This window comes from Rhinolophus hipposideros, assembly GCF_964194185.1.
Source record: "Rhinolophus hipposideros genome assembly, chromosome: 25".
NCBI lineage: Eukaryota > Metazoa > Chordata > Mammalia > Chiroptera > Rhinolophidae > Rhinolophus > Rhinolophus hipposideros.
The window spans coordinates 4,206,774-4,495,131 of NC_138071.1; the positions used below are offsets into that span (position 1 = coordinate 4,206,774).

Here is a 288,358-nt window from a genome sequence, read left to right on the forward strand (position 1 = left end):
TCGACTCCCCAGCGCATCCGCGGAGAGATACTAGTGGCTCAATGGTTACAGCTGATGGCCAACCAGCCACAGCTGACGGCCATCTACTACCTGAGCCAGCACCTCTCCACATGAGGCTGAGAGCCTGGAAACTGCTCTCTGGGGCTCTGTCCCCACACTCCACCCCTACAGGGTCTCACCTCACAATCTACACGACAAGCATCTTCCACGAGGGTCCCTGCGCCATATTATCCTATCAGCATCTACGGACAAAAAGAAACAGCAATCTTAGGAACCAAAAATGGCAAATCCCTTCCATCTGGGAGGATACACGCTAGCTTTTTGTCCTGGGAAAGGAGGGTCGCTGCCAGTGGCACCTTTCCCAGTTTGTGGTATCAGACCTTTATGGCAGTGCTTGGGGTCCCGTGAATAGTTACAACATGTAACAGAACAGGGGACCCATAGTAAGCCATAGTGAGAGCACATAGTTTCCCCGCAAAATCATCCCGGTATCGGGACCTCCGTATACTACAGTCACTTGCGGTGGCCACTCAGCCACCACCCCTGGCGTCACTTGCAAATCATGAGTCAAACCGGCCCCCCATGGGGCTATCAGGCCCAATCATTGACAGTGGGGGCTTTTGACCCCCCAGGGCCAAGTCCATTGCTGCCATTCCCCTGCTTTCAAGCATGTGGGTGCTGGCAGCAACATGTTTCCATTCCTGCCATAGCCTGGCTTTAACAGAGTCTCACTGGTGGTAACTTGTAATTGAATGGGAGCGGGCGTTCGATGTAGCAGAGCTTCTACTGGTGCCGGTCCTCCCTTCCGTGGTCTCTCATTCAGGATTCTCAGGACGTCCCATAGACGTGAGGCCCAGTCACGCATTGTGGGAGGGTGTTTTGACACCCGGAGACCTTGCTTCAAAAGGCCGTTGTAGCATTCAATCATGCCAGCTGCTTGTGGGTTACACGGAGCATGAAACAACCATTGCACGTCCATCCTGGCAGCCCAGCGCTGCACCTCTTGCCCCGTAAAATGGGTACCCCTGTCACGTTCAATGACTTGGGGGCGCCCATAGAGGGCACACAGCCGTGTAAGAGCGACCACTGTATGCCTCTGATCAGCAGCTGGACACGGCCAAGCAAACATCAACCCCGTAGCAGTGTCCACTGCTGTGAATGCGTATATCGCATTGTGGGCCTTAGGCAGGGGTCCAATGTAATCCACTTGCCAGCGAGTGAGGGGCACCCTCCCTCGTGTTATCTGCTGTGTCTCCCAGGGGAGCCTCCGCCTTTGGGGACTGTCCTGGGCACAGACGGCACAGTCATAGCAGGCATCTGCTATCTCCTGCCATTTCAAAGGCAGACCCCAGCGTCTGCTCACCTGCCATGTGGTTCTGCTTCCGGCGTGCTGCAATTTCCTGTGCAGCCAATGGGCCACATCAGTGGCAGGAGCCCGTTCTAACCATCGGACCCGTGCTAGGGCATCTGCTTCATCATTACCCGGGGACACTAAGGGGAAGTGACCTGTGACATGCATTAGGGTCACCTCCTTTCTCTGCCCTAGGTCCCAGAGGTCCTGCCACATGGCTTGACCCCACAGTGGACGGTGTCCTACCAACCAGTTTTGGTGTTTCCATGTAGAGATCCACAATGTTAGGCCCCGGAACACCGCCCAGCTGTCAGTACAAATAACTAGGGGCCCGGGCTCGTGGCTGATTACCATCCACACAGCCCGTAGCTCAGCCCACTGGCTACTCTGGCCTGTCCCAGTATCAAACCAAATGGTGTCTATTTTGGGCTACACACCAATAGCCGTCCAAACGGCTGCAGCCCCTCGGCTAGAACCCTCGGTAAACCAGGCATCCTCAGGTACTGGGGACTGTCCTTCTCTGTAGGGCGAGGGCTCCAAGTCCTCCCCTCTAGGCAGAGTGCTTGGCTCAGCCTGGGCTACAAGCTCCACAGGCCCCAGGACCTGTTGTAGCTCTGTGCTCAAAGGACTTGAGCTAAGGGTGCTACGTTGCTCCAAGTAGGCACTCCACTTGTTGAGGGTGGTGGTCTGTGCCACCCCCGTTTTGGGTCCCTGGGTCCATGTATGGACCCACCCCTGGATGGGATAGGTTGTTCGAACCAACACCTGTGCCGTTCCTGTGATGGCTTCTGTGGCCACTAGGGCTGCGTACACAGCAGCCAGCTGTTTATTAGAGGTTAGCGGACCTCCACTCCTTTCCATAATTGGGACCAAAATCCTACTGGCAACCGGAGATGCTCCTGCTCCCTCTTGGGTTACGTGAACATCAAGTTCAAACAGGCGGCCGGGGTCTACTACTTGCAGAGCCTGTGCCTGCTGCACTGCCCGTTTTGTGGCAACCAAGGCTTGCTCTATAGCCTCTGTCCAATCCCATGAGGCCCCCTTTTTATCATATTATACAAGGGCCTTGCCATTTGTGCTAAATGGGTTACAAACGCCCCCCAATATCCTAGCAGACCCAAACACATCTGCAGTTGGGAGACCTTGGTCGGCCGGGGAAAGGCTTGTATCTTATCAATAATCACCTCGGGTATAACCTTTGTCTTACCCGACCACACAACACCCAGAAACTTGACGGATAAGCCAGGGCCTTGGGACCTTTTCCTCATTCACAGCCCAGCCGTGTGACTTCAGGTGGTGGAGAAGAGAGGGAGCTGCTTGCTCTAAATCAGAAAGAGAATCTAATGTTAATAGAATATCATCGACATAATGAAACAAGGCCACAGAGGATGGGCGATCCCACTGTGCCAAATCCTGGGCCACGAGCCCGTGGCAGATAGTGGGGCTGTGCAAGTATCCTTGCAGAAGGACTTGAAAAGTCCACTGCCGCCCGTCCCAAGTAAAAGCAAACTGCTCCTGACACTCGGGTGCAATGTCAATGGAGAAAAAAGCATTGGCCAAGTCTACTACATAGTGATATGTCCCCAGGCGGACAGTCAGACGATCCATTAAACCATGTACTGAAGGCACTGCAGCATGCAATGGTGGTGTCACCTTATTTAACTCCCTATAGTCCACAGTCATTCGCCAGGTCCCATCTGGCTTCTTGACAGGCCATACTGGGGAGTTAAAGGGACTGTGCATTGGCCTCACCGTATGTGCCTTCTCCAATTCCAATATTGTATGACCAATCTCCTCCTGCCCTCCTGGCAGGCGGTACTGTCGCACTGTAATCACGCGCCAGGGCTGTGGCAACACTTGAGGAGGGTGGTGAGCATGCCCGCGTGTCACCACTTTCACCACCTGGATCCGGAGATGGAACTCTCCTACTGACATCTGTAAGCTGAGGCCATGTAGCACGTCCACCCCTAGAATAGACTCTGGAACGGGGAAGACATAAACCTTGTAGGTACGAGGGGGAAGCCTTCCTATACCCAGTGGTAAGGAAACAGCTTTCACAGTCACAGTCTTTCCCCCATAGCCATCAACGCAGATTGCTGGTCCGGGGAACAGTTCTGGGTTCCCATAAACGAGACTGCAGTCTGCGCCCGTGTCAACTAGGGCCAAAACCCTCTGCACATTAGAAGGGGACCAATGTATGGACAGTTCCACATGTGGCTGCTGGTCCCTGCTCATCCCCTCTGACCGGGTACCTTGGCCCCACCCCTAATCAAGCTGAAAGGAGTCGGCCTCATGAAGTCCTAGAGGAACACGGGTCACGCTTTCCCAAACTTCTCCTTTAGGCTTCTCCGGAATTGTTGTTCCAGACACAACTGTTTCCAAAGTTCCAGCAGGAGTGCATTGGGTTTTCGGTCTATTTTCCCCCGATCGACCCCTGCTGCCATGAGATCACACCACATCTGTGCGCGTGTTACTCTCTGAGGCCCGCGACCTCGCCCCTTTACCTTTGGTTTGGGCTTCCAGGTCTCAACTGTGCGGACCTCCTGTCTTAAGTTTCTTCGCCTCTGGCTTTCAACATCCCCTAGGGTGGCCATGGCAGTTGTAACTTCATGGATCCGTCGCCCCCATAGGGCGTAAGGATGACAACCAAGGATCCAAAAGCACTCGCAGGTGCAGTATCCAAAACCAGATCTCTCATGCTGGCTGTAAAAAGCTCATCATCCGGCCCCTACATGTTAAGGTTAAAAATAGCATGTCTCATACCCATTTCACGGATGATTTGCAGGCGTTTTGTATATGACTGCCATTGACTCACAGTGTCTGGCAGCTCGCCAGCCTGTCCCCATACTGTGCGTACCGCAGCAGTGAGCCACTCCATTAGAGAATGATTGCTGTGGTCATGGGCCAACCTATGGCAGTTCTGTAACCTTTGTCGCAGGGACGGATGCACTGTCACGAAGGCTAGCTTTTCCATCTCGCCTGGGGAGCAGAGAATACTGTCTGCCCCCTCATCCCATAAACGTAGTAGCCAAGCCGAGACTGGCTCTCCAGGGAGCTGTCGGCACCGCCTCCCCAGCTCCTGCAACTCAGTGGGAGTGTAAGGGATGTAGGTTGTGAACTCAGTCACAGCTGGGTTGCCGGCAGCAACGCCGCCGAAGCCCAAAGGTTGCTCATGTTTTATCCTTTGCTTCAAGATTGGCCGGGCTTGGGGGTTGGGAGCTACATTGTCTCCACTTGCGTCGTCTGCCTCTGCCCCAGAGTCTCCACTGTGGGGCCCCTCTTATAACAGGCGGACCCAAGCTTCCAGCACTTCCAACCGGGACAACTGGTCCGGCCCCTGGGCCATTTCATTAAGCGCATTTTCCGTGTTGAGACTCAAGGCCCTGAGGAACATCCAGCCCATGCGGCCGGCTATCTCCTTCTCCTCTTCTGGCAACTGCTCAGCCAGAGCCTGCAGGGCTCTCTCCACGCTGGCCGGAGAGCCGTCCATATCCTCCCACGCCTCCTTGGGGGTCCAACTCCTGAGAACAGTGGCCACCAGGCACCACACACTGTGCAGGGGCCACACGTCCTCCTGCCCAGAGTCAGACTCCATTCCTACCCGGTCAAAATCTTGCTCATCGTGCCAGGTGTCTGAGTGGATGGAGGCCTCCTTGTAAGACGTCTGCAACCCTTGGAACCTAAGGCCGCAGCAGATCACCAAAATGAAGGCAACGCCTTCCATGGCAAGAAGGTGGTGTGCAGCTGGAGGCTTGAGTCTCCCAGGCAGACCACGCCTCCCGTTCCCGATGTCGCTTCTCATGGGCCTCCCGAAGCTGGGCTCTCACATGCACAAACCGCTCCACCATGCTTCAGTAGGTTTTGGCCGGCACCGTAGGCTGCTTACGAAACTGAGCTTTTATACATGTAAACTGCTCCAGTATATTCCGGAGAGTTTCGGCCGACACCACACCCTGCTCACAGCGCCATGTGTTCTGCAGGAGTCATCAGGCGGGGTCTCTGGTCCTGCTCCCCACATAAGAACGCAGCATATGGTGAGGCCAAAACGGAACACCCACGGAGCCATAGGTAGGGGAGTCACACCACTATAGTCTCACTGGAGGCTGGATCCACACGACCTGCAATCTGCTGTCCGCTTTTCTGCCAACTGACCGACTCTCCTCGACTTCCCTTGACTCCCCAGCGCAGCCACGGCAGTTATATTAATGGCCAATGGCTCAATGGTTACAGCTGACAGCCAACTAGTCACAGCTGACAGCCATCTACTACCTGAGCCAGCACCTTTCCACATGAGGCCGAGAGCCTGGAAACTGCTCTTTGGGGCTCTGTCCCCACAAATATCATTTGGGTATTATTCCAATTCCTCTTTGGAGAGTTAAGTACTCCCAGTATGGCTAGTGTCAAGCTGCCAACATAAGTGTCTGAACTCAAAGTTGGAAAGAAACATGCTCAGTTACCTCGCCCAAGCTGGTGTGAGCCAGCCCAGCACACTTTTGCACAGCTTATTAGTGGAGACACCAGAACTGGAACTCAGAGCCACCGCCATAAAATACAGTTCCATCACACGTTCTAAACTACCAACAACCTTAGGCTAATTACTCAGATCAGTGTTCAAATCTCATGTTCCAAAATTTGGGTTTGGGCCTTCTTCCTCATGACGATTCAAATGTCTCATGAGTAACAAATGTGCAGTTAGACATAGCAATGTCAGAATCATATATTCAGTATTTCCAGCTTCGAGAGGAGCTTAGAGGTTATTAATCCAACCATGTTTGCTATGCCTACATCTCCACTGTAATGGAGCTTATGAGTGAATACCCCCAACAACAGAAAGTTTACTCTCAGATCCTCCATTACAGTTTTATTAGGAAACACCCTTTCTTAAAGGAAACCAAGTATCTATCACCTTGATGCTCTATTTTTCATCATCAACCACATGGAGCCAAGCAGAACAAGTCAAATTAAGTGACCTTCAGCTGCTCATTATTACTAGCCCATGAGAGATCCAGAGCAAGCTGCAAAGGGGATTGACCTCAAAGTGTGTGCCCCTTTATCAGCGGGACACGCATCTTTCATTCGTCGTGTCAGAAAAAGAAAGGATTGAGAAGAGTAAGCAGGTTTCCTGCTACCTGGTCTCTGTCTAAGATTGTGTGTGTGCGTGTGACTTTCAGTTGTTCTTATCTCCAGTACTTGAGCTCGGTAATTATGAGAAACCTAGATAACAGTTATTCTAACAGTGTTATTCTAATACCGTTCATGCACCACAGCTTTTCATCTGAAAACTTTGAAGACTCTTTGAGGTCAACACCAAAATAAAAGACAGAGTAACTACTAGGATAAGTGAGCAATTTGTGCTATCTCAATGGAGTTGTGTTTGGAAAGGAGCTAGAAGGGAGACAAGGTGGATTCCCATTAGTGTCAATTACGTGCTATATAACAAATCTGGTCCAACGGTAGGGCAGCTCTGGAAAGCTCTAAAACAACCCCAGGGTTTCAGATGGAGAATTCTAAACTCTGAGTGGATTTTCTGCCATGATGGGGCACTGATTCTGAAGTAAAGTTGCTCTCAGTTCAAGAAAATCCTTGAGTTTAGGGGTTGGGACCAGGTCAACACTTTGAGCTCAAGTGCTTTGGTCATAGGCAGGCCTTCACTCCTCGTCACCCAATAAATATGTGGCATATGCTTAGAACTTGGCCACTTCTCTGGGATACCTAATTGTTTTCATGGCCCTGGGTAATAAAACTTTGCCATCTAAGTGGAAAAAAACTCTCAAGCTTAACTCTCTGGCCTATCTACATAGTTCCTCTGAGGTAGAAGTTGAATGATGAACAGAAAGGCAGAGTAAGCCTCAAATGGACACATTCCAAAAATTTACAGGAGGTGACCTTGTTCCTGCATAAAGGAAGGGAGTATGGCCCCTTGGTTGTTCACTAGGGTAGATTTGGGGAATTTCAGTCTAGGAAACATGGGTGGTCCCAAAGAAATACTTATCAAGGCCAGTGCCAATCAGGAAAGGCAGAGAGGAACACATTCAAAATTCCCCTGAAGTTAGAACTATAAAATGGCCATGGATTTTTGTCGAGTGCGTAATAAAGAGGAGATAAGATAAATATTTAGAAAAGGGATAGGCGTATCATTTTATTCAGTTTTTATAACTTTTTTTTAATTTTACTAAACTAGTGAAATTATTTTTGAGTCGTTTTACCAATGACAAAACTAAGTCTCAGAAAAATTAAGAGATTAGCTCAACATCACAACTAGCAAATAAAGGAGTCAGAATTCAAAAACCAAGTATGTCTGACCCCCAAATCCAGGCTTTTCCCCTGTAAGAGAGATGAGGAGAGATGAAAAAGGGAGAAAAATGGGAAAGAAAGTTAATGTTAATTTACTTACTAAAATAGTCCAAGTACTATGCTGGGCAATTTACATGTGAATTTATTTTTGTTATGTCGTCTTTACAACAACAGATACGATTGGTACTTTTGTTCTGTGTCACATCTGTAATTGTGGTTTCTTGTGTAAGTTTAAGGATCCCACAGCACTTTAACCCCAGCCTGTCACTTTTCACCCACCCCAGGCTCCCCTCTCTGATACGCTCAAGGGTTACAGCCAGTACCTGAAGGAGTCAAAGGCCCAGACCTATGGATTCCTCTGAAGCTACAACACCAGAGTCACCTTAAGGCTGAGGAATCTCACAGTTGACCGGAGAAGCGCACTGCTCTGGAGTACACCAGCACTTCTGGAGCTGCCTCAAACATGAGAGGCCACTGAACAGAGTGGGCAGCCAAAAGAGTGTCTCCTGCACCACTAGAGGGCATTCGTTCCTGTTTTGGCCAGGCTTGTATTTCTGCCACCACCTCATAGTCCACATCCCAAGCGCTGTCAAAGAAGAGCAGAAGGTATCTGCCCTCCTCTCTCCTAGAGAAAATTTCAGTCACAGGGGCTCCAAGCCAAAGTAGCCCAGGCTCAACCTTGAGGCCTTTTCCAGTGGATCACATGGAAATCTCACCAAAGCAGAAGCATGCTCCCCGTTGCTTCCCCCAGCCGGAGGTTACAGCCAGCCTAGGTGTCCTCTCTTTCCACACTCCTCATTATTTTATTTTAGAAGTTGTATCACCTGCTCCTGTCCCTGAGCCTGGCTCACGTCAGCCCTGGTCCACTCTGACAGGTTTGCTGACTTGAATCACAGAAAGATTGAAATCAGAGGGCAGTGAGTAATCCTGGCGTCTCCCCTCCGAGAAGTCTTCTGGGCTCCTCCTCATGCAAAATTTCAACACTACCTACTCTATTGCCAAATAGTTAATTATTCATTTCACAGGGGGAACAATTTACCCTCCATTTTGCCAGACTCTCCCTCCATAGATGAAGAAACTGAAACTCATGGAAGTTGTCAACAAAGAAGGAAAAGGAGGACAAAGGAGGAAAATACTTCTTTTAGCTACTTAGTGAGATAACAGAGATTCAAACTCATGTTTGATTCCATAATGCCATGCGCCTCAAAGAAAATCATTCTCTGAGATTCAAAATGTGGCATCTTCGTTAGTGCTCCCCTTGGGGACCCAGCCACCACGTGAGAGGCCCAAGCCACATGGAGAGGTCCCTGGTGGGCATTGTAGCCCACCGTCGCAGGTGAGCCCAGGTACCTGGTGTAAACATGGTTCCAACCCCCAGCCATTCCAGGTACCCTCTGCTGTTTGAGTCTTCCTAGCTGAGGTCCCAGACACTTGAGGACAGAGAAGCCGTCCCTGCATGTACTTTGTCTGAATTTCTGACCACAGAATCAGGGAGCACAATGCAATGGTTGCCACTTCACCCCCAGAGCTTGGTGTGACTTGTTATACGGCAGTGGATAACCTGGAGAACTTCATCAGGAGGACTAGAAAATCCAAGACCCTACAAGGCCAAGGTTGTGATCATCCTAGACGAACAGCATCAAAGTGCTGGAAAGTGCCTCCTGTCACATAAGTCATCCAAGTGCCAGTACCTCACTTTATAATTTTTGGCTGAGGGACTCAACATACACATTACCAGGTATTACTGATGAGTATTATTGATGCTGGGCTGATGCTGGGCTGGGAAAGCTTTACTGGCAACAGTAGAACATTTGGATGTGGAATTCTCTGCCATGGAAAATGCAAAACAACATCATTCTTTAGTGAAAAACTCAGATCATCTGGAAAAAACTTTATCAGTATCTTAGTATGTTTTTATTTTCTTACAACGCAAAATCAATTTTTCCCAGGTATAGGTTACGTTCAGAACTTTTAATAAATAGACCCCATTATGAAGATAACAGTGCCCAAGAGATGAGAAACTGTCCGAATTATGGAAAAGATTAAATAAATCTAAAAAGCGTAAGAAAAAGGCCCATAAATATGGGATTGACTTCTATATTTGTTTATTTCACATAGAAGGAGTGTCATATATCATATAAGTAGTGTGTGTGTGTGTGTGTGTGTGTGTGTGTGTGTGTGAGAGAGAGAGAGAGAGAGAGAGAGAGAGAGAGAGAGAGAGAGAGAATTCAGAGAGAAAGAGAGGAGAAAGAGGAGAGAGAAAAAGAATTTTATGGCTATGAAACAAAATAAACAAAATGAACGTCTGCTAAATCTCTTGGTTCTGTGGAATTAAAACATAAGGATAACATTTTTGATAGCCCTATTTTCATCATTTTTTTCTATCATAGTAGCAAGCAGTTAAAGTCAAGCAAGACATATAAACTTGCACACATATTTATAGACTTGTGACCATAAACATTTATTTATAGACTGTCTTAGATTATTTGAGGTGCTGTAACAATACCATAGACTGAGCAGCTTATAATAAATACGAGATTCCTTTCTCACCATTTTGGAGGCTGGAAGTCCAAGATGAAGGCACTAGGAGATTGTGTCTGGTGAGAGCCCACTTCCTAGTTCCTAGATGGCCATCTTTTTGTTGTGTCCTAACATGGTGGAAGGGGCAGGAAGCTCTCTGGGGTCTCCTTTTAACGGTACTAATCTCATTGCTGAGGGTTCTACTCTCTTGATCTAATCAGACTCCCCAAAGGCTCCACTCCAGATACCCTCACCCTGAGGATTAGGTTTCATCAGATGAATCTGAGGGGGACAGTAGACATTCTATGCTATACAATACAATACAGTCATCGTATAGCATAGAAGGTCTACTGTCCACCGTCTAACATTTATTCATGTATTTATGTATTGAGAAAATATATGTTGAACCCTGACTGTTTCAGGCCTGGTTCTAGGGACTAGATAGAATAGTGGTAGACAAAAGACACGGGATCCCGCCCCTTGTTATGTTTACATCTGGTGTGTGGGGGGGGGTTGATAAACAAGTAAATAAATAACAGGATCTATGGCCTCTGAGGATTTAAGGAACAATAGGTTAGACAAAGAATTTTTGGAAAATGGGTTATACATCACAGAAGTGGAGTCAACATTTGTTTTTCAGCTGTCAGAATATCACCTCCCTTCCCCTGAGCAACTTGGTCTCCCTTTAAGTGGAGCCCCCTGATACAGACACTGCCAGTCTCCCACTGTGGAAACCAAGGGGCAAGCAGCTCCTTCTCCTCACCTGCTGTAGAGGGATGGGCATATGACTGAGAGGTGACCAAGCAGGACAGATTCTCGACTGACAGATTCCACCCAGGCCTCAATAGTGACAGGCTAACCAGGCCTCACCTGCAATGAGGGTCCTGCCATGAGTGATGGTTAATTTTACGTGTCAACTTGGCTAGACTGTGAATATACATGTATCTATGTATATACATGTATGTATCTATCTACACACACACACACACACACACACACACACACACACACACACACGTGTATACTATTGGTTCTGTTTCTCTGAAAAACCCTGATTAATACACTGTTGTTTTTTTCTTTTTTAACCTAAAGTGCCATAATCTCTTCCAAGCCTGACCCTTTTGTCCTGTGTTATTCTGCAAGTTTGAAACATCCACCCCTCAAATACTGATAAAATGGTAGTCAATAAAATGATAAAATGACAGGCAATTAAAGAAACAAAGCTTGACTCAATCACACAGACTAGCGCCATGAAAACCGCTGAAATTTCCCAGCGTCCACGACCCCCCCAGCCCCTGACTCACACGCCAGCCCAGTGACCTGCCTTCTGCTCACAGTGGGCAGAGGAGCCTGCCGTCAGGCACCTCGGCTGACACCGGAAAACTGTAGCTTTTGAAATCGGTGTTCTCTCCAATACCTTTTGCTTTTTCTTCCCTGAAGCTTTTCCCAGTCTGCTCCTGCCTCCACTAAATCACATTCGTATGCAGGACACTTTTGGCATCCTCCTAATAATTCTTGTTTGATTTATGTGTTATGATTAAAGCTTTCCTGTCTCCCCAGCTAGGTCCTTCAGAGCAGAGCTTATGTTTTACACTCCCTCCTGCCACACGCGGCCACACTTCAGTCTGTAATAGTTGCTTGGTGATGGTCCCTTGAGATAGCTAGGGTGCAATCCTCGGTGAAAGAACGGCTTTCTGTTTGACAATTAACATTATGCTACAGACGGTAGCAGTGACTGTTGCAATTAATAGAGCATCTTTCTCCCAATGAATCCTACACATCTGAGCACATTATTTCGAGCATGCAAGATACTTTTTTGGCAGTTATTTACAAGTAGAAGCCCAATAAAGACAAAATATTGCAGTGATTTTTCCATGGACAGAGCCACTTAAAAGTAATTTGAGAAAAAGGCCGCCATGGTCATTATTTTCAGTAAGTTCTGTTTTTGTGACGCTAGTCTGTATGGTTGAGTTTTTTCTTTAATTGGGACTATCAATTTGTCAATATTTGAGGTGTAGATAAAAAGGAAATTGGAATGTCTGCCTACATATCCCTTACTGACAGGAAGAGCATAAAGAGAAAGGGAAAGAGGACGAAAAGTAGGTGGGGGGCATTCACAGCTATTCATTTCTGTTCAGAAGATCAGGAGAGAGACAGAATCAATCGACCAGAGGAGACTGGGTACGTCATTTTTGTCCCTCCAATTCCATCCATTGCTGTTCATAAAGAAACCACGCAAAGGATTGAGGCACCAGGTAAAGGTTTCTGGGCTGATACAGCAGAGATGTGATATTTAGCACATTCAGTATGATGACCCTCGTCTTCAATTCCTCTTAAACACAGAGGTAGTTTTAAAGCATTCCTCACCAGGCAAAAATATTTCCAAGGCTGCTCCCATTTTGAATAATTTCCATGAGCTTGAAGTTTAATAGTTGCAAAATAAGAGGTTACAGATATGAGTCTCTCTCGTACTTGAATTTGTATTTTTTGAAGTTTTAGAAGTTGGTAAGGGAAGTAGCAACAAAACAGAAAACAGAGCTAAGAGACCTCAAATTCTTACGTGTAAATTGCTATCTGCTATTGATACCAATCCCAATTTTAATTAATTATTAATTTACAGCCAGAAAGATAAAATTATCAAGTTGGTGAAACTTACTAGAACAGAATCTAAGTAAGGGTAGCATTATGGTCTTATATAAACACAAAAACAGACTATTCAGCCCCCGTTGTTTTAAACTCCCGTCTTTGAATTTATTACAAAGACCATTAACTCCCGGCTTAGATGCAAAAGGCAAGGAGACAATAAAGGTAAACTTTAAGGCACTTGAAAGTGACTTTGGCTTCCAGTGTAACTTGCCTATTAAATTACTATCATCACAGACTCATTTTCACCACAGTACACATTACTGGCTTTACGATGAAACTCTAATAGGCAATGCAAGGAACTTCTTGTTCTGCAGAGCCCCAAACACGGCGTACCACTTCAGCTCCATACCTATACCGAGAGCGGCTGTAAAACCCCACCATGAGCTGCATTCTCACTTGGTGCCTAGTAAGTGCTACACAACGTGCATTTCTGTGGCTGCTTAGAACATAGCCAAAATGAGGCCCCCAGATGAATGCAGCGCTTAAAGGTGCCACTGCCAGTTCTCATCTAGGAAGCAGAGTTTATACCTCAGCTCCAGGTGGGAGAGGCTCGCTGGGGCCTCGTGGGAGTCACTTCATTTCATGAGCGTCAGTGTTCTCCTTGCAAAAGGAAGACAGAGGTGATGATAACACCAAAAAAGACAATAATAATAACAGCAAATCTTACATAGCAGTCACTGTCTGCCAGGCCGTTTGCTGAGCAATTCATATGTGTAACTCACTGATACTCAGAGCAACCGGATGAGAGGACTGGTCAACCGCCCTCCTCCCAGCCGCCTCAGGTCTCAGGCCATCTTAACTCACCTCTTACAAATACATGGAGTTGATCTCAAATGGTGCCAGCAAAGGGAATAGGCCTTATAATGCAACATAGAAACTAGCACCAGGATGCTTCAAGCAGGATGTAGTCCATGGGATAATGAAAATATAAAGTGTGGCCTTTGTCCTGCTGTTTTGCACAGAGCTCCTAAAACCCTTGGGATTTCCTGAGTGATGAGTGTCTTGCTCTTCATAGGCAGCCCCTCTCTACCATACTGAGCTGGTAATGAGGTGACGCATAGTAGGGCCCTTAGAGAGCTTCAGGTGGAGAGCTGCTCATCAGAAAGTCCAAGCACACAGTTAGAGGTTTCGAGCTTAAGTCCCACTCGTCAACCTCTGGGGAAGAAACTGGGGGCTAGAGATTGAGTTCAATCACCAATAGCCAGTGCTTTAATCCATCATGTTTACACAATGAAACTTCAATAATAACTCTTTGTCATGCAGGGTGGCAGGCGGGGTCTCCTGTCCCGCTCCCCACATGAGAACGCAGGATATGGTAAGGCCAAAAAGGAACACCCACGGAGCCATAGATAGGGGAGTCGTACCACTATATTCTTGCTGGCGGCTGGGTTGGAGACACAGGAAGCAGGAGCCACACTGTCCGCAACCTGCCATCCTAACTGCAATCTGCACTTGCCAGCCACCGTCTTCTTGCTAGCCCTCCATTTACTGCCAGCGAAGCCATGGCAGTTATATTAGTGGCCAATGGCTCACTGGTTACAGCTGACGGCCAACTAGCCACAGCTGCTGGCCATCCAATCACAGCTGATGGTCATCTACTACCTGAGCCAGCACCTTTCCACATGAGGCCGAGAGCCTGGAAACTGCACTCCTGGCTCCATCCCCACCCTCTTGAACAAGGATATTTGGGGAACTTCCTGGTTGGTGAGCACACGGAGGTGCTGGGAGGGTGCTGTGCCCAGAAAGGGTGTGGGAGCTCTGGACCACCCACCCCCATACCTCGCCCTATGTATGTCTTCCTTTCTACTGTTCCTGAGTTGTGTCTTTGAGAGTAAGACTGTAATTGTAAGTACAGCATTTTCCTGAGTTCCATGAGTAGTTCTGTTCAGCTGCTTGTCGCTTGTGAGCCAAAGATTGAGAGACAAGAATTAATGGAAGGAAAAGTAGGTTTATTCAAAATGCCAGCATTCCTGAAAGATGGTGGACTCCTGTCTCACAGACCACCTTCCCTCTTCCTAGAACCATCAGGGGGTTTTTTAGGTACAAAGAAGAAGCAGAACAAAGGGGGAGTTAGTCATGCGATTCATCTGGGAGAATGTCTCCTGGGGTCTGGTTTGTTCTGTGATGATTATCTTGGACCAGGTCTGAGGGGTGATTCATATGCCATCTGACGGAAAACTGCAGCCCAGAACTGCAGCCTGGTTGCCAGTGTCCGAATGGCTGAGGTCTGACTCAGTTTCTTTGAAGTCAGCATTTTGTCAATGAACTGAATTAACAAGGTATTCATGTAGCCTCAGGAAAACAATTATTTAATCAGGTAGGAGGGAAAGAAAAAGAAAACCTACATGGTTGAGTCCTGAAAAGCATACCGTCACCCTTCTACTTCTAGGAAATTATTGAACTTGAGGGGGAATGATGGGAATCTCTGAATTTGTAGTTGACCAGGCAGAAGTGTGGATGGCCTGGGGCCCCACTTGCAGCTGGTGTCTGAAGGGAGGGCAGTCTTGTAGGACTAAGTCCTTAATGTGTAGAGTCTGTGCTAACTCCAGGTAATGTCAGAACTAAATTGAGTTCTAGTATCCCCAGTTGGTTGTTGTTGAAAAGAAAAACAAAGAGTATCCCCACTGGCTAATTAATTGGCAAAATCAAATTCAGGGTCAGAGACAGATAACTCTAAAAGGGAGTGGTATAATTTGCTCTGTGACTTGTGAGGTAACTTGTATTTCTAGCAATTAGAGAAAAAAAATTCTTACTTATGGCATAATATAGGAATTTCCCCAATATTGCTTGTTCAGTCATCTGACCCTACTTTGAATGAGAAAATATATGATTTATTATAAAAACCATATTTGAGATTTTTCATGAGGAATTTGTATTTTCTGAAAAAGTTTATTTAAAAATTGTTTCCTCTGGAGAAAATAGATATGTATATAATGGGAGAAGGTTTTAAAAGGTTTTATATAATGAGAAAAATGTATTATATAAATATTTCTTTTTAAAGTGTTCTGTCTACAACTTACTATCTTAGAGCCCTCTGCAATATTTAGCACTGTAAATGTCTAATGAAAGCTAAAAGAATCCTTGGCCTTACGTCACTACATCTGTAGTAGAAATTACTTTGGCAAAAGTGGGACCTAGATGAAGGAGAGGAGAAAAAAGACGGGAGGGAGGCAGGGAAGAAAGGGAGAAGAAAGTCAATAGGAGTAGAAGGCCTCCCCATTGATTTGGAGTCATTCTTTCTGTCAGGTATTAATGTGATCTAACGAAACATCAACTTCTATTTTGATCTGTTGCTGCTGCAGCACCCTCAATTTATTAGGTACTTCCTTGCATTTCAAAACATAGCAGTGCTTTGAAGGATGATTGGCCTTCTCTGATCAAAGCAAATTTCATTAGCTGAAATAGCTTGACTTAGAGCTGGCCTGTATACAGAACTGGGAAAAAAAATGTAATGCCCGTATAAAAATACCTGTTAGAAGCCTTCATTGGCATTTTTCTTTTCTTCAAAAAACAAAAGGAAGACAGGGTAGTAAATAATTTCTTATCTAAATGAAAAACCTGGTGCCCAGAAATCGTTCAGGAAATTTTCACATAAACCAAAGTTAAAAAACCTTGAAAATGCTACCATATAAACTGCAAAGTCTCACTTAACAGAACTGGAAAAGATTTAGAAAAACAAGTAGACTACAAAGTTGTTTTTAAGCTCACTTAAATCCATCAAGAATTGCTGAATTTAAATAACATTTAAATACTATTTATAGATTAGTATTCTTGATGATTTAGTAATTGATAATTCAAGTCATAATTTTTTTAAGGACCTTGTTTTTCTGAAATCTTTCCTTGGCTGCATTTTGGCCATTTTCTGCTTTTTGTCTCAACCACTGGGTTTGGGAAAGGAGTACAAGAGAAGAGCTAACTCAAAAAATCCTACTCAGTCTTTATGTAATTACTTGGCTACTTGATGGGGAAATCTAAACCATGTAATAACGTGGGTTTCCAGAGTTTCTGTTTTTATGTTATTTCACTGTTCTGTTACTGTTTGTTAAGGGAAAAAGGTTGGAGTTATTTGTATTAACTTTACAATGAAAAATTTTAGATATTTTTCTATTTAAGCACAATGAAAGTAAGTCACTTTCAAACAACATAATCAAATAGTCAATCAGGATAAGCTAAAAAGGAACAAATTCATCAATACAAATGCTATTTCACCTAAAATATTCTAGCACATTGCACAAATATTCTAGCATATTGCAGTTTTCTGTACTTGTATCTTAGTTCTGTACTTTATTTTATCTATGTAAATACAACATCTACTATAAAACACTTTTAGAGATTTTTCTCATTTTTAATAATTTTTTCTATATGTACTATAAATTAACAATAATTGGGAGTCAGATGACATTAACATTCGAGTCACTTAATATACTTGTATGAGCAACAAATTTGAGAATTTATAACTGGGTATATTCATTTAAAGATTTCCTACTGCCTCAACAATTAAATAACTCAAATTTTAGACCATTAAGAACTGGGGCTTAAGAAGAAGAAATTCTGACCAGGAACTATGGCGCCAGCCCCTGCCCGTTTCCAGCCTGCCCTTCCACTGGCCTGTCCTACTGATTTCGGAGTTGCCCAGCCAGCCCCCCGAACTGTGGTAAGTCAATTCCTTATACTAAACCTTTACTATAGATCTTCTACTGGTTGTTCCTCTGGCTGAACCCCCAACAGTCTTACCATCTGCTTCCCCACCCAACCTTCCACCCTTTTCCTCTCTTACATCTCACTCTCCAATCTTCCCAGACACCACAAAGGAAAACATATCATAGAGAGAAAAATCCATTAATAGTGAGCAAATTTAAACCATGAGGGATTTTAGACTTTTCTACTTGACTTCTCCCATCCCCAATATTTCATTATAAAAATCTTCAAAGTACAGAAAATTAGAAAATTTTCATAGTAAACCCCTGTATAACCTAGATTCTACCACTAACATTTTTTTTACTCTTATTTCATCTGTTATTTGTCCATCCATGTATCCACCTACTCATCCATCAATCCATCTCATTTTTGATGTATTTCAAAGTAAGTTGCAGACATCAATATCCTTCTCCCTAAATGCTTCAACATTGAATCATTAATTAGAATTTAATATTTGTTCGTAGCTTTTTTAAGGAAAATTTCATACGGTGAAATGCCCAAATCTTAAGTGTACCATTTAATGAGGTTTCGTATTTTTTTGTTGTTATTATTGTTTTGGTTGTTGCAATTTTTAAACTTTATCTTTTTAGAGAAGCTTAAGTTTCACAGTAAATGGAGAAGGTAGAGATTTCCCACCTACTCCCTGTCTTCACACTTGCATAGCTTCCCGTATTCCCAATCTCCTGCACCAGAATGATGTTTGTTACAATCAATGAACCTAGTCACCCAAAGTCCACGGTTTACATTGTAGTTCACTCTTGGTGTTGTACACTCTGTTGGATTTGGACAAATGTATAATGACATATATCTATCATTATAGCATCATGCACAGCATTTTCACTGCCCTAAAAATCCTCTGTATTCTGTCTATTCATCCCTTCTCCCTCTCCAACCCCTGGCAATCACTGATCTTTTTACCATCTCCATAGTTTGGCCTTCCATTCAATGAGTTTTGAGAAATGCATCCAAACTTTATCAGTCGGGCATTTCCATTACCCTAGAATTCCCCTGTGTTTCTTCCCAGTCAATCCTCATCTCGTCTCTCATCATACCAGAAGCAACCACTGGTCTGATTTCTTTTCCTCCACAGATTAGTTTCACTTGTTCAAGAAACTCATAAATATAGAATCAGAGAGTATATACTCTTTTGTATCTAACATTTTTCATTCATCATAATGTTTTTGAGATTCATCCCTGTTGTCACATGTATTGATCATTCTCTCTTGCTGTTGAGAAGCATTTATTTTGTATGAATACACCACGTATGTTTATATACTCTCTTATTGATGGATATCTGGGTTTGGGGATGTTATCAATAAAGCTATGAACATTCTTGTATTCAAAATCGAAATCCAAGACTGTATTTTAAGTTCTATTCTTCACATGAACAAGTATTGATTGAACAACCACCATGTGCAAAGCACTTTCCAGGCACTGAGGTCATGGAGCTTGAACTCCAACAGCACAACAAAACATGTATGTAAATTATTACTATAAAAAATAAAGATGCTATAAGAATAATGTGAAGTTAAGCATATCAGGAAAGGGCTAAGGAAGAAGAGTATCATTGATAAGCCTACAAAAGTGTGTTTGAAATATATTTCAGAGGGTTTTTTTAACAGAGGGGTCTCTACTGAGTTCAAAAAATAATGAAAGGGAAATCACTGAAGCATTTTGAGGAGGGAAGTGATGATCAGAACTGTGTTTAGCTAGATTCTTCCAGAGGTTTAGCAGAGTGACAACAGGATAGCTTGGAATTAAGATACTAATAGGGGTGGCCGGTTAGCTCTGTTGGTTAGAGAGTGGTACTAATAACACTGTGATCTGTACCCTCCTAAAACAAAGAAGAAGAAAAAAAGATACCAATTAATTGTGGATATTATACCCAAGTGAGGTAATGGAGAATCTGCCCAAAGGTGTGGGCAGTGAGAATAAAGGAGAGAATAGATTTGTTACAAACAGACCTACAGAATTTAGCCACCAACTACTTTTTTAATACATCCTCTAATTGCATTGTAACTCAACACATATACATATGCATAAATACCAGAAACAAAGTTTAAAAAAACATGCCCCTTACTATGTGTGATGCACACTAATATTTTCTATTTTTTATTCCCTTTCTTGTTTTATTTCAAAACTGAGAGTAAACCACTAAACTGATTTCATAATCTGTTGGGTCATGACCTGTGAATGGGATAATAGTCATAAAGAAGATGACTCAGATTCATACCTGGGCAACTAGGAGAATGGTGGTTTTGAACATTTCAAAATGTTTTATTGAGAAGTTTCAACTTGCTGGGGAATACAAATATAACAACTTAATGTTTTTCCAGTAACTTCCTTCAGTTCTGCTCAGTCACGCACTTTATCCCCACCCAAATTCATAGCTTTTCTTTTTTATTTATTGTTAATGAACTTTAGGAGTACAACATTAGATAAAGCATGATACTTGTTTCATTAAATACTGTCATCATTCATGGCCCTCTTTTTATTTATCACATATTTATTAATAACATAATCATAAAACAGTGAGGAAAAACTTACATCGATCGATGTTTGCCTCTTCGTTCTAAATCTTGCCTTGTCTTATGGCTATTACCCCAAATTATGTTTATCAATTCCCTGCTTTTTAAAAATAACTTATAGCAAATGCTAGTTTAAAACAAAGTGACCAAGCTTTTTATAACCTTTTAGGGATGGCTTCTTCTTAAACTCAACGCTGTATTATTACTACTCATCCCCAGTTTTGGATATGGTGAAATTAATTAATTTTCACTGCTGTGTAATATTCCACTGTGTGAACAACTGCCATTTATTTATGCTTTTTTTTGCCTTGAACATTCTAGTAATCTACAGGTTTTTGTTTGTTTTTGCTATGACTGTTGCTACAAACATTTTTGTAGTGGTGTCCTGTACACGTATTTGTGAGTGTATCGGATACTTACCTACAAGTAGAATTACTGGGTCATAGGGTGTGCTTATGCTCAACATCATAAGATAATTCCGAGCAGTTTATTCATTTCCCTCCTTCTAGTGAGATATTAGAGGTGTCGCTGCTTCATATTCTCTCCAACACTTGGGATCTGACTTTTTCCCCCACACTTTCTCCTATCAGAACAGTCTCATTCTACTTCTTTCAATTCAGTCCTGGTAATTTGGAAACCTCAATATCACATGGATTCATGGCTCTTTTGACACCCCTTTCCCACCATGCCATGATAGACCTGCAGTTGTAGCAACTTGGGGTGGAGGTTGGATCATGGCCTCTTTTTCCCCCGACCTCACCCCCCCCCCATTTTCCATGCTTCCTCTTGGGTCTTAGGGTAGGGAGGAAAAACAGAGGAGCAGAAATATCCTTACTTAATGGCTCCAGACCAAATTTTACAATCTGCTGTTCTGCTAGGACAAAGATGGGAAAAGAGATGGAGGCAGATGCAATGTTGGGGACTTGGAGAGGGCTTGGCATACAGTAATGCCACTGAAACCACTCATCAAGCCCTGAGAGGAAGTGCCCAACTCCTACAATGGTCTGCTCTCTGCACTTAGAATGCAGACTGTTTAGAATGTTCTGTTTCCAGCTTTGAGCCTTAATCATAGGTTTGAAATAAGTCCCATTCAGTGCCTACTACCGTCCTTTTCCAGAGAAACAGCCGTGGATTGAAGGGAGAGAAGATTCACCTCCAGGATGTTTTGAGTTTAAGTTGCTAGTCAGACTTTCAGATAGGGTTTCCTAGTAGGCACTTGGTAATAGGGCTGTGGATTTCAGGAGAGGAGTGGGGGCTAGAGAGGTGAACTTGGAAATGAGTCAAATCTCTGAAGTCATTGAAAGTTAGGTATTATTTTTATTACCCATTTTACTGATGAAGAAGAACTGAAGCTCAGTTCGTATAAATAATCCGCCCAAGATCTCAGAGCTAACCAGAAACAGAAAGATCTCCCTCTGAAATTTTGTGACTGCAAAGACAGTGCTATTTTGGCCACGTGACAACATTATGTGAGAGAAAGAAGGGACAGGGCATCTATGACAATCATTATTTTCTCTGGAAATCATGGAAATAAGATGGCAAATGACAACTTCAAAAAATTGAATTAATTATCCTGTAACTTATCTGCTTCTCAATAGCTCAGAGGATAGAAGGATTCTCATATCTGTAAAGGAAAATTATTAACAAGGAACAATGAGGGTGTGGGCATGGGTACAAGGTCTGAGGGGCCATAAAGTGGGACATGGCATGATGGGAAGCAGCTAATGAAGCAGAGATGAACGAGAAACACAGGGACAAATAGTGGCAGTGCTCATCAAAGCTTGCAAGCACAACCCACAGTGAGAAGAACACTGGCTCGCAAACTCACCCTTTCCAAACGCAGACCAGGAGGAAGCTACATCCCCTTGTGGAGCTCAGTGACAGATGCTGCCCCTTGTTTTCCTGTCCCAGGCTCACTATGCAGCCCACGGAGGGTAACATAGCTTTCTCACACTTTGCCTTAAAGAGAGAACTCGCTGACCAGAAGACAGGCATACCCACCCATGAGGCTCTTTCATATTCCACTGCTGTTTAATTTAACCAAGTTTATAAGCATCCATTTCTGGTGAAATTTTCCATTGGGGAAATGTTTGTTAAGTCAGTTTGGAAGCTGGTATCAGATTTCTAATCCCACAGGCCCTGGGCAATGTCTACTCCACCATGGTAGGGATTTGGTAAGGCTCTGTGGCTATCCACTGCCTGCCACTGCATTGCCCACCTCCGCTCAGGACTTCTGGGGAAGTAAGGAATCCCTGCAAATGCCCAAAATGGTTTTACAAGGGAAGAATAAGGAAAGAGCCAAGGACGTCACGGCCACAGGGCATAATAGTTAAATAAGCAGAGGGTGGCTGTCCACTTTGTCAAACACTATCAAGGTAGTAGGACCTGATCAATGAGAAGAGATCTTAACCGTTTTCTATGTGTAAGCACATCGTGATGACTAAAAGATAATTGTATAAAAAGCTAATGGATAGCAATGGAAGAACTACTTCTGCATGAGGGTGTAAAATGTGGATTATTTAAATGTAGTAACTGATTTAGATAAATATTATAATATTTGAAAGAAAGAGTAAAAAGGAGTAAAATTAAATACTTTGACTTTTTAAAAATATGTTATTAATTCATTCGATTACATACAGTCTAGGCTTACATGTTTAGAAACATCAATGTGAAACCAGCTCTACAAAATGAAGGGAAACCGATATGCTCTCCTGACTGTGTATATATCCTTAGTGGTAAGATATGATGTTCCTGATAAAACCGCACACATTTATCACAAATGTGTTAATAAAAATAATTTTTATTTTCCCCTTGACTCTAAATTTTAGAGTCAGGAAACACAACTTTCCACTAAATAATTGTTTAAAAAAACAAACAAGCAACAACAACAACAAAAACCCCGGCGCTTCTCCTTTGCAGCTTCCAATTTTTCAAAGTAACAGCATCTCAAAAGTAACCAAAAACATAAGCGGGAAGTCCCTTGATAAATGATGACGAGTCTGATGGGACGGATGTCACCTTCCCTTCCGTTTCCAGAGCCTGAGCCTATAGTCAAAATGTGTACATGTGAAGTATGGGTGGGAGAGTTACACCATCAGCCCTGGTTTTCTTTCCCTTGGATGGTACTTGCGATTCTCCCAGATAATCCTTATTTACAGTACAGACAGGAACCTGAAGAAAGGATGCCCTAACAGTCCCAATTAAATAAGAAGATGTACAAGGCCATATTTTATTTGCCTAAACATGTGGCTTAGACCATCAGATTGCCAAGGGGACTCCTTCACTCCCAGTTAGTACCAAGTAAGCCAGAAGGTCACGCTGCTTCTGCCGGCTGAGGTCGCAAGAGCACAGGCTGCCGCCCCTTCCCCCACCCATGCCAACCAGGAGCAGAACAGCAAGAGAGTGGTCTTCCTGAGACCGGCGTTTCCTTTGTGCCCATGCAGGATAGATTTTAGGAGTCTCCTCTATGCTCCCAGGGTAGACTAAGGGGGAAAACATGTTTAAATGATAACGGTAGTGTTAAAATGTTAAGTTTATTAACAATGAGGGAGAACTCAATTCTGGTCCCAATATATACATAGTTTATTTAAGGGGAATGCATGTGACTATGGAAAAGAAATAGCTACAATGTCATGGTCCCTGGTGTCTGAGTTCTACCTACACAATAGACAGGTCAAATGGCTGGCAGTTCAGCAGTGCTTCTTTAATTTGATTTGAATGCCGTACTCTCAATGTTGACCTCTGAGCTTTATCTTGACTGTCTTTATTGGCACCGCCTTCCCAAGGAGCTGGTTGTTCAGGAGATGAATGGTGCACATTGTAATAAAATAAAGCACTTTTGAAATAAACAGTAATTAATGCATTTGTTTTGTAAGCTTCACCTTTTCCCTGATGGGAAAATGAGGGTAAACGTGCCTTCCTCACCAACAGTCAGAGCAAGGTTTGGTGTTAATTCTCCCATGTGCTTGTTCATTCTTGATGGGCTGCAGTTAGTCCATGTTATGAAAATACTTTTGGTAAACTTGATTTAAGAAAAGAATGCAGCATCCTGTCTTGCCAATTGGTATGTGATGTGTGTGAAGCCTTTCTTTACAATTCTTTTCATAACTTACCAAGTTCACATTCCAAGAATTTCCTGGAAGTGTAGATGCGGTTAGATTTAGATGGTTACGCCTTTTGCAGTTTCAGCACAGTTTTCCGTCTTGACCCAACCTGAGACCTGACACACCAGTCCCCCAATTACCAGCCCGTTCATCGAGTCAGCGTAGAGGGTTCCTCAGTTACAGCTCAGTGATGCCATGACGAGCAGCAGCTTGAGGTGGAAGTGTGCAGCCATGTGATGGCTAATCCTTTTGTACTTTTAGGGGAAATAACAAAGGAAGAGAAACGAAGGCCATCTATAAAAGAATGAAAGTGAAACCAGGTGGCTCATTAGGCTCGTTCAGTGAGTTTCCACATTTTGGAAAATGGGATCTGAAGGCCTAGAAATAAATAAAAAGGAATTGTTTTGAAAGCTCGTGCTTTTTTTCACTTAGAATATATACACACATACCACACACTCACATGTTCACACCTCCATACACACCAGAGAACCTAGTCAATTGGCGCGCTGTGCTCAAGGAAGAAAAAGGTGGGAGCAGAGGAGGACTTCGTTGGCAGAGCCACACAACAAAAGACAAACACACAGCGCACAGAATGTGTGCTTGGCTCAAGGCTGTGCAATTAGTATTGCTATTTCCAGCAAATTCCTTGTACCAGCACTTTAAAAGTAAACAACTAGATTAAAACGGTTTCATCAGAATGCAAAATTGAACCACGGTAAGTTCCAGAGCTGATTAACTAGCTCACTTTTTTTTTTCCCTCCTGCTAATTGCTAAGTACATTTTCTGGTTCCTGGCATTGATTTGCTGGATTCTAATTCAGGGTATGAGTTTAAAATATTAATCCACAAACTTCTCATTTTCTTTATTGGTCAATACAACTCATGACAAATTGTACTCCATAAATTCTTCATCTTAATGCTTCCACTTTGATTTTTTTCTGATTCTTCCATCTATTTCATACATTTGTCGCCGTCCCTCCCCCCACAGACTACATTTTTATTCTTCTTCTGCTAAATTTCCTTAGACAAGAGCAACATCAGCTAGAAAAATGAGAATATGAGTAACAGAGATTAATAGACACCACTTAGAGGCTAGTGGCTCAATGCAACGGGTGTTCTGCCCTGAAGAATGGAAGCATGTTAGAAACCTAGAGAGACAGGTGCCCAAAAGTAGATGTGGGTTGATTCCTTCCTTTCTATGAATGTTTCCAAATACCATATTTAGGAAGCAAAGTCTTAAATGAATCAATGTTTTCCATTGGAGTTTGTGACTAATCTAATTAGTCACAACAAAGTTGCCAATGTGCCTGTTTGTTGGAGAGAATATTGTTGCTACTACAAAGAGGGTGGGTGACCCCAGCAATCATATAATGCCTGGTCCTGCAGTCTGTCCTTGGCAGACAGGGAGTAAAGTGAAGTCTGCACTGGAGGGTGACTCACAGCGACGGTTCTAGCAGGTAATGCACGAAAACCTCTGCACCCCACTGTCCCTTCTGAGAAGAGTTATTGTTCCTCAAAGGAGCTACCATTTTACTAATTGCAATTCCATTTATACTACGGTCAGAAAAAAAGCAAAATTCATCTTTCCCAAAGAAAAGACAAAATCATTACAGGAAGTTTTACTTCCTTATTTCTAAGACAAATATTTTCCACAAAGAGAACATGAACCAGCTAAAGTAAAAATTTCTTGGAAAAATTAATCAGTACATTCATATATATATATATATATATATATTTGAAGCTAATATGATAACAGATATTTTTTAAATGCTACCCCTTAATTTACAACAATTTCTCGAATTACTCACACCACTTAAAATTCAGAGGAATAGATTCAGAAGTGTTTTGAGAAATAAACAGTGAGAGGAACAATATTTTTTTAAGACTCACCTGTATGCAAGGTGCTTTAGATACATCATTTCCCAAGGTCCTCAGAACAACCCTGCAGGGTACACAGGAGCATCTGACAGAGAAGAGACTGAGACTCAGAGAGACTGAGTAGTCCCAGATCACAAAGATAGTCAGCTGTGAATTCAGCATTTGAACCCAGGAAAATCTGCCATTGTAACTTTTCCACACATCATTCTATTGACTTCTCTTTCTTGCCTTTCTTTTTTTTTCTTTTTTTTTTTTTAAATCCAAAAGCAAGTTTCTTATATCACAATGACAAGGCGACTATTCAGGAACATATTACTTAATTTAGTAAATGTATTCTTGTGTATAAATAAAATTTTAACTGAACCCAAGATGTTTTCTGCTGCTATAAATTATTTGACAAATCATTTTAATAATGTTTTGCTTACATTATTAAATCCTCTTTTATTTAAGGTACATGTCCTAATTTGGACTTCAATATAACAAATTCCAGCAGGGTACACAATAATTATGAGCAATCCTTCATATGTAAACATAAATGACACCAGGGACCAACCATAAGTGGGTGATATTATTCAAGGCGTTTTTCCAGTGTTGGTGATGGATATGCACTGAGTCACTCTTTCTCCTTTCTTCTGCTGGTTCCGTTGGGACCACGTGCATGTATTGCAGTTGGTAGAAAGTCTGTTTAAGATTGAAAGCATGAAAACAGTGCCAAGTGAACTGGTCCACGAGGGAATTAAACGTATGACCTTGGCCTCACTGGTATCATGCTCAAATCAACTGAGTTAGCCAGCTGTGTTTTCTTAAATCCAAGCACATATTTATTTGGTAAATGTGGAAGTTTCAACTTCTTCAATGAGCCTTGGGGCTCATTAAGTGGATTTCAGCATTCATTATTCAACTGATACTAATTGAATACTTAAATTGAGCAAGTCTTGTCCTTAGCAATCTGAGAGCTATCAAGATGTGGCTCCTGGTCACCAGGAATGCCAGGTTAGTTGACTAAGGGGAGAAGATATATATACAAGTAGAGACCTATGTGCCAGTTAAGAGCCTGGGTCTGGAAACAGAGAAACCAACCTCGAACCTGGCTCTGCCGCTTACTGGCTGTAGGACATCTGTCATGTAATAGCTTCTCTAAGTCCCCACTTCTCCACAGGTAAAACAAAGAATACTACAACAGGCGGTCCTGAGGACTCGATGAGAGTCCATTCTCAAAGTCCTGAGTGCAGTTTATAAATTCAACACCCACTAGGTTGTGGTTACTACATTGAAGACCGCAACGTTTCGTAACCTCCTAAGATTGCTCACTTTTCCAGAACTAACGCTCCTCCCAATCCAAACTGCCCACCTTTTTTCTACTGCATTTCTACTAATGGTATCATCGTTCACCAAACCATCTCTTTGAGCTCTAGAGTCTTTTTCCATTTCCTCCACCACTAGATTCCAACATATCGACACTACTTCTTGTCACTTCTTTTGCAGAACCCCTGCAATTACGCTCTGAGCTATCTCCTCAGCTACTCCCCAAGTAAAGCTCTTGGTTTCTGAGCTGACCTAGCCCCCTGCCTATCTCAGTAGTCCCCTGATTTGGTATATTTCTTTCCAGTTTTATCATTCATCCAATTGGGCCACACAACTGTTCGCAGCAATCTTCCTAAGCACAGAGCTGGTTAAGCCCTGACTTAACTCATTGGCTTTCCGCTGCCTACCAAGTACTCATTACATGGCCAACCGCCATATAAAAATTCCTCTCTTTGCACCTCCATTTCCAGTAGCACTCTCAATATTTGCTATTAGACGTATCACACAGAGGTCAAACTTCACAATCTTCCCACCTGTCCTGTACCTTTCCACCGTCTTCACGTGTGCCATTCTCTACCTCCTGAAACTCTCCTAATTCTGCAAAAACCATGTTAAATGCATCCTCCTTCAAATCAAGCTTCTTATGATGCTCTCAGCGTGAGATAACCTCTCCCTCCCTCGTGTTCCAATTACACTCCATTTACAATTGCATGCAAAGTTCACTTCAGCACACCTTGTATTGGAGTTATTTTTATATACCTTTCCTCCCCTTCTACAGTAAACTCCCTGAAAATAGCGTTAGCATCTTATATATTTCTCCATCTCACAAAATTCTAGAGCAATGACTTTTTCAACCTGCAAGGTCTAATCCCCCTACTCCTTTGTCCACTTGTAACACTTCAGCCGTGTATGGTAAGGTTCTACACAAGATCTCCTAGCTCCTAAAGAAGTTGACTCATTTCAGTTCTTATTTTCACTTGGCTCCTCTGTAACATTTAACACTATTCACCGTTGCATCCCTTCTTTAAATGTCTCTTCTATTGGCTTCCATAATACCAGCCCCTCCTAATTTTCCTCCTTCCTAATACAACGTTCCTTCTTCTCAGTTTCTTTTGTGGGGATCACTTCCCCACCATCCCTAAAACATCGGCATTCTCATGTTTCAATTATTAGTTATGTCTCCTTTTCATTATTATTGACTCACAAAATTTGACCTGAGTCCATCAAGTTCTTTCCCCCAACTTCCTTTCTTATTGAATTACATAAAATTAATCACTCAAGCCAAAAACCTGTAAGTCATCTTAGAATTTCCCCCAAACTCACGCCAGCTATCAATCTCTTGCTTCTGAGCTCTAAATCTACCCTCCATTGCCTTGCTTGTGACATTGAAGCTGAACCTGTGGACATTAGCCCCTTGCCAGCTGGCCCACAGTTAAGCTTTCTCAGTTCTCAGTGGAAAGTGGAGGGACATTGCAGAAGAGAAGAGGCTTCTCTTCCTAATTCCAGTTTTCTCTTGTGTCTTCTTGCTCCTGTGCTGCTTGTGCAGTTTGGACGACATGCCATGGGGCTCATTCCCGACAGTTTCAGCAGCCTTCCCATGGACAGCTTCCCAGCGAGTCCCACTGGTGCCACAACCGGTTTCCCAGTAGGGTCAGCTGCAAGGTGGCTTCCCAGCAAGTTCAGCAACAACCCTCCAGATAGCTTCCCAACAAATTCTACCAGCACCCAGAGGCCAGTTTTATCTGCACCTAGCAAGGGGTTTTCTGCTTGCCAGCCTCCGCAAGCTTCTTCACCATGCGGCGGGCTACAGAAATGCCCTCTCCAAGGAGATCTGAATTTCAGCCTTGAGGAGGTAAGAGCGTTTCCAAAGTGTTTCTTCCTTGGCTGCTCTGCCGCGTCCCCAGGGGCAGTGGCTGCTTTTCATAACTGTTATTTCTGTACTCCTTGAAGTTCTCTTTATCCCTTAGTAATTAATCCCCTGTTCTTAGTTAATGATTCTTTCTATTAAACTTTCCCTGTTCAGATCACTGTGTGGTTTCTGTCTTCTGATGGGAGCCTGATTGATAGCCCCTTCCCATTTCCTAAGCATTTCTCAGATCTAGCAATTTCTCTCCAGTCCCAGAGTCCCTGCCTGAGTTTAGACCCTTATCATTCCCTGTTTGGCTTTTAGTATAAACCTCCTATGCAATTGCCTTATTCCAGTTTAGATGTTTTCTAGTACTTCTCCATCGACACCAAACAATCATTCTATAATGTGCAATGTGTGTAAATTTTGATTCACCAACTCAAGTGTGGATGAAATGTCAAGTTATTTTTCCTGAAACCTAATTAAATCTAACTCTGCGTAGAAAATCTTATTCTTTGTTACTATTGAGTTTGTTCTCAACTCCCTATCTCTTTCCCTCCAGGATTGTGTGAGGATCTCAAGAGTCTTATATGGATTAAAATACAATCCCTCAATAGTGGGTGGCACAGCCAGCTCCCCTGAAACACAGGAATCTTTGCTGAAGCTGGCAGCCCCATTACCATGAGTTCAGCTTTCTAGCCCCCTCTTAAACTGGGCCAGCTTCCTGGGACACTAGGGAATGGAGCTCAGGTTTGCATAGACCTTGTGGACTTTCACCCCTTCCCAGATTGGAGGAGCTCTTGTCTCTCTCCTCCTCTTCCCTGAACAAGGTGAGGTTTCCTCCCTATAAGATTCGTTTCTTCTGGCAACTCTGTTTTAGGCACTAAGACCCCAAACTCCCTCATGCCAAGAAACACAAAATCCCAGCTACCTTCTAGAAACAAGAAAGGAGAGAGATATGTGGAGAACAAAGGAGAAATTAGTATCTCACATGGGTTCAGGATCTTTTAGGCTAGAAAAGAATTTTCAGCCCTTTATGCTTCTGGCCAAGACATTTTAAATATATGCTGTATCTTCTTAAACTCCTTTTACCTTTTCCACAAATCCTCTAAAACTCTCGGTAAAACTCTCGGATTCCACAAATCCTCTAAAACTCTCGGTAAAAATATTTCAGAGACAACATTTCTCAGATCTCTGGTACTTTATTACTTGCTACAACTCTAAGGCAGTGAGCACAGGCCAGCAGACTGAATTTGGCGGATTGAAACAGACAAACAGTAGAGAAAGGGGGAGGTGCAGGGATAAATAAAACATCAGTTAATATCTCAAAATGAGGCATGATCAAAAAATATGGTGATTGTTTAAATAAAAAATTTTTTTATTACAGTAGAAGACACTAATCCCCCTCAAAATACTCCCAGTCACTTCAAACACACTTATCCCGTCGTTCTTGCCACTTTCTGAAGCAGTTCTGGAAGTCCTCGTTTGTGAGTGTCTTTAGTTGCGCTGTCGTGGCCGCCTCCATGTCCTGAATCATTTTGACTTTGGGGAAGAGCCAGAAGTCCCACGGTGCCAGATCCGGTGAATAAGGAGGATGAGTACACACCATAATGTTTTTATCTGACAGAAATTGTGGTATACCAGAAGTGACATGTGACACGGAGCGTTGTCATGATGGAGGATGATTTACAGCACACTTTAAAACACGTCTTCTCTCAACCATAGCTCCCACCCAACTGACGGCACCGAACAAGTTGAAACGTGTCACATGCTGTTACTAAGGTTCTACACATGGCTTCCCGTATTGAAGACCCCTGCCTTTCCGTTGGATGGCACTCGGCAGCAGCATTCACTGCAGTTTTTGTTCCCACCTCGTATTATCCCACTAGACATTCAATAAACCATCCGTCCACAAATGTAAATTTAATTTGTCCCTTCCCTGCTTACCACCCTTCATTATTTATCAGTTGTCCCTAGGACAAAATTCAGTGTCCCTGCATTTGGGCACTGTCATTCCCAATGTGGCTTTGATGGCTTCTCAGGCTTGCCACCCGTTTCTCCCCCCCACCCCCCAAGGCTTTATTCCAGACATCCCTTTGTACTGGCAGCTTCCTGCCAGCATTTTCCTCCCACTTGCCTTCTACTTTTTTACTGTGTTCCATCTTAAAAACACCTAGATTTGTCTTTCAAATTCCTTCAGATAACAAGTCCACCATGATCCCTGGAGGCATGCCCCCCACTGTGGGAGCCCCTCCTTCTTGGCACTTCCCACACCCTGGACCCAGCACACCTGCCTTGTGTTGTATTACAGGCTGGGTTTTATGTGTCTGTTCACCTTCTTTTCTGCTTCCCCTCTAGGTTGTGAGTTGTTTGAGGGGCAGGCGCAGAATCTCTCATCTCTGTATTCCAGAACTGCGAATAAAGATTAGTTTCCAATGTTTCCATGTTTCTTGAAATAATTTTACTAATTCCTTTGGGCTGCTACAAATAAATCTTGACAACGGGAGTGCCCTGCAAGAGTCACTGTTCCCTGAAGTGCCAGAACTGAGCTGTCAAGTATTTCTCTTTCCAAGGACACACCAAACTTATCTTTAATTTCAACTATCAAGAAGTGTCATTTCATTACTTCATCTTTTAAATGCTACTTATAACATTTGCTGTGATACAGTCTTTGGAACCTGCTAAATATGGAAAAGCATGGCACCTCTCATTTCCCACACTTTTGGAAATCAGGTGTGTGTTTTGGAACGTGATGCTTTTAAAGGGACGTGTCTTCTGGATGGCCAGTAAGTGAACTTGCTGATGATTTGCATTTTCAGGCTTCCAGAATGTCAGAAGAGGGGGATAGTTTTCCCTTTAAAATGAGGTTAATATTTTTATGTTGTTTGTGTATTTTGGCAGTCTCAAGAAATGCCATCTGGACTAACAAAATGAGGTATATTCTTAAGGGCTGAAAAATGTTAGTGTGAAAAATATAAGTTACTTCAAAAAACAACAACTAAGGCTATTAAATTAACTCAGCATGTGGCAAGAATACAGTAAAGGACTCAATATAATTTGTTCAGTGCTGGGTTATTCAAAAGCAAGGCTATCTAAGTGCGTTCCATTGTGCATACTGCTTAGCCTTTTCTGTGTGATTATTATGTAAACTGACTTCACATTTTTTCAAAGCAGCAGTTATGCCTGGTTCAAAACTTGGCCCTGCCTCTTTCCAGCTGTGCAAATTTAACAAATGATTTAAGTAGGCGGTGCCTCAGTTTTCTCATCTGAAAAATGGAGACAATAATAATATCTGCCTCAGATAGTTATGGTGATCATTTAATAAATAATCTCACTCAGAGAAGACTTGTTGATTGCCTTCTGTGGGCCTGGCGCCATGCTAGGCACCTGCGATACAACAGTGAGGAAAACAGGCAAAAATCTCCATCCTCATGGAGCTCATATTATAGTTAAAATGTTTAGAACAGTTCCTTGCACATGGGTCATATAAAAGTTATTGTTGTTATTACTATTATTACGACTGTTATGTTGTGACCAGAAAGCATGTGCTGATTGGTAAGCATACACAATCCTTAAGCATTTATCTTGGATCTCAAGTCACTTTTCTGTAGCCTGCCACACCCCAGGCTGCTGGGTGCAAGGTTGCAAACCACTGGCCAGCCAAGCCATGTCCTGGGTTGGGGGAGGCGGAGAGGAAAGGATGGGGAGAGTTTCATCTATCTTGAAATGCTTAATATTAGCACAAGCAACTGATTATCATGAGATGTATTTTTCCCCTTCACAAAAGCCTAGGGAAGGATAGAAACATAAAAACAACTCAGGGCACAGAGACTGAACCAATCCTGAGAAATTCTACTTTTGCCAACAGCACTTCTGGGAACATTCTAAATAGGTTGTAATATGTGGTATCTAAACCTGAAAGGCAGCTTCGAGGAGGGGTGTGGAGGCTTTGGGAATAAACAGATCTGCCATAATCTTCCATTTCTTCCAGAGATTTGTACCAATTTGAACTGAGCCTGTGGGAAACGGTCTTGCTAAATGTTGCCCTAGCGCATGGTAGGTACCTCCTGGATTCAAACCAAACCACATCTCACTTGTAAGACAAGAAAGAGAGGCAATTATTTACCAAAATAAATGAATTTAACTAGTATTCTTTGGGTTTGATTTGCTGAGTTGTTTTGATATCACAAAGAAAAAAAGAAAGATAATAATAATGAGCTCACAAAATTATACTCCTTAAAACTAATTATTTGTAACGTCATTAATTATTAATTAATTATAACTTCATTAGTGGAATAGTTTTACAAATATACATTTTTCATTGTGACTTAATTTAACTGTGATTTGTTAAAATTCTAGTTACAGTGCAGGGTATTGACGAAAGGTCATGTGAACTAGTCACGTGAACAGAAGTAAACTGAGATCCAGGGTTCCTGGGATTCCAGTGCTGGTGTCACAATAGTAGACAAATATTAGGGGAAAGTTTCTATCATGCAGAAAAACTGTAAGCCTCCCTCTGGGCCTTTCTATGCAGCTTCAGGAACACCACAGAGAGCTTCTAAAATTAATACTTATTCACTCAGTATAAATACACAGTAACTCTTCAGCAACCCGCTGGTACCAAGAAATAAGTATTCTAATTAAGTACGTAGGGTTTTTTTAAATAACCTATTTTTATTATAGAACAAATCCAGGCAAGAATATCTCTACAAAGGATTTATAAAACAGCAATCAAAACAATTCTTTTAAATTCTTACAGTGATATTAGTGCAGTCCTGTTAGAGGTCTTGAGAAATACAGAATTTTACCCACTACAGATCTTCAGTCTTATAACCAGACTTTTGAATTTCAATGTAAAAATATTTTCAACGAATGTTTGTAAAAATGCATAGGGATTTTAAGCCAAATAAAATCAAATTTTAACAACAACTACCATTTATTGAGCACTTATTAGGTGCTTGGCTCTGGGCTGAGCTCTTTACATGCATAGTCTCTCCCTGATGTAGAAAGCTTCAGAAGCCCAAGAAAAATAACAGGGATCTAAAGAGAAAATGTGTTTACAAAATAGAAGCATAGAGTGCTGGCTCTGAAAAGCAGTGGGCACAGGGGAGGTATTATTGAGATTATAAGCTTTAAAGACACAATAATAAAAACATAAATGTAGGAGCTAAATCAATTCTTCCCTCCGGATCAAAACTGGCAGTCTCTGTAGGTTGAGCACACAGAGCCCTTGAGGTGCTCTTGGGAGCGCCTACCAACCTCCTCCCGGACTTCTTCCTTTAACAGATTTCTCTCCATCTCTGGTAGAGTTCCCCGCGAATTTCTGAGCACTGGGTAAATCTGCAGTGACTGAAATATTACTATAGTAAGTATTACTATTATCAAACACATACTAAGAAAGTAAAATAATAGAAAGCAAAAAATGAAATTTAAAGCACAAGTAATTTTTGAAGATCCTAGCAGGAAAATAAGTGCAACTTTTAAAAAAACTTACCAAATTAAAAACGTGAATGTGAAGTAATTCCATAATTATGATGTACCAAATCAGTACAACCAACCTACACAATATCAACCATGAAATAACTATAATGATATTTAAGAATAAACAAAATTTTTTTTTCTTTCCTCACAATAAAAGCCAATGTAATTTTAAATAGGTCGATGTATGATGTAAAAAGTAGAAACAAAATGCATTTCACTGTTTGGAATACTGAGAGGAAATATGAGTAATTAAGGAAAAATTAAAGTAGAGCACACTTAGTAATTACCACTGTCAGTTGAAGTGAAAATATGAACGGTGATTAGGGAAAAAAAGAAAAAAACAGCCACAAAAGAGATTACCTGAAGTTATATGTCGAGATGATGAGAAATATAAGTAAAAGAGTTAGTTCCGGTGCTCTTTAAACTATTTCTAATTAAGTGATATGAACATGCGTGCCTCAGACATCGAAGTTTGTTTCTACATATGATATAGGTGGGCACACATTAGAAGAAAGTTTTTATAAGAATAGTACGTACCACACAGATACTTCCATAGACTGTTAGGCATTGATCTTCTCTGAAATTTCTCTGGGAACAGACTGTCCTTTGTAAATGACAGAAAGAGGAGGGGCGCTATCCTCTGCTCACTCACCTTAGAGTTTGCCTTTTCAGGACATGAGCGGAGATATGTCTCAGCATAGCAATTGGAAGCCTCATGCCTTAGAACAGAGCTCTGAAAACTTTTTCTGGAAAGGGCCAGATAGTTAATATTTTAGTTTTTGTGAGACAAGAAGCAAAATCAAAAACAGAATGTCAATATGTATGTAACAAGAGAAAACATATTTTCACATATATTTTATTGGTGAGAATACAGGTCTATTAATAAGAAGAGCAAAATTCCCTTCTAGGGGGATAATTCACTTAATTGGGGAATAAAAGTTAGAGCTCGCTATCACCAAGTCATACAAATATTCATCTGTAAAAACCATCATAAGCTCATAGGCTATACAAAATCAGATGGCCAAATGTGGCCTGCATACCATAGCTGACTATAAGACTTTTTACTGATGCCTTGGTAGAGTTAAAAAGCAGAAGCAAAGACCATAACAATAGAAACTGTAATTTACAGTTTTTCTGAAATATATTTATGTGCTTCTTTATTTCACATTTTATTTTTTTGACTTCTTGATTGGCCAAAGACATTCATTTGCTTTGGGAGAGGATTAGAATTATTTAGCAGACATGAAAATAGAGAAAAAGAATCAATGCTTAACTACTGACTACCAAAATAAACATTTTCAGTTCCAAATAAAGCAAGAATATTGAAGCCAAGCATAGCAGAGTGAATTTTTTTTTTAAATTACTTGAATTCCTATTTACATACCAAGAGTCAGGTTTGACTGGTACCTCCAATTTCACAAAGCCAAAAACAGACTTATCAGTACATCTCTGGGGACGTCTCTGCTGGGTGATATCTCAGCTATGGCCACATTAATGCTGAATAACAAACCACCTTAAGTCTCAGAGGCTTACAACGCTAAAAATTTACCCTCATCTTAGGGGTCTGTAGGACACCAGTGGTTCAGGCGTTCCAGCTTGGGCTCAGCTGGCTTCCCAAGCTTCAGGCTGTGCTCCAGGTTATGGGTTCGTTCCAGTTTGCTCATGTCTGCTCATTCTGGGCCCCAGGCTAATGAAGCAGTAACTAGCCATGGCACCTTCTTGTCATGGCGGTTCATGAGAAAGCGAGAGACCAACCATGTTCCACAAGCGTATTTAAAGCTTCTGTCCACATCATGTCCATCATATTCCATGGCTACAGCATATCACATACTCAAGCCCTATGTTAGCAGTTCAGGGAGGTACACTCTGCCCCCAATGGGATAGAAGGAGAGTGATATTTGCTGCGCAACAATTCAAACTGTCACCATAAGAGAGAAGAGTTCGAAGCTTAGAGTTCTAAGATGTATATAAGTGAGGAGAGAAGGTAAATAGAAACAATCAGACAGACACACTTGGCCAGCCCGCTGGCTCAGGTGGTTGGAGCTCCATGCTCCTAACTCCGAGGGCTGCCGGTTCGATTCCCACATGGGCCAGTGGGCTCCCAACCACAAGGTTGCCAGTTCGATTCCTCGACTCCCGCAAGGGATGGTGGGCTGCGCCCCTGCAACTAAGGTTGAACACGGCACCTTGAGCTGAGCTGCCGCTGAGCTCCTGGATGTCTCAGTTGGTTGGAGTGCGTCCTCTCAACCACAAGGTTGCCGGTTGGACTCCCACAAGGGATGGTGGACTGCGCCCCCTGAACTAGAAATGGCAACTGGACCTGGAGCTGAGCTGCGCCCTCCACAACTAAGACTGAAAGGACAACAACTTGAAGCTGAACGACACCCTCCACAACTAGGATTGAAAGGACAACTTGACTTGGAAAAAAGACCTGGAAGTACACAATGTTCCCCAATAAAGTCCTGTTCCCCTTCCCCAATAAAATCTTTAAAAAAAAAAAAAAAGACAGACACACTTATCCTGATATCCCCATTGTATCGATCAGGAAAGCATTGGTTCCATATAACAAAACAATACATTATAGTGGTTTAAACAGTTTTTCCCCTCATAACAAGAAGCATTGATGTGGACAGCTGAGGGTGATGCTGCTGCCCACGCCGTCACCTACGTCGTCAGGCACCCAGAACCCCTTATCCTGTAGCTCCCTCTCATCTCTCTCCCAATTGTGAGAGGCAGCAGTATGCCGGTATTCCAGACAGAGTTGAAGGTGAAGAAGTCAAACACCTTTCCCTCTTATGGCTTTGTTTGTTTTTTTGTGTGTTTTTTGTGTTTTTCATTTAAGAAAGGAAAGCCCTCTGCTACATGTTTTTGCCAGATGTGTCCCGTGGCCAGCTCTGAGCAGATGACTGAGAAGACTGAGTAGTGAGCTCTCCGAGACCTGTGGCACAGGAAGGCAGGACAGCAGGGGGCTGGGATTCGGGGTCGAGTGAGCTCCTTCTCACTCCATGCCACAAGCTCTCTATCCGAAGCTTGATAAAAAAGGGTTTGCTCTAACAACGCCCTGATGGAAATGGAAGAACATAGGAAACTCCAGCAGTAGGCTACTTACTCGGTGCAGTCGGGGCAGATGACAAGCCTCGAGAAAAGACCCGACATTGACCTACAGCCACATCCAACTGGCTTAGACGTGTTGGTGAAGGAACGGGTACAGAGAGATTTGCATGAGGTAGAGGTCTTGGTTTCTGCCTGTGCATACTCTGGGATCTAGAAGCTTCTTTTATCCTTCTGAAAGGCGTTAAGGTACCGAGAGGGACACTAGAGGAATAGCAACCTGAGAACATGGCATTCTGGGAAGAAGTGTTCAATGATCAATCTATTCTCCTAGCATTGAAAATTATTGCAATAGGCTGTGACAGATCAACATGGCTTCAACTAAATCCCAAACACAGGAAAAGGCAACAGATTGCCAAAATAAAGTTACTTTGGAGGTAGAATACAGCCTGGCCCAATGAGCTGACCTAATGCTGAGTCAGGGAGTCTCATGGGAATGACGGTTCTAGGTTTACGACGGGACTAAAGTCGGACTGCCCAGCCCTGCCCTTTTGGATCATGCTTGTGCCACCAAGGAGTGGCTCTGCACATGAAATTCAGGGGGTGGGGCAGGTGGGACGGGGGAAGCAGAGGAAGATGAGACTTTCCCCTCAGCACCCTGAAGATCACAGTGCCCTGGGGAAGACCAAAACCAGTACCAGTGGCTAGAAAGACAAGAGGCATAGCTGCCGTCTATGCCTCTTGGTGGGGGCGGGGGACATAGTATCCTTCATCCTTAGTGGGGATGCCTGGAACTAAGCCAAACACAGTTATGGAGCCAGGGAGCTTCTGGTGGGTGTCTCAGGAGGATAGTCTCTCTGTGGGCAAGATGGGAACTCAAGGTAAAAATAACTACTTTATCCTTCTATTGAGAGAGTAAGGCCTACACAACAAGAGGAAGAGAAGGTTTTTATGGCTTTGTTATTCTCTTTCTCCCCCAATGAAGAAAAAAAATCTCATCATATTTTCTAATTTATATAAATGACAGCATAAATCTCAGTTTCGTTTCTGGGGATTATGAATTAACAGTATTTTAATTAGTGAGATTACAACTAACCTTTGTTTGTAGCTATTAAAAGCTTTTGGATAATAATGAAGAATATCTGTAACAGGGTGCAGTGAGGGTTAGTTTATAGAAGATGAACTTTCTATTAATTGATTTTAGCAATTCTTTTACATCTCAGTTTTACATTTTCAGGAGGAATAACTGGAAATAATCCTTAAGAATGTCTAGAAAAGAAGACTTTCTGTAACTCTGTTCTCCAATAAATGTGAGAGTTTGCCACCCTACAACAACAGACATGGTCACATATGCTGCTGGAGGGAACGAGAGCGAGGGAGGGAGAGAGAGAGAGACAGAGAGAATTACAATGAGAAAGAGAAAAGAGGAGAGGAGGAAGGAATAGACTCCACAGACATCCTCTAATACTCTGAAAACAAGAGAGAGGGAGGCAGTGTAGCGAAGCACATTATCCAAGTTTAAATCTCAGATCCCCCCATTTCATAGCTGTGTGACAATGGACGTTATTTGAGTCCCCTAAAACTCAGTCTCTTTCTGAAAGATGGAAATAATGGTTCCTACTTCATATGGTTATAATGGTGATTAGAAGACCTAATGGATATAAAGCACTTTCCAGAGTGTCTGGCAATGGTACTCGGTAAACATTAAATGCTATTATGGTAGCAAATAAGTACATCAAATAGTCCATCTTTACTCCTGACCTAATGGACATCTATTACATCTGATGGAATCTATAAAATGGGTTCTTTCTGAAAGGTTTTACTCATTTATAATCGTAAGCAGGTGGTGGTTCCTCCCACTACTTAAACAAATCTCACTGCCCTGTTCCTTCAGAAGGTCCCTTTGGACCCGGTTCCTCTGGTACCTCCCCATTGCTGCCTCTGCCACAAAGCAGGGGGTGCCCACCCTGCCCGCTCCCCTCCAGCCATCAGGCGCAGTACAGCCACGTTCATGGGCTCTTCAGACTGCACACAGAATCCAGTCAGTCGGTGCTTCACAGGCCGCCTCGGGGGCTTGCCCCCCCCCTCGTCATTCATTAGTCACAAGACTACAATGTGTGCTCTTAGGGAAGAGAACTCTTGAAATGGGCTCATCAGCAAGCCTCTTCCTTCTCCTCCCGCCATTTCAGATTAAGCACCATGCTTAAAAATTTCTCCTCAAGCAAAGAAAGTTGCCCCTTAGTTGGAAGACATCTGCTATAAAGAGGTCTCCTCCTGGTGAAGCTCCAAAACAGACTCTGAGCCTATTGAGCCTGTTGATGCTCGTCTCTCTTAAATCAGAACATGCAGGAGCATGTGAGGGTATCGTCCTCTCACTTCAGAGAGGAGGAAACGGGCCCAGAGAGGCTGATGGCTCATCTGAGGTTACACACCCAGGTCTCGGTGTAGCTGGGGGACCTGATTCCTGGTCCTGTGTCGTTCCACTGGCTCTTACTAGTCTGCTTCTGTTTGACCCTGGGCGAGGGGAGTCTTGTGTTATGTCACACATGTCCCTGTAAATAATACAACCTAAGTTAATACAATATTAGAGAGACTGTTAACAAAAAGAGGGCATACCCTATCATTAACATCTGCATGCATTGAAATAGGCAAATGTTTTACATTTAACTTGATTGTCTAGAAATTGAATGGATGTCTCTAGGAACACATTTGAAATTGCCATGGGAGTAATGCTTACCCAAAAGTCTCACTTTTATCTATAAAATTTACTTGTAGGATCCTGAAAAGGGACATAGAAAAATCTTAGACGTTGTGAACTGTTACCCGTGTATGGAGTGTGTGTGTGTGTGTGTGTGTGTGTGTGTGTGTTTATCCTGACAGTGTATGACAGGTCAAAATTTTCAATTGATGAAGCTTCCTGCAAACAAGGAAAGGGCTGGCCTGTTCTGAGTTTGCCCTAATGACTGCCCCTTCCTTTCCATCTGCAGTTGGTCAAGCTGCAACTCCAGCTGGGATGAAATCCAGTGCCATGGGCTCTGCGCTTCATGTTGTTTAGGCTGATCCCTGATTCACAGGACAGTGAGCTTATCTAGACCTTGGTTAAATATAAGGGTTATAACATAAAGGAAACGTGTCATGTCAGGTATGATCAAATCCATTTAAACTCTAACTTGCTCAGCACATTCTAAACTACACAGGCTAAACGATAAACATTAGCTGACTGATTAGTCTTCCACTTCGCTACTAACTAAACGATAGAACACAGTTGCTGTGAGACTTGGGGTAGAAAACATTTAATTCATTCCCCACATACATGCTAACATTCGATGTAGCTTGGAATAAAGAAACATATGTAAAATAAGACTATAAAATAAACTTTTCAAAAAAGGGGAGAAAAGGAAAAAGGCACAGATATTTTTAGCAGAAACCTGGGATGAGGCAGTTGCCTCAGCTGAACACCGGATTTATCCCAGACTTCCTGACCACAAATAAGAGGGGTGAAACTAAGCTTCTTATTTTTATATATTTACTACCACATAGATAGCACATGTCATTTAATTATCTTCGGTTCACATACTTTGAACAGCAGGAATAATATCTGTAAAGCATTTTCTGAGTTGCCTGGATATAAGTCAAACTGTCTAAATTAATGTAATGAAATTACATTATGGACAAATTGAAGATCCACAATCACTTTTCCAAAACCATTGGTGCCAAAATTCAGACTTTTTCAGGCTTTGAAAATGTAATACAGTACGTGGAGCTTGTGTTATATATCACCTCTAGAGTCTGGGGCAGCACCCCATAACCAAACACGTGACTACGTCTGAAATATTTGAAATGCCTCAGGGGTCACACTCGGTATAGATGAAGTTTATAAATAGCCTCTCATTGACTCACATCAGGTTTTGCCATCAATGGAGTTTGGCATAAATATGAAAACCTGTTAGTTTTCAGAGCTTTTGGATTCTGGAATAGTGGAAGAGGGATTGGACACACACATACACACACCAAAGAACTACACAGGAGAAGACTACTAGGGAACGCTTTGCCTCTCGTCTTAATATGTGTTTGACCTGGAGCAAATTGTATCACTCTGAGCTATTTTTGCAGCACAAATGTAGGAATAATGTGGCATTAACCACAAGATAAACTGTGACTAAAGGCTGTAAACCCTCTTTGAAGCACTCTCCTGAGTGAGCATGGCAGGCGGGTAAGAGATCTAAGTGTCATCACAGCTCTGCTGTTGACTTTCCATGCGACCTCAGGAAAGTGACTTCATTTTCCTGGTCCTCAGATTTCGCTTCTGTAAAATGAGGTGATTGGAAACGATCTCTAAGGTCCTGTTCCATTTCCACAATCTGTGCTTCTAAGGTTTTTCATTTTGCTCATGTCAACAAGTTTATTTTTTTTTAAATTAATATCCAATAATATTATATTTGAAATCATTTCTTGGTCTAAGATGTTCATTCTTACACAATTGCTTATGTGTAATCATCTTTTAGTCATTGAATTATAAGAATTGTGCACCAATCATGTTCCTTACCATTTCTAAGTAATGTTGTTTTTCATACGAGCAACATGGAAAAACTAAGCATGATAGTAAAACCAGAATGCTCCAGCTCCCTGTAGCTGGACTTCACAAACTTCTTTGTATCATTTTACATGCCCTGGTGTCCTTAATATAAGAACAGAACGTGCCACAAGATTATTTCTCAACTCTGCAAGTATTTGTGAGTAATTTTGTCCAAGTATTAGTCAGAAATGCTAATTGAAAACTCCAGATGGCAGTATCACAGTTACCTTGCTTTGCTAATTTTCCTCTTTGAAATCTTGCCCTCCTAAGAAAACACATTGAAAAGAAATCTCTTTGAAACATTATCTTCAGCATGGAAATTAGCTTCTCAGGGGTTTTAAAGCACAAACTTGTACTCATGGCCTCTGTATCATGTCTTTTTTGTTGTCATTGTTTTAATTTATAAAAAATAAGTTTTGGAAATTGCTCAATGGTAGGAAACAGTAAGCTAAGTTTCTATTAAAAAAATTACCAGTTTTGAATCTTCTGGCACTCAGGGGAACAATTATTGTGTTATCCAATGTCCTCCTGGAGCCAATCCAAGTTCAAAGTTTCCAATGACCTTGAATGGGACTTTGTACTCATGTCAGCTGCATGGTTATAGGAATAAAATAAAAATCTAGGTCTGTGTTGCTTGTGCAGACAGTATAATACTTAAAATCATTGCCGTGTGTAATTCTCCATGACTTACAATCTTGCTAATGTATATTTTCCCCCTTAGCTGTAAAATGTCTCTAATATTGTGTGTGTGTGTGTATGTGTGTACCTGCATACAATAACCTCTCTGTCCTGTGTGCTCAAAACTGGTAATGCGTATCACTATAATTACTTAGTTTATTGATTAAAATGCTAAACAGCCTAAATATTTTAATATATTTTATTGAATAGCGTAGGGCCAAGTCCTCCAAATCCTATCTTGATTTTCCACTTCTAAAATGTATGCTTCCTGCCCTACTCTTGTCTCAATAGTTTTAGAATGGAAGTTGGAAAGAAAGTACAGTATGAGGATTATAACATTTTATCTTTCACCCATTTTAACTCTCATCCTAAGCTCTGCCTTACACTCTTAGTGTGTCTTGAACAGTGGCCTGAAGACAATATATTTGTGTATTTTAGTGTGTATGTGTTCATGATTATAGAGGTACAATTTGATGCATGGTATATCCAAATACATATTATTGTAGGAATCTACTAGTTGTTTTTCTTATCTTTTTCCATTTAGTTAAGGAATGTGTTCCCTGATATATGTAAGACATTTTTTATGGTTCTTTTTATATTTTTGCACACTGCAACTCATCTCTTAACCCAGCTTTTTAAAACTTTGGAAATAGCCATTACTACTTCTACTCATTGCTCTACTTTTTTGAGCAATAGTATCACTTGTTAATTTCTGTTAAAGTTTAGTGAGCAAAGTTTCTGTGTAACTTCTCTGCCTTTTCTTCTAAGAGTATGGCTTTGAAAATATAAACAAAATTATATATACTTATCATGACTATAAAATACATGAAGAAACATTTTGAAAAGTTAAGAGATTTAAATGGGAGGACAAAAAGAAGGCAACCTTTTTCCTCAGGCTCCACTCTCAGCCAGAACATACCGTTTATAGAACCCTTCCTTAAATCACGATCACCACCACCTACATCCCAACACTTGTTGATTCTGCCTACTGGTCTACTTGCCAATTGGGAGTAAAAAAGAATCAGAGAATGATTGTACATGAGGGGAGTTTGGGGGGTGAGCTGGTGGGCTCTTGTACTCCTGATACTGACTACAAAGTAATGTACAGACTTTAAAGCAGAGCAAAGAATAGGAGGGATTTTGGCATCTGTGTGCTCTACCCATCAATAGCCTTCTCCTCCCCTCCAAACTTAAACACTTAGCCAATTTCTTTATGTTAATTTTCCAATTAAAAAGAACCAAATAAGCAACTATGCATAAGATCTAACGTAGACTATTTGGTTTTATAAGTTAGGCTAATAGATCTGATCATGCTGAACTGTGATTATAGATTCTGGTGGAAAAAGTGGTGTATTGCTAATTATTTAGTCTGTTCAGTGTACACTCAAGATAATAATAGCTAACATGAATGGTGTACTTCTACGTGCCATACACTTTCATGTATTATAAACACTATATATATTACATTAACTTTTAATAATCACAATTCTATTAGCATCCCTGTTTTACACACAAAGAAACAGACATTAAAACATTAATTTTTCCAAGGCCACCCAACTCAAGGTCACACACATACAAGAGAAATTTTCACTAACTTGAGAAACTTGAGAGACTTACTGAAAATATGTAATTGTGAAAATGAAAAAAAAAGAATAACAATACATTTCATCAAATGGAAATTGTTTCATATGCCATATTTAATTAATTCTGTTGTCTGGAAGGAGAGGGCTAAATTAATCAAACAAAATAAACTTCAATCACATAATAAACAGCTACAGAGAAACTATTTTGTGCCAGGAATTACCTTACAGAGTACAAGACTTTTATTACTTCCTTAAGTTTAAACAATATACTAGTTGAATACTCCCATGCTCCAGCAAAAGATGCAAAATACATATGTGTGTGTGTGAGAACATTATATATAAAACTGAAGCTGTATTATGTCCTCTAATACTGAAAATATTTATTGGGAATCTTTGAATGCCCCTTGTCAACAATATTTTAAAATTACAGCCCTTCGTGACTTTATATTGAGAATTGAAACTGCACATGTTATTTAGCTCTAATCTTACCACCACCTCAGATGTTATGTTTGTAAACTTACACCTCCTGGTTCATTTTATAGGATGCAATTAAGTGGAGAGCTGCAAATGGTCATGACACAGTAATATATTTTACCATGGTAGTTTGATTTAAAGCTATTAATATATTTGTTCAAAAGACTGAAGACTGAGCATGATACTGGACATTTAAAGGAGGTACCATAAAATTGAATTACAAAAAGTATAATGGTCTATACGCCCATCATAAATGCACTGCCTTAATATTATTTTGAAGAGCTAAAATAACTTGCAGAAAATTTCATGGTATTAATTCTTCCTACAGAGTCAAACAAAATGACTATACTAAACCTCTGGTTAATATTTTAAGAACAATTTGGAGTTTAAACAAATAGAAACACTGGAATGAAGGTATAATTTAATTTTAAATAAGGCTTTTAGAAATATTTCAAAAGAGTTAGGAAAATAATAACATAAATACAAACAGAGGACCAAAATGAATTCTACAAAACACTAAAGGACCCCCCCCAAAAAAGAAATTCTTTTTGGTGTCAAATAATTTGGGGAGATGCAAAGTTTCTTTATATGTTTCTTTCCTTTAATTCATTTAGATAATTTTCACCTGTTAATTGACTTATAAATCCTCAAGAAGGGAATATGGCATATGGCATTTCCTAAAATGTTTGACTGTAAAACCCCTTTTTCACAGACTATCTTGAAGGACTCAAGTTACACAGAAATCATTTGGGGATTTTTGGTTCAGAAACAAAGAACTCTTGACACAAGTATGTTTGTTGGCCTCCAATGGAAAGATGGCCCTAAATCTGGACACATTGCTGGAGGGTCCATGACGGCCAACACTGCCTCTACCTTAAGAGAGCTGAGAGTCAAGCAGAAATGTTATAAGAAGAGCGAGCCAAGACTCCAAGGAAGAACCTGATCGCAGAAAGGTAACTTGCTCAAGATTATACAAATAAAAAGTGGCAGAAGTTGTACTTGAACCAAGGCAGTCTGCCTAACAATATCCATTCGCTTAATCACTATTTAATGCTGTCTACTAACTATATCCTTTAGTAGTTCTTTCAGTATTGACCTCTGCCTAGTAAGTCTCTTGGACTTTAATTCTCTAAAAAATGGGTCTTGTTTAAATAAATAAATAAAAATAAAACCTTACATAACAATTGTGGTCTGCATACCAATGCCCCCTCCCCAGATGAGCACATCCTAATTCCCAGAACCTGTGAGTGTTACCTTATACAGCCAAAGGGACATTGTAGCTATGAGTAAATTAAAGTTCCAGAGGTGGTAAGATTATCCTGGATTATCCAGGTAGGCTCTAAAAGTGATCACACGTATCTTTCTAAGAGGAAAGTAGAAAGAGATTTGACACAGAGGTAGGAGAAGTGACAACACAAGTAAAGACTGGCATAATACAGGAAGGCTTCCTGAGCCAAAGAATGTGGGAGGCCCCCAGAAGCTAGAAGAGTCAAGGAAAGGAATTCTTCCCTAGAGCATCCAGTAAAAACAGCCCTTTGATTTGAGCTCTTTAGGGAGCATTTTTGGATCTCCAGAACTGTAAGAAAATCAGTTACTGCTGTTTTAAGCCACTAAATTTGTGTTAGTTACTTCAGTAATAGGAAAATAGCATAATAATCCACCCCAAAATGCAAGAACTTGAAAAACAATGATTTGTTCTCTTGGACCTGTGGGTCAGCTCATCTCCTCTATGCTCAATTTGGGGTTGTTATGCTCTTCATATCTCTCACACTCCTCCTCGGACCACCGAGGTGGCTCAAGAACACTCTTCCCATGGCAATGACACCAGCCCAGAAGAAACTCACAATCAGGGCCTAGGTTTGATATGGGCACATTGTCATTTTCCCTTCATTCTATTGATTACAGCGAATCACATAGCTGAGCCCAGAATCAAGGAGTAGAGAAATACCCTTTTTGCCTTCAACATTTAAAAATGCATTTTATTGTTTCCTGATATCTAGTTTTTCAGTGAGAAAATTGCTTTCAGTTTAATTATCACTTCTTTTAGATTTTCTTTCATTTCCCTCTGATAGCTTTTAAGGTTTTCTGTTTAGTTTTTGAAGAGCCTAGATTTGGATTTATTTTGATGTATCTCACTGGATATTAACATATTCTGTTAAAATAAGGACCCTTGTCTTGCTTCAGGTCTAGAAAATGTACAACCATACAACCTGTTTCTTATTATCTTAATTTTATGCTTCTAGAACTATACTGAAGCTTCTTATCTTTCCTCCATCTCTTTTCATCATTTTAATATATTTCTTTATTTTCTGTGCTATATTCTGATTGCCTTTTTTTCAAACTAGCTCCCAATTCACTAATCCTCTCTTTAGCTGTGCCTAATTTGCTATTTAATGTTTGTTGAATTTTCATTTCACTTACTGTATGTGCTTTATAGCTATGCTTTCCTTTTTTCACCACCCCTTGTTTATTTTTGTTATGGTTTTTATTCTTTATATCTCTTTAAGCTTTTGTAATGTACCTATTATGTTTCAGATTGTTCTATAATCTCCAGTTCTTGGAGTGCAAATTCTCCCGGTTATTGCAGCTGTTTTTCCTTCCTCATGGAGTTTTCAATTTTTTTTTAAATTCCCATGTGCTCTGTTTTGTGGGATGATCCTTTCAGAGTTGTTCTACTCCTGTTTCTTCCAGGGGCCTGAGAGGTTCAGAAATTCTAGTGCCAACAATGGTGTCAATTTCTCAATTTGGGATTCCGGCACCTCAGGAGTGGTGTAAACTCCAGACTCACACCTGTTTGTGCCGACTTAAGTTTCCAGTTCTTTGCAGACTTCTTGACCCAACCCTCCCCAGGCCCACCCCAGAGGACAGAGTTTCTGTGCCCCATTTCTACCATGGGCAGCCCTTCAAGGCTTCCCGATGGAGGGACCTGTCCCAGTGCCTGTCTCAGACAAGTCTGAGGCCTCATCTCCTGTCTCTGAACTGAACTCTAGTCCCATCTCTCAAATCTCAGTCTGCCTGGGAAACCCCTGTAACCCCTGTAAGCCTCCAAGCCTTCATCTTCTCCTTCGAGATCTGACTTTGTATTCCTCCCTCCTCTGTGGTACCAGGGATTTTTACTTTCTTTCTCTCAAGTTCGGTTATTTACTTTTAAAAATCTACATATTTTAAAGTATTCCTGTAACCAGGAGCAGGAGGAAGAGACTTTCACCATTATCTCCTTTCACCATATTGCTAAGAAGTCTATGCATTGATTTTCTACTGTATGGTTTACATCTGGTGATCCTATTGAGTGGCCCAGACCCCCTTTAGATTTGGACCCTATTCTAAATCCAGCTAATATATATGGGCCCTAATGTCTCCTTCTAGCCTTACTTCCTGAGTTGAATCCTCCACTCACAAACACCACGATAAAAAGGTCTTCCAGAACCAATCAATCATTATTCATCTGATCAGATTTCCTGGTTGTAACAGTCCCACCATATTCGAACCCCAATTTCCAAAGTCAAGCCAGAAGTTGTAGTGCTTGGATGCTAAACAGACTATCCTCATTCAAGGCCCATGTCTACATCCAGAATACTTCCTCCTATCCATTCCCCAACCTTGAGATACACCTCATTGAGTGAATCACTGCCCGCTGATGGAGGAAACCTCAGCAGTCTACCTCCTGTACTCAGCAAAATCCTGTCAAGCATACAGTAAAACCTTATTTTAACAAATATCTAATGAATTAGAGCCCCTAATTAAACATTTCCAATCCCAAACCATTGCTAGAAGTCTATTTTGAGAAAAAGAAAAAAAGAAGCACATCTTGGGAAAAGAAGTTTAAATAAAGGATTTGTTCAAACAATAAATACCCTGGTTATGTGCTGAGGTTACATACATCCATCCCCATCTCTGACCATACAGTGATTATTGACATTCAGGAAGATCAATATCAGACACTGGAAATTCACAGTGACCAAAGAAAGATTAATATATTTTTGTACTTCCCATGACAGTAAAGACATGAATTCATTTTTTAAAGATTTTCAGTGGAAATTGAAAATAAAACATTTAATTTTAAATTAAAAATTAAAAAGTAATTCAACAAAACAGCATCTTACCCAAATATTGCCATCAACTGAGGCATTTCTCTACCATCTTTCTATTAAAGTACAGTATTATTTAATGGAATGTTTCAGTTTTCTGAAATTGTTTCCTATACATGTTTTAAAATTAGATTGTACATTTAATTCACCTTGAGAAAACTTGCAGAAAACATTATCTTTTGACATGATAAAAAAAATCAATGATGCCATTTTCAAGTTGACTTTTTAATAATATGGGCCCTACATCAGAATACATACTATTAAAAAATCATTGGGAATTGGAAGAATGAAAGAAGAATATAAGTAAATCCTAATAATATTCTTCAATGCTATTATTTTGGAAAAAGAAAACTTACCTACATAATAATTAACACACATGAGTAACCTTCCCCTCAGCTCTTTTCCCTAGAATTCCATAGAAACTTTTGCTTACTCCTGTGTCCTACAAGTCATTTCAGCTGTCCCTTTTCTGGGAATTTTTAAAAGAAAACCCCCTAAATAACTTTCTAATAAAGAATCTCTTTATGTATGTTATGCCATGTTGTCCATTTGATTATTTTTAAAAAGTTATCCTGCAAAATTTTTGGCAACATTTTCTGGGGAAAAATATTTCTGTGATTAGAACTAAAAACTTTCCAGTGGCAAACATAAATCCTTCTATATTTCTTACAGCTGAACTGTAAAAAATGTGTAATATTAAACATTTTTATATGCAGTTGAATACGGTGAAGATATGATTTGATACATGATATAACTAAACCATGAAATGAGCTGTATGTTGAAAAGAGAGGTTATGTTACTCTTAAAGATATGGAAAGGAGAATAGTCTCCAATAAAGGTAATTAATGAGGCACCTGTTATAATAGTTTTAATTTCTTTGAAATTTAGCTCCTAATTATTTTAATGGCCAATCTCTATGGATTAGAAAGCATCTAATTAACTCATTCTATTGTAGAATAGATCTAACTATAATATTTTTGCAGACTACTGATACTTATGGATCACCAAAAATGCTACAAAAAGTATCTAGATATGTTTTGCTTTTAACTGGGACATTTCTAACAGGATTGGATTTGCTTAGGAAGTCCTAGAGATTGGTATGCCTTTCGTTTCCTGGGTCAGTTTATTGCGGTAGCTTCCGTTTATGGTAGTGTTTGTTGGTGATTAAATTTCCAAGAGTTTAAGTTATTTACTGCAATGGTAGAATCCTTCGGACTTTTCAGATCTCTGGTAGCCAAGATTTCATAATTCTTCCTTTAAACTGAGTGTATCTCTCTTCATTCCTTTTCTTAAACATTAATTTCCTGTGAATGTCTCCACTATATAAAAAAGGCATTTTTTTAGCTAGACTTTGTACTTTACAATGTGAGTTTCTGTTAAAACCAAATTTGTTTTTAAGGGGCTTTGCCCTTTTTTCTTCTCTGAATACAATCAATACTTGAATAGAAAGTACTAAATAATTTTAAAGAATGCCATGATATTGCCTCATTTTAATTTTCCAAATCAAGTGCACATTAATTTTAGAGTGGTGATAAAAGAGTGGGTGTCTCAAAAGAATAACTCCATAAAGATTCTCTTATCATTTGCGGGCGGCCAGCCCGTAAGCACGAGCAGCAGGACGTGATGGATGTGACAAAGCTCGGGCTTTGGGGCCTGACACACCTGGCTGCAACTCCTCTCTTCCTAACTCTACACGTGCTTAGCTCTCTGGGCTCCGCTTTCCTCATCTATCAGGTGGGGACGCTGATTAGCAGCTCTCACAATGAAAGGAGACGAGAATAGACAAGAAAAGATAAGTTCTTCTCTCTCTCAGAATCTAAGGATGTCCATGTTTTTTCTTCTTACGAGAAATAATGATTGACGTACTATAGATGGTCTGTCTTCTAAAACACTTCCCATTTCTCCTGGTAAGTTGCTTTCTGATAACAGGAGTTGTCAGGAGTAGAGGGTAGACAGTTTATAACATAAACCAAGGAGAAAGCAAATAGCTGGCAGTCTTACCTACATTGGCTCGTGTCAGTTAACTAAGTGGTAAGCAATTGCTCACGTCCATGCTGTGCTCCCCAAAGAGCTGTCTGCACCTCAAAGAAGAAGCCGGAAATAAGAACCCAAGGGCTCCAAAGTAGAAGAGGGAGAGGCTCAGAACTGCCATCTGTATTGACTCTGCATTGCCCTCTCTTTGACGGGAATCTACACTAAGTCACTAAGATTTTTTCAGAAGAGAAAAAGTTATTTTTCTTTAAAATTCTCACAGTTTGCCCGGTGTAGGGAATTGCTGTCCTTCCTCAGCCATAGAGCCTCAGACCCCGGCCCACTAATTCTCTGGAAGTCTCCATAAAAGGTTGGCTGTCTGCAGAGCCTCAGCTCAGCTTCCAAGCGTCTTAGCCCAATGTCCTCACTGCTGCCAGACCATGATGAAGAGCAGCAGCTCTGCCCATGGCTTTGTCCACTCCTGACCTCCTAGCCCGACCTGCTTCCTGGCCCTGGGCTGCTGGCCTCATAGCAGGGCATCTGCTGCGTTCCCACCCAAGTTTCTATGATTTCTTAATTCTGATAATTCCCATAAACTTCACTCTCAATGCTGCTTTAAACTAACCCAATCCATCTTCCAACCCCGCATTCCAATCTGCTGTCATTCCCAGGTCAAGGGTGATCACTTGCCCCCAAAAATCCAGCAATAAAAGTGCTGCCCCAGAGCTGTGTGCCTTCTTGGAACTTCTACTGAGAATTTTTGATAGTGTAGCATTATTTTCCAAATACCTACATATCAACCAATGTTGTTAGAAAACTAAGGTATATAAACTGTCCAAAGAATTCCAGCTCTAGAACCTCCCAAGCTCTGTAAGACAATCCTTGATCAAATCCTATGGACCAGTGACTCTCAGAGAATGGTGTGTGGTCCACAGTGGGCAATGATGATTCTCATGGACCAAGAAAGGACAAAAATCCTTCCCTAGTCTCTTCACAGAATGATGTGAGTCTCCACAGATTTTCATTTATATATATGACCAAGGGCCAGTTTTGCAAACCTGCTATCTTAGCTGGTTCCCCAGAAAGCAGAGACAGCAGCAAAAGTATACTTGCAACTGCTTTATTAGCGAGTGCAATCTAGTAAAGCAGGCTTATGGCAGGAAAATTAGCGACACCAGCTTCAGTCCCTCAGCCTGCTGCTCCCATTATAACCAAGGTCATAACAGATATTCATCACCCCATCTTCCTCTCTCCACCATCCCATCTAGATTCCTTTATTCTTGGGCAGAACTTTTGATGGCCTGATTTCTTGCCTAGTGAGTGGCCCAGAAGTGGCCACGCGTCAGGTGCTGCTCATTCCTAGGATGCAGATACATGGACACAAGCAGACCCCATAGTGTCTTTCTTCTTCCACCATGAACAAGGAGCCTCAGAGAAGAAGGTGTATGAGTAGTGCATGAGTAGGCAAAAGGAAAGGTGCTGTTGGGTTGCACTTTCTTGAAATCCATTGAAACTTTATTGAAATGGTCACTATCGTGGTGACGGGAGTGGAACAAGAGACAAAAGTCTTTTGTAGACAAGTGACATGAAGGATCTAAAATGTGTGGTACTTCCAGAAGTGAGTTTTGCCTTCCAGGGCCTTTTGGCTTATCTAAGTAGTTGTGGGGTGTGGTAAGAGGTCAAAAACACTGCATACTATTGCCTTAGATAATCTCTAAGCAGCTTATTTACTTAACTTATTTACAATCAACTCCTTTTAAAAGGATTTGAAATGGCCTATAACAAGAGGTAGGCCAATATGAATGACATAAAAATGGGCCAAACAAATAAAGGAAATAGAAAGGTGCTAATTGTATGTAACATAACTGCAATGATAGAGCTGCAAATTTGGCTGAGTTATATGGTTCAGAAAGAGAGATAAGTTATACAGCTCTTGATATCAGAAAGGAGGAAGCATGTTTAGGAGAAGCAAAGTTTTTTCTGGCACTGAAATCGAAAAGAACTTTCTGATGTGGAGCTTTATAGAGAGGAAATTGAGTGATGTAATGGACAATGTTCCCAACAACATTTTTACAGCAAATGCAGAAGCTGATTTCACTTTATAATGAGGTGGAGAAATTTATTATTTAAACAACTGGTACTATAATTCCTTTAAGGGAGCAAACAGCTTTTGCTGGGAATGACTCTTGGGGCAGAAATGGACCCTCTAAGCTTCTGGAGTGGGCTGTGAAGGCTTGAGAGGAACAGGAAAATAGTGCTGCCTAATAAAAGTACAGGAATTTGGAGGCCACAGGGCTATTTGGAAATGAATGGGTGAAAAGCTGAGGTGGGAAGAGAAACGAGGGAGAGTAAAAGCCACCAAGGTGGAGGAAAGCCAAGAACAAGCCATCCCTCATCAGCTCCCACCACCCCCAGGCTTAGTGAAGTTTGTTGAGCTAGTAGTTGCTTTACGTATTTCAACATCTATATTGAAAGCAAAGAAGCACTTAGTTTTGGTCAAGATGGACTTAGGGTGAGATTGTGACAGAATGTGAGGAATCCAGAAGCCAAGAAAAAGGAATCAGGAGATTGTAAGTCATCTGGTTTTAACGAATGCAAAGTGGAAAGCAAGAAACAATGCTGACTGAGGGTAGGTCCACAGGCTTTCAATACCAGATGAACACCCCCTTGTAAAAGCCAAAGGCTAACAGTGTCAGCCTGGTAGACCACCTCTCCTCTGAAAGCAGGTAACACTCATGATGAAAAAGGCAGGTAATTGTCACCCATCATCCACGTCCCACCTTCTTTGTGGTTGTAGAACCTCCCCCTTTTCAGCTAGACACATGGAGTCCCAACTAGAGCCATTTCCTAACAGAGCATTCAGCTGGTTGTAGCTTGTTAACAAGTGGCCAATGAGGTGTAAGCAGAAAGGATGTGGGCAATTTCCATCTAGGTCATATTCTCATGGGAGGCTACTGCCTGTTGCTTATAATCTCCCCTTTCCCGAAGCCTAGAATAGGGACATGGTGGTAGGGAGCCAGCTTTGGCCATGTGGTTAATGACAACACAGTAGTCTGGTGGCCGAGACTGAATTTCCTAGATGTCCTGGACCTAGAGCTGCCTACCCTCCCTCCCCTGACCTACCAACTCAGACTTTTACATGACAGAAAAGTGAACTATAATGTTTAAGCCACTGTTATTTGGTCTCTGTTAAAGGAGCCAAATCCATACCCTCTACTTAAAATATATATTCACCTATTGATATTACTCCACGTTTTGAGTATAGCCCTTAAAATTATGTAATATGAAATATCTTCCAAACTTAGCCAGAATTGTACCTCATTAGTTATAACATTGGTTCCATTACTGATATACTGCGAGCCCTTCACTGGATTGATTTTTGCTGTAACCAAATGCAGTATTTCTATTAGACGGAGTGTTTCGCTGAGTGGACCATGTTGCCCTTTATGGATGTAAGAAATATGTCATAATGTAATGCTAGCACAAAGAGCCCACACTTCTCAAACATGCCAAAACTTTCCCTCATGAGTAGAGGGGAGAGGGCAGTTAGAAAAGCAACAGTTCTGTTTGTGGGGACCAAAAAATTAATACTTTTCCTCCCACCCTCTAAGTTCTTCTAGCTGGGGTAATATAGTCCAAGTAACAGACAGATTAATAGAACATCAAAGTTTTAATACATGCACACGGGAATTCATAGTCAAAAATCCCAAAGACAGTGAGGCAACATTGAGTATATATGAGATTTTGGACAAAGGAGAAAAGCAGGGCACAGGGTCTTAGATTTCAGAAGAGACAATGGGTGATTTATGGGTAGTTGAGGAGGAGTGGCACACGTGGCAGGAACATTCTTCTGGCCACTCAGAAACAGTGGGACACAAGGCCTCCAGCTAACAGGCTTGGAGTCTTCCTGACTAACGCTACAGTCTTAAGGTGATAAAGCCAACACTCTTCTCAAATACATACTCTTAGAAACCAGTCACCATGTTCCGGGGGAAGTTCAAGCAACATCATGGAAAGGTCATTAGGGAAATAAACGAAAACCACTAACTTACAGCCCTGGCTGACCTCCCAGCACAAAGCTGGCACCAACTTGCCTACCATTTTAGTGAGCCATTTTAGAAGCAGATCCTTCAGTCTCAGTTGCACTGTCCTAACTGATGCCTCATGGTGCAGGAATGAACACTGCCCAAATTCCAGATCTGCAAGCAAAAGAAGTAATTGTTATGGTTTTAAGCCAGTTTACCACACAGCAATAGATTACTTTCAGTAAAAGAAATTGGTGATGCCTTAGTGAAATGTAAATGTGAATAAATTTCTAATGGTCAAAAAGTGTAACGAATATAAATATCATCATGAATATGCCACTTCTCTTTATTTAGTACAAGCCAGAAATGTATTTATTATTAATACTTGACTGTAGTTTATCTAGCTATATGCATAGAGACACAACTTAAATATTTGGTGAAAAAATGGGGGAGGGTATATTCCCCACTTACATGAAAGCAAAAAGAATATATGGAGCAAATGGAAACTATACCTGAAAAGCATCTGCTATACTACCCTGAGCTCTGAATAAATTGTAAACAAAAGGAATTTTAAATAGAGATCACAGTTTGTTTGTTTGTTTGTTTGTTTGTTTGTTTGTTTGTTTGTTTTTTAACAATGTGCAGTCAGCGCTGGTGGGTGTTTACCATTTAGAGAAATCAGTTACTGCCACTTAGCTGATAAGCATCAGAACAAGATCGAGACAGACAGAAAGCAATGCACCATCAAGATGGTTTATCTTTCTACTGTATTAGAATTGTACAATTTTAGTTAAAATATTTTCTTTCCAATATTACTACTTTCATAATGTTTAGGGCTTTCAGAGAATGAAGTCATTTCAAAGTAGAGTTCCCTAGTCTGTTTGGAGGTACAATTAAAGAAATTGTTCTTTGTCCATTTTAGGATGGGGAGTCACATCCCCAGATGAAAACTTTTAATGTGTTCAGCACATAAATAAAAATTACAGTTGATTGGTTAATGAGACCTGATCCATGAGTGGGTAATTTGGTATAAGATCTGAAAATTGAATCCGTTTATTTTCCCTTTGCTGTCTATAAAGATAGCCATAAGCTGGTGGCTTATCACCAAGGATCAAACTAATCGTGTCTTAAACACATCCACAGGCAGGCATTAGAAGGCTGGGTTGGCAGCTTCGTGATGTGAGTTATTCAGGGACTCAAGCTCCTTTTGTGTTGTTGCTCTTCCATCTTCAGGTCGTTTTCTTCACCTGCAAGTGCGAGGTGGCTTGTCATCACATCTGCATTCCAAGCGTAAGATATAAAGAGGGCGTACTCTCCTTTTAAGAATGCAACCCAGAAGTTTCACAAATCAATTCTGCTCGCATCCCATTGGCTGGAATGCCTACCACCAGGCTCACTCCCTCAGGACCAAGAATGCTTCTTCTGGCTAACATTTTACTTTTCATGAGATCTTTTATTTGAATGTTCTGCCCTAATGAGCACCAGACAAATGCTTTACCTAAACTCCTCTGACCAAAATTTCATAAAAAGTTCTTCACTATGACAAGAGATGATGCATCTTTGAGTCATCTTTATGTACTAACCATAAAATACTACAATAAATTAAAGAAACCAGAACTCATTGATTCAGACATGGGGAATAGATATTCAGGACACATTTATCTGTGCTAAGCAACAATTTCTAGAGTGCTCTACATGTTTGCTTTTTCTATAATTTTAATTTACATAGTATCTTTCAGCAGACAATCTCAAGAAGCTTTTATAAATGTTAATTAGCTGAACTTCACAACACTCTTGAGAACTATTAATACATCCCTTTACATGGCAGGAAGCCAGGAGAACATTACAATTAAGCAATATGGAACTTACTTGGTTACAGCCATGTAAGGACATCAAAAAGAAAGTACCGGAAATTCAATCTGAAATCTGGTTAATCTGAAAATTTGGTATTTAGCTCCTTCTAGATTGGCGAATGATTGTTACCCTATATTCAATACAAGCAAAGCTGCATTACCAAAACAAACATAAAAAGAAACCTTTATTTTGAAATGCTGCTTCAATTTAAATGTGACTGATGTATAACCTTCTATCTATAAATCTAAATATAAAAATAAAATTGGAAAGATTCTCATCAGATAGAGTTTTAGCACCAGGCTTGATGCAATTTGTTTCTAGATTAAATTTGAAAAAACACAGCTGCTAAAAAGAAGTTATTCAATTCACGTGTCAGAAAAGAATAACACATATCAGATTTCTTTGAATGAAATAATCAAATGACATACAAATGTATATTATGTGTATTATCTGAACTGATCTTAGAGTAGTTGTCATGAATAAATAAGTGATGATAAAATACATGATTATTGTGCATGGACTATCAAAGAACAAACTTCCTTGGTATGGCATAAAACATCTTGACAATATTTAAAATCCCAAGGTTTTTTACATTGTTGTTATTCATTGCAGAAATTCACAATATACATTTCATATGTTCAAAGGAATTTTCCAAATAACCAAGAAGATATAACCGTGGTCCCTTTAAAAGCCTATAACTTATTTTAGTCACTAAATAGAAGTTTCAACATTATATTTATTTCTGGTAATCTTATCCTATGTCTAAATAAAAAGAATGAGCCCTAAGCCTCAGTTCAATGAAAGCTAAAATATAGAAATAAAGGCAAGAGTGTTATTTTCATAGGAATGGACAACTGTCCAGTGCAAGATTTACTGGTGACAAGCGGCATGACTAATGAAATATGAACCAATGACTTTTAGCTCAAATTTATATCAGTAATCTTTCCAAAAAGCTCCTTAAATAGATTTTTTAAAACCCTTCAAATAAGGTCTATCTAAAGATTAGATATAGGACAATATCCTGAAAAAAATCTTTTGAAATTACTGGTCTTCTTCCAAGTTGCAAGAGACTTTAAATTTTTGGGAAAGTTTTCCTAGGGCATTTATCCAGGCTAGGCTAATAAAGAGGGGGAAACTGGGCTTCCATTCCACCTGGCTCACCCTTCTGGGTGGATTGACACACTCAAAACATTAAAATTATAAGCCAGCTAACTAAGGAAAACTATTTCAAAGCCAATAGTTTAACCTTATGGGCTATTTTGTTTGGTTGTGAGGGAGTGTGTGTAGTGGGAGGGGTTTCCAAAGGAATATCAAATTTAACTTTGATGACTTACCAAAGGAAAAGAATCTTGATCATCAAAACCTGGTAAGCGTGCAAAGTCTCTGCTGATAATAAAGATGGAATAGAAAAGATGATAGTCATTAAAGACAGAATAGGATTTCCGGTCAAGATGGCAGAGCAGGTAAACACTGTGCTCACCTTCTCTCCCGACCATATCAAAATTACAACTAAACTACAGAACAATATCATTGGGAATCACCTGAAAGCTAGCTGAACTGAAGCCCTACGACTAAGGACACACAGAAGAAGCCACCTTGAGACTGGTAGGAGGGGCAGGACGCGGAACTGGCTCATCCCACACCTACGTGTGACCATTAAAAATCAGGAGGGAAATCTCGGCAATGGAGGTCCCACCCTCAGAGGAATGAAGGGTCCAGTAACAGGCTCAGAACAGGCTCCCCAGCCCTGGGTTCCAGTGCTGCGGGAAGAAGACCCCATAACTTCTGGCTGTGAAAACCAGTGGAAATTATGACTGAGAGAGAAGGAGTGTTGCTGGAGTCCCAGGCACTCCTCTTAAAGGGACCACATTTGGACTTACTTGCTGACAGACCCCTGGTGGGCATGGCTCACTTGGTTAGAGACAAAAGGGCTCCTCCCCACCTTACAACCAATAACCATGGGCATTATTAGTAAGTGCCTCCAAGGCAACAGGTGTACTATGAGTCCTGGGTGACACCCAGGTAAAACTCTCCTCCCCCAGGCCCACAAGATGGGTTTACTAGTACCCTCCAATCATATGCTTTACCTTATTTGTGACAGACTTATCAGACACATCCAATCCCAATGTTTTTGCCTCATGTGAGGCACTAAGTAGTGGACACCTTTCAAATATCTAGTAAAATGGCCACTTTATTGGTAGGCATATTACCTGGACAAAGAGAAAATTGTCATGAGAGTTTTGCACATATTGCATGACTCTGTCTTTGTGCAGTATGTATAATATGTCGTTTGGGGAGGAGACACCATCTCAGTGTGACTTCATTAAGAATAACAGAAACTGCCACAGCTTGTTAATCCCATTTGTTTCTCAGGAGGAGGGAAAGGTTATTAATTGCACAACACAGGTTGGGGGTCATCAGTCCCATAAAGCGGGTTGCCTGTGAAGGCTCTGCCCCCAGAGCATGACCTCCAACTCCTGCTATGCCTGCAGAGCAGTCTACAAAGTACACAGCCCAACTTCCACACTTGCTTATTATGAATTCTTAAAACTCTGTGAGCATATAGACATCAAGGTTTTTAGGTAAACAGATTGAAGGGGTGCTACTTCTGGGGTTTTGTCCAACCAAGCTAAGGTAAAGCTGGCTTATCCTGTACTTGCAGCAAGTCAACTCCTTTTGAATTCACAAGACTCTAAGAGATGTAAGGTCCCTACCTCCCTATGGCCCCAGTGACAGCTTATTTTATTTGCCTTAATTCTTTCTGACTCACAAAGTAGAAGACAGGAAAAAAACACACAAATTAATATATCATTGGGTCATGTGGTCAAAAAAAACCTAATTATAATACAATGCAATATATACTAAATTAGGACTATGAAATGCCACTGGAGAAAGATGAAGCAACCTGTCAGCCTTCTTAGTGTGCGGGACAGGGCAGGGAAGGAGAGGGCCAGCCAGTCGTGGAAGCCTTCCCACATGAGGTTTGGACCTTGTAAAATGAATCAGAGTTTGCCGTGCAAATATAAGAAGGAAGGTCATTCCCACCAAAGGGATAAACAGAGCGAATCCCATTGCCTTTTTGACAAGGCTCCCAACAAGGTCTCCTTTGCTGCTCTCTTCTTGGAGTAGGAGACACACATGTTCTCCTTTGCTGGCTTTGGAAGAAAGGCAAAAAGCAGAACAAACACAAGAAAGGACTCCTCAGGGCACACACCGTTCTAGGTCAAGTCTCATTTCTCAGTACTGGCAACTAAGTCTATACCTCTTCCTTACCATCTTTGCACTTAAACTCCACCCTCCTCCCAGGGTAAGAGAGGATGGAGAAAAACAGCCCAAACACTTATTCTCCAGTTCTGGACAGTATTCCCCCACTCACTCCTGTTCTCAACCTACTCATGACGGGATCCTCACCGAACCGATAGCATGAGAATCCCTGCCTCACAGTTGCATTCTCAACAAGCTTTATCCCACTTCACCCCAAAACGGCTTCACCTGCTAGCAGGAGGAACTCCTCTTTTCCTGTTACAATCTGCCCTGTTCCTCCCTGCCTGTCTCCACAGCACCTAAGATCTTTCATGTCTGGCTCTCTATGGCCCAGATAATTCCACAGCACTACATCATATTAAAATGTTCACATACAAAATAATAATAATAATTGTTATTATTATTATTATGATTTCTTTCAACAGCATATGAACCAAATGTTGAATTTTATTAAAATTCCTCATAGCTATCCTGACAATTTCTCCTGTTTGGACACATTGAGATCATCATTCTACTCTAGTGACCACTATCAGGAAATCAGAAAAAATCAGACTCTCAAAATCAAAATAATTCTGGAGAGATCCAAGATGTTGGATCACCGTGCCTGTGTCCTTTCATGAACACATTAAAATTACAACTAAATTATAGAACAATCAACCTGGAGAACCAGCTGAAATCTAGCCAAACAGAAGTCCGATAACTAAAAATATAAAACAGAAGCCCTGTTGAGACTTGTAGCAGGGGCCGAGACATGGAATGGGCCCCAAACCTCTGTATGGTGATTGAAAATCAGGAGGGATATCTCAGCCACAGAGATTCCTCTGAGAAGTGAGGGACCCCAGCCCACCACACCAGGCTCCCCAGCCTGAAGTACTGAGAAGAGGTGGCTGGGAAGAGGAGACGCCACAATGTCTGGCTGTGGAAACAGTGGGGATTCCGACTGTTCTGGTGAGGTGGAAGGCTGAAGGAAACCCAGACATCTTCTTAAACGGCCAGCACACAGACTCACTCACAGGCACTCACTTTGGGCTCCAGCAGAGGGAGGGCCATTTGGGGTGGCCTCAGAGATGTCCAGGAGATAGACTGAGGAGTGTAGCTTCAGGACAGGACTGGAAGACAGTTGGCATTTTCCCAGTGAGGGGTCCTTCTCCAGTGCAGCCGGCAGGTGGACGCCATCTTTACTATGTGAAGCCCACCCCCACAGTGCAAATCTGAATCTGATTGACCTGGTAAGCTCCCTGCTCCGCCCTGATGACTCAGCTGGGACCCTAACACACCCAACTCATGAAACTCTGGAGGCACTTTTTCCACAAGCAGCCAGCCCCTCCTGCATTATACTCTTTCTTGGAAAACTATCAGAGTTCATGAGCCCCAGGTGGGCAGTGACTGGCCTCAGTGTGCTCTGAGACTTGCTGAGTAGCTCTGGACTCAACATTGGCACCAAACTAGAGTCTACATTAACCTGCTGACTGCAGCTCTTCCCACTCTAGTGACCCTGCCTCATCCAACTTGCATACCAAAAGAGAATTTATCAGTTGCTGAACCTTAAGGGAATGGGCAGGTGGCAGCAGGCCTCTGGGTGTCCTTCCTTTTTGCAAAGTTACCCTAGGCCTCATACTGGTAGCAGTTGTCCTCAGCTCACAGCGTGACCTCTCCGACACACCTCAGGTTTAGCACAGGCAGCTAAAAACTACAGATCACTTTGTAGCTCCTACCAGGTAGCCCCTGGCCAGTTACAGGCCGTGGGTGACCCGCATCTGCACCGCATCCCCACCCAAGAGGCCCCAGAACCAACATACTTGGAGCTTGGCTTCAGAGAACAGCAGAGCACTGCCCAATTAGCCCCACAAGTGGCACACACAAAGGATGGTCTCAACAGGCACCAGAACCCACTGGGGTGAATCCCACTTGGTGGGGTCAGCCTTCCACACAGCATCCCATAAGCTGTGGACTTACCCAAACCCATAGCCAGTCAGCCTGAGAGACAATTCCACCCACTTATGTGCCAATAGCAATCAAGGCTCAACTATGACACACACAACCCACACAAGGGGCACTCCTGGGGCACCGAGCTCAGGTGACCAGGAAAACTGTGCCGCTGGGCCCCACAGGGTACCTACCACATAAAGCCACTCAGCCAAGACTGGGAGACAAAGCAGATTGACATAATACACAGAAACAAAGACAGAGAAGGAACCAAAATGAGGAAACAAAGATATGTGTCCCAAATGAAATAACAGGAGAAAAATCCAGAAAAAGAACTAACCTAAATGGAGGCAAGCAACCTACCAGAGACAGAGTTCAAAACAATGGTTATAAGGATGCTCAAGGAACTTAGTGAGAACTTCAACGAAAAGATTGCAAGCATAAAAAGGGACATCAAAACCACAAATAAGAATGAGTCAGAAGTGAAAACTACAATAAGTGAAATGAAGAATGCACTAGGAGGAATCGCCAGCAGACTAGATGAAGCAGAGGATCAAATCAGAAATTTGAAAGACAAAATAGCAGAAAACACCCAACTGGAACAGAAAAAAATAAGAAAGAAAGAAAGAAAAAGAATTTTTAAAAATGAGGATAGTTTAAGAAACATCTGGGACAGCATCAAGCATAACAACATTCACAGCATAGGGGTACCAGAAGGAGAAGTGAGAAAGCAAGGGATTGAGAACCTATTTGAAGAAATAATGACTGAAAATTTTCCTCATATGGCAAAGGAAATAGACATACAAGCCCAGGAAGTGCAGAGTCCCAAACAGGATGAACCCAAACAGGCCTGTACCAGCACATTATAATTAAAATGACAAAGTTAAAGACCAAGAGAGAATCCTAAAAGCAGCAAGAGAAAGGCAACTGGTAACTAATAAGGGAGCCCCCATAAGGTTTTCAGCTGATTTCTCAACAGAAACTTTGCAAGCCAGAAGGAATTGGCACAAAATATTCAACGTGATGAAAAGCAAGGACCTACAATCAAGACTATTCTACCCAGCAAAGCTATCATTTAGAACTGAAGAACAAATAAAGAGCTTTGCAGACAAGAAAAACCTAAAAGAGTTCATCACCACCAAACCAATATTATAAGAAATGTTAGAGGAACTTCTTTAACATGGAAAAAAAACATAAAAATTATGAATAACAAAATAGCTACATAGCTACCAACAATTACTTTCAATGTAAATAGATTAAATGCTCCAATCAAAAGACACAGAAGGACTGAATGGATAAGAAAACAAAACCCTTACATATGCTGCCTATGAGAAGAGACTCACTTCAGATTGAAAGACACACATACTGCAAGAAAAGGGATGGGAAAAGACATTTCATGAAAATCGAAATGAAAAAAACAAAAAACAAAAAAAAACTGCTGTACCAATACTTATATCAAACAAAGTAGACTTTAAAACAAAGGCTATAACAAGAGACAAAGAAGGATCCAGAAGATAAATTTCTTCTGGGTATTTATCTGAAGAAACCCATAATGCTACTTCGAGGGGACGTGTGCCTTCATATGTTCATTGCAGCTTTGTTTACAATGGCCAAGATGTGGAGGCAGCCTGGGTGCCGGTGAATGGATGAATGGATAAAGAGCAGGTGGTACTTATATACAATGGAATATTGCTCGGCCAGGGAAGGGAATGGGTTCTTACCATCTGAGGCAGCATGGAGGGACCTGGAGGGTATTGTGCTGAGTGGAGTAAGTCAGACAGAGAAAGACAGATGCAATGTGATTTCACTTATATGTGGAATCTAAGAAAAAAATTAACAGAAAAAAAACAGAAACAAACTCATAGATACAAAAAACATTTGATGGTTGCCAGATGGAAAGGAGTTTCGGGGTGTGGGTGAGAAAAGGGGGAGGGATTAATAAGTACAAATTGGTTGTTACAAAGTAGTTATGAAGATATACAGTATAGCATAAGGAATATAGTCAACCTATTGTAATAACTATGTATGGTGTCAATGGGTACTAGATATATTGGGGAGATAGATGGGAGGGGGTTGGGTTGGGAGAGAGTGAAAAAGGTGAAGGGATTACAAGGTACAAATTGGTAGTTACAAAGTAGTCATGGGGATATAAGTAAAGCATAGGGAATATACTCAATAATATGGTAATAACGATGCATAATGCCAGGTGGGTACTAGACTACTCAGGGGGATCACTTCTTAAATTATATAAATGTTTAACACTATGCTGTACACCTGAAATTAATATAAAATAGTATTGAATGCCAGCTGTAGTTGATCAATTTAAAAAGGGGGGAAAGGTGAACGGGAATAAGAGGTTCAAATTTCTAGGAATAAAACAAATAAATAACAGGGATGTAAAGTACAAATAAAGACTAGGGAGTATAGTCAATAATATTGTGATAGCATGGTACAGTGTCAGATAGTGGATGGCCTTATGGTGATCACTTCTTTAGGTCTATAAATGTGGACTAACTATCGTGTGTCCCTGAAAATAACATAATATTGTGTTAGCTATTTTTTAGTAAAAATCTTTAAAAATGAAAACAAATCAAATAATTTCAAGCAATAAAAAGTATTAAGTGTTTTTAAATATAGTATTTTTAAGGGGTTCTGTTTGAAAATACACGTTGGTTGTAGTTTTTAAAAGAATTCAATCCGGGAAGCAGAACCACCGTGAGCAATACAGGAGAAGGAATTTATGGTAGGAATTCATACTTAATTGTTGGAAGAGCTGGGGAGATAAATATCTGAAAAATGTTGTTGAAGCAACAGAGACAAGTCATGAACGAGCCAGAACTTGCAGGAGCTGTGTGTGTAAACCAGCACACACTGCTGCTGGGGACGGGGGACGGGGGGCGGGGGGGCGGGCACAAGCTCTATGAAGGCTGTGGGTTCTTCATGGCTGTCACCTCTGTGGGTTGTTGCCAACGCATCCAGTAAAGGCCCAGGGTCACTTTTAGTGGGCAAGGCCAGCACTGGGAAGGAGGAAAGAGAAAGAACATCCTGGAAGCAGCAGCGCCCTTGGGTTTGACGGTAACCTCCAGAACATAATGACAGCTGCTTCTCTTCTGATTCCCAGAACTCACACAGCTTCCCTTTGGGGCAGTGCCAACCTGGAATGACATGGAGAAAGAGAGTGAAAATCGTAGTTCCCAACATAACCAAGTAGGCAGTAGAACAACTGGCACATTGGTGTTTTGACATTAACTGCCATGACGCACTGTGCAGGACCACATGAGTGGTCCAGCTCAAGCTCACCAAGTCCAAAATGAACGCGGTACTGTGCCCCAGACATCCATTAAAAAACAAAAAATAAAACAAACCAAAGGCAACCTTTCTGAGTATGGCTCAATTTCTCTTACCTCGGAGTGGTCCTGTACGGTCTCGCCCTCGGCATCTGTCCAACTTTCCTCCCTGCCCTGCATCCCAGCCATCACAGACTTCCATCATTGTTGTCCAGTGTTAAAGAAATAGCCTTCCCTCTCGCCACCCTGCCTCCAATCTCACCCTGCTCCAAACCTTCCATTAAACCAGAGTGATCTTTCTAACATGTAAAATTCCAATCCTTTTTACCTAAAATATTTTAGTGACACCTAATGGCCTCCCGAACCGATTTTCTGTCTTGGTGTGGTATAGAAGACCCCTCATATTCTGATTCTCAACTACTTTTTTAGCCATATTTCTTCCCCTACCCCAAACACATGCCCCCAACTGTTCTGGACTACTGAACATGTAATTATTAGGTTCGTGCAAAAGTCATTGAGGTTTTTACACTTATCTTTAACCTTTAAAACCGCAATGACTTTTGCACCAACCTAATATTTCAAGCCTGTGTGCTTGCTCCCTCTGCTAAGAATTCATTTCCTCGCCTGGCAAACTCCTTCTCACCCTTTCGGAGGTGGATGACACGTGGTCCCCCTTGCAGAGTCTTCCACATTCTCTCATCTCCTCCCAGTCACCACAGTGGGGCCCTGTCACTCTCCTAACAGTGGCTGGTGCTTGCCTGCTCAGCTACATGTGGGCTTTCCATGCTGGACAATGAGACCCTCAGTGGCAGGGTCACATCTCGTTCGTCTGTGTAGCCCAGACACTAACACTTCCCTGGCATGTGGCAGGGGCTCAATAAACATTGGATTAAGAAATTAATTGATGGATTACAAGTCCTGACATGTTTAAATATTTTATTCTATATTTATAACTGCTTCCATACAAATTATGATTCCCTTAAAATATAGGTTTATATTTACCAAAAAAAAATGGATTAATTTTGGGGTAATCTGATAAACATAGATGGCCAGATATTGAAATTCAGTCCAAATCTTGAAATGGTCCTAAATCATATGACCTCATTGATCAGATTAATAAGATTATTTCTAAATCTCAGTTTCACTGGTGCTGTTTAAACACACTCTTGACCCGCCATTGGAATACAGAACAACAAAGGAAACATCTGGTTTTTCTTAACTTTGGGGTGACAAATCCATTTGTTAACAGTAGCAATGGGAGAGCCGACCTTACTTGATAACAGCTCTAACATGGGAAGCTTGGGCCAAAACAGATGGCCCAGACACTTCAGGGAAAGCTCTAAAAAGATGTCTTTTCTAATTCAGGTTATACACTCCTTGAAAGTTCAACGTAAGTGAGAAAGTTTGCAGTTGATTTTATTGGTTCTGACAGTTCTGTCTGGAGGTTAGTTTGCAATTGCCTCTTGGGGGCAGTTTGGTTGGATTTTGTTTTTCAAAGTAGGTAAAGGCAAGAATGTTTATAATAGACCAGCGAACTGGAAGTCTGAAGCAGTTTGCATCACCAGTGACTCTCTGAGCATGACCCGTGACTGGTCACAATTTGGCTGCGCTATTTTTTTAATGTGCCACTTAAACATTTTTTTCATTGGCAAACCAAGGTTAATCCAGAGCGATTGCCATTTCTTCTGTGTGTTTTGAATCCACATTAATAGTAATTATGTTTAGACTCTGAGGTTGTTAAACAAAAGGTCGAAATCTGGCCAGTGCGAAGGCATTGGAACCACCTTTATTATACTTCAGTACACATTAGCCATGTGTAATAGTTACAGTGATTCTAATCAAACCTTTCATTCCATCATTTTTCAATGCCACTAAGACCTATATATTACCTCTTTAACTGTTAAATATTGTAGCCATTTCTAAATTGCCTAATTTACTCTTGGACTCACCAAGTATCCTATCCCTAAGTTGATTATGAAACCAATCAATGATTGGAATAGAAAAAAGAATTTTATCCTATTTGGATAAGGCAATAGTAATAAGAACCACACCTGGGAGTACTTTCTTTCTAATACAATGTCTCCTTATATACAATACAATTAGTAAATTGTTTGATGTATTTGCTTCGAAAGGACTGGTTTCAGTAAAATTTTAGTTGATACTTAATTTTTTAAATCATTTTCATCAGACTTTGGAACTGTTTTTATAGTTGAAGAAACTGATCCGCCGGGGTTAAGTGCCAAAGCACTGATTAGGCTAGTGGTAAAATTTAGGGTTGCAGTAATTACACACACACACACACACACACTCATTTTTAAAGGGTTAATCGTAAACAAATGCTGTTCAACGAAGGACACGTTTATTTTTGTTAGTGCATTATTTCCCAGATAGGCTAATCCACTTGTATTAGTGCCAAACAGTTTAAATGAACAGATGGAATGGATATACTAGTTGGAAAATAATGCTATACTATGTTGTATAAAAATGAAAGAATTTTCCCATTTTCTTTCCCAAAATCCTTTTACAATTTACCACAAGGTAAAAGACAGAAAAGGAAAAGACAAGAACAGAAAACAAAAGGAAAAGAAATGAACATGGCTTCATGAAGTACTGATAGGAGAATTACGAGGGCAGCCTTTCTGGAAGTTGTTGCCTTTATTTCAGAGACTCCAAAAGACCCTCTCTTAAAAACTCCGGGCTTTGTTATCTGGGCCTTCCCTTTCTCACATTCCCTAAGTCCCAATGAAGAGCTCAGGGGTTGTGAAAACAGAGACAATGGGGAAAGAACATTCCAGTTCCTTTCCACATGAGGGACGTCGTGGTCATACTCACCTACAGCCCACCCCCAGGACACTCTGACTGCTTGGGACCCTTGTTCCAAAATGCACAGTGCTTTACAGATGGGCAACAAAGGTTTATTCTGCACTGCAACAACCCGTCCCCAAGGCAAACAAACAGAGGTGCCATGCCTTAAGTTGCAGAGAAGAAGGGGAAACAAGGAGGCTTAAGTTCTACTGGTCTCTGTTAAATGACTGCACGGCTCACCAGAGCAGGAGGAACAGTTGATAAACAGTTGCCAAGGGAAATGCACTTCTGGAAAGAGCCAGACTGAGGCCAGCTGTTGTGACCTTGGATGAATCACATGATCTCTCTGAGCCTCCTTTCCCTGGATGTAAACTAGAGGATGGTACCTTCCTGGAGTTTGTTATGAGGACATAAGTAGAACTCAAACACATGACTGATACATGGTAGACATTTAATAAATGGGAGCTAAATACATTATACCTTCACGTGTTTTATAAGAGAGATATAAGCTGGATGTGAAAATGAACCAACTCACTAACAAAATCGCTGCACCCTGTTGGAGATGATAATTTATTTTTAATTTTCCTGCATCCAGTTTCTTAGGCTTCCTGAGTAAAATTGGGACACTTGTAGCTCCAAGAGCATAGCCATCTTTTACTTGTCCAAGATATCGAATAAACTTAGTCATATTTTTAGATAACTTAATGTTGCATATTTTATTTTTAGAGAACCCAGCCACAAGCAAATGACCAATATAAATCAACATAAAAGCAGTTCATATGGAAATTGCCCTGTTCTAACCCATTATGGCTGGCATTTCCATTCTTTAAGGCAAGTTTCCTAAAGTATGTTACCTATTAAACTAATTTTAAGGAAAATTGCTACTGAAACTGTTAAGACGAAAAAAGGTGTGTCTTTTGTTGTTGTTCTGTTTTTCCCTGTGTATTTTCAGAATCTTCAATATTCTGATGCAGATAAATGTATCTCTAAAAGGTAAAAAGACTCCTACATCCCCAAAATGTATTTGCCCACAGAAATTACTTGAGGAACCATCACCTGAATTACTCTTCTTGTCCTTTTGCGGAGACATTTTCCATAAGAACAGTATTAGGGGTAACAGGGCCAGAGAGTTGGGGAGAGCAAAGAGAGAGAATCCAAGAATAAGTACTCTAAGACAGATGTCATAAATCCTAATGCTTACAAGTCCTATAGGATAAGGTGGCATCAAGATCTTTGGGATGCTGGATGCATTACAAGAGAAGATGGTAAGACAACAGCAAATTGCAGAACACAATTCCAGCTCTTAAAAACCACTCTGTGGGCCCATGTGGGTCTGTGGGCCCTGCCTGCCACAGGTTGCCAGCATTAAGCCCCTGTTCTAAGACAGCTTTCACTTTTGTTTCAAAAACAGCACCATGTGGTGAAGGGAGAGCAGCAAGACCCTGCTGTTCCTCTCTACTGACCATGGCTGCCATTGGGTCCATCGTAGTGTTAAGAGGTGGGATCCTGAGGATAGCTTGGCACTACCGCGTTTCCCCGAAGACACGACCGGGTCTTATATTAATTCTTGCTCCAAAAGACACATTAGGGCTTATGTTCAGGGGATGTCATCCTGAAAAATCATGCTAGGGCTTATTTTCTGGTTAGGTCTTTGTGGGGACAGAGCCCCAGAGAGCAGTTTCCAGGCTCTCGGCCTCACGTGGAGGGGTGCTGGCTCGGGTAGTAGATGGCCGTCGGCTGTGGCTAGTTGGCAGTCAGCTGTAGCCGGTTAGCAAATTGGCTGCTGATATAACTGCCGCGGCTGCGCTGGTTGGTGAGTCGAGTGGAGTCGGTAGGTTGGCAGAAAAGTGGACAGCAGGTTGCACGTCGTGTGGATCCAGCCTCCAGCGAGACTATAGTGGTATGACTCCCCTACCTATGGCTCCCTGGGTGTTCATGTTTGGCCTGACCATGTCCTGCGTTCTTAGGTGGGGAACGGGAGCTGAGACCGCGCAGGCCGCCCTGCACGACAGTCTTATTTTCAGGGAAACACAGTATGTTATCCACAAGTATGTGGATAAGGATAGCTGATGCCTTTCAAGCCCCTATATTTTACCAGGCCTCCTTCCACATGCTTTCCTCATAGCTCCTCATTTCATCCTCACAGTCATCTATTATTATTCCCATTTTACAGATAAGGCACAGAGAGCTGATGCCACTGGCCTGTAGTGACATAGCTAGCAACCTCAGAACTGGGATTTCAATCCAGGCTGCCTGGCTCTAAAACCCACATTCTTCGAGACAACCCTAAACTCAGGCTTGGAGATGTCTTACTCCCCATTTGAGGGGTATATCAATTTTAAATGTTTTTTGGACACAGGTGACAGAAACCCCAGCTAACAGTGTCTCGAACAAGTATTTTTCCACAAAGCAAGACATCCGGAAGCAGGTGTCTACTGGCACTGGCGCTGTAGCTCAGCAATGTCAGACCCAGCTTCTCTCCTCAGTTGCAAAATTGCTAGCTCTCTGCTGGACGTCACACTGAAATCAAGAAAGCAAGAAGTGAGAAGGGCTGGCACCAGCGTATTAGGTCCCTTTCATCAGGACACCACACTCTTTCATAGCCGTGCCCGACAGGCTTCAGCTTAACCTCACTGCCAGAATGACATCACGTGGCCTTGTTTGGCTACAAAGGAGTATGGGAAAGTCAGCTTTCTCCTTTCCAGCTCCAGAAGTGGAGGCAGGCAAAGGGAGTATCTGGTTTGGGAACAGGTGTTGGCTTAGCCAACCACAGGGGTTTGGTTTGGTTAGGGAAATGCCAACAAAACTTCATCATGCAGTGTGTCACCCATGTCATGGACACGCTGTATCATGGAAAGTGAAACAGCAACAATTGACGTTTGCCACAAAATCAAAACTGAATGGTAGAACTCCTGTTGCCTTTTTAAAAGATCTGCTTCTATCCATTTCCAAATATTTGAAATTACTTTTACCCCTTTTCCTGATCAATCCTATGTGGGTGTTGTTTAAACCTAATTATTCGATTTTTCACACACAGAGAGGTTCTTAGTTATGCTCTTCTTAGTTATTTTTATAAAATGTTATCTCCTTATTGACGGTTAATGAATCAAAATGACGATTTTTATACTGTTTCAAAACTGTATTGAAATTTGTCAATAACTAGAAACTAGGAAACTTCAGTGCTGAAAATATATGTTATTTGAGTTTATAATCTATTTTATTTTCCAGTTTGCAATGGTTTGTCTAGGTCTTTCTACCACTTTAGTTGTAATTTTTTTCTTTTATATTTTTATCGTGGCAGACAAACTCAGAAAACCTGTTAAGGCAACTACATAATGCAATCTAAAATCCAGTTAACATATTGCTATGGAAACCAGGAAATAGAAACAGCACTCTAATCATTCCTTTGGACAACTATGCCTAATTATTCGTGTGTGTGCGCGTGTGTGTGAAATAATTCGTCAGTTTATTCACCTTTTATTGAAAGTTCACACTGAACCCCAAATCTATAATTGATTTGTTCATACTAGACTCAATGTCCTCCAGTCACTAAACCAGCATTTTGATATGAACCATAGTCATTGTTAAATTTTGCCATGTGATACCAGGAAATGTTGGGTAGGACTGCATTGTTTGTTTAGCCCTCCAGGCTGAGGCCTCCTGCAGTACGAAGAAGAACCCTGACTGGGAATTGAGGGCTGGGTTCTAACCTGTCTTCTCATACTAAGCAGCTGTGTGACCCTGTTAGGACTCTTAGGCAATCAGTGTCCTCATTTGCTAAATGTTTCGATGCAGGGCTCTACTGTGACGTAACGGGAACATCCCTTTTCCATAAAATTAAGGAATCATGAGGTAATCCCTTTTGAGGATTGAAACCGCAGTGTGTAGTCCCTGGTAAAGTGGCACATAGTAAGCTCTCAGGAGAACGCTAACTGTTCTTACTTTATTTTTCTATTTTTCATTCTGTAGGTAAATAATTCCTGAAGCTGCATAGTAAGTTGTAAATTGTCCCATGAGCTCACTAACTAACCGCTGCCACGAACCCAACAAGCCTGTAGGACTCAGAAAGGAGGAGGCTGCTGCTCAGGTCGCTTTACCTTTGAGTATTTATTTTCTTTTGAAGGGTAATGTCAACTTTTACATTAAGACATGGGAGATATAAAAAGTTATCCTAAAACAATTGATACTAACACAAGTCACCAAGCGCTCAGATCTTTTTTTAATCATAAGATTTCAACACTCAATAATTAAACTTTTGTTCTGTTTTGCTTGTTCATTGATGTTTGCCTAGTTATTTAATCAGCCTGTTTCCTGCTGTGGAAAAAAGAAAGAAAAAAGAAAAAACCCTTAAAGAAACTGAGGTTTCCTCAGGGTCACACTCCTGCATTGTTCTTCTTCCAGAAACCCGCGTTATTACAGCAGGGGACAGTGGCTGCCTAAGTTGCTCATTGGGACAAGTCTCCCGTCCACGCTGACCTCCGCCTGTGACAATGCGCTCCTTGTTTCCGTGGTGCCCACCCCGTTCCCCACCCGGCCGGCCCGGCGGCTAACCTGCGTGGGCCGGGCACAGCCCCGCGCTCTCCCGCGCTCTCCCGGCCCGCAGCGCGGAGTGCGGGCGCCGTCCCCGCGCGCCAGGAGGGGGACACGCGCCCGCTCCTCCGCCGCCGCGCTGACTTCCCACTGCCCCGCGGGGGAGCAGAGCGCGCGGGGCGGAGAGAACTTCCTCACCTACAAAGTTCCACCTTGTCGTGGGCGGGGGAGGGGTGGGAGGAAGCGCGACCCCCGTGGGGCCGGGCGCGGCGGCAGGAAGGGCGGGGGCCGATTTCCCCCTGTGGGTGGTGCCCGTCCTCACCTCAGCGGTCCCTGGACCCGCGGGCGGGCGGACAGACGGACGGACGGACGGACAGAGCCCGGACAGGCGGACACGTGCTGCGCGGCGGGCGGGGGCCGAGCGCCGGCGCGGGGGCGGGGGCGGGGGCGGGCCGTGCCTCCCGCGGACCCGGGCCTCGCGGGCGGTGCGCGCCCAGCCCTGCGCGGCTGAGTCACGGACGGTCCGCGCGGCTGGGGGAGGCGGAGGGCAGGCGGAGGGAGCGCCGCCGGAGAGCCGCTCGGCCGGCCGCAGGTGACCCAGCCTCTCGCCGGCGCTTGGCGACCAGATGCGGAGCCCAGCGGGGGGCGCGGGCCAGATGCGGGACGACCGCTGACTGGCTGCGCGGCGGCGGGTGCGCGGGTGGTCCTGCGCCGCGGGCTGCTCTGCTCGGCGCGGGTCCGGCCCGCAAGGCAAACTGCACCCTCCGCGACCCGCACTCCAGCCCTCGCGCTTCTGCTCTCTTTGTTCCCGGGAGGGACCTGACTGCACTTGCGGAAGGCGAGACCAGAGAGGTAGGCGAGAGTTCAGCGGCTCCCGAAACTCAGGGGATACGGTCTGGGGGAGGCGGAAACTGGAATGGCTGGTCGTCTTAGGGGTGGCTTCTGCCGGCCACCTGTGTGACTCGGGAGGGCAGCGCTGGGGAGGCGGTGATATATGACTTCATGGCCAGGCCAGTTTCTAGACTGCAGTCTGACTCATCCCTCAAGAGAGGGGTCTGCTCACCCTGCCCCAAGGTGATGCGGCTGGCAAGGCTGGAACCCAGGGGCTGCCTAGTCCCCAGCCCTGCTGTGTCTGTACTACGTGGGAATCCTGCCAAGGGACAGGTGTTTCTGTGAAGGTCTGAATTGTTCATGTCTAGCAAATAACACAGGACTCGTGAGCCATCGTTTTCAATTGTACCTACCTCTTTGCTGGGGCTCTGGGGAGGGCATCGATCTTATTAGGTGAAATAGGTTATAACCACAGGTCGGTAGTCTGGCCAGTACTGTTACTGACCCAGTAATAAAAGCACTAATGAAAGCAATCTTACTGACTATTGCCAATGCAGAATTTACTCCAGAGTACGGTTTCCCATTTCATACCTTTCATGTTTTAAAAGAGTCATTTACAGATTTGGCAGTTGAAGAGGGTTCCAGTGGCTCACTCATGAATAGTTGCCCAATGTATTTTTTTCTTATCACAGTTTTATGTTCAAAGGAGCCCTGGGGTAGAATGAAATACTGTCAACTCGCTTAGGCAAAATAATCAGCATACTTTAATTGCCAAGTTAAGATGGTCGACGAATATAGGAGGATTGTAAAAACGGACATTGGAGAGACTGTAGACTATCTGGACCGTCTCCTGAATTTTAAGAAGACTGTTCACATTTTGTAGAGTTGGGTGGAGGTTTATTCTCTTGTTTCCATCAGCCAGACACATGTATATTGCCATGCAAATGGATTCAGAAAAACATTATTCTCCTTTACAGCTAAACTATTATAGCTGACTAATGATTTTTTTCTGCATGAAGATGATCTGAGAATGATGTACATCGTGTTTCTCTGTGTTACTGGGGCATAAATTGTGCTTTTATGTAAAGTGTAAGTGGTGCTTGGATTATTTACAGGGACATAGCTTTCTTGGCTTTCTAGCTCTAAGCTTATTGGACTTTGTTTTAACATGTAAACTTCCGTAATGGAACAAAAGTGAGGTGCTTTGGTTCTAGTTAAGTCTGTGGTGTATTCAGTGTTCACGCTTTCTGAACTGCTGAATGACACAGGCAAAATTTACATCACTTACAAGAAATTTCTGTAGTACAAAAATGTGTCTGATTGCCTACAAAATATACTGGTGTTTTTAAAAATCTGTTCAGGTTTCACACTTATCAGTGCACAAATCTACAGTTATTAACCTAAATACATTTTTATTTTAACATAATGGAATTTATGGCATATAGAAGATGGTCTGCTGACTACTGCTTTTTCAAAGATTGCTTTGTTCTTAATACATCACAATAGGGGTTTACCTTAGATGTACACCCCATGCCTTCAGAATTAGTGGATGAGCTTTATCTGAATGATAAAGATGTACAAGATTAGCCACAGCCCATATGAAAGCTCGTAACTAGTATTTTTATGACTTTTAAATCTACAATAAAAGAAAAATGACACTTTTCTAAGCAGGAAAAAAATACCCTTATCTTACAAATTCATTTTAAGACTATATAAGCATATGTTCCACTAATAATCTTGATTTTTTTTTTGTTTTAATGAGGATTAGACTAAGAGATACATTTCAGAAATCAATTTTTTCAGCTGTTAGTAAAACAAAAAAGTCCAAAATAGCATTAGTCTAACTTTCCTTTAACAAATCTATATAATAACCTCAAATAAACTTTTTCTCAAATGTGGTCATTTCAGAATACAGTGAATAACCCAAAAGGCTAACATTTTCTCAGGACACGCACCTTTCTCTAAGTGGCTGAAGCGGTGCCTCTGGTGACACGCCCATGATGAGTACCCAGCTCCCTACACATGCTGAGCACCTCCCATCTCCCCACCCGCTTCCTCCTCATCCTTTCCCCTTGGTTTGGTCAGAGCTCCTTCCAAAACCTTTTGTGCCCCCATTTGTCCATTCCATTCTCATGGTTTCCTCTTCACTGTCATTACACCTAATGACTCTCACCAGAACCATCTATGCTTTCTTTTCCCCGTCATCCCTAATATTTTCCTTGGGTTGCTGTCTTTGTTCATGGGACCCCAAGTTTTCTAACGGTGCTACCTTAAGGAGAGAAAATACGCAGAAATTCAAGTGCCAGGGAGTACGCCTCCCTGGTGTATGTTGAAACTGTTGTCTTTGACTCTGAGCCTTCAGGACAGAATTTTTTCATGGGCTTTGCTCAATGCAAAATAAACAGTCACCTCTTAGTAATAAATGATGTATATACTGACTCGTGTCAATTCAGCATCACTTTGATTTAACAGACACTGAGTTGCTGCAAGGCCCACATTTCCCTCACCAAAAATAGCTAAGAACTGCACATAGAGTATCATATGTGTTTGGTACTAGGGAGACATTTTGAAAGAGGAAGAAATGCTGCCCTGGAGGCGTTTAAAGTCTAGATATACAGGTAAATAATACACATATAAAAAGGAACCAAGACCCATAGTTATTAAGGGGATGTCCCACGAGAATGTCATCATTAGAAATCACCCCACTTGCTATTAAATAGTAGAATTTTTTTCAATCCAAAGATTGCAACTTAAAGACCTCTTAAAACTTTCAAGCTGCTTCTGAGTATATCATCTTTCAGATGCCACGACAGCCTTAGCAGATAGGCAATATCTTTACGTCACATGTGATAGACGACACAATTGTGTGCTTGAGCCTGGTCCCCATGCTGTCTCAACAGCACCCAGAGCTTCTGCCCAGACATCAAGGAACGTTGACTATTTGAAGCCATTTCCACTGAGAAATAAGTTGGCGTCTTTAGGTTAGTAATAAATGATGAATATGCATTTCTAGGCCCTGGGGGTTTTCTCACCTTCTCTTTCTCCAGTTCTTTTTTTCTTGTGTTCTCTTTTTGTAGTAAAGCCTACCAAGAAAGGCTCCATTCATATGTGTGGGGCATTCTCCTATTATCAGATTAAGAGTTGTGAGTAATTTTATGATCTCCCCTTCTATCAAAAATCCCATTCTCAGATCTCTCTTTAGCTCTGTTTAACAGAGTATATTCCCCTTGGGATTTGTTTCAATAAAAACATCCAGTAAAATCTGACCAGTTTACATTTTAAGGGACAAAATAAGAAAGTGTTTTTATAAGCTGTAAAACATAGTTGAGAGAAGAATCGTGTGTGTGGCATTTGTAGCAGGAGGTATAAACACAGTGAAAACTTTTTTTAAAAGTTAACTTGCTAATTACATACCCAGGTATACATATTTCTTCTGGGATTGTGTGAATTTGTGTGAATATGTTTATGGAGGATACTCCTGTTGTTTTTAATTTCTATAATAAATGATGTAGCTAAAAGGCCTATAGAAATTATATAAGAGCTTATGAGCTGTATAAATTATATAATGGTCCATAGGACTTGAAAATGTATTTCTCCAAATATAATAAAGGATTATTATGAAATGTGGTCAAAGCAATTATATAATGTGATAAAGAGAATCACAGGTTGTAGTGAAAGCTAAGTTCCTGTACTCTAAGACTGTGGTTGAGGGTTTAGTCATTCAGGATAATTTGTTGTGCACCTACCAGGAATAGGCAATGCAGCAGAGAATAAAATAGACGAAAGTATCTAACTTTATGATGTTCTGTTCTATGTTGAGGACGGCAAACAATAAATACAATATGTAAATAAAATGTGTCCTGTATGAGGTGCTGATAAGAGCTAAAAGGACGCATAACGTGATGAAGGGGAGTAGGTACTGTCAAGGATAAGGGGATGGAGCGGTGATTGAAAATCCAGTCGTGGGATCAGAGAGGGCCGCATTTCACAGGGGGCTTTTGAGCTAGAGCCTGAAGATGAGAAAGCGACCCATCTGGTGATTTGGAACAGGGCTTCTACTTTGCGTTCCTCAGGAGTGCCTTTCTCATTTTGTTTTCTGTGAATTGTGCAGTCCGCAGCCTGCACAGCTGTACATGATGTCTCTGGTTTTCTAATGGGATACACCTGAATTTGAAGTTGTGGCCCACATCCCCTGGTTTATGGGGTATGAAAGAAGAGAACCCATGGTGTTTTCCTCCATTTGCCTGGTCCCATCCTTAGATTCCATCCTTGATCAGGGATATTGCTCCCTTTGGACAATTTTCCTTCTTCTCTGCTGTGAGCCTGGCCCAATGGGATTTGTTGAGAGTAATGCCCATAGCCTTCGTCACAGATCCCTTCCATAGCATAAATCCGGGGACATCAAGGGAGGCAGTTGCTGATGGTATAAGCTTCTGTGTGCTGTGCACTTCTTTCTTTTCTCTGTTACCTTCAATACCCCTTTCCTGTGAGAAACCATTGTGTTGGATTTTCTTTGTCTTTTCTTCCTTCTTTTTTATGCCCTGTCTGTATCCTGTATCGAGATTTGCAAACAGCTAACCTGAATGAGTGAAACTAACCCTTTCACTAGGGACCAACAACCTGCTCAGAAAAAGCCCCACCTAAGGGGGTGGTGGGGCACACTGCTTGGCATCACCACCAGAGTTGCTGTGAGAATCAGTGTGTGATGTACGCCCATGTGGTGCTGTCTTTTAGATTTTCAGGAGGAGCTAGAAATCTTGCAATATTAAAATGTTGACTCGGCATCTTTAAAACTGTGGCGGGAGAGACAAAATGTGTGTGGGCCAGATTTGGCTTCTGGTGGTCCTGTTTGCAATCGTGGCCATGACTGTACCTGCCAAGTGACCCCGTGTGAGACCTTCAGGTGCTGTTGAATCCAGCAGCACATGGCCAAAGAGCCCCAGGACCACTTCTGCAAAGTATTTTATCTTTTAGAGTTCTCGGATTTTTTTCCTCTCTGGAATCTTAGCTAAGCAATTTAAAGAAGAAAAATACGGTTTGTATTTCATTGTATATTGGCACATACTTACTTTCCTAAAGTCAGCCCACACACTTTCTATCAAGCTATGTGTGTTTTGAAAGGGTAATCTAGCTATTTCATCCTTAAACTGAAGCAATCACTTTCTGAAACCTAAATTCATCATATCTTTATATGTAGATGTCATATTTCATTTCCAAATTCTCATTCAGAATAAACTCTCTCTTTGGAATACTGGCACTTTCTCCATTTTGTTTTGTTTTTGTTTTGTTTTGTTTTGTTTTTAGATCTGCCTGAACTTCACCAGTTGTTATTCCTCTACCATTGAAATTCAACACGCGCACTGCTTTGGTTTCCAGTGCCCTTTAAAAGGCATCAGATCAGTGTTGCAATCTATTTTTCCAAAGAAATAAAAGCCCACAGGTTGTGCACTAACTTGTTTCCTTTAATCCTAAAAACTCGGTGAAATGCCCAGGCTGGAGCCCTCCGGAAGCCATTGTGAGACTGGAAGATTATGTACTGTATTTCTTTCTACCGTTTTAAATGCAAATATAATCATATATCATGAAACAGTACACATATTAAGATCAGTGGCCTTTTCCTGTTTTGAAATGATCTTGTGTTTCCCAATAGTTGGAAATCTGAGGCAGCACCTAGAATCTCGGGTTCAATTTTAAAATTGAATGTTAAAAAAAAAAGAAATGACTTGAAGGAATTAAAAAGTACTCCAGTTGTTCAATAAGACCGTGGGATATTTTGGGCTTTTAATATGTTATTGCAAATCTCAAGAAGAGCATTCAAAGCTGGAGATTTTTGAAATAATGTAGTGGTTTTTCACAAGTCAGAGAGAGAGAGGTGGGGGATACTTGGTTAGCAGAAGGCAGGTTCTCTCCTTTGAGGCCTAATCATGTGGGAAAGAAAAGCCCAGCCAAGCTTTGGGTCTATGAGACAATTCAGACTATCTTCACAAATAAATTTTGGCTTTGCTTGTGACTCACATGTGTTTAGACCAACATTTTAGCTCTTAAAATTTAAACCTAGGGGTCTTTTAAAAGAAATTTAATCCATGTGTTTTTGATTCACTAAATCCTAAATCATTACCCATAAACTGTATGTCTCTCTAAGCTCTTTGATGTCTAAGAAATCTTTGAAACCATGTAAGGCCCCTTTTGTTCCAGAAAAATAGGAAGTTGGTTTTTACTAAAGGTCAGTAAACATCATCTTCAAAAATCTGAGTTAGGTCTCAAATCCTGCAACCATGACAGAATGGATGTTTGAATGAGTACTAATGCATTTTTCTGATGCAATGTGAAAAATATAAGTACTTTTAAAGATCTTGCTTACCAGTGGTATTCCCTTATAATCCTTACTAACCCCCAAGGAAATTATTTTGGCACAACTCCTCCTTCTATTGTAATATAAAATAAAGTACAAATATTTATGATAATTTTATCCTGGCACACAGTAGGTACTCAGTATGTATGTCATTGAATGTTAAACGAATGGCTTTTTCTTCAGCTAATGTCAATGCTTTTTCTTCAGCTAATGTCAATCTTTCTATTCAATATCAATATCCATCTGTCATGTCTTGGAATGAGAGCTATCCTGAGTCAATGACCTGGTTCAACAAATTTTTAAAATAAGCTGTCTAACTAAATATATGACATTTATTGAAATTCATTCTGTACCATGAAGCAACTGCCTTGCACAGAGTGCTGAAAATAGGAAGGAATTTCTAGGCTAATTTGATTAAGTATTCAGTTGTTACCATATGCTTTCTGAAAATTGATTTTTTTTTTTTCACTTTCACCATTCCTGCCATCCTTCCTCCCACCTTGACATGCTTACTGATTGAAAGCTATGTACAGAAAAGGGCAGGTCATTTGTATCTCTACACAAGAGCAACAAGTTCAAACAAGCTTAGAAAACACAATGCTATAATCATAAGTTGCCCTAATATAGGAGAGGAGAGACGGATACTCAACAATAACACTGGTGTTGGGTTTTGCTCCAAATTCCATAGATGACACATCTTTAAACTCTATTGTGTGGAGAAAAACACTATCTTACTGTAGTTAGATTTCCTGTTTGTAAGTCTATTTTCTGGTAACTAGACTTTCCATATTGACTCGGCTCAGATATGTAACTTGAAGTGCATTTGAAATGCCTATGATTATGCAGCATTGATGGCTATGGAAACCAACTCCTTCTGTCTAAAAGAAAGCAAGAATTTGGAAGGCACTGGACTGAAACATGGGCACAGAGATCTTTTTGATATCACGTTGTGAATTTCTGACAACTCATCACATTCGGTCCCCGGAAAACCTCCTGATCAAAGGTGTTTTGTTTTTGTGTGACACTGGGCTGCCAGAATTTGGCCATTTCTTATATCTCGGTGGGGAGATAAAGGAAAATTGTGTTATTATGGTCTTGAAATGGAGGTTCTCCTAGGTGAACCTGGAGGTTTGTGGAATACATGTATCATCAGTAAAGCTTGTTTTGAAATTTAATTACGGATAGCACTGTGTGAGGAGTAACTTATTTATATAGCTTTGACACGTTTAATTTTTATATCAGTGGTTAGCCAGAGCATCAGTAATAATCATACATCAATGTGTTCTTACAAAGTCATCTTCAGACGATTTTAACTTCAATTAAAAGGTCTCACAATCGGATAAATGAGCAGTCAAATGCCTCTAATTGTACTTTTCAAAAGATGTACTTCAATTTAAGAAAATGTTTGAGCTAGCTCTCATGCCGCAGATATAGAATATAGTGAAGGAGACCTTAAGGTTTTGACGGAGTACTGGATCTGTGAGGTTGCATGAGGGGTGAGGTGGGTGGATGTACGGAAAGAGTCATGGGTTGGGTGCATTGCACGGCATGAAGAGTGTCCCATTAGGAATCAGGCTGCTGCTTCCAAATAGGAGAAACCTGGTCAAAACTGATTGGGGAATCAAGGGAGGCACACAGGAAAATGGTAGGGCACATGATCAGCAAAATTGAAATTTCCCCGAACTCTATCACAGGGATCTGACTCTGGGAGAAACTAGACTGTCATCAATCCAGTCTAACATCAGGCCTCTTGGTCTACCCTACCTTCAGCCACCAGTAAGAATAGCAGGGACACGTAGAGGAAGCAGAAAGAACTTTTATTCTGAGTGTATGAGGTTTGTCCTAAGTCCTCTCTTAGCTAGTCACAAACACTCTGAAATTCCATGTTCTCAGAGGAAATCATAGTATTAAAAAAAAACAAACAAACAAAAACGTATAAATGTTTTACATCATTTTCATGACTAAAATTTTCTAGCATATCAGTGCTTATAATGTGTCTATATTACTGTTGGGACCAAAAGTTATGTCCCTAAAAACTGTATCCACATTTACTTTCCTTTGGGATATCATCTGCTGTGGATGTTAGCTTTTCATATTAGCTTGTCTTACGGATATTATCTTGAGGCCATTTCTTTGGGCCTTGATTATACAGTGTTCGTGCACACTGGAGTGTGCAAAGGAATAGTCATATATTTGTCATGTTCTAAACACAAACTCAGACAATGGTCTCAAGATTTGAGGAAAGCTCATGTCAGGGCCTGCCTTCACTTCCTGTCTTTTTGCTCCGCTCAGAGTCATAGGTGAGCAGCTGTCACCTGACTCGAGACTCATGTTCAGGCAGAGTCCCTCAAGCTCCTAGTGATGGCTATCTGTCCAAAGTGAGCTTGTGGTCCAACTACTACATACCTAGTTAAGATAAATTGAGCAGGTAAATGGAATCATTTAGGGCCCATGTAAACCTTTGAGCTTTAAATATTATCCTACTTGTTTATTTTTAGTTTAAGGTAAAATAGTATGATAAATATTTTAAGTTCTGCTGAAGTAAGTATACAAAAAAGCAGCCAAAGCAAAGTTTGTTGACAGAAAAAGCTTCCTTCTAACAGAAATGAATATGCATTTTGGATTTTTCAAATATTCACTTTCTGTCATGTGAGAATTAAGATACTTCTAAATTTTATTTCAGTCTCACTAACACATACTTAGATTGTTCAGTGAAATCTGCACATCAGGATCCAATGATTTTAAACAATCTTCTGATCTTCAAAGAGCTTACCAAAAAAAAAAAAAGATGTTCTTTAAATCACCAGAAAAGTGCAGATGAAACTCCAGTTTCATTAACAATGAAAGGTGACAACCCTTGAATCTATGTCATGAGTTGATTAATTACTTTCCAAATGTTATTAAAGATTCTGAATGAATAACAAGACTGGTATTTGGGATCAAGACTCCCTCACAATTCCTAAATGGGTTTTAATTTTCATAGTTAGATGATCATTATATCTGATTCATTTGTTTAGCATCTTTAGACTGTTGGTTTTATTGAAAAGAGCAGAGTATCTGTTTCAATATGGGTTTTTTTCCCCTGAAGTTATTCCTTGCAGGTTTCAATAAACCTCATTTTGAAATAAAAACAATCAAATCCTGGCATTTCCTCTTAATAAAGACTTATAGATCTGTTGAATTATGTAAACGTTACAAGGATTTCACTACAGAGGTCATGATTCTGGAACCATTTAATCCCCAAATCTGCCTTGCAAACTGCTTAGACCCTCAATAAGAGTGGACATTAGGATGAGTTTTACCTCAGTCGAACTTGTATTCTTGTTTTGGTCATTTTCCATTTTCTGTCTTCCCATTCCAATGATTGCAAATGTTCACCATTCTCTCAAGCTCTTGAATCTCTATGGCTCCTCTCATTTTCAGCATAACATCTTTATAGTTTAGAGAGTAAACAGAAGCCAAAGTGGTCTCCATTTTTAAATCCCTGTTTCTGTCTCAAATGATAATATGGTCTTTTCAACCTCTGCTCTTGATTCCATTTTTTCCCATGTCTTCCGGCACTTTGCTCCATCTATCCCACCTTCCTACCAACCCTTCCCATCTTTTAAAATCTCTCTCACATTTTTTCATTCAGCCCTTACTCAACTTCTTTTAGAGAAAAAGAAAACACATATGTCCAATATCCTGATAGGAACTTTAATACACAACTACCTTAAGTATTCACTCCTATTTCTGCCGTATCCTTTAAATAAAGAATTCTTGAAAATAAATTTCTAACTCTTTTTCTCTACTCCTATGTGTTCCTTACCTCATTCAACTCAAGCAGTGTGTTCTACACTCCCAAGAAAGTGTCCTCATTGTAATCACCAGTAACCTCCTCATTCCCAAATATGACTGATTCTTTCTATCGCACTTGACTTCTCTGACATTTGATACTATACATCTTGCTCTTCCTTTATTGAAATTTCTCCTTAAGTTTCTGAAACACCACTCAAACTGTTTACCTTCAGAATATAAACGGTAGATTCTGGTCTTCCTTAGGATTCCATCTACACCCCTCCTTTCTACTTACTGAACTTGCCCATGGGTGAGCTCACTTACCTCTATGACTTCAGATACACTGAGGGACCAGTGGTTCACAACCTGATATCTCTGACTCCCTCTTTAACCACAATGCCAATGTTATTAGCTACCTGATAGACTTTTCTACTCAGATGACCATCACACACTTCAGAGATATTAACTGACCAGCCATTTTTACTCCAATACTTTTCTTTGCCTATCTTCCTTACCGTTTATCACACCATTAGACATTTTTAGTCATTCTTGACTTCTCAGTCTCCCTTATGAACCAAATCCATGTTGAATCATTGTCACGTGAATTTTATCTCTCTAATATCTTTCTAATCTCGTCCTTCCCTTCTGTCATGTTCATATGTCCACAGTCTTTGTTCAGGATCATTCTTTCATGTATTCATTCATACTGTTATCCATTCTTCAACAAATTTTTACCAACTGTCAAATTATGGCACTATGCTAGGGGCTGAAAACTGAGTCTAGTGGGAGATACAGATAAGTAAATTATAACACAACATGATAATGTCTAGATAAGGGGAAGGCAATTTTGATGTATGAGCACATGGGAGAGTTCCTAATTTCTTACCAGAGGGTAAGAGAGGCATTGGAGAAGGTTTCCTAAAAGAAGTGTTCCCTAAGGTGAGACTTGAAACGAGAGTAAGAGTCAACCAGATGAAGGTTAGAGCAAAAGTATCCATAAAGAGAGAGCCACATGTGCTGAGACTCAGAATGGGGAGCACATGGCTTGCTTCAACAATGTGAAGAAGGGCAGGATGGCTAGAGCCCAGATTTCTGGTGGGGTGATGGCAAGAGGCAAGGCTGGAGAGTTAATGCAGAAGCCAAATCATACATGGCTCTTAAGATGTGCTAAGGAGTTGGATTCTTTTTAAACAGAAAAATGACATAATCAGATTGTCATTTTAGAAAGATATCTCTGGTACATTGAGTAACAGATGATCAGGGGCAGGAATGATGAGGGAAGATCAGGTAGGAAGCTGTTGTAGGAATCCAGGCAAGAAGTGACACTGCCCTGAGCGATAGATGGCAGTCGGGATGGAAGCAGATGGACGTGTTTAAACACCTGTGGGTGGGAGTCAAGGAGGACGTCCTGTAAATATGGGAAATGTTAGTCACTGAGTAGATGAATGGGCCAAAAGGATATCTGACTGCTCCTTCTTAGTCTCTGTCGCATTCACCCTCTTCTGCCCAGCCGATTAGCCTCGCTGTGCTCATGTGGAGCCTCTTCTCTTCATTCCCTACACGCATTTGTTTGGTGGTCTCATCCAATCTCAAGGCTTTCCGTGCCATTGATATGCAGACAACTTCCTAATTTAAATCTCTAGCCGAGACTTTTCTCCTTAACTCTAGGACTCAAACATTCAACTGCATACGCTCCACTTGGATTCCTGAAAAGTATCTCAAACATGAACGAAACCCCTGATAGTCTCAGGTGCCTGCCTGACTTGCTGCACCCACCAGCTTCTCCACGTCTGGAACTGGCGAAGCCATTCTCCCAGTCAAAAAGCCAAACGCCTTGGGGTATTCGTGACTTCTTGTTTTCTCACACACCTCATATTCAAATCCATCAGTAAATCCTGTTCTGTCTTCAACCTGTAACCTGAATTCAGCCACCTTTTGTCATTCGCCACTTCCTTCTGGCCCAGGCTACCACTGTCATTCCCATGGGCTTCTACAGCAGCCCCCAACTGGTCTCACTTCCCCGCTTTGCCCTGCAGCACCCCCCACCCCCAGCCACCAACAATCTTCCCCAACACAATGTCAAGGCGGTTCCCTTCCGTCCTAATCAATTACTGCCTTGCTCTGATCAATCAACGCCCTGAACTGGCTCCGTGTCACTCCACTGAAATCCCAGGCCTCTCAGCGGCCCACAGGCCCTAGGAGCTCTGATTCTTTGTCCTCTCATCTGATCTTCCGGTCACCGAGGCCCAGGCTTCCTGGCCCCTTTGCTGTACCTCAAACATACTGGGCATGCTCTCAGTAGGACCTTCTTGCCTCTGCTCAGAAATCCCTTTTCACATCTTAAATGGCTGAGTCCTCTCCTCCTCTGCCCTCTCCTTAGAAGTCGCCTTCTCAGCATCTCAAAGCTACAAACCTCTCCCACCACCTTCCCTCTAGATGTGCCTGATCCCCCAACCCTGCTCTTCTCTCTTTTTTTGTTCGCCCGTAACACTAATCAGCTTCTGATACATACATGATCTACTTGTTATATAATTTGCCGTTTGAATCCACTTGCTGGAAAGTAAGTTCCACAAAAGCAAGAATGTTTATTTTGTTTACTGATGTACCCTAAGCACTTCACACATAGTAGGGCCTCAGTAAATCCATGTCAAATTTAGTCTCAAGTAGCTGTTGGGCATACAAAGCTGATGCTTGAGGGATGAATTTCTAGACTTTGGCAGTTCTGAGATGAAGATACAGATATGAGTCTTCAGTCTGTTCTTAATCTTCATCCTCTGTTGCCTGGACAGATGCAGTGACTTTCCGTCATGTCTTCTGCTGTCTAGCTCCTTTGTAGTCCAAGCCACTCTCCAGACCATCACAACATTTTCTAATTAGAGATATAAGTATGCCGATTTTCATCTCCTCCCAGTGCCTCACCTCTACAGGTGAGGTGCAGACTCTCAACAGAACATACCCAGTTTGCTGTGATGTGGCCCCAGCCTAACCTTCCAGTTTCTTTCAAACCAAGCCCAGCTCACACAGCTTCTGTCCTCGTTACAGCTTCCCCAGCAGCCCTGCGTGTTCTCCCGAGGTGCCTGTGTGTGGGTCCTCTTTCCAAATGGTCTGTCCCTTGCTGTGCCTGAGCACTTCCAGCTTGTCCTGCAAGCTCAAGATCAAGTAATATCTCCACTCTGAAATACTCCGCCTCTGTCTGCCAGTTAGTTCTTCCCTCTGCTCCTCTAGGCATGTGCACCCATCTTTACAGCACCACCTGGAATGTGGTGGGGCAGGAGGCTGAGACCGCCAGCCAGTGCGCAACACCTGTGTGGTTGAAAACTTATTTTTATAAATATCTCATCCTCCCTCTTTCTGTTTCTCTCTCCTCTCCCTCAAACACACATAGGTTCTACACACACACAAGCACACACACCCCTGTCTGAATTGATCAGTTATATAAATGCAGACCTGCGCACAGTTGTTTTTAAGGTGTCCTAACCTTTTGGTTTATTGATTTTTCAAGGATCCAGAGTGTTTACTGAGTTTTAGAAATTGGATTCTGTACTTATGTACTTATTTTTCTGTACTGTTCTATTTTTGTTAGGATAACTTTGTTTGCCCTTCTCTGTTCATTTGAAAGTATTTAAGATATTTGTAGAAAGCTTTGGTTTGGTTCTTTATTCTCTAATTACTATTGATCTCAGCATAGTGATATATGCTTTAAAATTTTCTCCCAATACTGTTAGAATTGCATTATGTTCACCCAAGGAGTTCACATGTATACAAAAACGTGGCTATGTTTGGCTTTCCTTCCATTCACAGTATTTTCATGATTTCTAAAACTCTTTTTCCTCCTTTGCCTGAAAAAGAAAAGGTAATATACTGACAAAATACACCTTGAAAAAGATTCCTAGCTCATTCCACTGCCAGAGAGTCTACTTGCTATCTTTGATTTCCGAGAAAAGTTCCCAGGTGTGAGCCAAATAAAATTCAGACAGACCCTAAGAATTAAGTGGAAGTGGTGTTACAGGAGAACATCCACTTCATTTGACCGCTCTGTGTTTCAGGGTCAGGGCCTGGCCTGTGGTACCCTCAGGCCTCTCTTTGTCTCTCTGGATGTTGCTTTTTCTTTACATAACAGCCACCATGACAAGAACGGGGTCCATTCACCAGCAGCCATTTGATTTCTGCTTTAGGTAACACCAAAGGAGATTGATCAGTTAAACCCAATCCTGAACACAGTTTCTCTCTTTTGGAATTTACCGTGACTTATGATGAGGACATTTTCAAACATGGAAGGAGGGAAGTGTCTGATTCATTAATGAGTAATGCACCAGCTTCCTCCCCAACTTGTCTCCTTTCAGTGTTTCACATTCTGATGGTTTCAGTCAGGTTTAACCTATTCAAACCCTGTATTTGAATGCAACTGGGGAAAGTTGCTAGACTTATTTTAACTTACATACTTAGATGTTGTTCAAATACGATTTACAGATTCCTGTTATTCAGTGTTCCTGGACTAATTGAACAAAATCTGGTAGCACTTCTGCACAATCTGAACTATAAAATTACATCTATCCATTGAGCTAAAAAGTATTTTTAAAGGATTTCAAGCTTGTTGGCACTCTCTTAATATTGAAAGTTCAATCTTCACATTTTCAAAGGCAATGAAACATTCTTGCCTGACCTGCAACATATTAATGGGACAAAAGCCTGTCCATCAGTCAGAACTCTGACTTCAATATGCTTTCTGAATAGGACTTTTTACAATGTGCACAATGATAAAACAAATGTTCATTTATTCTTCTTTCCCAGAAGTTGAATACTTTCAACCATTCTTAAAAGGACAAAGATGTTTACTAACAGATTATGAATGTATCTCGAGAATATAATGGAATTCTATTCTTTTTATCTTTTACTACAGCAGAGTTGGACAATGACCTCAATCATATGTTACAACTGGAAAATGCATAGTTGGCTTTTTCTTGTGCTATGATTCAGTCATTTTCAACTGTTTTTTTTTTTAAAGGACATTTTGGATAAATAACTTTTTTTTTTAAATTTTTTGTTAGAGAATATTGGAGAACAGTTTGTTTTTCCAGGGCCCATCAGCTCCAAGTCATGTTGCCGTTTTCAATCTTTAGTTGCAGGGGGCGCAGCCCACCATCCCATGTGGGAATTGAACCAGCGATCTTATTGTTGAGAGCTCACGCTCCAATCAATTGAGCCATTTGGCTGCCCCCCATTTTCAAATTTTTAAAATGTTTATTGGAAGAAGAAAGGAGGCAATATTAGATAAGCATCTGAATAAAAGCACTATTTTGGTCTTATGCAAAGTAACAACATCTGTATAATAATCAAGAATCAGTGTTTAGAGGAGCCCCTAGAAACATTAATTATCACACATGAAAATTATTCCTCTACCATGTTTAACTTGTTTTCTCCTATAGCCAATATGTTTGAATTTTTAATAAGCTTGTTTATTATAAATAAACTATGCAAATTAATCTAGGAATATTTTATGTTTCAGAAATTTCATGTCAATGACAAGTTGCCATATACAGAACAATTTTTCTACACAAGCACACAATCTTTTCCATGATTTTTAGTAAAAAAAGAAAAGAATCTTTACTCCCTTTCATATAGTTATACATTCCCATGATATTTAAAACCACCTGTTAGGAACAGGTTAACCTGATAATCACTTGGGAAACAGCATGTTTGAGACACAGCAACAAAACAACAAAAACAACAAAATTGCATGCAGTTTCGCAGCATGTATGTGCTACAAAAACCTTAAAAATACTGTTCTGCCCCAACAGATAATTAGGTTCAGCCAAAATCTTTTTAATCAGAGTTCTGTTAGTAAAAAAGGGTTATTGTTTCTTTATTTTTCTTTATTTGCTTACAACTAAGATTGTCACATAAAATATATTCATGGGACATACTTGTACTAAAAAAAGGTACATGTTGTTTATCTGAAATTCAAATTTAACTAGGCATCCTATGTCTTTATTTGCTAAAGCCTCAGTGGGGATATGGGTTTATTCTTCTCTAAAGAGGTAAAGTAATGGTTACTTATTTGTTCTTCCTAAGTATAGAAGGCCCTTATCATGGCCTTTTTCTCGGAGGACAACTTAAGAGGGACTTCAAGAACTTGAAATGGGTTTAAGGAAAACCACAAGATAGCCAAAGGGTGGGAAATAAGAAATAACACTATTTAATCTGTAGATGAGAGAACTGTGGTGATGAAACAGTCACCAAGTATTTGGAGTGGGCTCACCCAAGACTGTGCCAAGTTCCTCATTTTTGACAAGGGCAGGCAAAAACTGACTAAAATACAACTTAAGATGATAAGCATGGTAGCTACACTTATTGAATACCAGTGTATGTGACATAATTGAATGCCAATGTCTCATAATTTATCTCTTACCCTCATGGCCAACCTGCAAGATATGTACCATTATCCCCATGTTTAAAATGAGGAAATTGACACTTGGAGTCAGAAGGTATGTAAATGGTAAAGCCCAGATTCATATCACATCAAATCTGTCTGACCCCAAAACCCATACTCTCTCTGCTACACCCCACCTCTTCTCCAGAAGGTTTTATAAACTATTAGGAAGAATATTGTCAAGCAAACTAGTCTGAATATTAGACATAAGATTGACTCATGGATATTTGGGTCACTTAAATGCAGTTGTAATAAAAGGGCAATTGGGACCTGCGAGATCCAAACTGGAGAAGGTAAACCTGTGCTTTTGTCCTTCCATGAACACATTAAAATTACAAAAAGTGTAGAACAATCAACCTGGAGAACCATCTAAGTCTAGCTTAACAGAAGTTTTATAACTAAGGATATAAAGAAGAAGCCACATTGAGACTGATAGGAGGGACAGAGATGCAGAACAGGTGACCCCACACTTAACAGGTGGCAGTTGAGAATAGGGAGGGATATCTCAGCCACTAAAGTTCCCTGTACTGGAGGAGCGAGGGACCCTAGCCCCACACCCGGCTCCCCAGCCCAGAATACTGGTGCTGGGAAAAGAAACCCCCACCACATCTGGCTTTGAAAAACAGTGGGATTCGGACTGTCCGGGTGGGATGGAAGGCTGCAGAAAACCCAGATGTCTTCTTTTTTTTAAAAAGATTTTATTGGGGAAGGGAAACAGGACTTTATTGGGGAACAGTGTGTACTTCCAGGACTTTTTGATTTTTTTCCAAGTCAAGTTGTTGTCCTTTCAATCTTAGTTGTGGAGGGTGCCGTTCAGCTTCAAGTTGTTGTCCTTTCAGTCTTAGTTGTGGGGAGCGCAGCTCAGCTCCAGGTCCAGTTGCCGTTGCTAGTTGCAGGGGGCACAGCCCACCATCCTTTGTGGGAGTCCAACCGACAACCTTGTGGTGGAGAGGACGCGCTCCAGCCCGCTGAGCCATGGATGTCTTCTTAAAGGGCCCGCACACAGACTCACTCGCTTGCAGGCACTCACCTTGGGCTCTGGCAGAGGGACGGCAACACAGAGGGTGTCAGAGACATACGGGGAGAGACTTGAGTTGTGTGGCTTTGAGGTGGGGACTGGAGGAACAGTCACTATTTTCCATGTGTGGGGTCCTCCTCTCATGTAGCCAGCAGGTGGGAACCATGTTTCCTGTGTCGAGCCCTCCCCCTACACAGACAAATCTGAATCAGAATTGGTTTGGTGAGCTCTGCTTGTTCCACCCTGGAGACTCCCTGGGACCGTTCCCCACCCAATTCACTCCATGCCTGAGATACTTAGTGAGCAGCCAGCCCTGCCTGCATTGCTCTCTTTCTTGGACAACTGCCAGTGACCTGCAGCTCCAGGAGGGAAGCCACTGGCCTCGGTGTGCTCTGAGACTTTTGCTGAGTAGCTCCAGCCCAACACTGGCACCAAACCAGAATCTACATTAGCCTGATGACTACAATTTTTCCCACTCTGGTGAAGACCCCACCTCACCCAATTCTGTACCACATGAGACTTCATCAATGACTGAATTTTATAGGAGGAGGCAGGTTGCAACAGGCTTTAGCCTGTCCTGGCTTTTTGTGGAGCTATCCTAGGCCTGGTACTGGTGGCAGCCATCCTCGGTTCTCAGCATGGCCTCTTTCACGCACCTCCAGGTTTAGCACAGGCAGTGACCAATCCCAGATCACTTTGTAACTCCTACCAGGGAGTCCCCTGCCAGTCAAAGGGATGGGGTGACCTGAGCCTGCACTGGAGCCCCTCCTAAGAGGCCCCAGAATGAACATACTTGGAGGTTCGCTTTATACCACAACAGAAAACTATCCAACAAGCCCCATAAGTGGCACACACAAAGGGTGGTCTCAACAGGAACCAGAGCCCACTGGGACGAATCCCACTCAAAGAGTAAGCCCCCACCCCCACCCAGCAGCCCTTAAGCTGTGGATGTGGCCAAACCACACAGCCAGTTAGCATGAGGGCCAATCCCACCTACTGCCTTGCCAATAGCAATAAGGCTCAATTATTACAGGAGGGCACACACAACCCACACAAGGGACACTCCTGGAACAGGTGACCAGGAGGACTGTGCCAGGGCCCCACAGGGCACCTACTATATAAGGTCACCCAGCCAAGACTGGGAGACATAGCAGCCCTACCTAGTGCATAGAAATACAGAGAGGCAGCCAAAATGAGGAAATTAACACATTCTAAGTGAAAGAACAGGAAAAAAACTCCAGAAAAAGAACTAAATGAAATGGAGACAAGCAACCTACCAGGTACATAGTTCAAAACAGTGGTTATAAGGATGCTTATTGAGAACTTCAACAAAGAGATAGTAAGCATAAAAAAGAATACAGAAACCATAAAAAAGAACCACTCTGAAACAAATAATACAATAACAGAAATAAAGAGTGTACTAGAAGTAAACACTAGCAAACTGCATGAAGCAGAGGATCTTATTAGTGATTTGGAAGAAAACACCCAGTAGGAAAGGCAAAAAAAAAAAAAAAACGGGATAGTTTAAGGGGTCTCTGGGACAATATCAAGTGTACCAACATTCACATCATAGGGGTACCAGAAAGAGAAGAGAGTGCAAGGAATTGCAAACCTATTGGAAGAAATAATGACTGAAACTTTTGTAACCTGGTGAAGGAAATAAACATACAAGCCCAAGAAGCACAGAGAGTCCCAAACACGATTAACCCACACAGGCCCACACCAAGACACATCATAATTAAAGTGGCAAGGGTTAAAAGACAAAGAGAGAATCCAAAAAGGCAAGAAAAAGGCAACTAGCGACTTATAAGGGAGCTCCCATAAGATTGTCAGCTGATTTCTCAGCAGAAGCGTTACAAGCCAGAAGTGATTGGCATGAAATATTCAAACTGATGAAAAGTAAGGACCTACTCAACAAGGATGTCATTTAAAATCGAAGGACAGATAAAGAGCTTCCCAGACAAAAATAAAAAGCTAAAGGAGTTTATCACCACCAAATCAGTATTACAAGGAATGTTAGAGGGACTTCTTTAACATGAAAAAAAATCAAAATTTTGAATAATCAAATGGCAATAGCTACATATCTATCAATAATTACTTTCAATGTAAATAGATTAAATGCTCCACTCAAAAAATAGGAGGGTTGAATGGATCAGAAAATAAAACCCTTCTATATGCTGCCTACAAGAGACTCGCTTCAGATGGAAAGACACACACGGAAAGTAAAGGGATGGAAAAAGATATTTCATAAAAATGGAAACAAACAAACAAAGGACCCAGTGATCTCACTTCAGGGCATTTATCTGAAGAAACCCAAAACACTACTTCAGGGGTCCTGTGCATCCAGATGTTCATTGCAGTATTGTTCACAATGGCCAAGATGTGGAGGAGCCTGGGTGTCTGTTGATGGATGACTGGATAAAGAGCAGCGTATGTATGTACATACATACAGTGGCATATTGCTCAGCCATGGAAAGGAATGGGTTCTTGCCATCTGCAGTGGCATGGATGGGCCTGGAGGGAATTGTGCTGAGTGGAGTGTGTCAGACAGAGAAAGACAGATGCAATGTGATTTCATTTAAATGTGGAATCTAAAGAACAAAATAAACAAAATGGAACCAAACCCATAGATACAGAGAACATTTTGATGGTTGCCAAAATGGAGGCAGTTGGGAGGTAGGAGAAAAGGGCAAAGGGATTAAAAAGTACAAATTGGTTTTTACAAAGTAGTCATGGGGGTGTAGGGTATAGCATAAGGAGTATAGTCAATAATATTGTAATAACTATGTATGGTGTCAAATGGGTACTAGATTTATCAGGGTATTGATAGGATAGAGGTTGGGCAGCAGGGTGAAAAAGTTGAAGGGATTAAGTGCAAGTTGGTAGTTACAAGCTACTCATGGGGATATAAAGTAAAGCACAGGAAACATCAATAATATAATAATTATGTGTAGTGCTAGGTGGTTACTAGACTAGTCGGGTGGGGGAATCACTTCTTAAATTATATAAATGTCTAACCACTATGCTATACACCTGAAATTAATATAAAATAATATTGAATGTCAACTGTAATTGAAAATTTTAAAAGCGTGACAAATGGATGGTGAAGGGGAATAAAAGGTCCAAATTTCCAGGTATAAAACAAGTAACTCATGGGGATGTAATATACAGCACAGGGAATATAGTCAATAATATGGTGATAGCATGGTACGGTGTCAGATGGTTGCTGGATTTATCATGGTCATCACTTCTTTAGGTATATGAATGTGGAATAACTATGGTGTACCCCTGAAACTAATATATCTGTAGACTGTACAATTTCTGAGGGTAGAAACTTTCAGTATCTCAACAAGAGTATGGTATGCAATAAGTGCTCACAAATATGTGATTAATATTGTTGACATAATATAATATGACATCATAAGTAGTGACTTTTTAAATACAGTATTTTAAATGACATCAGAAATCTCTTATTGGATCTTCTTTCCTTAATTTTGTTTTTATAGGCCTACTTTTAAAGTTCATGGAAATCACATCTATGTAGAGAGGTCTAAGGGTTTGCCTTAGGATTTCACTCTGGCATGTCCTCCTGGAGAGTTAGCCATGACCGTTTTTATGACTAATTTCCGTAATATGGGACCTCAGCCATTTTCCATCATCATAAATCCCTTTTATACACTTAAAAGCAGGATTGAATGTTTGCTATGTCTTATATTTTGATTTCACTTTGATACATTATTTCTATCTTGAGATTATGTTAAGCAAATATTGTGGGAGAATTTGAAATTATATAGCAGAAAATAAAAACTAGTATAACACCTCAGAAACTTTAATAGATGTGTCCACATGCAAAGTGAAATATTTAAAGCAATTCTTCAAATAGAAAAAGAAACTACCATTTTCTAATTACTTGAATACATGACGTTGTTTATACACCTATCTTTGTGTTTGAATTCATAGGTTTGTAGTATCTTTGAGTGCACATTCTTTAGTCAGGATTTTTTTAGGAGCAAGGAATAAAAAAACTCACAATGAAACTGCTGATGAAAAAAGAAAGAGAAGGAAAAGAAGAAAGAACAAATCGCCGTTTCCTATTAGCTTAAGACCTGGCGGGTGCAGAGGCTCGAGCAGGACCATCAGGAACCTGCTTTCCTCCACATCTGAGCTCGCCTGCCCCTTGGCTCAGTGTCCTGCACAGGCATGCTTTCTCCTCACAGTGGCAGAGATGGTCATCAGAAACTCCGAGTTATCATCTTTAGTTCGTGTGATCTTTGAAGGAGAAAGGTCCTCTCACAGTATCTATATTGAGTCCCTAAAAAGATTCTGATTGGCGTTGCTTTGGTCACCTGCTCACCCCTGACCAAGCTGCGGGTCAGAAGAATAGAGTTCACTGAAAGGCCAGCCTGGTTTACCAGCTCACCTGTGGGGAGGCCGTGTGATTGACATCCCATGAGATAGCAGAGAGAGAGTTTTCAAAAGAGTTGCCCGTAGTGGAGACAGTGGCTGCTGGGCAGGTGAACGCACATGTTTACTAAATTATTATCCCTTTTGACTAAAAACATCTTCCAGGAAATGCAAATAATTTGAAACAATTCAAATAAGTATCATACTTTAAAAGATTAGAAATACATTCAGAAGAACTAGATTACGTATTTATCACATTTTAGGTAATATTTTGGTTTCACTGAATCTCAGTTTGGTCATTTGAAAACATGGGAATAATGCTTACTTTCAAAGAAATGCAGATTAGAAGAAATGATGTAATTGACAGTATCTTGTACACTATAAAGTGCTATCTATATAGTTATAAAATATTATGTGGTTTCTAAGAAAATTAATTCCTAAAGAAAGCAAACTCACCTATGTCACAGTTTGGAAAGTCTCTTTTATAAAATGTATGCCATTACACCTGTTGAGTTTTTTCCTGAGGAATTAGTACTTGAATAAACTCACAGATTTGCCTTGTGACAGGTTTTTGTTGATGAGGACGATAGTAGTGAAGATAGGCACAGGTAAGCTACTCGATAAATTCTTAGAGAATTAAACATATTGCTAGATTTCTAAGGAATGAAAAGACCGATGGAAGCTAGTGTAATGATAAAACTAGAGGCAGTCGATGGCAGACAGAGAGTAACTGGCCTGGGGGTTCGGCCAGTATTTGTAGCTAACAGAGTGCCCTCTTTATAGGAAACACTCCTAAATGCCCGTGGTTTAATGACCAAGGTGCCATGGAGATAATCACTCCCAGGAAATGTTTTGCCGGTGAAATTATCTTAGCTATCAACTGAAAAGAAATAAATGTTTTATGCATGACTCAGTTTCACTTGCTATGTGAGAATTAATTAGTCAGTCTATTTGAATCATCTTTAAGTGCTCCTTTTAGTAAAGAACTTAAAGTTAGTTAAATGGCCAGGATTATTTCAGAAAGAAGGGGGGCGGGGGGAAAGAAACAGTAAAAAGACATTGTATATTGAAAACTTGATCCAGGCACATCACAGGAATAAATGTATCAAGATAAAAGTACATGAAAATTGAAAGTATTTCTGGAGTCACTACCAATATAAATATTAAAATTGCTCACATAGATCGATTTGGCAGAATAGATAGATAGATAGACAGACAGACAGACAGACAGATAGATAGATGGAGAAGAGAAAGCGGCGTATGCCAACTCAATGGCAGTGAAGTAAAATGTAATTGCAGAAAACCATCTCAGAAGTTGAAAATTATTAGAGTTGGAAAATACTTTAGAATTCATTAGTTCAACCCAGGTGTATTCTTGTAAATGTTTAATACCCATCCCTTCAGGGGAGATAAAAAGCCCTGATTTGTAGTGTTAGCCTATTTCTATGGTATAAATACACCCACCACGACCAATTTCAAGCTACTTAAGATGAGGTCACTGAACATGAGTTGGGAAGAGATGCACCCATAGGCTCCAGCACATGACTGGCTCAACACTATGATTTTACACATAAGAAAGCAACTGAGGCCAGAGGAGTTGGCGACTGGCTTTGGGCCGTACGACTGTGCAGCGGCACTGCCACTGACACTCAGCTTCTACCCCTTGCTGCCCCTCTGTTGTGGTGCATGAGGAGGAAAGGACCATGACTGACTGACGGGTCAGCCCACATAACTCCCCTAGCCTGGTCAAGGTCCCCTTTCGGGGTCCCCATAGACCTTTTCACATGGAGTTTAAACTGTGGTCTGTTTATCTACTTCCCTACTCGTCTGGGATCTCACTGACAACTGTTTTAGTCATTTTTGTGTCATCAGCCCTCTGCACAGTATCTGGAACATAGTTGATGTTCAAAAGGTGTGTTGAAGGCATGAACAGATGATAATAAACACTTAACTGGCCTACTGTGTGCCACGCACTGCTCTTTTGATTGCATTAGCTTGGGGAATGCTCGAGTGAGGTAGGTACTATACTCCTCCCAGATTCCCGACGAGGAAATAGAGGCTCAGAGAAATTACTTACCAAGGTCACACAGGCAGTGAATGGATTCTGTCTCCAGAGCCTGTGCACTTGACCAGTCAGCTGTCACTCAGTAAACTGGCAGTGTCATCAGGGTACACAGCTCAGCAAAAGACTACTTCCACAAAGTCTCCCTCCATTCCTTATGAATGACACAACCATTTCCCAGAGCAGAACTGGTCCGACCAACAAACCCCTTTGTTAATGGTGGAGGGCCTACATTAGTTGAAATGATTAAGGAAATGGGGTGTTTACGTTTTCTCATTGAGGATTAAACAGAAACCCGTATTTTAATTAAAAATCCAATTGTTGACAATTGTCCCTAGTTTCATTTTTTTGCTTTAATTAAAAAAGGAACCTTTTCTTTGATTTTTCAGTCTGAAACATGGCATCACCATTTGCTATCAAAAGAATGTGAAGAAGGTGTAGGAGACTGGGTTACTGGCTCCAGGGGTGTTCTGCAAGATTTTTTCTTTAAATAGAAAAACTATCCTCCTTCCCTGCTGGTTTTCCTACAATTTGCTGTCTCATCAAGTAAGATAACAAAAAAGCCCAGTAGTGCATTTGTACATTTTGTTGGATTCTAGTTAATTGAGGTTTAGTACTGTGAGTGAACTAATGTACCAACCTTGAGATATGAACCTTGTTTTTAAAACATGATTTAATATGATACCTCAGATTAAAAAAAAAAAATCATTTTGAAGGCTCCTTCAAAAACCGGAAGGAAAAAAGGCATTCGCCCTTTGTCCTACATTAATGGGCATCAACTGAGAAGCAGATTGGTTGTTAGGCCTTTTTTCCTTTTGACAGTAATGGTTCATTTATTTTCTTCCTTTATTATTTTCTCCGAGAAAAAATATGGTGATAAATAATGTATTAGGCTAATGTTCCTAATTTAAAAGCTACACCAGTACCATATTGAGAAGAGCATTTAATTTTTCTGCGTAATCTAGTCTAGAAGGTTTAGATACATATTTGCAGTTCGTATTTGTCTTCTCATGGGACAACCTGTCCCAAATCCTTTTCTTCTACTCCTTCTCATCCCCGCCACCAGTGCCCCAAATTTTCTACCTCATTTCAAAACAATGAGAATTAGATATAAAAAGAGCAAGTACAATACCTTACGTGTATATTTCTATACACTATATAACAAAGTGCTTTCAGAGATGAGAGATCTTTTTGATATTTAAAAACATCATGTAAGGGAATCAAACCCTGGAACCCAAGAGGTTGGTGAATCCCCTGAATTCACAACTGGAGAGGGGCAGGGTGGGGACCAGAGCTCGACCGGCTGCCAGAGACGCAGCGGCACTGGTCAGGAAGCATTTAAGGGCCTGGACAGGTGCGTGTGAGCCAGGTGTGACACTGAACCTGGTTCTAACTGTGTGACTTTGGCAAGTTTGCTCAACTAGAAGAGGAGAATAATAAGCCTCATACGTCACGGGGTGTTTAGGAAGAGTAATGCAGAGGGTTTAGTAGAATGCCTGGCGTATGATAAGCACTCAATACATGTTATTATTCTATGATTTATCTTCCACTTCGTTTTGCCCTCAAGAACTACTACAATTTTCCAGCCTTCAAAGCCTGTATCCCCAATCACATGCCTTCATTTGGATCCTGAAATCATTGTATCCTTGACCTTCTGCCTTTGTTTGTTCCGTATCTCATAAATGTGGAGAGGAAATCATAATGCATGGTAGTTTATCTCAAAGGAGCCCTCAGAGCTACTGAGCAATCTTTTCTTTCATTTCTTGCCGACCTGTTCGCATGCCCAGCTGCAGCTATTCTAAACCTCGTCCTCTCCCTGAAGTCCCTAATCCCTCTCTACGTCCATCACTTTCAGCAGATGGTCACATACTCTGATTTATTTTTAAAACATTGGGATCATGTGCCCTGAACTCTCTCAGTGTCCTTATACTTCATCTGACTTCTCATCCTCTCCTTTGTCTCAGATGCACTGACTTGTCTTATGTGCCAGGGCTCTTGGAAATGCCTCTCTTTGCTCCTTTGGAATGTTGCCCCAATAATTTGTATCTCCCTCATTTGACCTCTGGTTTCCCCAGCTCTCCAGGGTCAGCAACTTGCAGTTCTCCCAACCGGGCCAAATGCTCACGCCTGCCTCCACATCTTCACACAGATTGTTCTGCCGTCTAGGAATTTCCATCCTCCAGGGCCCTTCAAGACTCAGCTCTAGCATCTTTTCCAATCAGGTTGGCTGCCCTTCCTCACATTCCCATAACTGTCCATCAACACACAGCCACCACCAAGTGTGTGTGAGCCTCCTGGTGAAAGGCGTCCTGTCTCTGCACTCCCAGCACCCAACACTGCCTGGCCCGTAGTAAACACCAATAAATGTTAGCGGAAGAAAGGGCGGTCTACACATCAGCGTATGTCTTTCCTACAATTTAAGAATAAACTCCTCTTGACCCTGACATTGCCTTCTGCTTGTTCTTCCTTTGACAAACATTCCACTTCCTCACCACGTTCCTTGCGATTCAGCCTCAAATACCACTACTGAACCCACTGAAACTACTCGTGAAGGTGCACAAAGAGCCTTGTGTGGACCACATACCCCCACACCTTGCCCCAAGCCTCTCTCTTGGCCTGGCTTTTGTGACTACGCAGTGGACATTCACTTGATGCCTCACTAAACTTATTATAATTTCGTTGACTCCTTCACTGGTTTTCCAAGATTTGGTTCATTTGCCTTCTCTTCTTTCACCTTGTCTCTCCTTGAACACTCTTGGTTTTAACCATCACCTCTGTACAAATAACATGCAAAGTTTACTTCTAGTCCAACTAGAATCCAGTTACTCCACCAACACCATGCCTTGTAGTGCAGAGATGGCAGTCACTTGGCACTCACACTTCCACTTGGCACTGTCTCACCCACGACGGATATGGTCTCACCCACGATGGGTATTGTCTCTCCCACGACGGACATTGTATCCCCCAAGACCGATTGTGCCTATTTCCCAGGAAGGGCAGGCTTCTCCAAGGAATCCTTCTCATTATTCTCCTCTATTGTTTGACACAAATGTTCTCTAGGCTTGAAATCTTCATTCTTCACTTATGCCAGACACCTGCTTCCTGGTGAACAATGTAAAACCTACTAGTCATCCCTGAAGTAGAACATTTTCACTCCTTTCTCAATATCACATCAAACTCAACATGTGTAAAACCAGCTAATTGCATTCCCCAATCTTCAGCCAGGTTTCCTCCTCCTGACCACCCGAGCTCTGTAAGTTGTTCCACTTTTTCCCAGATGACCGCTAATCATCTTTACCTTCTCCTTTGTACTTCACCAATTTAGGTGTCGATCTTATTTATTCAAAGATGTCTCTCATTTACCCCTTTCTATTCTTGGGGCCACCATCTTGGCTGGCTCTTATTACCTGGTCACAGGCTGTAATAATAGCTTGTCATCTGGTCTTCCCATCGCCAGGTTCTCCCTGCTCTAAGCCACCTTGCCTTCCTAGAGTGAAACCTTGGTTATGTGGTTCTCCAGCCCAAAACCTGTCAATGACTTTCTATCACCTCTTAAATAAAGCCCCAATTCCTATCAAATTCAATAGGGTAAAATTATCTTTGATTTTGGAGTCAAAAGGATTTGGATTCAAGTCTGGCTACTATATTTACCTGTTCTGTGACTTTAAACTCATTGCTTAAATTTTATTCACTCATTTATTCAGCACATATTTATTTAACACCTACTGTGTTCCAGACTCTATGCCAAGTACTTGGGATAAAGTGATAAGCCAAACAGGTAAGGTCCTTGCTCTCCTGGACCTACAGCACAGTAGACTTAGCCCTATTTTTCATAATCGTAGTAATCCTAAGAACAGGCCGTGCCTCCATCTCGATGCTTTTAGCTTTTGGTTTGTGCTACACAGGGCATTCTAATACCCTGCCATGTATTAAAATTATTTGTATATGTGTGTTATCTTTCAACCACATTGTCAGTTCGCTGAAGGTAGGGGCCATCTCCCATTTCCATAGTGCAAACAGAGCTGTGCACATACTACTAGTTGCTCAGTGAGTTCTGTTGTGCTTTTGTAGACCCAGGGTTAGACTACGGAATAGTTACAATGTGTAGTATGTTTTTAGATACTCCCTTTGTCCTTTCAGAATTATGCATTTAAAAAAAGGAAGAAAGTAATACCTATTTCGTTTCTGTTTGCTCTAAGGCCTCTCCTTCCAACCTACTACCCAGCCAATAACCCAGCCGATAACCGGTATAAGCTGAACTCGCTGTGTTTATAACTTGGGCACCTTAAGTTTCTAAAAACTGAATAACAAGTCCACTCATGCTTCCTAGTAGAAATATTGTCCATGTGCATAAAACAGAATGTTAAAATAATGTTCTTTTTACTAAATAGCTTTGACTTGGTAATGAACAGTATGTTGTTTTTCCCTGAGAAATAATTCTAGGACTTTAGTCCTGAAGATCATATTTTATTTTATACATTTTCAGCTCGCTGTTTTTATGTTCCCAATGATCTTACATTAAGTTAAGCATTTGTTTATCCAAAACAATAGGTCAACTATAGCCAAGTTATAACCATACCTTTCCTCTGCACACAGAATTCCATTATAAACAGCATGTGATCATATTGCTTCTAGAATTTATGATTGTTTTCTTCCAAAAGGAAGCTAAATTTAGCCTAGTAATTCTGCATGCTCCCAAGGAAACAATGCCTGCTGTGATTTCTAGAATAAATGAATCTGAACCACAATTCCTTTACTTGACTAACTGAGAAAGTTTAAATATCAATGTAGTCATTAGCCACCGATATTAAACCACATTAGAAACCAGCAAGGGGCTAAGAAAGATACTTGCTATGTGTCTGACTTCATTGCCGAATGAATCTAACCTCGTGGTTCTCAGGCAGGCCCTTAATACAGAACATTGTTTGCATCTCAGATAGTTCACTAAAATTCCTCCATCGTGGTTTGAGTTCTAAAATTAGACTATGTAGAGTCATGTCCAACTGCACAAGGCATCTTTATGTGAAACAGCCAGAGGTGGTTTGTTTTTTTCATTCGATTAAAATGCCCAGCTAGGAAGCTCTGTGTCTAGTAGTTTAAGTGGTATGCTTCTTTCCGTCTCTTCTTCGTTTCTAACGGCAGCTGAATTGCTCTCGCCTTGGACGTGTTTTGGCAGATACCCGGTTCACCATGAAGGCGCTGGCTGTGCTCGCCCCTGGCCTCCTCGTGCACCTGTTGGCCTTGGTGCAGGCGAGCGGCGCGGAGTGCCGAGCGGCGCTCGAGAAGTCTGCGACGAACGTGAACATGAGGTACCAGCTCCCCAACTTCACGGCGGACACGCGCATCCAGAACGTGGTGGTCCACAAGCACCTGGTGTACCTGGGCGCCGTGAACTACATCTACGTGCTGAATGACACGGACCTGGGCCAGGTGGCCGCGTACAAGACCGGGCCGGTGCTGGAGCACCCGGACTGCGCCCCGTGCCAGGCCTGCAGCCCCGGGGCCAACGCGTCGGCGGGCGTCTGGACCGACGACGTCAACATGGCGCTGCTGGTGGACACCTACTACGACGACCAGCTCATCAGCTGCGGCAGCGCGCGCAGGGGCACGTGCCAGCGGCGCGTGCTGCCGCCCTGGCGGGCCGGCGCGCACTGCATGTTCTCGCCGCCGGCCGGCGACGGGCGCGGCCAGTGCCCCGACTGCGTGGTCAGCGCGCTGGGCTCCCGGGTGCTGCTGTCCGAGCACGACCGCTTCATCAACTTCTTCGTGGGCAACACCGTCAGCTCCGCGTCCCCGCGCGACGGCGCGCTGCACTCCATCTCCGTGCGGCGGCTGAAGGAGACGCAGGACGGCTTCAAGTTCCTCACCGACCAGTCCTACATCGACGTGCTGCCCGAGTTCCGAGACTCGTACCCCATCAAGTATGTGCACGCCTTTGAAAGCAACCGCTTCATTTACTTTCTGACGGTCCAGCGGGAAACGCTGGAGGCTCCGACGTTCCACACGCGCATCGTCAGGTTCTGCGCCGCAGACTCGGGCCTGCACTCGTACGTGGAAATGCCCCTGGAGTGCATCCTCACGGAGAAGCGCAGGAGGAGGTCCCCGAGGCAGGAGGTGTTCAATGTCCTCCAGGCGGCCTCGGTCGGGAAGCCCGGCGCCCATCTCGCCAACCAAATAGGCGTCCACGTGGACGACGACATCCTGTACGCGGCCTTCGCGCAGAGCCAGCCCGACTCCGCCGAGCCGCTGAACCGCTCCGCCGTCTGTGCGTTCCCCATCAAGCTGGTCAACGAATTCTTCAGCAAGGTCGTCAACAAAAACAATGTCAGGTGTCTCCAGCATTTTTATGGACCGAACCACGAGCCCTGCTTCAATAGGGTAAGTCGCTCAGGTTCCCCTCTTGCAAAGTACGAGACGTAAGTCAGAACAGGTGTCAGTCTAGAGAAGAGTATTAAGGAAGGGCTTCTTGCTCCTTGGGAAATGGTCTTAATCCAAAACATTTGCAGATTCTTTCCGAGAAAATTTAGAAATTGAATCTTCGCTTAAAAGTCAAATCACAGCTTGAGAAAAAATTGTGGTAACTAAAAGAAAAAATAAACTAGTTTTACAATTTGGGTTTGCACATTTGCCAACACCAGGTTGTTAAACTTACTTCTCCTAAGCTTTTAGTCGTTCTGGTCCGATGTACACAAAGTGTAACACAACACCAATTCCTGTAAAACATGATTATGGAGATCCCAAGGCAGTCTTTACAACATTTAAAATTAAGCGCTCAAGTTAATTTGTGGCTTTTGAAGGCTTTCTTCTCATGAGGCCCCAATTCCCTCACTAATATGCAAATAAATGGTCAATATTGTCAGCATTACTTAAAGAAACAAGTGAAAATGAAACAAAACAAAATCCCTTCTAAAATGTTGGTAAATAACACATTTTTAATTGAACTAATATACTTCTTTAAATAACATAGAAAACGAGAGAGAAAACCTTCGCTCCCGAATCCCTCCCTTGGATCTTAACATCAGTCATGAGCTTCCCACTTGAATAGACATGTGTCTATCCAGTTGTAGGTTAATACTTTTTATCTAGTTGGTACTGATACGTATAAATGTGAATATTTTTGATCAGTGATTGTTTATCCTTCCATGAAGTGGTATTTTCACAGGACGTATTAGGGAAACTCTTCGTTGCGTTGATTTCGGTATAGTAAAAGCTACCAGCTATGCCTGGGGATTTACCCTGCTAGTCATCAGATCTTGGTGCCAAAGGAAGAGCACAAAATTGAGACCCCACGATGGCCTTGGGCTTTCTTGGCTTGCAACCAGCTTTGAACATACAGACCTGGCTATGCTACTCATGATCGTAATCGAATGAACAAATAGTATAGCTTTTCTACAGACGATTTGACTTTAGAAATGTACATCTCTCTTCTTCTAGCAGTTTTCGATCTAGATAATAAACGTTATAATTGCAAGTAGGAAGAACTTGAAACATGTCCTTGGTGAAAGGAAGTATGTAATTTGCTGAGGGATACCAAGGGTATGTGAATTCAGAAACATTTGGTTCACTTTTGCTGAAATATCTGGGGTACTTCCCCAGATGAAAGCTGCAAGTAATTTTTTTTATATATAACGTTTAGAAACTTCTGCGAAAATGAATTCATCTTGTGGGGAACTACAAACATAACTTCTCTCCTTCCCCGTCCAAAGTCTGTGAATACACATAACATGCATATGCATACATCCCAACTGAGACTTACTCCTCCCTGCATGTGTTTAATATATGTTGCAAACTGTGTAAGAAGCAATGGGATTGCTCATGAGGCTGCCCCTTTCCTTCACTAGAAAATACAAAATAATGAAAGGAAACAAAAGGACTTTCAGAAGCCTGGAGTTAGGAAATAAAAGTGCAATATTAATAGCATTCGAGAAAAAAACACTTTTCCTGCACCCAATGAATTGCTTCAGAAACACAAGTTTAAAAAAATGTCTATTCGGAATTTCTCCATGTCTTGTAGAGCACATGACTTTGCTATTTAAATCTTGTTCTCTTAAAAATTGAAAAGAAACTTAACTTATGAGTTTATATTGATATTTTATTGTTTTGTTTTGTTCATGTCAGCCCCCAAATGTAAAAGTATTTATCAATTCTAGAAATTCCCAAAACACATCTGAACTTTATCGTACACCTTTGACTTTTTTAGTGTTCCAAGGGGAACAAAAAGACAGGGTTATCCAATGAAATACAGGTCAGTTTTATCACTCAGGAAAAATGCCCAAAATGCTCCAGCCACACCTAAAACCATTATCACTCCCATCACACAAATTCTTGTGGAAAACAAGATGGAACTCGCCAACGCAGTCTTCTTACAGGGAAGCCAACTTCTATACTGGCCAAATTCCATAAAGACAAATACCTTCAAACCTCCTCTATTTATTTGCCTGTTTATCTTCCCTGGTTACTGAAGATCAAAATTCTTCCAAGAATGAGACTACCCACATTCTCAGTTTTCATATGCCCGTTCCACAGAAAACCTCAGATCGTACCAATAATCAGCATACAGTCATTTCCAGCTTCATTTCAAAACAAGGCACCTAGAGCTATTACTCACACAAAAACAAAATGATTTACAAAATCAAACCAGTTTGGAAAGACTCTAAGCAATAAGATAACTCCATTTTGTCTTGGCAAATTTACTTGGCAAGCTATCAGGTGACGCTTCTAACAATTTCTTGGAACTGAGTTTTTATTTTGTCATAAAGTTTGGTGAATAGACATGTACATTGTACTTTTTGTTAGCATGTCTAATCAATCAGATCTTTATGGAGGGGCTGCCAGTGTGCTCTGGGGAGAAGGTTAAGAAAGCTGTGGCAGTGATTTCCCGCTGAGGTCTGCCCAGTCCTTAGCATATGAGCACAGCCACAGAAGGGGTTTTCTGGCCCTCCTTCAGCTTCCCTTCCTGTGCAAGAAGGGTTTCTATCACAGGATCAGACAGAGAGAGTGCTAAGAAAGGGTAGGTGTGTCAGGCCTGACTTGCTCCCTGAAGATCACTCATTATGTTGCTTTTCCTGCTCTGACATTTTATGAAACCCTAGCTGTACAAATTCTTCATACACATCTTCTCATATTGAAGACATCACTAAAGCCCTCTTTTGAGTCATCTGATAGTTTCCAGAGCACGTCGTCTTTACCTCCAAGTTCTTTGTGCTTCAGAACTCTGCTTCCACATATGACGCTGTTTCTGGAAACTTACCTCAAGCCACAGGTATAATATTAGTGTCAATTGTATCAGTTGTTCTGTAAGGGTTTATTCTTGATCTCACAATGTTACCATTTTTTGTGTGTATTGCTTTTGAAAGTTATTCTTAAAGGGTTTGTTTAATTGACTTCCAACACTTAGAATTATGAGATTACAGTGGGATTTATAGATGATGTAATACAGAATTGTACACCTGAAATCTATGTAATTTTACTAACAATTGTCACCCCAATAAATTTTAAAAAAAGAATTATGAGATTATATACCCCTAAATATCTTAAATATCTTAACCTCCTTTTTTTACCCGTTCATCAGTGGACCTCTGTAAGCATCTGAAACTAGTATTAATTGAAGTTGTTTTAGACTAATGCATTAGTCCCTGACAGCACATTATTATTCAAAATAAAGTAACCAAGAAAATGCCCCACGACTCAATATGGAGACTTTGTAAAGCCCCAAATTTGGGTAGGGAAAAAACAAACAAACAAACAAACACCTCACATTCTATCTGGGACAAAAAGGATTAAAAATTCAGTTAATTTTAAGCACATTTACTGGAATCTCCCACAGTATCATGTAAAGGATTTATTAACATGACAATGATTCCAGGAAAAAAACTAGAATCAGTACACATTGGCCCTACTTCCTATGAATGAAAATATCGAATAAGGGAATTTTTTAAGCCCCAAGTCTGCGAATACCCTGTTCCCTAAATCTAGCACACTTATTAAGAGAAGTAGAATGATATATTTGGAAAGACTTGTAATCAAATTTAAAATTAAAAAGGGTTCTCTCACCTAGCCAGAAAATGCAGTCATATGTTTTTTGTACAATCTCATTGTCAAAGTTCTGCTCTGTCTATAAGCATTTGAAAGAATGAGTGGAGACTTGCGGCTGACATTTTCATCAACATCTTGGTCATCTTCCTGACCAGTGATTGACCAGTTCAAGGCGGAGTGCATGCCGTTTGGTGCAGACACATCTGAATGAAGTCCTGGCCTGCTGCATACTAGCTGTGCGATGGCTGCCATATTACTTAACTTTTTAGAGCCTCGGCCTCTTCTTTTGTAACCTGCAAGTGACAGTACTTCGCAGGGTTTTGTAAAAAACTGGGATAATCTATCGAATGTGCCTGGCACAATAAGGTGACCATAAACTGAGCTCCTTGGGAGGCGGCATGGTCAAATGGCACGAGACTAACGTCAAAGAGATCTGGGTTCAGATGCGTACCCCACGATTTTCTACCTGCCTGCCAGGAGAGCATCATTTAAACTCTGAACCCGTTTTCTTCCATGCAGGACTACTGTGTGAACAAGTGTAATAATGTTTGTAAAAGACCCTAACTCAGTCCATGGCACATAATAAATAGCAGCAATTATTGTGAGAAATACTTATGTAAAGAAAGGCAAATTCAAATGACTGGGTTGCTTTCTGGAAGAGGCACATTGTGGTTTTATTGCTCATGAGGCTCTCCCTACCTGTTATGAGTGACCCACCTCCATAATGTTTAATTTCTTAAAACAATAGCTAAAAAAAAAAAGAAAAAGAAAAAAAAAGAAAGGGGAGGTGAGGAGTGGTGGTGTTTGGGGGGCAGAGAGAAAGACAATTGAATCAGAAATGTATGGTAACCAATCTAGAAAGTACAAAGTGTGCTGCTTTCCCCAACTTTCAATTCTACCCGCCCATGGCCCTTTAAGATACTGTGCTCATGTAATTTAGTTATACTGTGCATTCAGAAATTTGCACATAATGCAATTAAAAAAAGAACTGAACCTCACAGGATGTTTTTATCAAGCTTCCTTGTTTTTAATTATCATTTATACTCAAATTCAAAGGTAGCCAACCGCTTCCCCAAAAAAAGGAAACTTAAAGTAGTAATTTTCCATCTCCCTCAAAGAGTGCCAAAGTTAAAGGGTCACCACTCAGAACCATCAAAGGAAGAAAGCAGAGTGATTAGAACAATTTTGAATGAAAACAAAAGCAAAACAAGATGCAAACAAGGAATAATAGGAATAGGCAGAAAAGTAAGCATACAGTGATGTTTCTTTATTACTATTATAAAGATGATAGATGAGTAAAATTGGGTTACATTTAAGTTGTAATGGAAGAAAATAATTGCAGCCTTCCATCAGGAAACCACAAGGACCATTATTGATCTGTCATCCTCGGGGCATGTCTCTAATATTTAATAAAATAAACAAAGATTTATAATTCTTTATAAGCCGCCTATCTATAATCTCCCACACCCCACCATTTGAACTGGGAATGTGGAGTCAGTGTTACAAATAATATCCATGTAATTATACTGGTTTGGCATGTCTTATTTAAACAATCCAGCCTCTCGAGAGAGTGCATTTTGTGTTAGGGATGAAAAATGTGAAGTCAGATTTCAGGGTTTTTTTACTTCCTGTGCTCCGAAATGAGAGAATGTTATCCTATATGAAAAATATTATTGAGGATTCTTCATTCTAAACTCTAAATATCTTGGCCATGTGCCAAATGTAATAGCTACCAAAGCAAAATCTTGCAAGAAAGAAAATCTTTGAGGTATAAGGATTCAATATACTTTTTTTAAATCAAAGTAGAAATTTATTAATTTTATACTTGATGCCTTTCCTTCTGTAGACTCTTCTTTATTTCCCAGGCTCAGGGAGTCAGGGCTCCTTAACTTACTTTTTTGAACCCGTCCCATGAAAAGTGGCATATTGCATTGTTTTATTAAAAGGAATTTAAAATTATTTTTCCTCCAGAATTTTGTAACACTCTCTGAGATCACTGGGCACACCCTGAGAGTATGAGAAAACTCATTACAGAGTGAGCCATTAATGACTTTTGCTTTTTTCTCTTCCTCTTCCCGGCTTGTCTCGAAACCATTTCATAGCTTATTCACCGGTCTACCCCAGGAAAGAATGAAGAAGCAAAGGCATGATGTTTTTATAAGCTAACAGCAAAGAGCAACGGTAAATGCAGAAACAGGCACCAACAGCGTAGGTAGGCCTTACCTGTGTGTTATACTGACTCATGACGTGATGGATGGTTTTGCCCGTGTGAGGGTTTTTAAGAGGTCACTATGCCACATGCATTAAAATGCATTCTTCATTCTTCATAACGTCTTTGGAAGCAGGTGGCGCGCTCTCTGTTAGATTTAAGTAGTTGGTTTCTATGCGGAGATTCATCTGGTAAAATTAATGTAGTAAACAAGAAGGAGTTCATGCAAAAAAATCTTCAAGTTGCGTTTTGAAAAGCTGAAGTGCTAATAACACGTTGAAGCCACAGCTCTCGTCCATGGTCTTCATGGCCACACCACCACCTGGTGAGAGACTTCTGAAAGCCTGCGCGTCCTGCATGTCCATAAGAATATTAACCTCCTTGAGTCAGAATGGATTTTTTGCTCAGAATAATATATCAGATTTTGGGTGTTACACCCTTACTTCAGAATTCTCTCTTCTCAACGGCCATCCCACCCTAATAAGAAAAATAAGAAGCTGTCAGAACTAGGATAGGAGACCCACTAGGAAATTCCGCTGTGGCTTATTCCTGGATTGGCACAGATGCTGAGTCAGTGGGCACACAAGTGCACAATGACTACGTGCCCAGCTACGTGCTGCAAACCCCATCTGCAGCCGGGGAGGGCTGCACAGGCTCTCTTACCAGGGAAAGGAAACCAGGACTCAACAGCTCCTGCAGTCATTAAAACTCCTCTGACTTGTTTTTTTTTGTTTGTTTGTTTTTAATAATAGTGAATGTGGTAAGTGATTCTATGATCCCAGTTAGATACATTCCAGTCTGCTAATTAAATAGTTTTCTAACTGAAATATTCCAGGCAGGCTCGTTTGCATGTCAATTACCGGCAGAGCGGTGTTGACTTCCCATCCCTAAACCCTTGAGGAAGAGGCATGGAGCACGTCACCCTAGAGCTGAGCTAACATTGGAGCAGATGGAATGCACCTACCTTCTCCGCTTCAAATACATTCTCTAGTTTTTAAACAGGAGGACACAAAAAATGTCTTACAGCTGCATGCCAATATAGAATAAAGGCTATTTTAACCATTCTTAATGTTCACAAATAGGGAGAAATGGTTTGTGGATAATATAAATATAAAACAAAAAATAAAAATCATGAATTCAGATTAAAATCTGACTTTAGTTGTCTTAAGTAGGTAAATCACCAAAATATTTATTAATCAGAGATAAAAAGTGTAGATGATATTTCGCATTGTGCTCTAGTCAAAAGGGATGAATTAAGGTCAGTTTTGATTTGTAAAGTGTTCTTTTCTAGAACTGATTTCATGAAAATTAGGTTTGCTGGGTTGTCATTTCAAAATACATAGATTATTCATAATTTGCTAGAATTTGTGTTCATGTAGGAGAAATGTGTAAACCTGTATATTAAATTTTCTAATGACATTTGAAATTTAAAATCCTATTAACACTTGCATCCAGCAACCAGTCTACTAACTAAACTACAGGCGAAGTGGTGTTCAAAAAATGGAAAAAATGCAGAGATTAAATTGGTCTGTGAGCCGAGTGAATCAATAGTGTTTAGCGCTAATGCACTAAGCAGATTACAAGCACTACTGAGTGGCAGTCAATAGCAAAAACGAATATCTCTAAAATTATCTTGACAATAAAATGTGCAATACTTTCCATTTATTTTAAGCTAATTACGTTATATTCTTGTTCTTTCATCTTATTAGTTTAAGCCAAGTGCTAGAAGCCTACTTTATCTAGTGCATAAAATGGCCAAGAATTTATAATCATTGTTTTCAGCAAGAGACAGAGGAAAGGATTTGTTCATACAACCAAGATCCAACAAGAAATTCAGCAGATATTTATTGAGTGCCTAACCCTGTTGGTATTAGAGTGGTGAGTGAGATAGGCAGGCGTGGCTCTTGTCTTTATGAAGCAAACACACGAGGGGAGGACATGACCATAAATGACCAGTCACACCAACAAGCAAATACATCATGATGATTTATGCAACATAGTGTCAGGGAAATAAACAGCTGTACGTGCAAATGAGGAGGAATATGTTAATTTGGTAGTATCATCGCAAAAAGCCACCCTGAGGAGGTGAAAGTTAACTTTTATATAAGGCTAAAAGATTACCTTTACATAAAACTCAAAATTTTAGAAAAAGTAACATATCTTTAGTACATGGGCCGGTACATATGCAGTATGTAATTAACTAATAATTAGGACCTGTTTCACAGGCTTTAGGTCTGATCTACATGCTGCAGCATTTAAGCAGCTTTTTACAGTGGGTTCTGGCCGTGAGCTCCTATCACTCTGCACTTACAAAAACATGTCACAAGGAGTAGAGTTCTGCTAGATCATTTAACTTTTTTAACAGTTTCTGTGTTTTTTTTAAATAGTTGTCACTCTGTTCAAACTGTCTTTTCTTTGACTTCTGAATGAATTAAGTTACTTTTATTGAGTGATTTTTAGTCTGAAGAAGAGAAAGTGTAGATTTCTAGACGCTAGGACAGAAGTAAGGAGTGCTCACTCTCACTGCCCCTCAGCCTGTCACCTTATCGGCTTCTCTGAAAACAAATAGTGCTTATATCGGTTCAAGTTGTTTCTTTTCTGGTTCCCCTTCCTTTCTTCTCTGGCTAACACTTGGGACCCTATTTGTCAGAAGAACCTGTGTTGCTTGAGAGTGGAAGGCATTATCCTGTTACCATTAAGTCCTTTGACAAAGTGAATCATACACTCCTGAGAACACACAGAATCAGCTCTTTTGAAACTATCAAAATTATAAAAGTTGATCAAATTCAAGGGAATGTGATGCTGAGGTGGGCCCATCATATTATATTGTCCTTCTGCATCTGTGCACTGTCCTCTGCACAATGGCGTCCATTTTGGACGATTTCCTTCTGTTGTGAATCCTGCGGCCAGTTGAGACGAATGTTCCAGGGACTCGCGGGGATGTCAGGGGTGCCTGCTGAGTGTACAGGCCGTGCTAGCTGGTTCGAGCCGCCTTCATGTTATTCTAGTGCATCTTTAGCTGGACACGTTTTGCCTTTGTCTCTCATTTTAACCACGTTTATCTGTATCTATCTGTCTGTCTATCCATGTATCCATCTATCTATATTTAATCGTGTAAATATCTAAGTAACTTTAAGATCTTAGAGGGCAGGCAGTTTGTCATGCTTCATTGTACCTAAGCTTATGCATGTGCTTTACAGATTGTAGACAGTAGTGTTGATTTTACTTGACAAAAAATGGTGTCTCCCAAAAGAAGTCTGTATATTTACAGAGTAAACAGAGGCCATCTGAATTGATGAAAAGTTTGGATAAAATCCTCGATAAAAATCTACAAATGCATTTTTATGACTGGATCATAAAATGCATTGTTTTTGTCATTTCCACAAACCACAAAAATGTGAAATGCAGGTACAAATGTGTGTGTGTGTGTGTGTGTGTGTGTAGAATCAAAAGAAATACATTCTTCTGTGTTCACGTTTGTTTGGCCAAGAAAGAAGTGGAGTTTGCCAAGGGAAAAATGAAGGAACAGGAGGTACTTAATCTTCAGAGCTTATTCCTGTGCCTACATGTCAGAGGTCACTGGCTTGCCCCTTCCTGGAGGCTGTAATTACAAGCAGAGGACTATTTACTTTCCAGTAATGTGACCAGAATCTTGAATGTAAGAAATTGTTTATAAGAGTACCATGTGTGTAAGGGTTATATAAAACCCCAAGAAAGATAACAGGGAGGCGAGATTATTTTTCTTCATATATTCACTAATAGGAGAAGGTCCAATAATAGAGGTGAATATGAGGTCAAATTAGGTGATCCTGGTACTTAAGTAACCGAATTAAATGAATAAAGAAGAGGAATTTAGAATAGAATACAATCTATCTGATGATTCATTAAATGTAAACTTATTTGTGGCTCCAGCATCATGGTAAACAAGAGGCGGTAAACATGTTAGTAAGAGTAATTGAGAAATATTTCTAATTTGAAAAACACCAGTTATATTGAGTTTATCTAGACCTGATATGGAAAAAAAAGGCAGTGTTTCTTACTCTCAACTACACTCATTTTCATTTCTCATTTCAGAAGAGTCACAGAAAAGGTATTGATTCCATGTAGAATTGGGCAGACAAAGCACAAGATCGATTCTGTTACTGGCCCAATATTAAAGATGTTAGTCAGTGTTTGCAAAATGATGAGTAATATATAATGGTAGTTTAACAATAGCAGGTATAACGTGTAATTAACATTGAAAGATCAAAGTACAGCTTTTTGGTATGTACAATGAGGGCTAAGATACGTGCCTGCTTTTTAAAAATGATAATATCATGTTATGGTAAATTGTGAAAATGATTATATTTTCTATTCACTGTTTTAGAATCGAATGCTTATGGAAACATAAGTAGAAATTTCATATTTTAAGGCATGCAATGCTTTTTATGACCCTGGGCATGTGGCACAGTGGCACACAAATCACCCCCATGCCTTTTTAGTAGCTTCCGTACAGGAAAACATATTCGCGTCAGTATTGAAAATCTGAAGTTCAACATTGGTGGCACTGTTACAGATCATAAAAAATTATATACCAGGACTTTACCACACCTAAAAAAAAAAAAATTTTTATTTAAAAAAAAAAAAACCTCCAAATTATTATGGGATCTAGGGTAGCCATAGTGTAAACTATATGATATTGAGTATCTTATGACCCTGGTGATAATATTCCAATTGAATGCAGATGAACTCATGAAAAAAGAAGGATTATGAAATATTTGGAAAGTAAACACCTACATTTTCATAAGTAAATATTAATTTAGTACTTGTGTGAGCTTTAGATATCAAAGTCTCCCTTGCATTCTCTGGGTCCTTGGAACCAGCTGTTCTAACGCCCAGTGCCTTATTTAATACTCTAAATGCTGGGGATTCAAGAAGTAGTTAGGAAATAGTCAAATTTTCTATTTTCTCTGCCAATATGTAATAAAATCTCTCTTCCAGTGAATGACAGAACAATTATTTTAAGAACAATGTTGGCATAGCTTTATTTCACCTTTTTTGCCACTAGCAAGGCCTTCATTCTATACTCGAAACTCTGGGTAAATCACAAGTGAAAATGAACTATTGCTTGTTTAATGCTCTGCTTCCTTCTCGCCTTCTTCTTGTCTATCAACCTCACCCAGTTCCCCAGTGGCTCAGGAAACTCTCAGCTGGGATTAAGCAATGGTTTACACACAACCTCTCTCATTCACTAATACATGTTGACATTTTCGTCCTGTGCACCAGCCTTATTTAAGACTTTCGTAAGCACCTTATTCCGCTGCTGGTTTGGGTGCAATGAACAACACCTATTTAATCAAGAAACTTAATGTTTCTAGAGAATCATTCAGCCCATCTCAGCCTTCTTCATTAGCACAATCTATTTAAATCTGCTGCTTACATTCCTTCTTGAGAATAAAACCTGGTCTCATTCACAGTAAATATTAAGTTTAAAAATCTTCTTCTTTCCTTCTACATATAAGCAAAGCAGAAAGAGAAAATTACAGGTTATCATTCCAGATAGGTTTTGTGTTATGAGTGTGTTGAAAACAATGCCTGTAACATAACCTTTGATCTCCCTGGTCCCATCCTCATCCCCAGCCAACCTATTAGTCTCCATAATGCTGCTGGAGTAAGTACTCTTTTCCCAGAACACACCCATTTGTGTAACGACATCCATTAAAATAATTTGAGGGCCCCCCCTCAATGGTTTCAAAGTCAAATCCACACTCTTTAGTATGATATTCAAGGAGTTTCTCACCTTCGCACTGGCCATTTTTTGGTCCCCCTCACACCAGGTGGTATGCTGGTAGATGTTTTACTCTGAGAGAAGGAGCAGAAGCCCTGATACACAGTGTTTGCAAATTTCCATTTCTTCCTTGGTGGAAGTACTCCCACCAAGCCAAATCTGAGCTACAAAGGTAAAGTCACTGAACAACAATTAGGAAGAAATGTTTACAATTGGCTTTGTAATCTGGTACAAAACGGCCTAAGCACACCACTGCCACCCTACCCTACCCTCAGCCTATCATTCTTTGTGTGTGTGGGCCACGGGACATTTAAGTTCTACTCTCTGCAGATTTCAGTTATACAACAGTGTTATCAACTATGGTCACCATATTGCGTACATTAGACCCTCGGACCTTATTCATATTTTAATAGTAAGTTTGAACTGTTTTACCAGCCTCTCCCTCAACCCATGCCCCAGCCCCTGGCAACCATCCTTCTACTCTCAGTTTCTGAGTTTGACTTTTCTTTTCTTTTTTAGATTCCACATGTAAATGATACCATGCACTATTTGCCTTTCTCTATCTGGCGTATTTCATTTAGCATAAAAGGTTTGCCCATATTGTCTCAAATGACAGGACTTCATTTTTTTTTTAAAGATTTTATTGGAGAAGGGGAACAGGACTTCATTGGGGAACAGTGTGTACTTCCAGGCCCTTTTTTTCCAAGTCAAGTGTTGTCCCTTCAATCCTAGTTGTGGAGGGTGCCGTTCAGCTTCAAGTTGTTGTCCTTTCAGTCTTAGTTGTGAGGGCGCAGCTCAGCTCCAGGTCCAGCTGCCGTTTCTAGGCACAGCCCACCATTCCTTGCGGGAGTCGAACCGGCAACCTTGTGGTTGAGAGAATGCACTCCAACCAACTGAGCCATCTGGGAGCTCAGTGGCAGCTCAGCGCAAGGTGCCATGTTCAATCTTAGTTGCAGGGGGTGGAGCGCACCATCCCATGCGGGACTCGAGGAATCGAACTGGCAACCTTGTGGTTGAGAGCCCACTGGCCCATGTGGGAATCGAACCTGCAGCCTCGGAGTTAGGAGCACGGAGCTCTAACCATCTGAGCCACCTGGCCGGCCCCACTTCCTTCATTTTTAAGGCTGAATAATATTCTGTTAGGTTGGTGCAAAAGTAATTGTGGTTTAGAATGTTAAAAATAATTGCAAAAACTACGATTACTTTTACACCAACCTAATATATATATGCCACATCTTCTTTATCCATTCATCCATTGACAGATACTTAGGTTGCTTCCATCCCTTGGCTATTATAAATAGTGCTTGAATGAACATGGGAGTCTAGACATCTCTTCAAGATAATGGTTTTGTTTCCTTTGTCAGGTTAACACTTTCTCCCTATTCTTTACAACTCCAGTCAGGCATTTTCTTCCCCAGGAAATCTCTAGCTTTCCCTGCAGCCCCATTCTGGATAAGCTGTCTTTCCTGAGTACTGAGTAGCACCCTTTAATTATTTCTACCATGTCTCTTACCACACTCTGGTAACATGTTCACTAGTTCCCTCGTCAGCCCCCTGAATATACCGACTTTGACTTTTATCTCCACATCCCCATTACCTGACACAATAGCTTAAACAAAATATGTGTTAATCAATTGGGTGAATAATTATGACCAAGCCCCCATATTTCAAATAATGTAACAAAATGCTGATTAGTAAAAATAATTTTTAGATAAAACAGTTTTTAAATCTCTCCTCCAAATCTCTAAAAACTAATATATGGAATTGAGGAGTTCCCAAAAGTTAAATTAGCAACTGAATAAATTCGCGCGCGCACACACACACACACACACACACACACACACACACACCCTCCTCCATCCACCAGTTTGGAATGAAGATGGATCAGAGAACAAGGAGGAAAGAAGGAAAGATGAAGATAGAGAGGTGAACAGACAGGGATTCCAAGCTTTGTAAATAAAACTGGGAAAACACACGCCGTTAATAGGAAAAAGACGGAGGAGCAGTGTCTCTGCTCCGTAAGACTTTCTGGAGCTTGTCCACTGAGCTCCCCCTTTGAGTGGGTGATACTGTCTGTATGAGGGACTCGAGGCAACAACTTGGGGTTATATTCCAGCAGAGGTGTCCCCACCCCCATGAAGTCTGCATTTAGAATCCACAGATTTTCATTCTTGACCTCCAATCTCTGATTTCAAGTTGAAAATAATGATTAGTTAAAGAAAAGAAGTTGGTTAGGGCGAAGGTGTTTTAAATACCAGCCTTCCTGTGGCCACATGGTTAGAATCCACAGGGAGCACTCAGGCACGAAGAGCATGCTTGGTGCAGAGAGAAACTTCCTTGAGCTTGGCCTCAATGTAGATGCAGTAAGATTAGAAGCGAGTTTGGGAAGGGCCTCAGGGACTTTGGCCAGTGAGAAGCACGGCCCACAAATGGAGGTTTCTGATAAGCGGTTCTAGTCAGGTGCCAGGGGAGAAGGTGAGTAGAGTCTCACTGCACAATGGAAAGATGGAAAGGAGGCATAAGAGGTGGCAGACTGGAACACGGTCATGGCTTTAAACAGTATGCTGGGGCCCAGTTGAAGGACTCGGGCTTCATCCATCTTTCACCTCTCCTGGCCTCCACTTTGGCATTCATCAGCCCATTTCTATGGAGTGTGACACGTAGGCACATCAGCAGGCGTGGATGGCTCTTGTCACTGACAGGGACAGCTGCTTCTGTGTTATCGTTAGTGTAGGGAAGTCCGTGTGCTGTCTTCGAGTGTCTCTCACACTCCTGTGAGTAAGTGCATTAAAATTCATGTCTGTTCACGAAACAGAGAAAAGCAGAAAACCTCCACACACTAAGCATTAAGATCTGCCTCACTCGGAGCAACTTTCCCGATGAATCAGTCTGTCACTCCTGGAGGTGACGGAAGGCTGTAACCGAAACCACACGAACTTGGTCTCCTTCAGATCTGACTCAGTGATGCTACAGAAGCGAACGTTTTAACTCTTAGAATTCCAGAGCTCCTCCCATTGTAGAACTCTGTCTTCTGAACCCTGAGGGTTGCTGGACAGGAGCCACACGACAGACCTCGAATGGATGTGTATCCATGCCATTGATACATAAAAGCATGTGTACACGTGTGGAAACCCGTAACACATATACACGAAACGTACTCTGCACCAAGTATTTCTCTTTCCTCTTCAATAATCCAGCTTCGGTCGAGACCTGGCCCCACCTCGCCCCGCGTGAGCCTCTCCAGCCACAGGGGTCTTACCCTTTTCCACGTCCTACAGCATCTGCTACCTATACCACCGTTTTCAGGACCGATCTGGGAGCTAGTTCTTGGTCCTTTGCCTTATGAATGAGCTGTTTGGCTTGTCTTGTCTCTCTCCTCCCAGTGTGCACGGTGTGCCGCTGACGGGCTGTCGGTACAAGCATTGGCCAAGGCTGGCACCCTTTGGCCAGTGTCTGTGCACCCAGCAAGTTAAGAACGCTCTTTATATTCTGAAAGGGTTAGAAAATAACACACAAACCAACATATGTTCCCTAGAGCATCTGGTGCCCAAAGCCTAACATACTTGCTACCTTGCCTTCTGTAAAAGAAGGGCGCCCACCTGCTTTAGAGGACAGTGAAAATTAATAGTGGACAGATAACCCAGCCAGCCTCACTTGCTGTAAGTAATTCCATCTGATAGGTACGAGTGTTTCCATTTAGCAGATGGAGAACCCGAGGTTTGTTAATCTAAATAATGAGAACCGTGGACTTTATCCTTACGGGCGTTATGAGGAATCGCTAGATCAACAACATTGATATTAATAATAACTATTTAGGTTGCACAAGGCCAGGCACTGAGGTCTTTTGTTTGCTGCTGTATCCTTCCAACACCCAGAACACTATCTGCCACATGGTCTGGGTTTATATTAGTTTCCTGGGGCTGCCATAACAAATCACCACAAATTCTGTGGCTTAAAACAACAGAAATTTATTTTCACGCAGTCTGGAGGCCAGAGTTTGAAATCACGGTGTCAGCCAAGCGTATGCTGTCTCTGAAGGCTCCAGGGAAGACCCTTCCTTCCTCCGGCAGTTTTGGAAGTCCCAGGCAGGCCTTGGGTTGTACCAGCATCGCTTCAGTCTCTCCCCGTTCTCATAGAACCATCTCTCCTGGGTGTGTCTACGTGACCTCTCCTCTTCCTGTAAAGGTAGCAGTCTGTGGACTTAGGTTCACACTGAGTCCAGGGTGATTTTATCTCAAGATTCTTAACGAATTACATAGCAAAGAGCCTTTCTAAGTAAGATCACCTTCTGAAGTTCCAAGTGAATATCAGTCGTTGGGGTGGACACTAGTCAACCTAGTAAGGTCTTAAATATTTTTTTTTCCTGTGTGTGGTTAGGTGTTTTTTTAAAAAAAAAATTAATTGTTTTATTTTTCAATTACAGTTGATATACAATAGTATATTAGTTTCAGGTGTATACCAGTGATTAGACATTTGTATAACTTATGAAGTGATCACCCCAATAAATCTAGTACCCATCTGATACCATATATAGATATCACAATATTACTGACTATATTCCTTATGCTATACCCTTCATCCCCATGACTATTTTGTAACTACCAATTTGTACTTCTTAATCCCTTCATATTTTTCACCCTGCCCCTAGACCCTCTTCCATCTTTTACCCCAACAAATCTAGTATCCCTCTGACACCACACATATTTATTACAATATTATTGATTATATTCTTTATGCTATACCCAACATCCCCATAACTACATATATATATATAATTTTATATATATATATATATATATATGATTATAGTTGGCATTCATTATTGTTCAGCTTCAGGTGTACAGCGCAGTGATCAGGCATCCACATCATCCCTGAGGTAGTCTCCCAAATGGGACACGTGTCCATCGGATACCCTACAAAATCTTTATAATATTATTGATTACGTTCCCCAAATGAATTTTCAAAACCCTGTGGCCATCTTGTGGTTACGGACTGTTTTCTAATCCCCTCACCTTCCCCCTTATCCCCACCCCCCGCCTATCTAACAACCTCAGTTTTTCCTCTTTGTCTCCAAAACTGTTTCTGATTAGTTCATTCACTTATTCTCTTCTTTAGATTCCTCATATAAGTGAGATCATATGGTACTTGTCTTTCTCTGTCTGACTTATTTCACTTAACATAATGTTCTCTAGGTCCATCCATGTTGTTGCAAATGGTAAGATTTCTTTCTTCTTTATGGCTGCATAATACTCCATTGTATAAATGTACCACAGTTTCTTAATCCAGTCATCTACCGATGGGTATTTTGGTTGTTTCCATGTCTTGGCTATTGTGTATAGTGCTGCAATAAACATAAGAGTGCATAAAAATTTTTGAATTGGAGTTTTGGATTTTTCCAGATAGATACCTAGGAGTGGAATTACTGGATCATAGGGTAGTTCCATTTTCAGATTCCTGAGATACCTCCATACTGTTTTCCATAGTGGCTGCACCAATCTGCAATCCCACCAACAGCGCACAAGCGTTCCCTTTTCTCCACATCCGCACCAGCACTTGTTGTTTGTTGATTTATTGATGATAGCCATTTCGACTGGGGTGAGGTGGTATCTCATTGTGGTTTTTATTTGCATTTCTCTGATGGTTAGTGAGGTTGAGCATTTCTTCATTTGTCTGTTTGCCATCTGTATGTCCTTTTTAGAAAAATGTCTCTTCAAGTTCTCTGCCCATTTTTTAATTGGGTTTTTTGTTTTTTTTGGAGTTGAGTGAGTTTTTTACATATTTCTGATATTAACCCCTTATCGGATATATCATTGACAAATATCTTTTCCCATTCAGTAGGATCCCTTTTTGTTTTATTGATGGTTTCCTTTGCTGTGAAAAAACTTTTTACTTTGATGTAATCCCACATGTTTATTTTCTCTCTTACTTCCCTGGTGCAAGGGGATATATCAGTAAAAATCCTACTCTGGGTAATGTCTGTGAAGTTTCTTCCTATATTTTCTTCTAGGTATTTTATGGTTTCAGATCTTACATTTAAGTCTTTAAGCCATTTTGAATTTATTTTTGTATATGGTGTGAGGAGGTGGTCCAGCTTCATTTTTTTGCATGTGTCTGTCCAGGTTTCCCAGCACCATTTATTGAATAGACTGTCTTTACCCATCGTGCATTCTTGCTTCCATTGTCATAGATTAAATGGCCATATAGGCATGGATTTATTTCTGGACTCTATTCTGTTCCATTGATCTTGGTGTCTGTTTTTATGCCAGTACCATGCTGTTTTGATTACTGTAGCCTAGTAGTATAATTTGATGTCAGGTATTGTTATACCTCCCACTTTGTTCTTATTTCTCAAGATTGCTGAGGCTATCAGAGGTCTTTTATGGTCCCATATAAATTTTAGGATTATATGTTCTATTTCTGTGAAAAACGTCATTGGTAGTTTGATAGGAATTGCGTTGAATACATATATTGCCTTAGGCAGTATGGACATTTTAACTGTATTAATTCTTCCTATCCATGAACGTGGTATGTGTTTCCATCTATTTATATCTTCTTTAATTTCTTTCTTCAGTGTCTTATAATTTTCTGAGTACAGATCTTTTACTTCTTTCGTTAAATTTATTCCCAGGTGTTTTATAGTCTTTGGAGCAATTGTAAATGGGATTGTTTTTTTTTTTTAATTTCTCCTTCTGATGTTTTATTATTGTTATATACAAATGCAACTGATTTTTGAATATTAATTTTGTATCCTGCTACTTTACTAAATTCATCTATCAGCTCTAATAGTTTCTTCGTGGAGTCTTTAGGGTTCTCTATATATAGTATCATATCATCTGCATAGAATGATAATTTTACTTCCTCCTTACCCATTTGGATGCCTTGTATTTCTTTTTCTTGTCTGATTGCTGTGGCTAGAACTTCCAGCCCTGTGTTGAATAGAAGTGGAGATAATGAGCAACCTTGCCTTGTTCCTGATCTTAGGGGGAATGGTTTTAGTTTTTCCCCATTGTGTATGATATTAGCTGTGGGTTTGTCATATATGGCCTTTATTATGTTGAGCTATGATCCCTCTATTCCCACTTTCTTAAGGGTTTTTATCATAAATGGCTGCTGGATTTTATCAAATGCTTATTCTGCATCTATTAATATGATCATGTGATTTTTATTTTTCATTTTGTTAATGTGGTGTATCACATTAATTGATTTGCAGATGTTGAACCACCCTTGCCTACCAGGGATGAAGCCCACTTGATCACGGTGTATGATCTTTTTAATGCATTGCTGAATTCTGTTCGCTAATATTTTGTTGAGGGTTTTTGCATCTATGTTCATTAGAGATATCGGCTTGCAGTTTTCTTTTTTTGTGGTATCTTTGTCTGCTTTTGGGAGCAGGGTGATAGTGGCTTCGTAAAAAGTGTTTGGGAGTCTTCCTTCCTTCTGGATTTTTTGGAAGAGCTTGAGGAGAATAGGTGATAATTCTTTCTGAACGTTTTGTAAAATTCACCTGTAAAGCCATCTGGTCCAGGGCTTTTGTTTGTTGGGAGGTATTGATTACTGATTCAATTTCCCTGGTGGTAATCAGTCTATTCAGGTTTTCTCTTTCTTCTTGAGTTAGCCTTGGAAGGTTGTACGCCTCTAGAAAATTGTCCATTTCTTCCAGATTGTCAAATTTGTTGGCATATAGTTGCTCATAGTAATTTCTTAAATTTTTTTGTATTTCTGTGGTGTCTGTTGTCACGTCTCCTCTTTCATTTCTGATTTTATTAATTTGGGTCCTCTCTCTCTTTTTTTTAATGAGTCTGGCTAAAGGTTTGTCAATTTTGTTTATCTTCTCTAAGAACCAACTCTTAGATTCATTGATCTTTTGTATTGTTTTTCTGGTTTCTATTTCATTTATTTCTGCTCTGATCTTTATTATCACCTTCCTTGTGCTCCCTTTGGGCTTATTTTGCTGTTCTTTTTCCTAATCCCTTAAGTGTGAAGTAAACTATTGATTAGTGATGTTTCTTGTTTGTTTAGGTAGGCCTGCAATGCTATGAATTTCCATCTTAGGACTGCTTTCGCGACATCCCATAGATTTTGGGTCGTTGTGTTTTCATTTTCGTTTGTCTCAAGATATCTTTTGATTTCTTCCTTGATCTCCTGCTTGACCCATTCATTATTTAGTAATAAGCTATTCAGCCTCCATGAATTGGTGTGTCTTCCAGATATTTTCCTGTAGTTCATTTCAAATTTCATAGCACTGTGATCAGAGAAGACAATTGGTATGATTTCCATTTTTTAAAATTTATCAAAACTTGTTTTGTGGCCTAACATATGGTCTATCTTGGAAAATTTTCCATGTGCGCTTGAGAAAAAAATGTGTATTTTGTAGCACTGGGGTGAAATGCTCTGAAAAATATCGATTAAATCCAAGTGGTCCAATGTATCATTTAAGGCTGTTGTTTCCATATTGATTTTCTGTCTGGAAAACCTGTTTCTTGTTGTCAGAGGTGTGTTGAAGTCCCCTACTATGATACTGTTACTGTTGATCTCTGTCTGTATGTCAGTCAGTACCTGTTTTATATATTTAAGTGCTCTTGTGTTGGGTGCATAGATGTTTACTAGGGTTATGTCCTCTTGTCGGATCAATCCCTTTATTATTATGTAATGCCCATCTTTATCTTTTAATATGTTCTTCATTTTAAAGTCTATTTTGTCAGGTGTAAGTATTGCAACTCCAGCTTTTTTCTCATTTCCATTTGCATGAAATACCTTACTTCAACCCTTCACTTTCAGCCTGTGTGTCTTTTGATCTGAGGTGAGTCTCTTGTATACAGCATATACAAGGGTCTTGCTTTCTTATCCACTCAGCCACCCTATGTCTCTTGATTGGAGCATTTAATCCGTTTACATTTAAAGTGATTATTGATAGGTACATAGTTATTTTTAAGACCAGAGTGACGCCATAGGAATGGTGGCCATTTTTAAATTTGTAATTAGATTGTTTTCATCTTTCTTCTATTAACAGAAGTCCTTTTAGTATTTCTTGCAATGCTGGCTTGGTGGTAATAAATTCCTTTAGCTTATTCTTTTCTGGGAATCTCTTTATATCTCCATCAACTTTAAATGATAGCATTGCTGGATAAAGCAATCTAGGTTGTAGGCCTTTGTTTTCCATCACTTTGAGTTTCTCCTGCCACTCCCTCCTGGCCTTCAACGTTTCTGTAGAAAAGTCATTTGATAGTCTTATGGGAGTTCCCTTGTATGTAATCCTCTGTCTTTCTCTTACTGCTTTTAGGATTCTTTCTTTGTCTTTAAGCTTTGCCATTTTAACTATAATGTGTCTTGGTGTGGAGCTGTTTAGGTTTATCCTGGTTGGAAGTCTCTGCACTTCCTGGGCTTGTATGTTGGTTTCCTTCATCAAGTTAGGGAAGTTTTTGGACATTATTACTTCAAATATGTTCTCAATCCCTTGCTTCCTCTCTTCACCTTCTGGTATTCCTGTGATGTGCATGTTGTTGCACTTGATGTCATCCCAGAAGTCTCTTAAACCATCTTCATTGTTTGTTATTCTTTTTTCTTTCTGTTGTTCTGTTTGGGTGATCTCTGCTAACTTGTCTTCTAAGTCGCTGATTCGATCCTCTGCTTCATCTAACCTGCTGGTAATTCCTTTAAGCGAGTACTTAATTTCGGTAATTGTGTTCTTTAGTTCTAACTGGTTGTTTGTTATGATTTCTACATCATTCTTTATGTCTTCTCTAAGCATCCTTAAACATTCTTATCACCAGTGTTCTGAACTCTGTCTCTGATAGGTTGGTTACCTCTGCTTCATTTGGTTCCAGTTGTGGAGGTTTCTTCTGTTCTTTTATTTGGGACATGTTTCTTTGTTTCCCCATTCTGGCTGACTCTCTGTGTTTGCTTTGATGTATTAGGTAGGTCCCCTAGAGTTCTTAGTTCTTGCTGGGTTATCTTATGTAGTATGTGTCCTTTATATTTGACTTGCACTACTTCGTTCTTCTCCTCTGCGTGTGCTCCAAAGGTGACTCTTGTGTTGGGTATATTGTCCCGTTAAAGAAGATCTTTAATTGCTTTTTGCTTGTGAGTAGGTGGGGTTAACTCCTACGCTGACTAGTTGTGAGACTTGGCTCTGCCCACCGCAGGGTGTTCTGCTGAGTGAGGGTTGACCGCTTAGATGTGGTTTGGCCTCTATGGGCTCTTGTGCCTGTAGAGAATTCCCTCTGGGTGTGTGACTTGTAGGTCAAACACGGTAGTACTCTGGTTTGTTCTGGAGTTGGCCTCTGGATATGTTGAATCTTGTGCCTCTTAAGCTGGGTCCTAGTAGGGCATTTTCAGAACAAAGCAAATCACCAAGCACAACAACAACAAAGAAAAAAAATCAAATACATTCACATGTAAAAACACCCGATAACCCCCACTCAACACAGGCAAAGGTAACAAAGATATAAAGACAAAACAAAACAAAGCAAAACAAAAAGCAGCGCCAGTCTTGGCTTAAGCCCACCAAGTAATCTCCAGGTTGTCTTCTGCTGTACCAGAGAGTCCCCTGCCTATTGGGCAGGCAGAACCGGTCACTTGGTGCCCAGGGTGACTTAGGGACTGTAGATTTAAATGAGTGGGGCTGGGGGTTCTGGATGATAGTTTTTACAAAGTCAGTGCAGTTTCTGCCCTTGCCTGCACATATGCACACTGAGAGTAGCAACACCAGCTCTGTGTCCGGTACTCCTGAGTCTTAGGACACTTCTTCTGTGTGTGTGGGGTGCCGGCGGGAGATTTCTAAGCTGCTGAAAGCCAGGAGCCGCGTCTGCCACTTACTGCTGATCTCTGGGAGTGCCTCCACAGTTGCCCTGCCCTCCTGGCTTTTGTATTCTCTGTTCAGCCCTGGGGACCCCTGCATCTTTAGAGCTGCGGGTTACCGCCGCCGCCCGGGATTCCACCGCGGGACTGTGCGTTTCCACTCTGCTCCCTTCCTTCTTCCCTTGCTCGCCCAATTTGCACACCTTCAAGTAATCCTTCCACGAATCTCTTAGCTGTTCTGCATGATGAGCAAAGAGTTCTTTGATGGGTTATATGTCCCATTTGTAATAAGATCCGGAGGAGAACTCAGAAAGTGCGCCCTGCTGCCCACCATTCCTATGACATCACTCCGGTCTTAAATATTTTTGAATGACGAAATGAATGAAGGAAGTAACCCTTCAATATAGCGTTGTCACTGCATTCCTTTCATTTAGACCTTAAAACAATTGTGTTAGTAGGTATGTGTTTTTCCATTTACAAGTGAAGAACTGAGGCATGGAGATGTGAGTATCCTCTCTAAGTCTGAACAGCTGATCAGTGCAGGGACACCGATCCCATGCTCCTCTCCACTAGGCCTGTGCACTAGGCCAGGGGGATTACCGCTGGACATGATGAAGAAGGTGCTTGGGGAACATTACACTAAATATTTGTAGAGGTGGAACTGAGGAAAGAGATTCTGGAATAAAGGAAATCAGACTGTAAATGGCGAAGTTCTAGATTTCCTTTAATTTAATTTTTAAAAAAGTATATCAGTGGGTAGATATAAACAATAAAAGGAAGAGTCAAAGATGGCTGAGACCTCACACTTAGGATGAGGGTAGCTATTGATGCCATATAGAAATAGGAAGCTAGAAGAGGGAGTCAGTTGGAAAGACAAACAAACGATGAGTTTGAATGTCATCGATGGTATATTTAAACTTGGCCTGAAGGCAGTTGCAGAGACAGGGCTGGTCCTCAGAAGAGAGAATGCCACTGGGTGTGTGAAGTTAGGTCATCACCACGAGGCGGCATCCATCATCTCGTGAGTCACCGGTGTTGGGCCAGCAGCTGGCTGGCCAGACGCCTAGTTGTGCTATATCCGTGGCCTTCTGAGGATGAACACATAGCCAGAGAGGAGGCCCTTTCTGCCTTCCCAGAGACGAATCAACTCTTCCTTAACTGCTACCCAGCTCTCCTCCCCAGCTAGAGCTCTGAGCTGTGAGGTTGTCATGAACCCCATGGCTGTTGAAGCTGTGAGACAGGATTACTTCAAGGGGAGTTTGTGGCAGCAGAACTCTTGAGGAAGGATCTTTCTTTTAAACTGTACAGCATCCAGCTGAGTCCTCTTCATAACACACAGCAACCTAATCAGATTCTCAGGGTTTGACCACAGCACCCTAACAGTCTGCCCAAGAGAGCTGACTCCTCTGCATTTTACGAAGAATCAGGCTTCAATGTTGATTATCTTAGACATTTGAGTACAGACTCAGAGAAGTTAAAAATAGCTCTGAAAGAAACATAACCTGACACTGAAGTTCAAAGCTCTGTGCCTCCGCCTGTTGTCAGCTCCAGACCACCTCTCTCCCAGTCCCACTTACTAAAGAGAAGAGAGCACATACATAAAATTTAGAAAAATATGCTAAGTGGAATTCCTGAAATTAAAGCAGTTGAATTTTTAGCCAACTATATGAAAAGTCCTGGGCAAAGAGGGCTTTCCCATTTTGAAATATGTATCCCCCTGAAAGCCATAACTACATGTCCATAGAGTCTGTACAAAGTATAATTATGAATAAAGTTTATGTTAAATTGCTTCAGTTAATTTAGTCATGGGCAAGGAGGGAAGAGAGCTGGTATGAGTGAACTGGTAAAGATTTTACAAGATAGTACATTTAAAAAATTCTATCTGCAAGACTGATTTAAATTATCTATAGATGAGCTAAATCTGTCCTATAGATCAATTAAAAGAATCACTATTTTAAATATATCACATCTTTAATTATACTGAATTAAGTGTAATTGCACATTCACTGCATGAATCATAATGTTAATGAGGAGAAACATTTTGAATCAAATACAGTGTTCTTTTTATAAAGCAGGTATATGTCTGAGTCAAGTAAAAAAGTCTGGCAAGTATTCATGAAAAGGCAAAGAAAGACTAGAATAAGTAAAGTATTATTTCAAGGCTTACAAAATGTAGAGTAATTCTTATTACGAGGTGTGATCAAAAGTTACAGTAAACGTTTAAATAAAAAAATTATGACAGTAAAAGACACATTGCCATTAATCCCTCTCAAAATCCCCCCCCCCCCCATTTTGAACACACTTATCCTATCGTTCTTGCCACTTTCTGAAGCAGTTCTGGAAGTCCTCTTTCGTGAGTGTTGTTAGTTGTGCTGTCACGGCTGCCTCGATGTCCTGAATCATTTTGACTTTGGGGAAGAGCCAGAAGTCACATGGGCCAGATCCTGTGAATAAGGTGGATGAGGACACACCGTAATGTTTTTATTTGATGGAAATTGCCATATACCAGAAGCGATGTGTGACATGGAGCCTTTCCATTGGGATCAAAACATACTGTGAATGCAACTGCCATGTGCCATCCAACAGAAAAGCAGGGATCTTCACTACCAGAAGCAGCAGGTCGAACTTTAGTAACCGTGTGTGACAAGTTTCAACTTGTTCGGTGCAGTCAGTCATGGGGGAGCTACAATTGAGAGAAGGTGTGTTTTAAAGTGTGCCCGTAAATCATGGATTACGAACAGTGCATTAACATGAAATGGGCAAATGTTTTCATCCTCCATCATGAAACACTCCATGTCACATGTCACTTCTGGTATACCACAATTTCTGTCAAATAAAAACATTACGGTGTGTCCTCATCTACCTTATTCACCGGATCTGGCCCATGTGACTTCTGGCTCTTCCCCAGAGTCAAAATGATTCAGGACATCGAGCCAGCCGTGACAGTGCAACTAAAGACACTCACAAAAGAGGACTTCCAGAACTGCTTCAGAAAGTGGCAAGAACCATGGGATAAGTGTGTTTGAAGTGAAGGGGGGTACTTGGAGGGGGATTAATGGCAATGTGTCTTTTACCGTTAAGTTTTGTTTGTTTGTTTGTTTGTTTATTTCAACATTCACCACATTGTTTGATCACACCTTATATTTCGCCCTCTGACAATATTTAAGCTTTTGAGTTAAGGAAGCAATTTGTAACAAGTTTTAAAAATTAAAAAAAAACAAAAACAGGTTGTTTATCATTGGTTCTCAGAGTTGACATCGTAGTTATTTTAAAATAGGATAAACCTTGAAAAAAATAAATGCTTTTCTAAACTTCTTATAGAATAGACACATGTATGCAGAATCTGTGTTTTGGAATAACCTCTGGTGGTTGGGGGACTGTTTCCTCGTGATATCCTGAACATCCTGAGCACTCATTTATTCCGGCTGTGGGCTGGTGGCAGTGAAGTGATCCCAAGCTCAGGGAAAGCTCTGGGAAGCCCTTCATAGACCCATTGCTTGGAAGAGCTGGAAGGGATCTTTGAGGTCAGCTCACCCAACCCCTTCTTGTACAGACAAGCACGTAGCCGGGTACTGGAGTGAAGACCCTGGGGCCAGGTGGCCGAGGTCTGGTCCTGGTTCTGCCTGTGGTGGTTATATAACCACGCAGTGCTTCAGTTTCCTCCCGGGACTGTTATGAGGATTCAGTAAATTAATATTTGGAAAGTGCTTAGAACAGTGACACATTGTAAACACTGAGTACATGTTTGTTAAGTAATAGTAAAATAATACTCAGACCCAGAGAGCTCAAGTGATTTGCCTGAGGCCATGCAACTCATCGATCCTGGCTGGGCTGGAACCAGTCCTGTCGGGTGCTCGCTTCTGTTCTCTCCCCAGTCCTAGACAAGCCCCGGAGCGAGGGTTGGTCTCAGAAATACTGTAGGAGCTTGTAAATAAGAGCACGATGCAGGGTAAGGAAGATAGGATTTGAAACCAAGAACTAGGGTTCAAGCTGTGGTATTTACTGACAACTCTCTGAACCTCAGTTGCTTCATGTATAGAAATACGGTGATCATAGCAAGCCCAGCCCACAAACTTGAGAGGATCCAATGAAGTAATGTCCTTTGAAAACTATGACCCGCTCTGCAGAAGTTAGTTAACATTATTGGGACCTCCTACGAGCTGAGATAAACCGTGAATGTTTAAAACCTGCTTAGGACGTCGAGAACTTGGGGTGGGGAGAAGTTCAAGATAGGCTCTCTCCACTTTCTCACTTCCCATTTATTCAGTTTCCTTTAAAATTTATTAAAATATATCCATATACACCAAAGAATCACGAGCTGTACATATGTATTGTGCTGTGTATGAAAAATTAAACACGTACTGATTTCTCTACCACTGAGCTTTAAAAAGAGAACATTACTAGGTCTGTGAAGCCACTGTGTGTCCCACCCCAGTCAGATGCCCTCTCCACCCCAGAGACGTGGGTGAACAGCTGTCGTGCAGTGTTGGTTCATCTTTCCCTTGTGTGTAGCTGGACCACGCTAGTGTCTCTGCCTAAACAATGTATTGGGAGAATTTGTTTTTCTTATTTCTTTTCCCCTCTTAACTCAGTATCATGAGCTGTGTGATGTCTTCCTGTACCCTTATACTATCCACCTCATTCTTTGTCACTATGTCCCCTCCCTCACTCATTAAAACACGTTACTTCTGTCATTCAAAGGACCTTATAAATAGAGACTTTGCAGAGAGTCAGGCTTCAGGTTGACCTGAGCAAGGAGTGGGTGTCCGTGACCTACCTGGAGGTGGGACATCAACTGCCAGAGCAAATGCAACAATCCAGGAATTGGAGGGTCATGTGTCAGAGCCACTCTTGAGATTCATTTGGCATCTTAGATGGTCACCTGACCTTTCATCTTAACGGAAAAAAGTCTAAAAATGTAAGTCAAGGCAGACCCTGCTAAGGAATTTAGACATTTCCTGTAGGCCTTTGGGCAGCAACTGAGGTTTGAAGACGGGAGTGACAACTCATAACTGCTTCAGGGCAGAGGAGATGGGAGACAGAAGAAACACCTAGCCTAGGGCAGGGGTGCAGGTGTGGCCCGGGAGCTGACAGGAGAGACACTGTGCATGGAAGGGTTTAGTGGGATTTCACACCTGGTGGGATGTGGGAAATGCTACAGAAAGAAGTAATGACTTGAAACGTTAAAGTTACCTGGATGGAAACAGAGCAATGTTAATTAACAAAATAGCTAATAAAAACAGGTAAATTTGATAGCAAAGCTGATTAGAACAATCCAAAATGCTAGTGGTCACCTCTGTGCCATTATCCAGAAAATAATGATTAATTTCAGCCTTTCTCTCAGCAAAGGTATCAGAGATGGGTGAATCTACATTTCCTACTTTCAAGAGTTATAGGTTTTTTTATGTTAAAAGGTAAACTTTTGTTTAATGGTTCCAACTCTGACAGTTACAACTTTCCTGACTTTCAGTTTCTCACACAATAAATTAGGGCTGGAATAAGATGGTCTCCAAGGCCCTTTCCACTTTTCCAATTGTGCAATTCTCAGGACTTTGCCCAGAATAGTATGCAGTAGCAAAAGAAATTCATGACCATGAAAATCAGGGAGAACTAAACACCAGTGTCAGTTCCAGCGTGCCCGGGCACTGTGGCCGTGCCGTGGGCCTGGTGAGTCTCCTCCTCCTGAAAACTGAGTGTAACGACAGCTCCCGGGGCTGCTGAGAGTCTGGCTGTATGGGAAAATGCCCACCTCGGTGCCTGGCACAGTGTAGGTGCAGGAAAAAGATAGATTTCCTCCCTCCCTCCCTTCCTTCCTTCCTTCCTTCTTCCTCCCTTTGTTACTAAAGGGAGAGCGTTAGTCTGGCTTCCTAACTAGTGCTGGGGTGAAACCTCTGTGGTGCCCCAAGCAGCTGCCATACCAGAGAACTGCTTCCACCAGCCTGGCTTGCAGACCTCAGGCCTTTGAGGGAAGTCAGAGTGGCAGGGAGACCCCTGGCAGCAGGTCTGTAGTTGCTTTTCCAGCTGGACCCAGCCTCACCCCAAACGCCACAGCCAGGAGCTAACTTTGTCTGAAGCACTGTGAAGACACCCCTCCCCCCCATCTTTCCTGTACAAACAGGCAGCAAAAGCATTCACTCATTGTCTTTAAGGCACAGGGTTCCTCTGGCTGAGATTTAGTGCATTTGCACAGCGCTTTATCTTTGCGTTGCTGAGAGCTGGAACCGAGGCTCTCTAATAGTTAAAGTTCTACTACCCAAGCTCGAAGACAGCATGCAGCTCTGGGAGCCAGTTTCTGCCACCCTGACCCCAGTGGTAGAGTTTATCAGGATTCTCAACAGGAAGAGGCAAGGAGTCGTCCCCTCCCCTGCAGTCAACCCTGGAATGTTACCTATTCCTGGAAGCTAATGCCCCTACCCACCTCCTGAAGATCTGTTAGGGAGAAAATGAAAAAGAAAAAGGTTCGGGTCCCCTGACTTATGAATGTCACCTGAACCTGACATATTTGGTTTGGGGCTCCAAAATACAGTTTTTCAAAATCAAGGAGTTCTGTAGGTCCTCTTCCAACATCATGCAATGTTCCTATACTTAGGACTTGGTTTGGGGGCCAAAGAGAGACGTAACTTCATCCCAGCAGTCACTGAGGAGGTACCATTTGGAGACCTTACCACTTCCTGAAGGGGACGTCTTGAGGTGCACAATGTAAACTCTACGTTAACTCTGATGCAGAGTTCTGCATTTATGCCTCACACGTGAGGAAACAAGCACCTAAAGTTCTGGTCGTGTTGCTCTTCCTTCAGTTGAAAAACACTAGCGAGTCCCTGCAGGTTGACAGACACAGATCTATCTCACCTCATGCTTGTGTTGGCCCTGGTCAGCAAAGCAGACCACAGAGCGAGCTGGGGGAGGGAGAGGGGCCATAAGTCTGGTAACTTCATGGATGCCCTCATTTCTCAGCAAGCTGTAGTTAACTACGGATCGTGTGCTGGGCACGAAACACCATGGGGAGTAAAAGATGAATAGGACAATTCCTGGTCTCTTGTTGATAGAAGGCTGCTACTAGTTTACAGTCAAAGACGACTCTACACACAGCAAACTGTTTCATATCCCAATGAATTCATCACATCTCCGCCAGCACCGAACACAGGGTCAAGTTTGAGGCTTTAAAGTTCCCAGGATGCCACCCAGATATAGAAAAAAAGACTAAGATCAAGCAAGAGAAGGAACAAAATAACCACAGAAACTGACCCTGAAAAGAATCACCTCTTTAACAGAATACTTGAGATGGCCTTTGATTTAGAATCCTTTAAGCAGATTCCGTTAGTTCTGGCTATCTCTGCGAAATGGACGATTGATCACCAATAGAAACTTAATTACCAATTAATTGGTTACTATTGAATTGCTGGTACAGCTTAGTTATCTGCTACTCCTCAGAGCAATCTATAGTACTTTGGTGAAAAAAAGCTTCTAATTAAATAGCGAAATAGCACTCATTAATATATCAAAATAAATGTCTAGAACTAAAACATTTCATTAATTATGAGTCAGTAGATTTAGCGTCTCAGAGATTTCGTTTGCTAATTTATCACCATTTAAAATGAAGACAGAGTTGCTATATAAAATAGCATTTTAGGTGATTTTCGAACATAAAAGTCAGTAGATGTAAGACTTTTGCAGTCCATGTAACAGAAGTTTGACCTTAAGGAGAAGATTATTTTATGTAAGGATAACTAAAGTTTGTATTTCAAGTTGTTCTTAAACTAAGTTGGTTTGAAATATAGTATGACAATTTCTAATTGCTATAGTAGGATAATAATAGAGCATATCTAATTTTCAAATCCTTTTCTGGAGTTGTAATTATACACAAAGATGTATAAGAATGAATTTTTTTCTCTTTTTCTTCCAAATGAGCCTTCATTTTCTTCTTGCTCCATGTTATCTGCCCCAAATCTACCAATTCAAAACTCTCTTGTCAGGAGCCATACACTCTATTTGTCCCTTAGAAACCCTTAGCTACCTCTATTCCTGAAAATGATAACTTTAGTAAGATTGGTTCATATCTCCACACTCATTTCCCAGCTACCTATAACTGATTCACTTGTTCGTTCATTGCATTAATATTGACCGAAGGTTTATTGTGTGTGATATTTCATCTACTCTGAGCAATTGCAGCAGTGAACATGCAGGCTCCCCGATCCCAGGCCGCCACTTGGAGAAGTCTGACGTCTGCCATATAATCATACAACCAAATAGCAGATGCAGCTGTAACAAGTGCTGTCATATAATACATATGTGTATAAATAATAGAAGGATTTGACCTAGATATTAGGGTAACAAGCTGAGATACTGGGATGACAAGCTGAGATCTGAAGGAGGCATCGCGGTTCAAGGTGCATGGAGGTGAAAGGAGCATTTCAGGCAAAGGGCACGATATGCAGCCACCCCGTGATGGGAGGACACGTGGCATATCTGGAGAACTGAAAGGCGGCCAGCTCCCTGGGGCTCAGGGGACACAGGAGAGTGGGTGCAGGGCGAATCTGGAGAAGCTGGTCAGGACCCACATAATGCAGGGCCCCGCGGGTCCTGTTGATATTTTTGTCCTTTATGTTAAGAGCAGCTGGAGACATATTAAGTGTTTTAAACAGAGTGACGTGATGAGATTTATGTTTTATAAAGAAAATCTGGCTGCACTCTAGAGACTGGATCTGGAAAGAGATTAGACAAGATTGGGTGTGGCAGGTCCACTGAGGAGGCCATTGTAGTGGCCCAGGAAAGGGCGGGGACAGCTTGGATGAAGGTTGATGTGGAGAAGAGACATCTGGATGGACCCAGGAGATACTGAAGGGACTTGGTAATGGACAGTATATAGGGAGAGTCAGGGCTGACACTTAGGTTTCTGACTTTGCACCTGCTGGAACAGGGGAAGGCTGTGGTTTCTACGGTGGCCATGTTGACCTGAGGTCTTTGAGATAACTGCGAGCAGATTTCATGGTGTAGGCACAGTCCGCTCAGAGCTGAGGGGTAACCTGGAGGTACAAAGGTGTCAACTAAATATCACTAAACTGCACTGGAGAGACTGATCGCCCCAGGAGAGTGGAAAGAGCAAGCGGTCCTATGAAGGAGACGGTGGGGACAAAGCCCCAGAAAGCAGTTTCCAGGCTCTCGGCCTCACATAGAAAGGTGCTGGCTCAGGTAGTAAATGGCCATCAACTGGGATTGGATGGCCATCAGCTGTGGCTAGTTGACCGTCAGCTGTAACCAGTGAGCCATTGGCCATTAATATAACTGCTGTGGCTACGCTAGCAGCAAATGGGGCTAGCAAGAGGGGATTGCAGACAGGCGGGTGCCGCCGGTGAGAATATAGTGATATGACTCCCCTACTTATGGCTCCGTGGGTGTTCCTTTTTGGCCTCACCATGTCCTGTGTTCTTATGTGGGGAGCGGGAGCAGAGACCCCACCTGTCACCCCGCATGACAGAGACACAGGCACTGCAGCCGGAAGGCAGAAGGGAAAGCGGGAGACTGGAGTGTCGAGAAGGGAGGACCCACAGCGCGTAACTGTCACACATTACTAACAATATTTTCTAAAATCCTTCCATTTAACGTTGAAGCTAAAGCACAAACACCTGATTGAGTGGTGATTGCCTTTTAGTGCATTGGTTACTGATTATTTGATGTTCAACTTTGGCATTTTTTGAGCCTTTCACGTAATGATGACAAATACGTAGGTGGTGCTGTGTTCTTTGTGCGCTGGGCTCTGTTGTCAGAGATTTCTAGGAACCAGCTCATTTCATCTTTACAGCAGTTCTTTCTCTAAGGTAGGCACACTCCTATAATGCTCTCAATTTTACAGGTGGGGGAGCTGAAACAGAGATAACATGAATTTCACAGATGGAGACAGATTACAGGACTCCAGGAAGTAAATGAGCACCAGATCCCAGATTGGATTTGGGGTGGGAGGCAACACTCGGGCCTGGGGTTTGTACCCTGGAGCCTCCCCCAGAATGACCCATCAGCGCTGCTTCACACCCCATCCCGCACACAGGTGCTCACGGGCACACGTGTTAAAATATATTGTCCCCATGTGACTCTAACATTTAGGACTATTCCAGGTAAAATTCATCTCATTGGACTTGCCTGCCAAGAAGCATTATCTTTATGTCAAGGGCTGAGACATTTACAGCTTTATTTTCCTTTAAATTACGCCAGCTAAGCTCCATCTTTCAGCACGGGATGAACTGTGGTTCGAACCAGGACGGTATGGTTTGCCCCAGCTCAGAGACCACAGACGTGTGAAGGTGCCTGACGATGCTGGAGCCACTTAGGTCCCTGGGAAGGCCTCTGGCCATCTTGGTCTGTTGGCACAGTTCTCCCTGCCATCCCCCTCCAAGCTCTGAAAAGACACACCAAAACGTTTCTTACCAGCTTGCTCGCATTAATTCTAGGACCATATTTTATTCCAGACGCTTCTGAGAATTCCATCAGGCTGTGAAGTACGCAGTGATGAGTATCGGACGGAGTTCACCACCGCTCTACAGCGGGTCGACTTATTCATGGGCCAGTTCAATCGAGTCCTCCTGACATCTGTGTCGACGTTCATTACAGGAGACCTCACCATCGCCAACCTCGGGACGTCGGAGGGCCGCTTCATGCAGGTAAGTGCTTTCTGAGCGCGGCCGTGTCGGTTTCATCTGATAGCCTGCACTTAATTGGTTTTTGTTTTTGCAGTAAAATACTTGCAAATATTGTAAAGTGGGGATCATAATGGAAGCTAGAGACAAAACTGAAAGCCAAACAAAGAAGGCTGGTTTACGTTTTATGAAGTCCATGGCCTATTTTTGTTAAATTCTTGTAGCTTTCAATTTAAATGTGGTTGCTTTTCATTCCTTTGCCAAAAATGGTTTGTTGGTTTTTTTTTTCCCGTTTCCATTCATGATTTCTATCACATGATTGGAAAATAAAATGAAACAATTAAAGCACTTCCAGGCGATGTTTTCCTATTTCAAGGGAAGCTTCAGATCAAAGGAAAGCTATTGTGTGAACTCCGCGTCTCCATGAGAAGAAACATTCACATCACTGAGAAATGTTGGCAGCAGTTAGGAAGGGACGTTATCATCAAAATCCCATTGTAACTTCAACTCTCCTGATTCTGCAAAACGATGGGGCCAGATACAAAGAAGTTCAAATACTGAAAAAAAAATCTGGATTTCGTTAAGAAATGCTTTTAATGGATAGCAACAGTATTTCCATCCAATAAAAGTTCACATTTCAGAAGTTGTGTTTCCTAGATACAAGAATCATAGCACTTTGCGGAGATTAAAATGCTCTTGTGTTGGCTCTTTTACTGCTTTAATATACGGCGTAGTGCTTTCAACATGAGTTCCTCATCAGATTCTTCACTAATGCAGAATCACAATGGCATCTATTGTGATCCTTGTATTTTCTTGTATTATTCACAATTTGTATTTTAATAATGCTGTGGAAAGGCTGAATACTGTGGAAAGGCTGAATTCCTACAAAGACTAGAAGTCTCTTTTAAAAAGTGATGCTCGTTTCATAAGTATCTGATATAATTAACATCCTAGTCAGACAATGACTTGTAGTGAACCAGTTGAGGATGATGTTTTCTTGTGACTTGCCTGGCTCTACATCCTTTTTCAGTATTCTGTTCCAAACATATTTTTAAAAATTACCACTGTCTTTATAGCAGTCTGAATGTTGATAATTGCCACATTTTAAATCATGTTTTTCTTATACTAGTGGGCATGGTGGAATTTTTTCGGGCCTAAAACATGTCAATAAATCCTTCCTAGCTCAAAGTGAATCATATAGACCCTGTTATCTAAATATTCCCACACTCAGTCCCCTCCTCCCATGGGTCACAGTTAATGAAGCTCTTTCTCCCCCGTCCCTCCGGCTCCCAGCCTAATGTTTTTATATACCCACCTCAGACCATTTAATTCTGTCCTAAACTCCTCAGATCTGAAGGAGGAATGCCCAGTCCCCACCCACACAGACAAGCACTTGAACATATTTGAAATATGGCCGCATCTATTATCCTTGTAAAATGTGTGGTATTATGTTGTGTTTATGTGGTTTTTTTTCTCAGTTTACGTTGATGTTATTCTATAGAATTCCAAAATAATTGGAAGAGAATGAAAGAAGCTAGCATCTATTGCATTCCCAATGTGTTCGCTATGTCGATTTGCTTCCCTTTATCGTTATTTCTGCTTTTCTTTTTTTCTAAATTGTCTGTTACCTTGCCAATCCAGTTCCATATTAATAAGCTTTCTACAGTCACTTTAGGTCTGACACTTTCTTATATCAAAAGGTTCCTGGCCTATTTCCAGATTCTGCAGTTCTTATAAAATCCCATTTTTAGATAAGTTGCTTTAATCACTGAGTAAATTCTGCTGTGTGACAGATTCCTCCACCCAAGTGTTACGTCATACATCAGGCTCATTATAACAGAAACGCGGTGGCGAATGTTTTCTTCTTGTCTCCCAGCATTTTCATAGCAGAAGCCATAGTATGCTCATTACCTGTGCATCCAAAACATTACAGATAAAAAGAAGGAAACAAGTAGATACTTATTTATGAGAAGTACTGATATCACTGATTTTTTTAAAAACTCAGGTGGCTCTTAATTCATCAAATATATATCGGAACTTACTAACTTTGCTTTACTAGGCAAATAAATGAAGCAAAGAAAGAAGGGACACAGAACTTGCCTTTAAGGAACTAAAATTGCGGTAGAGGAGATAAAAATGTGTACCTGGTACAAAGACTGCAAACAAACAAGGGCGCACAAAGGACTACTGACAGCCACAGAGGACCTATGTCTCTGACACCTGCCAGAGAGAATCCCATTCCATGAAATTTTACATAAATAAACCTAACGCATTAGAAGGATCAGTCAGAATCGCTGAAATCATGTGTGTTTACAGCAAAGAATATTAGGGGAGGAGTCAGTTCTGAGCACAGACTGGGGGGCCTTCCAGCTTAATCTAGCTGAACGGAACTACCTACCAAGCTCTGTAAATGGTTTGGCTGCCCTAAAGTTCTAAATCTAGGGCCAGGCCTAAGCTTCCACAACTTGTATTTTAATAATACTGTGGAGTTTCTGTTACAAAATAGAATAGACTTTTTTCCCCAAAAAAACAGCTGCCATACATGAAAAGGAAAAGAAAAATGATTTTACTTCCTTCCTAGCCTGAAGCCTAAAGGCAAAGTTGCTTTACAAATGCTTTCTCCCAAGACTTTGCAGCTGTTTCTGCCTTTCCTATTGTGCTTCTGTTCAGCTCCGGCTGGGAATCCAAGCTACAGCCCCAGCTGTCGGGTGCAAAGTGAATCAGGTATTTCACAGTGGTTATTTGATTAGGAAGAATTATATTGTTTAGCTAACAATATTATATATGGCAGTGAAGACATTTTTGACATGTTTCTAGCATTTAAACATGTGTAACTTATCTCATGCAGGTGCAGCTACCTCTAAATACTCTGATGGGTGCATATATCCAAGCCTATCGGTAGAGCTCCGTCGATATAGATTTCAGAAACAGTTTTTGTTTTTGTGATCACTCTCTTGGGATGCTTTGAAGTAAAATAACCCGCTATGCACTATTCGAGAGTATAAATAAACAATGAGAACGCGCCTTCTTGCACATTCTGGAGGGGAGAGGATGTGGAAGAGAACAGGGCTCAGGCACATTGGTGCCGTGTGCAGCCTACGTGGGAGAGGGGACAGGAATCCTCATGAAGATCACGGGGCTAATCACAGGGATGGCCCGCGTCTCCCCTTCTGAGCTCCTCGTCTAATCTACATCCAAAAACAATGCCTGCTTGATTTTTTTACAGCACTTATATAAGGGCTTTAATCTCTAGATGTGAGGCATTGCTATTAAAATATTTGTGCATGACTGTCAGGCCAGAGAGAGTGAGTGGGTCAGGATGGGTTGGGGGTGGGGAGTCCCTTTCGAGACTGCTTTCAAGTTCAGCTCCACTAACATGCACTGGGCAGCTACCTTGTGTACGTACAGTGGCCACCTGGGCACAATCACAGCTGTCATTAGGCCCTTGGGCATCTTCCTGGCTCCTCTCCAGTCCCCTTTTTCCCCATCCCCAATTCTTTAATGCTGTTACCACGCATCACCCCGTTTCTCTTGTGCTTCTTCACTGGGCTAGTTGGATCTTAAGCAAGAAATTTAAAGAGGTAGGGATGACCTAAAAAGACACCCTTAGGTCGTGATCATTACCTGCATGCCCATTACTGAAAGGATTATGTTAGTAATCAGTAAACTTGAGAGTAATTACTTCCAGTAAGAAGAATCAATGCATCTATTGACCTCCTGTCCAGATTCCTTCAGCTCCTGTTCCACCATCATGGCACATCAATGCTCTGTGTTGGAAGTGGTGGCATGCATTACGTTTGGGATTAGTGCTATTTTAGTGCACGTAGACACAGATCATTAGTTCATCAATGCTGTGAGCGTCTGGCAATAGACACAGCCAAATGAAGTTTGAACTGGAACAACATTTCTGTTTATGGATTGCTGACTTACCTGTCTGTCTCCTTTATAAAATGCTCAGATAAAAATATCATCAGCCGTTTTTTAATGTTCATGTTATTGACTTAGTTATAGCACGAAAGAATGGTAGCTTTGGTATATTTCTTTAGAAAAAAAGATACTAATAAGTTCTGAAACTATTTTGTGCAAAAAAGAACCTATTATAAATAATAATTTCAGTTATATCCATAACTAAAAATTGAACCCAGTTCATGAATAGTCTACTAAAATGCATTAATGCATGCCTTCAAATACATTTATCTTATGCACCATTACATGCATAGAAATTTAAATCATCGTAAATATTTGAAACCATGAAAAAATGCTAAACTTTTGTGTGTTTGTTTTGGTTAGGATATAGTAGCCCAGATTTCTTGTTTGGGTGTTTTTTTGAAAGAGTGGAAAGACATTTTAAGACATGATATATATACATATGTATACGGATATGTATGTATATGTATCATGTTTTATATATATCATGTGTAATAGTTTTAAAAACTATTGATATATATCTATGGATATGTAGAGACAGATAGATATAGATATATACATGTATCAGTAGTCTTTTAAACTTTTATCACTTAAAATTCAGAAACATATACTCTGAGTGTAGACTGGCTAATTCTACGATCATTGTGTTTGAAATATTGATTTGAAAGTATTAGTTATTTTTAAATTTTTAGAAATTTACTAGACTATTTGGTTTTTAGATGCTTAATTTTTTTTTTTTTCCACAAAGGGCTTAGTTTGGTATTGACTCATTTCGACTCACTTTGACTCATTTCAAAAAGTTGAAACACACACATACCAGTATTATAATAGTAAGGAAAACTGTTTTGTTTTTTGTATGTACCTTTCCTTTGTAGTATCAAGTTGGTGTAGAAACACTTGTGCCCTGTACAAAAAGAGTGAAGGAAAGAACAGAGTAAAGCTTCATTTAATTCAACGTTTGCTACCTGATATTTTGTCTTACCACTTTTAATTTTGAGTTTACAATACCAACCAGGAATTTCTACTTCTTCTCATGTTTTATCTTTTTTCTATTCTAGGAAACTAGATGTTTACCTTGATTGAAACAAATAACTCTTCACATTGGATTTTATTCTAAACAAATACCAATGTCTCGCACATACTGAAGAAAACAGTAAACCCAAAGAAAGGTCTTAGTCAGTCCAGGCTGCTACAACAAATTACCAGAGACTGGGTGGCCTAAACAGCAAACATTTGTTTCCCAGAGTGCTGGCTGGGAAGTCCAAGCCCAAGGTGACAACAGATCTGGTATCTGGTGAAGATCTGCTTCTTGGTGCATAGAATGTCATCTGGCTGAAGGCGAGAGAGCTTCCTGGGGTCCTTTTGATAAGGGCACTAATCTTATTCAGGAGGGCCCCACCCTCATGACCTAATCACCTCCCAAAGGTCTCACCTCCTAATACCATCAAATTGGGGTTAGTATTTCAACATATAAATTTTGGAAGGACACATTCAGTCTGTTGCAGCAAGCAAGAAGCAAGAGGCATCAGGAGCCATGATTTGAAAATGCAGATCAAACTCATGAAGGTTATTTAAATATCTGAAATATTTTTTAAAAACCCTGAAGACATCAAGGCTTAAGTGAGCTTATTTCAATCTATTCATATGTTGAGGCAATAGGTAATCCTTTGGGATCTAGTATGTGCCAGACTTTACTGGGAACTGGGAAAGCAGACCCCTTCCCTGGATTAAGATGGTATCCAGTTATAACCCGTCTGTTTCTGAGTGGTGTCATCACCTTCACTCACATTTTTCCCTCTCAGCTCACATTTTTTCTCCAATAATTTGCACCATCTTTCATTAAAAATGAAGTTTTCTTTATTCCTTCATAGAAATCTGCTATTTTTCTTAACTGTTAAATTAAAAATCAATCTAAATTAGTAGCAAAGGTCCCATTCAGCATATTTTCTGAATAAAAGGAAAATTCACTTTGATCTTCCAAAAACAGTGGCTCTTGGGGAGTGTGGTACATCTCCCACTCTGCCTGGTTCTTCTAGTGAGAATCCAGGTTTGTTCCTCTGCCCTTCTCTCACCTCCAGCTTCTCTGGGACCCTGTTTTACAAAAGTCCAGTCTGACCATGAGGGATGCTCTCTGGAACACTGTTTGGGAGGCTGGGCAGGTGATGCCAACCAACTACTCAATCTCAAGGAGAAGGAGTGAATGAAAGGCTGTAGAACCTCCAGAAGTAAACTTAACCTTTTACTTAATTTAATAAAACATTTGGCAGAGAAATGAAAAACAAAACCACAATGAAATACCACTCACACCCACTAGGATGGCTATAATGAAGAAAATAGAAAATAAATGCCGATGAAGATGTTGAGAAATTGGAGCCAACCCTCATATGTTGCTGGTGGCAATGTAGAATCATGCAGCCCCTGTGGAAACTTGTCTGACAGTTCCTCAGAAGGTTAAACAGTGTTACCATAAGAGCCAACAAGTCCGCCCCAAGTATCTACCCAGGAGAAATGGAAATACATAATCACACAAAAATTTGTATATGAGTGTTCATAGCAGCATTATTCACGATAGCCAAAAAGTGGAAACAACCCAAAAATCCATCAACCAATGAATGGATAAATAAGATATAGTCTATCTATACGAGGGAATATTGTTTGGCAATCAAAGGAATGAAATACTGACACACATTCCAACACGGATGAACCCTGAAAACATTACGCTGAGTGAAAGAAGTTAGACACAAAAGACCACATACTGTAGAATTTCATTTACACCAAATGCCAAGAATAGGAAAATCTATAGAGACGTAAAGCAGATTAGTGATTGCCAGAGACTGGAGGATATGAGGCCATGGGGGATGATGGCTTAGGGGTGTGGGATTCTGGGTGAGGTGATGAGAATATTCCAAAACCAGTTTTGGTGATGGTTGCACAAATCTGTGAATATACCAAAAACAATCCACTTTTTTTAAGAAATGGGGAGACTAGACAAAGCCATATACAAATATCTCATGTTAAATTCATCATTCTTAAGGAAAATTAAATTCTAAAACAGATTAATTAAAAACAAAAGTCTATGTATGGGATGAGGGTCTGTAGCCTTTTATATTTGTAGCTACATCACACAAAATTAATTTGTTCAGGCTACGAATTTTGGAGCCCAGCCCCAAATATCAAACAAAGGTTTGATTTTATTTGTACATGTATTTCTTCCCCGTGTCCTGTCCTAGGAAATTTGAGATCACCACCACAATTCAGTAAATTCAGATTCCTCCCTACTCCTCTACCCCAAAATATATTAGTCTTATGTTTTCAAGAGCATTAAAGAAACAGATTTTGAGACCTAAACACTAAAGATTGGTTGTTGACACAGCCGAAACTCAAAACGTTCTATTTCATACTAATTGACCTAAGATTGCCAGGTGATTTGTCATAAGAATTAAATTTAGATGCTAAGTTCAGTTCTGTCCCTAGAAATATCGCTATGACAACCAAAAGAAACTCCTAATTTCTTGCAAACATTGCTTCAGGGGTATTGTGAGAGTTAAAGTGGTTACTCTGTTTAGAATTGGGAAATGAGAGAAAGTGAGAAATTAACAGATAGAAAAGCATTCTTGGCATTGTATAGCCGTAGGTATTCCTGCAGAGAAACGGCTAATGATCAACTCAGAAGGTATTTGCATCTGGGATATGACCTCTGCTCAAAATTCCAAACAGTCATCTCACTTTTCCACACAGCCTTCCTGTCTTCTCTGGTTAGTTTTGTGTCCTGTACCAAGTCACACGTCCCAGCTCATGATCAAAAGTAAAGCTTGCCAGCTGTGCCAGCTGGTGGCATTCCCTGTGCCCTCAGAAGCTATTCAGATGTGGAGTCTTTCTCCTTAGGCACACTTAACTTGTGCAGCCAATATTACTGAAACAAGGAGCATTTGGCAGACAAAAATATTGTGAAATTTGTTTTAATGCTTTGACTCACGAGTGGCTCTTAGAAGCTCAGAGTTGAAGCTTTTTATTGGTATTGACTCTGGTGCTCCAAGAGTGTAGCAGTTGAGTGTTTAAGGAGAGGTCAAGCACACAATTCAAACATTAGATAAAGCTCCTTGGGAACCTGACTCTTGTACTTTCTAGTTAAAATTCTCTGTCGTATTTTCTTTATGGAAAATGATAGTACCGACCTTGGAGGATTATTGTAAGAAGTAAGCAAAATATCCATTTAAGGTTCTTAGCACAATGCCTCGCTCAGTTACCTATTATGAGAGTATCGTATCTATGGTGCTCTCCAGACAAAAAGTCTTTTGTTTTGTTTTGTTTTGTTTTTGTTTGTTTCGTGTTTACCAGGTACAAAATTTTAACAGGGAATACACCAAATCAACCTATCCAAGTGTTAGAGGTGCAAAGAGATTCTTTAGGGAAAGAGAGAGAAAGGTTAACTCTCTTCAGGAAATTAGTATTTGCATGGGGTTCAGATATGTGATAATCAAAGATGATGACCTAGTAATTAAGAGATTGCTTATTATAGATAAGGGAAATGATATTAAAAAGATCAAGAAGACAGGGTATAAAGGGAACTAGGAGGCAACTGTTACGTAGCAGGTCTGAATAGAATGAAAGATACAGGAGAGAGAGAACCAAAATGCAGCTATCCCAGGAAGGTTCCCAGGGATCTTCAGTGAAGTGGAAAGCAAGGGATGAGGCAGAGATAGTCAGGGTAGTAAGAGAGGCTGCTCTTCTGTTTTGGTTTTGACACGTGTGTGAGAAAAAGAGTGTTTTGTTTGTTCGTTTTTAATCTTTGCAGTTTGAAGTAATTGGCAGCCATCATGAAAATATTATTTTTTTTTTAAAAAAAGGGGGGTTGGGTAGGAAAAACAAGAGGTGGTGAACACCAGAAGTGAGTTAAGGTTGAAAAATCGGATGACCAAAAGCTGGATCATTTGGGATGGAAGCTTTAGAAGACTGATGTCCTGATTCTCTGCTTGTAACCAGAACCCAGAATGAGGCAGGACTGGTTATTGGACTTCTTTTTGCTTTGCCTGCAAAAGTCACAAATACCTATTTGGCCCCCAATTTAGAAATAATAATTTCCATCCATTCTCATCCTGACCAAATGACCTTTGGTCCATCATTTAACTTCTGTGCAAATACTGTCACCATGCTTAGTAGAGCTGTTTTGAAGGTGTTGAACATTTGGGGTAACAAACGTTGGGAAAAAAATGTCATGATGCTTCATGTGTATGGTCTATAAAAGCTTCGTTAGTTTCTCTATCGATGGTCCATTCTCTGGAGCAAATTAGGTACTTAGGGAATCTTCCCAGATTGTTCCAGGCTACTTGACTCCTTTATTGTGTTGAAGGAAAAATGTACTACTGGTTCCCCAGAACATTTGTATGTTGTGTGTGAGTTTGTTAGCGTGCCCAGCAGTCAGTTACTCCTATAATTTTCACTCCCATTTTACGCATGAGAAAGCTGAGGTAGAAGGAGTGGTTATTTAACTAATCCTAGTCTCACACGTGCCCATGTTTGTCCTGTGATTTCATACCCATGGCAAATACATACACTTTCAGTGCGACCTACAAGGGTATTCGGGATGTGGGGAAATTTCACAAAGTGAATTTCAAGCCCAGAGCTGTGTTCAGCCTTGTTTAAGAACGAACGTTTCTCTGAGCGTCACTCAACTCTCCCTGAGTCTTAGCATTCATTTCAGATTGTCATCCTGATTTGACCCCTGGACTTCATTATTGCTGAGTTTTGCAACAGGCCAGATGAAAATTACATAGTTGAGAAGCATCCCAAATTAGAGATACCTGTAAGCAAGAATGACGCCAGTTATCAAGCTTCATTTCCAAGGCATTGTTAAAACCATCAGACCTTATTATAAAACCAAACTGAGAAGCAGAACTTTGTTTATAATCCAAGTAATAGTAGATGCCGGGACAATGGTTTATAAAAACAACAGCACATCATTTCAAAGTAGCTGAGGGCCTATTTTCACCCCCAAAGATCTATAAATATGGCTTAAGAGTAGCAAAGCTGATGCTAGATTCGAGTCTCCAGAATCCCCGTCCACTGCACTTCCCATTACGTCAAGGGAAGCTGCCTGCTGGGGAGGGTCAAGAGGATACATTAAAACATAATACAGAATCCTTGTAGCGTAAGTGAGGTCTTCTATTCTGGGGAGAGTTTGGGCTCCTTCAGTTTCCCAGTGCAATCATGAGGATTTGTCTGCATGTGCTGGCTGATTGACTGGGAGACCTCCTTCCCCAGAAACCATTAACAGATCACAGCAAAAGTCTGTCTTGGGGCTTCAGATGAATTGTCTTCAAGGCAGGAGATTAGAAGATGCCATATTGATTTATAATGAGATAAACTAAACACCTTTAGTTCAAACACCCACAAGCTCTAATCTATTACTACCATTATCGTCCACATTTTCCACTTATGTTTAAACTGAACTTGTTGGAACAAAGGTGTTTTCTGTTTTGTTTCTCAGGTTGTGGTTTTTCGATCAGGATCATCAACCCCTCATGTGAATTTTCGCCTGGATTCCCAACCTGTGTCTCCAGAAATGATTGTGGAGCACCCATTAAACCAAAATGGCTACACACTGGTCGTCACTGGGAAGACGGTAAGCCAAGTTCCCACAATAGGTGCCACAGACACAGTTCTTCCTAAGTGGGTATCTATAACCAGTACCACGGGGTCCTTTTTAACTTCTCTCTTTATCTTGGATTCACCTCTCCTCTAGCAAGCTCCTCCTTGAGTATTTCAGAGATCTTCTGAAACCAAGTTAAATTTTTATTTAGGGAAGACTGGGCCTAAGGGAGGGCCTGCTCATAATGTGTGCTTCTCCTTTTGTCCTATATTTCTCAATGAGAAAAACAAACACAGAGAATTAGAATTACAGTCCTAAGGGAAGAACTCCAGTGCAGGCAGATAAATCCTAAAATTCGTATTGGAATCTGACACCAGCCAGTAACCCCTTTTCTCTGAGAGAAGGCTGTACATCTCGATACCAGAATGATATGTAAACTTACTTAGAATGTCCCTGGGGTTCAAGTGTGTTGTCCAGCTGCTTAAATTATACTCTCTTGTTATTTTAAAATCATCCCAGGCAGAGCAAAATGTCCCTACGAAACAGAAGCTCCGGCATTGCATGACAGTGCTTGCGTTCAGTGATCTGTAGTGGTACCTTCTATCATGTATGTGCCAACAGTAGAGGGAAGAAAGGGGTTTGATTTTTTTATTTTTATTTCACTTTATTATTATTCCATGATTTGCACACATGGGTGCTTTCTCTAATAGATCCAAGAAAATTGTATTTACTTGTATCTTTGGTGTGTTTAGTTTTATTTGACAAAAAAACAAAAAAACCCCTCTGGAAGCTATTTCCATCCCTTTTGTTCACAGATCACCAAGATCCCGCTGAATGGGCTAGGCTGTGAACACTTCCAGTCCTGCAGCCAGTGTCTCTCCGCCCCTCCCTTTGTGCAGTGTGGCTGGTGCCACAACAAATGTGTGCGATTGGAGGAATGCCCCAGTGGAGTATGGACTCAAGACATCTGTCATCCTACAATCTACGAGGTGAGAGTCTCTGGCAGCTATCAGTGTTTCTTGGTAAACACACATCTCACTAATGCAAAAAAAAAAAAAATCAGTTTACTGACCGAGCTGTGAGACCTCAGCCAAAGCCCCCCCTCCCTCCAGGTGCCCCTTCTGGCTGGCATTTGGGCCCGTCCCCCAAGTCTCTCCTGACATGCTCCTTCACACTCACTAGATACATTCTGTCCTTGGGCGACTGCGCCTCCTTAGTGCTCTGCGAATAGGAGTGGTGGTTAATAAGCTGCATCACACCCCACTTCCTCCCACGGGGACCTGTTCCCCCCGACTCACCCATTCCCTAGTTCCTTACCACCTACTTCATCTACCAGGTGCCCAGACGCGAACTCCTCTATACTGAGATCTGCTCATGGCATCACCCAGAACCCTAAGCTCAACGTGTAAGCTGGAGGGCCCAGGCGTGCTGGGGCAGACAGGACAGAAGGCTTCTGCTGTCTGATGCCAGGGTGGTAGCCTTGTCTCATCACAGGTGAGACTGGCAGCTACTTCCCAGGGCAGTGTAGCTGGTAAACACCCAGGGGTGGCTTGCACCTCCTCTCAGAATTCCTGGAAGAGCCATAAGGGCACAGCTGTTGACTATACTAATATCTCTTCTCTGTGAGCCATCTCGTTCTTTAATTCATTCCAAAAATATTCACTGAGTGCATACTACCCAGCAGGCACTCCCCAGACACTACGGAGATTCAGTCAGAACACAGCCAAGTACCTTCTGCTATCAGAGAACCGAGCTTCCACTCGTGGGCTTCAGCCACAACACTGCAGCCACCATCATTCCTTGTTGCCCTACTTCCTTCGGCATATACCGGGATGCCAAAAAAAATTGTATACAAGTGAACAATTTGGTCAAGATTGCTCAAGCAGTAGTTCGCAGTAATCAGAAGTGTCTGGACACTGATGGTAACCACTTTGAGCACCTCTTATAATTGCAGAAGTCAAACATGACTTGTGTTCATGTTTTGTTATTAGTATATACTGAGTATTACAATTTTAATACAGTTTTTTCCTTTCTGAAAATATGAATACATTTTTTTGGCACCCTCTGTATTTGGCACTATGAAAATCTCCCTGACAATTCTTTAAAATGTCTTATTGCCAATACATTTTGCTTGAAAATACTTCCTGGTGAGGACCCAGTGTGTATTTTCTATTCCTGCATGTAGAAAAGTTGGACTTTAGTAAGTGGTTCTGGTGAAAAATTCAAGTTAAAGGTCGTAGACGCCTGGTTCAAGCCCAAGTAAACAGAGTGTACGATTCAGAGCAGGAAACCACCCCAAGCGCATGGCTGTTTTCATTTAGTTACGGTTTGGGACACGGTTTGTGGGGTGACTGGGTTTTAAACCAAATCAGTTTCTGTTGGGTGTGATACAATTACTGAGACTTAGCTTGATTAGCCAGAGAATAAACTAGAAAATAATAAGAAAACAAATTTAAATCTGTACTGTAGTGTTTATGTACCCCCTTTTTGTTGTTCTTTAATATACTTCTAACACCACATGCAATTTTATACTCTTTTAAACACACAGCCTTGGCAACTTGAGACATTAGAAAGCTGAGCTATTTATTCCTTGTAAGAGATATGAGGTGTGTGTGTGTGTAGTTAAATCACAATTTGATATCAAAAATAGCCAAGTTGGTGTTTTAAATGAAAAGCAGGTTGAGAACCTGTGTAAATGAAACATTAAATTTTGACCAATGTGCTTCCTTTTATTAGTCAAGCTATGTTAAAATTGTTAAAAAAAAAAAAATAGAGTAGTTTAGAATTTTCTGGAAGCAGAAAATCTTCCCTAAGGTTTACATCTTCCTCCTCTTTCACCTTTCCCAACTCCAGCACTCTAGCTGGCAACTTTAAAAGGTTGCGTTGTGTCAAGCACAAGTCGGTGAGTCTCAGGCTATGCTGGTCATAGTTGTTAGAAAGATTTCATGCTGCACTGGAGCGTGACATTCAGCATTCTTACTGCAAAAAATAAGACAGATTATTCCTCTTTTTCTTATCTGTCTTAAACTTCATAGGCACAAAACCCAGCTAACATATAGAGTTTCACTTTCCAATAAATGTAAGTTAACCTGCTTTTCAAGGCACATGATGTTTGGTGGCTGAAACTCTTTGCAGTTGCACAAATGAGAGATTTCAGGATTGCAAGCCCATTATTTTGTGTCAAACATGTTATCTGATCTTGTACTTAAAGAGCAATGAGAAATGCTTCTGAAAAGGACGAGCACTTTCGAATGTATTCTGAATTTATAAGGATAAAATTGTCATCTCTTGTAGGATTGAATTCCATCCCAGTGAGACAGTAAAACAGTTTATTAATTGATGAGAAGACTCAGATAAGAAGCGCCGTCTTATGGGGGCAGAGGTCATGCAGACCATACACTACCACCAATATATTTGTGACGTTTTTCCTACTGAAGAGGCAAATTTTAATTTTCCAATTTCTTTTGTTGTCGTTTCCCTATATACTCTTCACCCAGGTTACCCTACAGTTAATACCTTACATTACTATGATACATTGCCCATTTTAATTTTCAAAGGTTTTTGTTGTTGTTTCTAGCTTTCTCGTGTGTTATCTTCATAGGTTTTGAAAACATGATCATTTAAATCATTTTCACCTGTGAGAGGACTCTCGCTACCTTTGTGGCTGTTTCTCCCCTACCCAGACAGGTGGAAGACCCAGCGTTATGCCAGACACTCATTTCCTTCCCGGGGTTCCTCTGCCCTTCAGTACAGCTGAATTTGCTGGCCCTTTGTTAGTTCTGTGCAAGGGTGTGTAGTCCAATCCTGCTTTCTTCCTTTTTCCCTGGAAGAGTGAACATTACCCCGTAAGGTAGGAAAAGAGCACTCCCTCCCTTAGAATTTCAGCCTGGAGAGAAAAGTTAAGTAGAGCTGGTCTTTCAAAACCTCATGGACGGTCTAGCTGAGTTTTTATGAAAGCCATTTCTATTGCCAGGACACCAATTGAACACCTCTCAGTGTCTTTTCTCAAATTTCACCCGATCCCTTTGCTTTGGATAAAAAGTGATGATGTATGCAGAGGGACAGACTTCAATTTTTATACAGAAGGTGGGAGGATATAGGCAGTAGATCAGGCCTTGGGCAGCTGTTTTCTATGGGGAAGACTCCTCATTAAAAAAGGAACAGTAGCTGTGTGACTGCCTCGGGCTGAAGAGAGTCGGGGAGGGTTAGGTGTCTTATTATCTCCTACTGGATTTCTAACATAATAATAAACATATTTTTTCCCTAGCAGTTCTCATTTGACTAGACACAGACGAGGTAAGTTTTCATGAAAGGCACAACTGTGTAATGTATTTTAATGGGTAAATTAGCCATCATAAAAGCATTAAGCTAAGACTTTAAAGGGGTGTGGTAAACAAAGGTAAATTAAGACTTTGGTTTGCGATTATTTACTTGGGAGGGATGGGAATCTTTGTAAATTTGAATTTTGCTAAAAGCCCTTTTAAGTTATAAAAGAATCACTTTTAGACTTTCACTAATTAGCCTTAAACAAATGCCTTTACTGGTTTTCAAGTTGTCTCTGTAGCGGTGCTATGTTTTCCCACCATTGTACTTTACAGCACAATTTACAATATGTCCTCCCAAAACAGCATTTCCTTTCTCAATTGTCACAAAGCTGCTGAGGAGAAGCTTATTTTTAACTTGGAAATTTGTTTTGTTTTAATAGTTTTAGTATTATACAAGAATCATTTTCTTATAGAATCCTAAGAGTTTAATGCTGTCTTATATTACAGTTGCCAAAGTTTTACTGATAAATTCAATTTTTACTTTTAACACACTGAAAATGAACCTGCAATAATAAAATGAACATATTATTTATTTAACATTGAACAAGGTTGGGGGGGGGAATCAGTCCAAGAAATGAGATTTAAAATAATGCCAAGGGAGATAATTAGAAACATTACTACAATTACAGATCACACTTGGGACACTCTCTGGTCCTGTTTTTATCTCTTTCTAACGAAATAATATATTGAATGTATTAAATATTCCATCATTTTTTAAAGGCTGGGTGTATCAACCAACCAACTGTACGTATCAAATAGTGATGACCATATTTAAAGAAAAAAAGAAAAATCGTAAATCAGTAATAAGTGTGAATTAACAAGTATAAAGACACAGATTCACTTACTCATATGAGTATGTTGATGCCTAGGACATAGTAAATGATTTATACATAAATAGATAAAGAATGAATAAATGGCAGGTATGTATTGAATACCATCTGTGTTTGATAGTAGGAAAGCCGCTGGTATTTTGACCCTGTGACTTTCCTCTCTGGGTGGGGCTACCACAGCAGCTCGCACGGGACCAGCTGGTACGCAGAGGGAGGCGTAGGTCGGCACTTGGCTGCTTGGGCCAATGAAGGGGTTTTGAGCAGAGTTTGATCTGGAGGCCCATGAATGAGTCATAATCAACGTTATCAGCATGTAAAAGTCAGGGCCCAAAGTGTGTCTTCTCCAGCTCAGGAGTTGCCTAGAAGATGGATTCAGTTCAGGGTGGCCCAAGGAGGTCCTTCGTTCCCACCCAGGCTCAATCTGCTCTCTATCCCATCGCTGGAACTGCGGAAAATGTGTTTCATCAGCATGTGAGAGAGTTTTAATATTTGTTCCAGGTGATCTGAAATTTGTGACCATTATTCCTTTAGTGAAAATTAAATTTCTTTAGGTAGTGGGAGAATGGAAGAATTTCAGACTATTTGAGGATATATATTTTGTTTGTTTTCAACACACATGAAAGAATATATTGGGTTTTTTAACTTCTGTGTTGTCCTTGTAGGTTTTCCCGACTACTGCCCCCCTGGAAGGAGGGACAACGCTGACCATATGTGGCTGGGACTTTGGATTCAGGAGGAATAATAAATTTGATTTAAAGAAAACCAGAATTCTCCTTGGAAATGAGAGCTGCACCTTGACCTTAAGTGAGAGTACAGCAAATACGTAAGGAACTTGAAATGCTTCACTGGGGTGTGGTTGGAAAACAGGTTTTGCTTTTGAATGAGTGCTTGTAAAAATTGCCCTAAAAGTTCATCTCTTAAATTAAAAAGAGTCTTGGCTATGACATCCCTTGTGGATTTGTCCTATTTTGTTTTTGAATCCTATTTACTACCAGGATTCAGGAGAAAGAAAGGTGACATTACCTGGGTGAAGAAAAGAAGAATTCAACTTCGGATTTTTTCAGCCATTTTTAACAACTTTTCAGAAATGATTTGGGTAGACTTGAAAGCACTGGCTGCCATCACTCCATCTTTAAAGTCCCCAAAGATAGTATCCAATGGCTTTTTCTATAAAAACCAGTAAATAGCTCAATATGGATCCTCCCTTCTACACTTACTTTCTAAACCTCAGACATGGAGTGGAGCAGCTGAATCACACTTCTGAGACTCGTTTTTTCTGATGAGTTTAAATTTACATTCAGCTGATATTCAATGGCACTGTAATGTAAGGACTGTATCTTATTTAGCCATTCCCAAATCCCAGGAGGTAGCAATACCAGTCCTATTTCACAAAGGTGGTTCCGGAAGTTCAGAGAGGTGGAGTGTAAGTTCCAGAGGTAATCCCAAGAGTAAGAGCTGAGCAGGCCTTGGAGCTCAGCTTTCCTTATCGGAGGCCTGTGCTCACGCTACTACTGTATGCTACACGTACCTCCTGTAAAATCTGAATCCCATAATGAACGAGAATCCAGAAATTTTTAGTTATGTAGTAACAACAACCAAACATTTCAAGTTTTATGGTTGAACCTAGCCTATCAAGTGGTTATTTTATACGCAGTGGAATTCTTCTAAAGGGTTACACAAAGATCTAAATCTGTCCATTTCACTGAGACCAAAACATCCATTAATGTCATACTTGTTTAGCCGAATGGCAAAACAAATTCATTCTGGAAATGAATTTTGTAAGTTCTTACTCATAGCATTATAAATTAGAGCCTGGAACCACAGAACTGTACCTGTTGACATACGTTAATGAAGAGATTTGGCTTATGTATAATCAGCCACTGTTTCATATGCTGTTGGCATACTGTTTGTCTATAGTTAAGTATGCCAAACATTATGCCTACATTTTTATAGGATCAGACTTAGATTATTACGAACTTTTCCATTGATGAGGTCTACCATTTCCTGTTTTGTCTGTAGAAGTAAAATAACACGTTACTACTGTGAAGTTTAACATAACAGTATGGGAATATAATTATACAATTGTCAGCCCTAATGTTTACCACAAAACTCTGCTTGCTAGTCAGAAGTCAGCTCACAATTTAGAGTTAATGTCCCTTCATATAAATCAGCCAAACCAGAAACTGGCTTTGAATTTGTAATGTATTAAACTTTGTGGGGTTTTTTTCAGGTTGAAATGCACAGTTGGTCCTGCAATGAGCGAGCACTTCAATCTGTCCATAATTATTTCAAGCGGTCGAGGCACAGCACAATATACTACATTTTCTTATGTAGTAAGTCTAAGCATTACTTTTCTCATGAAGTAGGGTATTTAATTGCTACTTAATCTATTTAGAGTTACCAAATTAACAAGTTATTGGCCTTTTTGTTTTTATCTCTTATTCAGGATCCTATCATAACAAGTATTTCTCCAAGTTACGGTCCTAAGACTGGTGGCACTTTACTTACTTTAACTGGAAAGTACCTAAACAGTGGGAATTCTAGACACATTTCAATTGGTGGAAAAACATGTTCTTTAAAAAGGTGGTGTAAATTTATTTTTTGTTGTATCAGTAATGTAGGATTAATATCTACATCTAACAAATCAAGAAAAACTTATTCTTTTTTTGTGGCAAAAAATCAAGATATTTATCATTTACTCTCCTGCTGACAAAACTTCTTCCTTCTCAAGCCCATCTACTCCCTTTTGCCATTTTTCTACCTTATTGTTTATTAATTCCACTTTTGAGTTTTATCTTTCCATTCACCTTCTCTCCTGTTATATCTTAGTATCCTACCTATACCGTAAGCTGTGAGATTCGGGTAATTGACAACTAATTAAAATAAACATTTCCATCATGATTCACAATTAGACTAAATCATTCTGGGGAGGTGAGAAACATGGGAAACATAGGGTTTGGAGGGAAGATATTTTTGCTTCTTAGAGTTGGAAGAGCTCAGTTTAATCAAATACTAAAAGGATACCTTTAAATTGCTTAAAATCCTAAATGTTTTGAAAGAAAGGATGGCTTTCCCAAACAAGACTAAATTTGGGATCTAGTCAAATGTAAACAGGCTACGTTAGAAAGAGCTGTTTTCTAGACTTCATCAGGAAATTCCCATGTAGGAGCCACTGAGTGATATCCTTTTATGGATATAATTTTTTTTTCTTGTCTTTTTTAAATTAAATTTGTTGGGGTGACGTTAGTTAGTAAAATTACATAGGTTTCAAGTGTACGTTTCTGTAATACATCATCTATATATCACATTGTGTTTCCATCACTCAGAGTCAATTCTCCTTCTATCACCATATATTTGACCCCCTTTATCACCCCTCTCCCCCTTACCCTCTGGTAACCACTAAACTATTGTCTGTGTCTATGAGTTTTTGCTTGCTTGTCTTGTTCGTTTGTTGATTTCAGTTTTGTATCCCACATATGAGTGAAGTCATATGATTCTCGACTTTTTCTGACTTATTTCGCTTAGCATAATAATCTGAAAATCCATCCATGTTGTCACAAATGGCACTAATTCATCTTTTCTTACGGCTGAGTAGTATTCCATTGTGTATATGTAGCATATCTTCTTTATTATGGATACAATTTTAAAATATGTGTATCTTTAATAGCTAAGGTCCATTTTCTTAAATTTTTTGGTACAGTGTGTCCGAGAGTATTCTTGAATGTTATACCCCAGCCCAAACCACTACAACTGAGTTTCCCATTAAATTAAAAATTGACTTAGCCAACCGAGAGATGAACAGCTTCAGTTACCGGGAAGACCCCATTGTCGATGAAATTCATCCAACCAAATCTTTTATTAGGTAAGTAAAAACTTCTGATAGGTATAAGAAAATAATGAACGTAAGGATGATTTGCTGTTGAGTATTGAAGACGAGTTGTAGTTTTACCTGTGACTTTGATGCTGTTACATTTCTTTTAAAGGCTGCCTTTCCAATTCAGGACTGAAAACTACATTCTGGTCCTGAGTGCAGTTTGACGTTATCAGTGCTAGTTCATGCCAAGAAGCATTTTATCCTATTCTATTACATTTTGAATGGATTTCAGTAAAACAGTTTAACGTGGCACCATCATATTTATGCACTTACATTATGTACATGTCAATTTTTGTCCTGCCTGCTTTACACACAGCTTTTCCTTATACCAGGGATTGAGTCAATATCTCTTTGGACCCAGTTCACTCTGTCTTGTTTCCATTAATTCTATCAGTCTAGCAACAATCGTTAATTTTGTTTTTCTTCGTGTTTTTTTCAGCGAGATAAAAACTTTCTTTTGCATATTTGGTGAATAAAAAGACAAGTTCATTTCTTCCACTTACCAAATACGAATTTTTAAAAGTATTTTCAAGTTAAATAAATTTCCAAAGAAGAGTTCCCATTGCCTTTGGCTGTGGCTGTTTTTTGCAGTCACTACATGTCGTTTAATTGAACTTCTCTCTTAAAATACTTGGTAGGAAAAGGACCTCTTAATGTTGTTGTTTTTCTATTTTATTTTGCTAGTGGTGGGAGCACAATAACAGGCGTTGGAAAAAACCTGAATTCAGTTAGTGGCCTGAGGATGGTAATAAGTGTGCGTGAAGCAGGAAGGAACTTCACTGTGGTAAGTCTTTTGAGTGATAGTTATCTTCCAGTTCTGCGTCTCTGCCTCTCCACGCTTCACAGGATGGTTCAGTGTGCCTTCAATATCTGCACCTTCCTTGCAGAGTAGGTCAAATAATAGTGTTTATTCAACAACTAAAATTATCTAGTCTCGGCCTAACATTGTAAAAAAAAAAAAAATACACACACTTTTAGACACAAATGATGATTACCAACTTGAGGCAGTGTTTTTAAACACAGTCGGTGCATGTACACACCACATCATTTCCTGTCTTAGTGAGCTGGGCTGCTATTGCAAAAAGACCATAGACTGGCTGGCTTAAACAGCAAACATTTATTTCACAGTTCTGGAGGCTGAGAAGTCCAAGATCAAGGTGGCAGCAGATCCAGGCGTCTGGTGAGGACACTTTCCCTCATTGCAGAAGGCCATCTTCTCACTGTAGCCTCTCATGGGTTAGAGAGAAAGAGGAGGCAAGCTACCTTCTATCTTCTAAGGGCACTATGAGAGAGCTCCACCCTCGTGACTTAATTACCTCCCAAAGCCTCACCTCCAAATACCAGTCCATCGGGAATTAGGGTTCCAACATATGAAGTGCAGGGAGAGGGGGTACACCAATATTCAGTTCATAACATTCCTCTACCCCCCTTTTTTAATGGCCCATAGAACATCAACCCTTTGGGGCTAATAAAACCCGCAGATAAAGTGTCCAGTCTCACAGCAGCATCTTTGTCTTTCTAAGTGGCAGGCACAGGACGTTTTCTTACACCCTCTTCTTACCATTCTTCTTGTCCCTTTGTTAACACTTATCAAGTCCTGCAAATGAGCATTAGAATACTTCTGCCATGTCCTAGAGGGTGTATGTTCTTTGGTATTTCTCCACCTTCTTTTATTTGCAAGGGCAAGTAAAATTTAAGGGAATGCCTCCTAAAAAGTGATTGACCTATTTTGTGTCCTAACTATGCAAATCACATTAAAATGGTAGTTTTCGCTTAGACCTTAGGAAAGTTGGAGTTATTTACAAAGATTTCATATTTTCGTTGTATTTCTCTGGCATAAAAGACCATAAGCTCGTTGGGCTTGTGCCCTCAACTTGGCATGAAATTTCCTAGTGCCTCCTCTCCAGCAGGGTTTTCATTGGGCAGGTAATAGATTGAATGACAGCACTTTCTTTTAGATTACCCATCCAATATTTCTTAAAGAGTAAGGCCAGGGTTCTTTAATTACAAAAAACAATTTGGGGCTGAAAATGTCAAGCCAAATCACCAAACACTAAGGTCACCTCAAATGAGATTTTTCTTGACCTGCTCAGTCAGCCACATTGCATCACCTCTAAAGAGTGTTATTAGATTTTTATCATATCCCTGAGAGATTGTCCTCCAGGGAGTCACAGTATGAAGTAGAGAGCATTGAAACCATCCCCACACACGGCCACAAACCAAGTTAGAATACCGCTGCTATGAAATTGAAGGACACCAGTTCTCCGTAACCAAGTGAAACATTATTTTATTGTCCAAATAAGAATGACAGGAACACTCTTTGGTGTTCGCATGTGACTTTTTAAAGTAGATTCTGAGAAATTACTAGTTTATCTGATTCACACCAAGCCTCTGTTATGAAAAGATGGCTAAATTTCCTTCTTTCTCTCTCACAAGCATTATGATATGTAGAATTCCTCTTGGCTTTCTTCTTTCATTTGTAACCACATATTTATTAAAAAACCTTCTAGGTGTGAGACATAAGAGTGGCATATCCCAAGGGGGATTCAAACAATGGTAGAAGATAAAAATGTTATCTGTTTACATATCTGGAAATGTAAACTTCTGTTGTTTTAGCCACAAACACATTAGTACAGTAGAACTATGCATAAGAATTGGACAAGAATGAAAAATTCAGTGGGTCTATTTGACTATTGTTTGTGAAAACTACTTCTTTTAAAGAGATTTGCATTCCTTCCGTGTTCCCTGCTGCTTGTAGAATTTAAAATTGACTGTGATAAATTGAACCCATTCATTATTTAATAAGTAAAAACTCTTGTTGGGGTCTGATTTAGATATATTGATCCATCCATAATAACTTTAAGTTCAATCAACTTGAATCTTTAAAAGTAAAAATATTAATCAGCTCAACATAATGTATATTAATTTGTTAATGTACATTATATCTCAGAAGCCAGCAGTTTTATCTATAGTTTTCAAATTTCTTGGTTTTTTTTGTTTTCATTTTTGTTTTTCAAATTTCTTGTTATGTAGAGAATGATTATGATAGCAGTAAAATTGTTCATTTCCGTTTTTCAGGATGATGGGAATAAATCCCTTTTAGCATTATAATATGAATTTGATATAAAACTAAGTGATATTTTATTCATATTATATTTGTGTACCAGTTTTATTTATCTACTTACAGTGTACACTTTAAAATGTAGGATAATTTTGAAAATTATTTTTTTTTTAAATATCAAATACCCAATTTTGTTTGTGCTTTTTATGTATATCCTGAGTCCTTTTTCTATTGTGGGCATAAGTAATTGTTTCATCTCCACTCTACTTGTCAAAGAAAAGGAAATCTAAGGGATGTTGTTGCTTGTTTGTCTTTTCCTTAAGGGAGAAAAAAAAGGAAGAAAAACCGCAACCATTTAACCTTAAATGTGCCACTTTGTGTTGCTGGTTTAGTCTAAGCACAATCCAGAGGAAACCACATTTTCCAAACTTCCATAAATCAGATTTCCAAAGGGGGAGATTTGAAATGAGAGGGGAAAGAGCAGAAATGATAACAGCAGAGCCTTTGTATAATAGAGAGCATAGGAAAAGATTCGCCATCATAGACAAAACTCAGTTAAGACTGAGTTTTGGAGCCAGTGGCCCAAGATTTATGTTTCTTACTCTGCCACTCAAAGCTGCGTGGCCTGAGTTGATGTCGCAAACTCGAAAAGCTCAGTTCCTTCATCGTAAATGTGGGTTGGGTAATCATAGGACATACCTTACAGAATTATTGTGAGAATTAACTGAGACCAACCTTGTAAAATATTTTACACCAAACCTGGCACTAAGTAATTGATAGCTTAAAACATGCTGATAGCATGACCTGACCACATGGCTATAATGTAAACCGTGCGGTGACCTCCACCGTGTTGTGTCCCACACTGTTAACGACACTTGAATCTTATTTCCTGAATGAGGACACTGAGTCTCCAATAAGGGTTTTGCCCTGATTCTCACAGCTTGGTTTAAAGCTAGGATGTGCATGAGGACTTCTAATCGCACAAAGGTCAGCTTCCTCTCTGCCAGAGCTGTCTCATAAACAAGACAGCAGTCCTTGCAGGTAACTGTCCTGTCTTCTTAAGGAAGATAAGGTGAAGGGTGAGCCAGCCTAGACCAACACAGCTTATTCTGGAGAGGTGAAGCTCTGTGTTTCTTTGCAAACTGCACTGTTTGGATAATTCTACATTGGTCGTGCTTCCAGAAATGAGTTCTTCAACCTTAGGAAGTTAAAGGCAGCTTTTTTTCAAAAATTCTATCTTTCGCTTGAGGGTGTGAAGCAGTGAAACATGAACGTTGCTATGGCTGTTGTCAAGCTGTATCGTGTTTACAGTGGATAATTGTGTCTCGCTATAGGCATGTCAACACCGCTCTAATTCAGAGATAATCTGCTGTACAACTCCTTCACTCCAACAGCTGAATCTGCAGCTCCCCCTGACAACCAAAGCCTTTTTCATGTTAGACGGGATCCATTCCAAATACTTTGATCTCATTTATGTACATGATCCTGTGTTTAAGCTCTTTGAAAAGCCAGTGATGATCTCAATAGGCAATGAAAATGTCCTGGAAATTAAGGTAAGAAATGCTTTAAATGCTCTCTTAAATCATCAGCTGGCACTTACTTGACTTTATAGCTATGGGAATAGAATTGTTGTACTTTGTTGGTCATTATTGTATACTACGTCAGCAAATATCTAAGCTCTGAAAAACAAATCTTTTGGGTATAAGACTAAAAGGTAAGTATAATTGTGGACTGCTTTTTAATGAAGCATTTAACAGCTCTTTTTGTGTGTATATTAAGTAGCAAACATGAAACACAAATCCATTAAATAGGCTGCCTGTGATGCATTGTCCTGCCAATATTATGTACGTATTTTCCTGGACACCTAACTGTGCTCATTATAAGATAAAAGGGAAGAGCCGTGAAAGTAAATGCAGCAATTATGGTTCTGTACTTTCTTGTAATACTTGGAATTTTGTGTCTGGGTGTGGTCATCTCTAAGCTGATTTATAAATGGAGCTGGGTTTCCTCTACCTTAGGAATAGATTAGCCTCTAATGTAATTTAATTGGAGAATAGCAGATCATCTTTTCTAACCCAGCCGGTTGCAAACAAAGAATACTAAAGCCCAGAGAAGTTTGACAAGTGATGAAATAGTGGCAGAACAAAGACTAGAATACAGCTCTCTTATGTCGCTTCAGTCATTTTTACTTCAAATAGTAATAAAACAGGCAAAATTATTAAGACCTTCATTATCTATAGCCTTCCGCTAGAAACAGCAAAATTATCCTTCAGCATGTTTTAGACACTTAGAATTTTTTTCCCTAAAAGATTGCCAGGATGCGAATATGAACAAACACGAAGTAATAGGATAGTCCTCACTTAGATGTAATGTATGTTCTCATAGATCATCTTCAAAGCAATATGTTTGTACTGAAAATTTTCTTTTTCAGCAAGATTTTATTTACAGCCAAACCCATGCACACAGTCACACTCATACAAGTTTACTAATCTCGCAATTGTGTTTTGTACAATAATTAAGCAAGCCCAGCGTGAAATGAAATGGAAGCCTGCTTCAACGAACAGCATGTTTACCACAGCAAAATCTTTCATCTAAGAAAGGGAGAAAGAGCTTTTATCTCTCCTCATTTTCTTTTTTTCAATAAAGCTAATCTAGTGTGACCTTTTGCTTTCAACAATTACTGTGTTTGCCATTTGAAAGATTCCAGTCGGTTTTTCTTGATGAAAACAAAGGTTTATTTGCAAATATTTTTATGCCCAGATAAACTCTATTTTTCTATTCCTGTATCTATGATGGATGGATTAGCAATAAATGGCTTTCTATGTACCTTTCCAAGCACAGTCTGACATCCTGTAAATTAAGTACCCATTTTTCAATGTCCTACAAAATTGTTGCACCCAGAAAAACATGATTTGCCATCACCCTCAGCCTTTCAGTACTATTCCCAACATGGCCCAAGGGATGTCTGGAAACAGGCACAAAACAGTTTCTTCTTTTCCCTCTATAGAAAATGACTCCTTTCTCTAACAAGTGTGTAACACCTGTCATGTTACGGAGTGACAATCTTGGGGAACTATTTAGTATCATGATTCAATCTTTTCCCATACTTCATTTTCTTTACATATAAGAGAAAATCTAAGGTATAAGAGAACATTTGTGTGACAGCAGTTTAACCCTTTTTCAGTCTCTAAAGTTGATGCCATTAAAACCTTTGTCTCTCTTACGGCAAAAACAAATGAAAGCAAAACATGAGAAAAGAAAAGGCCCCTTCTGGACAAGCAGTGGACTGTTGTTGTTTTTTTCAAAAGAAAGGATACCATTTTATTTCCCGTTGTGCTTGTTCGGTTACCCTTCAAAACATGAGTGTGAAGGATGTTTGTATGCTCTCAATGAATGCACTCTGGAGAGAAGCACGTGTTTACAGTGAGATTGGCCCCTTGCTGCCTGGAAGAGTTCACTCTCCTTGAGCAGCCATGCGGACGAGAATTCCTTGGCTGCAAAGAGACGGTGATAGTTTCCAGCCCGAGTTGTGAGAATTGCCTCAGTCAGCAGTTGGCCCAGTGACTACACCATGGCCAAGGGGTCAGCCAAGTTTGGATCTGGAGAACGTAATAGAGACCAAGGATCAACCACTCCTCAGAGCAAATCAGAAACCTCATCAATGTGGGAGGGAGCTTCTGACCGAGCTTCGAGTCAGCCCACCCCAGTGGTGAGCAGTGGTCGTCAGAAGTCGGCATATCCTGGGCAGCTCACATGAGGGCACCACGTTTATGTCACAGCAGCGCACATGTGGGTGGCATTTGAGTTAACCCAATACTTTGACCAATATTATTTCATCTGAGAGTCACATGTGCCTGTGAGGTTTAGGAGGTCAGTCATGACAATCCCCATTTATAGATGAGTGAGCAACGGTTTAAAAAGATTAGGTCTGGGTCACCTGGGGGGCAAACAACTAGGACTCACCCTCTGTTTCTTGATTCCAAATTTGGTCTTCTTTCCCCTACATTACAATGTTTTTCATATTAATTTTAATGTATACCGAAATATCTTTCATAATAGAAAAACTTTTCTTTCATGGTATGTAGATATCTAGCTACACAGTTCTTTAAATGAAATAGCACTAAATTCTTTACAAATATCTAAAAATCAATTCTGTGTAGAGGAGCCCTCTATTTTTCCCTACTTGTATGACTTTTTGTGTATGAGCATATTTTACAGAACTAGAGAAGTACAGTATTTAATGCTGGAACAAGTACCGTCTGACACTGCCCTGGGGTTTGTCTTATTCTACAGCGTATGGGTGTAGATGGTAACAGAGATCCTCCAGAAATTCAGTCTGAAGAAGTCAGCTAAACAGGAAAAAGATGGCAGGAAGATCAGCTCAGGGGGGAGCAGGGTCTCGGGTATAGCACTGCGAGTTCAAGAGCAAAGGGCGGGGGGGGGGGGTCATGAAGTGGCCTGCATCAGTGTCTGGGTGTGAGAAGGGTCTAGAAGGGAGCGTAGTTCTGAGCTAACCCAGCTTACTTGCTGCCCAGAGCCAGTCAGAGGTTGGCTTCTTCACCCTTCTGACTAATTTACCTGCAACTATAGGCCCAGACCCCACCACAACCACGGAGGACAATTCTGTCTCCAGGCAGGATGGAGGTGAAGGACTCTTTCCTTAGAGGTCATCTGGCCCAAGGTCAAGACCTATTCTTCTTGATGGTACTTATAAACTAGCAGTTCCCTATACTGTGCACGTTAATGTGCATTCTGTTAAATATATATACATACATATATATGTATGTATATATATTTAATTCCAGGACACATAGGCAGTACCTGTGGTTTCACAGTGCCCAAGTAGCCATTGGAGAAACCAGTTTCATTTTGATTCACCCAGCTTTTCTCAATGACCTGGGAACTTTTTTCCCAAAGGCCTGTTGGCATGCTGTGGACTCAGCTTGAAGTTTTCTGTGAAGTTTCTCTGGCCTGCTTCCTAAGCTGAGGGACTCTTGTCCTCTGGATAATGTATAAGTCTCCCCCCAACCCACAGCCACCAACTCACTGATTTTCTCCTGCCAGCCTCTCTGGCCTGCTGCCTGGCTGAGTCCTGTAGCAGCCCGCACCCCCTACCCCCTTAGCTGACTTTCCTGGACTCAATCTTGTGGCCACCTCGATGTATGAAAACGTGCAAGGCTCCTTCTGTTCTTAAGCTGTTTTTCACATCCCACCCACTTCCACTGCCATCTGCCCTGTTGTGTGACCAGCTCGCACCTGGGGCCCTGAGCCTGAATCCCACAGAGAAACGTGTCACACCAGGCAAGAGTTGGGAAGAGAGGGAACAAGGAACATCCTGATGAGGCTGGCACATTGGGAGGGCTTCATTTTCACTTTAAAAAGGCATTCATGCTAACACCGCAGTGAGAGAAAGCCACTCGTCCTCCTTTATATTCTCATTAGGGTTAGGGTTAGGGTTATGCACAGTGAGTGAGTAGCAAGGACATTTTTGTATCAAATGGAATTTGATTTGCTTCATGATCAGGTCCTTTCTTGAACCTTACTTCTCAATGTGTAAAGCACGAGTAACAATAATACTGACCTCGGCAGGGTGTCTTTACAGGTTCAAATGGGGTCATTTTGCCTCTAAATTGCTCTGTGTGTGGGGGGGGATTCAAGACCAGAAAGTTTCTTCTTCGTTGTTTTATTTAAAAACCCATATGTTGCCATTTCAGTGACTGAAGAACTGAGCGAATTTTGTAAATATGTTCTATTTGATAATACTTAAATAGTGAAAAAGTAAATAATGAAAGTTCTAAATATATACCTTTTCTTCCCACAGCTCCATAAAGCTATATTTATTTTAAATGATAAAATTTTATATATTTTTCTTTACTCAAGCCCCTCTGTTACATCATGGTGGGCTGCTGGTGTCACTTTTGTGATACGTTGGGTTGCAGACTTCTAAGATAATTACTAAACCTCCGGAGCTGATAGTGATTTCCTATGGAAGTCATTGCTTGGCACGTGTTCCTTGGTAGGCACCAATGAGAAGGGGTTCGGCTGTATGGCTGTGCAATCTGTTGTTTTAGGGAAGCCTTTATGCAGCCTCCAGGAGATCCTGACCCCAAAAGGAGCCCTGGCAACATCAGTGCAGGATGTCCACCCCTCCCCCAGCTTTGGTATGATCTAAGCAAGCAGGACACATTTTAGTCATTCCCTCATAAATCAAGCCCTCCAGCTCTTTAATCTCTTTTCTTTGTCATCCCCTGAATTCCCTCCAATCTGTGAGTGAGTGCCTTAATCCTCCTCAGACCTAACCAACAAGTTGTCATCTGAAGCCCCAAAGTGACCTATTAGATTTATGTCCTTGTGTGTTGAATTGCCCTGTATGGCTGACCTGGTTCAATGCAGCACCCACACTGCCTCTAGAAATAGCATATGGACAGAGTTTGTCTGTATCTATTTTTTCTTAAACCCCAGGTTCGTGTTTGAAAAAGCATTTTCTCCCACCTTCTTTTCCTACAATAATATCTGACCTACCAACCTATTAAGATCCATGAACAATGAACATAAAAGCAGTTTGCCGAGTATTAGAGGTCATGTAAAACAGAGGAGCTATGGTGTGGTTGTTGCTGGCTGCTGTGTCTTTAAGGAAAACAGTGATATGTTCGGATGAATCTTTCCTCCAAGTAATGGCTTTTTAATAAATAACTGTGCTCATTAAGTGTTGGTATGAAAAACTGTTCCTCTGTTTTCACTTCTTTCCCAAGTCTAATTACTGGTTTCTTCAACAAAACATTAATATTTCACAAATGCCTCATGGTAACTTCAGTTAACTGAATATGTCACATTGGATAAGTTTTTTAAATCCTCGGGTAACTTAGTATTGTTCAAAATAACATACTCGTGCCCTCAAATCGTAATGCGGGTCACATGGCATCTTGCAAGCATTCCTCTAAAAATGAAACTATTTATGTAAAGGATTTAACTGTGCAAGTACGATGAAAAGAAACTGCCCCACTCACACACAAAAGGAATATATGAACATAGATGAATGAAATCAGAATCTCTGGGGATGGGACCCAGGCATCAGTATTTTATGAAGTTCTTATTGTGATTCTAGAGGTGAAACCAAACCTGGGTATCACTACATCATGGAAGTGTTAGGCAGCGCAACAACTGAATCTCTAAATTGCTTCCTGTTTGCCAACCATCAACACCCCTGAAAATATTAATAAGGTGGTTATGGGTAAGCGGTCATTCCATGTAAGGATGGGAACCAAGACTCTCCTTTTCTCTAAAATCCAATTCAATAGAAAAGCTATATGCTGTGATTTCTAACTAATTAGTGTCCTGAAATGGTCGTGCTCTCTGTCAACCATCCAAATTCCCGTGAAAAAGAGTATCATAAACTGAGTATCGTGTCCCTTGGCAGACAACATGGCCCGTGTTTGCAGCATATTTATATTCCTTCCCAATTGTTTATATTCCTTCCCAATTGTTAGCATTCCTGCAAAACTGTGAAGTGTTAACAACCTCTTTTTTCTAATTCCAGGGAAATGACATTGACCCTGAAGCAGTTAAAGGTGAAGTGTTAAAAGTGGGAAATAAGAGCTGTGAGAATATACACTCACATTCGGAAGCCGTTTTGTGTACCGTCCCCAGTGACCTGCTGAAGCTGAACAGCGAGCTAAATATAGAGGTGGGATTCCTGCATTCCTTTCATGATGTAAATAAAGATGCCAGTGTAATTATGTCACTTGCAGACTTAAAATAAATCATTACAGCTCATTTGTGTGTTGGCTTTGGCTCATCAGCTCAGCCTTGATTCTTAGTTGTTATATTAGAAATAGTGAGTTTTTTGTTGTACTGTCTCCTTCCCAAGTACGAGAGGGTAGATTTCAAAAGCCCTTCCTAGCAACGCTCCCTCTCTGTCATGCCACACTCTTGCCAAAATGTGCTGTCATTCTCAGGAGCTATAAGGACACATCCAAGATTGCCCCTCCCCTCCCTCTTACCACCCAGGAGGCTGGAGCTAACATCCCACTGCCATCCTCAGTGATTTCAAATGCATGGGCCTCATAAGAAGAGCACATGTATGCACTGGACAAAAGAAAATAGAAATTAAACTATTTGACAAAGCTCCTGCATGTAGACAGCTAAATCAGATAACCTGGAACAAGACGGAGTGATTTTTTTTTTTTTTGCATTTTTTTTTCCTTGAAGAGCTTTATTAAGATTAACTCACATACCATACAATTAACACATCTAAAATGTACAGTTCAATGGTTTGGGGTACATTACATTATTATTTCTTTTCAATTTGTGGAAAATACATATAAGATTAAAATTTCCAATTTTCACCCTTTTTTAGTGTACAATTCAGTGGCATTAATTGCATTCACTTTAATTGCAACCATCACCACTATGTAATTCTAAAACTTTATCACCCAAAACGAAACGCTGGAACAATTAAGCATTGCCATCACATTCCCTCCTCTTCCCCAACCCCTGGGAACCTCTAATCTACTTTCTGTATTTATGAATTTGCCTGTTCTGGACACTTCATATAAGTGGAATCCTATAATGGTTGTCTTGTGTCTGGCTTATTAGCATGTTTTCAGGATTATCTATGTTGTAGTATGTGTCAGAACCTCATTACTTTTAAGGCTGAATATTCCATTGTATACCACATTTGTATACCACATTATCCAAGAATGAGTGCTTTTTAAAGGGTTCCTGAAATCTAAAAAATTATAAAATGGAAAACTACAGAAAAACTTGGAAAGTTTAATGCTGAATTACAAGATCAGAGGTTGGAATTCAGAAGGGCCATAAATCCTAAAAATTATACCATGTTAAAGCTGGAAGGGACCTCAAAGATTTCTTCTATGTATCAAAACTGAAATTAAAGTATTTTGAGACTTTATTATCCCATAATAGTATGATTATTTACTTCTTATGGGAAGTCTCTTTTGCCCCCTGCCCCACACAGAATTAATGTCCTATTGTCTGCATTTCTTACTATACTACATGTATAAATAGATGTATTTCTTTACACATCTACGGGACACATCACAATGAATTGTAATCATCTGTTTATGTGTTTGTCTCTCCTTTTAACACTTCCGTTCCTCTAGATCAGCAACTCTTTTTTATTTATCTTTTTATCCCTAATACCTAATGACAAGTACAAACAGGTAAGTGCTATGTAAGTTCCTCAGAGATCAGTAGCTCCTAATTATTCAAACACTGAAGCAGAATCGAGGAGCCTTATTACGCGCTCATATCACTTCTAGAACAGTAATAACCGGGTCGTGTTTGGGGCCCAAAGAGACTGATCCTCCCTGTGTAGCATGTTTTGTATCTATCTAAAATAGCCAGCTAAATGCTGACTTTTCTTTGTCATTTTTAGTGGAAGCAAGCAGTTTCTTCAACTGTTCTTGGAAAAGTAATAGTTCAACCAGATCAGAATTTCACAGGATTGATTGTTGGTGTTATCTCAATATCAGTACTACTCTCGTTATTGTTCGGGCTTTTCCTGTGGCTGAAAAGGAGAAAGCAAATTAAAGGTACGTTTTTTTCACTTGCTTGTTTTAAGGAGTTACCTTAAGAATACAGTCATTAGAGTTTAAACTTGTCATAGATTCATGTGCCCTGTCACATACGCCATCCATAAAAATCCATGCATTCTGTCACTTCGTCCAGGTTTGCTGGAACCCAGGCTAGCCAAGTCTTTAACGAGCTCTTTCTCTCTCTCTCTGTTTGAAGATCTGGGCAGTGAATTAGTTCGCTACGATGCACGAATACACACTCCTCACTTGGATAGGCTCGTAAGTGCCCGAAGTGTAAGCCCAACCACAGAAATGGTCTCAAACGAATCTGTAGACTACCGAGCTACTTTTCCAGAAGGTATATTTCAGTTTTTGTGTTCTGAGAAATACCTGTGCATATACCTCAGTGGGTTGTGGTAGTGTTGCTTATTTTGAGTTTTGCCTTTATATTTTTATAAAAACATGAAAGAAGTATTTACCTCCTCTTTGGCCAAAGAAGTATGTAAATTGACCCAGTATTACAGGGATTTTATTTTAAAATGAACACATTTACAGATTATGTTAGGTTTTTAGATTCTTTTGTCACAAAAAAGTTAATATTGAAATCATTTGAGCAAAGGCAGGTGTTTATCGTGTGAGTGCAATGTTAAGAAATTGTCATGCTCTCTATAGCAACCAGAAAGAGTTAAGATGCAAAACTTATACAAATAAAAGTGGGCACTGCTAGTTTTTTTAGCTCAAAATGTTGATCCTGACACATTTAAACTGTACCTGTAGTACTCCTTCGAAGGAATCTCAGTGGACTGTTGGTACACAGCCTTTTACCCACAGCATTCCAGCACTTGCATACATTTTGAGTCTTATCCAATAAAACCTTCAGTTATACTATTTAAAAAAGAGGCGTTAGCATCTTATGCTTATGGTCAGGTTAACCAGAGCATTTCACATTGTTTTATCTAAAATCTCTTGGTTAAAGCAAAATGTCCGTATCATATCTGCTCCATTATCTTTAGAAGTTACAGGACATGAGTCAAATACAAGCATTTCCCTGGCTGAATATTTACCACTGGACAAATAAAATGAGTCACAGACGGTTGAGGATACTGGAAAACTTAGAAGTTGCTCCTCAAAATAAGTACAAGAGCAGTAAGGCACTTAAAATTTTAACTTTTTTTTTAACACTGACTGCCTCTTGTTTTTTGAAGTTTCTATTAGTTCTATAGAGATACACGTAAGTATTGTCTTTGCTCACCTGAGTCCTTTTTGCCTTTAAAAATCCATGGACAGATCAAATCCAATTTACAGTTTTGAAATTTAGAGCTTTGATTATCTTGTGTTCACATTTAATAGCTGTAATCTGAGATCATTAAAATTTACAAGTAATTTTTTTTGAGGTTTACTTAATCTTCTTTCAACCTGGTTACTCTCCAGACCTCTGTCATCATTGCTAAGAAGCTTGAGTTCCATCCTCTTTTCTACACTGAACCCTTGAAGACATGGAAAAGTAAACAGGCAGGAATAGGTCATCCAGAGAGAAAGGGAATGCACAGCCCACACCTAAGGAAGAGACGAGTACAGAGCTTCTGTCTGGTGGGGCCAGCCTCTCATCAGTCTTTTATGGGGACCTAGGGTTCTCTGCAGGGTCACACCAGAATCACACATTAATGGTTTCAGTGGTTTGCGCACGTATTTACATTTAACCCCAGGGTCGGTAGAATTTCCACGCCCAAGGATGTTTTTCCATGTCTCACCAAGAATTTCCCTCAAGCTCCCTGATGTCCAGATTTGGGGAGTGAAAAAGTGAAGGGACTGAGTTTAGAGAGGCTCATCTGCCTCTCCTTTGGGGGGGGGGGGAAGTGGAGACCTTGACTTTGGCATTAATGGAGTAGGCCGGCCGCTAGGCCCTCCTCTTCCCTCACCCGTCCAACATTCAGGGATTCCGCCTGTTTGTACATCCTTCCCTCCAGGTGGCATTTGTCTGATTTCCAGATAGCGTAGGTGGCGCTGATGCTTTTCTGAACCACTGTTGAGATTTCCTGTTCTGGCCAAATTGATTTGTTATTAACCAAACTGTCCAACGTGGAAAACTGCTTAAGTGGGGTTAGGAATAGTCCGGGAGCTGTCAACTTCCTTTTTATGCCCCTTTCTCAAGTTCTGATGTTCCTGCTCTTTTGCAAACAAATACTATCTTTGGTGCCAATGGGGTCCGCCCACACAACCCCTGCCCTTTCCCCACATTATGTACTAATACAGTTCAGTGCTCTGCCTTGTTTATCTCAGGTGTGTGGCTGTGGACGTGATACCCTCTCCCTGACGTGTATGGGTTCCAGGTGGAAAGGGGAAAGCAAGCGGTGGCCTCTCTGCCCTATTTGGTGTTAAGAAATTTATTCTCAACCCTGCAATTCCTCCACCCAGAAATGAAAAACCTTGCCTGAGGCTCCTACAGGCATGCTGCTCCCTTTCCAATGCCCTCAGCTAAGCAGTGCAGATGGCCCACTAGCCCCCTTCTAATCTGCCTTCTCTAAACAGCGGTAACACTAAATCTGCCATCATCACATGATGGACAATTGACTGCTAATATGAAAATTTTTCAGTTCTGAAAATTTAGCCATTATATTTCTAATCATATATATGTAAAATAATTAATTACACATGTTTTTTTTTTTTTTTGGCCAGGAAACCATCTAGATTTTCAGCAATACTAATTAATTCCATTAATAAACACTAAGTCTCTCAAAAGGCAGACTACTTTTGCTGCTTCCCATTCTTAAGAATATAGTATATTAAAAATAAACCTCAAGTGTGGCTTTTTGTTATGTATAAAAAGAAAAGTCTAAGGAAATGAGAGTAAACAAGCTGTCAAAGTCAGTGCTTAGTCTACTTAAAAGAAAATTTATAAACATTTTTTAAAACATGTGTCTGTGTGTGTAAAAGGCAGCATCTTTTTCCAACTTACCATTTTTATTAAACCAGCTCCTTTGTAAACGCTCTTCCTAGCCTCAGTCAATGATAAAACGGTCATTTCTGTCATTTTAAAATTCAGGCTTCATTATTAATTCAATTTGCTACCTCTCTCTGTTGCAGTGAGTTTTTGCTCTTGTTTTCTAATACTGTGCTTTATCTTGCAGACCAGTTTGCTAACTCATCCCAGAATGGATCCTGCAGACAAGTGCAGTGCCCTCTGATGGACCTCTCCCCCATCCTGCCTGGTGGAGACTCTGACATGTCCAGCCCGTTGCTGCAAAATACCGTTCGCATTGACCTCAGCGCACTGAATCCGGAGCTGGTTCAGGCCGTCCAGCACGTGGTGATTGGGCCTAGCAGCCTGATTGTGCATTTCAATGAGGTCATAGGAAGAGGTCAGTGTTTCCACTCAGCTCTTTGTTCAAGACGATTTTCCAGTAAGCATGTTGTCTTCTGCCTTTGCAGATTAGAGACTTAGACAATGGTGGAAGCAACCAACAGTGCGGTGATAACAAGTGCACTTGATCTCTGTTCTGCAGAAAAACAGGCTTGCGAATCATAGCCATGGGGATTTGCCCCTGGATCTGGAGGCAGTTTGATAATCTCCCAAACATACGAGAAATCAATCACATTCCTTCCTCACCTTTTTCATAATGACAATTCTAATTTCTTGAAAGGTACCTTTTACCTCTTTCTAAAATATCAATCTTTTACGTTTCAATATTTTTACTCCTACTTCCTTCCAGTCTTTCTTTACTCTAAAAACACTGGCTGACTCTGAAGTCCTGGTTTGTAGCAGTTTGTACCCTGCTGGGCGGCATCAGAAGGCAGGGAATTTGTAGCATTCTCCTAACCTGACACACCATATATCGTCTCTACAATGCACTTCAATTTCTTTATACGGAGAGGAATGGATATTTGTAAAGCCAGATAGAGCGGCAAGAGTAGCTACCAGAAGCCAGAAAATGAACTCCACTCTTCCCTTGTTTCTAAAACGCTTTTACCTTTAATACAGTCTGGCCTCTGATCCCTTTTATTCAATCTGTGCTGCCAAAGCTCGCACAGGCCTGGGCAGCACGACGCAGAGGCTGGCGGGCGGGCTGCCCTATATGAGCACGAGGCCTGCCCGTCCCCTGCTGCCACAGCAGCCACACGTTCCTCGTCACACACCCCAGACTTCCGTCCTCAGCCACTCCCCGCCCCTGGTAGCAGCTTCACTGTCAGTAAACATGTATCACAGCAGAGTAACACATAGTTCTGTCACCGGCCTAGAAATTCCGGTAATTGCACCAGTTTTAGAGCCTGTAGCTTCACTAATTATGTTCTAATTCTGCATATCGTAAAATTAGAATTATTTTTTAATCATGAAGGAGCAAAAAATGGTAATTATTTCTCTTACAAAGGAATAATCATTAACCATTCTATAAATATTAACTATTGGTTATTTATGTTTTTCCTCAGTAGAATGTGAGCCCTTGAGAGCATAGGTTTTATTTCATTCATCTTTGCATTACAAGAGGGTAGACCAACGCCTGACACTCACATACCAGGCACTGGGGGAGTCTTGGCTGGATGGATGAATTAATTAATGAATGACTTACACAGCTATCCAATGCTTGGCACCTCTGGGGAAAATTACTGCCACCCGAGGAAAGGTTACTACTGGGAAAGTGAGGTGGCCAGCGCCAGACAGAACTAGATGAAGTGACTCAGAGTGAATTTGCTTCATCTGGGCAATTTCCTTTCAGTTTCAGCCAACTTGGGTTACATATTAACTGGTGACTAAGGGGGGAAATCCTTCTTCTGTAATGCTAATCTTATTTCCAATGGTCACATTTTCATTTCATTTTAGTTTATTGGAATATAGGGAGCTTATTTTATTGCATTTTTTCATGTGGGTAAAATTTTATTTTCACATTTAAAAAATATTTTTTTGATCCTTAAAAATAATAAAAATTTTTATGAGGCAGATGTTACTCTTTTCACTGGTTTCACTTGTTGAATATTTTATTATAATACCCTTTAGTAGCAGTTATATCATCTAAATTTTTATCATGTATTGAATAACATTGCTTGTAACTTTGGGTAAAATGTATTACATCTACATATATTCACAAATACACACATAGAGTGATATTGTTAATCAAAAGTAGAAGAAAAAATATACCATTTTGTCATGTAGAAAAAAAAGGAAATGAAGATCATAAAGGGATTCATAAATAATTGTTGCATAATTAAAAGTAATGCAGCACTAACCAAACTCCCTCTTTCATATAGGACATTTTGGTTGTGTGTATCATGGGACTTTGTTGGATAATGATGACAAGAAAATTCACTGTGCTGTGAAATCCTTGAATAGTAAGTCACATTCTATTTAAGTACACTTCTGTGGTTTGCAAACTGATAGTTCATAATAAAGTGTAAATTTACACTTTCCCTTGTGGAAAAATCAGCTACTGCTGCAATTATGGATCTAATCCTGAAACTTTGGTCTAAATTCTTATTGAAATATTTCCTCAGAAATTGTCCCTCAGAGCCCTCATAAGTTTGTGTAGGAGAAATGAGGTTCCTGGATGAGCGGAGTATCATTTAACTCTGTTTGGCTTATAATATTTGTTATGCAAGTGACATTTATGGAAAGTATTGGAAGCATGTTGGCACATACAATAGTAATGACTCATTTTACCCAGAGGCATTACTATAATTATTTTTTCACCGCAACTTCCATTAAAAGATAAAAAATGAAATAAGACAAAGAGGAGAAAACTATGCTGGCAGAAAATTGAAAAATTGAAAATGTGGTAGTATCTCATTTATCCGCATTTTTGGGGAGTGAGGTATTCCACGTAAATGAACTTCCTAAACAAGTGAAACTTACCCCCCTTTTAATGCTAGAACATTTTCTCAAATTTTAGCAAAAATCTTTTTTAAATGGAATGCATACTCTGCTTAAAAAACAAAGAGTGCTTCCAAACATAAACTCAGACTTTACTGATGACCCAGAGCCATAAGTGTGGCATGAATTACTATCTTGGACAACGCAATGTATTCATTCTAGCGTTTTCCTGGCTCCATGTTGCTGACAGCTCTCACACGCCAAGTCATTGCTGGCGTTTCCTAACTGTCCAAGTTTGTGCTCAAAATTTGCAGTATCCTGAAAAATGTCAGCCAGTTACATTACAAGTTTACATTGGAATTAATAAGCTTTAAATGCACAAGTGAAGGGTTTTTCTGCAAGATAAGTTTTATTGTCAGAACTATTTCAGCCTTTTCTTACACATAAATCTCACGTTCTATGTGGTGGATTTGGTTGGAAGTCTGACCAGGAGGTGATAAAAGGGACAGTTTATATAAAACCTAACAACAAACTGTGATGGATTAAGTATGATTGTCAATAAATTTGCCTCATGAGAGAGCATCACTGCCAATTATACAAAGGATAGTCCTGATGCCAAGAAACCTTTCCCTGTCCCTGGGATGTGTTGATCTCTCTAGACTTCCAGGTTTCAGAATGTACTGCATTTGTAAAAGAATATCATCACCGACACTGACACTAGTCAGATAAATAAATTAAAGATTGTTCACTCTTCATTAATACTGACTGGTGTCAAGCCCTCAGGCTTTCTGTCTGGAAGTGATTAGAAACTATTAGAAACCAAAAAAAAAAAAAAAAATCTACTTAGATATATGACAGCGATTGGTCTTCAAATCCTCCCATCCCCCAGATCTGAAAACTATGGCCCGATACCTGGTTTCTGAAATAAAGTTTATTGAGACTTAGCTGCCTCTTGCCGTGGCTGCTTTTGCACCGTGACGGCAAGGTTGAGTATTTGCAACAGAAACCGTACGGTCCACAAAGCCAGAAAACATTTGCTATCTGGCTCTTCACAAAAAAGCTGCCCACCCCTGCCCTCAACAGTCACTGCAGAAACGGACTGGCCTGCTTCCCTTTCATTTTTCTGTAAGAGACAGACTGGTTCTCAAGGAGACAAACTGTTTACAAACTGGGAGGAGGTGGTGACTCGAAGTCACAGTGCAAGGTGACATCACTTACCATATTTTGCCGTGTATAATGCGCACTTTTTCCCCCAAATTTGTAAGAGAAAATAAAGATGCTCATTATACATGGGTAGTAGTAATTCCGTATCTATATAAATGTTTTTAATTCTTTTCCTTATGCTTGTGAGTTAAAAGTGCAACTCTAGAAATCAATAACAATATCTGTATGCAAAATAATACCCTGGAATATGATAATCGGTTTTGTTAAACTTAAGAGGAATTTGAAACAACGAGGATTTCTTGGCCTTCTATGACGTGTAAATATTGTAAATTTGTTACTGGTACATAACATTTTTTGTACCTTGTATCTGTTCTTGTGTTTTGTAATTATTTGCTACATAACATTTCTTCTACCATAATATGTTAAAAAAATTAATGCTAAAATTCTTTATAATACAAAAGCAAGTACCTAAATGTAAACAAATACAAATTCGAATTGAAAAATTACAACAAAAGAATTTTCCCTGAAAATTTGGGCCAAAAACGTGGGTGCGCATTATACACAGGAGCACATTATACACAATAAAACACGGTACTCAATGTATTGTAAAAACACCGTGAGGGTGGAGCCCTGTGGGTTTACATCCCATTGCTCTCCCTATCCGAACGTGACAAAATATTCATTGTTCCGTAATGAAATCACTATCTCTGCTGCTTTGTCAGGAATCACTGACATAGGAGAAGTTTCCCAGTTTCTGACTGAAGGGATCATCATGAAAGATTTCAGTCATCCCAATGTTCTCTCACTCTTGGGAATCTGCCTTCGCAGTGAGGGGTCCCCACTGGTGGTCCTACCTTACATGAAACATGGAGATCTTCGAAATTTCATTAGAAATGAGACTCATGTAAGTATATCACCAAGCTAACAAACTGATGAACTAGCTGTAAGGCAGCCTTCCAAAAGGTGCCTATTTTGAACCTTTTTAAAAGCTTTTAGCCAAAGCAGTACCCGTAAAATGTTAGCAACATTCCAGTATCCAGAGACCGTTTCAACTCAGTTGTACCTGCAGATATTCTGGTGGGAAGATGGTGCTACCTAGCAGGGTTTCCCCAGGGGCCATGATTCTTCCCTAGCCTGCAAACAGCCTTCCTCTACCTTCCCCCTCATAGGTACATTTAGTCATCTTTGAGTACCTACTGTGTGCAAGAAACAGCACAGGAGACATAGAGGCACATTAGCCTCAGCCCACATGAAGATTTAACTCTAGAAGGAAAGACATTAAAGAATTAGTTATAAATAAGTCCCTTGTTATTCTTCAAACTTAACAACCACTCTCTTACCTCAGGACGTTTGCACTTGTTGTTCCCTCTGCCTGAACCACTCTTCCCCAAAATATCCACACATCTCACTTACTCATTAACTTCAGCTTTTTACCCTAATGTGATCCTCAAAATGAGCCTTTCCTGACCTGTCTAAAATTGTACTTGACTCACCCCATCCTTATGCCTTCCATCTGTCTCCTCTCCCCTGCTTTATTTTTCTCCAACACACTTATCTTTCTATACACTAGGGCTGAGGCCTGAGCGGTCCATTTGTGTGACCATGAGCCACGTGTGAAATGTGGCCAGTCTAAAGTGAGATATGCTGTAAGTGTAGACAACATAGGTTTTGAATATTTAGTATAAAAAGGTAAAATATTAATAATTGGTTATGTTGATTATCGAAATGATATTTTGGATATGTGGGTTGATAAATATATTATGAAAATTAATTTCATCTGTTTCTTTTTACTTTTAAATATGACTATTAGAAAATTTTATATTACATTTGTGGCTTGCATTATATTTCCATTGAACACTGCTGCACTAGACAATAAATGAAATAAGAACAGCTACATGCATATGTATATATGTGTGGATGTGTGCACACAAACATACACACATCCCATTGAAATACTGGCTCATGAGGGTAGGGCCTTCTGTGTGTTTGTTCTCTGCTGTGGCCCCAACACTTGCAATAGTGTTTGGCACGTAAATTAGTAAACGTGTTTAGCTCAGAGTTACAAAAGAAGTTCATAGGCTTCTGCTAGTGGGAGCTTCTTAGTGACATTTATGGCAGGACCTCAAGGGTGAGCAGGTGATGGCCAGAGCAGAGCCGAAGAGGGAAGAAGAGGGTGCCCCGAACTGAAGTGCCAGGGGCCTCAGGCTCCATTCTGGCCCCTGGAAGAGTTAACGGGGTAGCTTTACTCTTGGTGGAAAACAGTTTCGTAAACATGGGGGCAGTTTCAGAAGAAGGAGCTCTGGGATGGCACAGGAAGTCATACGTGTGTTCAGCCACAAGAATAAAAGACTCCCTGGCAGCGAATGTTTGCGATGGGTGACTTGACCTGACGAAGTACAAAGCTGCCCTGACAGGTCCCACTTTTCCACTTTAATTCTTGTCATTACCCTGACAAGCCCATCTGGTTGGATATGTTGCCTTCTCCAGGGTATTATTCCCCCAGGGTTAAAACGTGATGGAAATTTCTTACTGTGCAGCACCCTGGCCTATTAGAACACAGGGAGTCCATACTGATGACAACCACGAACATAGATGCGCCTTAGGGAGAATCCTAAAATGCAGGGAGCCTTCCCACACACACTGTGCACTAAGCAGGGCTGCAGCCTTCCTGGCACATCCCGACTGTCGGGCTCTTGGGCTCACGGACTCCACAGCAGCTGCTGAGGAAGAGATGAGCTATTCCTGAGGGCAGGCCTCAGCAAGGCTGATGCCACGGGACAGGGATACAACTTCAGAGGCTCTTCTTCCAGTTACTGTAGACACGCCTCTGTCCACCCAGTTTTGTGGGTGGAGTTTCTGAAGCATGAGATCCCCTGTTCTCCACGTAGGTCCAGGCCCCCGCGTGGTGAGTGGTGCTTCAGTACCACGAGGAGGGCATCTGATGGGATTGATTTCACTGTGGTGTGGGCTTTGGAGCCTAAACGATTGAGGTTCAAATCCTGACTCCACCACTTACCACCTGAGTGGTTTGGGGTGATTTCTTTCGTTCTGAACTTCCTGTATTAACCACATATTTCCAATGCTCGGACTTCTGGGACGTTGCTGGCTCTGGCGGGACTGCCCCTCCCAGGACTGGCAAATTCCCAGGGATGGAAAACAACTCACCTTCAAAGAGCATGCAAACCAGCAAATCCCCGCTACCTCCTTTAAATCCCAGCTTCCTCCTTTAAAGGGCTCTCACATGCTGTCACTATCCACCTGCCCTAATCGCTTAAGGGCAGGGTCCAGACAGCCAGGGACAGCCCTACACCCCGAAGCCTGCCTGCTGAAATCATTCAGACATGCCTGTTTACCCTGCCTTGTCCATTTCTTCCTGCAGAAGCCCCAGTAAAGACTACCCCCTGACCAACCCAACCCGAGTGTTTCCTGTGTGCACTCGCATGGCAGGGCATGTCCCCTTCCCTTGGGAATTGTAGCAAACTATCTTTTCAATGGTAGTTGTCTCCCATCGGTTGGCCTCAACAGACCTGAATAATAATAAAACCTACATTTTAAAACTCCTTCAATTTCCCATCTGAAAAATAGAGCCCCTATAACCTGCCTTACAGAAGTGTATAAGGATTAGCCAAAATTTATTTTTAAAAAAACATCTAGCCAGGTACTTTGCAAACAGTAGATACTTAATCAATGATTGTTGTCATCAACAGGGCACAAGTTATTATTTGAAGCAAGATCGTTCTTATAAACATTTCAGAATTCTGAGATCATAGCTGGCACAGTAGATGCTTAATTTATGTGTTTCCAATTCTCTTTGATTGCAGAACCCAACTGTAAAAGATCTTATTGGCTTTGGTCTTCAAGTAGCCAAAGGCATGAAATATCTTGCAAGCAAAAAGTTTGTGCACAGAGACTTGGCCGCAAGAAACTGTATGTAAGTATCAGAATTTCGGTGCCCACCGTCCAAACTAAGTGACCGTGAGGAATGTGGGTCCCACTGGTGGAGGCTAGCAAGGAAGTTTGCTATTCTTCTGCAAAATTCTTTGTTTCCATTACAGTTTTAAATCGGTATATGAGCACAGGAGATGTAGGCGGCCCTTTCAGGCTTTGTCAATGGAGAATTTAAAAGATTCTCCAGAGGGGATCTGAACAGCAGTTGTGTGCTTTCGCTTTTCTTCTTTCTTCCAAAGTAGCCCCCAGTGTTGTGGTCTCATGCTGCATTAGCTTTGGGAGGTAGAATTTGATTCAGCCTGTTACAGTGAAAAGGAAAAGGCTGATAACACAAACACCAACCTATTGTCACTTCCCAAAGGTGGATCTGAAGTCAGCCTGCAGAAGCCCTACCAAAAATGGTGTTTGGGAATGAATGTACAAAAGAACTTGTACCTGGCTGCCTGGGCTATATAATGCAGCAGTCCAGTCTGTTATTCATGCAGCCCTGGTTGCGTAGCACTCGTTCATGACTCACTGTGTGTGTGAGGGAGAGAGCGTGCTGCTAATTTTCTACCTTGGTTTTGGTCAATGTAACAACACAAAAGCTGGCCTAAGCAAAAGGATTCATAGCCTCAGGTAGGGTGAACCGACTCGACCATGTATCCTGTTTCTCTGTTCCCTCAGTGCTGAGATATGAGTTTTATGTACTAACCTAGCGCAGTTGAGAATGAAAAAGGGAAATAACAGTCCTCTGTCATGTCTGTCCCATAAAACTAAGTTCTACTAGTAGTTGACAAGTGACTATCGGCCATTGCTTTTGGTTAGTCAGGCGGCATACTTGATTTAGCAATGAAGGAAAGCGGGGAGGGGGCCAATTTTTTGTTTCCCCAGATTTAAAGCCAAATGAATTTTCTTCTGCCACATCATTCATGGTCTCTTTCCTTGGCCTGTTGAATTTGTAATGGGCATGCCAAGCATTTTTATTCAAGAATTCCACTGTAATTCAGTGTTAGTTGAGGTCAGAGGAAGCCTCACGGCAGAAGTTACAGATTTTCGGATTTCAAATACTGAAGTCTCTTGTTCCAATCCAGAGCTATGCAGCATATGCTACTTCAGCCACCAGCGATCATTTTTGTCCTTTCTGTAGGCTGGATGAAAACTTCACCGTGAAGGTTGCTGATTTTGGTCTTGCTAGAGACGTGTACGATAAAGAGTACTACAGTGTCCACAACAAAACAGGCGCCAAGCTGCCCGTGAAGTGGATGGCTTTGGAAAGCCTGCAGACTCAGAAGTTCACCAGCAAGTCCGATGTGGTAACGCACGGATCGCCCTCACCTTTCTCCTCTTTCACTTCCACACCCAACTTTTGTAGTGGTTTTATGGCTACTTAATGTTTTTTATAAGGAAAAGAAACCATTAATGCTACTAATTTATTTGTCTTCCTAAGTAAAAGCTGGCTCGTCTGACAGGCACCCATAGGACGTTTCCATAAATTCATTTATTCAAACACATTTGTTGAGCAGAGCCCCAGGCTGGAGCCTGATAAAGCCCAGTGCTGAACCAGGTGAGAACCTGGAGTCAGCTCAGCAGGGAAGAAGGCGTGGCCATCAGTAACTGTCACAAAGTGGACTGGGATTAGCCCAGCCACTCAGAGCTCAAGCTGGAGGCCATCACTGAGGCGGGTCCAGCAGTGAAGTCATTATTCCTGCCCCTAGCTGGAAACATGCTTTCCTTTGTCTGCGAAGATCATCTTCCCCTCAGACCAAACGTCAGAAGGCATGCCCCTGAGTACTGAGAGCAGGAGACACTCATCTGCCAGCCACACCTACCCCTCCCCTTGGTGGAGGGGACGGTGCTCGAAAGGGTCCTTAAAGGATGGAATGGGCAATGAAATAAGCAATACCAATCCAGGGCAGGCGAAGGTACAGGAAAGTGTACACACCTGTCAAGTTCTAGGGAAAAAGTAAACGGGGTGATTTGGCCAAAATGGAGACTGCACAGAGGACTTATGAGAATAAAGTAAGAAAAATATATTCATGCCAGATCATAGAGGTCCTTGGAAAGCCAGCTAGGGAGTCCGGAATTTATCCTCTGGTCAAGAGCAAACAGTAAAGTGTAATCAGATTAAATTACTACAGACTTTCTTCATCCTGTAAAATGATTGAGGAGGAGCTAGATACAGAAAGACAAAGTGAGAGACAGAATCTGAAATAACATGGAAACTGTGAGACTAGAAAAGAAGAGATGGAAGGAAAGGGCATCTCGGAGGTAAAATCAACACTATTCAGCAAGAAATTGATGAAAGTTAAAGCTGAGCAAGTCATGCGCTGGTGCAGTAACAGGCACGTGAAGCACAGGAGCCGAAGCTGGTTTGGGAAGAAAGACACGAGGCTCCACCTAGAACGCGCTGAGTCTGACGTGACAGCAGGACAGCCAGGCCGAGGGGTCCATCACGCCGTGAGACACACGGAGCTGCTGCCTGTGCGGCCTCTGCCATTGTGTTAGTCTCTCTGGGCTGCCTGACACAACACCGCAGACTGGAAGGCTGAGACAACACACATTTACTTCTCACAGTTCTGCAGGCTGGAGGGTGCCAGCGTGGCTCGCTTCTGATGAGAGCCCTCTTCCTGATGTGACATGGCCCTCTTCTTCTCACTGTGTCCTCTTGTGAGGAGAGAGCAAGGGCAGGGGCACTGACCCCAGCAACAGGGCCCCACCCTCACCTCCTCCTGGAAGCTTGAGGACCTCCCCAAAGCCCCACCTCCTCACACCCTCACACTGACAGTCAGAGCTTCCACATAGGAATGTGGGGAGGACACAGTTCAGCCCATGACAGAGGTCAAAGTTGGAATGCTTTTGAGAGTGTGAAAGCAGTCATTTGGGAGAACCTCCATCTATGGGGCGGGGAAGCAGAGAGGTGGCAGATCCAGGACAAGAGGCTGTTAGGGAAGCCAGAGAAGAGCAAGTTTGAAGCAGAGCTAGGAAGTTCAGCAGGGCGCCCTGCTGTCAGACAAGGATGCCTCAGGAGCTGGGGTGCTGCAGAGGCCGAGGTGTGAGGGAGCCCGGGGTCGGCTGGGGGAGAGTGCCCTTATTCCATCTGCACACAATAGGCCAAGAGGACTGATGTCTGCAGGTAGAGAAGCATGGACCTTTCAGCCCTTGAGGACAATTGGAAAAGAAAAAGTACAACCCATGACATCAGCAAAAACTAATGCTGATGGAGAACATGGACTTCAGAAGAGAAATGGTTGGCAGCTCTTGAGAGATTGCGAGGGGCGGGGCTGAAATGCAGCCTGGATGGGAAAGCGAGAAACCACCTTACCCTCCCCACTCTGGGTTAGCAAGACAGAGAGGCGTGGCCTCTACTGGTAAGAGTTTCAGAGAAATCGTGATCTTCAAGTGAAAGCCAAGCTTCAGTTGCTATGAGGAGGTGGGGAGACATTAGAAATAAGGTGAGGTGACTGGGGAGTTTGTTTTCAATAAGAACGTAACAGGTTGTCGCGGAGGAATGGGACTTCAGGGCAGCCAGGACTGCTAAGAGAATGTGGTAGCACATGGTGGAGCAAATGCCTGAGTTCCTGGTCCTGAAATGCTCTGAAACAGATGAAAGAAGTGGACACTAGAGAGGTCGGCTGGGGACATGTTTGTGACGGTGGCAGGTAGAGGCAGAAGGCAGGGACTTAACCCATCCTCAAAGAGCATACTGTTCATTCAGACCCAACAGTTACTCTACCATTAAGAGCCACAACTAACTTACAACTCAATAAGGAGAATACTCAATTTTTTTAAATAGTCAAAAGATTTGAATAGACATTTTACCAAAGTGATGTAAGATAAGCTAGCTAATAAGTGCATGAAAACCTGCACCCACACAAAGTCTGATACGTGAATATTCACAGTAGTAGGACTCGTAATAGCCAAAACGCAGGAGCAACCCCAAGGTCCGTCCACTGGTGAAGGGCTAACAAAATACGGCATGTATCCACAATAGGAGTGGAACCATTCAGCGATACAAGGAACTACAGATCCATACTGCAACATGGGCAAACCTCAGAAACATTATGTTACGTGAAAGAAGGCAGACAAAAGATTACGTGTTGAATGATTCCATTTACATAAAATTTCTAGAAAGATGCAAAACGATAGAGACAGAAAGCTATGGAATCTGGGGCTCATAGTAGGAGTGAAGATTGACTCTAAACGGGCATGAGGGAACTTTTTGGGTGTTGGAATTAATCTAAAACTTAATTGTGATGGTAGCTGCACAACTATATAAATTTAGTCAATATCATCAAGTATACACTTACAATTGGCAAATTTTACGATATATAAATTATACCTCATCAAAGCTGTTAAAACAAAACAAAAAGAGCCCGATGAATTTTTGGATGTTCAAGGCGAGAGTTATGATTCTGAGCTTTTGTACAACCCCTTCCCCCGACACACACCACTACCTCCACAAATACACATAGACCACATGGAGGCCACCACTTTTCACAGAGCAACTGTCACTCAAATATTTGACTGGAAGTGTACGTAGGGTTCTGCAGATCTGAAGTGCTATGTCTCCTCCCTCGTTGTACTACATAATGGGTGCCCTGGGTCATCCAGACACAGCTCTGCTTTGGCCAGTAGTTATTGACTACATGGATATATTTGCATGAAATTTCATGTCCAGGATAGCACGATCTTCTGAATGTTGACATGGAACATTTCCGAAAGCATGTAATAAGCTGTACCTATGTTAAAATCTACAAGCAAAAACTTGCTGCTTGTAGAAAGGTCCACTTTCTTGCAGATGTCCAGATGGAGTTTGGCCAAAGACCTATTCACACAAACGGGGGTGTCGTTACACTTCAGTTCCTCATATCCAGTCCTGTACAGTGTTTCACACTTAGCACAGCTGCTTCCATTAAAGTCAGTATTGGCTTCTCAGGTGTTCAGTCAGCTGGCTTTTTCATCCTGCTTCAGCATTCTGCAGCATTTAACACTTGACCACTCCTTCCTTCTTGAAATTTCCTCCTCCTTTGGTTTCTGGGACACTGCACCACCTGATTTTCCTCTTGCTTCTCGGTTGTTTTCTTTACCCTTGCTGGCTTCTCTGCCTTCTCTCACTTCCTACATGCAACTAGCCCCCAGGATTTTGGTCTTTGGGTGTCAGCTTCCCTTAACCATTGCAACCATTCCCATCAACATTCACCTGTGAAGTCTCTCTTCCTGGATGTTCTCAATCAGTGCCACAAATTTACCATGTTCAAAGTCAAACGCTTTCCTGCCAGTTCTCAATTCCTCTCTTCTTTATCTCTATTCTTGGCATCACCATTATGCAGTTTACCAAGGCTTCAACCTTCTGGTATACAGTTCTTCAAGTTTTAAAGAATGTGTACAGTTGTGTGACTACCCCCAGCACCACAGCCAGGACATAGAACACTTCTATCATTCTGGAAAATTTCCTTGTGCCCCTTTGTGGTCAACCCTTAACCTATGCTTAGGACCTGGAAACCACTAGTCCTGTTTTCTGTCACTATAGTTGTACCGTTTCTAGAGTATCATGTAAATGGAACTGTACAGTAAGTAGCATTTGGGTCTGTCTCCTTTCACCTCCCATAATGCACTTGAGAGTTAACCACGGTTGTGGCAGTGATTCATTCCTCTTTTTTTGTTGTAAAAAAAAACGCACACATATAACAAAATTGACCACCTTAACCATTTGTGAGTGTACAGAACCGTCGTGTTAACTATGTGCAGATTTTTATGCAGCAGATCTCTAGAACTTCTTCATCTTGCGACACTGAAATTCTATGTCCACTGAACATCTCCCCATTGCCCCTCCCCCAGCCTCTTTGGCAACCACCATTCTACTTTCTGTTTCTAAAAGTCTGACTACTTTAGATACGTCATATCCATAAGTAGAATCATGTATTATCTGTTCGTGACTGGCGTATTTCCCTTAGTGCATATACTCGTAATGTCTTCAAGGTTCATCCATGTTGTAACTTTTGAGATTTCCTTCTGATTTAAGGCTACATAATACTTCATTGTGTGTACATTACACATTTTCTTTATCTGTTCATTTGTGGATCGACATTCAGGTTGCTTGGTGATTGGAATAATGTTGCTGTGAACGTGAGTGTGCAGATATCTCTGCAAGATTCTGTTTTCAGTGTTTTGGGGCATATACCCAGAAGTGGGGTTGCTGGATCATATAGTAGTTCTATTTTTGATGTTTTGAGGAAACTTTGTACTGTTTTCCATAGCAATTTCTTCCTTTTTGTTTCTGAGTAGCATTGCATAGTACAAATGTACCACATTTTGTTTATTCATTCACTATCCGAAGGACATTTGACTAATGATGTTGAACATCTTTTCATGTGCTTGTTGGCCGTCCTCTTACCTCCTTTAATGAAGTGCCTAGGCAAATGTTTTGCCCATTTTCTTAAGTTTTAGAATTCATTTTTCTGGGGTTTTTTTGTTGTTATTGGGTTATTTTTTAATGATTAAATTATTGAGAGCTCTTAATTTTTGGGGGGTGCAGGTATGTGTTATCAGGTATGTGTTTTTGCAAATGCATTTTTCTAGTCTGTGGCTTGCCTCTTCATTATTTTACAAGTATCAAAGAGCAGAAATTTATACTTTTATTGAAAATGTATCAATTTTTATGAATTGTGACTTTTTTTTTACAAAAAACACAGTAACAATTGTGTCGTATCTCAATTTACCTACTCTTGAATGCTCAACTCTAGCTGTCCCCATTCCCTGCTCACCTCAGCAGTGACCTTTTATAACTTTTTATAGCTTCTAACAATCTCACATCTAATAACTGCTTTGATCTTCACCTTTTATGAAGTTAGGCAGAGATTCTTCAGATGAGCTCGCTGCTGGTACTGATGTTCAGAATTGTTTGACCCTCCACGCAATCATTGTGAATGGTAGAGCTTCCTGCCTTGAAACTAAAACTGACTTATTGCCATCATTCCTAATGCACACGTATTGCACACCTCCTTCTCTGTCCCCATCTTTCCTTTCTCCCTCCTTCCCGCACCCCCCAGCCTCTCAGCTGGCATCATTCTCCATCTTTGCTCCCCTTTCCCCCATTATCCTGTCAGTCTGACGCCCTTAAATGGAATTTGGAATGCAGATAGGGCAGTGCTTTTCCTGGGAACTGCCCCCCTCTCACCTCTCTTGTCCCATGAGTCCTCCAACTCGCCTCTGAATCTAAATTATTGGTCAGAAATTTCCCCAACTCTGTCCTCTTTTTTGTGAACTTGCCCCCAGATAAACCTATAGCCTAGGTTATGGGTTAGGGAGACCTGATCACAGACAACTAATCAGCCTCTCAGAACTTTGGTTTCTTCATCCTTAAAGCATCTACAAAACCAATGACAGGATCATAACGGGGTTATAAGGATTAGATAAGATCATCTTTTCTTGCAGGTGTGATGCCCACACCCGGCTCATTATGTGACACATACCCTCTCCCACCGCCTAATTCAGGAGTTCAGTCTCATGTCGTCAGGACAGCAACCCTCACCTCCGGTTCAGAAGCCTCCGAACTTGCCTCCTCCGCCTTGTGCATCAGCTTCTCCTGTTTGCCTAAAGCACAGTGTTTACAGACGTAACCTGGAGCTCAACTCCAGTCCTGTCCCATCGATTTCAGTTTAGCCCACTTCCGACCTTCACCAACCCCACAGCATGGCCCCTCTCCACCTACCCATCCCCCACCCCTTCACATGGTCCACACGCTAGGCACAGTGACCTATGGTACTTGCAGTTCACTGAGAGCACACATGCACTGTCAGCCCTGGGCAGTGGCCATTCCCTCCATCTGGAACTCTCTCTGCCCTCACATGGCATGTACCTAGAACAGAAATGCTCCCTGTTCTTCAAGACCCATTTTACTGTCACTTTCTTCCTGAAGCTGTTCTCAATACCCTACTATTATCTCCTTGACGTTGCACAACATTTGTACCTCTTTTCTATTATTGCTCTAAATTATGGTGATTATGTCTTATTGTTGCACTTGACAGTTAATTGCATAATCCTTAACCCTGTTAAACCAGCCATAGGCTTATCTAGTCACTTGGACAGGAACCTACTGTGCACCATCAAGGTCACTAGGTACTTGTTACACTGATTTAAATTTTAATGCAAATTCTGGGACTTGAAGGTTAACACGGTGGAGTTGTCAGGAGTGACTCACGATTTTCAGGTTTAAAACCTGGTTTTGAAAGGCTGTAGAGGGCAGCAAAGTTGCCTCGTTCCCCCCTGGGGAGGAGTTTGTTTGCTCAGTTTGGATCAAGGCCTTGAAGAGTGTTTGCACGGGGGCAGAGGGGACGAGCCAGTACTGGAGATGCGTGTCATCAAGCACAGCGTCTACCTGCTTCCGCTCTGTCAGCCACAGTGTGTGAAGATGTGTGTTATTCTCCTTGCTGAATATTACAAGCCACACGTGCCTCTGAAGAGCATATTCTCCTACTCCACCTGCTATTCTGCACCCTTCTCCTCCTCCACACTTCTTTGCTCTCGGCTCCTCATTTCTCCCCCCACATACTTCCTAGTCGGTGAGTGTCCTGGGAGTGTGGCTAAACAAGAACTGATTTCCTGGGTCCTCTGCCCAGAGGTGACCTGCATATGCTGACTTACTCTGTTTGTGTCGTTCTCACCTTGGTGCGTGTCCAGGAGGCGATAATGTATATGACCGGATGTATTCCGAGTAGAGTGCTTTAAATCAAGGAATTGCATACTTAGTGAAGTTCAGTAGACCAAGCAAGATGTAAGAGCCAAGCGCTCTTAATTGTTCATCTCAGTGTGAATTCAGACTTATTGGGGAACTTTTAGCGAGTCACTTGCAGTCTCCTATCAAGTACAGCTACAGCTGCTTTTATTAATCTCCTCTTTTAACATTTTCAAGTCACAGTTATTTTATTAAAATTCATTTTCAATAGAGAGCCTTGTTGCCTAGCAGTTTTGTTATTTCTTATTTTTACTATGGATGTTTACTTATATTGACTTAGATCTTCTCTTTGAACATTAACGTTTAGATATGGTTGCATTTCTTAAAGACTATTTACATTCATTTGGAAATCCCCAAAATTTAAATTTTGGAAGGCTCATGTGTCTTCTTCTTTTATGAATAATCTACAATTGCAGTGAAGCTATTGGAAAAGAGCAGGATAGAAACCGGTTAATGCCTGACTCTACACAAGAGAACTTGGAAATCCTGCTGCGCTAACTACAGATGAAATCTTAATCACCATGGGGACTTCTGGTATTCTTTTTGAAAACTTTACCTTGACTAAAGTTTTCTAAACTTTAGTAATCTAAACTTTATTCAAATCTCGTTTAAACAAATCATAAAATACATAGTTTACTAATTGCTTTTAAGGAAATTTTTGCTCAAAACAGCAAGAGCAGTGAATACACTAACCCAAGTTGAGTTATTAAGCTCTACTGATCACCTTTCCTATTTGTGTGTTCATATTTATCACCTGGACTCTCCTTTCCGTTGTTTGACTAGTGGTCCTTTGGCGTGCTCCTCTGGGAACTGATGACAAGAGGTGCCCCACCTTATCCTGACGTCAACACCTTTGACATAACAGTTTACTTGTTGCAAGGCAGAAGGCTCTTGCAACCCGAGTACTGCCCAGATCCCTTGTAAGTAGGAATTCCTTCCGAATCTTTGGTAGCTCTTATATTCTTTACTTGTACAGAAATGTGTGCCTTCAAAGTGTTTCTCACAGCATTTCTTCCTTTCTGAAACAGGTATGAAGTGATGCTAAAATGCTGGCACCCGAAAGCCGAGCAGCGCCCCTCCTTTGCTGAGCTGGTCTCCAGGATCTCAGCGATATTCTCTGCTTTCATCGGGGAGCATTATGTCCACGTGAATGCCACTTACGTGAACGTTAAGTGTGTCGCTCCATACCCTTGTCTGTTGTCATCACAAGATCACGTTGACGGTGAGGGAGACACATGACGGATGGTTACACCATCGAGCCCCTTCTGAGAAACACCGTAGAACTATCCAAACAACAGTCCACACTTCGTCCGATAGTTTTTCACTGCCTGGCCATTGATAGGCCACCAGATATTTTTTTGCTTTTGCCAAAATTGCACTATTATAGGATCTTATCTTGTTATTTTTAAATGACTAGACTGTGAGGAATTTCTCATCTGACACAGCATCAGAGCCAGAAGCTTGGTCCCACAGACCAGTGACCGATGGCAACCCTATAGCTGGATGACCTTCCTGTCGCGTTCAGGCCCAAACCTGATTTCTGGGTTGGAATTTTTAAAAATCAGGATCCCACCTGCTTTCATATGGGGAACTGAGGCATTGAATTTTGAGGGCTTCGTGATCACAGAAAATTCAGAAGTGGTAATGTCCAGGACAAACAGGGCAGCCCTGGGACCAGGCCACTCATTTAGAATTAGTGTTTCAAAGAGCTTTCATGTGTTGTATGGTCTCTAACATTTTTTATTACTGATGTTGTCATTTGCCCATTAGGCAAACATTCCCATTTCAATTTTGCATACACATTCCTTTTATTGGAGAAATATCCATAGAGAAAATGCAGTTAGTGTTTCCACACAAAATGTTTATAATTTAATAGGGATATTTACGAATTGTACATAGATGACATTGAGAAGGTTTTCATAAAATAGTTTAGTCACAATGAAATATTTAATTATCATTTAAAAATCAACTTGAGAATGATGCTATTCTAATCTAGTGGATGTGACATTTAAATGTTTTGTCTGTATTTTTTTTAAATGGAGACTGAAAATAAAACAAGTACTTTGTGATGTTGTGTTTTTAAAGATAACTTAGCATGTTTCTGAAGCAGATTGCATCTGACTGAAAGGTTTATTGGTTCCAATCACAGCTCATATGTACGCAAAGTAACGATCAACAGACTGGAAGTATTAGCCTCTCTCTCAGGTAGCAACTTCCTATCCCACAAACAAGGGGAGACAATAAAACTTTTGGGGAGTCTAGTTTTGCTTTAGGACATGTTCTATGTTAAGCAAAACATGTTGTAGAAAAAAAGGCAATTCAAAGTTCTGGCCATTTCCCCAGGACGAACAGTCGTCACCCTGAGCAGCACTTGGTGAGGTTTTGTTCCTTGACAGTTTGTGCTTACTACTGTACCGTGCGCGAGGCACAGGATCTCTAAGTGATTTTGTCTATATGAACATTGAAAGTATTATATTTTTATAAAAATGTTTATTTTTAATGATACAAGATAACTTTTGTTAGTCCATAAAAATACTGCACTGTGAACATTTCAGAAAAGGTCTCTCATACTTGGATTAATAATGGTATGATTTTAAACGGCTGTAAATAGTGAAAAGGAATTGTACTGATTGTCAGTACACAGTACCCCACACCCTCATTACATCACAGCACTCAAAGCCAGGGGTTCACACACAAGCTATGAAGAGGCTATGTTACACTGAAACCCATTAGGAGAGTTGGGCTGTTGTTGCAAGCGAGTGATTACAACCCAAAGTTCTTTGACAAAGGTGGAACTTACCAGAAGACACAAGGAATGGTACTGCAGAGATATTCCATTCAAATATTACTATTACAGAAGTGAAAAGAGGAATATTAATTCACAGAGTATTGTAAATGGTGGACGACAAAAAAAAGTCTAGTTTGCAGAAAGCAATACCTCTACCCATGTGAACAGAATGAATGCATCAAGAACAGTAAGAACTTGTGGAAACAACCTATGAACAAGACTACACACCTGTATATATGCTTGAGAAAGCTGCAATGTGAAAACCGGGTTTGCTATTTATAAACGTGTCCTTAGGTTAATGTGTCTGCACAGCTTGTGTGAGTGAAGCCTCTACTTGTCACAGCCCATTCCTGCATTTGAGCTGAATGGTACTTTGTATGTTAATAGTTGTTGTTCTAATCAATCATATGATTAAAATAAATTGTGATACATCATGTGTACTGAGAGTTGGTTATTGCTAGGCATGCTTGATTATCGACATTTACATAATGGCAGGAAGCTTCCCATTGACATCACCTGATGCACCAGGCTCATCCATTTATGAGAGACTGAGTCAAGTTCGTGCGTGGCAGCTAAAAGAACTTACACCTCTGACTCTCAGGAAGTCTGTCTGTCCAAGGGTGGTTTGCTCTGAGTTTGCCAGATTACCTGCATTTCTCTGACAATCTTTAAACTGCAAGAACACCTGCTCTGACCTCTGGATGCTGCTCTTCTGCAACAGGTGCATGCTGGGACCAGAAGGTAGGACAGTGCAGTTGGCCCAGAGGTACCACGTTGGGATTTGGAGGACAGAGGCCTTCTTATCACCGCGAAACTACCCTTTCCAACTACACAGGGTCGCACAGTTCAGAAGTCTCTGTTTCTGGTAAACTATCTTCAGGTTATGTCAGCAAATATTCTTGTAATGGTAGGAGAATTCAAAGATGATGTTTCAGTCATCTAAGAATCATGTGGCACTTTGGAGCAATCTGATTTTTCAAAATGCCTAAATTTCAACCAGTGCCTACAAAATACAGTGGGGCACTGATTCGTTACTGAGAGAATTCAATCTCTGTGTACAGCCGAACTCCCTCCCAGCCAAGAGATGCATTTTCATAGGAGGTTCGGTCAGACTCCATTCCACTGGAGGAAAAGAACCTGTCATCTTTATATCCCTAGTATCCGGCACTAATAGATTCTCAAATAATTGCTGAACTGCAACAGGGTTTTCTTATCCTTAGTCAATCACTTGAAACCACCACAAATAGTTATTATGTATGTAGCTCCCATGATGTTTGGTGCACACTGACATGGGGAGTGTTAGCTATAAAAAGGTAACCCTTTGCAAAGTTTCGCTTGGTGCTCTGAATGTTTAATTGCCACAGGATTTTTTTACTTCCCAGTGCAGGCATCAATTAATTCTATGTTTGCTCTCTGACCTACACAGCAGATTGCATCCTTAAAGAAATAGGAGGAAGAGATATAAAACTTGAATAAGCACATCAAATGTTTGAATCTCACATTGTTAATCTACCCAATTTAGTTCAGGAAACAAGTTAGCATTATAGAAAAGAAATTGATTAGGTAATGGCGATTTAAGAATAAACAGTTCCTCCCACCCCAAGAAATTTAATGAAAGGCAAAGCTACACAACTAAAGAATATTAGAACTATGCATTTCATAGATCTGCGAACTATCTTGAAGAGGCATCACAGTTTATAGCTGGAAGTTAATACCTTTGACCCCTTCACCTTTTTCTTCCACCCCCCTGCACCCACCTCTGGCTACCACCAATCTGTTCTCTATACCTATAGGCTTGGGTTTGGGGTTTTGTTTCATTTGTTTGTTTTTACATATAAGTGAAATCATGGTATTTGTTTTTCTTTGACTTATTTCACTTAGCATAATGCCCTCTCAATCCATCTATGTTGTCACAAATGGCAACATTTCCTTTTTTTGTGACTGAATAATACTCGATCCTAGATAATACCACTTTTTCTTCCCATTCATCCATGAATGGACACGTAAGTTGTTTCCACATCTTGGCTATTGTAAATAATGATGCAATGAATATACATATATTCTTTTGAGTTAGTATTTTCATTTTCTTTGGATAAATACCCAAAAGTGAAATTATTGAACCTTGTTCTATTTTTAATTTTTTGAGGAACCTCCATTGGCTACACAAACTTACATTCCCACCAATAGTTATAAAGTTTCCCTTTTATCCACATTCTCGCCAACACTTGTTATCTGTTGTCCTGTTTTTTTTAAATTTGGTTTTATGTACTCTTTATATTTTTATTTTTTTACACTTTATTCATTTTGACATTCAATATTGTTTTATATTAATTTCAGGTGTACAGCATAGTGATTAACAGTTACATAGTTTAAGAGTGATCCCCCTGAGTAGTCTAGTACCCACCTGGCACTATACAAAGTTATTACAATATTATTGACTATAGTCTCTGTGCTTTACATTCCTGTGACTATTTTGTAACTATCAAATTATACTTTGTAATCCCTTCAACTTTTTCACTTTGTCCCCCATACCTCCTCCCACCTATCACCCTGATAAATCTAGTACCCATCTGACACTATACATAGTTATAATATTATTGACTATATCCCATATGATATACCCTACATCCTCATGACTACTGTGTAACAACTAATTTGTATTTCTTAATCCCTTCCCCTTTTTCACTCACCCTCAACCTCCCTCCCATCTGGCAACCACAAAATATTCTCTGTATCAATGAGTTTGTTTCTCTTTTGTTTGATTGTTCATTTTGTTCTTTAGATTCCACATACAAGTGAAATCACATTGCATCTGTCTTTCTCTGTCTGACATACTCCACTCGCCACAATACCCTCCAAGTCCATCCATGACACCACAGACGGCAAGAACCCATTCCCTTCCAAGGCCAAGCAATATGCCATTGTATATACACACGACCCTTTCTTTATCCAGTCATCCATCAACGGAAACCCAGCTGACTCCACATCTTGCCACTGTAAACAGTGCTGCAATGAACGTATGGATGCACAATTCCTCTAAAAGTGGCATTTGGGGTTTCTTCAGATAAATACCCAGAAGTGGGGTTACTGGGTCCTTTTTTGTCACTTGTTACAGTCCTTGTTTTAAAGTGTATTTTGTCTGATAGAAGTAGTGCTACCCCATCTTTTTATTTGTTTGTTTGTTTGTTTCCATTTTCATGAAATATTTTTTCCATCCCTTTACTTTCAGTCTGTGTGTGTCTTTCCATCTGAAGTGAGTCTCTTGTAGGCAGCATATGTAAGGGTCTTGTTTATTTTTTTATCCATTCAGCCACCCTGTTTTTTGATTGGAGCATTCAATCCATTTACATTTAACGTGATTATTGATGTGTAATTATTGCCATTTTGTTATTCATATTTTTAATCATATTTCTTTTTTTCCATCTTAGAGAAGTCTCTCTAAGATTCCTTGTAATACTGGTTTGGTGATGATGAACTCCTTTAGCTTTTTCTTGTCTGGGAAGCTCTTTATCTGTCCTTTGATTCGAAATGATAGCTTTGTTGAGTAGAGTAATCTTGGTTTAGGTCCTTGCTTTTCATCACTTTGAATATACTTCAGGCCAATCCCTTCTGGCTTGCAAAGTTTCTGTTGAGAAATCAGCTGACCGTCTCATGAGAGCTCCCTTGTAGGTAACTAACTGCTTTTCTCTTGCTGCTCTTAAGGTTCTCTCTTTGTATTTAACCTTTGGCATTTTAATTATGATGTGCCTTGGTGTGGGCCTGTTTGAGTTCATCTTGTTTGGGACTCTCTGTGCTTCCGGGGCTTGTATGTCTATTTCCTTCACCAGGTTAGTGAAATTTTTTGTTTTTATTTCTTCCAGTAGGTTTTCAATTCCTTGTTCTGTCTCTTCTCTTTCTGTTATCCCTATAATGTGATGTTGGTACACTTGATATTGTCCTGTAGTCCCCTTAAACTCTCTTCAATTTTTTTTGGATTCTTTTTTCTTTTTGCTGTTCTGATTGGGTGTTTTCTGCTACCTTATCTTCTATCATCGCTGGTTGGATCCTCTGCTTCATCTGATATATTGTTGATTCCCTGTAATATAGTCTTTATTTCTGGTATAGTATCCTTTATTTCTGACCGGTTCTTTTTCATGGTTTCCATCTCCATTTTTATGCTTCCTATCTCTCTGTTGAAGTTCTCCCTGAGATCACTGAGCATGCTTATAACCAGTGTTTGAAACACTGTGTCTGAAAGAGTGCTTGTCTACATTTCCCTCAGTTCTTTTTCTGGAGCTTTGTTCTGTTCTTTCATTTGGGACATGTTTCTTTGTCTCCCCATTTTGGCCGCCTCCCTGTGTTTGTTTCTACGTGGTATGTAGGGCTGCTATGTTTTCCGGTTTTAGCAGAGTGGCCTTATGTGGTAGGTGTGCGGTGGGGCTCAGTGGCACAGTCTTCCAGGTCACCCGAGCCATGTGCTCCAGGCGCATCCCTTGTGTGGGTTGTGTGTGCCCTCCTCTTGTTGAGCCTTGGTTGATAACTGCACATCAATTTGAGGGGCTGACGCTTGGGCTCACTGGTTGTGAGGCCTGGCCTTGACTACAGTGGAAGGGTTGTTGTGCAGGGGGCTGACCCTACAGAGCAGGATCAGCCCCAGCAGGACTCTGGTGTCTGCACAATCCACCCCTTAGGTGTGTCATACTTGGAGATGGCTGGGTGATGCTCCAGCTAATTTTGAAGCTGGCCACTGGGGGCGCCAGCCCCAGGACCACCTTGGAGGGGATCCACTGTAGGTCTACTTCAGCCACCTAGCGGGAGCCACCTCTGCTGCCCGTGCTGTGCTTGGAAGCACCTCGAGAGGCCAAATGCAAATTAAGGCCGGCTGCACTAGTGCTGGCTTAAGACTGCTCAGCCAGAGGTACAGGACATACTCAAGCCAGATGCTGCTTATCTGGGTTCAGTGAACCTTTGATAGACCCTAGAAAAGTCAGCAGCTTGAGCCAAGGCAAGGGGTCTATATGAAAAGAACCACTGAAACTAGCCTGGGTGTGCCTGAAAGTTGGGCAGGGGCAGTCTCAAATCGCCAGGGTGGGTTGAACGAACAGTGGAGACTCAGAAATGGTGGCTGCCTGCATCTACACATGGAGAAGGGGGAGGGCTCAGCAAAGAAACAATGACCTTTGTCAGGCTCCCCGTCCAGGAGAATGCCGCATCTCCAGCCCCTGTCTCAAGCCAGACAACTCAATTCCCCACCATTTGTCCCTGCTGCCTTTCCTGCTGCTGCCCCAGCGCTGGAGCTCAGAGTGAGTGATTCCATTGGCGGGTAAGTCTATGCACAGGCCCTTTAAGAGGAGCACCTGGGAGTGCAGCCTCTCTGTCTCACTCAGTCACAATCTCCAGTGTTTTGCACAACCAAAAGTTATGGGGACTTTTCTCCTAGGCTGGCATGCGGCTGGTATCTCTCACTCCTTTAGGGGATGGGGGGACCCCCACAGCGAAAATAGCCCTCCCGATCTTTTTTTTTTTTTTAATTAATTTTATTGGGGTGACAATTGTTAGTAAATTTACATAGATTTCAGGTGTACAATTCTGTATTACATCGTCTATAAATCCCATTGTGTGTTCACCACCCAGAGTCAGTTCTCCTTCCATCACCATATATTTGATCCCCTTTACCCTCATCACCCTCCCCCCACCCCCCTTACCCTCTGGTAACCACTAAATTATTGTCTGTGTCTATGAGTTTTTGTTTCTCATTTGTTTGTCTTGTTCTTTTTGGTCTATATACCACATATCAGTGAAATCATAGGGTTCTCTGCTTTTTCTGTCTGACTTGTTTCACTTAGCATTATTCTCTCGAGATCCATCCATGTTGTCACAAATGTTCCTATATCATCTTTCCTTAACGCCGAATAGTATTCCATTGTGTATATGTACCACAACTTCTTTATCCATTCATCTGTCGAAGGACATTTTGGTTGTTTCCATGTCTTGGCCACCGTAAACAAAGCTGCAATGAACATTGGAGTACACGTGTCTCTATAGAGAAATGCTTTTATATTTTTGGGGTAGATACCCAGGAGAGCGATTGCTGGGTCATATGGTAATTCTATTCGTAATTTCTTGAGGAACCTCCACACTGCCTTCCATAGTGGCTGCACCAGTCTGCATTCCCACCAACAGTGTATGAGAGTTCCTTTTTCTCCACAGCCTCTCCAACACTTGTTACTATTTGTTTTGTTGATGAAAGCCATTCTGACTGGGGTGAGGTGATATCTCATTGTGGTTTTCATTTGCATTTCTCTGATGATTAGCGATGTTGAGCATTTTTTCATATGTCTATTTGCCATTTGTATATCCTCTTTGGAGAAATGTCTCTTCAGGTCCTCTGTCCATTTTTCAATTGGGTTGTTTGTTTTTTTGTTGTTGAGTTTCATGAGTTCCTTGTATATTTTGGATATTAGCCCCTTATCAGAAGAACTGTTTGCGAAAATCTTCTCCCATTCAGTTGGTTGCCTCATTATTTTGTCAATAGTTTCTTTTGCTGTGCAGAAGCTTTTCAGTTTCATATAATCCCATTTGTTTATTTTAGTTTTTACTTCCATTGCCTTTGGAGTCAAATTCATAAAATGCTCTTTGAACCCAAGGTCCATAAGTTTAGTACCTATGTTTTCTTCAATGCAGTTTATTGTGTCAGGTCTTATGCTTAAGTCTTTGATCCATTTTGAATTAATTTTGGTACATGGTGACAGGTAGCAGTCCAGTTTCATTCTTTTGCACGTAGCTATCCAATTCTGCCAGCACCATTTATTGAAGAGGCTGTCTTTCGTCCATTGTATGTTTTTAGCTTCTTTGTCAAAAATTATCTGTCCATATTTATGTGGTTTTATTTCTGGGTTCTCAATTCTATTCCATTGGTCTATGTGTCTGTTTTTCCGCCAATACCAAGCTGTTTTGATTATTGTAGCCCTGTAGTACAAGGAAAAATCAGGGAGTGTGATACCTCCAGTATTGTTCTTTTTTTTTAATATTGCTTTGGCTATTCGGGGTCTTTTGTGGTTCCAAACAAATCTGATGATTTTTTGTTCTATTTCTTTAAAAAATGCCATTGGGATTTTGATGGGGATTGCATTAAATCTGTATATGGCTTTGGGTAGTATGGCCATTTTAACAATGTTGATTCTTCCAATCCATGAGCACGGAATGTCTTTCCATTTCTTTGTGTCTTCTTCAATTTCTTTCAAAAATGTCTTATAGTTTTCAGCATATAAATCCTTCACATCCTTGGTTAAGTTTATTCCTAGGTATTTTATTCTTTTTGCTGCAATTGCAAAAGGAATTGTTTTTTCTATCTCTTTTTCTGAGATTTCATTGTTGGTATATAGGAAAGCAATGGACTTTTGTACGTTGATTTTGTAGCCAGCAACTTTACTATATTCATTGATTGTTTCTAATAGCTTTTTGGTGGAGTCTTTAGGGTTTTCTATGTATAGCATCATGTCATCTGCAAAGAGTGACAATTTAACTTCTTCATTCCCAATTTGGCTGCCTTTTATTTCTTTCTCTTGCCTGATAGCTCTGGCGAGGACTTCCAACACTATGTTGAAAAGCAGAGGTGATAGGGGACAACCTTGTCGTGTTCCTGAACGTAGAGCAAAGGGCTTCAGCTTTTCACCATTAATTATGAGGTTAGCTGAGGGCTTGTCGTATATGGCCTTTATTATGTTGAGGTATTTTCCTTCTATACCAATTTTAGTAAGTGTTTTAATCATAAATGGATGTTGTATCTTGTCAAATGCCTTTTCTGCATCAATTGATAGAATCATATAATTTTTGTCCTTTATTTTGTTTATGTGATGTATCACATTGATGGATTTGCGAATGTTGAACCATCCTTGTGCCCCGGGGATGAACCCCACTTGGTCGTGATGAATAATCTTTTTAATGCATTGTTGTATTCGATTTGCTAGAATTTTGTTTAGGATTTTAGCATCTGTATTCATCAGAGATATAGGTCTGTAGTTTTCTTTTTTTGTGTTGTCCTTACCAGGTTTTGGTATCAGGGTAATGTTGGCCTCATAAAATGAGTTAGGGAGTACTGACTCTTCTTCAATTTTTTGGAAGAGTTTGAGCAGGATTGGTATTAGATCCTCTTTGAAGGTTTGGTAGAATTCACTGGTGAAGCCATCTGGTCCAGGACTTTTGATTTTGGGAAGGTTTTTGATGACTGATTCAATTTCCTTACTGGTGATCGGCCTGTTAAGATTTTCCAGTTCTTCCTGATTCAGCCTTGGAAGGCTATATGTTTCTAAGAACTTGTCCATTTCTTCTAAGTTATTAAATTTGGTGGCATATAGTCCTTCATAGTATTCTTGGATAATCCTTTGTATTTCTGTGGTGTCCGTGATAACTTCCCCTTTTTCATTTCTGATTTTGTTAATTAGTGTCTTCTCTCTTTTTATCTTAGTGAGTCTAGCCAAGGGTTTGTCGATTTTGTTAATCTTTTCAAAGAACCAGCTTTTTGTCACATTAATTTTTTCTATTGTCTTTTTGTTCTCTAGTTCATTTAGTTCTGCTCTGATTTTTGTTATTTCCTTTCTTCTGCTGACCTTGGGTTTCGCTTGTTCTTCTTTTTCTAGTTTTTTAAGGTGTAACATGAGGTTATTTATTTGGGATTTTTCTTGTTTCTTGAGATAGGCCTGTAATGATATAAATTTCCCTCTTAAAACTGCTTTCGCGGCATCCCAAAAATTTTGGTAAGATGTATTTTCATTGTCATTTGTTTCTATGTATCTTTTGAGCTCTCCTCTAATTTCTTCTTTGACCCAGTCGTTCTTTAAAAGTATGTTGTTTAATCTCCATGTATTTGTGTTTTTTCCTGCTTTCTTTTTGCAGTTGATATCCAATTTCAAAGCTTTGTGATCAGAGAATATGCTTGGTATGATTTCAATCTTCTTAAATTTGCTGAGGCTGATTTTGTGTCCCAATATATGGTCTATCCTTGAGAATGTTCCATGTACACTAGAAAAGAATGTATAGTCTGATGTTTTAGGATGAAGTGCTCTATATATGTCAATTATGTCCAATTCATCTAATGTGTCATTTAGGGCTGCGATTTCGTTATTTATCTTCTGTTTGGATGATCTATCCATAGCTGTCAATGATGTATTTAAGTCCCCTAGTATAATTGTGTTTTGGTCAATTTCTCCCTTTAGTTCTGTTAGTAGTTGCTTGGTATATTTCGGTGCTCCCTGATTGGGGGCATAAATATTGATGACTGTTATGTCTTCTTGTTGTATAGTCCCCTTTACCATTATGAAATGTCCATCTTTGTCTCTTGTTATCTTTTTCACCCTGAAGTCTGTTTCATCGGAAATCATTATGGCTACACCTGATTTTTTCTGGGTACCATTTGCTTGAAGTGTCAATTTCCACCCTTTCACTTTGAGTCTATGCTTGTCCTTGTAGCTGAGATGTGTCTCTTGCAGGCAGCATATGGTTGGGTTTAGTTTTTTGATCCAATCTGCTACTCTGTGTCTCTTTATTGGTGAGTTCAGTCCATTTACATTTAGGGTGATTATTGATATGTGAGGATTTCCTGTCATTCTGTCTTTAGTTTTCTGGTAAGGCTGTGTCTCCATTGTTTCTTTGCCTTTTTGTTGTTGTCTGTTATTTCTGTGTGGTAGTATTCTATGATGTTTCCCTCTGTTTCTTCTTTTATTACAGTATATATTTCAGATTTGGATGTTTTTTGAGTGGGTACCCTTGAGTTTATGTAAAAGAAAGTTTGATATTTAGAGTATTCCAGTTTCTTCAGTACGCTTACTTTCTCTATTCCCATATTCCAGTTCAGGCCTTTACGCTCCCCCTTTTTATGTTTCGGTTGCCACAAGTTGTCCCTGTTGATGGTGGTCTAATAGCCTCCTTTAGTATTTCTTGTAGTGCAGGTCGTGTATTAGAAAATTCCCTCAGCTTCTGGATGTCTGGAAAGGTCTTTATTCCTCCTTCATATCTAAAGGAGATCTTTGCTGGATATATTATTCTTGGCTCATGATTTCTCTCTTTCAATAGTTTGAATATTTGGTTCCATTCCCTCCTAGCTTGTAGAGTTTCTGCTGAAAAATCTGATGATAATCTAATGGGCTTTCCTTTGTAAGTTACCGTCTTCTTTTCCCTGGCTGCCTTGAGGATTCTTTCTTTATCATTGATTTTAGACAGCTTCAATACAATGTGCCTTGGTGAAGGCCTGTTGGGATTGAGGTAATTAGGTGTTCTATTTGCTTCTTGGATTCGAGGATCCAGTTCTGTCCACAAGTTTGGGAAGTTCTCATCGACAATTTGTTTGAATATATTCTCTGTTCCCTTCCCTCTTTCTTCTCCTTCTGGTATGCCCATTATTCTTATATTGCTCTTTCTGATGGAGTCAGAAAGTTCTTGTAGAGTTCTTTCATTTCTTTTAAGTCTCAAGTCTCTTTCTTCTTCCCTCTGTGTAAATTCCAGGTTCCTATCTTCGATGTCACTGATTCTTTCCTCCATCTGGTCAACTCTACTACCTAAGCTGGATATTTTATTGTTAATTTCTTCTATTGAGTTCTTAATCTCCAGAAATTCTATTTGGTTCTTTTTCAAGATTTCAATCTCTTTTGTAAAATGCTCATGGTGTTCTTTGATTGTGTTTCTGAGTTCATTAAACTGCCTTTCTGTGTTTTCTTGCATCTCGTTCAGTTTTTTCAGAATTGCTATCTTGAATTCTCTGTCATTTAAATCACAAAGGTCCATATCTCTAAGTTCCTTTTCTGGAGACTTTTCACTTTCTTTCTGAGCTATCTTGTTGCCTTGGTTATTCATGGCAATCACTGATTTACTATTTCTCTTCCTAGACATCTACAGGAGTGTCTTCTGCAACAGGCTGATAGGTATGCGAAGAGCTTTTGGAGTTCCAAAGCTCTTTCTGCACCAGATTCAGAGCCCGTTTGTTTCAGCAGTTCTTTTTACTCCTGCAGGGATCCGCCCAGATAGGTGGGGCCAGGGGCGGGGTGAGTTGTGAGAGGTGGCCCAGAGCAATGGCGGCGACCATCATCACAGCCAGTCCTGCTTCCACAGCTCCCTCCCCTTTGCCGGAACTAGTTGAGCTGCGAATCTGTGTCTGCGGTCCACAGTTCTCAGAGCAGCAAATATTCTGTCCTTTGATCCGACACTGCTACTTTATCGCTTCTAGCACCGGGCAGGTGGGGGCGGGGCGAGCTCTGGGAGGGTAGGGAGGGGCGGCTAGTCTCCGTGCCTAAGGCTTCCGTTCTCCGCTCGGCAGTGAGGGCTTAAACCACCGATTTCAGCCCTCTTCCCTCAGTCTTTGCTCCGAGGTCTGCCGTGAGCGAGCGTTGTGTTCAGCGGTTTTGTATGCTGCCCCCTCAGCCCTGTGGGCCGTAAGCGGAGCCCTAGCAGTCCGAGTCCTTCCCTCTCCCGCAGCGGCGGAAGATCCAGGCGCAGCGGGCTCCGAGCACTGAGCTAGGTCTGTGTCCTGCGCCCGCACGGCTCCGTCTCCGCACTTCTCCTCTCCCTCCTCCCCCGCTCGCGCGATTCACCCACCTGGAGGTGAATTCAGTAGTCGGCCTCTTTGTCTTGCCTGTCTGCTGTGCAAGGAGTCCTTTGTGGAGTTATTGTTGTCCGATTCGTTGTAAATTCCAGGGGAGCGTTACAGAGGCTCACCTCACGCCGCCATTTTTTTTTCTGCCCTCCCGATCTTTAATGGTCACACGTGGGTGTGGGACCAGCCTGTGATGTGTCTCTGCCCTTCCTACCAGTCGGGAGGTGGCTCCTTCTGCACGTCTTTAGTTGAAAGGCTTCAGTTCAGCTTGATTTTAGGCGATTCTCAATAATGGTTGTTTTGTAGATTAGTTGTAATTTTTACATGGTTGTGAGAGAAGGTAAACACAGCATTTACCTACTGCACCATCTTGGTTGCATGACTGGTTCTTTTTTATGTTTTCTTTTTCCATTTTTATGTTTCCTATCTGTTTGTTGAAGTTGTCACTGAGATCATGGAGGACCCTTATAACCAGTGTTTGGAACTCTGCATCTGGTAAATTGCTTGTCTCCATTTTGTTTAGTTCTTTTTCTGGAGCTTTGGCCTGTTCTTTTATTTGCAAAATATTTCTTTGTCTCCCCGTTCTGGTTGCCACCCTACGTTTGTTTCTATGTAGTGCTGCTATGCTTCCTGGTCTTAGTAGAGTGGATTTATGGAATAGGAGTCCTGTGGGGCCCAGTGGTACAGTCTCCATGGTTCATCAGAGCCGGGTGCTCCAGGTGTGTTCCTTCTGTGGGTTGTGTGTGCCTTCCTGTTGTGGTTGAGCCTAAGTTGCTGTTTACAAATCATTAAGAGGGATTGCCCTTCAGGCTGATTTGCTGTGAGGACTGGCCATAGTGGAGAAGTTGTGGTGCAAGGGCTGACCCTACACAGCAGGTTTCACTTTAGTGGGGCTCAGGTGCTTGCCCAATCTGCCCTATGGGTGTGTCATTTGGAGGTGGCGAGGTGATGTTCCAGCTTGGTCCAAAGCTGGCCACCAGATGTGCCAACTCTTGGTCCTTCTGGGAGGAGCCGCCTGATATGAGCCACAAAGCCATCCACAGATGGCTGCCACCTGCACTGGGCTTGGAGGTGCCTCAAGAGGCCAATCTGAAAACTGAGACCAGCTGTTGTTGGTGCCGGGCTTAGTGCTGCTCAGCCAGAAATACGGGACACACCAAAGCTAGGTACTGCTTGTTTGGGCTTTGTGAACCTTTGTGAGATTTTTTTGAAAGTCTGCAACATGAGCTAAGACAGACTATTTATACAAAAGAGCCACAGGAAGAGGCTTGCTGGGCCCCAAGTTAGGTGTGGCAGGGTCTAAGGGTTCACTAGGGTGGGCCAGACGAAAGGTAATAGCCAGTTAGATGGAGACTCAGATATGGCATCTGTGTGCAGGGAGGGGGAAGGCTCAACAAAGAAACAAGCTGTCCACCAGCCCTTCCTTGCCCTAAAGCCAGACAATTCAGTTCCTCCCCGTATATCCCTGGCAACTTTTAAGCTGCTGCCCCAGCACTGGAACTAAGAGCAGGTGAGTCCATCAGCGAGTAAGTACGTGCACAGGCCTTTTAAGAGGAGCGCCTGGGACTCCATCTGACGTTGGTCTCACTCAGCCACAATCTCTGCTGGTTTTCACAGACACTAGTTGTGGGGACAAAGCCCCCAAAAAACAGTTTCCAGGCTCTCGGCCTCACATAGAAAAGTGCTGGCTCAGGTAGTAAATGGCCATCAACTGTGATCAGATGGTCAGCAGCTGTGGCTAGTTGGCCATCAGCTATAACCCGTAAGCCATTGGCCACTAATATAACGGCTGTGGCTACGCTAGCAGAAAGGAATGGGGGCTAGCAAGAAGATGGTGGCTGGCAAGTGCGGACTGCTGTTGGGCAGATTATGTAGATCCGGCTTCCCGTGTCTCCAGCCCAGCCGCCATATTGGTTTGACTCCCCTACTTATGGCTCTATGGGTGTTCCTTTTTGGCCTTACCGTGTCCTGCATTCTTATGAGGGGAGCAGGGCCAGAGACCCCACCTGCCGCCCTGCATGACAGAAGTTATGGGGTCTTCTCTCCCTGACACTGGAACACTGGGCTGGGAAGCCTACAGTGGTGCTGGAAACTCTTGCCCCCCCCCAGGGGGGACCTCTGCAGCTGAGATATTTCTTCCGATTTTTAATAGTCACACACAGGTGTGGAACCAGCCGGTTTCGCGTCTTTGACCCTCCTATCAGTCTCGAGGTGGTTTTTTTCTATTTACATAGTGTAGGGCTTTGGTTCAGCTAGACTGCAGGTGATTCTCAATGATAGTTGTTCTGAGTTTAGTTATAATTGATGTGGTTCTTAGAGGAGGTAAGCACAGCATTTACATACTGAACCATCTTGACCGGAAAATCTCTGTTGTCTTTTTGATGATAGCTATTCTAACAGGTGTGAGGTGATATCTCATTGTGGTTTTGATTTGCATTTCTCTGATAATTAGTGAAGCCAAACATCTTTTCATGTACCTGCTGACCAACTGTATGTCTTCTTTGGGAAAATGTCTATTCAGATCTTCCCATTTTTTTATCAGATTTTTTTTTTGCTATTGACTTTATGAGTTCTTTACATATTTTGTATATTAATCCCTTATCAAATATATGATCTGCAAATATTGTCTCCCATTCCATAAATTGTCTTTTCATTTTGTTGACGACTTCCCTTTTTGTGCAGAAGCTTTTTAATTTGATGTAGTCCTACTTGTTTATTTTTGCTTTTGTTGCCTGTGCTTTTGTTGTCATACTCAAAAAATCTTACCACCTATGTTTTCTTCTTGGAGTTTTACAGTTTCAAGTCTTACGTTCAAGTCTTTAATCCATTTTGAGTCAATTTTTGTGTATGGTGTAAGACAGTGGTCAAGTTTCATTCATTTGCATGTGACTGTCCAGTTTTCTCAACACTATTTATTGAAAGGTTGTCCTTTCCGTGCTGTATATTCTTGGCTTCATCATTGTAAGTTTATTGACCATATATGCATGGATTTATTTCTGGGCTGTCTATTCTGTTCCATTGATCTGTGCATCTGTTTGTATGCCAATACCAAGCTGTTTTGATTACTATAGCTTTATAATATAGTTTGAAATCAGGGAGGGCATCACAGTTTAACATGCCAAAGAGAAGCCTCTTGGCAAATAAATCAAGCTCTGACTTACCCTGGCAAAATATTGAACCTCTCTCAACATGTTTCTTCATCTATCAAATAGGTTCATCCTACTTACTTCACAAAATTATTTGTGAACTACGAAGTAGTATGTAAAACACCTGGCACACCATAGTTGCTCAATAACTGTGATGATATTATTTTCAGTCTTGGACAATAAAAGCCCATGTAAGGGAAGCCTGTAGTTGACTGAAAGGGAAATTAAGCCTGAAAGGACTTTTATAGATGTTTAAATCCAAATCCTTACCCCACCCTTCACCTCATCCCTGCTTTATACAGTAGAAACAGCTGTGCGTCCACCTCATCCTTGAGTATTGATATGGCTGTGCAGGTGGGGGATGTGAATGATGACAGAACAATGACAAGACTGGCACCTTTCCTCTTAGTGCAGGACACCTGAAGAACACCTCCATCCCTTCTTCTTTCTTCAGACTCCCCACTATTTCATTAACCACTCCAATACCTAGTGTCCGTTTTTCTTATTTAGCCTTCAGACCTAGAATATACAACTGACATTGGAGGAAAAATCAATCTGTCTGAATCATAGTAAAGTTGTACAAAGGCATAGTGACAGAGACATGATCCTCGGTATTTATGTCTAGAGATTATTACTGTTCCTTGTTTCACTCAAATGGCTGGTTGGTGATTCAGATTCAGGAAAAAGGAGACAAAGTACACTATTGTTTTAGTTATATGGTGTGTGTTTGGAAGATAAGGAATGCTCATTAGTATTGTAATCCGTCTGGATGACTGGACATGAACAGGTCACACATGAACAGGTCACACAGTCACACATGATTCACTCTTGTGCTTTAGACAATTTCAGGAGATACATATGCCAAAATTATGCCCCCCAAAGAAGAAATGCTTATTGCTTTTAATTCCATAAAATGTTTTCCCTTTCATACCTGACATTTTTGTTCAGGACTATTTCAATTCCCTATCTATCAAAAATTGGGAATAACTTCAGTCATAAACCAGTGAAATATTTCAGTTGGTGAGTTGAAGGTAATAAAACAGAGCCTTACCCAAACTGTCCTTTGTTGTAAATTACACCAGAGACCTAGATTACGTCAGCCAAAGGAATTGATCACAATGCTGAGAGGTTTATAACTACTATTGACTTACCATATGACCCTGGAGCAGAAACCTAGGAAAATTGCAAAAGCATATCTATGGTAATGAAAAACCCCATTAATAGGACTTACTATCCTATTGTCTCACTAATACTGTGGTAGCTTCAGGGCAAATGTTTAACAAATGATGAAAACAGAAGGAACTTTTGACTTCCTTTTCTCCATTCCATGCTTCTGAACTATTCTGATGAATGTGTTTTCCTTCTTATCAATAAAATGTGTAGGTTAAGAAAATATATGAAACAATTAATTAGTTATTTGATTTAATTAGTTAATTATAGCCATATAAAATTAGCCTCCAAACATCCAAATAGCTCCTGATCCTTTATTATTATTTTTTAACGAATGACTAGTTCCCCATATAGACCAATTTAAAATAGGGCTCAGGTCCTTTTCTCCTGGGCAATTAAGCCTTACCTGGTTAAGCATTCTGAAAACCAGGTAGCATTAAAAAAACAACTCTGAGATGAAAATGGCCATATTTAGTGTGCATAAACAGACATTTTTAATTTAAGTAAACTACTAATCTAACATTATTTTGAAATATTGGACCCAGATTACAATGATAATTAATTTTTATCCTTTTCTTGAAGAGAAAACCTTTGTCGTTATATATTCACTTTTTCACTGTCACATGCATGCATTTTTTTCACCACATGAGTTCCAGGCTGGCAGAAACATCCACTAATTCTTAGACCTCTGGGCTGGAACGACAAAAATGCATAAAATCTTACCAGGCCAAAAGAGATCAACTTTAAAAATCTTTGGCATCCCAACATGTCAGAACTCTTTTTCACTGATTCCCCAAACCATTTGTGTTCCCCGTAATGGTCCATGAGATCTGTAACATCAGTTCCTACTTTTACTGGGCAGTCTGGAATTTGTAAGTACCATATTTTGTTTACATTTCTTGGTTGTTTTTAATTTTCACAGTTGTCTCTAACTCTAAAAATGTTGGAGTGGGTAATGGACAGCCCACTCCCCGGCCGCCGAAGCCCTCACTTCGACGTTTGCCATTGTGTTCTGGTGACATCTGCTTTCTGCATTATAGTCTGTAGAACTGTGACTAAACAACCACCATATTCATTAGTTGCCACAATCCTTGTAAACAAAAAAGGCCAAATTCAGAGCCTTTATGAAATTCCACCCAGCACTTCTGAAGTCAATCATGTGCTCTTCAGAGATTATTTCAGAAGTCCCAATAAAGAAAAATTACAGAAAACTAAAATGTCCTATCAGGATACTTTTGCACAGCTGTTCTAATTTTTTGTTAACTATGAGAATTAAACCTAGAGAATTTAAATTAGCTTCGGTGGTAGCCAAACGGTCTAAGCGAACATGTGGGCAAAGCAAGAAAACACTCAAAGATATTTAAAAACATGTTTCAGAAAGAAAATATCTAGTGTTAAAGCTACGCAGATTTTTTTTTTCTGAAAATGAACTTAATTGATAAAAATAATCATGATGATAATAATGATCTCATCCCAAGGCATGTCACAGGAATTAATGGCTGTCTGGAAGCTAATGGGCTAAGGTAATGCTCTCAGGAATTAGTCTTGCTTAATGAAATGCTGTTAGTTTAGTAAACGAACACTTAAAATGACAGAAAGCAAAAAATCAGGGCTGCCACAGTCAAACCTGGTTGATTCACAGGAAAAGAAAATTTAATGCAAAAATGTGTCACGTGCTGCTCTTATACTCATTTTTTTATTCATTTGTAATTCAGCAAAAATATATATTCTTCATAATTTTTTCTTGCATACATCTATCTCCTACTTTTACACTGAGGATATGTTTACTTATGGACTGTTTTTTTGACAAAGATTTAACGTGTTAATTAAAACGTAACTCCCTCTAGTGCAGGCATACCAAATTTAAATTATGATTGCTTTGAATCATTTTATTTTAAATAATCTGATGTGAAGAAATGTGGATCCTTCATGTGGGCTTTAGAATATTGTCTCCAAATTATACTTGGCTTAGAAGTCATGATGCAACATTTTATTCCCAGATTGTACTAACAAAGACCTACTGATTCTGCCCTCTCCATGATGATGTTTCCTTATAACCTAAAACTAGCTGCCAAAATTATATATCTGATTATATCGTTTTCCTGCTTGAAAACCTATGCCCACTTCTAGATGTTCCCTGCATCAGTTCTTAAGTTGTCTTATTTTTCTTTATTTTTATTATAGAACATATCCACATGGAAGAAAATTTTTAATTAGACAAAAATATACAAAGTGAATAGGAAATATCCTCTCCTCACTCCCTAAGGAACCAATGTTAACACTTTGTATATTCTTCCAGAAACTTCCACCTTGTATCAGCTCTAAACTAAGTCGGACACTTGAAAACATCCTGCAAAAGCCTTATCGACCATCTTATTGACCAAACTATTACTCAGCATAATCTCCTCAATCAAGAGACTGTCTCTCTACCTCTGTGACTTTGAACTTTCATCAAAAATAAACCCCTTTTGTATATATAGGGATACACACACACACACACACAAAAAAAAAAAAAAAAAAAAAAAACTGTATAAGAAAGGTTAGACCGAGCTATTTTGGCCACTGTCACCACCCCTCAAACTGGCTTATAATTTGGTGTCCCTTCAAACTGATCATCTTTAAATATTTTCTCAACTTTTATAACTTTTACTTAAATAGAGAAGAGATTGACATGATTTTCTCTTAATAAAAAATTTAACAGATTTATTATTTCCATTTACCAAAGCAGAATTAATATACAAAAAATAAAATATTACACTTTTCTAAAATTCTTGCTCTTTTTTGCAATATTCTGAACCAGACTGCTTGAAAGTTATAAAAGATTTTCAACTTAGGTAATGAAAATAAATCACCCATTTTTGATAAGCAGCATTCTATGAGGTATTATTTCAGAATTTCAGCTGACTGGTGACTTTTAAGCAACTGGAACTATACCTGTGTGTGGCAAACATACACCACAGAGGTGGGTTGTTTATTGTAGCAAATTACTTGCATTCACTCCAACTGTCCTTTTGGCGAGAGCACACCAACCTAATTTTGTCCGTTACATAAGGAGCACATGTGGAAACCTGAATCGCCCAACATCATATTACTTCCTTAATCCAGTCATAATTCAGCACCCAGTGACCTGACAGACCCACCCCGTACTCTCTTTCTGGATAGAAACACTACAGCATAGAGGCCAGGTGGACACACTTTGGAATCAGACACTCTAAACTTGAATCATTTCTACCACTTTCCAGTAGCATGATTTTGGACTTGTTGCTAAACCTCAGTTTTCACATCTGTCAATGAAAATGCGAAAGGAAGTTTTCTTCATAAGGTTGTGCAAGGATTGAATGGGAAAAAAAAGTGTGCAAAATTAAAACTAATTAAAAAATGAGTATGTTATGCTGAAACTAAGTCACAATAAAAGTCAAATATCTGTGATCTATAAAAAATTTTAAAATTCTCAATAAGTGGCAGTAATTTTTTCTGGAGACTTTGATTTTTACTATTACTATTATTATTATTACTATTATTTATAACCTACCTTGCTCCACAAAAAGATTCAATGTAGAAGACTCGGGAATGAAATGATTACCAAACAGGTCCAAAGCTTGGCACAAACCAGAAATATGTGAAGATAGTAGTCATGAAACAGACACTAGCTTTCCTTACCCTTTTTAGTAGTACCGGCCTGATAGTAGGAAAGGGGTCCTAGTCCAATCTAGCTTTACGCCCGGTGTGACCCTCAATGTCGCTTAATCTTTTCCGCACAGTGCTGATTGCAAATATTAAATGATACAAGGTTTCATACAAATATAAGGTATTATTATAATTATTAGATTCATCAAAATACATTTTTTTAATTTCAAAAGTCTCCTCAGAACTCGACCAATTAATCAAATTCCCCCTAACGGGATTTGCTCCACCGTACTGGCTGAAGTTGTTGACAGAAATCAGTACTAAGAATGAATACGCTCCGGGCTCGGCCTGTGCGCAGGGGGCCGGGGTGCCCTTTGCCAACTGACCCTTTAACAACGCCACGTCCTCTTCGGAGTTCAAAGTTTGGCGGTGGGATCACTGCCCCTTCTCAAAGATAAACACAAAGGCAGGTCTGGAGTGGTGTCCTGAGCTAACATGAGACACGTTGAGTTTGAATCTCATCAGGGCAGTGTTTTTCCAACATAATAAATTGCTCTTTGTTCAAATCAGAAACTGAATTCACTTTATTTTCCAAAATCGGCCCTGCCAGATTTCCTTGATTTAATTGTATCTTTTTTGTCTGCTGACAATGAAAAGCAGAAGAAAATAGTCTTGCTAAGGAAATGAAATATGACCAAGAAAAACAGGCATTCTCACACTGTATGAGGTGTTTTTTTTCACATTCAATTTTTTTATAAGAAAAAAGGTCTCTACCCTTTGAAACAACAGCTTATTGCAGTGACTATTAGCTGATATCTACATGGCCTAAAAGAAAATGTTGGGAAGAAAATTAACTAGTTCATAAGGTTATGGACAACATTATTTTAAAAAGGAAATGGTTCTTCAATACATAGAAAGGATAATACATGATAGCAAAGAAAAGTGAGAATTGAGGCAATCATTTAAATAATTGAAATTTTAAAATGTATGATTAACTGAAACATCTGTGAAGTTCATGTAAAATAATTTAGAGGGAACACAAATGAATCAAATCATTACTATAATTCTTCAGTATATTTAGCTGAAAATAGTCCTTGCTTTAATAGCAGAGAACTCTGAGTCCTGATTGACTGGTAGGAAGGTCTTATAATGAAAAATAAGGGTGTGAAGTAAGAAGGGTCAGGTTCCCATCCAGTTGGCCATCTACTCACCATTTGCCTGGGGACAACTATGGCTGTCCATTTATTCCATTTTCAAATGTTATTGAGAGCCTGCTGTGTAACAGGCACTGTTCTAAAGAAGAAAGGTACAGCAGGGAATATACTAAACAAGACTGTTGCCCACACAGAGCACTATTCCAAAATGAAGAGAAAGATGACAGATAGATAGATGATAGATAGATAGATAGATAGATAGATAGATAGATAGATAGACAGATAGATAGATGGATAGAGGAGAGAGAGAGAGAGAAACAGAGAGAGATGGTAGATGAATGATAGATGAATGATAGATGAATGATGGATAGATGTGTAGACAGATAGATACACAAAAGTTACTTTCAAAATGTTAAAAGTACTATAGAAGGAGTAAATAGATTGATAAGAAAAAGATTTATTTGAAGATTTGTAATAAATGGCTGTTAGGCAAGGGGTAATGAGGAAGGGTCTCTCTAAGAAAGCGGAATGTGAGCTGAGACCTATATGAGGATGAGTCCGCAATGTGAAGTGAGGAGCAGTGGAGGAAGAGAGAACACAAGGTACAAAGCTCCTTCTGGAGGCAGGAAAGGGCTTTGTCTGTTGAAGGCCCAGGAAACAGACCTGCACGGCAGCAAATTGTTGAGCTGAGGAAGAATGGTGTGAGGCAAAATTGGAAATGTAAGCTACAAGCAATGAGATTTCTGTTCTAGCAGCAGTGAGAAGCTACTAAGGTGTTGCGTAAGAGAGGAGGACATGATTTATTTTGAATTGATCAGTCTGGCTGCTGAGTGAAAATAGATAGCAACAATGCAAGAGAAAAAGCAGGGCGACTATTGAGTAACTCCAGGCATGAGATCAGGGTGGACGTGAGACAGGAGGGAGGCAGGAGAAGCAGAGATAAGCGGGCAGATCTGAGATGCGTTCTGGAGATAAGCTGAATGGGATGCGCTGATGACTCGAATGTGGTGGAGAGCGTAAGGAAATCAGTCAAAGATGACTCTGAGATTTTCAGCATAAGCAGCTGGACGGATAGGGTCACCACTTACTGAGAGAGAAAGCTGGGAGCGTCACAGGTTAGATCAAAAGTTCCATTTTGGACATGGCAATGTGAGATACCTTTGAGCCAGAAAGTGGAAGTGCCAAGTAGTCATTTGACTATGTCAGTCGTAAGCTTAGAAGAGCAAAACCATCGGCATTTGGTGGTAAAAACCGTGGAACCGGGTGAGATCATCGAAGGATAGAAATCACCAAGGGCCAAAGATGCAGCCCCGATGTCCGGCAATGTTTAGAGGTCAGGGAGGTGAGGTAGAGCAGAAGCTTCTTACCTCGTCACAAAATGCCGAGTTGTCATCTAGAGCAGGGGTGGACAAACTGTTTTCAACGGTTTTCACCAAGGGCCATATGCGGTAAAATACACAAACAGCCGGGCCACTCACTCGAGATGAAGTATGTATTGCCTCACCTGGTTTATATAAGTAAACTAAATATATTTTTGGAATTTGCTGCGGGCCAATTAAAAATGGATTGCGGGGTCAGCCCGGTGGCTCAGGCGGTTACAGCTCCATGCTCCTAACTCCAAAGGCTGCCACTTCTATTCCCACATGGGCCAGTGGGCTCTCAACCACAGGGTCGCCGGTTCAACTCCTCGAGTCCTCCAAGGGATGGTGGGCTCTGCCCCCTGCAACTAAGATTGAACACGGCACCTTGAGCTGAGCTGAGCTGCCGCTGAGCTCCCGGATGGCTCAGTTGGTTGGAGTGCGACCTCTCAACCACAACGTTGCCAGTTCATTCCTCGACTTCCACGAGGGATGGTGGCTGCGCCCCCTGCAACTAGCAACGGCAACTGGACCTGGAGCTGAGCTGCGCCCTCCACAACTAAGACTGAAAAGACAACAACTTGAAGCTGAACAGCACCCTCCACAACTAAGACTGAAAGGACAATAACTTGACTTGGAAAAAAGTCCTGGAAGTAGACACTGTTCCCCAATAAAGTCCTATTCCCCTTCCCCAATAAAATCTGTAAAAAAAAAATGGATTGCGGGCTGCAGTTGGCCCCCGGGCCGCAGTTTGGACACCCCAATCTTGAAAGACAAAATAAATCATGTATGGTTTGCTACCAGCTGATTAAAGATACTCAACAATTGCTAGCTAATTTCTTTCATTTTAACACTCTCCCTGCTTACCCACTCCCGCCCCCCAAATATAATTAATCACCTGTTCTGAAAAAGAGAAGTGAGCCACTGTATATACTAAGGAATAAAAAATTAACACTACTTTGAGCTCAATTTATATAGGCCCCAACTGAATGTAGTAAGAGAGCAGAGATCATACACTAACAAATCATCCAACATCACAACCAGTAATCCCAAATGACAGAACTCGTCTCTCCTGAAGAATTCTGTTTCATTTTAATTATTCTAAAGCGTATATTCCTAAATTAACACAAATTATATCCACGTTTGTCTTCTTTCATTTTAAAACGGAAAACTGTACCTCCTGCATTTATTTATCTGTTCACTTTCAACACCTTAACTCCTGCTTATACTTAGATGAGAAGTTTATACGGTCATTATCATACTTAGAGAAAGTCCCTGAAAACAAAAACTGCAATGATCCACCATTAATTTAGAGTGTGCATCTCAGGATTAGGTTCAGAAAACCCCCCCAAAACCGGGGCTTAAATGAGGTAAGTGTTTCCTTCTTTTACACAAAAGAAATTGGGAGACAGATAGCTAAGAGCCGGTATAGATGGTTCCAGGAGTCATCAATGACACAGGCTCCCGTCTTTCTGCTCCATCATTCAGTGCATGGTTGGAATGGTCACCTTTATGGTCCAGATGGCTTCCTGAGTTTCAGGAAGGAGGGAAGGCGAGGCAGCATCCTTTCAGAGCTTTCCTAAAAGGCCTGGAAGCCTTTTCCAGAGCTGTGTTTGACAGACGGTAGTCTGGGAGCTACACCTGGCTGCCAGGGGTGATTCGGAAATGAAGCTCTTTATTTTTGGCCCCAATGTGCCCAGCTAAAAGCCAGGATTCTGTTAAGGAAGAAAGGGAAATGGATGCAGCGGGGCCACTAATAGTCTCTTTTAGAGTGTGTCTACGAGACCAATATCAACCAGTTTATTATGGAATAAACCATTTAAGAATCTTCCTCTTTTAATGATTAGTCAAAAAAGAAAAAGAAAAGAAAAGAAATGAGCTATCCCTGACACAGCCATCCATCCTGGGTACTTTAATCAACTTTTATCCTGTCTAATTTCAGTAGGTTCAACATTTATGGATTATCTGTGTTACATAAGGTACTTGGTTAGGCAATGTAGGAGATACAAAGATTTAGAAATCCTCGCACAATTTACACTTGTAGTAGAAAAGAAAAATAAGAAGAGAAATCCTGTCATAGGTTATTGTAATGGGCATATAAATTAAGAAATTTGGGAGTTCAGTATATAGAGATTCATTATGCTAGAAACGTTTTGTAAAAAAATGTTTTGTAAAAAAGAGGTTTTATAAAGAAGGGTTTGTAAAAAAAAAAAAAACAAGGTGCATGAGAGTTGGGCCCAGATGAACAGACAAGAAAAGAACATTCCACATCAAATCACTTCAGCAAAGAAGTCAGGAAAGTGCAAGAATAGTTAAGGAAAAGAAATAATGATGTATCTGTTGCTAATGAGCCTCTGTGCACAGTCGAGTGTGAGCCTCTCCTGCCTGCAACGTAAGGATCTTTCTTTTCTAACGATCCTGGAAAGTATGTTTGGAAATTCAGTGATGGCTTTGGGTGATGAGAGGATATAAGCAGGATAAAAGACGGTAAGTCCTTTGTCCTTTTTGGCTTCCAGCCCTTCAGCTCTGGCCAGGACACCCCACTCCCATCTCAGTGAGCCCATCCAGACCTCTACATGCCCACATATATGATGCAATACAGTAACTGCCCTGGGTTGTTACCTCTCAGGAAGATCACAGCACACAAACATGTTGTGGATGAAGAATTGTGTGGCAGGCCGGGAGCTCGGGCACATGCTCCAAACTGAAGGGCCTTTGACATCACCCAAAGGTATCAGGGAAAGAGCAATGACAGGCTTTCAAAACACAGGGTCAACAAAATCGAACGACTCTTTGGAATAATGCCTCCAACAGCACTGAATGGAAGAGGACATATTTTAAAAGACCGCTTAGGAGACGGCAGTTAATCCTTGGACAATGTGGATTTGAACTGCACAAGTCCACTTCTATATGGATTTTTTTTCAATAAATACATACAGTACTAGAAATGTATTTTCTTTCCCTTATGATTTTCTTAATTACATTTTCTTTCTCCAGCTTAACTTATTGTAAGAATGCAGTAAATAATACATATAACATACAAAATATGTGTTAATCGACTGTTTATGTTTTCTGTAAGGTTTCCAGTAGTAGGCTATTACCTCCAGCAGTAAGCTATTACCGTGTTTCCCCGAAAATAAGACCTAGCCAGACAATCAGCTCTAATGCGTTTTTCAGAGCAAAAATTAACATAAGACCCGGTCTTATAGTAAAATGAGACCGCATATAATATAATAAAATAATATAGTATATAATATAATATAATATAATATAATATAATATAATATAATATAATATAATATCAGGTATAATATAATATAGTACCAGGTCTTATATTAATTTTTGCTCCAAAAGACGCATTAGAACTGATCGTCCGGGTCGGTCTCATTTTCGGGAAACACAGTAGTAGTTTTAGGAGAATCAAAAGTTAACGCAGATTTCCTAAGGTCTGGGGGTGGGGGCAGGATCAACACCCCTAAATCCTGCGTTGTTCGAGGGGCAGGTGCGTTTCACATCAGTCTCGTTGACGAAAGCAGAAACTCCGACTGCACTGAGGGGGAGTGGCAATAGGTCAGCATCATGTGACCACAAGCCCTGTTGCTTTATGAGTGTGTTTGATGGCACAGTTGTTTACAACCCTCCACTTTCTTCCTTGTCTTATCATTAGTGTTACTTTAGCATAATGAAGCCTGTTCTATCCATTAACTCCACTAACATTTGATCTCCCCATGGATTGAGGTTAAAAATTAATTGCTCTTCCAACATATTGATTACCTGACTATAAATATCAAAACAAAACTACAGAGCAACTACAGGGACCTTTGTTTAAACAGCATGTTTGCTCTTTTTAAAGGAGGGAATTAATGTTGAAGGACCTTGGAATTGGAGGAGCATACTGGAAAGGCAACCCTAGAGTGCCATCTAGTGTTGGCAACATATTTACAGTATATCAGAGAAAGGTCTGTTTCATATACTGTATGTGACCTCCTCCTGTTAAAAACTAGGCAATGAAAAAATAAATAAATAAAACGAGGCAACATCTGACTAGCAAAAACCAAATGCCTAAGCTGCCTTTGTTGTTGGTCATCGAGGTACGGACCTAAATTTTAAACAAAGTACTCACTTAGAACTGCAGCAGCAGGAGGGCTTCAAGTTCAGCGTCTAGGTAGTGGTGAGTTAGCAGGACTGGAGGGCATTGTTTGCAGCTTTGCGACATTCCCTCATTCCATTAAATCACCGTTTTTATGATTCTAGGAAAAGCTTGGTCCTAAGGTAGAGCTAGCATTTAACTCTTTTCATCGCTTTAACCGAGTAGTTTCTTTCACCTAATTAAAAGTGAATTCATAATATTTCATAAATTAATAGAGGGATAGTATGGAAAAGGTTAAGAACTGGTATTAAAATCTCCTGCCATGGAAATCCATTGTTACCCGGGTGGCTCATATATCAGAGCACTGCCTTCCACAGACATTACAATTCACTTTGTTTCGTGTCCCTAATACTGCCCAGCGCTTGAGAAGCACGAATCTGACATTATATGAGGCAATTCACACTGACCTAGCAACTCAAAGCAATCCTCACTGGTGACTTAGTGACTACACTCCAAAAGAAATAGAGCCTAAGGTCACAGTTGTAAATCTTGCCACAGGAAGGCCAGAGATTAGAATCTTTATGCCAAGTGCTGTGGGTTCCTTTCTGCTGAGCAGAGTCCTATTTCAAAGGCTTTCCTAATCTGAAACCTATAGTCAGTTGCGACAATAGCAGATATGGCTTAAATGACATCAAACACAAGTTAAAGAACACCATAAATCGGTGGAAAAAGGCAATTATATTTATTGTATCTGCGGCTGAGGTTTTATCGTTCTAGTTTCACACTGCACTGAAATCCAAGTATAATTTTTATGAATAAAAAGATGAGCATGGTTAAATAAATTATAGCTGATTCAGGAGGTATGTGACGCTGTGTCAGTGTGTATTTGTGTCACTTGCACGCTGCTTCTGTGTTTGCTGTGAGTACGTGTAAACAGGGAGTACTAGTTCAGTTGGAGCTTTGTGCTATTAGAGACCAAAGTCAGAGGTTTGATTCCAAAAGAGAACAGACAATTCGCAAGGGCCTCAAAACATCCTATCAGTGTTTCCTCACCATCAGTGGGTTTTGGGAGAGTGAATGTGAACATTGACCGTGGCTGAAGAAAACCTTTTTTTTTTTCTGTTATTATGCTTTTTATTGCATAAGTAATGTGTGTTTTCTGTGTGTAAAATAATGTCAAGATGTCATTTTTTTAAAGCTAGCATTCTTGCAGATTCTAACAATCTCCTCCTGTTCTACCCTGTCCTAATAGACTCTCTCACCTCCATATTTTCATGCCTCTCATGCTTATAGAAAGATACACCAATATGTTTATTTTAGGGTTTTTAAATAAAAATAGGATCATGCTATGTATGTAATCTGGAACAAGATTTATTTTGACTGAGCAGTATGTCACAAGCATTCCTCTGGTTTGTGACTTAGTCTTCTTTATTTCCTAATATTCTATAGAATGGGTATTTCAAAAGTCACTTACTTGTTCCCTCTTCATGAGCATTCAAATTGTTTTCAGTTGTTTTGTTTTGTTTTATTTAGTATTACAAACAATGCTGGAAAAGAAATCTTGTACATATAATCTAATATATCAGCCTTTTATTCTTCTAAGATACAGTCAAAGAGACAGAAAAATTAGTAAACAATTGATGGAGCCTCTAAGATCATGTTAAATATCTGTAGTTGAAAGAGAAGCTTCCTCCTTTGATACACTATGGATCTGAGCACATGTTGTAAGAAAAAGACATGGCCACATTTGCTCCAGGTCTGATATCCTGGAGGAAAAAATTAAAATGAAAAAAACAACAGCTCTTTATGTTGATATTGTGAAATTCAGTATACTCTGCCAAAATTACATTCTATGCAGTGATTTCACAAGATGTGGCAACATTAAGTATTTATCTTTGCTCTGCAATTCAGTTATGAGGTAAGTAAAAATCTGAACAAGACATTTTTGGCCTCAGATGCTCCTGAAAGGAGCATTTCAAAAGCAAGTTATTTAAACTTGCTTTTCTAAGAACAGGACTCACTTGAATGATGGGAAGACCATCTAGTTGGAGCCAGCAGAAGTAGGTCCAAGGCTCAGTCACTTGTAACAGCCAGAATTTATTGAGAGTTAGCTGTGTGCCAAACATTGTACAAAATGCTTTACGTGGATTAACAGATATAATCCTTACAATAACCTGATGAGCTATATGCTATTATTATCCCCATTTTATAAATGAGGAAACTGTGGCACAGAGACTTATGGAACTTGCCCAAGATTACGTAGCTAATAAATAGTTGGACCAGGAATCAACACACGAATGTTCCTCTAAGAACCTGTGCTTTTAATCAATGTTCTATAAGTGAGTAACCTTGAGCCCTTTCCTTCCTAAGACTCAGATGACTTATCTCCAGCATGAGGATAATAAACCTATTCTACCTATTTCCCTAGGTCATTTTGAGGAGTAAGTGAGATCATTATATGTAAAAGTATCAGTAATTGTAAATCACTACAGTTTTCAGTTTCTTGGTTTTCAAAAATGAGCAAGCTAAACCCCTTAGATAAGTTCTAAGTCGATGTTTCTTCAACAAAGAGGTATATACTTAGGCGAATCACCCGGCATTGACCTTACAACACCGCTACACTTTGAAACTGGGTCTGATGTCCTTTTGATAAAACATATAAGTGGAATGGAAAGTAGAACCAGAGTTTAAGGCAGAACCAACATAACGTGATAGATCTGATGTGAGATATAAGGAAAGAGACTTATACGATGACTAGTAGGTTTCTACAGTAGACAACTGAAAGGACTACATCACCATTCACTTACTTACCTGTGGAGAATGGGTTGTGGAAGTCAAGAGTACCATTTGGGATGTGTTCACTTTCAAATGCCTGCAAGCCATTTAAATGTCAAGTTGAAAGTATGAACCCAGACCACGAAGAAGAATTCTAGATAGAAGAGAAGAAAACGGGGTGTTGTGAGCTTACAGATAGTACATAGGAATCCACACTAAGCTGTTGGGTCTTACCTTTCCCTTGGTTGTCGACAGTTTCCTTAATAACAGAAGTCTAAAAAACTTTCAAGAATGGATATTTTTTTCAATTCCTATTAGTAAAATTTCGGGAACATTGTAAGTTTCAGGAAAAAAAGTTTCTGGCCAGAAGTTGAGAAGGAGTTCTTAGGCTCTGGAAAATCATCCTGATGGGGTGATCTGTTAATCTGGTGGGGACATGGCCTAATGGGATGAGACAAGAATTAGACCCAGAAGGACTGGGCTTGAATTCCAACCCTCTCATTGCTAGTTATGGGGCCCTAAGAAAGTTTCTTGTCCTTTTCATGTTCTATTTAATTATCTAAACAATGAAAATTAAAATACCTACCTTATAGAGTTGTTGTAAGAATTATACATAGTATGTGCAAAAATGCCTAGTGTGGTAAATAACAGCAACATTCAATTGCTCGTCTTTCCTCTACCATACAATGTCTTGACAGCGACAACATCTAATTCCACATGTCATTCTCACCTCAGTGTACTCCGCTTGAGTTTCCCATCCCGCCACACCACTGGATCTCCTCTTGTCAAAGTCACCAGTGGTCTTAAGTCTGTCCTCAGTTTTGCACCACTTCTCCCCAGCATTGGACCTGGGTGGTCACTCCTCCCTCAATGATTAGCTTTCTTCTCTTGGCTGCAGTGACACCATCCGACCTTGGTTTTGTACCTCCATCTCAATCTCCATTGCAGGATTTGTTTTCCCGGCTCAAGCTTACTTACCTCAGATTCAGTCCGGGAGCCCCCTTTCTTTTGTTGCTTCATTCCCTCCAAAGTAATATTATCCAGTCCTATTGATTTTTTTCATAGTATTACAATTTTAATACATTTATTTTCCTTTCTTAAAATGTGTATACATTTTTTTTATTAGTTCCAGGTACACAAGACAAAGTAATACTTAGATGTGTATCATTTATATCCCTCACACTGTGTGAACCCCCTCCCCCCATCCACTATCCCTCTGACATCACACAGAGCCATTACATTTCCACTGTCTCTATTCCTAATGCTGTACTCCACTTCTTGTAAGTATATACATACATATATATATATAAAATTATAGTTGGGATTCATTACTATTCAGCTTCAGGTGTACAATGCAGTGATCAGGCATCTACATCATCCCTGAAGTGGTCTCCCAAATGGAACAAGTATCCATCGGATACCCTACAAAATCTTTACAACATTATTGATTACATTCCCCAAATTAATTTTCAAAACCCCGTGGCCATCTTGTGGTTACCAACTGTTTTCTAATCCCCTCACCTTCCCCCTTATCCCTAGCCCACCCCCCCCGCCCATCTAGCAACCCTCAGTTTTTCCTCTTTGTCTCCAAAACTGTTTCTGATTAGTTCATTCACTTATTCTTTTCTTTAGATTCCGCATGTAAGTGAGACCATATGGTATTTGTCTTTCTCTGTCTGACTAATTTCACTTAACATAATGTTCTCTAGGTCCATCCATGTTGTTGCAAATGGTAACATTTCATTCTTCTTTATGGCTGCGTAATACTCCATTGTATAAATGTACCACAGTTTCTTAATCCAGTCATCTACCGATGGGCATTTCAGTTGTTTCCATATCTTGGCTATTGTGTATAGTGCTGCAATAAACATAGGGGTGCATAAAGATTTTGAATTGGAGTTTTGGATTTCTCCGGAAAGATACCTAAGAGTGGAATTCCTGTATCATAAGGTAGTTCCATTTTCAGATTTTTGAGATACCTCCATACTGTTTTCCATAGTGGCTGCACCAATCTGCAATCCCACCAACAGCGCACAAGCGTTCCCTTTTCTCCACATCCGCACCAGCACTTGTTGTTTGTTGATTTATTGATGATAGCCATTTCGACTGGGGTGAGGTGGTATCTCATTGTGTTTTTTATTTGCATTTCTCTGGTGGTTAGTGAGATTGAGCATTTCTTCATATGTCTGATTGCCATCTGTATGTCCTTTTTAGAAAAATGTCTCAAATGTCTCTTCAAGTCCTCTGCCCATTTCTTAATTGCGTTGTTTGGTTTTTTTGGAGTTGAGTGAATTTTTTATATATTTGTGATATTAACCCCTTATCAGATATGTCATTGACAAATATCTTTTCCCATTCAGTAGGATCCCTCTTTGTTTTATTGATGGTTTCCTTTGCTGTGAAAAAACTTTTTAGTTTGATGTAATCCCACATGTTTATTTTTTCTCTTACTTCCCTCGCGTGAGGGGATATATCAGTAAAAATCCTACTCCGGGTAATGTCTGTGAAGTGTCTTCCTATATTTTCTTCTAGGGATTTTATGGTTTCAGATCTTACATTTAAGTCTTTAATGCATTTTGCATTTATTCTTGTATATGGTGTAAGGAGGTGGTCCAGTTTTATTTTTTTGCATGTGTCTGTCCAGGTTTCCCAGCACCAATTATTGAATAGACTGTCTTTACCCCATCATACATTCTTGCTGCCATTGTCATAGATTAAATGGCCATATAGGCATGGATTTATTTCTGGACTCTCTATTCTGTTCCATTGATCTATGTGTCTGTTTTTATGCCAGTACCAAGCTGTTTTGATTACTGTAGCCTTGTAGTATAATTTGATGTCAGGTATTGTTATACCTCCCACTTTGTTCTTATTTCTCAAGATTGCTGAGGCTATCAGGGGTCTTTTATGGTCCCATATAAATTTTAGGATTATATGTTCTATTTCTGTGAAAAACATCCTTGGTTATTTGATAGGAATTGCATTGAATATGTATATTGCCTTAGGCAGTATGGACATTTTAACTATATTAATTCTTCCTGTCCATGAACATGGTATGTGTTTCCATCTATTTATATCTTCTTTCATTTCTTCAGTGTCTTATAATTTTCTGAGTACAGATCTTTTACTTCTTTGGTTAAATTTATTCCCAGGTATTTTATAGTCTTTGGAGCAATTGTAAATGGGATTGCTTTTTTAATTTCTCCTTCTGATGTTTTATTATTGCTATATACAAATGCAACTAATTTCTGAATATTAATTTTGTATCCTGCTACTTTACTAAATTCATCTATCAGCTCTAATAGTTTCTTCATGGAGTCTTTAGGGTTCTGTATATATTGTATCATATCATCTGTATAGAATGATAATTTTACTTCCTCCTTACCCATTTGGATGCCTTGTATTTCTTTTTCTTGTCTGATTGCTGTGGCTAGAACTTCCAGCACTATGTTGAATACAAGTGGAGATAGTGGGCAAACTTGCCTTGTTCCTGATCTTAGGGAGAACAGTTTTAGATTTTCCCCATTGAGTATGATGTTAGCTGTGGGTTTATCATATATGGTCTTCATTATGTTGAGATATGATCCTTCTATTCCCACTTTCTTAAGGGTTTTTATCATAAATGGCTGCTGGATTTTATCAAATGCATTTTCTGCATCTATTGATATGATCATGTGATTTTTATTTTTTACTTTGTTAATGTGGTGTATCACATTAATTGATTTGTGGATGTTAAACCACCCTTGCATACTAGGGATGAATACCACTTGATCACGGTGTATGATCTTTTTAATGTATTGCTGAATTCTGTTTGCTAATATTTTGTTGAGGATTTTTGCATCTACGTTCATTACAGATATCGGCCTGCAGTTTTCTTTTTTTGTGGTATCTTTGTCTGATTTTGGGATCAGGGTGATAGTGGCTTCGTAAAAAGTGTTTGGGAGTCTTCCCTCCTTCTAGATTTTTTGGAAGAGCTTGAGGAGAATAGGTGATAATTCTTTCTGAACGTTTTGTAAAATTCACCTGTAAAGCCACCTGTCCAGGGCTTTTGTTTGTTGGGAGATTGGTGATTACTGATTCAATTTCCCTGGTGGTAATCAGTCTATTCAGATTTTCTGTTTCTTCTTGAGTTAGCCTTGGAAGGTGTGTGCTTCTAGAAAATTGTCCATTTCTTCCAGATTGTCAAATTTGTTGGCATATAGTTGCTCATAGTAATTTCTTAAAATTTTTTGTATTTCTGTGGTGTCTGTTGTCACTTCTCCTCTTTCATTTCTGATTTTATTAATTTGGGTCCTTTCTTTCTTTTTTTTTAATGAGTCTGGCCTAAGGTTTGTCAATTTTGTTTATCTTCTCTAAGAACCAACTCTTGGATTCATTGATCTTTTGTATTGTTTTTCTGGTTTCTATTTCATTTATTTCTGCTCTGATCTTTATTATCTCCTTCCTTGTGCTCCCTTTGGGCTTATTTTGCTGTTCTTTTTCCAGACACCTTAAGTGTGAAAATAAACTGTTGATTAGTGATGTTTCTTGTTTCTTTAGGTAGACCTGCAATGCTATGACATTTCCTCTTAGGACTGCTTTCGTGGCATCCCATAGATTTGGGGTTGTCATGTTTTCATTTTCGTTTGTCTCGAGATATCTTTTGATTTCTTCCTTGATCTCCTGCTTGACCCATTCATTATTTAGTAATAAGTTATTCAGCCTCCATGAATTGGTGTGTCTTCCAGCTTTTTCCTGTAGTTCATTTCTAAATTCATAGCACTGTGGTCTGAGAAGACAATTGGTATGATTTCAATTTTCTTAAATTTATCAAGACTTATTTTGTGGCCTAACATATGGTCTATCTTGGAAAATTTTCCATGTGCGCTTGAGAAAAACGTGTATTTTGCAGCATTGGGGTGAAATGCTCTGAAAATATCGATTAAATCCAAGTGTCCAATGTATCATTTAAGGCTGTTGTTTCCATATTGATTTTCTGTCTGGAAGACCTGTCCCTTGTTGTCAGAGGTGTGTTGAAGTTTTCTACTATGATAGTGTTGCTGTTGATCTCTGTCTTTATGTCAGTCAGTATCTGTTTTATATATTTAGGTGCTCCTGTGTTGGGTGCATAGATGTTCACTAGGGTTATGTCCTCTTGTCGGATCAATCCCTTTATTATTATGTAATGCCCATCTTTATCTTTTAATATGTTCTTCATTTTAAAGTCTATTTTGTCAGGTGTAAGTATTGCAACTCCAGCTTTTTTCTCATTTCCATTTGCATGAAATATGTTACTCCAACCCTTCACTTTCAGCCTGTGTGTGTCTTTTGATCTGAGGTGAGTTCTTGTATACAGCATATATACAATATATCCACTCAGCCACCCTATGTCTCTTGATTGGAGCATTTAATCCATTTACACTTAAAGTGATTATTGATAGGTACATAGTTATTGCCATTTTTAAATTTGTAGTTAGATTGTTTTCATCTTTCTTTTATTTACAGAAGTCCTTTTAGTATTTCTTGCAATGCTGGCTTGGTGGTAATAAATTCCTTTAGCTTATTCTTTTCTGGGAAGCTCTTTATCTCTCCATCAACTTTAAATGATGGCCTTGCTGGATAAAGCAATCTAGGTTGTAGGCCTTTGTTTTCCATCACTTTGAGTATCTCCTGCCACTCCCTGCTGGCCTTCAATGTTTCTGTAGAAAAGTCATTTGATAGTCTTATGGGAGTTCCCTTGTATGTAACCCTCTGTCTTTCTCTTGCTGCTTTTAGGATTCTCTCTTTGTCTTTAAGCTTTGCCATTTTAACTATAATGTGTCTTGGTGTGGACATATTTGGGTTTATCCTGGTTGGAACTCTCTGCACTTCCTGGGCTTGTATGTTGGTTTCCTTCCTCAGGTTAGGGAAGTTTTCGGACATTATTACTTCAAATATGTTCTCAATCCCTTGTTTCCTCTCTTCACCTTCTGGTATTCCTATGATGCATATGTTGTTGCGCTTGATGTTATCCCAGAGGTCTCTTAAACCATCTTCATTGTTTTTTATTCTTTTTTCTTTCTGTTGTTCTGTTTCGGTGATCTCTGCTAACTTGTCTTCTAAGTCGCTGATTCGATCCTCTGCTTTATCTAACCTGCTGGTAATTCCTTCAAGTGAGTACTTAATTTCGATAATTGTGTTCTTTAGTTCTAACTGGTTGCTCGTTATGATTTCTGCATCCTTCTTTATGTCGTCTCTAAGCTCTTTAAAGATTCTTATCATCAGTATTCTGAACTCTGTCTCTGATAGGTTGGTTACCTCTGTTTCATTTGGTTCCATTTCTGGAGGTTTCTTCTGTTCTTTTATTTGGGACATGTTTCTTTGTTTCCCCATTCTGGCTGACTATCTTTGTTTGCTTTGATGTATTAGGTAGATCCCCTAGAGTTCTTAGTTCTTGCTGGGTTATCTTATGTAGTATGTGTCCTTTATATTTGACTTGCACCACTTCGTTCTTCTCCTCTGCGTGTGCTCCAAAGTTGACTCTTGTGTTGTGTATATTGTTCTGTTAAAGAAGATCTTTAATTGCTTTTCGCTTGTGTGTAGGTGGGGTTAACTCCTACGCTGACTAGTTGTGAGACTTGGCTCTGCCCACCGCAGGGTGTTCTGCTGCGTGGGCGTTGACCACTTAAATGAGGTTTGGCCTCTATGGGCTCTTGTGCCTGTAAAGAATTCCCTCTGGGTGAGTCACTTGTAGGTCAAACCCGGTAATACTCTGGTTTGGTCTGGTGTTGGCCTCTGGGTGTGTTGAATCTTGTTTCTCTTAAGTTGGGCCTTGGTAGGGCAATTTCAGAACAAAACAAATCACCAAGCACAACAACAACAACAAAGGAAAAATCAAATACCTTCACATGTAAAAACAACCGACAACCCCCACTCAACACAGGCAAAGATATCAAAGATATAAAGACAAAACAAAACAAAACAAAAAGCAGCGCCAGTCTTGACTTAAGCCCACAAAGTAATCTCCAGGTTGTCTTTTGCTATAACAAAGAGTCCTCTGCGTATTGTGCAGGCAGAGCCGGTCACCTGGTCAGTGACGTTGAAACTGCAGATTTAGATGCAGGGGGCAGAGGGGTCTGGATGGTAATTTCTACAAAATCAGTGCAGTTTCTGCTCTTGCCTGCACATATGTACATGAGAGTAGCACCACCAGCCCTGTGTCCAGTTCTCCTGAGTCTTAGGGCACTTCTTCCGTGTGTGTGTGTGTGTGTGTGTGTGTGAGTGTGTGTGTGTGTGTGTATGTGTGTGTGTGTGGTGGGCGGGAGATTTCTGAGCTGCTGAAAGCCGGGAGGTATGTCTGCCTCTTACTGCTGATCTCTGGGAGTTCCTCTGCAGTTGTAATTACCCTGCCCTAGGCAGGTCAGAAAGGGTGGGGGCTGGGGATGGAGGGGTCTTCTCTCTCCCAGCCCAGCCATGTCCTACTCTTCCTGCAGGCCAGAAAAGGTGGTTGCTGAGGGTGGAGGAGTCTCTTCTCTCCCAGCCCAGCAAAAATCACACTTTTCCCAGCCTCTTCCCTGCGTCAGAGCTGCAGGCCAGTCTTCCCAGAGCCTGAGCACTAAGGCTCCTCTGTAATCTGACACTACTTCTCAGTTCAGGGGCCAATTTAAGTCTCTGGAAGGGTGGGGGTAGGATTGGAAGAGCAGGGGGAGAGGCCCAGGTATGGAGTTTGTGTCCTTTGTCCGGCCTAGGGCCCAACTAGCTGCCCCCTCTGCAGGAGAGATCAACTAGGGGACGCAGGGAAAGAGCCCACCTCCTGGCTTTTGTGTTCTCTGTTCCGTCCTGGGATCCCCTGCATCTCTGCAGCTGCGGATGCCAGCCGCATTTCCACCGCTGCAGATGTGGGCAGCGTCTCCACTCTGCTCCCTTCCCTCTTCCCCTGCTCGCCCAATTTGCCCACCTTCAAGTAATCCTTGCATGAGTCTCTTAGCTGTTCTGCGTGATGAGCAGAGAGTCCTTTGATGGGTTATAGATGTCCCGTTTGTGATAAGATCCGGAGGAGAACTCAAAAAGTGCACCCCGCTGCCGCAATTCCTATCCAGTCCTATTATTTTAAATACATCCATTGACTGCCAAATTTGCATCTTCCCCTGAACTACAAGTTCATATATTCAGCTGCCTACTTGACAACTTCACGTGAAAATCACCTCAATTTTAACAGATAAAAAATAGAACTCTTGACTTCTGGGCAATATGGCAGAGTAGTTAAATGCTGTGCTCACCTCCTCCCATGACCACATCAAAATTAAAACTAGATTATAGAACAACCACCTTTGGGAACCATCTGAAGTCTAGCTGAACAGAACTCCTATAATGAAGGCTATGAAGAAGAAGCCAAGTCGAGACTGGTAGGAGGGGCAGAAATGGGAAACAGGCTGTCACACACACACGTGTAACAGTTAAGCATTGGAAGGTATACCTTGGCTGTGAGGTCTGCACTGAAAAGTGAGGTGTCCCAGACCCACACCTGGTTCTCCAAGCAGGAGCACCAGTGAGGGAAGAGGAGCCCCCACAACTTGTGGCTGTGAAAATCAGCAGAGACAGAGGACTGCTGTGGACCCAGCCATCCTCTTAAAGGGTCTGGGCCCAGACTCACTTGCTCACACTCATCCTAAGCTCTAGAGAACAGACAGTAATTTGAAAAGCACCAGGGACCTATGGGGAGGAACTGAATTGACCAACTTTAGGGTGAGGGCTGGAGGAGAGCTTTCTATGAAATTAAAGTGACGGCAGGTGCCATTGTTCCTTTGTTGAGCCCTGCCCCAAACCAGCCCTCTGGCTTCTATGGGTATCACAGTTTACATCTTCCCCAAATCGCCCTTTGCTATAGCCATTCCAAGGTGACTTTTAAATGTCCTCCTACTTTCACCTCTGTCACAGCAATCCCTCTCCTGGGTATCTACCCAAAAAAATCTGAAAACATTTATCCATAAAGATATTTGTACTCTAATGTTCATTGCAGCTTTATTTACTGTGGTCAAAACGTGGAAACAACTACAACGTCCTTCGATAGATGATTGGATAAAGAAGATGTGGTATATATACACAATGGAATACTACTCTGCCGTAAGAAAAGATGAAATAGTGCCATTTGTGACAACATGGATGGATCTTGAGATTACTATGCTAAGTGAAGTAAGTCAGACAGAAAAAGGCGAGAACCATGTGACTTCACTCATATGTGGGATATAAAATTGAAAACAACAAAGGAACAAGACAAACAAAGAAACAAAAAACTCAAAGACACAGACAACAGTTTAGTCGTTACCAGAGGATAAGGGGGGATGGGGAGTGGTAGGAAAAGGTAAAGGGGGGGTCAAATATATGGTGATGGAAGGAGAACTGACTCTGGGTGGTGAACACACAATGTGATATATGGATGATGTATTTTAGAAATGCATACTTGAAACCTATGTAATTTTACTAATCAATGTCACCTCAATAAATTTAATTTAAAAATAATAGTAATTTAGGTCAAAGCTCAGAGAGGTAGAAATCACACAGTTCTGAGAACTGTCACCACAATTCCTCTCCCCTCCACTTGCCACTTTGAAAATAGCCAGTTAATAAAATCCTTTACTTTAAATGCATTTTATAATTGCTTGGATTAAAAAAACAAAAGCCAGCAGTCTGATTATTATAACTCTATGGTAGGTTATTTTAGAATTCCTGAACCAAATACACAAATCAGTTCTTTTAATAGTCCTTGCAAACAGCGAGCAACCGAGCAGATGCCCAAAGGAGATGCTTGATGTTCTCTTCGTGGAGCCTGAACACACTGTGAACACTAATAACGGCAAGACGCATTGCAGTGAGTCAGTGTTAACTGTAGAAATGCACCACAAATATAAGCCGTTGTTTTGCTTTAATTCCTTAAAAATATCTGAAAGACTGAAATAGGATGTACATCTAAACTGTATCATAAGGCCTGTGCTGCTCAAAACAAAACAATCTTCTCCACCTCTTAAAGCCTGTCCTTTCTAAAGTTAGCATATTGGCTTTATAAAATCTCTGTTTAAAAAAGACCTAGAAAGGTTTCTCTCATGCAAAAAAAATAATTCTCATTGCCCTGTTCGTTGTGTTAGTTTGTCAGATTTTCAAAGAGAGACCAGCTCCCCAGAGGAAAGAGGGAGAAGAAACAGGAAGTTCTTGATAGCAAAGGAAAGCTAGAAAGGGAAGGATAGGACTGGAGACAAAATGCAGCCTGCCTTTGACTAGGGAGGCCTTGATTTTTACATAAAGATATGGTGATCTTTATTCCCTAACGTGCACGTGGGGGAAGCAGAGAGATGGCTTCGTAACAGACGTCCTGGTAACATTTAGGTTCAGCCTGAAGAATCTCTGGGGCTGGAGACTATTCTCAGTCCCCAGTCTTCGTTCTGTGCTTACCTTGGCAGTGACAAAGTGATTAAAAGCAATATATTGGGTTCCTGGCTTAGAGTGAGTTTCATTTATAGTACCTTATGTGGAACCTGACTGAATGAGACCACACCACACTTGCATTTTTAATGAAAGTGTGAGAAAATTGTAAAACCCCCTAAAATATCAGAATTAGGGGGGACACTCACAGCGATGAAATGTTTTACATGTGAAAACAAAGAAACAACACGAATGTGGAACTACGTATACTTACTAAACCAATGTGGGGCAGAAGCCACATCCCACAGATTCCAGTAAGAACAGCATGAAATCAATGGGAAATGTTACAAGTTCAAATTGGTAGGTACTTTAGTATGGGCCACTGAAGACCAGTCATCCCTGAGGTAGAAACAAATGGCAATATGGGAAGCAGAAAACGGAGATTAAAGGCTGACCAGCAAAATCTGTTACATTAAATAAAACCTCTTTGTAAGATACCAAAAAGATTCTAATATTGTTATCAAGAGAAACTATTTAGTGAAACTTTTATTTATAAAGACATAGTCAGGGTTTTAAAAAGCTATGACTAACTGCCTGAAAAAAACAAAACAAAATACTCTTCAACAGCAAACCAATAACAATCCTTGTTACCATCAGCATACCCCAGTTTCTTAGGGCTGCCATAACAAAGTACCACAAACTGGGTGGTTAAAACAACAGAACTTCATTCTCCTAGTGTGGAGGCCGGAAGTCTGAAATCAAGATGTCAGCAAGGCTGTTCTCCAAGACTGAGGAGGATCCTTTCCTGACTTGACACTCCTTGCTTCACAGCGGCAGCATTTCAGTCTCTGCCTCTATCAGCACGTGGTGTTCTCCAGGTACGCCTATCTTCACGTGACGTTTTTCACTTCTTATAAGGACACCAATCAAACTGGGTTAAGACCCACCGTAATGACTTCATCTCAACTTGATTACATCTGCAAAGATTTTATCTGCAAATAAGGTAATATTCACAGGTACTGATGGTTAGGACTTCAACATGCCTTTTGGGGGGATACAATTTAACCCATGACACCCAGGATCCTTTTTCTTGATCCAGCCTCCAATGATAATCTAAAATAGGTCAAACTCTAAAATAAAATTGTCCCACGTTCTAAAATAAATTTGTTCCAAGCCCTACCACTTCCAAATGAGAGCTTTACCCTCACCAATATACATTTGGTAATCTTATGGCATTAATCTTATGGGCTCCATTTCTAAAGTATATAATGCAAATGGATAAATACTTTATATTCATGTTTCTTTTGTTATATCTATAATATGTCCCTTACTTGTATGTCTATTCTTGATTGTGGGTTCCCAGAAGGCAGTGACTGACTAATGCTTTCTTCCCTTTTCCTGTTAAGCTCTTTAGATGGGTTCCTACGGCAGAGATTTTTGGACCCCTAAAGATGTAATTCTTTCATATAAAGCCTGGCAGGATTGACACTGAGTCAGGGTGGGTCCCCATGCAGCCACACATTGTATTTGGCACCTTCTTCTATCTTCTGACTTGGACTGTGACCTAAGTGACTTAGTATAACACACTCTCCATCCCTTATAAGGATTTTTATGTCAGCGGCCCCATTGCCCTCCCTTTAATCTGGCTTCCCTAAGGCCTTCCTTCCCTGTGTGCATCAAACATTTCTCCGTATGACTGAACACCAAATATGGCTGTGAGCCAAGTTCTTTCCACTGACATTTCTGGGACCCAGACCAATTAAGAGATAACAGTTGAAAATCTTTTTAAGTGGCCCTGTGAATGTTTCCTTCATTGTCATCATTATCTTAATCATCCCTGTCATCATTAACATTTATTAAGTTCTTAATAGATATTTGCTCATTAAACCCCCTAAGGTAAGTACTGTATCATCCTAATTGAATTCACAGATAAGGGCAACTGAGGTAGGAAGACATTAAGTGACTCATCCGAAGTAACGCGGCCACAGTGAGTGGTGCCGCACAGGAGTTCACGGAGTCTGGGGGAGTTTTAGCTACTCCAGGACACAGAGGACTCCAGGAGCCTGTTACCAAACCTCTCACACGTGTGCTGGAAGCTGGGGCCCCCGCAAGACGTCATGTTACAAGGAAAAGTACATGTACGGGAAGAAAAGGTAAGTACGTAGTGTGGTATTGCTACAGGTTACATTGCAGTAGTTGACAGACTCCTAATTACGCAGGGAAATGGTACGAACGCAGAACTAAGTTGATAGAGGAAGAAACTGAGTGACCACAAGTGGCCCTCTGAGGATAAGCTCCTCCTCCAGACAACTGCACTCTGCTCTCCCTAATCAGACGAGCTGTTTCTTCTTTGTTTTACTTCATTTCATTCTAAGGAATCATTTCAATACTTAATTTTACCAAAAATGTCATGAGTCGACCAATACATAATAATAAAGAGAAAGGTGGAGAAAGAGTGAAAATAGAAACACTGAGTTTAAAATAACAATATTAGTGCTAGAGAAAATGGAAAGGATAGGAGAAGAGGTAAAAAGAAAGCTTTTTAAAATCTTTATAAAATCCCAATTAAAAAGCCCCTCAGAAGATTTGTCCCATGCAGAAATTAACTCTCATTGTGTTGGCTGTGTTAGTGTTTCAGGTGTTCAGGAGGTAAAAAGAACATGTAGATTCCAAAAAAGTACATAAGCCAGTTTTCTATCTCACACATAACATAAGACTACAAAGTCTACGTATGGCCCTGCATCTTTCTTGGAAGACAAAAATATTTGTTAATGTTTCTTGTTGTTGTTGTAATCAAAGACATAGCTAATTCTGATGATGATTTTTTTTTTATGTCATTTAAAGTGTGTGTGAATCAGCTCTCATTCTGGTCAGTAGAGCTGCTTTTCCTTTCTGTCTGAGTAGAAAAAATATATAGTTTACTGACATATAGCTTTATTTTCAAAATCACTTTATAATTATATGAGATAATGTTTAAAATACTATCTGCGTCATAAACTAAAGAGCATGGAATCAAATACTACTCTGTAACCCTTACAGAATTTCATTCCAGATACAAGTTTTTGCTTTGGTTTTTGTTTGTCCTTTCTTCCTTCCTTCCTTTTCCAAGAAATGTATTTACACGATGAATTCAAACTGTTGTCAGATGGAGGGGTTCTTGGACTGTCTCTGCCAAAGGCTGGTGTAATGCAGTATTAACAAGTGACAAGTTTGACTTTGGTTCTTCCTACTTCTTTTCATCACCTTGCCTGATCTGCTTCTGATGAATTTCTCCCCCAATTTCTTGTTATGTGTGTATGTTTATGTAATTAAGATCTTTGAATCATTTAAGGGACTCTAGTAGATGCAATGCTAACCCTAAAGGAATAAATGTTGAGGATTTTCAGATGGGCAGGATGCGCAAGAAAATGATGTGGGTGAGTGAAATCTTCCGCTGCTGCTCGCATCAGGCCACAAAGCGCAGTGCCTCTGCACAACGTTGGGCCCTGATTTAATCTGTCGCCTGATTTCAGGCAGGACTACAAGGAACTCACAGTAAATATGACTAGCAGGAAGTGGACCCACTATCCATGGGTCTAATTATGATAATAGTAGTTTCTCTAAATTGTTGTATTACATACTCAAAACTTGCAGAGAAGAAAACAATATATAATGATTATAGCCAGTATATAGCGAATACTTACTAAGCTCCAGGAATGTTCCAAGCAACTGACTGTCATTATCTCAGCTAATCCTCTCAAGAACCTTGTTAAGTAGAAATTGTCAGGTTTCATGTAGGAAATTGTTGGTATCAGACTGTTTATAAGCTATAAAAATGACAATTCCAGCCTGATACTCTTACCACAATTTGCAGATGAGGAAACTGAAGCTCATAGAAATTAAGGAATTTGCCTGAAATTACTGATGGGGCCAAATACCTGAATCCAGGCAGCTCAATTTCAAAGCCCACAGTCTTAGAGGTATCCGAGTGACACAGTATATGACAGAGTGTGTTAGGACAGATGCACAGATTTTGACACACGTAGAAAGTCTCCCAAAAGTGCTGTTTGTTCCTCATATTCTTCCTCGAGGGCAGTTTCTCTTCTTGAATTAGTAATGCTTTTCCTTTTGATGCCAAATGCTTAATAGAGAGCCAGAAACTTCAAAGGAAACATCACTGTAATGAAATTGTCCATCACTCCCCCAGAGATTCTACTCCCCTGGTAAGTAACCATTAGTCAGCTCTCTGGCCTTGATCACAATGACTCTAAAGTCACCATAGGACTCTGCCACCTAGAAATGGTTCATCCAGTTGGTCTGTGCAGTTTGTTGAGTGGTTTCATTTGTAGGACAGTGGGAGTTAAGTAAATCAAAATTCAAAGGGAGTTCTTGGAAAAGAAAAAGAACATTAGATAAAAATTGAGGAAATCTAAATAAAGTATGGACTTTATTTAATAATAAATTGATATTGGTTTATTACTTGTCACAAATATACCATAGTAATGTAAGATGTTAATAATATGGGAGAGTAGGTATGGGGTATATGGGAGCTCACTTTGGTAATTTTTCTGTATCTCTTAAACTACTCTACAGTAAAAAGTTTATTCTTTTAGAAATCTGTCGGCCTAAATTTGCTCTGGCCATTATATCACTCAGAAATATTCGTTGAAAAGTTCATATAAGCTGGGAAAAGTAACATATTAGCATAATTTTATGTATTATTTTCCTAATCTGATTACCCCAATTGTCCCAATCTGTGGTCTGTAAACCCCTCAGATGGCCCTAAGTCATGGGAAGGGCTCCCCTAATCCACATGCCCATTTCTCACCCAATGTACAGTCAGGCTAATTGAAGCCACAAGCAATTTTACTGGGAGACTAGTTGGAGATGTGAAAAATATAATTTAAATTTCAAAGTAATGTGTGCTTTCGGTCTTCTGGTTACATTCCTTTTGCCAGGATACTTCTGCGTAAATGTTTGAGAGGTATTGACATGTGTAAACCAAATATTGTTTATAGATTGAATACATGATATATACTAAAAATTTATTTTTATGTTATTAATATTACTGTTTTTCAAGAGCATGTAGATATGCTTCTGTGATTGATAAAATACACTCTTGTGGATTAGAGAGGGAGGCTTAATGCAGAAGACATCCAACCCATTGTCTCAGTTCAAAGTCTCACCCTCAACATGTTGCCTCAGGTCTCCGGTTCTGACCTCCAGCTACTCTCAACTGAACTTCTTCATCCAAGTGTGAATGCACCTGTCAATTCCTGTTGCCCCAGAACCTGCACAGCCATGCTTCCCAACCCCGCCTGTTCGGAATTAGCAACTTCAAGTCCATGCACAACTCAGCCCAGCCCAGCTCTGCTACCAGAACTGTTTCACTTCAGGTATTTGCTGCTCTTCTTAAAAATTTCCGCCAGCAACTGAAAATCTAAATAGCACTTAATTTTCCCAACCTTAATGTGGGTTTATTTTGAAAAATTGTTCAGACTATTTAGACTCCTTCCTCTCACAAACCTGCCAATACTGCTTTTCACTCATGGTTGTGCCCACAGACATAAAGAAGGAAGAGGGAAGCTATTGGGCACATTGATTTTCTGTGACTCATCTCTAGAAAACTTGATTTTTGAGAAATTTGGCCAAATGAGGGCCATCTTGTTGAACTAGAGCTGGGGCAGTCAAACTAGTTAGGTATTGCTGATGAACAGAGTATTATATGACTGGACAAGATAAATGGAGGTCATTGTCAACATGTCTGCCTGATTGGAAAGAATGATGTTGGGAGGACAAAAATCATGGCATTTCACAGAAAAGGAAGCATGAATGTTCCATAAATTTATGAAAATATGCTCATCTTTGTTAGTAATTAGGAAAACACAAATTAAAACAAAGAGATACCATTTCATACCCACCATTGGCAAAAAACAGACAAACAAAAAAAAACAGACTATACCAAGTGTTGGCAAGAATGTGGAATGTGGAACAATGGGAATTTGCAAATACTCCTGGTAGGAGTATGAACTTGTACAATCACTTTGCATTGTTTATTAGCATTATCTAATAAGGCTTAGGATGTACATACCCTATGACCCAAGAATTCTATTCTTAGGTTCAAGAATATTCCTAGCAGTATTGTTCATAATAGAGAAAAAAAAAAAAAAAACCCTGGAAACACTCCAAATGTCTATCAACAATAGAATGAATAAATTAGTGATTATCCATTCATACAATGGAATGCTATTTTGAAAAAAAGTTAAGGGGGGGCGACATGAACTACAGCTGCACACATTTTGAGTTTTGGGTAAGTCCCAACAACATAATGTTGAAGGAAAGGCCTGAGTATCGAAAGAATAGGTAATGGTATGAAGTTGAGCTTATTTAAATAAACCTCAAAAACAGGAAAAATATATTGTGTAAATATTTATTTTCTTATTTTAATATAAAGACAAGCAAAACAATAATGAACAAATATTCAAGATTGTACTTAGTGAGGGTGCAGACAGAGAAAGGGACACAATAGAAGGGGGAGCACAGTGGGCTTCACAGTGCTGGGAAAATATTCTATATCTTAGGTGAATGGAGGGTAACTGAATGCTTATTTTCTTATTCTTTGAAGCACATAAATGCTTTATATCTCTGTCATAAGTTGAGATCCCCGGAAAGCAGCCTCTGAGATGGAGGCTATCATGCAAGAGACTTTTTGGGGAGTGTTCTTGGAATCAACAAGTGTGGCAGAGAATTGAAGGAGGCAGGAATGGGTAGGGGCAGAAGTTAAAATGCAGTGGAGAGACTTGCAATTCAGGTCTCAGCGGAAGTTTCAGCCAACCGCATAAAGAGTTTTGAAGCTGGAATGGCCCTTCAAAGTGGTCCTGATTTGGTGACGGAAGACGTTTTTATATATCCACACTGAATAGTCACTGGACACAAGCCATCCTTGGGAAGAGGTCTTGACCTTGAGCAAAGTAGGTCTTTTCAGCTGAGGCCATCCACACAGGAGGCTCACAACTGGTGGCTTTTTGCTAGCCGTCCTCCCGGTCACTGGGACTAAGTTCTTCATTTCTGAAAAGGATCGGGCAACACATCACAATGTCCACCATGACACAGGTTATGTGTAGCATTTTTCACAACACAATTTGTTTAAAAGAGAATAAAATGGGCAAAGCAGGAAAGCCAAGATATAAAAGGGAGTTGTTCAGGAGTGGTAAGAATATCAGACAAGACAGGAAAAAGTCAGGAACCCAATGTGATGAGGTAGGATGAGGAAGAAAACAGAACACAGAGTTGGGAGTGCCTATCCATGGAGTAATATGTGGTGGAGGTGAAACCAGTGAATCGGGTGTGATTTGGTGGTAGAACCCGGACTACAGAGATTAACAGACAGTGGAGGCCGTTTCATCGGGTAAGGTAGTCTGAGAATTCCCAGGAAGCTCATGTTTCAAAACAGGACTCTGCTTTGTCCCCACCCAATTGTAAGCGACTTGTGTGAACAAGGACTTAGTCTCAGTTTGAGAGATATGTATTCCTCTGACTAGACAGAGGAAGGGGTGCCACTAGGGTGGTGAAGGATACCTTGAGAATTCTAGTCCTGAAATACACTCAAATGATAACAGGTCACTTTGCCTTCTCTCCTGCTCTCAACCATCTCACCATAATAAATGCTACTGTTTACTAATTCTTCACTATGAACTAGGCACTATTTAAAGTGCTTTATATGCATTATCTCATTCATTCTTCAAAGCAGCTAAACGAGGTGGGTACTGTAATTATTTCTATATTATTGACAAAAAAAAAATAACCACTGAGGCACAGGTGAATTCAATCACTTACTCAACATTTCCAAGCTAGTGAGTAATAGGACCTGCACTGAATCTGAGCAGCTTGGCTCCAGAGACTGTCTTCTGTCTGAACACCTGGCCAGAGACGGGAAAGCATCAACCCCAGAGGTGACAGGAGTGCTGGGTACCATCCATCTCTCTGGGCAGGGTTGCAGCTTGACTTACAGGCCAAGTTCGGAGGGCTCAGTGCTGAGATGCAGACACAGCATCAGGCATGAAAGGTGTGCCGCGACAGTCTACAAGGGCTCTAAGTCCCAGAGCAAACCTTACCCTGGCGTGGCTCTGACTCCACCACACCCCCAAGCTCCACCCCGAGCCCCAGGACAGTTCTATCTCACAATAGTTCCCCATGAGCACAAAAATAGGGAACAATTAGGATCATGACCTGAAGTTCTTGTCTGCAGATGGATTTTGAGAGTGTAAGATGCACTATATCACCAGGAAGGATTTTGAAATTTTTCTCAGTTCCTTGGAAAGGCAGTAGAAGCTAAGTGATAAAGGGAAACAATGTTTTCAAAAGCAGAAAATATCAGTACTGGAATGGGAACTTTTAGGGGTTAAGAGCCTGACCTGAGGCAGACTACATGGGTGGGCCCGTGGCCTGACTCCACAATTGATAACCAGAGACCCTGGACAAGGTATTGAGACTCTCTGGCCTTAAGGACAGATAAGATGGCACCCACCTCTTTTTTCCTGCTGTTGGAGGATGCAGCAAAAAGACAGCCAGCCCTCTGTAAACCAGCAAGAGGGCTCTTACTAAGAACTTGACCATGCAGGCGTCCTGATCTTAGACTTCCAGCCTCCAGAACTGTGAGAAATAAAGTTTGTTATTTAAGCAAAAAGAAAAAATATGGCCCCTGCCTCATAGCACTGCCATGAAGAGTGTACAAAGTTAACTCGCATCAACTGTTTAGAACCGGATCTGCCCTGAGTTGTTCTAAGTACCTATGTGCTATTATTATCTCTTCCTGGGTAGCAGGACATTGTTCGTCTTGACAATTCCATTTTGGCCTTTCCTTTTTTTCCCTCAGGAAATCAGGGTGTGGTTCTGGGATCAAAAGCATTCAGAGTAACAAAGTGACTAACCATTCTGTCTAGGAGGAAGGCCGGCTAATTCTATTCTAATTCTAGAATAAGCAGGCTAGTTGTAATACCTGGAAACACATCAAAATTTATGATTTAAAAACCAGAAGACATAACCATACTCTCCAGCCCTCTGGTTCCTCATATGCAAAGTGTGGTGGGTGTTGTGGTTTAAATTGGTGGCTCCAACTGAGTCCTGCAGAGCCAGATATTCCTGGAGGTGTCATACGCCACCCGGGGGAGGGTGGAGGAGAAGCTGAGCAGGCAGGACCCCTTCAAGTGTTCTATATATTATTGTAACTGTAAAAACAAAATAGCTGCAGAAAGAAACAGAGCAGAACTACAGGCCCCTGACTAAAAATGTAATCAAGTTCTTTCTGCAGTAAGAATCTCAAAGATCCTTTTTTTGCAGTTAAGGGTGCAGCCACTAAAATATTACACCCTTTTCTTTAATTCATGACAAATCCAAATGAGCACAATTTGGAAAGCAGCCGGGAGGGGAATGAACAAATTGAACTAATTCCTATGCCGAATATCCATGTAGTGTCACAGAAAGGAAGATGCTTTGCAAATTTAAGTCAGGTAGAAAACATGTTTATCCTTTTTAGGAATTTAGATAGCTCTGTCTCTGAGGAGTACTTCTCTCATTATAGGTGTGCGTCCTTGTCCAACAGGCAGGCCTGTAACCGCAAAGCCAGCTCAAAATGGTCCTGTCCTCTGTGATGAGGTGCTGAGTTGTTTTTCAGGGATAGCAGAACCGTGGGTCATACAGCCTAAGAAGCACTCACAGAGGAAAGAACTTTGGCCCCCAGCTACACTGGAATCAAACTCTCGCCACCCCAAACCCTCCAAACACACGGAACCAAAGGACCAGGAACTTGAACACAAGAACCCTTCAGAAGCCAAGGGTCCGTTGTCCAGGAAGATCCAGTGTTGATGCCCCTTTACCATAAATAGCCAAGTTCCAAGATTCTCCAATTAAGACTTGCCCTACCAGTACTTTCACATACCTGTTCCCTCAGCTCCTTAAAAACCCTTACTCTACCCAGCACACACAATGGAACGATGGGTCTGAGGCACCACCAGGCCTCCTGCCTTCTCGGTGGTGCCTTTTCAATCAATGTTTCCTTACTTCAAACCCTGATGTTTTGAGTTTTGGCCTCTCCAAGCATCGGTCGCACAGACTTCGGTGCAGCAAAAGGCCCACCAGGGTCAATTTATTCATTAGACACAGTGCGTAGGGCCCAGGACACTTTTAGGGCCCCATGGAAATGTTCTAATTTTTGTTTCTTTTAAAATCAGAAGAAAATATGTATGTACGAGGTGTGATCAAAAGACACAGTGAAGGCTGCTGCTGAGTGCCATCAACGGAAAGGCAGGATCTTCAATGCGTCGAACCTTAGTAACAGTGTGTGACAAGTTTCAACTTGTTCGGTGCAGTCAGTCGGGTGTGAGCTACAGTTGAGAGAAGGTGTGTTTTAAAGTGTGCCATAAATCATATTCCATCATGACAATGCTCCGTGTCACACATCACTTCTGGTATATGACAATTTCTGTCAAATGAAAACATTACCGTGTGTCCTCAACCACCATATTCACTGGATCTGGCACCGTGCAACATCTGGTTCTTCACCAAAGTCCAAATGATTCAGGACATCGAAGCAGCCATGACAGTGCACCTAAAACAAGCATTAAAGAGGACTTCCAGAGCTGCTTCAGAAAGTGGCAAGAAAGATGGGATAAGTGTGTTTGAAGTGAGGGGGAGTATTTTGAGGGGGATTAATGGTAGCGTGTCTTTTACTGTAATAACTTTTTTTAGTTTAAACATTCACCGTATTTTTTTATCATACCTCATATATATATATTTCATATATGATAATGAATTCAGACACCAGCTCACAACAATGAAAGCTCACGATGAAAGGTCACAAAGGGTGCCTGATGTGCAGAAAGCCCCAGCCCAGTCCAGCCTTCACTTTGAGTGCCAAATCCCCACAATGTTTTGTGGAGCCTCGTCCTGTCCTCAGTCTTCCCTGTTTGTCCTCATGAATCCCTTGTCTAGCATGCTAGAACCTTCCTCTTCCAAGTAGGGTGGCGGACCCACGGGACAGGCATCAATTTGTTAGAAATGCTTCCTCTCAAGGCCCACACAGACTCATGAATGGGAATTTGTGTTTTCACAAGATTCCGGGTGATTTGTGAGCCTAGTAAGATTTGTGAAGGGCTGGATGAGGCCAAATGATTCCGATGTGGAAAACTGAGCGCTGCAGAGAGAAAGAGCTGATCCCGGGCAAGATCAATGCCTGAGAGTAACTGGGGCCGTCCTTAAAAGAAGGGTAGCAGCACAGAGGGAGGTAATGCTGGGCTAGGAGAGGAAAGCTAGAAAAGGAGGGGATGGCATTCAAGGGAACTGGTCAGAGAGGTTTTGCCTTCATGGTGCTTCTGCCATTGGACTCCAAAAAAGGCTGCTTCACTTCTGCCTGCATCCCAAGTCTGAACCCCTGACCGGGTTTCATGATGGTGCTTCAGAGGCTGAAGGGACAGCACAGGAGAACCGACAGTTACCAGCATGACAGTCTACTCCTGAGCTGGGCCCAGGTGAGGGCACTGCGCCCCCGCCCCAGCGCCTGTGCCCAGATCTTCGAGGAGGTGACCAGCAGCAGAGGGAGCCAGAGGCAACACGGAGGAGGAGACACCCAAAGCAGTTTCCTCGTAACCATCTTAACAAGGATGTAAGGCCCAAACGTCTGTTTGCCTACCGTGTCCTAGATGAAAGAGACACAGACGCTAGCTCTTAGGTGGAGTTTCATCTAAGCTTTCTTCTTAAAGAGGCGATTGCGTTGTTTTCAAACGTTCAAAAACTCTAAACTAAAAGAACTCCCAAGTTCCTCCCAGTTGTAAGGCGGCTTCTTTTGGCCTAGACCTCCCTATCCGGGAAGGTTTAGGGGCACCACTCCCCACCTTCGTCTCTCCAGCTTCTAAGCAGTTGAAAAATGCACACAAGAAGCCTAAAGACGACAAAAGGCCAGTACCAACTTTATTATTGGGGAAGCTGAATGGGAAAATAAATAGAAACTAATTCCCACCCTGTTAGGAAAGGCCTGGCTGTCTTATACCTCGGCAACAAGTAGCACTCAGAGCCTGCTTGTCCCCTGTTCAAGCCACCACCAGCTTACCTCAGTGAATGGCTTTTACAAGCCAGCCAATCAGCGTCAGTCCCTTACTCAAAAGTCAGCTGACTGTAGACTCACCCCAGTAAATACACCACAGTGACAATCAACAATGGTTTCTGCAGATGATGTCTTCACTCCTCAGCTTCTGCAAATCTGCCTCTGCCCCGCTTTCCCTATAAAATCTGTCAGCAGTTCCATGGGCGGTCTGCTCCGAGACACTGTGCCACCTTTTCTATGGTTAGCGATCAGTTCAGTTTTGCCATTTGATTTGAAATATTGAGTTGGGGGGCGGGTCACATCATCTTTGGACCTAGGACTCTGTATGAGTGGAATGTCCCCAACCAGTTGCAGGTGGAGAAGTTTAGTTGGCTACATAGAGAAAGAGGCCACAGAAAGCGCTGGCGTTCTCTTACTAATGACATGTGCAGCAGGAGGGGAAGAGAGAGAAGGAGAGGAATCCCAGCTGTCTGCAGGGGAACATCCACTGGACTCTCTCCGTCTCACCAGACGTGTTAGTTACTTCTTGGGACAATCATAATTTAATTACTCATGGCTAAATATCAAAGCCTCCATAAAAATTCCAAAATTCCAGGTTGGTAAAACAGAACAGAACCACAGGCCACTGTGCTGGGCTCCAATCTCCACGGGGACAGAAGCTCCTTTGTCCTGGACTTCACCCTATGTAATCTCTTCATCTGGTTATTGATTCACATCCTTTAGTATGCTTTGAGCGAACCCAGTTATCTAGTGAGTAAACTGGTTTCCTGAGGTCCATGAATTGCTCTAGCAAATTAATCAAACCCAAGGTGTTGGGGAAACCTCTGATTTCTAGCCAGTCAGTCAGAAGTACAGGTAACAACTTAGATTTGTGATTGGCATCTGAAGTGGGTGGGGGTAGTCTGGTGGGACTGAGCCCTTAACGTGTGGAATCTGACGCCATCTCTGAGTGGATAGTGGACAGTGTTAGAACTGAGTTGAAGTGTGGGACACCCAGAGAGTGTCAGAGAATTGCTTGGTGGCATGGGGAAAACAACCCATTTGTTGGAATTGGTGTCAGAATCAGAGAGAGTGAGCCTTGGGCATCCAGGTGGAGATGTTTTATAAACAGGTAGAAATGTGGGACAGGCTGATCCTAGAAATGTAAGTGTGAGAGACAGCGCAGAGGTTTTAGATAGAGTCTAGAAAAAGGACAAGCGCAGAGGCACAGGGAGGGCATTTGGGACCAGCAGTGGGGCTGGTCAGAGCTTCACCTGCACTTAGTTCTAGAGGCCTGCTTTGTGACCGCTTTCTTAAGAGGAAGCATCTTGCCCAGTTACACTTAATAGAATTTATAATGTAATAATAAAAAATATGTACTTGTACATATACATTTGTGGAAATTAAGTAAGACTTTTTCTAGATCAATGTTCTTCATACGATTGTTTAGGGTAAACTATTCTGGGTAAAGTTAAGAGAAAATATCTAATGTGAGTTTACTATTTAGCTGTTAGACACATTTGCATGTCTCAGCCTTTATCCTAGGGTAGCTTGTGAAATGCTAAGAGGAGAATCTATGACAGTCTCTCAAGCTTATTTGACAAGAGATTCCTGTTTTCTTGTAACACTGATAACATCTCCCGGAGCAAACGTTTTGCAGAATAGTCTGGAAATTACTAATCAGGATTAAAGTACTAAACCTGCAGCAACAGAAACCCATGGAGTGCTTCAAATGCAGGGGCCTGCAACCTACTCAAGTCCTGAAGAATCCTTTTATAAGGTAATAAAAAAGGTAATTCTGAATTGCAGCAGGTTTGGAAAACGCTTATCTAGATCATTTCTAAGACTCCTTATAAGAGAAAACAAAATGTGTGGCAAAGGAGAATTTGGAAGAAGAAAGAAAGATGTCAGAAATGGGTTTGGTAGAAATCAAGCAAATAAGGCAAAAGGGAAAGATCATTAAATTCATAAGACAAGGTCACAAGTAACTTCATTGCCTGTTTTGGTCCCTAGAAATTGAATTCTACCCATTTCTCCAACACATCACACTTTTTTATAATTGTTCACCCTTCTACTGTCACATAAACAATGAGGGAAAATTACATAGTACTGCTAGAGTGTACACAGGAACTAGACCCATTTCTTCCCACTGCATTTGTTTCCCTCTTCCTGCTCCCAGCCCATCACTCAGCTCATTTTCACCCATCAGGCCTCACCTCAAGTGCCATTCAGCAGAGAAGCTTTCTCTGGCCATCCTGATGGTCTTCCTTAGTTACCAACTTATTCCCCGGTTTCTCTCTTTTTATAACACTGTTAAAGGGGGAAAAAAATCTTTTTAAAGATAATCTCTAAAATACAACTGGGTATCTCTCATATATTTAACCAACTCTTCATTTTAGCCATCATTTTGCTTCCAAAGCTCCATCACGCTTCGCTCTGCATCTTGGATTTGTATGTAGACATCTCTCCCAGGGTTCAGGCATGGATTTTCAGGTCCCTAAGCTTTGTGTCAAGCTGGGTTTAAGACTTCCAGGCCCCTGGCACTTCTGTCTGGCCCAGGGCTTGCTCTAACCACTGAAACTCTGTTCCCCGTGCTGTTTCACTCACTTTGCCAGGGAAACCCAGTTTCTCTTTTCTGTGAGCCACAGAGGAGAGGAAAACTGCCCTTTCCTCTTTCTGCTCGCTCTTCTTTCCCCCCAGTGCCCCAGGCCCCAGGCCCAGCCTCCTCCCACCCAGCCAAAGAAATCTCCAGAAGGCCTTTCTTGTCTCCCAGTAGGCTCTGGACTCTGGTGAAACAATTCTGAACTTGCAGTCAAAAAGGACAGATATAAATCCTAATTGCATAGAATCTCAGCTTCCTCAAAACTGTTTACTTCACAATAGGACTTTATATGTGAAGATAAGCACAGTAAAATGCAGTACAACTTTTATGGCATGTAACTTCCTCCGTGGCTTGTAAGGGTGGGGACATGATCTTTTTTTGTTCCCATCTCAGATTGGCAGGAGTTGCCTGCTTGGTTCACATGCAAATTTGAGTTGCAGTAACTTCTGAGCTGGTCCAGGCTCACTGCTGCCTTGTCCCCACAGCCGTCCCCACCACACACCCAACCTCAGGACGCTTCGCCTCAGTGAAGCCGAGGCCTTAATGTACAGTGTTTGGTCTGGCATCACTATGAGTTTCATAACTTTTTAATGTAGTCCTTCTTATTTCTTCACTAAAACTAACAAAAATACATTTAGCATTTTGCTTAAGTAGAAGACTGGAATATTCCAGGGTTTGCACATCTTAAATTATAGAAGTTTTCCTATACTTTTCTTCTTTCTTTTGATTCATTGCCACCTCTTTCAGAGAAATAGAAGAGAAACCCAAGAATTCTTTTTAGCTCTAGGAAAAGATGGCTGGGGCAAGAGAAGATTCAACTTGATTAAAATATGCCTTGCTGTTTCATACATTTTAGGGGGCTGTCTTTACCTCCCAGGAGTGCTGGATTTAATCAGGAGGCTCATCAACCTACGAATTCCTTTAGCAGAATTATACCAGAAAACAAAAGAATTACTAGACTTACACTTTGAAGAATAGGCCATGTCGACTCTTCTTAGGTCTCTTCCATAGAAACCTAATAGACACACTCAGAAATGATATTTTACCAGCTGTCTGGCCAGAGAAAGCACGTAAGAGTAGACAATGAGGCCATCTGGAATGAGATCTTTACCCAGCAGAGATGACAAGTACTATGAATAACAATGAGATTTTCCTTCTTGTATATTTGAACTAGAGACAGAATAGTTAACCAGTGGGATCGTGAGGGAGCAAAACTCATGAGTAACTTCTCAGGGAAGTGGAGACCCTTTGAGTGGCACTTCCCTTCCTCCCACCACATCCTCTCTGCTTTATTTTTTTTTCTTTTATAGATACAAAAATTGCAATATTATTTTATGTTTTTTATTTAGATATAATTGACATAAAACATTAGTTTCAGTGTACAACATAATGATTCAATATTTGTATGTATTGCAAATGATCACTATGAGTCTGATGAACATCCATCAACACATATAGTTAACAAATTATTTTCTTGTGTTGAAAACTTAAAATTTACTCTCTTAGCAACATTCAAATATACAATAGAGTATTATTAACTATAGTCAGCATCTATACATTATATCCTCAGGACTTATTTATTTTATAACTGGAAGCTTATACCTTTTGATCCTATTCACCCATTTTCGCCCACTTCCCACCCCTGCCCTGGAAGTCATCAATCAATCTGTTTTCTGTATCTATGAGTTAGAGTGTATTTTTGGGTTTGGTTTTGTTTTAGATTCTGTATATAAGCGTATCATACAGTGTTTGTCTTTCTCTGTCTGATTTACATCACATAGCACAATACCCTCAAGGTCCATCCATGTTGTTGCAAATGGCAAGATTTCCTTCTTTTTTATGGCTGAATAATATTCCACTGTATATAAATATCACCTCTTCATTTATCTGTAGATGGACACGTGTTATTTCCATATCTTGGCTACTGTAAATAATGATGAAATAAACATGGAGGTGCAGATATCTTTTCAATTTAGTGTTTTCGTTTTCTTCAGATAAGGACCCAAGTAGGATTGCTGAATCACATGGTTGTTCCATTTTTTTTTTTTTTTGGAGGAACCTCCATATTGTTTTCCATAGTTGCTGCACCAATTCGCAATTCCACCAACAGAGCATGATGGTTCCCTATTAATAGGTATGTACTTGCCATTTTATTGTTTTCTGGCTGTTTTGTAATTCCTTTGTTTCTTTTTTCTTCTCTTGCTCTCTTCCTTTGTGATTTAATGATTTTCTGTAGTGATATGCTTAGATTCCTTTCCCCTTGACTTGTGTGTATCTACCATAGCATTTTGCTTTGTGGTTATCATGAGGTTTACATAAAACTTTTTATATTTATAGCAATCTGTTTTTTTTTTTTTTTTTTTTTTTTTGGTTGTTGAGAGCCCACTGGCCCATGTGGGAATCGAACCGGCAGCCTTCGGAGTTAGGAGCACGGAGCTCCAACCGCCTGCGCCACCAGGCCGGCCCTATAGCAATCTATTTTAAGCTGATAACAACTTAGATATGAACTCATACTAGCTCTACATTTTTACTCCCTTTACACCATTTTATGTTTTTGATGTCACAGTTTACATATTTTTACCTTGCGTATATCTTACATTATTATCATTATAGTTATTTTTAATATTTTTGTCCTTTAACTTTCATATTAGATTTATAAGTGATTTAATCACCACCATTAAACATTAGAGTATTCTGAATAACTGTGCTTTTACATTTACCTGTTAGATTTATACTTTCATATGTTTTCCTATTACTAATTCCCATGCTTTTGTTTTGGCTTGAAGAAGTATCTAACCTTTTTGTATTTTTTAATTATAGTTAGCATACAATATTATATTAGTTTCAGGTTTGCAACATAGTGATTGGACATTTATATAACTTAGGAAGTGATCACCTGAATAAGTCTAGTACCCATCTAATACCACACATAGTTATTATAATATTTTCTCTATTAACTATATTTCTTACGCTGTAATTTACATCCCTATGACTATTTGGTAACTGCCAATTTGTACTTCTTAATCCCTTCACTTTTTTTCACCCGGTCTCCAAGCTCCCTCCTATATGACAACCATCAATTTGTTTCCCGTATCTATGAGTCTTTTCTGTTCTTTTTGTTCGTTTATTTTGTTCTTTAGATTCCACACATAAGTGAGATCATATGGTATTTGTCTTTCTTTGTCTGAGTGATTCACTTAGCATAATACCCTCTATGTCCATCCATGTTGTTGCAAATAAAATTTCATTCTTTTTCATGGCTGAGTAGCGTTCCATTATACATATATACCATTTCTTCTTTATCCAATCATCTATCCATAGGCACTTAGGTTGCTTCCATATCTTGGCTATTGTACATAATGCTGCAGTGAACATATGAATGCATACATTCTTTCAAATTAGTGTTTTGAATTTCTTCAGATAAATACCCAGAGTGAAATTGCTGAATCATATAATTCTATTTTTAACTTTTTCAGGAATCTCCATACTGTTTTCTATAGTGGCTGCACCAGTTTGCAATCCCACCAACAGAGCATGAGGGTTCCCTTTTCTCACACCCTCGCCAACACTTGTTCTTTATTGATTTAATAGTAGCCATTCTGATAGGTGATATCTCATTGTGGTTTTAATTTGCACTTCCGTGATGATTAGTGATATTGAGCAAGTGAATCTTTACTTTCATGTTTGACAAATGTTTGTGTGATCTATAAATTTATGGTATCTAATTTATAAGGACACTATAACACTTAATAACAATGTGGTAAAGTGTTAAATATTTATCACCCAAGAGAAACAAACTAACCATCCCAAATAGAACTTCTATTTATATATGCCTCTAATGTTTCTACTTTCTATTTTTATTTTTCACAGTTTTCAGGTGTAGTGGGTCTAAATGGCAAAGTGTTTAAGGAGAAGATATCTTCACCCTTTATTACTGTATTTTACTATGTTACTTTTATGGAGCATTTGATGTTTGTTGTTGCTATCCTCTAACAAAAGCCTTAATGTTTAAATAAGGAACCAAGTAAATCATTGCAATGAGCTTTTGTTTTTAGCTTAGTTTGCTTTTTCAGTTCAGTTGGAGATTTTCTTTGGGGTGTGGGTGGCTTTCATTTGTAAAACTCAAATAATGAAAATACCTTATTGCTGCCCGAAAAAGTACAAAGTACTTTAACCAGACTTATATCATTCATTTATATTTCCCTCCACATCCCCACTGACTTGGTCACTCCTTTCCATTCCCTGAAGTCTGTTGCACCTGGATTTCAATCTTCCCCCCAACTCTTGTCATTAAGGTAATCTACATCAATGCTCATGTGATAAGCATTAAACATCTTGCCTTTTCACCTAACTATCCTCACCCTGCATGACTTTTTTCCAACCCAGCTCAGTCGCCCTTTCATTAAAGTCATATCCACCTCAGATTTTGTCTTCTCCTGTCCCCACTCCTGCTCCTACATCAAAACCACTACTGTGGACAACAGTATGGGACCACAATATCCTACTATTTTAGCTTCTTCTTTAGGTTGATTATCTTCAGATCCCTTCTCTTCTCACCCCACCCTCTATCTGGTAAGTTCTTCTACCAAAATGGTTTAAATACAACTATATGCCAATAACTCACAAATTTAAATCTCCAATTTAGCCCTCTCTTCTGAACTCCAGACTTATGTGTTCAACAGTCTTCTTAAGACATCCTCTCAGATAGCTCACAAGTATCTCAAACACAGCATTGAAAATTAATATTCTTCTCTTTCCCTCCCAATCTCCTCCCTCTAATCTTTCCCACCTTAGTAAATGGGACCTGTATTCACCCAGGCAATCCAGAAACCTAAGTGACACTGTTGAAAATTCTCTTTTCTTCTCTCTCTATATCCAATCCATCATCAAGTTTTGTGTCCTCTAAAATATACTTTTGATACTTCTCTCCATCTTTACTACCTTTTCCCCTATCTAAACTATCAGGTCTTGCCTAGACTAGGACAATAACATTTTAACTGGCCTCCTTTCATCCACTTTTGCCATTTCCATCCCATTTTCCACATACTATCTTGGGTACATAACTCTCCTACTAAACTTGCCCTTTGAAAAAGTTCACACACTTTATCACAGTTTCAAAGGCCCTGGGTGATCTGGCCCCTGGTGAGCCCTGTAGCTTCCTTAGTCCCAACTCCCCCAGTTCACGCACTCTAGCCACAGCCCTTCTCTTTCCATTCCTCAAATACACCGAGCTTCTTCTCACATGTTTTCTTGGCCTGGAGACTTTCTTCAGTCCTCACCTTATAATTGCCATTTATCCTTAAGGTACCAGCTTTATTCACTCGTTTAATAAATAGTTATTAAGAACATGCTCTGAGCCAAGTTCTGTGCTAGGCACTGAGAATGCAATAGAAGGTAAAACACACCTGGGTCCTAGCCCATGAAGCTTATAATTTAGTTGAGGGAAGTGGACACCAACCAAATGATATACAAAGAAATATAAATAAAATAGCTCTATATCAACTGATGCAGAAAAAGCGTTTGACAAGATATAACATCCATTTGTGATTAAAATCTTAATAAAATAGGTATAGAAGGAAAATACCTTCACATAATAAAGGCCATATATAACAAATCCTCAGCTGATACATAATTAACAGTGAAAAACTAGATCCCTTTGCTCTATGTTCAGGAACACGACAGGGCTGTCCCCTATCACCTCTGCTTTTCAACATAGTGTTGGAAGTTCTCACCAGAGCAATCAGGCAAGAGAAAGAAATAAAAGGCATCCAAATTGGGAATGAAGTTAAATTGTCCCTCTTTGCAGATGACACAATGCTTTAGATAGTCTTAACCCTAAAGACTCCACAAAAAAGCTATTAGAAACAATCAATGAATACAGTAAAGTTGCCGGCTACAAAATTAATGAACAAAAGTCCATTGCATTCCTATATACTAACAATGAGATCTCGGAAAAAGAAATAAAAAGCAATTCTTTTTGCAATTGCAACAAAAAGAACAAAACACCTAGGAATAAACTTAACCAAGGATGTGAAAGACCCATATGCTGAAAACTATAAAACATTTTTAAAAGAAATTGAAGAAGACACAAAGAAATGGAAAGACATTCCGTGCTCATGGATTGGCAGAATCAGCGTAGTTAAAATGGCCATAGTACCCAAAGCAATATACAGATTTAATGAAATCCCCATCAAAATCCCAATGGTATTTTTTAAAGAAAAATAACATAAAATCTTCAGATTTGTAGGGAAACACAAAAGACCCCGAATAGCCAAACCAATCCTAAGAAAAAAGAACAATGCTGGAGGTATCACACTCCCTGACTTTACCTTGTACTACAGGGCTACAATAATCAAAACGGCATGGTATTGGCAGAAAAACAGACACACAGACCAATGGAATAGAATTGAGAACCCAGAAATAAAATCACATAAATATGGACAGATAATTTTTGACAAAGAAGCAAAAAACATACAATGGAGAAAAGACAGCCTCTTCAATAAATGGTGTAAGACCTGAAACAATAAACTGCATAGAAGAAAACCTACATACTAAACTTATGGACCTTAGGTTCAAAAAGCATTTTATGAATTTGACTCCAAAGACAAGGGAATTAAAAGCTAAAATAAATGAATGGGACTATATCAAACTTAAAAGCTTCTGCATAGCAAAAGAAGCCATCAACAAAATAAAGAGCAACCAACTAAATGGGAGAAGATTTTTGCAAACAGCATCTCCGATAAGGGGTTAATGTCCAAAATACACAAGGAACTCATACAACTCAAGAACAAAAAAGTAACCCAATTGAAAATGGCAGAGGACCTGAAGAGATATTTCTCCAAAGAGGACATACAAATGGCAAATAGACATATGAAAAAATGCTCGACATCACTAATCATCAGAGAAATACAGATAAAAACCACAATAACATTTTTTCTAAAAAGGACACACAGATGGCAAACAAACATATGAAAAACCACAATGAGATATCACCTCACCCCAGTCAGAATGGCTTTCATCAACAAGACAAATAGTAACAAGTGTTGGAGAGGCTGTGGAGAAAAAGGAATCCTCATATACTGTTGGTGGGAATGCAGATTGGTGCAGCCGCTATGGAAGGCAGTGTGGAGGTTCCTCAAAAAATTAAGAATATAATTATTATATGAACCAGCAATCCCTCCCCTGGGTATCAACCCCAAAAATCTGAAAACATTTATCCATAAAGACATGTGTGCTCCAATGTTCATTGCAGCTTTATTTATGGTGGTCAAGACATGGAAACAACCAAAATGTCCTTCGACAGATGAATGGATAAAGAAGTTGTGGAATATATACACAATGGAATACTATTGGGTGGTAAGAAAAGATGAAATAGGACAATTTGTGACAACATGGATGGATCTTGAGATTATAATGCTAAGCGAAATAAGTCAGACATAAAAGGTAGAGAACCATTTGATTTCACTGATATGTGGTATATAAAACTGAAAACAACAAAAGAACAAGACAAACAAATGAAAGAACCAAAACTCATGGACACAGACAATAGTTTAGGGGTTACCAGAAGGTAAGGGAGGGACTCTAGAAGAGGGTAAAAGGGGCCAAATATATGGGTGATGGAAAGAGAGCTAACTGGGTGGTGAACACACAATGTGAGATATAGATAATGTATTACAGAATTGTACACCTGAAATCTATGTAACTTTACTAACAATTGTCACTCCAATAAACTTTAAAAAAACAATAGCTCCATGGTGCTAAGAGAGCCTATGATGGGGATTTGTCCTGGTCAGGAAGGTCAGAAGACAGAAGACACAACTGAGTAGCAATGTGAAGGAGAGCAGCATTAAAGAGAAAAAGGGAAGTTACAAGCAGAGTAAGTTGCATGTGCATAGCCCCAGGGGAAGAATGATCCTGGGTCTTACAAAGGACCAATAGAAAGCCAGTGTGATGAAGCCGAGAGAATAAGGGAAGTGTGTAAGTGGGTAAGACATCAGCTGCAGGTGCCCAAACATGATGAGCTGAGGTAAGTGACTCTAACACTGTAGAGACTGGCAGACAATGTGTGAAGTGACAAGAGGGAGTGGCAGAACCTATGGAGAGTATATATCTACAGGCATTCAAATGTTATTTGAATGAGACAAGACAACACTGCTGCAAAAATATATACGTATGTTTCACCAGAAGGTTGTGCCCTTGATGTGGTTGGTCTTAATGATCACGCTTAAGAGTTTTCTCTTTATCTAAAAATATGTAGGAAGCTGCTGAAATAGGAGTTATGTGAGGAGAGGGACACTAACAGATTTATATATTTTTAAATATAGTGTTTTTGAAAAACTGGAAAGGAAAACAAAGCTATGAATAATAACCTCATGAGATACAGCATCCATGAAACCCAAACAGCATCCTTCCAACTACTAAATAGTAAGTGAATTGGAGGTTCTGGGTAAAGTTGGTGAAAGGAACACATTTATCTGATTTGTCCTTGCTCACAAAGCCCCACTGGAAGGAATTTTGTTAAATTAATAAACAAAAACCACGGTGGAAAAAAGGAAAGGAGAAAACAGCACCAGAAATTTTGAGGCTAGAAAGCAGATGGAGGATTGCGGCAGATTTGAGAACCTCAGAAAGCCAAATCCTGAGCTGGTGTTGGCACAAGCCAAGAATCAGCCCCATTTGTAATCACAGAATCGTCAGGGGTCCATGACTTAATAGCACCAAGTACCTCAGGACAGGAGAGTGGAGTGGGGCCCCGAATCAAAAGGACTGGAAGAAGACCGAGAAGAAGGCAGCCCCTTAGCCCCTTCTGCGGCTGCGTGCTGCAGAGCCATGGCCTCGCCCCCACCCTGGCAGAAGTCTAGACGTTTATCCTCTGGGGAGAGTAAAATAAAAAGATTCAGGCCTGGTGGATACCAAGAACAGTGGAGGGCAAAGATATCATGCCAAAACTAGGAATTCAAGGAATATGTGGATGGTAAAAGCTGAGACATCCAGCCTTCTTGCTCTACTTGGCTTCTTAAACACTATTAGCTAGGCCTTTCCTCCTCTGGCAAGAGATTAGTAGAGTCTGCTCTAAGCATTCTGACCAAAATAAGATGAAAATCATAAAATGGCCCAATCAGGTATTCCTAAAGTAAAACTCAACTGGTTAGTCAAACACTAATAAACATGAGCTGATAACAAATAATAGAAAAAACTCAGCAGTCAAGTGAGTCAGGGCTGTTACTTTAAAAGTAGGACAAAAAAGAAGACATGTAAATATGGGAAATAAAAGATTAAAAGTAAAAAAATACAGGAGTGATCCAGGAGGAGCGAACACACAAATACCTGGAGTTACAGAAAGAAAGTACAGAGGGAGGGCAAAAATGAAAATCGTCAATGAAATCATTTAAGAAACTTTCTCAGAACTAAAGGAAATGATTTACCAGATTGAAATGGCCCACAGGGACCAATAAAATAGGTGAAAATAAGCCCACAAAAGTAATTTTACTGTGACATTTCAGAACACTGAGAACAAAGAGAAAGTCACATACAAAAAAAAAAGAAAAAAGAAAAAGAAATCTAAGACAGTGGAACAAAGCCTTCAAAATTCAAAGTGAAAATTAATTCCAGTCTCTAATTCTATACACATCCAAACTATCAATTCAAGCATGAGGGTCAAATAGATGTTTTCGAAATGTACAGTTGCAAAATTTTACTTCTTAGACACCTTTTCTCAGGAAGCTTCTGGACAATATGTTTTACAAATACAAGAGCAAATCAAAAAAGAGGAAGTTGTTGGATACAGAAAATAGGAGATCTGACACAAAATAGGAGATCTCAAGTTCAACACAGAATGCAAAACGGATCTCCAAAAGAATGAGAAAGGGTGAAGTGAAATCTATGCGCCTGCTAAAGAGGAGAAGGTGTCCGGATTGGAGCAGTATGCGTCGAGAAATAGGACATTTTGAGGCTCATCAAGATAAAAAGCCTACTGCCCTTATAAGGTCTTTGTAATCTGAGGGCTAAGCACCTGGCTCAGATCTGTGTCTATACTTGGCTTGTTCTGACCATGTATGGATGAAATCCCTGCTTTCTCCTCCATGCCCAGGGGGCAGCGACCATCTGCTTCAATCATCTGAAAACATTCATCTCACTGCACAGAAGTATGCTGCTTCAGCCTGATTCTGAGAGTGGGAAGCTGGCCATGAGAATTTAGGATGAGAACACACACAAAGAAGCCCACCCCCTCCTTAACTCATTCCTGCCAGATGTCTCAAAGCCAGCCCAGATTCTAACACCGACTGTGATGGCCCGGTATTCCCCAGGACTCACTCATTTTCCTCTGATAGAGCACTTGTAAATCCACAGAAATGCTGAAGCCAGACTATAACCCAGAGGCAGTTAAATTAATCTCCGGAAGCTTTCATTATCAGTGGGAGTACTGCCGTGACATTACACAGTGAAATATATGCTGGAGTGCCAAGGTTCTCGATCACCTTGCATGTCCATTTACATGTGAACTGTTGTTGCTAAAATAATAAAATATTTTATTGAAAAAATAAGCAGTATAAAATGATACATACTGAATTTGTGATAGCGTTTACCTTTAGGGAGGGAAGGATAGACAGAAGAGAATGAAAGGAGAGAGGAAGACACAGGGAACTTCAACGGCATATGTAACACTTTATTCACAAACATCAAGTCTAAAACAAATATGTCACAATGCCAGTTACTGTTTGATAAAGTTTGGCTGGGGATATGTAGATGTTTCTATATTAATCACTATTCTTATCTGCATATTTCAAGCATTTTACCGTAAAATAAGATTTATTTAAAAAATTGAATTGAAGGGAGGCTAGACAAGAGGCTTAAATGTCACTTCCTAAAATTGATCCCCTTTTATAATGAGTCTGTGATTCTATTCTGTTTTCAAGCTAACAAGTTAGCTGGTCAGTTTCATGGATGTTGGCAGAAAATACAAGATCCCTGGCTAAGAGACAAAGGACTTTATTACTCCTGACACAGCAAGCTACAAAGGCATCAGCATATTTGCATTCGTTTCTCTTGTCCTCATCTCATATGGCAGCACAGATGGATCCAGATGGAAACCTGCACGTGAAATGGGGTGTATTATGAGTGGAACCTTGACTTTAAGAAACCAGAATCTTTTATAATGTGCAGTAAACATGCCTACGCTTTGCTCTGGAGAGAGGCACTATACGCCAAGGCTGTTTGCTAGGCAAACTCTCTTCAAAAAAATAGTCCAGAACTAAGGGTAGTCAGTCAGCTCACAAGACGTGTAGAAATGTGAAAGACTCATTGAGAATTATCTCCCAACCTGGACACTCAAATCATGCTACACATTTTATCATTGCACTTATCACAATTGTAATTACATTGTTATTTGAGTGCTTATTTGTTTACTGTATGTTTCTAATCTAAATAATAAGCTCTATGAAGGCAGGGACCGTGACTGTTTTGTTAATTGCTACATCGTAGATGATTAGTAGAGAGCTAAAACGTAACAGAAGCACAAGAAATGTTTTTGCAGAACTGCTCATGGATTATTAGACTTGAGTTCATTAGAGACACAACCAGAAGAAATATGAATGAGGTTACTGATGTCACAAGATATAATGTCCTTTAAAGATACTGCTTTACATTCATCCAGCACTTTTTATTTTAGAAAGCACCTTTCATACGTTATTTTATGCAAGTTTCACAATAAATCTTTGAATTAGACAAAAAGGTTAAGAGATCATTGGACTTTTTAAGTGAAAAAAAACAGGCCCGTGTATTCTAAATCGACACTCTTTTTTATGTTTCAGAAGGTTTTTTTTTTATCCACACAATTGCAAGATAGGATAATGTCAAAACAAACTGAAGGAAATATCTTTGTAATGTTTCACTTAAATAAAAAGTTAAACATTTGTGGAAATATTTGATATATTCATTACAGTCATCACAGTGAAGATGAATGAATAAAATTCAATAGCACTGCTTTTATATAGTTACAAAGTATTGCACACTTTATATATTTATACATCATTTTATCCTCTCAAAATATAGGTAAATATTACCATTGTTCCCCTTTTAATGGAAGATGAAATTGAGGCTTGGAATGATTACACTAATTAGCAGAAACCATACAATTAATTCTCCCAAAAGGTAAAATCCAGAAATGTTAAACCGAAGATGTCTTCTTACAAAAGCAAATTACTTTCCCCAGATGTAGACATCCCTTTCCTCAATGCCATTCAAAACAGTCTGTTATAATATGTCCTGCATTAATCTCTTACTTTGTCCTACTATGCTAAAATTATGAAATTAGGAAACTGTTTCCTAAAATAATCCAATTCATCTAAGAAGCGGTTAGTATATGAACTCAAAGAATCTATCACATGTACACTTATCTTTAGAATCTAGATTTTCTTTGGAAGTATTAAGATTAAAAATAAAAATATAATTTAACATTGTAATATGCTTTAAATTCACACTTCAGTCATGAGATAGGCAGCACAGCAGATTAAGGAATACATAAAAGGAATACAACTTTAAAATCTATTTCTTCGTTTCATCCATTGTTTCAATATGACTTACATCTGTTAAAATAAAAAAGAAGTGGAAAGCAAACTTGAAAATTCTCTGAGCAGACAAAATCAGTTTAGTCATACAAACAAAGCTTAATTTAGCTTATTTTGAAAACCTAACGTGGCCCGGGTCATTTTTTTACTTACTTACTTATGCTTCTGGAAATCATAAGCAAAAACTGAAATGCTTCCACAAATTGATATCATTTAAGAAAATTCTAATATTCTAACCAGTCTCTGTGAAGAATAAACAGTCACTGCTTTCTCACTATATAAGCTGCTTTATAACAATATAGCCCTGAGCCGCATCCCATATTTGGTTTGAGAGCCCCCTGTTTGTAAACTGTCTTTTTGATGTGTGTACAATAAACTTGTATTAATTACTACTTCAGTAATTCATTGGTTTTACGTCTATTATTTCTGAACTTTTGACACATCCTATCTCATATGTATAGAGAATACATTTCTCATTTGTGCCATTTATTTTGTACTTACCATACACTGCTTGGAGGGGTACCTTTTTATGTATTGAATTCTAGCCTTGCACAACCAGGACGTCAGTTACCGTAGGACACAGGTGGTGTCCTGTCATCTGAAATTCTCTGTCTTCCAGGTCTGCTTTGCAGTGTCAAGTACCATCTGGGTACATCGCTGGCTTTGCTCTCTCTATCCACCTCCACATATAACGACACCTGCCAAATTAGCCCCCACACCACTGCCCGGGCTAGTCCTACTGAAGGAAGAGTAGATTAACGTCCCTCCAAATCAACATTCTGAGGCTTATCCTGAAGGCTCCTTCAACCCTGGGGGCATTCTCCCAGTTTGATTGCTGGCCCCCTGACCCCCAGTCTGAAGCACCAGAATGCACTCATGTGCAAAAACCACCTTCTGTTCTATTGCTGTTCTCGTGCTCCTACACTGGGAACTTTTCATGCCTCAGTCACTCCCAGAAAAGGGAGAAAAGGCAAGTTGAGATTGGCCTTCTCCCTCTGGGGAAATCTGGAATGTACATTACACCTCAGAGTTGTTCTGACCTGAGGCTAGCTGGCTGAGGTTGTGTACCCCAGCAGCCTTGGTTAAGAGCTATTCCACTGGACCTCAACTCCCAGCTCTGTGCTTGCTGACAAAGCCACCTCAGTAGCCAAGAGCAGTCAGTCCTTCCTCAAATAATTGTAGGTACTCAGAAGTGGAGGCAAAAAGCCCTGAAGCACAGAAAGGGTCCCAGTGATCCAAGGGATCTGGTCAGAGCATTCACAGTATCTGCTACAGCTTTGTTCATCAGAAGCCGCTCACAGGAGAAAACAGAAGTTGAGTACCCCACCACCCAGCCTGGGACAACAGCCAGGCATTGCCCAGCACCTACATGCAATGGATGGAACTAAAGTCACAGAAGAAGAAGGTGAGGGGACGTGAGCACTGAGCCATCTGTCCCATGAAGGGAGCATCAGGAACGATGTTAAAGCGACAAAACTGGGAGAGGTCTGATGAGAAGAGGGAGCAGCAGAGGTGCTGAAGGCCTTTATAAAAGGACAAAAGAAGATGGCAGTGTGAACACGTGCAGGTGAATCACTGTGGCACCCCCAAAGAACCCAGAAGAAGGAATTGGGGCAGGATCTCTTGCAATTCGTTGGATTAGACCTGAGTTAGAGAAACACAATATTATCTGGGGAAAACATAAAAGACAAACTTCTTTTTCTACTATACTGCTATTACTGAATCCAAATAAGAATTCAAAGTATTACCAGACACTAAGGTTAAAAAAAAATTAAAGATGTTGAATTTATCTGTTCACTCACTACCAGCAAATCTGTTCATTGTGTTGCTTCACCTTCCCAAACCAAGAGTTGGACTTAATTTTTCATTTATGTCCCACAATTTATGTTGCTATGTAGGGAAATTTTTTAAAGTGTGAAAATACTCTAATATTCTTTATTCATGTTATTTTCAAGACTTTTCCAAGAAATCATAATAATTCATTCCATAAATACTTTTTGAATGAGGTGCCATATTAAGTGGATAAAAATGATGAAAAACAAACAGTTTTGTGTTGGGAAAAAAACAATGTGGATGGGAATGATTCAGGTTAGTGGTTACCTGTGGAAAGAAGGAAAGGGAATGGGAGCTAGAAGGGGTAAAGCAAGTTTGTTTTGTTTATTTGTTTTTGTTTTGTGTATCTGATATATGATGTAATAATAGTTCAGATAAGTTAATGGAAATACGTAGAAGGTTTAGAATTTCCTTGCCTCACTCTAAAGGCATATACCTTGGGCACTCCCATGGGCACTCAACACGTCCTATAATTCATTTGGGACATAGTATGACAATGCTGAAGGCTTGAACTTACATTTGACAGAAATTAAGGAGCAGGAAATCAATTAGAGAGATATGTAAGGGGTTATTGAATGTAGAGTAGGAAAGAGTAGGAGTATTACTATGATTTGGGTTTTTCTGGGGAAAGTGTTTCTTTTCCTTTTCTGGACACCCAGAGCCACATTTTAGGGCAATCTCTACACCCCATGTGGATAGGTGGCTAGCTCAATTTTTCAGCTCCCATTTAGGGATATAAAATGAAAAAGTCATTTAATCAGTCTGCATTCCAACAAAGCTTTTGTAAGCTCTTAGGAGCCAGACTCTGCATTTATCAAACAGCTAATTAAGACATAGCCATGTTATAAAGGAGCAGACTGGTATTATAATATGACAATAGCTAGTAACATTTATTGAGACCTTTGCTACGGCAGGATGATAAGCACTTAAACTGTCTCATTAATTCCACACAACAGCCGTATGAGGGAGGTATCATTATTATCTCCAGTGTATAGATGAGGAAACCGAAGAGTCCAGAGCAAGTTGTCCAAGTTAACTGGTGCTGGAACCAAGACCAGAATCCAGGACTTACTGATTATAAAATGCGTACACCTCACCATTTGAGTACACAGCAAAATTCCACGGAAAACTTTCTATGGGACTCTAGAAGAAAAAATTACTAGCTTCAGCTAGAGGACTCAATGCAGATTTCATGGGAAAAGGGATAACTGAAGTGAATTTTAAAGGATAGGTAGCAAAGAATGTTTCAGATAGGGTTCATCAGAGGCACGAGAAAGTGTGATGACTGAGTAAGTGGCTTTTTGTGTTTCCATAATATGTGCATTCAGAGCTGTGGCAGAGCTGGGTTTGTTGAGGTTGGGAAGAATCAAATTATGAAGGATAGCATGTTCAGGAGAGGGGAGGAATTGAAAACAAGCTTCTTCAATAATTCGTTGGTAGCTCTAAAGCAGGGGTGTCCAAACTTTTTTCAACGTTTTATACCAAGGGCCATATGCGGTAAAATACACAAACAGCCAGGCCACTCACTCGAGGTGAAGTATGTATTGCCTCACCTGGTTTATTTAAGTAAGCTAAATATATTTTTGGAATTTGCTGCGGGCCAATTAAAAATGGATCGCAGGCCGCAGTTGGCCTGTGGGCCACAGTTTGGACACCCCTGCTGTAGAGTGATCCATGTCAGGCTTCTAGGGCTACCATTTGCATGGACCTTTTTAAATCTAGTTAAGGAAATGGACTACAGGTACGGCACACTTAACTCCAAGTAACCAATAGTTTAGGCAATTATTTGATTTAGGAAGACAATTACTTTTTAAACATATGTGATTGCTGATACTATTGTACTGCCATAAAGAAGATTACTTGAGACCTGTTATGTTCATTGATCATGAATGTCATGCAGGGAGTCAGGCGGGGTCTCTGGTCCTGCTCCCCACATAAGAACGCAGAACACGGTGAGGCCAAAAAGGAACACCCACGGAGCCATAGATAGGGGAGTCACACCACTATATTCTCACTGGTGGCTGGGTTGGAGACACAGGAAGCAGGAGCCACACGATCCGCAACCTGCCATCTACTTGTCTCTGCCAACCAACCTCACTTGCTAACTGCAATCCACCTCTGCAATCCGCAATCCACACTCCGCTATGCTAACTGCAATCCACGCTTGCCAGCCACCATCTTCTTGCTAGCCCCCATTTTCTGCTAGCATAGCCACGGCAGTTATACTTGTGGCCAATGGCTCGCTGGTTACAGCTGACGGCCAACTAGCCACAGCTGATGGCCTGATGGCCTCCAATCACAGTTGATGGCCATTTACTACCTGAGCCAGTACCTTTCCACGTGAGGCCGAGAGCGTGGAAAGTGCACTCCTGGTTCTGTCCCCACAATGAAACAGTAACAAACAACAAAATATTGGTTGTCTAACACTGGTAGTTTTCTTCAGAAGTAAGGTAAGCCACAGGTTTAAACTACAGATACTAGTTTTCCAATACAGAGATTAAATAATATGTTATTATTATGAAGTCTACATTTGATACAACCATTTAGTGGTCAGTCACTAATTTAAATATTTATCATCTCAGTGTACATTATATGATTGAGATATATATGTTATATTATATGTATGTGTGTATATAATATATCATATAAAGGGTAGAACATGAACCTGACCATCAGGACATTGGTTCTCAAATGCTATCATGTAGATGTGCAATTTTTATCAAGTCATTTAATTTATCTAAAGCTCAACTTATCTGCCAAATGAGCGTCTTGCATTAGATTGACTGCAAGATTGTAATTCTATGAAATTAGGTAACCTCTGACCTTGACAAGCTTAAAATATAATTGAGGACATATAGCACATCCACAGGAAAGTAGATTTAAAAGCATACAAATAACTTAAAAACTAACACTACAAAAGGAAAAACTTAAAAAAAATAGGTTCTGGTGCAGGTAAGTAGAAGAAAGGTGAGTTTAGAAATGAAATGAGAAAGGAGTACAAATTCTCACATAGTACGGAGAATTGTGTATGGGAGGAATATTTTGGTTCTTTTGGTTATAAAATACCTATATATCAAGAATACCTGGGCAGCTGGTTGATTCAATGGTTGGTACACAGTGCTCATAACAGGAAAGTCTCAGGTTCGATTTCCACATGGGCCAGTGAGCTGCACCTTCAACTAGATTGAAGACAACGAGTTGACATGGAGCTGATGGGTCCTGGAAAAACACACTGTTCCCCAATTTAAAAAAGAATACCAGTACCACATTTCTACTTGCATTCATGTAACGGTCAGTCCATATTTATACCTGTTTTGCATGGTGGCTTAGAAATCTTCCCAGAATTCCTAGTTTTACATGATTTCAGTTATTCCTTGCAACTATATCAAGAAGGTGGTATTGGGACTGACCAAGGGTGGTATTGGGAGGGTGGTTTTAGGACTTTTTTGAAAGGATTATCAGAAATTTTACATAATTGCTGATTGTGTCACATGGGAAACCACATGTAAAGTATCACTAAGGCTACGATTACAAACATAGTCTGATTCAAAATATTGCAAAACATTACCAGATTTGAGTGGTGTTTTTAAAGGAAGAGGGCAGCCAATTAATCAAGCAACAACAGTTTCTGAGTACCCACTGTATACAAATTATTGATATTAGGTGTTGCTGAGTAAACGGAAACCAAAAAGCAGAAGGAGAAGAAAAAAGGAAGTACTGTTGATGCAGTATGTGATGGTGAGTAGAATGGATGGGATGGAAGAGTAAGCGCTTTCATTAAGTTTTATTTGATGGAGAGCACCTGGAATTTAGAGAGAAAAAAGATCTCAAAAGGGAAAGAACATGGGATGTAGAATAAGATGCCTGGGTTCCAATCCTAACTCAGGCACTTTGGAGCCATGCAAAATCGGATGAATATTGAAACTTAGTTTTGTCTCCTGTAAAATGGGTATAATAATGCTGATTAAATACCTTGCTTCATACCTTACTTGCAGTGAGAAATCAATGAAGCAATGATTTGTAAATTGTAAAAGAATAAAAATGCTGTTGATTTACATCCAGTGAGGTCCTTGACCAAACTGTGTGGTTTATTCTCTAGCATGTCTTCTCCGCACCATTTATCCTCAATAGAACACCTGCTTTTTCCTGCATGTTTCAGCAAGCTTCCCCATTAGTTCTCTCCCTAAATGGACTATGAGCTTTTCAACAGCACGGTTTCTGTTCACTTTCCATCCACAAGAAACAATGATTTGCACATTATGAACCCTTAGTAAATTACTTATTAATAGCGTTTTGCATGTGAACTCTCTAAGGTACTCTCGTGTGTCATTTTGTATGTAGCTGTCAGATTCATCTTTCTAGACATATTTCTAATGAAGCTATATCACTGTGCAAAAGTTGTCAACTTTCTACTGAATAAAGTCTTTTTAATAAAGTCTTTTTATCGACAGAGAACATTGCATTTGTTTTAGGTATAGAACATAATTGCTAGTCTTCACTCCTGCCTAAACTCCAAGGTCTTGCTACTCAGGGTGGTGTCCAGGCCAACAGCGTTGGCATTACCTGGGAGCTTGTTAGGAATGCAGATTCTCCAGCCCACCTTCCACCCGCTGCCTTAGCAAGTGCATCTTAACAAGATTCCTAGCCAGTTATGCTTTGACTACATCATCACTTTCTTGCTAAACTTGAAGCTTCAGAAGTAGGGCTGCCAGATTTAGCAAATAAAAATACTGATGCCCAACAAAATTTGAAAACATTTGTTTAATATATCTCAAATGGTTCATGGGACATATTTATACTTAAAATATATATTGTTTATCTGAAATTCAAATTTTACTGGGTTTTCTGTATTTTATCTGGCAACCCTATTCCCAAAAGTAGGATCCATGTGTAAAACATAACTTTGTATTCCCCTGCAATAGTACAGTGCCTTCCCTAACTGTTCAGTGTAGGTTTGAAAACAGGTTTCTCTGGTTTTTGCTTAACATTGTGCAAGTGGATATGCATAGAGACTAATACAGTACCCGGCACACCGTAAACGGCCAATAAATACTTCTTTAATGAATAAATGAATATATCAAGAGCAATCTTTCAATTATGGACTGGGTTGTCTGCATATTCTATGGGAAGCTAAGTGTTTTTCTAGTAATTTTTTTAAAAAACAATGTTTAAAAAGCTTCTATTCGTACAGTTTTCGCATTTTAGCTGGCGGAGCTGAGGCCTTAACGGGAACACAGTCAAGGGCGCAGGATGTACTTGTTGCAGACTGGGTCCATCTGGTCCCGGTGGGAAGGAACCCCACGGCCCGCAGGCTGACGCGCCCGCGGCAGGCGGCGCGGGGCGACTCCTCCCGCCGCAGCCCCTCGAGGTCTGCGCACGCGCCCCGCACTCCGGCCCGAGGGCCGGCCGAGGAGGCGGGGCTCCCTGGGCGCGTGCGCGGTGGTCTGGGCCCCGGCCCCTCCCTGGCTGGGGCGCGCGGCGCGGAGGCCCGCGCAGAAAGGGGGAAGTCAGGTGGCTGCCGCCGCCGCCGCGGTCTGTTGCCAGAAGGAAAATGGCGGATTTGGAGGAGCAGTTGTCTGACGAGGAGAAGGTAAGGGCCGCGGGGGCGGCGAGCCGGTCGGCCCGGGAGCCAGCGGGGCCCGGAGGGTAGCCCGAGGCCGGCCGCCGGCGAAGGGCATGGCCTGTGCCCTCGGCGGCCTGGCGCCGTGTCCTCGCTGCGCCCGAGCGCCTGCCGCTGTCAGTCACCGAGGCCCGCGCGGGGCCGGTGTCGCCGGGCCTGCTCGCCGCGCCTTGTAGGGTGTGCGCTCTGAAAGCGGGCGGCCGGCGGCGGGGGCCCTCGGGCGGGCCTGGGCGGCGGGGACTGGCCGGGGTCCGCGGCCCGGCCTGCCGGCCTCCCGAGGGCGCTGCGCGGCCTGCCGCCGGCCGGAGCGAGTCGCGGGTGCAGGCGCGGAGCAGCGGTGGCCTCGGGCGGACCGCGGGGCTCCCGTCCCCCCGCCCCGCCCCGCCCCGCCCCGCAGCGGGGCGCTTCCGGCCTGGGTCCCCGCGCGGTTTCCCCTTCCCCCTCCCCGCCGCTCTGCCGCTCGTTCTTCTCCCTTGTGTCGTCGTTAGCCGCGGGCCTTGCAGCTTCCTGCGCCCGGGAGGCCGGCGCTGGCGCCCGAGAGACGCGCCCCGGGGCTTCCTGCCCGGCCGGCGGCGCCCCGGGGCTGGGCTGCGGCGCCGGGGCTCCCGCTGGGCGTTCGGTCGGAGCGGGGACCGTGCGGCTCCTTCGGCTGCGTCTCGGGTGCGCCTGCCCTGGGGCACACGAACCATTAAGTTCTCGGCGTTCGCCGCAGGACACGGGGTCGTGCACGAGCTCTCTCCTGCTGCCGTGTCCTCGGGCTCCGGCGAGCCGCGTTCCCAGGGAGGGCGGCTGGGCACCCGACTGACTCTCGGTGTTTCCTGGAGGGGACCTTGACGTTTCTCAATCTCAGAAGCAGCTGACATCAGTAAGATGCTTGTTGCAGTTTTTGAAGTGTCCACTCTTAATTTAACATTGTTCGTTGTTTTAAGTTCCAAAGCAGTACAGCCACGGAGGAAACACGCACGTAACGGTGTTTTAGGAAGCCCTGATCCAAGCCCGAGGATACTTTTCGGTTCGAACTCTCCCTTCCAAGTGTTGTTGCGTCCTGTGTTCTAGCACGGAAATGTAGTGCTCCGTCTCCTTCTGTCGGTGCTGGGGTCAGCCTCATCGTTAGTGGTGGAAATCTTCCTTTCTCTGTGCGTTTTGGTGAAAGTTATCGTAAAACCACAAAGTGAGGACCGCAACAAGATGCCCCATAACCCAGAGACGCGGCGGGCAGAGAGCTCCCTGTGTACACAAAGTTGCTGTGCAGTTTTCACAGGTGCATCATTGGTAAATCACTGTAAGTTGGTAACTGAAAACGTATGCTCTTGTACACACACACACATTTAAAATTAAGTAGTGCTGAAAAGTTTGTTAAAGAGATTGTCATGTTTCTCTTCCACCGTTCTTAAGTGGTGGTTGTGGCTCAAGTCGCTAGAAATCTCGATGAGAGAGTCCTCAGTGAGGGAGCTAACACAGACCAGCCAGGTGTTGGGAAGGCCTGGCATAGCGATGAGGTGACAACGGTCCCTGTCACCCCACACTCCCTGTGCGCCAAGCTCCGCACGGGGCGGCGGTGTCTAATTCTCTAAGCATGCCCAGCGCAATGTTCTAGGAGGAAATGAATGAAAATTCTAATTGGAAGGAAGTCGTTTTTGTTTTTGTTTCGAGTTTTGTAACACTATTCTATAGATATTTTGCATATAGATTTCATTGCTGTATTTACTAATCTAAGAAAAATACTGACTAAACTTTTGAGTTAAATTTTAATATTGTCACTTTAGAAATATTCTTGTAATGTTTTGGGAGGAAGATGTTTGGTATGGAATAAGAGAGGATTTAAAGGTGATATTTTTAAACTAATATTTAAATTGTGTTGCTCTTTCTGCCACATTGTTTGTAATTTTCAAAAATACGCTTTTAAGACTTTTAAGCTCTTGGTATTTCCATTATTGATTGCAGATGTAAGGAAGTGAAGCTATTAATATTTATGTAGTACCATACTTTGCATGTATCTGGCTCAGTGGGACAATACATTCATTTTTATAAATTTGTTAATTTGAAGTAGGTTTTATTACCATTTCACAGATGAGTAAAATAAGGTTTCAGATTTACCCAAGGATACCTAAGTAGGAAGTTGCAAAGGTGATATTTAAACCTGAGTTTGTCTGAATCCAGAGTTGTTGCTCTTGTGACATTTCACTCCCTTAAATGACCAATACGACCTCTTCTGGGTTAATCTGTTTTTAATTTGTTGACAGCTTATTTCGAAAAAGGACAAACCATGGTTCTTTCTGTTTTTAATTAAAAAATTGTAAATACTAAACATCAAATAGTGTTGTGTTCTAAATTTGTGTTTTGGTTTTAGAACAAAGTTTATTATTGTTCAATACGTTTAAAAATATACTACTGGTATAGTTTCACATATGCCCTAGGGTAGGAAGCATTTTAGAAATTAATGTACAATTATGTCTTTGCTTTTTTAAGTCATATGCAATTGTTTTTTGAGGATATCACTATGAATTTAATAATCTTTTTACCTTTAGCCACTGGGTTAATAAGAATTAAGTTATCCGAAGAAGAACAATGATGTTCTTTAACTTACTCTTATGCTGTAATGTGTCTCACAGACTTTTACAGAGAAACTGGGCCAAAAAACAATCACGTTTTCCATTCCTGGGTTAGCTGTATCTTACAGTAAAGCATTTTTGTGAATTTGAAATTATATGATAGTGAGGCATAAGGCTGGAGAAGAACCACTCCCGAACCCATCTCTACGGGAGAAAAATCTAGGAAGTCACTCTAAGCTCCAGAAGGAAGACAATTGTTGGTTAGAAGGGATCTTTTTTTTTTTCTGTGAACCCTCCCACCTTCCCCCAGTGATTAAAGTAATCCATCCCATAGCTTCGGCTGTTATCTTTGTTGGTGTGTCTCAAATACATAGTTCAGCCCTAACTTCTTTCCTGAGCACTGGTCACACATTTTTTCTGCTGGTCCTGTCACAATGAGGTGTCTTCAAATGGAACTTGATTAAAACTAAATTCACAAATTCCCCTCTCCTTCCCTCTACACAAAGGGGGGCAGAAATCTCTCTCCTCCAGCTCCTATTTCTCTTTATGTCTCTGTTCCCATTGTTCCAGTCATCCAGATTTTTAACTTCAGCTTTATTCTAATGTTTTTTCCTGTGCTCTGTACCTTGCAGATTCTAAACCTTGTCACTTCCATCATCAAAATGTATCTTATGCAAATAATTTATTTCTTGCTCGAAAAGTTAATTCGTTTATATTAATAATTAGTTTTCTTACCTCAGTTAACACAACTATTACATTTATTTATATTATTAACTACTGTTGTTTAGTAGTAAAATTTTACTGTACAAACAGTTTTATTAAGGAAGACATAAAGACAAGGCTTCAAGGAAAAGTAGGGTTAGAAGATTTTCTCATATCTAGTCTTTCCCTTCTGTTATTTTTGCCACCGCTAGGCTTTTATTATAGACTTTCTAGACTCATCCCTCTAATTTCCTGTATCTAAGCCATGTTTTAATATGTTGTTTTTCTGTTCCCAAACTTCTAGTTGCTGGATCATTGCCTTTACAATGAAGCCCAACTCCTGAAAATGGTGTTCATGGCCTTGTATTCCATTGTAACTAAATAGTTCCAGCATTTCCAGTATATACTGTTATTTATTTAATCATGCTGTGAATTCAGAGACTTGCTTGCTAGTCCATGTCTAGCACCTCGGGTAAATTATTTAATCTCTCAGCCTTAGTTTCCTCTGATATGTGGGGATATAACAGGAAGTATCTTCTCCATTAAGTTGCTATAAATATAAATGGTGCCTGGCATGTAGTAAGTGGTAGTTATTTTACTCTGCTCATGACTTAACCATTTTGTTGATTCTGCTCCTGGTCTGTCCCCTTTTTTGAAAGATGAAAGTCGTACTCATCTCAAGGGTTAGCTCAGATCGCATGGCTAGTTTAATATCTTCTGAATGCTATAACATAGTATTGGTATTAAATACAGTTTTCAATAATAGTTACTTGTCATTTCCCCCTATTCTGTTGGGGTTCCTAAGTGCAGAAATAACGTCTATAGCATCTGTCATGCTGCACATGATGGGTAGAATGGTTCAGTGAATGAATGAACGAAGAATCATGAATTCAGAAAATTAAAGAGAAAACATTAGAGTTTGTGAAAAGTAGAAGTAGCATATAGAACCAAATTTTGGGGGATAAATTTGTTGTGCCTAAATTTTTAATTTCTAAATAGTGCTATAGATTTTAAAGATTCAGACAGTCAAATGGAATTCCTGGTGCTCTGAGTTACGGGTGATGATACTGGATATGGTTCAAATCATTTACACGTGCTAAATATTCTTTACAGCAGTTTATACACTTTTCCCTCACTACACAACCATAATTTGGCTTCAGAAATTTTGATTGTATGTAAAAACAATGTAGGCTGTCGTTATTTTCCATCGTAATTAATGTAAACTCAGTAGTGTGCTTATTAACAAAAAGTAAACTCAACCAGTGAGCTATAAATGTGGAAAATATTCATTCCTAGTTATATTCTGTAGGTGAATGAATTCCATCATTGCACCAATAAAGTGTAAAAATTCCTACAGCAAGCAGAAACTTGATAGCTGCTATAACATTAGTGGGGATTTGCAGACTTTGCACATTAAAGCAAATTTGTAGTGTTTTCAGTGCATGTGGGAGCCATCTCTGCGTAAAATAAGGACAGTTATATACATAAAGCATTGCATTTTAGTGTAATAACACAGGATATAAGAACACTTAAAGCAGAGTACAAAGTGATTTTTAAGTGAAAAGCATGATGGGAAAATTGACTTACAGTTTTGTGCTCTGACCCAAAAGTCTAATTGCCTGAAGCAGTAATTTATTGTAAGAGATTCATGCATATCAAAGAAAATAGGGGCTCCATAGGAACACCTACAACCTACAGTTGTCAAAAAAGGAGAATTTCACAAATTTTATTTTAAGATTGGATGTACAGTTTCTACATTCTTTCACTTACTGCATTTATTTATATGTTCCATTGTGAATCTAATGGTTGAGAACTTCTTGGATATTTTAGTTCTATCTAGTTTCTGTTGACAATGAATGGAAATAATTTTTGAAAACTGTCTCCACATTCATTTATTTACCAAATATACCATATTTCATTGATTTCAGTGCTCATAATTTTCCATATTTTAAGATCTCTGACATCAGACTGCATTATACAATCAATGGCTTATGATATTTCATTGTAGCATTTTTCCTTTTTTTAGTGTTACCTAAAATTATGCATCTTACGTTGATTATGAATCAGGGTAAGCAAGGATATAATGCATTAAAAAACAACCTAAAATCTTAGCATGAGGGGGGTTGGTGGGGGGGGCTTTGTACGACATCTCTTCACTCATTCTATATATGTCTAGTGTGGGTCAGCAGCCGAAGTCATGTAGTTTCAGGCTGTTGGAGGACTTCAGTCTGAACTCAGCCCTTTTTCCACAGCCCCATAGCAGTGGGAAGGAAATGCAGTGAATAGCACGCTGGTTTTAAAGCTCCCCCGCCCCCCATACACACACACACACACACACACACACACACACACACACACACACTTAGAGTCACCACACTTCTGCTTAGATTTCAGTTAACGAAAGCAAGTTACATCTAACAACCTGATTTCAGAAAGGTCAGGAAAGGAAAAGAGAATTGTATTTGTGAATAGAAGTAATAACACCATAGTTTACGTTGTAGACTCACTGAAAGTTTGTGATTTGATCACCTCTTTGGTAGACATGTGCATAGAGTCACAGATGAATCAGACATATAACATTTATACATACTGTACAGGATCAAAAAGTAGTAAGTGCATGGAAGTTCAGAAGACAGAAAAATTACTTCTGCCTAGGAGAATAGACTTCAGTTGGTGTATAAGGCCATATCAGAGAGCACACCACAGGAAGGAAAATCAGGAAAGTGGGAAGAAGAAGGGGGTACTTTGCTAGTAAGAAATGCAGAAATTAACCCCTGGTAAACAGGAGTTCTCAGCCTCAGCATTGTTGCCATTTGGGGAAGGATAACTCCTTGTTGTAGGGGCTGTCCTATGTGTTGTAGGATGATTAATAGCATCCTTGGTCCACATGATGCCAATAGTACCCCCGCGTCCTGCTGATCAAAAATATCTCCTGTGGACAGATTCGCTCCTGATTGAAGACCACAGGTCTGGACAGATTGAAGCCAGTGTGAGCAGTGGGGAACCTGGGTTAAGTGCTAGAACTCAAATTAAAGTAGTTTCACAAGACAGAGGAAGAAACAATTTCAGAGTTGGAATCGACAGGACTTGGTGAGTAAATGTAGGGGTAAGGGAAGAACCAGAGGTAACTGAATGTGAAAATCTGGATAACTGGGAAGTGGTACCACCACCAACATCTAGAGAACACAGGAAAGGATGCACTGTTGGCAGAAGTAATGGTGAATGGGATTCGGGTCATGTTGAGTTTGAGATCCTAGCAAAATGTCTATGTGAACAGCCTGGCACATACGGAAATGTAGGAATGGAGCTGGGAAAGAGCTCAGGCCCAGAGATTTGATGCAGATTTGGAAATCCTCTCTTTGCAGGTGAAAAGCCACAAGAAGGGATAAGCTTTTTAGGAGAAAGTTTAGATGTGCAAAGAGGAGAGGGCAGAGAGCACATACTTTTGGATATACTTTCATTTAAAGAATAGGAGAAGAGGATAAGGAGTGACCCCTGAAGTAGAAGTGAGTACCTAGCACAGAGTAGCTTCTCATGTTATGGGACTTGAAGAGAATTTCCAGAAGGGGCAGTGCTGTAGAGATTAAGAGATTAAGACAATATAGGACTGAGAAAAGCCTTTGAATTTAAGAGAATGGGATGAGAAATTATATCTACTACTGTATATCCAGTATCTACTATACTATAATCTCTCAGCTGTCAGAGTAACCTTGTTATAACCCCCCATTTTACAGATTGGAAAACTGATATAGATGAGGCCAACTATCTAAGTGGTGCACTAGAAATCATGGGTGGTCATTAAGAGAGCAGGTTTTCTAGAGTTTGGAGCAGGGAGCAGAAAGAAAAGCCACATTACCAGGGTCTAGAAAGTGTGTATGTTTTCCCTCTTCTGGAAGTGGCCTTTCCCTCTTGCCTGCATTGTAAACCACTCGTCCTTCAATAACCAGACGCTAAGACTTCCTCCTCATCTTTTATATCCTGGCCTGTCTCTGCTCCCTCAGCAGTTTGTACATACCTTTGCTATAACATTTACCAACCGTAATAGGTTTACCTGATGTTCTTATTTCCTGTGTTCTTCAGGGCCAGGTCCTGTGTTTTATTCATCTTTGAAATTCCAGTCGTGCCTGGTGTATATTAGATCAGTGGTTTTCAGCTCTAGCTGTGCCTTAGAGTCAACTGGAGAGTTTATAAACAAACATGGTGCACAGGTTTCACCCGTGGGAGAGGCCTAAAGCCTCTCTACTTCTTAGTTTAATTTTTTAAAAAAAGCTTCCTGGATGGCGTGAATGTGCTGCAAGGGATGAGTCTCACTGCACTGTGGTGCTCAATAAATGTTGATGAAAGGATAAGAAACGGAGACAGAAAGTGTAACTTATTATTGAAAAAAATTGGTAGTGAAGCAAAACAGACAGACTAGGTATTATAACTTCATTTTTTACTGCTATTTCATTTTAGGGATACTTTTTTTTAAGATGGAAAAAATTTAGGAGTGTTTGTGAGTTGAGAGGAATGATTCAGATCAGAGAAATAAATAGAAAATGTAAGATAAATAAGAGCTTATATAACTTTTTCAGTTATGTCTACTTTGGATTTGTGGAATCCAATTTGTGGAATTCTTATTATTTTCAATAAATGATAAAAATATTTAAAGAAAAACTGATGTTGAATTTACTAGATGACCTAGTTTTAGGTTAAGTGATGTTGGCCCTGTTTTTAATTACCACTCAAAATGATAATTATAAAGGAAAAAATTCTTAAGGAAACTTGTCTGTAACACAGACATGCAGTAGTGATCACTTGATCATAAACTATTTAAATATGATAGAGTTTTAATAGAGGTTTTCTCTTATTTTACTTGTAATTCTCAAAAAGGCATAGGCAGTTTTTAGAGTAATGGGAAATTATGTCAAATAATACTTACAGTTGAAGTGGAAAAATGCATAATAGCTCTTTTTAACTTTACTACCCATCGCTAAGACAGTGACCCTTTTTTGGTATTATATTCCTTGAGAATCAGGTGAAACCTATGAAGAAACTGTAGAATTCAAAATGTAGACATTTCATTGCTGTGGGATGACTTTGGAATGGTCAGCTTGAGTTTATTCAGTCTGAGCGCTGAGATTTCCTTCTTACAAATTGTACACAGATAAAGGACACGGTGAGTAGAGTGAAAACATCTGATCAGAGCACTTAATTTAAGCAAGAATGTCCCAATATTTTTAAAGGAGACTGAGGCAAATGTCCTACATAGTATAGATTCATGCCAAAATATATCTGTAATTCAGAATGAAAGTCTGAGGTCCTTAATTTTTGTTTCTTTAAAATTTTACCTTTAGGGACAGCCCCGTGGCTCAGGCGGTTGGAGCGCCTGCTCCTAATGCCGAGGTCACTGGTTCGATTCCCACATGGGCCTGTGAGCTGCTTCCTCTAAGCTAAGAGTGTGGACAAGGCTCCTCCTGGAGCTGGGCTGCCGTGAGCAGCCCAAGGTCTGCATGTGCTGCCATGAGCCGCTGGTGGCCAGTGTGAGTGGCCAGCAGCAGGCGACCGACTGGCCGGGGGGAGCGCAAGGCTCATAATACCAGCCTGGGCCAGGGAGCTGTGTCCTACACAACTAGACAGAGAAACAACGGCTTGAACCAGAGTGGGGGGGAGGCAGGAGAAAGGGGGGAATTTTTTACTGTATTTTTCATTAGAAAAGCAATAGGTTGGATAAATATGTTTTTGTGGATTTTCAGCAATAAAGATTTAAGTTTATGACTTAATTAGAAAATAAACTAATATATCATTCCTTAATTATCATGGTTACTATGTTTTTAAATTAACATTGATACATAAAGACAAATCATAAGATATGCTATCATATGTATGAGATTGTTTTGCATTTTTTTTAGTTACGATCTAATTTACCTGCCAGGTAGAGCACAAGTCTTAAACCATCCGTTTGATGGATTTTCACGATTATATACACCCGTGCAACCATTCGTTCACTCAAAATAAGTTAAAGAACGTTTTCTATCCTCTCAGAAAATTCCCTCCTGCCTCTTTCTAATCAATCCCTGCACCCTCTTCTCAACCACACTCTTGACTGTTACCCATAGATTAGATGCCCTGGTTTTGAGTGTCATATAGAGGGAGTCACACGGGGTTTTGAGTGTGTATCTGGCTGCTTTCCACTCAACGGGTTTTCACATTTGTTCATGGTGTGGCCTGTACCAGTACCCCCGTTTGTTTAGCCGTTTCCTCCTGATGGACGTTTGGGACTGTTAGGAACAAGGCTGCTGTGAACACCCTGTGCCGTCTTTGTGTGGACATACGCTTCCATTGATCTTACGCAAATGCCTAGTTATGAAATTGCTGGGTCATAAAAGAAAACTTTTGAAGTCAGTGATTTTGGTAGGTTAAATAAAGATACGTTCTTTGTCATTTGAAAATTTGTATTAAATAGTTAACAGCCCTCCTCAAACACAATTTGTGTAGATGTTTAATGATAATTTAAAGTGAAGCAGGGCAGCCGGTTTGCTCAGTGGTGAGAGCGCAGTGCTCATAACACCAAGGTCGCCAGTTCGATTCCCACATAGGCCAGAGAGCTGTGCCCTCTACAGCTAGGATTGAAAAAACAGTGACTTCACTTGGAACTGATGGGTCACAGAAAAACACACTGTTCCCCAATATTACCCAATAAAAATGAAAAGAATTAATTAAAAAATAAAATAAAAATAAAGAAGTTAAATATGTTTAGCCATAGATAAAACATCAAAAAAGTACCCATTGACTTTGTTTTTATGAAGGCTAAACTAGTACAATTTGTTGAGCCTCAAAAATCATGAGTTGGTTCAAACAATTGTAAACAAACAAAAAATGGCAGATATGATCATACCTTAATTAGAACTCAAGTAATTAGAATCCTCTATTCAACCCCAAATTGCTTAACTTGACTTCAAGAAGACAATGGCTCATGGTGAACTGCCACAATGCCTAAATAACCCCACTAGAATTTTTGTGTACAAAAAATGAATTATCCATTACTTACTATGGATAACCATTGGAAGTCTTTAAACGAATTAAGTTGTTTGTGAGAAGAAATGGAATATTAATTTAATGTCACATTACTTACATTAATATTTTCTTAGTGTTAGCCAGTGTCTCTGTTATAACAGGATAGTTATCTCTTGCTGTCTCCTATTATTGAATATTCAGAAGTTCTTTTAACAAGTTACATTCTTGTGCTTACTACAAGAATGAATGATGACTGCTAAATTCTTTAGACAATTTTCAGAAGGATTTTTGGAATTTATTAAAATGTATGACAGGTGTTCTTCATATCCCTGAAATCACGAAGTAACTCATGTTTAAAAAAATAATGCTGGGCCGGGCCGGTGGCTCAGGTGGTTGGAGCACAGTGTTCACAACACCAAGGTCACCGGTTCAATTCCCACGTGGGCTAGTCAGCTGCGCCCTCTACAGCTAAGATTGTGAACAACCACTCTCCCAGGACTTGGGCTGCTGTGAGCTGCCCTGAGCTGCCATGAGTGGCCAACCAATGAGTGGCAACTGACTGCTGAGCTGGGGGGAGCGCAAGGCTCATAACACCAGCCTGGGCCAGGGAGCTGTGTCCTACACAACTAGACTGAGAAACAGCAGCTTCAACCGGAGTTCAGGGGAGAGGCGGAAGAACGGGGGGGGGGGGGGGGGAATAGTGCTGAATATATAAGATACTATTTTTTTTTGATCCAGTGGGGAAAAGTGCATTTAAAGAAATAGTATTATTAGAATGTTTATCCGTAGGACAATGTAATAAAAAAATATATCTCTGTCCCACATCATACACAAAAATCAATCCCAGGGGGATTAAAGACCTAAATGCAAAGAGCAAAACTTTAAAGTTAGAAAAAATGCAGAGACAATCTCCACAAACCCAGTGGATAAGGAATTTTTTTCCCACTCTCTAATGTAACTTTTTTTTTTTTAAAGGTTTTATTGGGGAAGGAGAACAGGACTTTATTGGGGAACAGTGTGTACTTTTTTCCAAGTCAAGTTGTTGTCCTTTCAATCTCAGTTGTGGAGGGTGCAGCTCAGCTCCAGGTCCAGTTGCTGTTTTCTAGTTGCAGGGGGGCGCAGCCCACCATCCCTTGCTGGAGTCGAACCGGCAACCTTATGGTTGAGAGGACGCATTCCAACCAGCTGAGCCATCTGGGAGCTCAGCCGCAGCTCAGCTCAAGATGCTGTGTTCAATTTTAGTTGCAGGGGGCGCTGCCCACCATCCCTTGCGGGAGTCGAGGAATTGAACTAGCAACCTTGTGGTCGAGAGCCAGTGCTCCAACCAACTGAGCCATCCAACCAACTGAGCCATCTGGGAAAGCAGCTCAGCTGAAGGTGCCATTTCCATGTTCAATCTTAGTTGCAGGGGGCGGAGCCCACCATCGATTGCGAGACTCGAGGAGTTGAACTGGCAACCTTGTGGTTGAGAGCCCACTGGCCCATGTGGGAATCAAACTGGCAGCCTCGGCGTTAGGAGCATGGAGCTCTAACCGCCTGAGCCACCTGGCCGGCCCTCTATTTGACTATGTTTAAGGATTTCTCTTACATAACCACAGCACAATTATCAAAATCAACAAATTAAACATTCATTAAATGCTATTATCTAATCTGCAGACCCTGTTCACATTTCACCAACTGCTGGTCCAGGATCCAGCCCAGGATCATACAGAATTGTGTTGTAGTGTCTCTGGTCTTCTTTGATCTGGAACGGTTTCTCAGCATTGTTTGTCTTTCCAGACCTTAACACTTTGAAGAGTACAGACTAGTAATTTGTAGACTGCCTCTTAATTTCAGTTTGTTTAACATTTCCTCAAGAGTAGATTCAGCCTATGAATTTTTGGCAGGAGTATCCCAGAAGTGATGTTGTGTCCTCGGCTATACCCTCTCAGGAGACCTGTTACTTAGGATAACCCATCATTTAGTCAATGTGGTACATGGCAGGTTTCCTCATGGTAAAATTACTGTTTATCCCTTTGTAATTAAATGGCTTGTGGAAAGATACTTTCAGACCATGTGAGTCTACTGTTGTTTTCTCATAACTTCTATCCAACAATTTTAGCATCCATAGGTGCTTTTCTAATTCAGTCATTCCTTCTGTTTATTAGTTGAAATTCTACTATAACAAAATACTTTCCCTTTTTCTTCCATTTGTTCGTTCATTTACATTAATATGGACTCTGGATTCTTATTTTATTCTTACTTTGTCATTATCATTATTTAATCTGTTTTTTGAATTGTAGAATGTTTTTTTTAAGCACATAAGAAAAAGTACAAAAATAAAGTTCAACAGTGAGTAAATACTTTTGTCTTATCTCAGGCAGTTGATGGGAAGAATTTTTTTTTTCCTCAGGGCTATACTCAGGGCTATACTAACATTTTGGATATTGTTTTGCATACACTATTTTATGTGTAAGTAACTTTATATTAACAGTCACTTGTATTGTCTGCTGTTTTACAAGAAGCACAACAGAATGGGACATACTTTTTATGCTATGTTTATCTTTTGTATGTCTTATATAAAATAACGTTTGGACCCAAATAGAAGAAAAGAAATACAGTGCTTTCAGCTTTTAGCCCGGATTAATAAATTAAGTTCAACATTAATAAGGTTAACTTTTTAAAATTATACTTCTTGGTGTGCAATTGTTATAAGGCATACCTGTCAGCTGCCAATGACTAACAGATAAGAAAGAGTTAATCTCCGGCTAGCTACACTTTCCCAACAAAACCACGCCCCCCTCCAATTTAGAATTGCAGTTTAGAAGTACAATAATAGTAATAACTCTTATCTGAATCTGACTCCAATTTAGAAGGACTTGATTTCGAGTATCACATGAAAGAAGATGGTGGTTAGTGCAGAATAATTAGCAGTGGGCCTAGGAATGTATCTAATAATTCACTGGGCTCTAACTGAAAAAAACTATAATATTCCCAGGGGTAAATAGAGTATAGCTCTATGTGTGCTAGAGAAACTTTGAGGAAATATGTTTTGAGTTATTTTCAGAAATTCGTCTACTCTTGGGACATCTTCTTGTTAACTCTTTTCCTTGGATTTAAAATTAAACAAAAAGTTGGCTAGGACGGATGGATGTAGGGAAATAATGAGTCGATAGCAGAGTTTAGAAAATATCTTGATGACTGAACAATTTTTTAGGAAGACAAGTAAGCCTTTACTGTTGGACAGACTTTCTTTTCTCTAGCACATAAGTACAAACATCAGATTCTTCTTCTCTGGTGACATTTTCAAAAACCAGATTAGAATACTTCAGGCATAGCTGGTATAATCAGCTTGTGGTTGGGGTTTTCAGCCAGACTGCTTCCATGACCTTCCAACCCTAGTGGTACTTTTGACCCACCATTTGCTTTGAATATTGTGAGCAGTCTATCACCTCCTTTGCTTAACGCGTGCATTTAGTGTAATAGCAATGGCAATTACCAGTAGGATAAAAATGGAGATCATTTTTGTTTTAGAACTGACTAAAATTCTAAATGGCATGTGCCTGTTTTGGAAACAACTAATATTTTTAAAACTCAACTACTTAGTCACATCACTAAATATGCTGTGTGTGTACTGCTTGCTATCAGTACTTTAATTTTTGCCAGTTTTATAGGTAGTGTGTAAGTCATTAGGAATATTAAAAAATTACCTCAAAATTCTACAAGTTTTCAAAAGAAGCATTTGATAAATTCATCAGCAGGTTACCACAATTTTATTTGTTGCCTCTAGTAGTGATTAAGACTTTGTTTTAAATGCTTTCTAACAACTCCTTACCTCAATAGGAAGGAAGGGGGGAGAGAGAAGGAGATTAAGACTTTCACATAAGATTCCAGTGTTATGTTTAGCATACACTATTTTTCTATAACCTTGCCTGCTTCAGAGTTATTCTTTATGTTTTGCCTTTTAATTTTAATGGTCCTCTTAAGTATTTTAGAAGAAAATAATTTGAATACACATAAAACACATTTTAATTAACATATTAATAGTATCCCCGCCCTTTTTCTGATAATTTTCAACTGTGTAGATTCATGTAACCATTACCAAAATCTAGATAAAATGTCGTTCTGTCACCCAAAAAGAATTTCCTCATTTTCACTCTCCCTCTTTTCTCCCTTTGTATTCACACCCCGCCCCACCTCTCCTCCAGACCCTGGCAACTATGGATCTGTTCTCCATTGCTGTGATATTGCTTATTTGAGAATGTCATATAAATGGTGATATATATCATTACTGTGTACCATTTTGAGACTGTTTTCTTTCATTCAGCATAAGGCTTTTGAGAGTTATCCAAGTTGTTGCAGGTATTCCTAATTTGTTTCTTTCCTTTGCTGCGTCGTATCCCATTGTGTAGAACACCATCATTTATTCATATACACATTTGTGGACATTCGGATTGTGAGTTGTCTTCAGTCTTGAGCAACTGAAAATAGATTTGCATTTTTCTAGGATAGATAACCTGGGAGTGGAGTTGTGCTATTATTCTGTGTGCTTAAGTTCTTAAGATATTGCCAAACTGTTGTATACTGGGTTAGCAAGGATCGTAGTTTTAGTAACATATCTAAGACTTTTTTGCCTAACCCTACGTCATGAAGATTTTCTTGTTTCCTTTTTTGTTTTTAAGTTTTCTGTTTTACATATATAGCTATGGTAATATTTTAATAAGGTGTGAAGTTTAGATTGAGATATATTTTTTTGCTAAGGGATATCTAATTGTTTGAATATCACTTGTTGAAAAGGTATCTTTTCTCCTTTTAATTGTCTTTGCATGTTTGTCAAAACTTTTGGCCGCACGTATGTGTGCACGTGTGTTTGAACTCTCAGTTGTGTTCCATTGTGTATCCCTTCACTAGTACTGTCTTAATGACTGTAGATTTATATAGTAAGTCTTAAAATCAGGTAGTATGAATTCTTCAACTTTGTTCTTTTTCAGAATTGTTTTGGCTATTGTAGTTCATTTGCCTTTACTACTTTGCATATATTATTAAGGGTATGAAGTAACATAATTCATTTCCTCTCTTTATAGCCTACCCCAAATCTCACTTTTTTTAATAGCATAGTGTGTATTAATGTGTGTGTGTTATTTTGGGCATCAGAGTGATTTTTTGATCTCGCTTGCATTTGAGCAGAAGAGGTCTTAATGCATGGCCAAAATAATCTGCATTCATTGCATTTGTCAAACATGGAAAAATAACGTAGGAAACATATCAATGTTAGAATCAGCTTGTTGGTATATATTGAAAAACTCCTGCTGGGATTTTGATTGGGCTTACAATGACTCTATAGAATAGTTTGGGGGAAATTACCTTTATGATACTGAATCTTCCAGTCCGGAATTATATTTTTAACATATCTCTCCATTTATTTAGCCCTTCTTTGATTTCTTTCATCAGTGTTTTGTGTAGTTTTCAGTATACTGCCTCTGCACTTACTTTGTTAACTTTATACCTAGGTCATTTTTTTTTCACTTCCTTGGGGGTTTTTTGTGTGTGTAAACAATCATGTTGTCTGCAAATAGAAAGTTTTACTTTAGCTGTGAAATTCCTTTGATTTCTTTTTCTTATCTTACTGCACTAAGACCTTAGTAGGATGTTGAATAAGTAGTGAGGATAGACATTCTTGTCTTATTCCTGAGTTTAGAGGTAAAGCCTTTAGTCCTTGGCCATTAAGGGTTATGTTAGTTATAGGTTTCTTTGTAAATACCTTTAATCGAATTAAGGACATTCTCTTCCTAGCTTGCTAAGAGTATTCATCATGATTAGATGTTGAATATCAAATAATTTTTCGGCTTCTATTGAAATGATCAGTGGATATTCATCTTTAATTAGTTGATAATTGTGAATTGCATTTATTCATTTTTAAATATTGAAACAGCCCTACATTTCCAGGAAAAACTATTTAGTTATGCTGTGTTATCCTTTCTATATATTATTGCTAGATTTCGACTTGCTAATATTTTATTGAAGAATTTTGCATCTTTGTTCATGAGAGATTTGGGTCTTTGAATTGTGGTAATCTAAAAATAAAAGACAAAAGTGAGAAGCAACAAGCATTTATTTGAGATCAAAAAAGAATAGCTATTTGGGAAGCACTGATTCAGGCAGAAACCCAAATAGTGTGATGTTCCCAATTAGGAGACAAAGGCAGGAGGTATTTATAAGAGGGAAGGGGAACAATCATATCAATGGAAGGCATTTCTATTGGTGCAGATAAGCTAACATAGTGGCGAATTCTAAACAGTGTTTTTAATTTTCAGTCCTGTAGTCATATCTGCTTTCGTGTTATCTTTACATGTAGTTGTTTGGCATACAGTGTTGCTTTAGGCCCAGTCCAAAGGTTATTTTGCCCTGTTTTAATGTTCCAAAGATTTGAGGCGTAAGTGCCAAGCAGTTCCTCTGGGATGGCAGCTCCTACTTCGTTTTAAAGTAACTCTGATTATACTATTTTTTTACAGTTGTGTTTCTTGAATTATTTTAGTCTTTGGTATAGGATGGTGCTATTCTTTAAAATGAGTTGGAAGGTGTTCTCTTCACTTCTGTTTTCTGGAATAATTTGTGTAGACTTGGTGTGTTCTTTCTTTCTTAAATACTGGGTATAAGAAAACCTGGAGTTCATTTATATTGAGACAGTTGTTTGTTGGCTAGACTGTTACATTCTGCCAGATTCATCTTTTGGTGGCTGGGTTTTACCCATTCCACCAAAACTTTTAAATCTGAGAAGCAGCATAACGTAGTGAATAAAAGTAGATTCAGGAGTCAGTTACTTAGCTTCTGCTTCAGTTACCTCATCTGAAAAACGTGCAAATATAATAGTAACCACCTCATAAGGTTGTTGTGAAGAGTTATATCCATGTAGAGTGCTTGGCAAACACTAATGTCAATTATCCCACTTTTGTTATCATCTTAATTGTTATTTTTCAGTGGTATCTAACAACAATCATAGATTTTGCTTAAAACTTGAGAGTTCTAGACTATAAAGGCTTGTTTCTTTGAACTGACATTTTCTAACCTTTTTAAGGCTTTGTCACATACTCGTGTGTGGCCTCTACCGAGGAACATCTTTCATCTGTCTTCTGAAAACTACGTGTGTACTTAGATGCATACACACACAACATACAGAGGCCAAAAAAATATACACATTTTAAGGTAGGAAACTGTATTAAAATTGTAATACTCAATGGGCGGCCAGTCAGCTCAGTTGATTAGAGCGCGTGCTCTTAACAACAAGGTTGCCGGTTGGATTCCCACATGGGATGGTGGGCTGCATATCCCGCAACTAGATTGAAAATGGGGACTGGGATTGGAGCTGAGCTGTGCCCTCCACAACTAGGTGGAAGGACGACAACTTCACTTGGAGCTGATGGGCCCTGGAAAAGACACATAGTTACCCAATAAAATTCACACAGAAGAACGTGATGTATGCCAATAACAAAAGATGAATACAAGTTACGTTTGACTTCTGCAATTACAGGAAGTGCTCAAAGTGGTGACCATCAGCGTCCAGACACTTGTAATTATGCCAAACTACTGCTTAAGCAATGTTGAGCAAAGTGTCCACTTGTATACATTTTTTTTGGCACCCCCATATATATACAAACATATATGAGGTTGGAGAATTAAGTTCGCGAACTCATCCTAGAAAAAGCTGCATACCTCACTGCTGAATATCACTGTGGTCACCTTCGAAGTACTCCCCTTGGGAAGCTATGTACCGACGCCAGCACCTAGTCCACCCTTCAAAGCAATTTTGGAACTCTTTCTGGAATGGCCATCAGAGCTGTCATCGTATTACTCTTTATGTCCTGAATGTCACCCAAATGTCTTCCTTTCAATATTTCCTTTGAGTAAAGAAAGAAGTCTTTGGGGGCCAGATCAGGTGAGTAGGGAGGGTGTTCCAATACAGTTACTTGTTTACTGGCTAAAAACTCCCTCCCAGACAGTGCCCTGTGAGCTGGTGCATTGTCATGATGCAAGAGCCATGAATTGTTGGTGAAAAGTTCAGATCATCTAACTTTTTCATGCAGCCTTTTCAGCACTTCCAAATAGTAAACTTGGTTAATTGTTTGTCCAGTTGGTACAAATTCATAATAAATAATCCCTCTGATATCAAAAAAGGTTAGCAACATCAGTGCAGCAAGTTCACGAACTTAGTTGTCAGACCTTGTATAAGTCTTTTCTTTCCATTATTTTTAGTTTCCACATCAGAGAATTGACAGTGCTAGTAAAGTGGGAAAGATGAAAATAAGTCAAGGTTTTCTTTTTGCCTAGGATTGTCTCTTAATTCAGCAAACACATGAATATGCATTTAAAAATCACCTGGAAAGCTTGTGTATATGGTGTTTTCAGAGCCGCATTTCCAGAGTCTGTGGGGCCCATAATTGTGCATTTTGGACAAAATCACTGAAACTGCTTGTTTAGGGACTACACTTTCAGGAATACGGTCTGAACTTAGTCAGAGGTTGCTGTGTAGTGGTTAGAAAACTATCATAAATACTCAAGACTTCTTCACTAAACTGTAATATGAGGCATACCACTTAACTTCTCAGATACAATTTAATTAGTGATTAATCTCTTTCGTAAATATAGCCTTTATTCTCTTAAATATATCTCTCAGTACATCTGTTGATATTTTATCTCTTACCTTTGAACTAAAATTTCCTAAGAAGAAGTGGGGAAGGCCGTTCTTCCCCTCGTCCTTTCTATATTTTTCACTAATTTGAGACACATAAATATGTTTTCTTCATTATACCTAAGTGCATCTTCTTCACGCATACAGATTTCCTTGATATTTTTTTCCCATTTTAGTTTAAAGGAAAAAATTGCTGATGTGTGTGTGTGTGTTGTGTGTGTGTGTTACACACACACACTAAAAAGCAAATTATATATGAGAGGGTGCGTGTGTGCTTTGGATTCTTAAATGCATTAAATTATTTATGTATTTTTTTCTTTTTCTCCTACCTCCCCTCCACCCTCAACTTCTGGCAACCACGTTTGTTCTCTATGAGTTTGGCAGCTTGGGTTTTTTGGTTGGTTGGGTGGTTGGGTGGTTGGTGGGTGGGTTGGTGGGTGGCTGGGTGGGTGGGTTGGTTGGTTTAGACATCACATAGAAAGGATCTGAGGCATTTGTCTTTCTCTGTCTGACTTATTTCGCTTAGCATAATGTCCTCAAAGTCCATCTATGTTGTCACAAATAGCAATATTTCATTCTGTTTGATGGCTGAATAATAGTCTAGTGTGTGTGTATGTGTGTGTGTGTGTGTGTATTTGTGTGTCACAGTTTATTCATCCATCCCTTGCCGGACTCTTGTTTTCATAATACTTTGGCTATTGTAATTAATGCTGCAATTAATGTGGGGGTACAGATATGTTTTTGAGTTAGTGTTTTCATTTTCTTCAGATAAATACCTAGAAGTGGAGTTGCTGAATCATATGGTAGTTCCATTTCTAGAGGAACCTCCATATTGTTTTCCATAGTGGCTGCACCAATTTACATTCCTGCCAACAGTTATTTCTTGTCTTTTTGATAATAGCCATTCTAACAGAGGTGATGTTCATTGTGGTCTTGATTTGCATTTCTTTGATGATTAATGATGTAGAGTATCTTTTCATGTACTGATTGGCCATCTGTATGTCTGAGAAAACGTCTATTCAGATTTTCTGCCCATTTTTTAATCAGATTGGGAGTTTTGCTATTGAGTTGTATGAGTTCTTCATATGTTTTGAATATTAACCCCTTATCAGCTATATGATTTGCAAATATTTTCTCCCGTTCTGTAGGTTGCCTTTTCTCTTTGTTGATGATTTCCTTTCTTGGTTGGAAGCTTTTAGTTTGATGTGGTCCCACTTGTGCATTTTTGTTTTTTGTTGCTTTTGCTTTTGGAGTCTGATTTAAAAAATTACTGCCAAGACCTATGTCAAGGAGCTTACCACCTATCTCTTCTTCTAGAAGTTTTATGGTTTTAGGTTTTATATTTTGAGTTAATTTTTATGCATGGTGTAAGATAGTGATCGAGTTTCATTCTTTTCGTGTGGCTGTCCAGTTTTCCAAACACCATTTATTGAAAAGACTGTCCTTTCCCCAGTGTATATTCTTGGCTCCTTTGCCATAAATTGACCATATACCTATGGGTTTATTTCTGGGATCTGTATTCCATTCATTGATCTGTGTGTCTTTTTTTTTTCTTTTTTTTTTTTTGCCAGTACCATACTATTTTAATTAGTGTGGGTTTTTTTGTAATATATTTTGAAATCAGGGAGCTTTCAGCTTTGTTCTTCTTTCTCAAGATTGCTTTGGCTATGTGGGGTCTTTGTGATTCTTTACAGATTTTAGGTTTATTTATTCTATTTCTGTGAAATATGTCGTTGGAATGTTGATTTGGATGGTACTGAATTTGTAGATTGCTTTGGGTAGCATGGATATTTTAACTATATTGATTTTTCCTATCCATGAGCACAGAACAGCTTTCCCTTTATTTATATTTTAATTTCATTCATGTCTTGTAGTTTTCAGTATACAGGTATTTTACATCCTTGGTTACAATTATTTCATTCTTTTTGGTGTAATTTTAAATGGGGTTGTTTCTTAATTTCTCTTTGTGATAGTTTGTTCTTAAAAATGATTTTTGTGTATTGATTTTTATATCCTGTAACTTTACAAAATTCATTTATTAGTTTTAAGTTTTTTGATGGAGTCTTGAGGGTTTTCTATATATAATACGTCACCTGCAAAAAGTGAGTTTTACTTCTTCCTTTCGAATTTGGATATCTTTTATTTGTTTGTTTCTTTTTTTGTTTTTGTTTTTATCTGATTCCTGTGGCTAGGACTTCCAGTACTATGAGTATATTGAATAAAAGTAGTGAGTGTGGGCATTCTTGTTTTGTTCCTGAATTTAGAGGAAAATCTTTGAGATTTTTACCTTTGAGGTGTGATGTTAGCTGTGGGCTTGTCATATATTATCTTTACTTTGTTGAGGTACATTCTCTCTTTAACTGCTTTGTTGAAAGTTTTTGTCATAAATGGATGTTAAACTTTGTCAGGCAGGTATTTCTTCTGTATCTATTGAGATGATCATATGATGTTCATCCTTTATGTTGTTAATATGGTGTATCACTGACGGATTTACAGGTGTTGAACCATCCTTGCATTCTGACAAAAATCCCACTTGGTCTTGGTATGTGATCCTTTTAATGTGTTGCTGAATTCAGTTTGCTAATATTTTGTTGAGGATTTTTGTGTCTATGTTCATTAGGGATATTGGACTATAATTTTCTGTTCTTGTGGCACCCTTGTAACGTTAACCTCATAAAAGCTTAGAAGACTTTCCTCCTCTTCTGGTTTTGGAAGAGTTTGAGAAGGATTTGTATTAATTTTTCTTTGAACTTTTGGTAGAATTTGTTAGTGAAGCCTGAACTATTGTTTTTTAGGAGGGCCTTGATTACTGATTCAATCTCCTTACTTTTAATTGGTCTGTTCAGATTTTCCATTTCTTCATAATTCATTCTTGGCAGGTTGTATGTTTCTAGGAGTTACCCTTTTCTTCTAGGTTGTCCGATTTGTTTGCAGGTATTATAATTGTTTATTGTAGTCTCATAATTCTTTCTATTTCTGTGGTATGATTTGTGACAGCTCCTCTTTCATTTCTGATTTTGTGTCTTTTTTTTTTTCTTGGTGAAGCTAGTAAAGGCTTGTCAGTTTTTATCCTTTCAAAGAACCAGCTCTTAGTTTCCTCTCTTATTGTCTTTTTAGTCTCTATATAATTTATTTCTGTTTTAATTTTTGTTATTTCTTCCTACTAACTTTGGGTTTCATTTGTTCTTTTTCTAATTCCCTAAGGTGTAAAGTTATGTTGTTATTTGAGTCTTTTATATATTTTGTATTTTTAAATCTACATTCAGCCTATAATTGTGATTATACTAAATGATTAAAACAATAATAAGCTAATTTTTAAAAAGTAATAAATTTAAGGTGTTTGAATGAAGAAGTGTCACTATCCCTAAATTTTTCTTAAGTCATTTTCAGTAGAACTTTAGAATAGCATAATTTTGTACTTTTTTTTTTATTTTAGCTGAGGCCTGTGCTATGGAACATTTATATCTTCATTTCTATTTTAGGTGCGTATAGCAGCAAAGTTCATCATTCATGCCCCTCCTGGAGAATTTAACGAGGTGTTTAATGGTGAGTGTTTACTCATAACACTAAGACTGGATATATCAAGCACTCTTTCTGAAGAATAAATTACATAACCAAAATAACTAAGTTAAGAAGAATATGTAGAAAAATCTGTGTTTTCTGAACTATAGGAAAATTTTCATCAGTCTGGATTTTGTAGTGGCTAGAATATAATGTACTTATGACATACTATGTTTCCCCAAAAATAAGATGTAGCCAGATAGTCAGCTCTAATGTGTCTTTTGGAGCAAAAATTAATATAAGACCGGTCTTATTTTACTATAATATAAGACCGGGTATAATACAATACTATACAGATACAGATACACAACGATACACAA

At 40.6% G+C, this 288,358-nt stretch overlaps 2 protein-coding genes across 2 annotated transcripts in view; both read left to right on the plus strand.

Moving 5' to 3' along the window:
* Positions 1-73,233: 73,233 nt before the first annotated feature.
* On the plus strand, positions 73,234-192,071 carry MET (MET proto-oncogene, receptor tyrosine kinase). Its single transcript, XM_081038784.1, has 21 exons — positions 73,234-73,613; positions 102,812-104,013; positions 136,904-137,095; positions 147,486-147,620; positions 148,403-148,576; positions 153,405-153,565; positions 154,973-155,075; positions 155,189-155,325; positions 156,443-156,604; positions 157,301-157,400; positions 161,012-161,230; positions 167,215-167,361; positions 169,075-169,231; positions 169,431-169,571; positions 172,342-172,572; positions 174,455-174,535; positions 176,900-177,081; positions 179,999-180,108; positions 181,255-181,420; positions 189,625-189,761; positions 189,870-192,071. Exons 2-21 carry the CDS (start codon positions 102,826-102,828, stop codon positions 190,078-190,080), a joined length of 4,134 nt encoding a protein of 1,377 aa, XP_080894910.1. The 5' UTR covers positions 73,234-73,613; positions 102,812-102,825; the 3' UTR covers positions 190,081-192,071.
* A 73,164-nt stretch (positions 192,072-265,235) lies between these two features.
* Positions 265,236-288,358, plus strand: part of CAPZA2 (capping actin protein of muscle Z-line subunit alpha 2) — a 47,766-nt gene continuing 24,643 nt past the window's right edge. Inside the window, exons 1-2 of the mRNA XM_081038662.1 lie at positions 265,236-265,532; positions 287,960-288,023. Coding sequence (XP_080894788.1) covers positions 265,494-265,532; positions 287,960-288,023 — 103 coding nt within the window. The 5' untranslated portion in view covers positions 265,236-265,493. The remainder of the gene's footprint in view (positions 265,533-287,959; positions 288,024-288,358) is intronic.

Coding starts and splice junctions, on each gene's coding strand:
- MET (XM_081038784.1), top strand. CDS start 102,826: ATGAAGGCGCTGGCTGTGCTCGCCCCTGGCCTCCTCGTGCACCTGTTG. Junction 104,014..136,903: donor ACGAGCCCTGCTTCAATAGG/GTAAGTCGCTCA, acceptor ATTTTATTCCAG/ACGCTTCTGAGAATTCCATC. Junction 167,362..169,074: donor ACAGCGAGCTAAATATAGAG/GTGGGATTCCTG, acceptor TGTCATTTTTAG/TGGAAGCAAGCAGTTTCTTC.